Source organism: Diceros bicornis, chromosome 17, assembly GCF_020826845.1.
Source record: "Diceros bicornis minor isolate mBicDic1 chromosome 17, mDicBic1.mat.cur, whole genome shotgun sequence".
Classification (NCBI taxonomy): Eukaryota; Metazoa; Chordata; class Mammalia; order Perissodactyla; family Rhinocerotidae; genus Diceros; species Diceros bicornis.
The window spans coordinates 45,488,262-45,776,619 of record NC_080756.1 but is presented as its reverse complement, the minus strand read 5'-3'; the positions used below and the strand labels follow the sequence as shown (position 1 = coordinate 45,776,619).

The following is a 288,358-nucleotide window of genomic DNA, read 5'->3' as shown; positions in this document are numbered from 1 at the left end:
CATTACACAGTACTGCCCTTCATGGTCTCACTCCAAGTTGAGAAAATTTTGTTATTCTTATGTTGTAGTCATTGAGGTTACAATTTTGGAAATAGTTGCTTGGATATACACAGTCCTTATTTTTGGTAAGAAGTGAGTTAAGTGTTGTGAGTCATAGCTTACTAAAGTCTAAAGTACTTCTCCCTATCCACCCATACCCTTTACTTGAATCCTCTTCTAGTAAGTGACTAACCTGTTATTCCCCTTACCCCCACAAAAAAAAAAAAATGAGTTCAGTAAGTTCAAAAATGAGTTCATCAAAAATGTGAATAAATTATGTCTATGTAGCACAGAGAGTAGACAAGGAAGATGCATGAATGAATGGTTGGAAGGGAGGGAGGAAGTAAGAAAGCAAAGTGTGCATATCCACACTGTATATATATGTACTTATCCACACATTCTCTCTCTATATATATAAATGTATATGTATATGTATATGTATATGTATATGTATATGTATATGTATATGTATGTATTTGACACCAGTCAGAAAGAAGTTAATAAAATAATTAAGGTACTATACTTTTTAAAAATTAATTCATTCTGTCAGTCAACAAATATTTATTTGGCATTTACTATGTGCTACACACTAATCTAGGTGCTGAGAATATAGAAATGAAAAAAACTGACAAAAATTTCTACCCTGATTCTAGAATAGAAAAAGAAGCAATAAACATACACGTAAGGATGTCAAATGGTGATAAGTGTTATGGAGAAAAACGAAGCAGGAAAGGAGGAAGCATTATGGGGGTTAGGGGTGCAATTTTTGTCGGGGGACAGGGTAAGCTTCTCTGTGAAGGTGATATTTCAGTCAAAACCTGAAGGAGGTGAGGGAGTGAGCCCAGCAGGTCACTGGGAGGAGCTTCTGTAGGCAGAGGGAAGGGAAGCACAGGGGCGGAGCTCCAGAGGCAGCCATGTGCCTGGCAAGTTGCAAGAAAAGCCAGGAAGGCATTGTGGCTGAGGTGGAGTGAACAAGAGGGAGAGTAGTAGATAAGAGGGCAGAGAGGTAACAAGGGAAGGTCATGTAGCATCATTGAAAAGACGTTTTACGCTGAGTGAGGTGATACTCCACTGGATGGTTGAGGCAGGGGAGTCACATGACCTGACAAGTTTCACAAGATCACTTTGGCGAGACCAGACTCTTCAAGGGTGAGGGTAAAAGCAGGAAACCAGTTAGATGAGATGACCATACATCCCAGTTGCCTTAGACACCATTTTACACCTGTTATGGATCAGTTAAAAGCTAGTCATTCTCTTTAGCAATCCTTTTCTTCCCCCAAAGCATTCCAATTTGGACATTTTTGATAAATTACATGGTCACCTTCACGTTAGGAGGCCGGATATATCTATCCAGATAAGAGATTACATTTGTTTGGATCCGAGAGGTAGCCATGAGGGTAATAAAAAGTGATCAGAGTCAAAATTTATTTTGAAGGTGGAGCTAAGAGAATTTGCTGATATTGTCTACGCATGAAAGGAGTCTAGGGGGATGCCAACAGCTGGGGTCTGAGCAATTGAAAGGACGCAGGTGCTATTATTGAGCTGGGCGAGATTATGAGAGAGGCAGGTTTGGGGGGAAGATCAGAAGTTCAGGTTTGAATGTGTCATCATTTGAGGGTGCCTATTACACATTAAAGAACAAACTTGAGTAGGCAGTTAGATAAAGGAGCTTGGTTTCCAGGGAGACTACAGGACTGGAAATATAAATTTTAGGGTAGGTAGGAAACAGACTTGATGAGGTTATCAGGGAATGAATAAAGAAAAAAGAGTTCTATCCAAGGACTAAGCCTCGGGGCACTCCAAGTTTAAAAAGTGAAAGGGGTGAGAAGGAACCAGCAAAAGAGCCTGAGAAGGAGTGGCCAGTAAAGGAGGAAGAAGCACAGAAAAGTGTCATGTCCTAAGAGCCAAGCAAAGAAAGGGCTTGAATGAGTAGACAATGATCAACTTGTCAAGCCTGCTGTTAAGTCAAGTAAGATGAGGAATAAGAATTGACCGCTGATCTTAGCAACCCAGATTGGCGATTTGGGGAGGAGACATTTGGGTTGAGTGGTGCGGAAAAAAATACAATTAAGAAGAGTTCAAGAGAAAATGAAAGTAGCAAAATCGGAGAGCTGGAGTGACAAACTTTTTGAAGACTCTGATTATAAAGAGGGGAGAAAATGAGCAGAAGCTGAAGATAAAAGATTCCAAGAGTTTTTATGTGTTTGGTTGGTTTTTGTTTTGTTTTTCCTTTTCTTTCTGTTCCCCTTTGAGTGGGTGGACACTCCTTGTCAATGGGCTGATTCGACAGGGCAAGGAAAATTGATGACGCAGGATAGTTAGAGGTGAGGCTTGTTAGAGTGATGTCCTTGACTGGGCCAGAGGAGATGGGACCCAAGTTGCCAGTGGAGGGAGTGGCCTTGGACTGGGTGAATCGGTAGTAAGATAGTGAACGACAGAGTACATGGGCATTAATGGAATAGATGAGCTGGGTGGGAGTGATGATGAGAGCTGTGAAGCTTTCTTCTACCGACTTCTTATAAACACACGCATGTTCTTTAGGTTCGCAGAGGATCATAACTGCTGTGCTACTCTTCTTGTATAGTCCTGCATGGGCAGCAGCCCCATGCAAGCGTTATTTTCTGGGTTAGGCTGCCAGACATGTTACTGTTCTCTGGCTCCATTCCTGGGCCTGAGACTAACTGATATCTCTCCTCAATATGTATCTCTCCCATTTCTCATTGTGGTCATCTGAGTTTCACTGCAATTCGCCAGCTGTCCACAGCCATGCCTCACAACTTTAGCACTTCCTTAAAAACAATTCTCCTGGTTGCCATAAAGTGACTTGCATTTTTTGTAGGTTTCTCTTCAATATATTACAAGAATCTGGATGATGGACGCATAGGGCAGTGACTGTGATGTCTGGCACTGATTTAAATACACAAGCGCCCCGGAAAACTCTGTAAAAGTTGGTCTTCTGGGCAAAGCAACTTTTCAGGAGGCCTCATCATCTCCAGTTATATGGAAATGAGTGGAAAACACCCATACTTTTAGAGAGGAAGCAGCTGTGGGAAAGACCCTTAACTAGGGGTGCAGAGGTCTGGATCCCAGTTTTTGCTCCCGCAGTCAAATTGTGTTACCAAAAAAAAGTTACCTCTGGATCTCCATTGCCTCGTCAATAAACTGAGAGTCTGGACTAAATGATCTTTAATGTTCCTTACAGTTTAAAATTTAGTCTTTACTCTGAGGTCAGAGTTAAGGCAACAGGCTAATGATACAATAACAGCAGTGATCTTTTTCTAAGAATTGTGCAATATATAACTCCTAACTAAATAAAAATGCTAAGTAAAAACACATATTCCTAGAACCAAAGAAGGAGGAAGTCACACATTTTGTTTTGAAACTAAGTAAAGTTAAATGAGAGCTTTCTCTGAAAAAATTCTACTAATCTTGAGTTACTTGGGGTGGTAAGACCATAAACACACCCAGTGATTCACAGAAGAGGATATTACACTTGCTATCGTTAAGCCATAAAGAATTTATTTAAAATGTAATGGAAATGACAAATTTTTCTAATTCATGAGAAAATCTTCTGTTTTGGATAAGAAAAAGACCTAGTTATAATTTAATGCTAAATATTTGTCTGAATATTTTTTATATTTCACAATGTTATTTTTAAATGTTCTAATTACTTATTAAATGTGTCTAGGAAAAGAGTCTCCCTAAGTCAATAAGAGAACAGGCCTAATAAACTTCAGGTCTAACAAAGATTTCTGTTGTTTGATATACATTTTCCTCTTTTTAATTTCATTGCACATCAGTCTTAACTCAGCCTGAATCATTTCTCTACCTCTTTTTTTTCTTCCAAATAGTGCTTTCTTTTGCAGATGTTGTTTTTGACCAAGGTGAACATAATTTATGCAGCTTACACTGTTTAAGTCACAAATGTTTTCTTTGGCCAAATTGAATATAAGTTATACAGCTTATACTGCTTAAGGTAGAACTACCTGAGTTGAGGAAAATAAAAATAGATTTTAAAGACTTACTGTAACGTAGATGTTAAAGACCATACTTTGTATATGAAGAAGGTACTAGCACATTGCTGTCAGTGAGGCTGAGATTTTGCTAAGTTGATAATTTTTTACAGTTTTTTTTCTATTGAATTTCCCTATCACCAATGTCACACGTTTGTAAAACAACTCACCAAGTTTAGAGGTATAAAATACCAGCAGCATGAAACTAGTTGGCCCTTATGGATGTAATCTTGACCCCATTAACATCATTCTATTGTCAGCTAAACTAATGGGCCACATTAAAGTGAGAAACAATGTAATAACTGTCAGAGAAAGATAGATTTTACACAATAAATACATTCTGTTCTGCTCCAAGGCTAAATATTACACCTGACTCCCTTTGGAATTCCCTAGGAAAGGAAGAGATTCGCTGCCAGAGCAGAGAATAAGAATCAGACACTAGCTCATACTTCACCAAGGTCACCTTCACTCCCCAAAGATCCTGGGCAACAGCTTGAGACTCTCATAATCCAATCTAAATTAAATGATAGAGATAGCACAGATAGAGTCTGCGCATGTTCTGTGCACAATATTTGATTTCCTTACAAAATTAGGTTGGATTCCCAACTCAAATAGGAGAGGCATTGAAGAGAGGAGAAGGAAAGAGAGAGGTCCAAATAGTTGATTACAACAGCAGCAATGTTAGAAAGTGCTTAGAGAGTATTTAAAAGCAAACAGCCATGTCTCTACACCTCATTTTGTAAAAATAGTTTGTCTGTCTTCTTTCCCCGTAGCCATAGGCTCTCACATCAAATATCATGGACTCTGAAATTATTTTAAACAAAAGGAAATCTGACATTATGGAGTGGGGAAATTTTGAAGAATTTAAGGTTTAAAATGTCATTTAGAGAGATAGAAATGACAACCAGAAGATGTTCTATAATTAATATCGACATGGCTCTTTACACTATATAAAGTGTTTTTGTGTACATTAAGTCATTATCAAGGTCTTCCTACCCCTCCCCTTTATGAGCTAGACTGTATTTGATATTTTGAACAGTAAGAGACTATATTAGTTTGCTAGGGCTGCTGTAACAAAATATCACTGATTGGGTGGCTTAATCAATAAAAATTTATTTTCTCACGGTTCTAGAGGCTAAAAGTCCAAGATCAAGGTGTTAGTAGGTTTGGTTTCTCCTGAGGCCTCTCTCCTTGGTTTATGGATGGCCACCTTCCATATGTGTCCTCTTTCGGTCTTTTCTCTGTAGCCATTCATCCTTGATGTCTCTGTTTGCCCAAATTTCCTCTTATAAGAACGCCATTCAGACTGGATTAGGCCTCACTCTACGGCCTCATTTTAACTTAATCACCTCTTGAAAGGCCCTATCTCTAACTATAGTCACATTTTTTGAGTTACTGGGGGTTAGGACTTCAACATGTGAATTTGGGGGAACACAATTCAGCCCATAACAGAGACAGAGACCAATCAAAAGGCTTTTGTGTGTCATTGTACTCCCTATCATATGCAATTGCCTAAACCATATTTAGCCACTTTTAATCCTGTGCCTGAGGATGGAAACATGAATCGTCTAAGCCATGCTAGGCTGTGAAGCTGAGCTAAACTTGCCTTCTCATAAGAAGGGGAGCCCCTCCAACCAGCTTCTGCCAAGAATTTCCAGACTTCCACTCCACCAAACATGAAGGAATGCTCTAACCCAGTACTGCACAATTGAAATGTAATGAGAGCCACATATGTAGTTTTACATTTTCCAGTACCCACATTACAAAATAGTAAAAAGAAATAGGTGAAATTGAGTTTAAAATACCTTATTTAAACAAATATATCCAAAGTAGTATCATTCTAACATGTAATCAATCAAAGAACTATTAATGAGGTATTTTTTATTCTGTTTTTCATGCTAAGTCTTTGAAATCCAGTCTGTATTTCACTCTTGCAGCACATCTCAGTTTGGACCAGCCACATTTCAAGTGCTCAGTAGCTACATGTGGCTCGTAGCTACTGTGTTGGACAATACAATTCTAACATTTTAATACATTCCCTGGGGCAGATATTGTCTTGAGAAGGGAAATTTAATTATAAGATTCTCCCAATCCAAATACACCTCCAAACTTAGGAAATATCGTAATGACTTTGTTTCCTTTGAAAAAGCAGAGTGATATTTCTCCCTGATATATCTGGGGAAATATACCTATCACAAAGATTCCTAAACAGTCCTCCAGTAAGCGATTTGTGTATGTTACTCATTGACCTACAAAGCTAATATGCATGTATCTCTCAGAAAAAGATGGAATGATAATGGTACAGTATTTTGGAATGATCTATTGCCCCCCATATAACACCTGAAAAGAAAAATTTGTTACTGTTGGAGGCTGTTGGAGGTCCCAGACCTTGTGGAGATTTTCCTGAGGTTCTATTTGTCACCTTGATCCACATTCTCAGCCAAACCAAAAGAAACCCCTCCCTACTCCACTACCCAAGTCAGATTCCTTGGACTACTGAGAACACTTATAATTCACGATAGTCTTTGACTCTGCCACTGAAATCTGATGATTTAACCATATGATCACGATAAAAAGGCAGAGAACATTAAAATTCAACCTACCCTGTATGGTCTTGCCTAACACTTAAATTCTAATATCGGTGGTTAATGAATCTTGACTCATATTTTAAATCAGTCAATAGATAAGATTTATTGAGTACTTACAGGTGGCTAGTTCAAGGTGAAGACAAAATAATTTATAACACGTGGCCTCCATTCTTGAAGAATCTAGTAGGATCTAATAGAATCAGGACTTCACTCACATAGATCAAATAGTAAATAGTTAAGGGCAATAGACGGTCAGAGAAGGGATAGACCATTGAAAGACAGAGCCATCAGATAAGGCTTCAAGGAGGAGGTAAGACTTTGCTTGACCTTAGGACAAACAGAGTAGAAGAAAGAGCACGCTGAGGAGAAATATGTGAGTGGAGAAAGAGGACTGCCTGTATGATGGTCCAGGAGAAGACTGGCTTTGCCGGGGGCCGCATGTCCGTGCGGGAGGGATGGTGGTGAAGCTAGATGGGTAGCATGTGGCCAGTGTAAGTAGGATCCTTAAAGCTTAGCATATTTGGATTTGGCACAATAGACATTGATCACAATAGATCATTGCACAAATAGGATTTAACATGAGCAAAGTGATGTTTTAAGATGATTTAAGCCGTCTTTGACAAAATGAAGAGAGAATCAATTGGAGGCAGGAAGAAGGAGTAAGGGACAGTTATAATGATCAATGAGTATAATGACAAAACCCTGGACATGCAATACAATAAAAAAAATACATAAAAGGGAGAGATGACAAGAATTATTTAAAGATATGCTACCTAAGACTGAGAAGCAAGAGGAGAGCCTCAAAATTGTTGGCTTAGACAATTGAAAGGATGGTGGTACTCATGAGAGAATCAGGAGTAGTTGGGAAGTGGAATTGATTTGTGGGAAGGCGAGGACTCCAGGTTCCATTTTGACCATATGGAGTTTGAGGTAATGGTGAGATATCTGAGGTAGCACAGATGATAGGTGACTGGAAATTCATGTGTAAAAAGTCAGATCTGGAGATTAGGATTTGGACAATGTTCATACCAGATAGCTAAACTGATTTTTATCTACCCACCAAGAGGAAAAATACAGATGTCCTAGGTATTCTAATCATAATCCAAGAGACTCACTCTGAGGAACAATTCTGTCATGTGTATTTTTAAGAGAAATAGCCCAGGCTCAGGCTAACAAATCATCTGTGTCTGCCCTAGACAACCTCACATTTGCTTCCAAAGATCCAAGTTCTACGCAAGTGAGAATGACTGGAAGACTTATTCTCTGACTTATAATCCTATTAACAGTGACAATTATGAAGGATGTGGGAAATGGAAGCAGACCTCTGTATTTCATCAACAAGCTTATTCAGAGAGGAAGTGAGACAATACAATGTCTAGAGGAGGGGACAATTTATTGCAAATGAGAAAGGGGTCCTGATGTCTATTGTGAGTTATCCTTGCCCAAGTCACGTCTTTCCTCCTTCAGCTCTGCTGCCTAACCTTGTCAACTCGCCTCTGGAAAGAAAAATGCTGCTTCTTTAGCTGGACACAAATTTAGGTTACCTGCAATAAATTATGTCAAGAATGATTATGACATTCTTCTTGGTTCTGGACCAGGCCATGATGACGATATTCTAGAAAGAAGGTCCAAATCCTCCCACACAAAGACATATACCCATCAAAGGAGTGAAATGGCCTCCAGAGCTTTTTCAAGCACTGCTAAAAGGCAGGAGCTGGAGAACAGACTTGGAAGGGTGGGGTAGACAAAAAGAAATCCAAGTAACAAGCAAACAGTGTGGGTAGTTGTCTGACAGGGACATGCAGGTGGACAGAGTGTGCTGTTATGTGAACCTGGAAGATATGATATGTCCAAACAAGCAATGCCAAGGAGGGACTCTGGCTTAAGAACTTGGGTTCAGGCATAAGCTCTTTATATCCTGGAGGAACTAGAGAGAAAGGAAATGCCCAAAGGACAGGGGCAGAGGGTGGGGACCAGGAGAGATTTCAGGAACGGGGGAACAACACAATAGACCGCGTCTTAGAACTGGGGAACAGGCAGTGGTTTGGTCTTAAGCCAACAAGCCTAGTGACTGAGTTACTGGAAATGAGTATGAAGGGACACAGACAGCATGGCTAACTTGACTAATGGATTAATTTATTGATCAAGATTAAACGTCTAAAAGAATAAGATAAAGAAATCGGTCCTTTAACATTTCATTAACCATCCAGTCTCCTTCCATCAATCTTTTTCTTAAAAATTTATATTATCTATTTAGCTTACCCTTTTTAATTTTGACTTAATTTTCAAGAAGCCATTCCTCTGACTAAATTATTCCAAATTCCTGTCCTCCAGCGACAGGAAGACAGGTTGTTGGCTAAATACCAGACTGAGTCTCTCCATTAGATGGGAGCACACTACTTTCATTTTTCTCAGCCTTTTAAGTACAGATTTTTGGTTCTCAGTTAGAAAGTTCCATATTATCTGGGCAATGCTAACTCCAGTGCAGATAACACAAAAAACTATTAATAGATATGTCTATAATAAAGCTGAAGTAAAAAACAGAAGTGTTGCAAAAAGAGAAGTATAAAATGAAAGGGACAAGAAAGGCAAAGTATTCAGCCTTCCAAGTTAGATGACTGTCTTTGTGAAAGGACATATTTCAAAAGCAATATAAAATCTTTATGGTGCTCTTAAATACCTCTATTTGGACTTTTTGCCTATTTTATGCTGCTAATTAGTGAAAGAAGAAAGAATATGTTAAATTAAATCAAATTTTGAAAACTTTTCTTTGCTCAGAACCAGCTCCTCCAAAATCACTGTTTGCAGTGAACAAAACCCAAACGTCGGTGACTTTGCTGTGGGTGGAGGAGGGAGTCGCCGATTTCTTCGAGGTTTTCTGTCAACAAGTCGGCTCTACTCAGGAAACAAACCTGCAGGTACTGTACATTTTGATTTTCCTTTTTTGAGTTAATTTTGATTAAGGCTAATTATCTGAGCAAAATGAAAATCTTCTATTTCTTTGAACTATAGAAAATGAAAACTGTTCATCTGAGCTTCTGTGTTTCCATGATAGAAATTAACAGTATGCTTAGAACAAGCCCAAAATATGTTATGAGAACCAACTTGCCAAATGGCAAAGTTTTCTTCTCATCTTCATATTTATCTTTTGTCCCTAATCTTTAGCCACTCTGGGTAACACTGAAGAATTAAAGTGTTTCATTTTTCCTATTGGCCATTAAATTGATTGAAGGGATGAAAACACACCCATATAAAATATAATTTAACAAATATCAACTGATTGCCAGTTATGTGAAAGGCAGTGTATGAAACACAAATGGTAGAGTCAACATTTGCCTTCAAAAAATTTTTTCATATAATTGTGGATATTTTGTTTGTATAGAAATAATTAAAGTAAAACATAAGTGCCACAAGAGATCCATACTACTAAGAGAATTTAAAAGAAGAGTCTATATCTAGTTAGTAAGGAGGAAAATTTTGGGGGGGAAAATGAAGGCTAAGGGAGGTGATTGTTAAAGCTTTAGAATCACAAATAGCAGATATGATGAGTACTGAGTTGTTCCCCAGGTCAAAATGAATGGAAGGAGAGAGATGAACCAGTAGCTCTAGGGGTAACAAAGCCACCAGAAAAAAATATTGTACAGCCAGACATGGAAGGAAAAGGGAAAATTTTGAGGGATGTCACAAAATACAGTGTATAGCGTAATGCTGTGAACATGAATAATTGATGATTTTTAAATAATGCAGTTCATGAGATCAAGAAGAAGAAAGGATTTCTGGGAGTACGAATCTTTTCACACTGAGTGTCAAGATAATTTGCTTTGATTCCTTTTCCCCTTTGAAATTCCCTTCTACAAACTTATCTCTTTTTGATCCGTACTGAACAGCTGAATCTTTTTTCTATTCTAAGAATCCTTTTTGAAAGTAACTGCTCTGCCAGTAGTGAATTTTCTTCTCTGCAACTACGGTGATGTCTTCCTTTAAGAAAACAATGGTTGGGCATCTACTTACTAGAACTGAGTCCTGTTAGCAAAAGCCTTTCTCTAGAATCATTCTTTTACAGGCTACTGAAAGAGATGGGAGAGGCAAATAAGTGCCGATGGCTCTCATCTCTTTAGGCAGGGGTGTTTCAGATCTTTGTTTTGAAAAAGAGTGTTATGCTCGCTCATCTTTTTATATTGTGCAGTAACACTTGTCACTAGTCTGGCCATTGGCTCACCAAATTAACAACTTGTTCTACTCAAGAATAGGTTAATATGAAATATTTTTGAGAATACAAAGTTGCTGTGCCTGTGGTGGATGCTACTGAAAAACTGAGAATGCAGACAAAGGGAGTCATGTCCTTAAAATACAAAGAACTACTGCAAATAAAAAAGATAAAGACCAACAACCCCAAACAGATATTTCATAGAAAATAAACACAAAAGGCTCTTAAACATATGAAAAGATGATCAACCTCACTCATGGTGAAAGAAATGCAAAATAAAACTATGAGGTACAGATTCCACTAATAAGATTGGAAAGCTCGAAGAGTTTGCAAATACGCTGTGTTGGAAGGAGTGTAGGGAAACAGGCATTGTCACACACTGATGGTAGGTGGGTCACTTGGAAAATGTCTATGGAGGACAATTTGTGAATAGCTTTCAAAATTAAAAATATACAACTTTTTGACCCAGCAATTCAACTGCTAGGAATATGAGCGTATATATATGTGTGCATGTTCACACATATACCATACATAAACACACACACAAGTTTTGTATATGAATGTGTGTGTGTGTATATATATATACCCACATATGTATATGTGTACACATACATATATACACACATATATATACACACACACATATATATACACATATACACACATACATATATTGAATATGTGTGCATATACATTTGTTCCCATATTTGTGAAATTATGTTCACTGTAGCATTGTTTGTAATAGCAAAAAATCAGAGGCGGCTTAAACATTCATCAACAGGGGACTGGATAAATAAAGTGAGTCCTTTCAATAGATGTCTATGCAGCCCTTAAAAAGAATAAAACGGCTTTATCTATGCTGATATGGAAAAAGCATCAAATTATACTGATAACTAACATAAAAAATAAGCAGAACAATGCATAAACTATGTTATCACTTAGGTTTTTAAATTCTATCTAATACGTTTATACATCAATAAAATATGGGAAAAAAAATTCCTGGCAACAGTGGCTGCCTGCGTGGAAAAGAATTGGGCAGATAGGGAATAGGGACACAAGAAAACCTATTTTTCACTGTTATCCTTTTTCATCTTTTAAATTTTTTTACCCTATCCATATCTTACCTACTCAACTATGAAAAAATAATTTAAACAACAAAACAGATAAAGATAACATAACATTTATCTTATTTTCTGCATCTTCAGGAACCAATTTCTGTTTCTTCTCATGTCGTGACCATCTCCAGCCTCCTTCCTGCCACTGCCTACAACTGTAGTGTCACCAGCTTTAGCCACAACAGCCCCAGTGTTCCTACGTTCATAGCCGTCTCAACAATGGGTAATTACATGCAATAGTGGAATCTGGTGTCTTTGGAAGTTATATCTTTCCAGATTTTCCTTATGTTTTCTTTTTAAATATATATAATCTATCCTTTTAATGGAACCCATGTTCCATTAAAAAATTCCAAGCTTCAGGGTTAGGGAGCCCTTAATTTCAATCCCAAACTGCACTTACTAGCTATGTGACTTAGGGAAAGATAATTACTATCTCCGAACCTTTGCTTTCTCATCTTTAAAACTGGAATAATAATATGTACCTTGTTGAGTTGTTTTGAGGCTTAGAAATAAAGTACACAAAGCCCTAGCACATGCTGTGTAAATGCTGGCTGTTATCATCAACCTCATCATCCTTTCCAATGGTAGCCACAGTGCCGTAATCAACTTGGATTCATCTATTTTGGCCCTTAGCTGTCACTGATCAAATAACGGCAAACCTAAATTACTGGGTCAAAGCAGAAGACTTTCAATCAAACAGGAAGTATAAATGGGGAAATTAGAAATTAATGAAAGATCTAGAACAATGTTGCTTGCTTATTCTTTTTCTGAGTTATATTATATGCTTTACTCCCCTGTTTGTTAAGAGTCTGGTTCTGCAATCTGAGGCCCTCTATGAAGTCTCCTTTAGTAAAACCACTTTTCCTATCACATTATCCCTGTACTGAGTTCATTTTCATTTCTGTAACATTCATCATATATTTAGCTGCTATATTCAATGATGACTAAAATGGACTTTTTTTTTTTTTTTTGGTTTTCTGTTTTTTTTTTTTTTTTTTTTTTTTTTTTTTTTTTTTTTTTGTGAGGAGATCAGCCCTGAGCTAACATCCGCCAATTCTCCTCTTTTTTTGCTGAGGAAGACGGCCCTGGGCTAACATCTGTGCCTATCTTCCTCCACTTTATATGGGACGCCGCCACAGCATGGCTTACCAAGCAGTGCGTCGGTGCGCGCCCGGGATCCGAACCAGCGAACCCCGGGCCGCCGCAGCGGAGCGCGCGCACTTAACCGCTTGCGCCACCGGGCCGGCCCCATGGTTTTCTGTTTTTAATTTTTGTTTTTTCAGAAGATAGGACAAAAATGGACCTGAAAAGCATTTTAATGGTCTCTCATTTCTACATCCTTCTACACTTTTCTAAGTACACTTTAATGTCCATTATTCCTTGTCATCTCTACAGCAAACCCGGTGAAAAGCTCATGTTATTAAACTTAGCTGCAAGTGAGGAAAAGGAGGCCAAGAGAGACAGATAAAATAGCTTCCCCAAATGGCAGTTAGTAGTCAAGTGAGCTTGAACAAGCTCTGATAACCATGAGTTGAATGTTCTTTCTGCCCATGAACTGGAGCTAAGCTGGCCCAAATGAGAAGTGGCAAATACCCAAAGCCTTAGGGATTGTGTGTGCTGGCCAGGTCTGTGATTTTATGATCAATGCAGAAGATGGTGTCATTCTCCTCTTCTCCTCTGGTCCACTTTTAAGAGTTTTATAATAACACTGCACGTATATTCCTTCCTTCGATATCCTGCTCTTACATGTAGTGTGATGAACTAGGCAATGTTAAGTGCCTCAGTAGACCAATCTTTATACAAAGTATATGAAAGGGACATAACCCCTGTTCTTAAGGGGTTGGTCTCCTTATTAATTGGTTTAGTCTCTTGAGTTGTGCAGATGGAAAACCTCTCAACATATGGTTACAGATCATCAGAGTGCCTGCTTCTAGCGATGTGTTAAGTGCTGCAGCAGATGGTCGCTTGCTAATGCCTTTTTCATATACGTTATTAGTTGTGAGCGAAATATACAGCTGTGCTTTCTGACTTTAAAGTCACGGGCATAAAATAAGCAGCTCCCACTCTCTAAGCTTTTGAAAATGTTACCCAATGATAGTACTTCTAGATTTTTTTGTTTTCAAATGAATTTAAATAATGGCACAGGCATTCTTCACATTTCACAGTTTCCCTTTATTAGAACATCCTCAACGTGGACCTTTGAGATGGACTCAATTCTTCCAGGCACCTAAACACTCTTTATCAATCTACTAAGTTATAATTGACCAGGAAGAGGCCATTGCCAGCTTGTAGAAACATTGTTGTTGCTGTTGTCTTCATCATCATAAGTTCATTGCTCTTAGGACCAGATGAAAGACAATTAACGGTTCTGTTAATTTCCGTGTAATGGAAGTCGTAATGAAAATGTATGCTTTATCGCTTTAGTTACAGAGATGAATCCCAATGTGGTGGTCATCTCAGTGCTGGCCATCCTTAGCACACTGCTGATCGGACTGCTACTCGTCACCCTTATCATTCTTAGGAAAAAGCATCTGCAGATGGCTAGGTACGTTAAGTTTGGTTGCTCTTTTACCCATAGCCTTTAAAATATTTTTATTTATCATACATGTATGCTTTTGCAGACCAAAATTGTACAGCGGTGAGTTTGATTTCACTTTTCAGTGTCTATTTCTATTTTGTGTGTTTTCTAAGGAGACTTTTCAATATTGTTTTAGAAAATGTTACTCTTGAAACGATAAAACAAAGGATTGTTTGCTTACCCAAAGCCAGATGTCTTACTATCAATCTTGTCATTTTAAGTAGCCCACACAAAGGGATCCATTTGTTACATTTGGATATATTCAAACACATTTTGGAGTAAAAGAAAGATCTATGCCTACTCAGTATGATGAATGAACGGAGTTAATGTGTGTGGAGACCACAGGAAAGAAAAAATCCCTCTCTTCGTTGGTTCTGTGGAAGCTTTTTTATCAGAAAATATCCATAGAGTTTATGATTAGGTCCATTAAAGGTCTCCTAGTAGTTTTGTTCCTATTACTCAGAGCTGTAGGCAGTTTCATTTTTCTTGCAGTTAGAAAAGCCTTTTGATTTATAATTTTGGTGATTCCCTATTTCTTTGACCACTGATGTATTTCTCATCAGAGCATATCCTCAATGATCTCCTGTGTAATCAGAACAATCCATCAATTCTCTTAAAAGACTGTTGCCCACTTGAGTCCTATTGGGTTTGGGAAATTTGGTTCAAGTTTGTATTTGCCCAATGTTAGCCTGCTGGATTATCAATCGACATCCTTCTCCATTCTCAGAGTTCTATCATTTACCTATTCATAAATAAATTTACCCATCCAATAACAATTTAATCAGTGCTTTATGTGGCATAGTCAAAGAAAAATCAGACATCCAAGCTACCCACCAGGAACTTAGAGCCTAGCTGGAGATATACATATAAATAAATATATTTAAAAGTATAAACTGACCTGTACCAGAAAGGAGATAAAAATTAGACAGCAAGAAAGTAGAGAAAAGAGATTAGTTCTGAATGTAAAAATTAAGCTTCTTGAGTGTTGGCATGTGAACAAATCTTAGAAGGATAGGGAGGGAGGTGGTACTGCACGGTGGCTAGAGTATAAAGCTCTGAAATTATACTCACTGGAGTCAAATCCTAATGTACAACCCACGTTGTACCATTCACTGAAACTTCATTCATTCATTTAACAAATATTAATGGAATCCTGCTGTGTGTCAGACTCCTCTGTGTGCTTGGGGTATGGCAGTCTATAAAAGAGACAAAAATTTCTGCCTCATGGAGCTTATATTCTAGTGGAGGAGACAGACAATAAATAATAAAGATAAAAATAAAAAGACCGCATGGTATGTCAGCAGACAATAAGAGAAAAATAATAGAGCAGAGTAAGGGAGATTAGCAGTACTGTATGGGGATATGGGGAGAGAAGCTCTGGGAGGTGGGTAGATCTCACTGAAAGGGTGACATTAGAGAAAAGACTTGAAGAAAATGAGAGAGTTAGCCATGTGTTATCTGGGGGAAGAGTATGCCCAGCAGAGGGAACAGCTAGTGCAAAGGCCCTGAGGCAGCAGCATGACTGGCATATCCAAAGAATAGCAGAGAGGCTAGTCTAGCTAAAGCAGAGGAAATGAAAGGAAGAGTAGCAGGAGATGACGTCACATCACTTAGTGCTTCCTAAGCTGTTGGAAGGACTTTGGCTTTTACTCTAAGTAAAATGGGCAGCCATTGCAGGGTTTCAGGCAGAAGATCTGATTTATATTTTAACATTTTCATTTTGACTTTTATGTAGAAAACGGGCTGTACTGAGGCAAGGACAAAAGCAGGCATATCAACCCGAGAAGTCATTACAGTAATCCAGGCAAGAGACGGTAGTGGCTCAGTCCAGAGTAGTAGCAATCGAGGTAGGGAGAAATGATCAGCTTCCAGATACATTTTGAAAATAGAGGCAACAGGATTTGCTAACAAATTGCATGTGAAGTGAAAATGAATCAGAATCAAGGATGACTCCAAAGTTTTTGACACTAGCAACTGAAAGGATGGAGGTACCATAAACTAAGATAAGATTCCAGGTGAAAAGATTTCAGAGTTTGGGGAACATCAAGACTTCAATTTTGGGAATGTTAAGTTTGAGATGGCTACAAGTATAGGCATGGAGCAGGCAGTTGAACATAAAAGTCTGGTGTTCAGGAGAGAGGTCTTGACTGAAGATATAAATTTGAGAGTTGTTAGCATATAAATGGTATTAAAGCTGTAGACTGGAATGACATCCCGGAAGTAAGTGTAATTAGAGAAGATGGCCCTGGATTAAGCACCAGAACGATCTAATATTAAGATTTTCAGGGAGAAGAAAAGATAATAGCAAAAGAAACTGACAAGAGGCATCCAGTGGAGTGGAAGGAAAACTAACAGAGTGTGGTAGCCTGGAAGCCAGGGAAAGAATGCATATCAAGAAGAGATGATAACAGCCCCTCCATTAATGGATAGTTAGGAGCATTCACGCAGTAACTGCACAGCATGATAGGAAGTAGGCAATCAATGTTAGCTCATAACAGTAGCACTGGGGGGGGGGGGTGGTAATAGATGTAGTAATGGAAGTTGTGGTATTTATGAGGGTATTATTGCACGAGCGGTCTTTGTGGTGCGTACAGCAAGATATTTAGGAGGAGTGGTTCTACTTCAGCCAGCTGGTCCTTAGAGCAGAGATTCTTAACACTGTTTGTGCCCTGATCCTCTCTGGCGGTCTGATGAAGCCTGTGGAGCTCTTCCAAGAATAATGCTTTCTTTTTAACTGCATAAAATAAAATACGTAGGATTAAAAAATTAATTATATTAAAATATGGTAATCAAAATATTTAAAAAACAAATGTATTATGTGCTTCTTTATTAATACATTAGATAATATTTAGTAGAGTATCTAATAACTCATAATTTCATCAGAGTGATGAATATGAACAATATTTCAATATCTGCAGCAGGTCTATTATAGAAAAATATCTGCAATTTCCTTTTTGTTTTTTTAACTCTTCCTCTCCTCCTCTTTCTCCTGCACCTCTCCATGTGCTCCTCACTCTGATTAACAGCACTGCCACCTTTATGTCACAAATATGCACTCAGTCAATAAATATATAATAAATATATAAGGAGCACGTTCTAAGCGAATGCACTATTCTAGGTGCTAAGAGAATACATTGGTCTATAAGAGCTATTTTCTCCTTAAGAGCTGTGTCTAGGGAAATCATATAGGGAAAAGATCTGCAATTTCTCTTGTTAGTAAATATCATAAAAACTGATGACATTATTGTGGCTTGTTGCCTATTTTAATAATTGAAGGAACTGCTAAATTGCAGTTAGAGATGTGAAAATAAAGATGTACTTTTTTCCCACATATGTTCATGGAGCCCTAAATTCTGTTCTTGGACCCAAGATTAAGAACCTTTCAATTAGAGGGTAAAATAAATCTTATATATAGGAAATTGACATAGGAAAATTAATTGATGATGTGTAATTTATAGGGCAACTTGATATACTAATACATTAGTGTATTTTTCAAAGAAGAAAACTATTCTTAGAATACTCTAATAAGAACAGGCAGATACCTGAAGTAATTAGCACATTGTGTCAATGATGTTTAAATCTCTGCTTCAATTCTGAATAAGACCATCAATTTCATATAGAGGAAAAAATGAGAGGAATGAGCCCCAGTGAGCTGTATTATTTATGCATGTTATTATGTAAAAGGTAGAGAAGGCATGAGAATATGTTTACCTTTTTCCTCCACTTCTAGAAAAATAAACTTGAACAGTTATTTTCTACTGATAGATTAATAAGCAACATTCTGGATAAGAGGCATTACAAAAACCAATCTATTTCAATGTGTATCACTCTTACTCTTCTCTCAAGTAATGAATGATATGGGCATCACAACTGAGGGGAAAATTTTGGAGGAAGGAAACAATCCAGCTTGATCCATCATTAGAGAGAAAATCAAAATGCTATAAAAACAAAACCCTACAAAGAATATTTGCCAAAAATGGAAATCCCTAAGTTTATCTATGAGAGTTTCTATACCTTACTATTGAAGTGTTTGTAAAAAATATTATACCCCTAATAGTTCAAAGATTTTTGTTAGGATCTTGAGTGCCCTTTGGAAAGGATTGTGAACCAAATCCTTTTGGCCTCATATAACTTGATTTGGGTGTGTGTGACCTTGTGAAAAATTGTTTTGCTTTGTATAATTTTTCCATTTTTCATTGAATGTGAAAGAGGAACATACGGAACCTGTATTAGCTTTTTTTTTAATTTAATGCTGTAATGATAAGCCAGGAAAGACTCTTTCATGTCAGGTAAAAGAATGCGCTGTCAAGCAGTAACATTTATTTTGTGGTTCCTTTCAAACAGGGAGTGTGGGGCGGGAACTTTTGTCAATTTTGCGTCTTTGGAGAGGGATGGAAAGCTTCCATACAACTGGTGAGTATTCTTCTAGAACAAGCCTCTAGATAGCATAGCTATGCTATGTGAGCTCCAAACTTTATTGTACTATTTTTGGGGGATAAATGTTTTGTCTGATTATCCTTTCATAGTTTCTTTGAGAATGGACTTTCAAAGGTTAGATATTCAGAGTACATTGGTGTGTGTTAGTTGTAATACAATTACGAAGTAGAGAAAATGCCATAGTCTGCTCTGTATTTGCTGTATTAAATGAAGGACTAAGGATACTCAAGTATCCCATAACCATGCCAAAGAAGGGCTTACACACAGGAGCCACACCAAATAAACGGTGGCTGAAGGCACGAGGAGAGACTCCACTGAAGCAGCATGAGACAGAGCAGCATCTCTCTTTAGAACTCAAGTTTCAGTGCCTGGGATATGAGCCACCACTTCCGTTCAAAAATCAAATAGAAGTATATGGCCCAGGGCTCTCAACTCTTATACTTACAGGTAAATAGATATCAAAGCCAGGAAAATCCTGTGAAAGAACATAGCCTCGTTTTGTTTTATGCTTGAGTATTAAGGATCTGTAGGGAGGAGATATTTTCAGAATTAAGAAAGCATTGTCAGGAGATTAAATTGATTGACATTGTACCTCACAATGATACATGAGAATTAACAATCCCATACACTGCAATCAATACCCAACAAAGTTGCTAATGAAGTGACCATTAATATGCAGCCAGCACTGCTTACATGATCTAGTTTGTTTCTTTTGCAAGCAACCATGCAAAGCATATTTAAATGTATACATTTCATATTAATCCTTGGTAAGTCATTTTTTTTCTGTTTTCCTATTCCCCAAAATGGTTAATTTTAAAGAAATAGATATGTGAGACTGGAAACTTTATAGAATCAATGAAGGAGGGCTTTATTTAAAATATAAATTTTACTTCCCTGAGTAGGCATCTAGTTGATGCCCACGTTAGCTGAAAATCTAATTGAAAGAGGATTCTTTTTAACAAGACAATATGTTGTGCTATTTTTAAATTTTAACCTGAATAGAATTTTGCTATTAAAATATGATGAATCCAACTGTGAAGAAAAAGAAACCTATAAACTCTTGATGGTAAAAAGTTAGAAAACATTGCTGGGTTTGTTCAAATATATTACCACTCTTCCCAAGATTAAGAGACTGACTCACTGATATCTGTTTCTTGTCTGGCCCACCCTTTAGAAAGGCCCAGTCACAGAGCAGTGACGAGCACCCATCTAGGAACTGACCTAATTATACATGTGACTCAGGAGAGCTGTATATTGACTAACTGCACAACCAGCCACAATTTATAGAATTTATGGGAGAACTGAGGCAAAAGAGAATTCACTTCAGGACCTTTCTATAAAATCAAGAAAATTCTCCTGCAGCTCTTGGCAAAGACAGTTTTGCCAGCACCAACATTTTCTGGCTGACTGAGAATAGGTATCTCAGTGGGGATTTGTAACAACTAAAGTGACAAGGTGACAGCATTTTTCCCCCTAATTCTCAGAATAACTATAGATACAGCCATAGGAAATTTTTAAATCGATGTCAATGAATGTTCTATTTTACAACTGGTTTAAAAATCTGAAATTGGATTCAAACCAGGCTTTTTAAATCAACAGTCTGAATTAGAATTAAAGTAAAATGAAATAATTTTGCTCCCACTCAACTGAGTATTAGTAAGATTACAGGCTAGACAGTGGATGGGCTGCTTATTTTGAATGAATGATGCCTGAGTGTCATAGCATACCTCTGTTTTAAGGGTTGGTTTTTAGAAATGATGTATTAAACTAAAAATAATACAGAAAGTCACATTTATTAGTGCAGCATTATAAGAAGAGTCTTACCAGAATCAATATACATAAACTCACCATTTATATCGCCTCATACAGGCTGCTGTAAGCCATCAAATGATGTTACAGAGGTTTCTTAAAATAGGCTTAAGCTTCGCAAGGGTAATATCCAAGAATGAGACTCGGGATTACTCATGACGCATTTAGGAGCCTCATTTAACTAAACGCAAAATGTAATCACGTAATAGCAGATTAATGGACACAAAATAAGTTGAAAGCAATATATCTGATTACAATAAGGCCATGCGTGAATAAAACTGATTTTAGCAATATTATAGCGCTTAAGGCTTTGTGTTTAAATTTCACAGAATGGAATAATATTTAATTGTCATTAAGGTGCTTGTCATTTTAATTGATCCCAGTAGGTAATTTACTGATATCTGTTCACAGTTTATATTACTAACTCTTGCCACTTTTTCGTCTTTACATCTGTTATCTATTAATGCTCACAGGCGTAGGAGCATATTTGCTTTCTTAACTCTGCTACCCTCATGTCTTTGGACTGATTATCTTTTGGCATTTTATATTAATCCTTGGTAAGTGACTTTTTTTTACTGTTTACCTAACACAAAGTCTTTCAAAGTTAGCTTTCAGGAAGTAAAGCAAAAGGAAAAATTCTTTTTAATTATTCTATGTGTTTGGCAGCATTTAAAAGTATTAATCACGTATTGAAATGGATTAAAGCAGTTAATGATATCAAAATGTTAACAGTAATGTTTTCCCAATTAAATTTTCTTCCTGTGATGTTTTTGGCAGGCTTTTCTTCCATTTATTACTAGTCAATTGTTTCTTCATTGAGTCAATCCATTGGCCTCTCATCTTTGTAGATGGTGCTTTCCATTTTCCTTACTATCTCCATCCATTAGAGAGTGAAAATACACTAAGGTAGAGAAACCCAGAGTACTATCTCCCATATTTGGAGCTTCCATGTTTTGATAATAATGCTAACCCAATGAATATTGAACGCCTGACTTTGTGCAAGGCTCTTTGTATAATTATCTTATTTGATTGTCCCCACAACTCTGTAGAGAGTATTATCAGCCCCATTTTAGACACATGGAGATAGAGGCTTAACGAGATTAACTATCTTAACATCACACCACTATATAGAAAATCCACGTTCCAAACCCAGGTCTCTCTGAAATCTATTCTTTCCTCTGTAAAAAGCAACCTCCTTTAAATTCTTATTTTCTTGACTTTTAAATCATTTTAATAATCAAATCTCAAAGAGTATCTTTTTCATGTTTATAAAATATAATAATAATAATCTTGAATTCTGAGACTAAAGTATCTAGAAGGAATATTTCTTTTCCTGAGCCATAAGGAAAAAGGTAGTGATTTTACAAAAACTGACAAAAAAGTCATTGTCCTTAAGGATCAGCCCATGATGTTTAAGTACTAAATTATGTACAGACAGATCCACACATGTGGACAACTTGAGAAGGACTCAGAAAAAAGCAGTAAAAATAGTTGATGGACTGGAAAAAATGGCCCATGAGGTGGGGGAGGGAAATATGGAAAGCAATCTGCAAAGTTATTTACTTAAAAAGACAATTGATCGAATGTTCTTCTGCTCCTCTGAAGGAATAAATACAGCAGGCAAAGTTTAAGACTTCAAGTTGCAATGGAAGAACTATTAAAAAAGGACTTCCTCACAATAGAGATTGTTGCTACCAGAATTTGTATTTTTAAAAAAAAAAAAGAGAGACTAGAGGAAAACTTTTGAAACACGATAAACACCAACGTATAAGTAATAAAGCCAGAGGAATATACTGGATGATGAGGACCCATTCACTGTTATTCTAAGTTTGTTTTTAACTACAGTTTTCAGGATAGGGCTTCGTCATAGTCAACTCAATATTTTAAGTTTTTAACATCAGATAGTTTTCAGGTATGAGTAGTACACATAAATTCTATTTTGACCTTCAAAATATACATTTACTTTTAACTCAACGTCTATTAATCATTCTCAAGTATTCAACCTATCATTAGATTACTTGTAGCAAAAAAGTTACTTAAAGTAGCCTCCACAGATTTCAATTAAAACAAAAGAAAGATGCATATAATATTATATTCATTTTCCTGTTCAATTCTCTGATTTTCCTCAGTTTGTTTTAAGGTTATATCAGGTGAGCCTATGCTTATTTGCACGTATTTCTTAATAGGTCCCCCGGATGAACACATCTTCAAGTTTCAGTAACCCCTTCAAGGGCTGCTATTTATAGTACTGATCCAATAGCATGAGACCCAAGTTAGGGGGAAAAAGCCCTTCAATAGTTTTTAGAAGAATGTTTCTGAGACTGTAAATGGTTTTTTCCAGGTAAGAAGAGAAGATAAAACATAGAGCCCCATACTTTGGGTCACTCTCAGTAAACTATCCACATATCAATCAATGGAAACATACTGAACATAACTATGTTTTCAGCCCTAGGCTTGTGCTATGCCAGGTATAAAAGAAGTAACAGTCACGGTCCCTGCTCCTTCAAGAACAGCTCAGTATTCAAAACCCCACCCAAATTCCTTACTGTTTACCACTTTTCTCTTCATCTAATCCCTCGTGGATATTTTCCCCTGCTTTCGTTTGCTAAATAGTCATTTTTAATTCCCCATCAGATGTGTTTGTGTTCATATTTCACCTACCCTGTTAACAACTACCACAAATAACAGAGCCACCCCCCACCTCCTTCCTAACACACTATCCAGCTTCTCTAAACTGTCAACTCTGTGGAAATATATGTTCCTGCTGATTTTCTAAAATCCTCCCGATGGCTCTAGTGGTTTGTGTGGCAATCAAGAGACTCTTTCTCTCTCATAGTGTTGCCTGAATCTTTTCCTGGGGTGGTAGCAGAATCGGTGTGGAGCACCAGTGCCCGTTGGCTTAGTCTTAAGACTGTATTCTGCCAGGATTTCTGACTTGAATGATCTCAGATCGTGTTTCCAATTCAAAGAAAATCATCTCATTGGGGCTAACTCTATCTGGATTCAGTGTTACTACTCTGTTTTTTTTTACTACCGTAGTCATCTCATGGTCTACTCAAGTATTCATCTACTTGTTCTAAATCCTCAACAGTTGACATTTTAAGCATGAAGCAACATTTAGCTTAAGTTGCTCAGCTTTACTCATGGTTACTGCGTGTTCTATTCAGAGAATGATATAGCTCTAAAGACCATTCTAAGATTTAGGGATGATTTCCATTTAGCTCATAAAAGAGTAAGTAGTGCTTATGAAATTGGAGGCATCTAGTGTTTTTGAGGTGCTATGTCTTTTGGGCTTTTTTGTTTGTATTTAATCGTTATAAATCCCATGTCTCTGCCATTGCCTCATATTCCTCTTTGGAATGAATTCCAGTCTGTTTGGCTTTCCAAGACTGTCATAACCAGGAAGAACTTATGAAGAATGCATCTTAACTTCTTGAAGTCATTAAGTTTTGGAACCTTACCTAATATAAGTGAAAGAGAAAAACTAAAAGAAGTGCATGATCCTGTCTGCATTTATGTTGTATGTCTGATGGGTGTTATTTATGTTATTCTGGAAATCTTTTGCAATGACCAGAAGATACCCTAAGTAAATATCACCCAAGATAGTCACTGTAAGATGCACACACACTAGCTCTTTCCATAATGTGCTAAAGTTAAAATTGTTAGAAAAGCCTTAACTTACATGTTTAAAAGTGAATTTTCCTCTGATTATCGTCTTAGAATTAGCACAGCAATTGAAAATGTAGGAAAATTCTAGATGAGTGTTGCTGGGGAGTCTCGTAATTCAGTCCCGTCCTGTCCCACATCCGTAGGATACAGGAACCCTTTGGAATCTATAGGCATTCAGCAAAATCTAAGCAGAATAATGAAAGTTGTACACACATCATGAAGACATACACTTATGACGATAAGTGTATGACAATAAGTCATACGAAACGTGGTAAAATTTTATATTATATTTAAAGCTCATTCAATCGATGAATGAGACTGAAAGAAAATAAAAGTGACTCTCCTCCATTAATCAGATTTCTACACAGCTGCTGAATAGTAGCAGCTTAATATTTCAGCACTGAATTTATTCAGTGTCACCCTCCCACATAAATTTGTTTCTTCCCAGTTTCCCCTACAGATTGTTTGGCTAGGAAAGGTTTCCTTAATTTTTTTTTTTATTTCACTCCCAATCGTGAAATATATTGGCAGCCTCCTGAGTTTACCAGAACTGTTAGTTGTCTATGCTAATATTCTGCTTTCACGAAGTTCCCAAGTATTTGGCTCCTTCTACGTGAAATAAATGTGAGATTCCTAAAGTTAATAAATTATCATCACAAGAGCTGAGTAAATAATTATTCAATGAGTATTTCTTCAGGTTCCCAAATGCCTATATGATACAGCTCTGTCCAACATTACAGTGGTTTTTAGATAGAATGAGGGAGAGGCAAAATAAAAACTGGAATGTCTATTCCCTCCAAATCCCCAGTATGGAAGACAGATGCTATCTTAGCATTAGCTAACGTAGGTCAGTTGTCTTACTTGTCAGTTGAAAACAATTGCCCTAAATATCCCCTCAAAAATGTAATTAATATGCACAGCATTATGTATGAAGCATACATTAGCATTACATGTGTTTGAGCTTACAGACTAGTAATGAATTAAGAATAAACAGGTAATAGGTCCAATTCTTCAGATAGCTTAAAAACTACTTCAAAATTGAATAAGAACAATGCCATAGGAGAGTTATAAAAGATACATGCCAACACCATAGCGCAAATTCACATGCCCAACAAAAATGTCCGCAAAGGTTATGTTAGTCTTTAACTAAGAGACCAACATATCCACCCTCCCACCATTATTTCTCACTTTTATGCCCCGATTCTTTTCTTCTTGCCTGTAGAACCTGGAGTATTTGGGCAGTAGATACTTCTATATACTTACAAAATACTTTAGCAACTTAATCACTGACAGAAAAAATTATTATATCTCTAGAATTCAGTTTTTGGAAAAAATAAATATAAAATGCAGTCTAATAGAGTTTTAAAAAATGAATCTAAAATTATTATCATTATCGTCTCATTTAAGGAAAAGTAATTAAACAAACCTGAGATATGTTTATAGAAAATTAAAGTTGAGGTACCTGATGTAATTATTGAAAACTCTTCAAGTTTAATCGTTGTGTTAATCAATTCTTTTGCCCAGATAAATTTGTCTTTTTTTTAATTCTCAGGAGTAAAAATGGTTTAAAGAAGAGGAAACTGACTAAGTAAGTTTTTTTATTATTGAGATATAATTGACATACATTGTGTAAGGTGTACAATGTGTTGATGTGATATGTTTATATATTGAAATATGATTACCACTGTAGCTTTAGGTAACACCTCCATCATGTCACATAATTATCATTTTCTTTTTGTGGTGAAAACACATAAGATCTAGTCTCTTAGCAACTGTGACATATATAATACAGTAAGTTTTTCTTACTATTTCATTTAAAAATATTTCACATAAAAATTGTTCTAAATTTTCATCTTTTGTTCTAAATTTGATCTTTTGTTCTAATGTTCTGATCTTGTTCTAAATTTAGATCGTTTTAATGATCTAAACTTTTCAAATTATAAAGATTGCTTATCTTCAAATAGAAAGGATGCTTAAGAAAGAGGCAAATGTATACTGTAATAGCTAAGCTATTATGTGTTGGTGTGTTTATACGTATAGATGGCGATGACCACTAAGAAAGTGTATCCCAGAAACCATGTTAGGAGTAAGGAAAATTATCACCATATGAAAACTGAGAAAGAATGGGTAGTTAGGAATTATAAAAGTCTTGCGGAAGGAAGTCTGCTATTCTAAATCTATTAAAAAATCTAATATTTAGCTACATCAAAGTTGTACAAAAACCTTTGCCATTTTGTATTTTGAAATTCTGTGCTTATTGCAGGAAAAGGCTTTTACTCTATTTGATATTATAATAAATACTTTGAGAAATGCTATCTCAGGAAATCTTTATAATAAATAGAAAAGGATAATTACTCTAGATAGCCTGTGGTTTCACTTATCTACTGAACTGTTAAGTCATAAGAACTAAGATTCTGGCGGGAGAAAAATTAAGCATCAGTTAATTTCAACAGTCTAATTAGATTATCACCTCCAGGCCTTTAATTAAAACTCTACATATAAAGAGTAGAACATTCCTATAAATAGAGTTCATCTTTGATACTTGCCTAGGATAGACTATTGGTCAATTAATATGAGGCAATTAGGGGTTCTAGCCAGATCTATGGCATCCATGCTAATGAGAAAAAATCATGGAGTACATAATACAAAAGAAAAGTTGATGCAAAAACATTTCTATGTAGCCTTGAGTGACATATAATTTTTTGGCACATATAAATAACAGAATAATTTTTTCCTAAATCTATTTCAAATCAGAATGCACTCCACTGGCATATAGCAAGTGATGTAGGAGAGACAAGTCCAGCCTAAACAGAGAAGTATTGCCACCTGGAAGGAACGATTTCACAGAAACAGAAAGACTTTCTTGCCCAAAATTATTAATTGGCTTGTTAACTGAGGAAGAGAGGCATAGACTTGAGGAGTTAGAGGACAGAGTCTCAGGACCAAAAGGGAACTCTATCAGGGCTTGTTCCTCCCAAGACCCAGGCAGAGAGGAGAAGGAGAAGCAGGATGGGGACAAAAGTTTGGGTAGAGTGTGGGAGTGGCGGAACCGCCCACAAGCCAAAATCCCATGGCAAACCAGCTTCCTCCTTCCCTCTTCTCATTTTCCTTCTAATCGTCCCTGTTTCTTTAAAGGCCCTTTCTTGAGGGGCTTTCCCCCTCACCTTTCCATTTACCTTCTCTTTCCTTTACTCTTTCGCTCCAAATGCCATGCCACCACTATGTCCACCTAGCTTGCCTTTCCTGTCTCCACTTACCTTCATTCCGCCACTCCTTTCCTGCCCCTTCTCCTTCCAGATCTTTGTCCTGCTGATCCCTGCTCCCTCCCGGCTTTCTTTTTCTCCTCCTTACCCTTCTCCGCCTCTCCCTGATGTTCATTCTTCTATTTCCTGGTCCTTCCTCTGTCTTTATTTTCCCTCTTCTTCCTACTTTTGCTTTTTCTAACCCATAAATATTTCCTCCGATTTGCTTTCCCTCTTGTTGCTCCCGTTTTCCTGGTGCTGAGATGAAAACTAGAATCATTCAATCCAACCTGAAGGTCAATGCACTGCTCAAGGCCGGCAGCCAGAGAGTGCAGCTCTAATGGAGTCCCTTCCAGGACAGGAGCCCACATGTAGCCGTTGTTTTGGAAGGAGAGCAAGTCGGAAGTGGGAAAGCTTTTAACCAGGAGTCATTCTCCCTGGGTTCTGGTCAGGGTTCTATGCTTAGCAGCCGTGTGATCTTGGACTACTCGCTTGACTCTCTGAGCCTTGACTCTCTCATCTGGAGCATGGGGCTAATGTGCCCTTGTCTACCTCAAACATCAACCCAGCAAGATAACATATGTGAATATTTATGATCTATAGTATGTTTTACGGCTACAAGTCATTAATGTCATTATCATTAAGTAAAACTACTCAAGTTTAAATGTATTATCTTGGAGGTATAATGCCTTTTAAGATCTACTAAAATCTTAACCTAAATTTATCTATCAGATTAGCTAATCAACAACTTTAAACAAATATCTATTAAATACTATATATTTGCTAATAGGACACAAGACCACAAGTAGATGATATAAACTGAGTAACTTGCAACAAAACTAAGGGAAAGGTCAGCTATGTGGACCCTGCCAACGTGGAAAGGCCTGGATTAGATGACAGAGTGTGGTATCCTGCAGAAGCTTAGGGAGCAGGTTGAAATAGGTAGGCTGGAGAAGACATAAGCAGCCACAGTAAACTATAGGAAATAAACCTAATTTTTATCACACACAAAGTAAAGGAAAGAGGTGAGAACTTCTGCTACAGAAGCAGAAACATAAGGTGGGATGTGTTACTTGATTGTACCTCTGAACCATTTCAAAACTTTTATGGATAAGCAAGCCTCTAAATATGGCTCTCAGAGTGAGGCACTGGGACCTCTCTGGGTAGATGCTTCATCCCACGACCCTGCCTCTGCTCTGGGGAGACAGTGTAGCTAGCAGCATAATTCCTTATACTGGTAAAGCTTGTTTAAAGTTACAAGATTCTTCAGTAGTCAACCTTGTGAGGTAGGTATGACTATAGTATTTTATAAATGAGAATGTTGACTCTCAGAAGACTTAGGTAAATTCTCCAAGATCACACAGTCAATAAAGTAAAATCATAACTCAAACAGGCCTTCAGACTTTGTTCTTTTCCATAAACCAGAGTTTTCTAGAAACAACACATATACATGTATATATATGAGTATGCATGTATATAATATTTCACTGCTAGAACAAGAGCCAATTGAAAATCTAGAGATTTATCCTATCTCAAGGAAGTTTAATATATATGGCTCTCTTTTTAATTACAATATGGTAAGGACTAGTAACTTTAACCAAATAAAAAGATGAATGCTAATCTTTGAGAAGTAAAATTTCTATTTTCTCCAAGAAAATTGTTCATGTTTGAGAAATATGGTGTTAAACAGTAGATAACACCTATCAACAGAATTTTTAAAACATACATTTCTTTGTGTTTGACAAAGCCCGGTTCAACTGGATGACTTTGATGCCTACATCAAGGACATGGCCAAAGACTCTGACTATAAATTTTCTCTTCAATTTGAGGTGAGTGGATGAAGTATTTCCTGCCTTCTCTGGTAAACAGGTCATAGGAATTGGCACGTTTATATTGGCATCATTTCCCTGCTCGCAGAACCATGCTTGTGATGTGGTTCATAATGGGCAGGATGGTAATTGGGCTCAAAGGTGTCTAATCCACTGGATCGGTGCGATGTCAACCCTTAGCTAGTAGGTCAGGGCTTGAGTGCACAAATGAAGGGAAGGAGAGATCAGATGATGTACTGGGGTGAACAAGCATGGTGACAGGAGAAGCCATCATTGAAAACCAAGGCGATCAAGAGTGCAGGGGAAAGCAAGCTGAGGGTTGAGACGTGAAACAGAATTTCACTTCTAGGGGATTTTTAGTGTTTCTCATGCCACTTAGGCCACAATAAGTGGTGGATGGTGAATGATTGGACCCCCTTGTCTTCTGGACACAGAAGAGCCTGGGGCGAGCTCTTATAGCTATAGGAGTCCTGGCATTCTAAGATTTCCTTGTGAGATTTTGTTTTCTTTTTTTGGTGAAATTGGAGAGAGTTACACATGGCTTGTGTAGAAGAAGAAAAAAGTTGCTTCTTTCTCTGAGGTCCACATATTTCCTTGAGTCCAAGACCATGTGTCAGAATAGATGGAAATGAGTAAGCCTAGGATGTCAGCGGCGTGAGGAATATAAGGTTCTCAGGTTTTCTTCCCATGAATTTCACAGCTCATAATACAGTCTGGAGGGCCTCACAGCCTTCAGGTTTCTACAGCAAGGCTCAGGTGGCCCACGATTCAGGGAAACCAGGGAAAAGGGACAGATAAAGTGACTTTTCTAAATACTGTAGGTTTTTTAAAAAGCCTCTCAGGTGCTCTTTCCTGTGAAATGCCAAGTTGTAGAATGTAGCTGCTTTCTCCTCATTATTCATATTCATTTCTTCTTTGCCCTCATCAGCCAAGGACAGCTTTGGTCTGCAAGAAGCAGCAGGAGTCCTGGTGCGGATATTCTAGCAGGGAATTTAAGGATGAGAAGAACTTTATATATTATCAGATACAAAACTCTCTAACTACCACCTGTGTCATGAGAAATTCCACATAGAGCCTGGCTCAGTTGTCCATTGCATGCAGGTGCATAAGAAATTATAGATGCTACACCAAATGCTATGTTTCAAAGCATTTAAGTTGGAGATCTATGATTAGGATGGCATTTCAGAAAAGTAGGTGTCTTTTTATAAAAAAACATAAGCCAAAACTCAGAAAAAAATAAATATCTAGATAATTCTGATAATGGTGATGAAAATTATGATGTAGGTACACTTTCAACCTCATTGAAGCCACAGCATCTTAGTTCCTACAGGGTTACATGACCTGGGTGGCACAGCTAGGATCACTGCCTTTGCTGGGAGGATTAGGAGTACCTCCCAGTTTATGCCATCAATCTCCAGTATAACTATTACTGAGCTTCTGAATTGCATAATTATAACAAAAAGTTCAATGAATCATTTTCTGGTAAAAAGAAAAGATTATTGTAGTTGTGAGTGACTCACAAGTCAAACTAGTTTCAACCAAAAGAAAACAGAATTTGTTCAAAGGATAATAAGGTATCTCATATAATCAAAAGAAAGGTTAAGAAGCTAAACCAGGAGGAGGGCAGGGAAGCCACTCAGTTACAGGAACCAGGGGCCACACCCCTGCAGAGACCCCCTCTTTTTATCTCTCATCTCTGCTTCTCTCTCTGTCTTGGCCTCACTTTCTTTCACTGCAAACCAACCTCTTTCTCATAGTGGAAAACATGACCACCAACAACCTGAGCGTCACATCCTATAGTTTCCAGTTTCCAAAGGGGAACTATTGACTCTCTTTCTTGTTCATAGTTTGAAAAATAACAGGGGAGGGTTCTGATTGGCTGGCCTAGGTCATGATGTCCACTCAAATCAACTTCAGCCAAGGAGGGCAGAATCACATAAGACCAGGACAGCTCTTAGTGGAATCATATGGCCAAACCAAAGAAGGAGAGCATTATTCCCAAAGAGAAGACACTGGAAGAACCAAACAATAAGTGATTAGGTCCTAGCTTCTCCTAGGGGGAGTTTGGGAAGGTGTGGGAGTGTTTTTGGTTGTCATAATGACTTAGGAGGAAGCTACTAGTGGTATTTAATGGGGAGAGGGACAGGGATGTTAAATGTTCTGCAATGAGTGGGACAGTCCTGCACAACAAAGAATTGTCCCAGGCCAGTAGTATTCCGTTGAGAAGCACTGAGCTATACAGCCAGAGGATACAGAGGATACAGCCAAGCTTTATAACTCACGTCACTCATGTGTATTAGTCAGGGTTCTCCAGAGAAACAGAACCAATAGGAGGTGTGTGTGTGTGTGTGTGTGTGTGTGTGTGTGTGTGTGTGTGTATATATACACGGAGAGATGGAGAGATTTATTTTAAGGAATTGGCTCATATGATTATGGGAGCTGGCAAGTCTGAAATCTGCAGGAAAGGCTGGGGACGTGGGGAAGAGTTGTTGCTGCTGAAGTCTGAAGGCAGTCTGGAAGCAGAAGTCCTTCCTCCTCGGGGGACCGCAATCTTTTTCTTAAGGCCTTCTACTGACTGGATGAGGCCCATCCGCATTATGGAGGATAATCTGCTTTACTCAACGTCTACTGATTTAAATACTGATCCCATCTAAAAAATACCTTCACTCAACATCTGTACTGATATTTGACCAGGCAAACTGGCACTGCAGCCTAGCCAAGTTGACACATAAAATCAACCATCACACCATGATTTGAGGAAGTGTTGAGTATTTGTATTTATTATGAAGCTTGTTTTTCATATATTTTTGTTCTTTGAACATTATTGGTCACATATGTAATTTATCTGGCACAAAGTCCTAATCTTGTATTTCTGCTCTGATGAGAAAATGCAGATTACTCTCCAGAAGTCTGCTTTAAATCACAGGCTCAGATTGTATGTTTTGGACTAACATTTGCTCACACAGTGACCCACTGGTCTGACTCATTTCCTTTGTCATTTGTCAGCCTTCCAGGCATTGCCAGCCCTCAACTCCACCCCATCCCCACATCCTCAGGTTCACTGTCAGGGTATCCTCATCTATTTTCAAAGACTCATTATGCTCCCATACCTGATTTCAGAGTGCGTGTCAGACCTTTCACATGGCAGCCCTCAAATTTTCCTGAAATTGATAATTAATTGAGGCTTAAGGAAAAAATGTTTGCTGCTCTAATGGGTACCCAAGAGGGTTTTAAGATGGCTGAATCAGCTGGTCTAGCTAAATCCAATAGCTGAACAGTTATTTGTTCTGTTTATATTAATGCTTAATACTTGTGTTCATTTTGATGCTGACATTGAAATATCACACTCATATTGAGAAATTACATCATTTATAAGCATTATGCAAATTGAAATTAATGTCTGGATTTACATATATTACCAATACGGCTATAAGTCATACATGAAGCTATACAAGTGGCTAATTTGCATTCACTGAATAAATTCCTTTTTCACTCTGCATCTGATTTTGGATCTGCTGGAAAGATTGATTATTCTTCTAAGGAAAATATACATCTTTTCTTAAGGAGGTTTGGGACCCAGGGATTGGATTCAATTCCTCATTACTTACGTCTCATATGGAAAAGGGTTTGAAAAGCCAGACTTTAGAGCTTGAAATCTGAGAGCCCATGAGACATACCTCATATTGCTCATTCTGCCGTTAATTTCTGTGCTTGTGTTTGATCGGGATGCTAGGGAAAGCCCTCACCATCTTTGTTCAGAAATGTGGCTGCAAAGATCAAAACACACTTCATTACCTGCCACATAGCTCACAAAAGATGACCTTTGATTTCTGGTAATAGCTCTCATTTGCAGCTGTTTTTACTTGTGTTTCAGTCCAGTTCACTGCCGACCTACCTGCATTCATCATTGAAATAAGTCACCTTGAACCCTCTCCAACAGTTCTTACACCAGGGGTCTTACTTCGTTCCCAGACCTGAGTTCTCTCTCCTCTCATTCCTAATTTCCTAGGTTTGGTCTCTGTTTCCAAGTGTCTGTATTAGTAATTTGTCCAGTGATGGGAGTGTTGCCCCTAAATCCCACCCTAGAGCCCAGGGCCCTACTAGCTGTTGCTAGAGTTTCCTGAGGTTGACTTCCTTGTTACCCAGTCTTCCATCACTTTGCCCAAGATTTCTTTCACGACTGCACCCCATTCTTCTTTTAGAGTACCTGTTATGGGTTGAATTGTGCCCCTCAAAACATATGTTGAAGCCCTAACCATTCAGTACCTCAGAATGTGACCTTAATTGGAAATACGGCCATTGCAGATGTAATTAGTTAAAATGAGGTCATACTGGAGTATGGTGGGCTCTTAATCCAATACAACCGGTGTCCTTATGAAAAGACACAGAGACAGGCAGGAAGAATGCTATGTGATGACAAGTGTAACTTGGGTGACTTGGTGACTTGGGCAGAGATGGGAGTTATCCAGCTGCAAGTGAAGGAATACCAAAGATTGTCAACAAACCATGAGAAGCTAGGAATAGGCAAGGAAGGATTCCCTGAGAGGTTACAGAGGGCATATGTCCCTGCTGACACCTTGATTTCAGATTTATAGTCTCCAGAATTATAAGACAAGTAATTTCTATTGTTTTAAGCCACGCAGTGTGTGGCACTTTGCTGTGACAGCCCTGGGAAACTAATACGGAACCTCACTAAATACCTTGTTCTAAATCCCTTCTTCTCCTCTTGTATTTACCTGAATGTTACCCACCAGATGTTACCCACTTCCGTTAGACCTTTTCCTTGCCACAGATAGAACCTCTTCTGTCAACACCACTGGTCACATTGTTTCTCCTCACTTGCTCTGTGGTCTAGTAGTCTAATTCATCTGACTCTGATAGTCAACCTATCCCAAAGCAAACACAAGTTCTTATCACCTGCTGACATAGTTACAGACTCTAAAGCCAGAATATGGCTTGTGCTCCTCTCAGAAGTTGCTGATGCATGTTAGGGACTGAATGTGTCCTCCCAAAATTCCTATGTTGACGCCCTAACTCCAGTGTGATGGTATTTGGAGGTGGGGTCTTTGGGAGATAATTAGGGTTAGATGAGGAAGGTCATGTGAGCACACAGTAAGACGGTGGTCACCTACAAGCCAAGAGAAGGCTTAGAATGAAATCCACCTTGCCAGCACCTTGATCTTGGAATTCCCAGCCTCCGGAACTGTGAGAAATACATTTCTGTTGTTTAAGCCGCCCAGTCTATGATCTTCTGTTATGACAGTCTGAGCAGGCTAATCAGTGCATGTGGTTGTGCTTTGCTTTTCAAGACTTGTTTGCTTCAAACCCAGCCAACACGACATAGACTGCCACTGGGCTTTGGTGACTGGATTAGTTTCTCAGGGCTGCCATAGCAAATTACCACAATCTTGGTGACTTAAAATAACAGAAACTTATTCTCTCACAATTCTAGAGGCCAGAAGTCCAAAATCAAAGTGTCAGCAGGGCCAGCCTCCCTCTGGAGGCTCTAGGGGAGAATCCTCCTTTGCTCTTCCAGCTTCTGGAGGCTCCAGGCACTCCTTGCCTTATAGCTGCATGACTCTCATCTACGCCGCCATCTTCATGTGGCCTCTCCTCGCCTCTCTTTTAGAAGAACACTTGGCATTAGATTTAGGGCCCACCCAGAATGATCTCATCTTGTGATTCTAAACTTAATTACATCTGCAAAGACTCTTTTTCATAATAAGGCCACATTCAGAGCTTCTGGGGGTTAGGATGTGGACATATCTTTTGGGGGACTACCATTCAACCCACTACAACCCACTATGGATGACTATGTGGCCTAGAGGAAAACAAAAACACGATGATAAATTATAATAGAAACAAAACTGGCAAAAGAAAATTCAAAAATGATTTATGTTGTTTCAGGCCATCACCTCAGACTTTGCCTTGATGAAGATTTAAGCCTCTGGAGTTTCCATATGGTTGGAAAGAAAATCACTGCAAAGCTACTGAACTGGAAGCTAGTATTTGATTTTCCACTTAGTGACAGGCTAAATTACAAAAGATTGCAAAGCATTTTGTGTATACATGCTGTTCCTGCTTTGCTGCAATTCAGCTTTGGCAATTTACATTTACGGTGTTCAGCCAATTAAATCTCTCTTATTAACTTAGGGCATTTACAGCAGGGAAGCAACACACAATTAAAGTTCTATCAGTTAGTCAGCTTCCGTATGTGCTCCAGCTCTCAGCCTCAGTCTGTTTCCACAGTGTCTTTTGTATCTGAGCCCTTTTCCTGTGGCTCATCAGTCTGTCCTCAAAGCGGGGGACTTTGGGGAGAGTTGTTGGTCTGTTAGCACAAATGGCAAAGGAGGGAGGAATTAAGGAGCCAAGCAAAGCAAAACAAACAAAGAATCATAACAGCAGCATTTCACAATCATAATCAATAGCGCTGCATTAATATTCATTGAGTTTAATCATTCCGTTTGATAGTCACTATATGCCAGTGAGGTCTGGAGATATTATTAGCCTTATCTTACAGATAATTAAACTGATGTTAGTGAGAGTTGAACTTCTTTTCCAAGACCCTACAGTTTATAAATGGTACACCCAAAGAAGCCAGACGTTTTGACAAACTATCCATAAAGCCCTTCTCTAAACGAAATAGATTTCTAAAATAGTCTAAGCAATAGAAGTATCACTTAAATAAGCTTATTGCTGCCAAGAGGAACTAATCTAAAAATAACACCGATTTGGTTGAAATTTACTAAAAATGTTTTGTTTCTTACAAGAACAATATAGTCAGTCTTTGAAAACCCTTTAAAATGGAAAAAATCAGTTATAAAGTAACAGTGACAAGCTGTTTAAAGGCATTTGACAAGCAGGGATTTTGCCTGAGATGGAAAAGCTTTTAATTTTGTGAATTGAAGATAAAAGTCAGCATAGTTTAAAAGTCTTTACGATTGGCTTCAGCTTAGGCCAAAGAGCTTGAGATTTTGTGATCTTGAAAAAACAAAAGCGATGCAAAACCAAATGAAGATAGAAATCTGGGCAATTTAGGTCGGTTCATCAGTGTTGACTGCAGGTTTGCATCTCAGTGCCAGTAAGCACATTAAGCTACAGAGGAACTTCTATGGGCAAGAGCAGAAGGCCTCTAAAGCATATGCTTTGCAAAGAGCTCTTGAGTCAAGACAGAAAGGGCATGAAAGAGATATCCCTGTTCAGTCTCTCAAAACATCGCCAAATGTCTCCAACCCCCTTCAAAAGGTTTTCAAAGACTCTCCAAAATTCCTCCACCAGAGAAGTATTCCTCCAGCTTATGATTCTTTGAAGTAATAATTGGGAGAAATTATGAAGAGGAAAACTTGTTCTCAATATTAACTTCCTATACGAGTAAACAAAATTTACAGGTGGTCTCTCTACTGCCTTAGTTAATGGTCTCATAGAAAGATGCATACTATATAGGTAATCCCATTTGAGGATGGTTATAAATGCTGTTTACTAATATTTCCCTCAAATTTTTACAGGACTATAACTAGATCTGCTGCATTGGCTGTGCACTGTACAATTCCAGGGAGTACATTCACACAGACCACAGAGAAATCAAGCTGGCCTGACTACAACCACTTGGTCCTATCAGACTCATGACATAGCAGCTTAAAAACCCCCTTTTCCAATGACATTACCTTGTTGCAGTGTGATGGTTGTCTATTTATATAAAAATTGCCCTATCAATGCACCTTCAGATAGTAGGATTTATAAGAGTACTGAACCATACAAGCAGATATTTGAATATTCTTCTTATTTTTACCCACCCACTACTGATTCATTTATTTTGAGGTTTCATTACCAGATATTTAGTTACTGTCAACGTTACATCTTGTAACGTGGAGAATGCTCCCTATTCGTTGCTCCTCACTCTTTCTTTTACTACCTTCTCTGAGGCTCATCGCCTGCAGGAGAAATACCTACACTTCCTCATAGAATAAGAAATATTTATGCAAATTGCATAAATTTCAGTTACTCTATATCTCCAATAATCTGGAACATACTTCTGTTTTCTAATTTCCCACACCTGGAGTGTGATACACATAATTCTTACCTCTCCACATGATCACCAAGCTATCCAAGGTATTTATGTATTATATTAGTTGGCTATTACTGTGATAATGCTATATAAGCATTATATAGCATAAATTTCAAAATCTCAGTGACCTACAACAACATTAATTTTTCTTACTCATGGGTCTGTGGGACAGCAAAGCAGTTCTACTTCAGGCTATGGGTCAGAGTCAGGCCTGCTCCATGTGTCTCTTCATTCTGGGACTAGCAGCTTCCCTGGGCACGTGCTTTTCACAGCAGATGGCAGAAAAACAAGAGGGCAATCCAAACTAGGCAAGCACATTTAAAGCTTCTGATCTACTCAAGTTCATTGGGCAAAGCAAGTTGACAACTGTAGAGTGAAGAAGTACACTCTGTCCCAAAAGGGAGCTACTACGACTTCGTATGTCAAAGGCAGTGTGATAATTCCTTTACAGGCAGAGAGTGAAGAATAATCCAACAGTGAACAATGAGCCAATGTGAACAACAATCTAATCCACACCATGTACAGAATTCTCAAATCTATTCTCTGTCATTTACAGGAGTTGAAATTGATTGGACTGGATATTTCACACTTTGCTGCAGACCTTCCACTGAACCGATGTAAAAATCGTTACACAAACATCCTACCATGTAAGACTGTCAATAATGCCGATCCTGTTCATGTCTTTCAAACGCTGAAAGGCTGTTACTGCAGGTTAATCAGTTTGACTAATCTCTGGTCAGACCCAGTTGTGGTCTGGATCCTCAAGGCTATCTCTTCCATTACATTGATCACATTCGTGTTTTGATGTTATTAGATCTTATCATATGTAGGAAGTTTTAATTATTATGCTTTTAAATGAATTGTCTCTGAACAGAAAAGACTGACCATTTGGCTCTTTGGAGATCAAAAATTCTTAGCCAAATTAGGGATAAGATAATATGTGCTCTCCTAAACTGTTTTCAGTCAATTCATTGACAGTGGAAGGAGGCAAATGGAAAGGGAGTGCAATGTGTTAAAATGCCTCCTCTTCCTTACTTTTGGCAGCTTCTATTGTTACTTAGCATTTTGTAATAAAAGCAACATTCAAAGAAAAAGTAGCATGAAGTACTTAGAGGACAATTAAAATATATTCCAATATAGATTTAACTTTTCTCTCTGCTACACTCTAGGGGGAGCTGGGAAAGAATGGAAAAGTGGAAAGAGGAAGGCTGAAAAAGTTCTAGAAAGAGAACTTTCTCCTTAATAAAGTTTCTTGATAAACTTAGGTAGTATTATCATTATAACACGTTACACCTGTGCACATTTCATAATTTACTTTTCTCACCTGAAGTCCATTTATGAAAAGCCCATGCAACTCCATCTTCTTTTAGAGAAAAGGCTTCCCAAAGGTAGTGAATTCTCTGAATGTCCCTAGAGGAAATGGAAATCATGGATTTAGGCTACTTTCTTTAGCCTTCCACACAATCTACCAGATATTTTTGTTTCTGTAAATATTCTTCACAATTCTCTCCAAAACCTGGAGACAGTTCTTCCAAGGACAGGGGAGCTAGTGGGGAGAAGATAGTGACTGAGACATATTTACATATTTGTTTAAATAAGAAACTAAGATTGAGGTATGGCTAAAATATCAAGCTAAAATAAACTTTATCTACCTACTCTACCTACACTGACTATTTTGACTTGATGTGGGGAGAAAGAGTCAAGACAAGTCTTCCTCCCATTTTGATTTTTAATATTTCCTTTCTTCCCATTCTCTACAGATGACTTTAGCCGAGTGAGATTAGTCTCCATGAATGAAGAGGAAGGCGCAGACTACATCAATGCCAACTATATCCCCGTAAGTAAAAAAAATAAAAAGTAAATAAATCAGGCATCCAGTTTCTAGCCCAGCCAAAGGAAGACCATTAGGGCTACAGGGATGTGTCGAACAGTTATAAAGAGAGCCATTCTCCACCCAGCAATCCAACTCTAAAGAACAGTTTCCATTATTCCATTTCAGAATAAAGAAAAGGGGAGAAAAAAGCCCAGAGATTAGTAATGTTCAAGTTTCTTTGTAAAGGCCTAGTGAAAGTAAAAGTAAATAATTAAATGCTAAAGATCATCTTTCTTGTGTTTCAATTTCCGTGTTGGCAAGTAACTCAAAGGGCTCCCTCTGAGCCCCTGTGCTTTTAAAATATCTATAAAGATAGTGATTTTTATATGAAAAGGTGTGGGTGTGATTTTATAAGCTTTCAGAAAACAAAGCTTAAAATCCTATAGGTCAGGGGCTGGCCCTGTAGCTTAGTGGTTAAGTACGCGCGCTCCGCTGCTGGCGGCCCGGGGTTCGGATCCTGGGCACGCACCGACGCACCGCTTCTCCAGCCATGCTGAGGTCGCGTCCCACATACAGCAACTAGAAGGATGTGCAACTGCGACATACAACTATCTACTGGGGCTTTGCGGAAAAAAAAAGAGGAGGAGGATTGGCAATAGATGTTAGCTCAGAGCCAGTCTTCCTCAGCAAAAATAGGAGGATTAGCACAGATGTTAGCTCAGGGCTGATCTTCCTCACACACACACAAAAAAATCCTATAGGTCAGTTACTCGGCCTCTTTGAGGAAAAAGGAGAAAACCTTTCCTAGGTGTGTGATCCTTTGCCAGGTTTATCCCCAGTAAATTGGCAGTTTTTTCTCATATGTGGGGAAGAGCATTTGGTGTTGACAGTGGCTCCTTAGGTGACAACTTTGTCACTTATCTTTCAGGGATACAATTCACCCCAGGAATATATTGCCACACAGGGGCCACTGCCTGAAACCAGAAATGACTTTTGGAAGATGGTCCTACAACAGAAGTCTCAGATTATTGTCATGCTCACTCAGTGTAACGAGAAAAGGAGGGTAAGTGCCTAATGGGGTTCTCCTCACTTAGCAGCAAATCCTGCCCCAGCCACTCCGTGGATTGAGCACCTACTGTGTACCGCAGACTGCTCTACTCGCTTCATTTTTCATCCTCACAGTAGTCCTATAGAGTTCTTCAGAGGCAAGTTTTTGTTTTCCCTGAGTGAGCCCAGACTATTTCTTCCCTAGCCTGTTTGTTTTAAAAGGTTGTATTATTGTCCCCTCAGGTGAAATGTGACCATTACTGGCCGTTCACAGAAGAACCCATAGCTTACGGAGACATCACTGTGGAGATGGTCTCGGAGGAAGAGCAAGATGACTGGGCCTGTAGACACTTCCGGATCAACTATGTAAGTCACGAGCACAAGTTTGGGTGCTGTCCCCTCACTGAGGGAAACCCCCAGGTGTCAGGAGACCAACCCGCCATCATGTAAGACGATGAGAGCACTTCAAGAGAAAAATCCCACTTTTAATGTCCTTGTTTCCCATTTCATCAACAATGGCATGGATGAAATGTTGGCCTGGAGAGCCTGAGGAGATGGAATAAAAAGTCTGTGCTGTTCCATCTCAGATTGGCTCAGGGCAACAGAAGACACAGTGAAACATTGCTCACCGGGCATGATTGAGGAGGAAAGTGTTCTCATTACTTGTACTAACCATAAATGAGTACAATTAGGATATACAAGGCACACTTAAATTGTAAATTAAACACTTAAGCCATGATTTAGTAGTTTGAATTTCCTTTTGTTTGGCTTTTTTCCTTCTTTTGTTCTGGTTTAGTTTTTATTATTTAAAAGGTACTTCCAAGCCTTATTAATCATGGTTCCATATCTCTTGAAATGCTATTGACTTCTGATTGTTAGAATGTCAGAAAAGTCTATTTTTCCCATAAGCCCCCTTACCCCTCTGGTGACAAGCCTTTAAGCTCCTGCTGAACGTTTGTGTGGCAGGCTAGGTGATGACAATGACATCAACCACAGTCACCCTGTTGCCCTCCTCACACAAAACAGTCCCAGAACACTGGAGGGAATTTTTGCTAGTATTCTCCACTTGAACATGCTCTCTGTTGAGGACAAAGTTTACTAGGAAAGTCCTCATGAAAATGTTCTCTGCTTAGAAACAACCCGTCCTAACACTGTAGGTCAGGGGATGGCAAATGTGGCCTGTGGACCAACTGACCACTGCCCACGGGTTTTGTAAAGCCTGTGAGCTAAGAATAAGTTTTACATTGTTAAATGGTTAGAAAAAAATCAAAAGAAGAATAATATTTCACATGAAATACTATACAGAAATTATATGAAATTCAAATTCCAGTGTCCATAAATAATATTTTACTGAAACACAGCCACACATGTGTGTACTTGTCTCCTATGACTGCTTTTGTGCTACCTCAAGCCTGACTAGTTACAAGAGACTGTACGACACATAAAGCCTAAAATATTTACTGTCTGCCCTTTACAGGAAATGTTTGCTGACTCTCAATGTAGACAATGGAAACAAAGATCGTCCATATCAATACAACATAAGCACTCATTAACTAGCCATTTATTGATATTTGCAAGAGTTAAATCACTTCTTTGCCACTGTAAGTTAACAGTGGCTTTTGCTACAGTGAGAATTTGGCAAATCCCAGTATGATTGTAGCAGGCTGTGCTTCATGCTGTTCCCATTTCTTTGAAATGCCCTTCTCCTCCTGTTCCCTAAACACATTCCTAGTCAAACAGAGTTTCAGCTCAAATGTCACCTCGTTTGTTAAGCTTTCCCTGGTCTCAAGAGAGCTTTATCCCTTGTCCCCTCTGCTCTAGTCTCATGTATATTGCTCCATCACATTACACCAGAGAGGATTGCAATTCTCTCTTCATGTCTGCCTCCCCAGTACGCTGAGTTTCAGAAGCAAGTAACCTGTTTTAATAATCCTTGTAATCCCAACCCTTAGCCATTTAATAAGTCTTGTGGAATTAATAAATCAGTGAATGAATGAATGATTTCAAAAATAATAAAGCACTTGGAAAGCATCAGACTTTCCATCAGAGAAAATATTTGACAGATGAATGCCATTTGAACTCTGCTTTCTTTCTTGGCTATTTCAGCTGGAAAGCCAATGCAAACTGCTAGAACAAATGTTTGCCTAGGTTTAGAGAAATAAATAGGGTCTGTTCCCATGTCTGTTCCCTTGACAAGGAAGAGTCACATAGATCATTGTATGGTCAACGCTGTGCTTCTCAGCCTTCGTCTTAAATGATGACCTATCTTTCAATGACAATCTTGTGAAGGGCTTGAATTTAGGAATACAGTGTTGAATAATAGCGTTTTCTGGTAAGGTGTTTATACAGTAGCTACAAGCATTTGGTCCCAGAGTGCCCCGTTTTGGCATAAACACACAGAATCTAAATTTTAAGCTTCCTGGATGAAGGTTAAATTGCCAAAGAACATTATGCTGTGCCAATGAATACATTTTTCTGGTTGTTTCATTTTTTGTTTACACTCTTCTTTAGTCCCTCCATATTGATGTGTAGAAACTTTCAGAGTACAACCAGGTAAAATTACAAAAATGAGGAAATCAGGGTAAGAGAAATTTTGGAATGGCTAAATAAGATGTAACAAGAAGAGTTTTCTCATTTAATAAGAAAAAACGAAAATGACCATAACACCCAATTTGTCACTTGCCAGTACTTGAAACTTGGCATAAACTGAGTAAGTAAGAACTGGAGACTAAAGGCCAGCAAAAGCTTGTTTGTTCCCATGGATGTGTGCCTCGCTACTCAGGCAACAGGGATCAACCTGATATGAAGACCTCGGCCTTTTAGCTGCAGAGAGACTAATGACAATTTAAGTGTTTCCTATTTTCGAACCGCCTTGCATATTTTAGCTGGATATGTTTTTAGATCAATTGTATTAGAATATATATATCTATATAGCCTACAATGGACAGGTCTTTGTGCCAAGCCTGAAATCAGCATTTGAAAAGAGCCAGCATTTTCGTGAACTTTTCTGGGCAACCAAAGTTATCTAGTGATTGAGTATCCTTAAATCCTCATGGTGTTGAGTAATTGAGTCATTCTGCACAATTTCTTCTGCTTAGGTTACTTTCTTGCCATACTCCGTGAAGATAGCAGTGAGGGTAGCCGCCATCTTTGCAGACTTCGCGTTCTGTGTGTCTAAGAAAGAGCCCTGAACACAGAGAGGGAGGCACTGCATGCACTGGGGATGTACAGCCTTAGGTGCCCGGGGACAGTGGGTCTGTGAACTACTGACCTATATTTATATAAATGTTATAAGTTTATTTGTGTTGTATTTATACATTTATTTATATTTATATAAATTTTATGCTGACTCTTTGGAATTCATTTCTCTTTTTAGCTGAACCTAAACTTCAGCCCCAAACTCATAGCCAGGCCAACTCTTCCAAATTACGATCTGAAATTCCATCTACTGAGTGGATTCCAGGCTCTCAGCAAGTTTGAGGGGTGGGGGATGAATTAGATTTTCATCTAATCTGAGGCCTAGGTTTGGAATATTTCTCACAGTTGGTAACGAGAGCAGAATAAATCTTTCTGCTTATAAATTAGTAGGGACTAAAAAGAGTGAATCTTGAAGGATCCACATCCTTACTGATATTTACTCAGTTCAGAGGGAACAACAGCATATTTGATGTATGCATTAACATGAATTGGATAAATATACAAAATATACCCACTTACTAGGATTCCCAAAACCAACCATACAAATGCTCTGAGCTGGATGGGAGCGAGTGGTGGTAATCACGTAGTGGTGATGATGATGATATCTAACAGGGACCATCCTTCACAAACGTCATCACACTTAATCCCCACAACAACCCTTGTTTTAGGTTATGTTACGCTATGATAACATATACTATGTTATACCTTTTCAGATCTGAGAAAACTGGTGTTCAGCAGTTTGTCTTAGATCAGGTCCCCTAGTAGCAGAGCCCAAGACAAGGATCGTCATATAGATAATCCTTTGAAGGTGTAACCTTGGGTAAAATCTGTCAGGGAACAGGGAAGCAGGATAGGACAGGACAGAGAAGCGGCTGCACACAGCTGTGGGTTCAACTGAAGTCTAGCCTCAGCTGGGTCCCATGGAGAGTGCTGGGGCATGAACGGCCGCATCGAGTTAGTTGTCCACTAAGGCAGTTCCCGTTAGCGGAGGATGACTCTGAGGAGAAGGGTGCAGCTCTAAGCTGTCAGCAGCTAGGAGAGAGGTGCACTAGCTAAATGATGCAATTGCTAAATGGCAGAACCAGGATGCAAACCCTGATCTGCTTAAGCTCTTATCTCTATGCAGGCATGGATTAGCCTATTTATCCTACTATTTGAAGCTTTATACAATTAGAATTTTTTTTTCAGGGCCTGCTTTGTGCAGACACAACGCTCAGAGCTGGAAAGGGAAGTGTACCGACCAGGACTGGACTGTGGCTTTACCTTCTTACGCCATTAACTTGTGAGCTGCCATGGAGGCCTGAGCCACCCTGACGGTAGACAGAGAGATTAATACTTGTTTTGGCTTTTTCTCCTAAAGGTTGATGAGATGCAGGATGTGATGCATTTTAACTACACGGCATGGCCTGATCACGGTGTGCCCACAGCAAATGCTGCCGAAAGCATCCTGCAGTTTGTACACGTGGTCCGACAGCAAGCTACCAAGAGCAAAGGCCCCGTGGTCGTGCACTGCAGGTAACCTCATCAATGCACTTTTGGTTAAGCACCATGGGCTTTGTTTTATAAAGAAAATAGCCCACCACTCCATAGACCCCCTGATCAGATTGAATTAATAATTAAACAGGGGCCGGCCCGGTGGTATAGTGGTTAAGTTCATGCACTCCACTTTGGTGGCCGGTGATTCGAGAGTTTGGATCCCATGCGCGGACCTATGCACCGCTCGTCAAACCTTGCTGTGGCAGTGTCCCACATACAAAAAGTAGAGGAAGATTGGCACAGATGTTAGCTCAGGGACAGTCTTCCTCAAGCAAAAAGAGGAAAATTGGCAATAGATGTTAGCTCAGGGCCAATCTTCCTCACCAAAAAGTAAATAAATAAATAAATTACGATTTTTTAAAATTTATGATTAACTGATGTCTTACTATATACATGATTTATTTATAATATGGCTATCTTATATCTTATAGCCTATGAGATAAATGTTATTATTCCCATTTTCAGATGGATAAAACGGAACAGTAGAGAGGTGATGGGATTCACACAACTAGAACGTGGAGGAGTTAAGATTCAAATCCAGGCACATCAGTCTCGAAAGCCCAAGCCTATAAGCACTATGTGATATTATCCTATCCTATTAAGGATTCTGAGGGGCTTATAACATGGCCAAATACAAGGTCAAATTAAAAATAGCTAATCACAGCCCAGAATAATATAAACGGACATAAAAGCAAGTTGAGAGAAAGGAGAAATGAACATATTCCGCTCACTAACATATTTGCTATGGTTGCTCTTCAAGATTGTCTCAAAATTTCCCAACAGATAAAATGAAGGGGGCTATATGATCTATTGCATTAGCAAAAATCAAGGACCACACTAATTCCTTATGGGAAGAGTTAGCTTTGAATTTAAGCTTTTTTTCCTACCAAGTGAACAAAACTCCATCAAAATCCATCAGTGTAACAGAATATTGTTGTAAAATTTTTATGCAACCTCAAAAGATCAGGGGATATAAATATGCTCCTACTATATATCAGAAATAGAAGTGAGATAAAGACATTAGAGAAGGCATTGGCAGCCGTGTCAATCTGAGTAAATAAATCTATAATCCTGGATCTAGCACCTTGGCCTTGGGGAACTAGAGTGGCGTGTGTGTGTGTGCGTGTGTGTGTGTGTGTATGTGTGTGTGACAGAGAGAGAGAGAGAGAGAGAGAGAAGGAGATTAAAATATGTGTCTCCCTGGAAAGAAAAATGCTTCATAAGCTAACAAGTTTCTGATTAAGGAGGATATCCTTGCTGTCAGGATATGCCACCTTAGGCATTCACAACTTAAAAGCTTTGCTTCACCAGATGGAATTATTTAGTCTCAAAATGTTTCTTTCCAAGAGCAGAAAATAAAGCTACTCACCCACAGGGTTAGACATCATAGATTCCTTTCACAGCAGGTAGCAGGTACAGTTCTGGATGTGACTTCTCATGTATTCACCCAGAGGCAGAACATTTTATCTGAGAAGATTAGGCCTAAGAGGAAAGAGTTGTCTAGTAGAAAAAGTGAACGAGGGCTCTGAACTCGAGGCTTTTAGTGCTGGATTTCTCTCCCAGCAAATTCCACCTGTAAATTGGTTTTGACTTTCTCTTTTCTTGTAATTTCTTCGTAATTCTGAGTTAGGAACCATTTGGCACTTCAATGTCTGAGTGATTGGAAGAAAAGAAGAGCTGACTTTAACCTGTAGAACCTGGGACTGTGGTGGGCCATCAGTCAGTGCATATCAGTCCCCTGCCCCCTATGCTCTGAGCACCAGGATTTGGGCACCAGAAGAGACTGGGTCCAAATATTTCACTTGATTTTGAGGCACTGTATAAAAGGTCCCTGGGAAATTGAAGCAGACTCAGGACCCACTAGAAGGTCAGATGTGCTGTAAGGATGGTCTGGGATGGTGAACTGAAGCTAGCATTGAAGGCACTCAAATCTTTATGGCCTCAAAGCTAGAGCTAGAGTGTGGGCATCTCAGCTAGACCTTCAAGCTGGGTGTGAGGGCTTTATTAACTCTGAGGCTACCCAGAAAATGGGGAATTATTTATGCGTCTCCACTCCCTGAGGGCAGAAACCCAGTCTCCAGCAGGCTCTGTATGGAATCGTTACTTTCCTCCGGAAGGGGAGAGCCCAGGGTGGGGGACAATGTGGCCAAGGCAGTGCAAACCTATACCTCTAAGGGAGGGAGCAGTGATAGTCAGAAATGTGACATTAGAAGACACACCAACCATAATTGCATACTTAAAAATTAGGTAAGTAGAAAATGTCAAGACTTTAGTCTTTTTTCTCAATGGGTGCTACCCATAGTCTTTTTTAAATTGCCAATTTATTTTCAACAGCGTAGAAGTGCTGTCTGAGCTATGTGCTGTCTGAACACTCTTTTGCAGCGCTGGAGTCGGACGGACAGGAACCTTCATTGCCCTGGACAGGCTCTTGCAGCACATTCGGGATCATGAATTTGTCGACATCTTAGGGCTGGTGTCAGAAATGAGGTCATACCGGATGTCTATGGTACAGACAGAGGTAGGAACGTAATCAACATGTATTTTTAAATTTGCCCTTGACTGAAAAACTTACCATCACTCAATATCATGATTCAAAACGATTGTCTCGAATTTTTTTTGCATCTGTCATTTCTAGTTTCTTATTGTGCATGTTCAAACTACTTCAGGGTATAAAAGAAATAAGTAGATATTATCCTCTAGAAATCCATTCAGTGCACAGTGCTTGCACTTCTGCCCTTTACTAATGCAGAGTATCTGGATGTATCTGTGATAGAATCAAACCTCTTTGAACAGACTGAGAGTTCAGTGAAGGTAACCGCCAATCTGGGTAAATGCCACCAAATGGAGACTGTGGAACTGCTGTGATTTAATTGATATTTTAAGCACTAGATTTATTCAATAAGTTTGTCATTAGTTTGTCCTCCATGTGACTCTCTGTCCCAATTCACTTTTGATGATGATATGGGTTGGATTTATGCCTTCTGTCCCCTTTATGATTTAAAGGATTTCCAGGGCCGGCCCCGTGGCTTAGCGGTTAAGTGCGCGTGCTCTGCTACTGGCGGCCCGGGTTCGGATCCCGGGCGTGTACCGACGCACCGCTTCCCCGGACATGCTGAGGCCGCATCCCACATACAGCAACTAGAAGGATGTGCAACTATGACATACAACTATCTACTGGGCTTGGGGGGGGGGGATTGGCAATAGATGTTAGCTCAGAGCCGGTCTTTCTCACAAAAAATAAATAAATAAAGATTTCACTTTTTAAAAAAAATAAAAATAAAAATAAATAAAGGATTTCCAGTCCCCAATCTGCTGCCAGTTCCCTTGCTCTAAAGGAATGGATTTATCATTGTAACAACGTGGGGGCATCCCCAGAAATACTCAGCAGTGTTATGTGCTCCCTCTTGCTCCTCTTCTCCCAAGTCCTCTCCTCCCTTGAAGCCTCAGAATGCACTCAGGCTGGAGTGGCAGCCCCAGGCCCGTGCCAGCAGACAGCATCACACTCCTCAGAGCAGCAATGGCCGTGTACCTGTGTGGGCCACAAAACCTGAGCACAACAGCTTCTTCATCAGCCTAGTCACCTAGTCGTACTCGCGACTTCTTAGCTTCAGGCGTACAATAATCCCTTTTCTCAAGGAGGGTGTGTGGGAGGAACGCCTGTGGAGTGGAAAACAACCTGGCCCGACCTCTAACTAAATTTCCAAGAGATTAAAGGCTGCCTTGGTCTTCCTTATGCTTTTCCTCTCAATCACCACTAGATGTCAGTATAACTCAAAAAGCCTGGAGTAATGGCTGCCGTTTCTTAACGCTTCCTGTTTCTCCTTTCCCACTCTCTAGTTTTCACTCCTGCCTCCCCATGCCCATCTGACCAAGGCTTGGCACAGCCGTTCCAATGTGTTTACTTCTGACCTGTCGCAGGATCATACCAGTTTGGAAGGAATAACTCATTCACATTCGGATGTCTCATGGATAATTAGGAAGCAAGTCATGTATTGGTGTCTTCACTTCTTGAGCTCACATCCCAGTCCTGCTGCCTTCTAATTTACTACTGTGGGGACATGAACATTACCTTGTTATCATAAATTTAAAATGTCCTGGTTTCCCAGAGAAGCCCACTACCTAGTGATTAAAGTGCTTTATGAATTGGTCCATATTTTTGGCTTTCACTTCCATAAATTTAGAACCTAATATGCGATTAAAACTCCCCATTATGTATATTAATCCCCAAACTTCAAAGGGCCATGCTTTATTTTAAATATTTTGGATTTGATGACTTGTCTGCCTCATTGACTTAATTTATACCTTTTATAACTTGACAGACTTTGATTGTAGCTTGTTTGCTTTTGTCCCCAACTAGAGAATCTTAATCCCTTTTTATTTATTTTTTTGTGTGAGGAAGATCAGCCCTGAGCTAACATCCAGGCTAATCCTCTCTTTTTTTTTTTTGCTGAGGAAGACCAGCTCTGAGCTAACATCTATTGCCAATCCTCCTCCTTTTTTTTTCCCCCAAAGCCCCAGTAGATCGTTCTGTGTCATAGTTGCACATCCTTCTAGTTGCTGTATGTGGGACGCGGCCTCAGCATGGCCGGGGAAGCGGTGCGTCAGTACGCGCTGGGATCCGAACCCGGGCCGCCAGCAGCAGAGCACGCGCACTTAACCGCTAAGCCACGGGGGCCGGCCCAATCCCTTTTTAAAAACTACCTTCACATGGCAGACCCTCCAACCAATTTTCAGCACCATTATCTTTCCTCAGGTGTGGTAATCCCGCAAAAGTAGAGCAACCACCATGTGCCTTTCTGCAAAGCTGAGAAGACGTTTTCTCCCTAACTTTCCTGCCCCACATTTTGGTTGTTTGACTTCTTTGTTTATGGCAGTTATGGCATTTTAGGTCGACATCTCCAGGGAAACAGTCTTTTTTAAGTACGACATCCCTTCCCTGAACCCTCATGGGAAAATTCAAAGTCAGCAGAAGAGGCGGAGGTCACCACGAGTTACTTATTTTTCCAACTGTTCCAGCTTCCCTCGAGTTCTCTCAGGATTTTGCAGTGAATGCTCTCCAGTTCGAGTTATTTATTTATGTCTGTTTTGTTAGTTATGTCTGGAACATCTTGTCCATTTACCTTTGTTTTTCCTTGTTCCTGTGCTTTTCATGGTTCAACTTGTATTTTGAATGTTAAGATTTTCCTAACACCCTCCTTGAGCCCATTTACACCCCAGTCCTGCTGCCTTCTAGTTGATTGACATTATTAAGTAAAGAGCAGAGTAAAAAATTTTCTTTAGCTTTATTATCCCAAAGTATCCCTTGGACACTAATCATTTTCAAAGGCCAGAATGATGCCCCAGCTGATTTCTGACTCTATGTATATATATAAACCACCTGTGTACTGTGTACCAGGTTGCCTCCCTTGGCTGGTTTCTAATTGTCCTACCTCCTCTAGACTGCCTATCACCCATCATTCAACCACCCTACCCCACTCTAAAAGTAGCAGAAGTAACTGATTAAACTGGCCATGTGCTCAGATGCACATTTCAGGTCACTGCAACATGCTGCGTGGGCTGTATTTTGACATGCCCTCCTCCCCTCTCTCACCTGACCAGACATACTGAGTGGGCCTCTGCACAAGAGCAGCAAGGGGTAGTTAGAGAGAGAGTAGGGATCATCAGGCCAGACCCTGTGAGAAGGCCTGGATGCCAGCATAACTGTGCACGACTCACTCCACCTCTCAAAGCTCTCATTCTTCATCTGTAAAATGTGAACGACAACGTTCACGATTGTTGTAAAGTATATATGATGTGAAACGATATAATCTAGATAAGTGCTATGAAACTGTCAAGTGCTACGTATGGACAGCATTTTCCTCCTTTGGGCTCTCTTCTATTTTTATCAAATGTTTTGTTTGATTTTTCTCTAATAGGCTCTCCCTGGAGGTCAATTAGGGCTTTGTTTTGAGCAGCCCGTCCTCCTGATTGGCAGCTTAGATTTCTCAGGAACTCTCAGGGACATGTTCTATAAATGAAAAGTAAATAAAATCGTTTTTTATTTACTTTCCTGTGGTCTAGCTACTTTTTTTTTTTGGACACAAAGTTTGGCCACGGAATAGTTATGGGTTGAGAAACCAGGCAGCTTCTGGCCTTATCTACGCCCAGGGCTTGATAAACACCAGTAACAATGGAGTGATATGTGATAATGAGAAGGGGTAGCTCAGCTATTGATGTGATACCATCGCAAAATAAAGGAATATATTTTCTCCAAGTCTTGTTGAAAAAATACAGGTTAGGCTGAGGGATCAATCCGGTGAAGTTTAAAGTACAGTAGCCCCCTCATCTGAGGGGGATACCTTCCAAGACCCCCAGTGGGTGCCTGAAACCGGGGATAGTACTGACCCCTATATATACCATGTTTTTTCCTATACATGCATATTTAAGGTGCGACAGCAAAACTAGCACAAATTTCTTTTTCCTTCTTCACAATTCACGGATAGAATATTTGTTCTTACCCTAGATCTTAGCAACTTCAGTGTACGATTTTTTTCTTTCCTTATTAAGTTGAGAACTTGCACCTTTTTACTTAAAGGAAGCACTTTAAGGCTTCTCTTTAGCATGTCCGAATTGCCAGCATCACTACTCATGTGCTTTGGGGCCATTATTAAATAAGGGTTACTTGAACACAAGCACTGCGATACTGTGACAGTCCATCTGATAACCGAGACAGCTACTAAGTGACTAACAGTCGAGCAGCTTATACAGCGTGGATCCGCTAGACAAAGGGATGATTCACGTCCCAGGTGGGATGGAACTGAGTGCTGCGAGATTTCATCACACTACTCAGAATGGTGTGCAATTTAAAACTTGTGAATTGTTTATTTCTGGAATTTTCCATTTAATATTTTCAGACCTTGGTTGACCATAGGTAACTGAAACCGCAGAAAGCAAAACCAAGGATAAGGGGGGACTACTATATTTAACCTTATCCTTTGCATAAAGTTGTCATACAAAAAGCTCCTTGAAATCCTGTGGATATCTTAACTAGTTCTTATTTAAAGCTTATTTCTAATGGTATTACTTCTAGAGAAATTCTGGGAAATAAAGAAAATTACCTTGATTTCATGACACAAAGACAGCTACTCTCAATATTTTGGCATATCTCATCTCGGCCATCGTTCAAGTACAGTCATGCATTGCTTAATGATGGGGATACATTCTGAGAAATGCGTCATTTGGTGATTTCGTAGTTGTATGAACATCATAGAGTGTACTGAAGGGGAACAAAATTCGCCACTCCAAAACATGTCTCTAAAGAGACATGAGGATTATTTTAGACCGATTATTTTAAGAAACAAAAGACTCAGAAAGTGTTTCTTGTTACTTCTCCCTTAACTGCCTAAAAGAATTCAAATTTAAAAATCCTGTCTCGGGAAGCTATCACCTTAGCATAACATGAACTAGGTGGTAGACAGGGAGGACCTCTGTGTTCTTCTGTTTCTGTGTGACCAAACGCTTGTTTTCCAAATGTTTGCTCCTTTTCACCTACCTGGGAATTGCCTTCCTTCCCTTTGAAGTGCCTGACTCTCCCCACCTCCAACATCTTCTTTCATCTTTAGCTGAGAATGGTATTTAAGGTGAGGGCTTCAGCCATTTTGGTGAGTTACTCGGTTTTCCTGGGTTTCTCCCATGTATACATTTTATTAAACTTTTGTTTGCTTTTTTCCTGTTAATCTGTCTCATGTCAATTTAATTCTTAGACCAGCCAGAAGAACCTAGAAGAGTAGAGGAAAATTTCTTCCTCCACTACAGTACTTACACAAACCTAGATAGTATAGCCTACTACACACCTAGACTACATGATACTAATCTTATGGGACCACTGTCATATATGAGGTCCATCGTTGACTGAAATATCTTTATGAGGCACATGACTGTATAATTTTTACCCAGTTGTGCTTGTATGCTATATACACACATGCTAATTTTACACTATGATTTTTCACTTAACAGTTTACTGTTATCATCCCAAATTGCCTAAAACTCTATAAATTTCATTTTAAAAACTGAATGTTTCATTATACATATGCCATTGCTTACTTTCACCATTCTCTTTTTTATAGGACATTAAATTGGATTCTTTTCCACTTTTTTTACTGTTATCTGTGTCACAATGCTATTTATTAGCACTTTATTAATTACACTTCCACCAACAATAGATAAAAATGACTGCCTCAACAAACTCAAGTCATTGAATGCTACCTTTTTCCTTTAGCTTTGCTCACTTTGTAGATGAAAAACAATTGTTTTAATTTACATTTTTGATTACGGGGCCATTTTTTGCATATGTTTTAATATTTCCTCAGTTTGCTTCAAAAAACATTTAATAAGCACAAACTAAGTGCGAGGCATTAAGAATAAAAAGACATGGTCCCTGCCTTCCAGAAATATTTGATCTAGTGGTTGCTGTATTTTATTAATTTGCCCATTTAAGTGTGCAGGTTACTGATTTGGATGAATTTTAAACAAAAATAAAGGTATCAACATTTTGTCATAATTCTACAGAATATTTTTCCTTCCCATTTTCTGGTTTGCCCTTTATTCTTTTTAGTTTGTTTTTTTTTACATGCAGTAGTTTGAAATATTTATTTGTAATTTATTCCATTGTTTTGAAGTTTAGAAAGCTGCTTTCTAAAGAAATTCTTTCTTTAATGAATTACTTCAAGTAATCAGAGAGGAATTAATCTATATTTTCTTCTATATTTTTATGGCTTAATGTATTAAACTTCCTGGAATTTATTTTGGTTTATTATGAGGTGATGCACATTTTTTTTTCAAAACAGCCCCATGATTTATTGAATATTCATTGCCTTTAGCATTAAGTAGTGATTGTCTAAGCTTTATTATTAATCAAAATATTTTTACAGTTGATTCTCTTGGATTTTCTAGCTATAAAATTATGTCTCATAAATACGAAAATTGCTTCCTTTGACATCAGATCACAGTATTTCATTCTGCCATAGTATTAAAATATCATATCTTTGCACAAATTTTTTTTTGCACAAAAATATCTTGTTCTGAAACATGTTTTTGTCTTTTGCTTCAGGAGCAGTACATTTTCATCCATCAGTGTGTGCAACTGATGTGGACGAAGAAGAAGCAGCAGTTCTGCATCAGCGACGTCATCTATGAGAATGTTAGCAAGTCCTAGCTCAGAGTCTGGAGCCGTAAGTAGAGAAGAGCGCATCATGGGGGCTCTGTCTTGGAACAATGGGAGAGGACATGACGGGATCCAACAAAAGGTGGCAGCAGCCATTTGTTTGGACTCTGACTCCACAGAGGTGGTCATAGGGAGAGACAAAAACTGTAGCAGATCTTAGAGCTTCAATGCATCTTGGTTGGTGGGTGTGACACACAAGAGCTTTGGCAACTCATGATGATTTGACCTCCATTCCCTCCACCCTGCACCTTTTTATTCTGATACTGGATCTGTGCCTGCAATATCAGGATACTACCATCCAATGCTATTTATCTAGATACTCTGTGCAAATATTTTATTGATTACAATGGTCATACAAGAGGTTACAAAGAAAACCTGAGCTGGAGTGGATACCACAATGAAGAAAGACAATATTGACAACAGTCTCAGGACAGCAGAGTCTAGAAATGCCTTGACCTCATCCATCATGTGAGCACTTACTTGAGAGTTTCATGAAAAAACTAGTAACATATTCAATGCCTTGTGCTCAAATTTGGACTAGGAGATCAGATTTTGGAGGTGTAAGTAATCTCGGCTGAAGTAATAAGTAATCTGCCAATTCAACTCAGTAAACAGTGTGTGGAATGTGTCTGAATATAGTGAGGTTGTGGGGAGACCATTGATAGGGTCGAGAGACGACAGGGGTACATTGCGGGAGAAATATCAAGGATAAGTAGCATATGCACCTGTGGGTAGCGGGATAGGATTAACATTGTACCTTTACATCCATCAGGTTAGAAAGCATGAAGAGGCAGGAAAGATAAAGAATAAGGAAAGACAGAGGCAAATTTGCAGGTAGAGCGAAAGACATTCAGATCCACAGAAAGGAGGACTTAGAGAAAGATGCACAGATAAACCCAAGTCCGCATGGGCTACGGGGCTGAGTGTGATGACAGCTAGAGGTGGAGTCAGAGGAAAGGCCTATACTTCAGCCACAGAACTGATGATGGGCTGCTTTGCTCCCCCAGGCTCCTTACTGTCTCTCTCTCATTCACAGGACAGGACATGATGTGTATCCATCCTCCCTTGCTTCTGGAGTTCTTTGGGGGCCTTGCTAGCCATTTTGCTAAAAGGAGCCCCTGCTTTGTAGTATGTGGCCAAGGAGATAATTTATCTCACCGAAGCACCGGGAAGACTTAGCCTTAAAGAGCCTACAGTGTCTTTTGGACTCTTTCACTTCTGGACATTTAATAACGGACCCAATTCAACCAAACACCGGAAGGTCCAGACGCTCTGCAAACGGCAGGAAGCACAGCACTTCTGAAGAGTTTCATGGGCCCTTTGCTGGTTGGGCTGAGTTTTTTGTTATTTTGTTTTTAAGTGCAATACTTTTTTTATGTGTGTGATTTTATCAGAAAGTTGAATTGTTTTCTGCCCACACAATTGAGCAAGCCCAGGAAGGAACAGGCATTGTTGGTATCAAAGTATACCTCATTGTTAAAGAAAGGCATGGCCACACATGAAGAAATGGTAATTTTACTTCCAGGAAATTCAGTCAGTGACATCTGTACTCCAACATTAAGCTACTAGATCAGGAGTGGGGAGGGTGGATGGGGGAAGACAGGGGGGTCCTACCCACAGATCAACCGCGTTTTCTTTTCCAAATATGAAAAGCTGTAATTCAGCTTCAAAGTAGAGTAGAAAAAATATTTAAGTCTTAATTGTTCTAGTTCTTGATGGTTTTCTTCCTTATTAACAGTTAAGTGTTTCTTCCTTGGCCCTCTTGGACTAATGTCACCGTCCAGGTTCTTTTTCAACAAAACCAGATCTGGTTCGGAAGAGTTTGAAGTCTGACTTTTAGACTCTGTTGCTGTCTGAGCAATCTTGGTGCCTAGACTTTGCATTCCTTTTTCTGTTGACCTGCATCCATGTGAAAGCTATTTCTTTGAAAACTATAGGCTGTGAAAACGCACTTTCTTTCCCCCAAAGAGCTGGGAATTTATGAAGTTATGGCAATGAACCACAGCATGCTAGGACAATTATTTGGCTACATTTTTTTGTTTTTGTGATATTGTCAAGTGTCTCTACGGATTCCGACAGAGATTTGTTTTGTTTTGTTTTGTTTTCGGTCGTCAGTTTCATTTTAACCAGTGTAACTAGTAACATTTTATTCTTTGGATTTTGTATAATTACAGTACATGATTGTGTATTGTGACATGAATGCTGTCAAATGGACATTGATGGCATCGTGAAGCCTGTTATTTTGTGTCACTTCCTGAGAAATAAGAGGTGATGGTATGGATATACAAAAGAAAACATTTTGAGTTGAGAGTAAACACAAGCTGGCTGCTTCACCGTGGCAACGTGGCTGTCGTGGGCCTTCCTGTGTGTGCTTCCGGAGGCTCTGCTCCTCCTGTGTATCTGATCATTGCTCCTTGCCCTCCCTTCCCTCTGTTCCTGATCATCCTCATGAGGCCATGTACATACGATCAGTGTAATATTTCATCAGCGACCTTAGTGATGGTGAAGGATGCCAAGTGAACAGCTCTGCACCCCACTGTCTCTTGTCACTGAGAAGGCCTGGCCACAGCAGACCTTGGCACAGTTCTTTGCGAGACCTGGCCAGCGAGTCTCAGGTTCACCTTGCAGGGGGAATGGCAGAGGATGTCCATACCCTGCAGGTTAACAGCTTGGGCTTCTTGGGGATTGTCAGTTTGGACTCCGCTCCCTTCCTCCCCTTCTCGCCTCCTTGCTGCCACCTCCATCTCGTCTCACTGCCACCCCTTTATTTCCCTTCTTGGACATGTTAATAATGTATCACTCCACTCTCAGGAACACACATGGCTAACGAAAGGTGGCAAATGTATATGTGACACTCTTAGATTTTCACACTTGGACAGGTCAGGAGTGAAGTGTGCAACCACGGATGAGCCGATAAGATGCATGGGTATGCTGGGATACATTTCCAGTTTTTGTAGACTGGAACATTACTTCCCTTGAAACTTAAAGCACTTCATACATATTTCATGTTTTTCTTGAGCACCCCTTCAAGGGAGGGATCAAACGGTACCAGATCAATTTTCCCAAAAGAAAAGATGAAGTATTCCGAGCCTAGACTGAAGACTCACAGTTCAGACCACAGAGAGGTCACACTAATGCACTTTACCAGATCATTCCTTCATGGGTCGCTATAGCTGTCACTCTGTTCACTGGCACACTAGTGCCCCTCAATTTGTAGAGCTTATGGTGGGAAAAGCATCAATCTGTCAGAAGACTTGGGTTTTAGTCTTAACAGATAACTTTGGAACTTATCTCTCCTGAGTTTTAGTTAATAAACTGTAGAATGACTTACTAATAGCTCTATATTTTGCAGGTAGAAGGAGGATCAGATATGATAATTCACTCAAAGGTGCTTTGTATCTTGTTCTTTCGTATATGCCAAGACCACTCTAACCAGCTTAATTTCCACCCCAGGACTCAACTTTAAGCATTCAGAGGAGAAGGTGCCAGGGCCTCTGTATTATTAATTAGGGTATTTTTTTTAAATCATCTGAGTAGTTCTGCAATGTACTGAACACAGAGGCCTTAGCACATGCAGTTCACACTAGCCTATGTGGTGCACAAAAAGAACTGAAGACTTCGGAATTACAAAATATTTAACTTTGAGTGTTATTAAGATCAGACTCATTGGCTGCAAAAGTCAATTTCTGAAGTTAATTGAGAAACTACCATTAGGGTCTAATTTACAAATTTAATAGTTAACACCAATATATCCATTACTACACATTAAATGATTTTACTTAACTTGAAAAGGAAAGAGAGTGGGGGATGATGACATTTTTTTGGACAGCATTCAAATTCAGGGTTTACAATTTTCCACTACAAAGTCAAATTTGCCCCCAAATTTAAAATTAGAGAAGTTAGTAAGATCTTTTTAATCTCTCATAAAATCCATTTACTCTCTTATAAAATCTTTAATCAGATTTTATAATGTCTCTCCTCTTCTAAAAGCTGTCCTTGACCCCCAAATGGTGATCCATTGCTCAAAGAAGGCTATGGTGTCAACATGTAAAGCAGGGGCCAGAGGCTTTGGATCTGAATTTTTTACCGACCATATGATAGCTGCTTGCTAGAGGACTGGCCCTTCGCCAAGGAGTTAAAATTACTGAATCCAATTTCTAAGAGCCAAAATCCTCCCTGCTTTCTAGCAAGGAGGCCTTCCTTTCCACCTCGGGAAATGTCTGATGTAATGTGCTTCAATTAGCTGGCTAGTTTCCTAGCTCACAGATCTCTAGCCTGATCCTTTGCCCAGGCTCAGAGTCCAGAGGCCATGCCCAGGACGGAATATAACATCCACGTTGGCCAAAGGAGTTATACAGCAACAAAAACATAACACATGCGAAAACTGCAAACTTCTACCCCTGTTTTTAACAGCCCCATTTGGATGCATCTAAAGGAAACTTAAGCCATGACATCTCTGACACCTGGCCTTCCAGAACAGCAGGATTTTTGTTTTCAGTTTCAGCTGATGCTTATCACAAGGCCCAATCCTGGTGGGTCACTTGATTAAAGATGGAGTATAAGGTTTAGCTCTGCAAGTTGTATTATAAGCGAGACATTAACAAACTGAAGGTTGTCCAGGGCAGGGTCACCAGAACCATTAGAATGTTGAAAACAACAGGTCATAGTGATAAGACCTGGGAAAAGTGGGGCTGTTAAGTCTGGAGGAAGGGAAGAGTCATTCATTCATTCAGTCATTCATTCAACAAATGTCTGTTTATCTAATGATGTTGAATGAATGATGAATCAATCAACCAATGAAAGACTTCTTCACCACTTGCAGTATGCTAATCATTATGATAAGCATAAATGGTGCCATATGTTGACCTTTTTAAAATATGTTATGGAATCAGAGTTATGTTGTTGTTGGAAGAACCAAGAAAACATTTGTCAAGTCTTTTTCAACATTTTCCACTTACATATCCCAAAGCTTTGTCAATGTATCTTCTGCATTATGCACCAGTCAAGAAAACAGTGTTATGCTTTTTTACCACTGGCTTATAGAACAGAAACACCAGGTTCTCATTGTTTTTGTTACTCATCAGCCACTATAGACCCTGGCATGGTCCCTCTTCCTTGATGAGAATCCCCAAGCTAGCCTACTGTCCTGCTCAAAACAGGACTCTCTTCAACCACTGCCCTGGCAGATGGCTAACTCTTTTCCACTGAACACTTCCAGTATGCAGAATTGCCACCTCACAAGGCAGCCCATCCCTTCACTTGTCAGAAAGCATTTCCTTCTTTTGTTTACACATCAAAGTACCTTACTAACATTAAGAAAGTGTGAGTCGATACCTCTCATGGATATAGGCTTGAAGCCCAAATCTACTTACCGATTTTGGTAAAAGGGCAGGCACTGTGTTCATACCACTGCCCAGGGGTGCATTGATCAGAGGCCTGGTTTCAAACCTTTCAATCTAGAAATAGTAAATTTCTAACCCTCTAAGAAAATCATTTATTTACTCAACATCCCTTGCCAGGCACTGTGGAAGGGGCTGGGGCTATGAAGATGGATGAGCCAAGGTCCCTGCTTCAAGGAGTTTACATCCTAGTAGGGGAAGCCAGAAGTGAAACCAAGGGCAACAAAGTATTACAGATGCCATGATGGAAATACACAAAGCATCCAATGTAGGCCCAAGAGAAGGACAGGTGATTTTTTCTAGAAGGGTCAGAAAAGACTATACTGCCACATGAAAGTAGTAAAGACGATGGAGCCACACTAAAGAATACTAATGATGTGCACTCATTCCTGCATCCAGCAAATAGTCACTGATTCACAGCATCAGTCACCAGGGCCCATATGGGGGACCAAACCTCCAACCCTGCCTTCTGCACCTTTTCTTTCTGATTCCAAAGTGACAATTTTATTCCAGGCCTTACAGACATCTCCAGCTCATGTGTTCTTCAGCAGAATCCAATAGATTTACTGGTCCTGCAAATGTAACAGAGCATATTTGGACTACATTTTCCAGCCACTCGCAGCTAGTTCTGTCCAATAGAAGGTAGACAGAAGTGCGAGACTCCTCTCCCTGGCCCCTGGCCCATGAAAATCACCCAGAAGCAACCTTCTCTCTCTCTCTCTCTCTATCTCCAGATGGAGATGGTAGAAGGAGCCTGGGTCCCTGAATCACCACCTGGAGGAGGAATACCCACCTGCATTGGCCCATGATGTGATCAAGAAACAAATTTCTGCTATGTTGACACCGAGATTCCGGTATTGTCAGCTACGGCAGTCAACCTGCCCTTAACTAATATGGCAGCACAAGGATAACTTTTACAACTAACTTGATCTCAGTTACAGTGGGAGTTTTTCAGGGCAGTGGTGTGTGACTGCCCAATAAAATTCCCATTCTTCCTTAACATCTTTCAAATCTGTCCCCTGCTATCTTTCCCTATTGCCACTATCTGAGTTTTTACCCCCATCATCTCTCAATTGGCATACTAAACTAAACTAAACTGGAACTAGAACCGGTTCTTTCCTAAGTGGTCTTGGTGCCTTCAGTCTGGCTTCCATTCAATCCACCATCCTCCCTGCTGCCAGGCGGATCTACCTCAGGAGCCAATCTGCACATGTCACTCCCCTGCTTAAGGCCCTTCAAAACTTTCCATGGTCCTCAGGATAAAATTCATGCTCCTTACCATGGTTTACAAGGCCCTTCATGGCAGGGGCCTGCCAACTTCTTAGCTCTCATTCTCTGTGAATACCGTGAGCAATGTGTTCTGGGCACAATGACCTCCCCCTTTCCTATTCAAGTATCTAAAACACCTGACCCAGGAACTAGGAGACTTGGGTCCTATTCCTGGGTATGTTACTCTCTATCTTATATTACCATATTATCACTTACAGCCGTGTTAAAAGGGGAGAACTGGACTCTGTGATCTCTGAGGTCCTTCACAGTAGGTCTGAACTCTAATGATTCTTTCCTGTCTCCATGAAGACTTCTCTGGGGACTTGATACTTAAATGTGTCACAGTGATATTTCTCCATCCTCTGAACTCAACATTTAGTTCTGTATCACTCATTTAGCCATTAATTATATACGATCATATGACATCTCATGTTATAGAAACTTATGTAATATCTCTATGTCATAAGCATTGACAACACAATGACATAACAAAAACACATAACTAAGTTATGTCAACCTGCCCTTAACTAATATGGCAGCACAAGGATAACTTTTACAACTAACTTGATCTCAGTTACAGTGGGAGTTTTTCAGGGCAGTGGTGTGTGACTGCCCAATAAAATTCCCAGAAGACAGGTTAAAGATGAAACAGAGCAGAGCAAGGTTAACCCACAATGCAAACAAGGGCTAAGGAAAAGGTCACAGAACAATGATGGTTCTTTTAATAAATAAACTTTTCTATGGAAATATATGCATCCTCCTCCAGAGGATTTCCTCCAAGTTATATCTCTCCTCCTCTTTCTTTGTTGTCCCTTTCCAAACCCCATGACAAGATCATTACTTAGGAAACCCACTAGAATTTTTTAGCCTTATGTGAGGCTATTGGCTCTGAATCAGAGTCTTGGATTCCTATGAACAATGGGTCCCACAGTGGTTTCACATCAATAAAAGCCCAAATGTACAGGAGGCCATGAGGCTTGGCATGGGGGGCAAAGCTGAGCAAGCCAGGACTTTGCCTTCTGCGTGTGATGGTGAGTTCCAGGGCAGTGGACAAGAGTTCAAAGCCAGCTGACACAAAATAGTTCTGTTCAGTTCAAAGAACACGAAAAAGTCCAAAGGGCTGTTCCAACTAGGAAAAGTTAACTGCAACCACTACTGCCTTTACAACTATAAAACCAAATGGTCTTCAAAGGGTTCCAAATCCAAACTACATCACATCCTCCCTTAACCAGCAAACTTGGGAAGCAGTACATCACAGGGCCCAGCAGAGTGAAGCAGCTTAGAACAAAGGAGTGTGGATGGAGAGACGACTAAGAGTCTGCACCTGACTGTGACTGAGTCATCTCATCTGTGAAATGACATAGTGATGGTAGCTTTCTCATAGAGCTTTAAGAAGATAATGTGTGTAAGGGGCTGAAAACAATACTCAGAATAAGAGTATAGTACATGGCTCCCCAGTACAAGCAAACCACCCACAGTCTCAAGGGCCAACTTGGAACTACTGAATAAATTTGATAAGAGCTTCTGAAGCTGGTATCTGAGCTGAGCTGGCTCAGTTCCCCCACGGTGACACCTGAAACCCTCCTGCAACCCTCCCACACACAGTCACAGACCTTGGAATATAAAGGAGGTGCAGCCTGTGACCCAGTGTGGACTCTTGTGTCAGAGGCATGTGGTGCCAAAGCGGGAGCTGAGCCTCTAGATCAGAGTCCTGGACTGCCCGGGACCTGGCTTTCTACTTCGATTCTCTACTGCCAAGTGCATCAGCAATGCGTGTTTGTGTCCAGTGCACATCACCCATATTAGAGGGTTTCCCAGCAAAGCAATGCCAGGGCCTGATCCACATTCAGTGAAAACGTCTGCAATTGTGCAGGCAATCTGTGCAAATTTGTTGCACTAAAACTATGCCTGAAATGCTGGCTACTTCTCTAAAACAAAGAAGTCAATTTGTACAAACAGTAATATGTAAGCACGCCGGGACAGAGTTAGGAATAGAGGCTTGGAGTGAGCAGGCGCCACTTGTGAACACCACTTACTCCCTCTGTGACCCAGTTTGCCCGTTTGTAAATGGGAATAAGAGCTTCCCGCACAGAGCTGTGTTGAGGATTAAGTGTAGAGCCCTTGGAGTGGTGCCTGGTGGTTTGGGGATACAGAGTGACATAAGTGAAAAAGTATAGACAGCCTGTGCTCTGACACTTACAGCAGTGAGAAGTCACCTTGAGAAGTCACCTACTATCTCTGAGCCTACGTGTCCCCCAAAAAACAAAGTAATATCTTCCTTGTGGAGTTGTAAAACTCAGAACCGGTGTGTAAAGCCCTAGCCGAGGGCCCAGCAGAGTCAGCATGAATACACGCTGTATGATCCTCTGAGTTTCTCTCTCAGCAAGTTCAGACCACCAAAGCCCCTGACTCATTCCAGCTCCACGATGACTCCAGACTGAGAGTGGCCATTTGATTCCTCCATCCCCCGGGGGCACACTTACCGTGGGCACGCCTTTCAAGAGGCCTGCTCTCCAGAGGAGCAGTAACAACCCTCCGTGCTAAGTGCTGCCAAACCTGGAGTCAGCAACTGAGTATGAGAGGCCTCACCTGCACACACGTCTGACAGGGGTATGGGAAGCTCAGTTTGACAAATGCTAAAAGCAGTGGAAATTATCCAAGCAATTCCAGATAGCTGTGTTCATCTGCATTTTGTAAATCCACTGCGCTGTCACCAAGGTGTAAAATAACAATAGTCATTTTCTTGTTTTTTTGCTATTGCTGTGAGAAATGAATTACCCAAACATCTAAATTCCGCTTTACAATAAGATTGGTTTTAGAGATGAGGCAATAAACTAACTTCCCTGTGCTGTTTTCCTAATATAAAATGTGCCTCCACTTACTGGCTGCAGGATCCTGGGTTGCTATAAGTTATTAATACTCCAGACCTTCTCACCTTCCAAAGGGCTGTATTTTGTAAGCCAGACAACAGATCATGGCAATGGTCTTAGCCTGTGGTCCAATAGCTCTGCCGCTTTCATTCATTCACCAGTGCCAGCCAAATCGATCATTTTACCACATGCCTCCCAGGAGCTGGAGCAGACCCTGTCATTGCTGTAGTTATTAGATGAGCCACACAAACAGATTAACTTGCAGCAAATGTGTAGCCATTCCTGGTTCTAGCCTGGCTACCGCAGGGAAGATTGGGACCAGGATCAGCTAATTTTTGCCCTGATTTATTAGCATGTTGTGTAATTTCTACTCCAAAGCATAAACGTGGAACTATGTAAAAATGTCGAAAGGCAATTTTTGTATCTAAGCAAAGTGGTGCTTTGAAGGAGTGGTCAGCCATCTGAAATGCCCCAAAGACGTAAATGACTGTCGAAATGGAGAACGATATTTCCTGTTCTAATCGTTCACATGGAATGATCAGCTCCGAATCCACCTTCGTGTCCACCTGCAAGAGGCTTCGTGGAGGAGGGAATCTCTGGGACCTGGACCAGTGATTTCCCAATGAGACTCCAAGCATCCTCTCTGCAGCTTCAATGAGAGAAACTCTGATTTTACCAATTTTATACAGTGGTAAACTATATAAAGTTTGGTGTTTTAAAAAAATGCTTTTTCTGCTTAAAATTTTTTCATACACTGACATGATATCTGAGAGAAAAGAAGATGTGCAGGATATACAGAAGTCCAAGAGAGTTGAGTCCACTTACTGTGTGACTTTGTATAAGCTACTTCACTTATACCTGAGTTTCAATTTCCTCATCTGTAAAGTGGGGATCTATTTGCAAGTTCTCAGCACATGTGAGTTCAGTTCCTGTTCCCCTTTCCTTAAAAACTGATGCTCCTACGCAGAAGGCCTTAGCATACGACACCTGCTCAGAGTAAGAAACTATAAAACAGGACAAGCTGTGGGAGACCTATAGATATTCATTTCTCACTGGTTGTGTGTGTGTGTGTTTTATTTCCTGTTTTTCCATTACCTGAAAGAGACTGTGTTCATTTGGGGGGATAATAGGAATGACTGAAGTTGGAGAAATTATGTTCCACTCCACAGCCAGGCTTGAGGGACAAGACAGTTTCAGGACTGCCCCAGGCAGGTCAGCCCAGAAAAGCAGCAGGAATTGGGCCAAGTGCCTGGGACTACAGTCAGGAAGGGAAGAGCCCAGGGGACCAGCCTGGAGCAGGACATCTGGGCCTGGCGGGAGCCCTGGTTCATTGCCCACCTTGTCCCAGCACCAACTAAAGGCAATGAGCCTAAGGCTCTTCAGGAAGCACCTCAGCTATTAAAATATTCCATTGATATAGAATTCCAGATTCAGGACCTCAGTTCCCTCAGAGCACCTGACAGGAGTATCTTACCTCAATTCAGGTTAGAGTCTAACAGTGTAGTTCTTAGCAATTCCTTTTATCTTAATTTTACTTAGTTTTTCATTGTATAACTTTTCTTTCACAAATGTGATGAGATAAACCTGAACATTTGGGTATCAGAAGATATTTTTTCCTGCTAACTGTGCCCCCTCCACCAAAAAAAAAATGAGCACTTCCCAGAAAACTGAGCTCAGAGCACTGGCTTCTTCAGCTTCTCTCCTGTCTTCAACTCTGAGGACAGAAAAGAGCAAAGAAGCCAGGAAAGAAGGCTGCAAGGTGGTGTAGGAGTTGGCCTTGGAGAAGCCCACAGAAAAGAAGGGATTGAGGAATCAAGATGGTGGAAAGACAATGGGTGGGTGGAAAAGACGTGAGTATAGACTGAAATTCCTGTCTGGGACTCAGAACTGCTGGACATAGAAACCTTCTGGGAGTCGCCTATAGCAGCTACAGATGTTTGAGCGTTTTACATTTTGTTCTTAATAAGGAAAAGAAGATCCAAGGGTAGGGAGGTAGAATGGTAACTACCTTCCCCTCCCAATTCATTCCTAGGGGCCCTGTACACAACCCTACACAGATCTCTGACTAGACTAACTTAAAGGCATGCCCTTTGGGAAAAACTCAATGTCACAGTATAAAATCACAGCCTCTGGGAAATCAGCACTGCTGGTTTTAGGGTATAATTTTTGCTCCAGGAGATCAATAAGACTAGCTCTAGGGATAAATAAGGCGCAGTGCCAACAGTTCTTTAGACTGGATGTTCCCTGATGGCAGAGGCTATATCTAGGATTCTCTTTGAATATCCAGTTCTTAAAGTAGACACTTACGAAATGTTTATTGAATGAACGTTATCTTCTTCTACTCATAAACAGTCTTTAAACCTCTTTATTGAGTCTGTACAACTTTCTAATATTGTTCCAGCCTCCTTTAAGCCTCAAGAAGTGAGAAGATTCAGCCCTAGTGAGATCTCCATCCAACCCCCAACGCAGCCTCTATATATTTAATTGTAGAAAACAAGTCAATCTCAAATTTTTCTATAAATTTTATTAGAGAAAAGTATGAAAGGAAGACTTTTAAGTGATTAGAGTATCTCTCACATTAGCTTCCTATGACTTAGTGCTTCTTAAGGGGGGGAAGGGAAAGAGATAAAATTTACTGGTCACCTTTTATAAGCAGTACAAGACTATAATCCTTGGGATAAGGAAACTCACTGGCTTTTTGCTTGGGGACAATTCTCCAATGGCACTGCAGTGAGCCAAGAGCCAAGCAGAGCAAGTTAGTCCTGTTGAGCTAAGGAGGGAAAGATCAGAGTTCAGGGCACTGGAAGTGGCTGGGATTTCTAAAGAAAGCAACCAGAATACAGGCATTGGTGCAGAAAGTGGCCACAGAAATCTGTAAGCGAATCCACCCAGTTCACATAAGGCAACATAACCCAATGGTTACCACAGAATGGCTGCTACAAGGTTGAGAGTGGAATAGAGCTACCAGAGGTAGCTGTGCTGGGGGACATTAGAGGTACAGTCCAGCAAAAGTGAAGAGACCTGTTTAACATCTTCTAACACCTTAGGCATCCAGCTAAGATATAAAAATCCTGGTAATTCATCCAAAAAAGGAGTATGCCTTAGAATTAAGGACTCCACAGTAAAAACTACTCTTGACAGGTACAGACAAAGCCTAAAATCAAGCTCTGACAAGATTTTCAGAGGACAGAGTTTGTAGATAGAGTCCCATTAAGTAAGAAGACCCTGTAAAGTACATTGAGCTTGCCATGATCCATCCTAACAAAGCATAAAACCAAAGCTATACAAGTTCAAAGTGATCAGCCAGTACAGAATTGCTTGCTAGAACAAAGATAAATATTCTTTAAAGAAAGATAACATATTCTAAAGTATCTAAAACATATCATCCACAATGTTAAGCAGATAATAAAAAATTACTACATATGCAAAGAAAGAGGAAAATAGGACCTACAGTGGGAGAGAAAAAAAGCGATCAATTGAAAGTAAGCCTGAGAGGGCCCAATTTTGGATTTAGCCTTTATGTGTTACAGAAACAAGAGAAAGTTGTTCAAAGAATTAAAGGTAAACATTATTTTAATGAATGAACAGAAAGTTTAAGCAGAGAAATAGAAGCTATATAAAAGAACTAAATATAAATTCTAGAACTGAGAAAAATACAATAAGTGAAAAGAAAAATTCTCTGGGTTGACTTAACAGCTTATTGGAAAAAAGATCACAGGAAGGGAAAAAAAGAGCTGGTGAATCTGAATACATATTAACATAAATTTTCCAATCTCAAGAATGGGGGAAAAGATTTTAAAAATATTAACAGAGATTCAGCGATCTCTGGGATGATATCAAGACTCCTTCAGTTGAGGACACAAAGCTTAGTGTACGGTAAAGGCAAGGCAGCTAAAGTTCACAACACAGAGTAATAGAGAGGAAAAAGCTGCATGAAGAGAGAGCTCTGGAGATCTGCATATGGTCCCCACAGAATCTTATGGTGAGTATGGATCAGTGCATGCATATGGGAAAACTGGACAAGGCTGAGGAAAGAACCATCTGAAAGGATTAGAGGAACAATTCACAGTGCTCACAAAGGACAAGCAAGAGTTCTCATTATCACTTGGCAGAGTGGAAAACATCATAATTCATGGAACAATAGGTGGGATATTCAGAAGGGGTTTGCCTCAACAGGGGGATAAAATTAGCTCTAATGTAAATGCTGTTCTGGTTCCACTTAACAAAGCTTAAAGGCAAGATCAGAAAAGATCAAACTCTTTCCAAGTAATTTCACAGCATCCCAAAACAAAGCACGATGATATTTATAGGAATACAAAAGTATCCAGCACCTAACAAGGTAGCGTTCACAATGTCTGTCATCCAATTAAAAATTACCAGACATACAAAGAAGCAACAAATAAAACCCATAAGGAAGGAAAAAAAATCAATCAAAACTAACCTAGAAGTTATGAAGATGATAGAATTAATAAACAAGAATATTAATACAGATATTTGAACCGTATTCCATATGACTGATAAAGTTGAAGAAATATTGAGCAAGTTAAGTAAAGACATGGAAGGTAAAAAAAAAAAAAGTCAAACTTTTAGAGATGAAAACTCTAAGGTCTGAGATGAAAAATACAACGGTAGAGATTAAAAGCAGATTAGAAATTGCAGAAGAAAAAGTAGTGAAACTTGAAGACAGCTATGGAAACTATCCAAAATGAAACAGAGAGAAAAAAAGACTGGGTTAAAAATTAACAGAGCATCAGTGAGCTTGGGAAAACTTCAAATAGACTAATATGCATTGAAGTCTCCCAAGGAAAGAAAGCAGGAAGGAACAGGGAAAAAAAAAAAGAATAATGCCTTAAATTTTACCAAATTTAAAAACTATAATTCTACAGTTCGAAGCTCAATGAATACCAAGAACAAGATACAAGAAGAAAACTACACAAAGGCCACACCATATCAAATGGCTTACCACCAGAGAAGAGATATCTACTTTGGCAGCAGCAGTAGGTGATTCTAGTTTCCAGTTTTTCCCCCTAAATTTTCAGAACCAACATCATTCACCCCCTCAGAGAAATCAGCATCAACTGTCCAGAATCCTCTCTTCAAGGGTCTCTGTCTCAGCTTTATAGGGGATCTCTCCTCTGTGCTCCTGAGCCATCAGCACCAACACCAGACAGCACCTCCTCTTCAAGGGTCTGGTCCAAGCTTTCTAGGACTCTTCCTCCAGGCTTCCAAATGCTGATAATCACCAACCTTCTTCACTCCCCTAGCCCAAGGAGTGGGAGCTGCTTCCTATTATTACTACCTCTGTGATGTCTCAGTGCTCTCTTTTTGCCTGTTTAACCAATTCTTATATTAAATACTGTTTAAAAAGCAGAGAAGGGGCCGGCCCCGTGGCTTAGTGGTTAAGTGCATGCGCTCCACTACCGGCGGCCTGGGGTTCGGATCCCGGGCGCACACCGATGCACCGCTTCTCGGGCCATGCTGAGGCCGCGTCCCACATACAGCAACTGGAAGGATGTGCAGCTATGACATACACCTACCTACTGGGGCTTTGGCGTAAAAAGAAAAGGAGGAGGATTGGCAATAGATGTTAGCTCAGAGCCGGTCTTCCTCAGCAAAAAGAGGAGGATTAGCATGGATGTTAGCTCAGGGCTGATCTTCCTCACACACACACACACAAAAAGCAGAGAAGGAGGATTGCATCTTGTCAGGTAAACGCATAAACATTATTTACTGTAGTATGGAATTTCAAATATTTATAGAAGAGTAAGTACAGAGGGCAAGGAACCAGAGTTAGAATGGGTTGGTCACTGAGCTATTTTCTCAGGTTCAAACCCATTCTTTTATTCTCATCTTTTGATTTGGGGCTTGCCAGGTGGGTGCCCAATAGATTCTGCCCCAAGAGTGTGCTACAGGGAGACAGAAAGCTGAGGGGGAACAAGGGACTTGCTCCCTCCTGTTTTACTTCCGGTTCCTATCAACTGCACCCTAACCATGGTTCTTCACTCTTTAAGTACCAATTGATTCCCAGTAGCTTCCAGTTACCCGTTTGTTTGTTTTTCCCCCACACTCCTAGAAGCAGCCTCATTATGCCCTCTCAGAAATTCGAGTACCAGCTGGCATGTTCTCCTCAGAGGTCTGACTCTTAGCTCCATGGATTTGCTGAACTATTTTCTCAGCTGAATTCTTTTCTGAATTCCTCAGGCAACAGCACCAGTTAGGCTGTGCCCCCTCCTCAAAGGTTTGTTTACTAGCTGTGGGGTCTTTCGTCCAAACTTCTCAGGTATCAGTGACCAAACTCCTCAGATGTCTAGAGCTAAACTCTGCAGTAACTCTCTCTCAAGCTTTTCAATTCCATTAATCCCAACTCTTCTCTTGGTCCCCACAGCCCTAAGGGAGGTAACTGCTTTCTGTAATTACTATCTCTGTGACATTTTCCTTTGGAATTTTGTAGCATAAAGACATACATAAAGTATACAAATTCTTTTACTGTCAGACATGCTACATTACATACAAGTTATTTTAACTTTTTTATCTTATTTTCTTTTGTCTTATCCCTACATTTTTCAGAGGTTTTCAATAAGGGCTAAGTTATAAATGTGTGTCAATGCTTATGAAGCAGAAAAGATCTACAATAATTCTTTATGACTCTCATGTTTGCTTCACTTTGTCTGAGGGGCAATGTTACAGACAGACTGGGAAATGGAAGACAAGAGACTCCCATATCGCTCATGCTTTGGGGAGAATTAGGCTCTAAAAAGCTAAGTTTCCTCATCTACAAAATACAACTCATAGACTTATTGTAGATATCTAATAAAGCATTTAGGTGGAAGCACTTAGTAATCATAAGTGCTGTGTAAATTTGTTTTTACTACTGTGATCAGAGGGTAGAAGGAAAAGATGACGAAATAAGAGAGGTGGAAAGAAGAGAAACAATTGAAGAAAGTGTTCTAAAGTGGTTTCTACCCACTCAGGAATATACTGGAAATCAGTTAAAAAAAAAAAAGAGTCAGCCTCTGTTTTTCCCATTCCACTCTTGATCCCCAGTCTACATAACCAAGATCCTTTTTGCCAATGAGACAGAAGCCATTTATGAACATACAGCAAATATTGTTTATTGCAGACTTTCCAGCTGACTCATGTGAAAAAGGCACTATGAAAATTAATGAATCTAAATAATTTCTCTAAATGGATTTATGTTAAAATATACAACATTCTTACATAACATCTGTTTTACATATGTTAAATAATATAACATTTAATGACAAAAGTCGTGTTTCCAAAAATAACATTTGTTGAAGGTTAAGTATCTTTCTTATCTCTACCTAGAATCTTTCACAGGATTAAAATATGTGTAAATTAAGTGCTTCTTATTACCAGAAAAACTTGACACAGATAAACACACAAAATGGCCTCAATTTCCTTTTAACTACTTATATCAATATTCAGAACTGAGGCCTTCATTAAGCAAAATACTGTAACACACATCAATGCAGGCTACTTCTTGTGACAGATTTTGAATGTATATGACCTCTTTTCCACTTGTGCTTTCTCATATATAAGAACACAGTATAGATAATAAGCAGAATATAAACTAAATCAAAATACAAGCTATACAAGGAATTGTGATCAACGGAGCCATGACAAACAAAATGTCTTGGGAATGCTCCCTAGGTTTATATTTTCATGTCCAAGGCCTTGTTCTATTTTACAGTTCATTAAATGTTCTAATTTTTTAAGCTGTTGGCATTAAGAACTTTAAATAAATCTAAATATTCTATCATGGAGTATGTCAAAGAAGAAACCTAAGTAAACAGAGGCAGCCTAAAGGAAGCTACACCCTGAATGACAGAAACCATAGTCATAGGCAAAACTGAAATTGTTTAGATTTTAAATCATGGCCAATATCTTTGTTCTGTTGCCATAAATAAATTCACCACTGTCAAAAAATGCCTGACTATGCATTGAGATGGGGAGGAAATATTTAATCCAATAAAGGAAACTTCACCTTAGCAAAGTAGACAAAATATTTCCCAAGGTCAAAAAATTCTATTTAAAATTTTTCAATTTTAATAAAAATAATGGGCCTGGAAGCAAGTCCTCTGCTTACTTATGTTAGAATCATTTTCTTATGGCAATAAATTAAGTATACCAAGAAATAAGAATCTGACATTCCCTTCATGGCTTCTTAAAACAAAGCACGTTGGAATAATGCCAAGAATAATGGAGTTTAAAAACAAATAAACAAATTAGTGACTGCTTCCCTCATCAAAAGATTCCACTCCTGAATCGCTAGCAGCGGCGCTGATCTTTTCCTGTCGTCTTCGCATGATTTCCTGCAACTCAGAGCTTCCACTGCTGTCCTGTAAAATAAACACGGTTGGGACAAGATGGTTACTGGTTTGTGCGGGCTGCAATGAAATGTAATGAAATGGCTCAGCGTAAACATCCTTCGTGTTTTTCTTCTAATATCTAATAAATGATGCTTCTGGACTTCACTAACATATCACATTAAGATACTTTACAAATGAAAAAATTATTAAGGCAATTCATTCATCATGCCTTTCATTTAAACATGAGAAAGATAAATCGACAATGCATATGGAATGCTCTAGACTCCCTGGGAGAAAGCAGATATGTGTCCAATAAGCACAGTAAGATGGTAAATCATCAAAGAACTCTCTTTTAGGTCAAGCAAGATACGTATCTGCCTTTATGGGATTCTAAATCAGGCCCAAATACTGGGCTCAGAATACACTAAGTTTCCCTCGCACAGTTCTGACCCTCTGACATCACTTTTCTCGGCTTTTCTCCTTTCCAAGCCCTGTCTACAATCCCTGTGCGCCCTCCTTATTCCACTCCCATCAATGGGAGTCTTGCAAAACAGGTGAGTAATCTGAAAGATGAACCAGATGCAAGAGAAGGGCATGGTGGGAAGGCAGCCGAGGAAGATGAAGAACCTCAGGTAGCAGCCCCTGCCTCAGTTCACATCCAGAGCAACAGGACAAGAGACCTGGAGGAAGTGGGCAGTGAGGGCAAATGACAATTATAGGGAGTCTGGACTGAAGGAATTAAAAAATGTTAGGAATATGGAACTTGCAATCATATCCTTAAGAAGTAATTTATACACCCTCACTAAAATTAGAAGGTATAACGGTAACAAAGTGCCTCAGAAAAGACATAATCCTTCTTCATATTCAATATACAGAAAGCCTAATATAGAATCCCCAAGATCAATGTCGCAGGAAAAATTTCCATGGGAAATGTAATTTCTCCTGACTGAGAACAGTTACAGGGTTGTATGCATGAAGCTATTTTACTGAGTTATTTAACTGCTGAATTTATATAATATACCTGCTAGAGATAATTATGTATCAATTTCACACCAAAGCCCATATCCTTTCATTTGAGTCCAATAATTTTCATGAAAGCTATTAAGAGCTGTGAGATGTGACAGTTGGAAACTACTACCCTTACATGGCCCATTTTAAGTAAAGTAGGTTCTTGGAAGCTGAAGTATATCCAATCTAGAAAACACTTACTCTCCTGCTTTCATACAGACAACTATGACTACATAATTCCTCTTCAGGGCTCCCTATTTCCAATGTTACCTACCTAATATTTTCCCTCTGATTTAGATGTATAACCAGGCCTAAGACACACAGCCAGAGTTTTAAGACCTTATAACCTCTAACTCATGAGAATCTCCAGCTAAATATTAAGGACAGGCAAAAGAGTTCTGGCCTGTTAAGGCATTGATTCACTCAGAAATGAATGTCCATTATTGTATCAAAAATCAAATTCCTACAGAAGTAGTTAATGTATATAAAATAAGAACATTAGATTTTTCATTCAATGTTCAAAAGTGTAGGAAGCTCAAGCTTCATGTTACATGAGCATTTACAACCAAGGAATCTTCCCACAAATGGTCATTGATGGTCTTCACTGACAAATTACAAAAACTGAGTCAAATTGAATTCAGCTCTGTATGAAAGGGAAATTCACTGATACAGACATAAACACTTTCCAGAGCTTTCAATTTGCAGTCCACACTCTTGACTAACACAGAAAAACACCACCTTAGGTTGACAAGTCATACCTCTAATGCAGCCTTTTGTACAGTGATTTGGCTAAAGACTCTGGCCCCTTCAGGGCAGACTGTCTTCAGTTCATCTTTATTGAGAGAGAAAAGTTGTGCACCATTTAATACTCCAAGACTATTGACAGTCCTGAAAAAACAAAAGAAGAAAAAAGAAACAGAGCATTAAAAATACTGTCTACAAAAAACAAAAGAGAAAAATTTTTAGTCCTGCTATAACTTCTCTTTTCTAGGTGCTCCATACACTGGAACCCATAAAATGATACTACAATACTTAGGGCAATGACAATGGACTTTAATGATGATGACCCTGAGGCTATATAAGATGATTGATTATGAAGGCTCAAAAACGAGCCACTTGGGTTTTGTATCATTACTGTTTAGTACCAATTCCTTGAAATTTGGTGTTTCATAGAAAGAACAGATAACTCTCTAGTAACCAGACAATCGACTAACCAGTGTACCTCATTTTTCAGTCATGCTGGGTAAGAGAGTTTATAATACATCAAGTTCTCTTGAATATGTACTATTCAAATAACTCATTATATCAAATACACAAAAAATGTTTACAAATTTTTAGATTATAGATAAATAGAATCTTTACCGTGGGTTTACTAAAGGAAAAGCTCCATTAGATGATAATCTATAATAGGTAATGTTGTCTATTTTTTATTTGCCTGAGAATCTGTATCCTGCAGCAGAAGATTCTGCTATATGTCCTATATGGTCTGAGGAGTCCAGCTGAGACCATACTCCCACCCTGGGTAACCTGATGGGGGAGAAAAAAGCTATCAGGCCTCAAAGCTGCTGATAGTTTGCTTAAGGGACCAATGATGAACAGACACTACCACCTGGAAAATGCAGTGCCATCAAATGATAGTTATTTCTGCTTCTTGTAATTCCTTTTTAGTGGCAAATAGCTCTAGTCATTTCCCGAGCATGAACAAATGCAGTTTGGGCTCTTACATTTTTTAAGAGGCATTTGTGACATCTTAGTGACCAAATTGAAAACAATGCACAATTAACACACAGAATTGTAAAGTATTTCCAGAGAGACTTACACAGGGTTGAACCCCTTTGACTGTAACCATGTCTTCACATCCTCTGGAGTCGAGTCATAAGTGATATTGACAACTGGCACATTCTGCCGTGGCACGGGGAACTTCTTCTGCGCGGCACCCCGACCAATGGTCAGTCTGTGGATGAGCTCATCCTGCACTTCCTCCATCTGAGATTTCCTTCCTAGACACCAACATGGAGTAGGTTATTTTTGAAAACCCCTAACATTATGTCACTCTCTCTAGAACCCCAAAGCCAATAATCCTTTGACCCCAATGGGACTTATAATCTAGTGTTCCTACCATCTTTCTTCACTTTCAGCCTCATCCAATATAAATTCTATGATCAATTATTAAAATCACTCCCTGGGTTTTCTCCTCTCTCTTCATTGTACTCATTTGGCAAAACCCCAACCCTTGTTAAACCTAACTTGGTGCTTATTCTGTGCCTGCACCTGCATGCTGAATATAACACGACAATGCTGAATGATCTCATGTTAAATTCATGAATACGAACCTCAACTGGGCTGTTAGTGCTCCCTGACAATCATACTACATTTCCTTAGGCCAGCGGTTCTCAACTGGGGGAAATTTTGATGCCAGAGGACATCTGGCAATGGCTGGAGACACTTTTGATGTCACAAGTTGGTGGGGGGCAGAGGGGAAAGGATGCTACTATCACATAGTGAGTAGAGGCCTGGGATGCACAGAATATTCTACAATGCACACATCAGTCTCCTATAATAATTACCCAGCCCCAAATGTCAACAGGAATCAGGTTGAGAGATATTGCCCTAGACCGTATAATCGCTCACTGTCCTAGACAAGTATTTAATATCTTCTTTCTCTGCAAACCTCCAACACCCGTTCCCCAATCCTCACCATGAGCTGATGATCTCACTTTCCTAATTTCTGAATAAAATAAGAGAACTTTCATAAGTTCCCCTAGCAGTTCTCCTCACTTTCCCCATATACTCTGCCTTCCAGCCTTCCCAGGACATTACAGATGACCTGTTTCCATGCTCTACATGTGCACTAGATCCCATGTTCTCTGTCTATTTAAATACTTGGACAGTAATTTCTCCCCTACTTATCCTGTGTTATCAGTTTTTCTCTTTTACTGAATCATTTCATTGGCATACGAACATGCTATTGTTTTATTATTTCTCTCACCTTTAAATAAGCCCTTTCTTGACTCCATGTCCCCTCCTCACTCCTGCCCATTTCTCTGCTTCCCTTTCAGCAAAACTCTGTGAAAGCTGCCTATCCTAGCTGACTCCAATTCCTGCTCTCCAATTTTCTCTTAAATTCATTGCAATTAGGCTTTTAGCCCCATCCCTCCACTACATTTTGCTAAACTCCTGTGGTCAGTTCCCAGTCATTGTCTCATTTAACCCATCAGCAACATGTGAAGAAGATGATCCCTCCTTGAAACACTTTCTTTCTTGTGGCCTCCAGGACACCACACTCTCTTGTCTCATTGGCCTCTCCTTCTCAGTATCCTTTTCTGAATCTTCTCATCTTCCCAACCAAGTAACATTAAAGTGCTCTTCCCAACCAAGTAACATTAAAGGTCCAAGGAGGACAATCCTTGCACCTCTTCTCTGACTGCATTCACTCCATCAATGATCACTGGTCTCATGGCTTTAAATGCCATTTAAAAGCTGATGACTATTAAAATTATTTCTCCAGTCCAGACTGTTCCTCAGAACTCTAGACCCATATATGCCAACTGTCTACCTGATATATTCATTTGGAGGTCTATTAGATGTCTCAAATATAATATGTCCCAGTCTGAACTGCTTATCTTCTTCCTGAAGCTTGCCTCTATGCTAGACTTCCCAATTTAGTTAATGGTATTCTGTTTTTCCACGTCCTCTGGCAAAACACCATGGAGCTACGCTTGATTCCCCTTTATCCTCGATTACATTCAATTCATCGGCAAATCCTGTTAGTCTTATCATCAAAATATACCAAAAATCCAACCACTTCACTCATTTTTCTGTTAGCAGCTTGATCTAAGCCACCAGCCTATTCACAGGTCTCCCTACTTCTACTCTCCACTCTCCCACCCTGCTCTTCATTCTTTTCTCAATACAACAGCTAAAATCATCGTTTTAAAATGTAAGTCAGATAGTGCAACTCTCTTGCTCAAAACCTTCCTACACAATCCAAGCTCCTCCTAGATGACCTCCACCTCTCTTAGGCAATTCCACTGCCCTCCTGCATCCCTCTATTCTAGTTCATAATGGCTTCCTTGGTGCTCTTCAAATTTAAGAGCTTTTGCCTGGAATGCTTTCCCCTACATAGCCACAGCGTTCACTCTTCCCCTCCTTTAGATTTCCCCTATTTGAAATTACAACCCCCTCCCCAACAGCACTCCTCCCACATGGCTTTATTATTCTCCAAACTACTTACCTCCTTCTAATATTCTCTACCAACTTAATTTTTATTTATCTATCTCCTTTCATTACAATACGCCTGAGGATAAAAGGGATTTTTACCTGTTTTGTTTGCTTTATCTGAAACACCTGAAACAGTGCAGGGATTCAATCAATATTCATTGAATAAATGAATGAATGAGGCATTCTGATTTTTTCACTAAGATAGACTTCGAAAAGCATCAAGTACCAACCAGTAAAATAACTAGGTAAGAAAATGGAGAGCAAAAGAGGAGACATGATCTGTCAAAATCACATTGTTAATTAGTAGCAGAATTTAGCTAGAACTGGGTTTTCTGACTTTCAGCTCATGGCTGTTTTATGGCCAAAGTCATTAAAACTACCTTTGATTAACTTATCCAGTATCCCTTCTCCCCTATCCATTTTACGCTTATGCACATAACTTTATGAGAAAAATGGGAAAGAAACGAATGTATGGGAAAGGGAATAATGTGTATTTAAAAATATACATATGTACACACATACACAGATACGTTATTTGTATATCATCTTCAAGGACTAAGTAAAGAGAACTGATATAGTAATCCAATTACTACTTAACTTGACAAGTGGCAATGATCTGATCACTAAGGGAGCTTTTTGTGACCATTGTTCTATGATCTTTTTTTTTTTTTTTTTCCAGGGAGAGTGTTTTAGAAGGCATTTGGTACCCCTGGGAAATAAGTGAAAGTGTGAAATAATCAGATAGTGTTACTTCAGTCTAACTTTTTAATGCCTCAGTGTTTAGACTGTTTGAAGAAGTCAAAAGAAAGAGAAAGAGGAGAAAGGAAGGGAGGAATGGAGGGAGAAAAAGAGAGAGGGAGAAAGAATAAGGGGGCTAGAGAGAGTGAGAGGGAATACTATTGATTATTACATTTAAGTAATACACTACATGCATTTCATTAGTTAACTCTTTTAAATCACTACGTGATATGCCATATAGCATATGAGCACATCTCAAAGGAATAAAAAAGAAAAAATATCACCACACTGAAAGATTTGTTTTCTCATCTACTGACTTAGCCACTGCATGACCATCTCCAGTCCACAGCATAGTCTTCTTCCAGGGAGTACAAAAACCTCTTCTAATGTGCTCCTGGCTTTCGGTTTCCATTTGCGACGTTCTAGCACACGACAACAAACCAGACTAATTTCACACCTCTTTCTAAAGTAACACTTCTGATTACAAAAGACTCAACTCAAACAAAAACGACTAACATTTCAAAGGAAATGGAAGAAATGCAAAACAACTAAAGCATCGGGATCTTCAAAAGTGATAAGAGAGAACCTTTTTGAATCCCGCCACAAGTCAATCTGAATAGCTTATATAACACATGGCTCCAAGCAGCCAGTTTGAATAGGCAATGCACAGTTGCACTTCAGCACTGAAAGGCGTCTGGCTTTTGCTATTTGTTACATTTTAAAAACAGGCATGTTAACTTTTTTTCTTGTTTACAGCTATTTCGTAACATTTTTATGAGTGAGTATTCACTTTACAATGCCTTCCATTTTATTTTTATCAGAAGTCTAGCCAGTAAGCAGAGAATGTAGGTAGCATAATAGGCACATTTTAAAAGAAATCTGGCTATCAATTAAACAAACATGTCTATTTGGTTCTAAAAGACTGTTAAGAAGCCCTAACATTCATTCAGAAAAAATGTTCTCAAAAAAGTGCTCAAGAAAAAGCTATCAAGAAAAAATACTTGTCAGAAACCAATGTTACCTCAATAAAAAATTAATTTAAAAAAAAGAAGGAAAATACTTGTTTTATAAAAAGAAATATATTTATTTAATGTCAAACTATATTTGTAAGGTATCTTTAAACGGAACTTTATATAAGTAAATGCAAAATTTTACTATTTTAAGGAAACAAGTACAAGTGTCAATTTTGGGAGAGATGTTTATATTTTATATACCAATGTCACCCTTTTACTTATGAAAAACAGACTTGAAAATGATGAGTCATAATTATCAGGAGAGTTCTCTATCTTTAAAGTATTCTAACTACGTCTTTTTCCCATTAGGTTATTCTTAGTTTCTTAGACTAGGACAAAGAACAAACTGTTCCAACCCACAGATATGTTCCAAACGGGGACTGGATGCCCATGAACTCTGATCCTAGGCCTGGAAAAATAGTGCCACAGTGTCAAAGATTACTGCGCTGACGTATCAAAGGAGGGAAATGTTATAAACTTGTGGTAAGAATGAAGAAAGAATAGTTATTTCTAAGAGGAAAATTTTCCTTAGGGAAATCAATAAAAACATTTATAGAACTTTCTCATCTCAAAACTATGTCTTTAGTGTCTTTGAAAAAAATAAAAGCATCTTTTAAAAAAATACACAAAATTTTACAAAATTTAGTAGCATATTATATTTAAACACACACACACATTATCATACACACACACACAATTGTTTTTGCTACACAGAAAGAGTAATCACTTTTCCAAAACTTCATTGTTCCATTAGTTTTTTGGTAAGGTCAAGATCTGGATAAGAAGGTGAATTAAACTGGCTACACCTTTGGAGAGTAAGTAATGCAAAAAGTAGACTTACACTTATGCATTTAACCAGAATTTCTAGAAAAACTAAATAGCAATAGTTTCCATGTCTTCTTTTTTAATTTTTTTAACTTATCAAGAATGACCACAACCGAATAGACGTGGCTGTGATTTACTGAGATGAGAAAAATAGTAGGGTGCAAATGGGAGTGAAAGATTGAATACTTTGGTTTTGAACTTGAATCTCAAGCATCCAATCTCAGCTATAAAGTTAATAGTTCAATACATATATCTGGATATCAGAGATGAGACCTGATATGAAGACAAATGTGGGAGTCATCCCTTTTCCAACAATATACACAGTATTGAAAGAAAATGGAAATACATTGATCATTTGCAGTAAAAGTATGCTTATATGGAAAAAAGAACCCAGAACTGAGCCCTAGGAGAGGCCATAATGAGAGAATGAAAGACACCCTTTACACAGACACATATACACGCCCACACACACACACCCTTTATACACTTTTATCATATTGAGGAAATATCTTCCTTGCTCTAGTTTTCCAAGAATTTTTAGATATCAAGTATAGGTATAGCAAAGTAATTTTAAAATACTTAAAAAAACCCGTAATTTGACAAATAGACAAGCCATATTCTATGAGGCAAAACAGAATAAAAATTATCTTCGAGTTACCTTCAGTTTTCAAATTATCTACACTGCGGTTCCCCAGTACTAACAAGTATAATCCAAAGTTGGCCATAACATCTTTTTGTTTAGTTTATTTAAATCTGGTTTTCACAGAAACCATTCATATGAAAAGTAAAATTTAAGTTTAAGGGGGCCGGCCCGGTGGCGCAAGCGGTTAAGTGCGCGCGCTCCGCTGCGGCGGCCCGGGGTTCGCTGGTTCGGAACCTCGGGCGCGCACCGACGCACTGCTTGGTAAGCCATGCTGTGGCGGCGTCCCATATAAAGTGGAGGAAGATAGGCACAGATGTTAGCCCAGGGCCGTCTTCCTCAGCAAAAAAAGAGGAGAATTGGCGGATGTTAGCTCAGGGCTGATCTCCTCACAAAAAAAAAAAAAAAAAAAAAAAAAATTTAAGTTTAAGCAAATATGAAGTTGAAGTCTAAAATCACATGAAAACTGAATCTGGAGGGCAAATTTGAAACTGCTATTGGCATGTTGATTATACTAAGTTAGTGTGATTGTGTGTATATATATGTGTGTGTGTGTATATTCTCTGTATACACATTCTCTGTATATACATCTCATATATATATATATATATGTATATATATATATATATATATATATATATATATATGAGAATAGCAAACATGAGGAAGAGCACCAGGAAAACTATGATGATGATTATACTGATGATGATAGCAGCAAATATTTACTGACTGCTTATATTGTGTCATATTGGTCAAAATCAATCACGGGTTTTCAACCTTAGCACCATTGACATTTGGGGCCAGGTAATTCTGTTGCTGGGGGGCGGTGGGGCTGTCCTGTTCATTGTAGGACATTGCTAAACATCCTGGCTTTTACTAACTATTAGATGCCAGTAGCATCCATCCAATTGTGATCAAAATATGTCTCCAGACAATAGCAAATGACCCTGGGAGCTGGGGTAAGGTCACCCCTGGCTGCGAACGACTGATCTAAATGCTTATGCACATTATCTCATTAAATCTTCACAATTATGCTATGAAGTAGATACCATTATTTTCCTCCACTTCTCAGATATTGAAGTATAGAGACAATTACAAAATTGTTGAAGGTCACACAGCCAGGAAGTGATGTTTCACTATATATACAAACTCAAGTATGTCTGGCTCCAGGGTCTGCATTCAACCACCATAATGTACTGGAATATTTGTAGAAATATACACATTAGAGAGCAGAGAGAATCTCCTGTTTCTCAGGATTACCTGGAGGATGAGAACCTAGGTGAAAGATCTTTGCAATCTATGAAGTACCATGAGAGTATAACGGACTGTTATTTCTATCTAATAATATTTAATGCCAGTAGAACCAATAATGAACAATATTTTACTTAGCAGTGCTGTTAATTCGCAGGAGAAACCGTATATTTTTGGCCTCCCTGGGAAACTCACGGTCGACAGGAAGTTGCTTGTGTCTCTGGCTATCTCGCACGATGCTGCCAGCACTGTCACTGGAGCTGCTGTTCTGCCGGGTGACATTTGCTGGGACCTTTGACACAGGAACAGGTGCTGGAGTAGAAGGTGGAAGGGGGACAGCAACGGGAGCTGGTGTTGGAGGAGGCGAGGGAGCAGAGGGAGTATCGGTCGGTCTCGGGCCATACTCCATCCTTTGTTTCTATAAAAGACAAATAATTAATTTGAAATTGTAAAAACATAAACCCAGTCTAGGAAAACAAATTATACTTTGAGAGGACATTATTAGCTATTTATTTGTAAACTTACTTGCAGATCCATAGCAAACTTGTGTGTGTACACACACACACACACACACACCTCTCCAATCCTATATGGTATAATGATAATTAAAAATCATCTTTTAAATATTCCACATATTTGTTCAAAATCAAAATGTAAATTAAGAGTCAAAAGGATATACCAATAGCAAATAGTAGCATTAATAACAGTAATAAATGTCAAAAACACTAGATTTGAACTTGGAATCGCACAAGACCAGAGTAGGTCAAGAGATTTGATTATTTTATAATTTCCATTAATAATATCTTCTAATTGCATTGGAAGTCTAAGTATCAATAACATAAAGCATTACTTACTCCTTATTTTAAACGTATGCTATATTCAAAAGTGTTTTTAACTATGCTGTTTCCAAGTAATTTGTTAAGAAGAGGTGCAATATTTCAGTGGATAAAAGAACTATGCTTTAAAATATACAAGTAATTGTAAAATGTCGTTAATTTTTTCAATTCATAACCCTTTCTGCCATCATCTTTTTTTGTGTGTGTGTGTGAGGAAGATCAGCCCTGAGCTAACATCCATGCCAATCGTCCTCTTTTTGCTGAGGAAGACTGGCCCTGAGCTAACATCCGTGCCCATCTTCCTCCACTTTATGTGGGGCGCTGCCACAGCATGGCCCGACAAGCGGTGCATCGGTGCACGCCCGGGATCTGAACCCAGGCCGCCAGCAGCAGTAACCGCTAGGCCACGGGGCCAGCCCTCTGCCATCATCTTGGCTAATTTATTAAAATTAGAAATCTTCCCTGTTAAAATGGGAATGTTTGGGGTGGATGATGGTGACAGTTATGGTATGGTCTTTAATTAATTGTTTATGACTGCAACTCAAAAGCATATATTAGAAAAAAGTCCATGTGGGGATTCATATTAAAAAAGGTGGATGTAATAGAATACACGATAATTTGCAGTAATTTTTTAATCATGATTGTTAGGCTATTATAAAACAGTATTTTTGTACATTCTCTATTAAACTGAACACAATAGTTAAAACTTTAAACACAATAATTTTAACTACTAGAAAACCGCATTATAACAAGTTCCAAATTCTCAAAAGGCACTTTTTTTTTGGTAGAATCAAAGATACAGAGCAATGACTTATAATTTAGGTAAAGTTTAGATACTGCACTGGCACGATTTTAACTATTCTAATATTCAGGATTAGCAGATAAAATGCAAAAAGCAGACCTTTTGGTAATCTGGTCTTTTGGTTCGAACAATGTTTGCTTTTCATTTCTAAATTGGCCCAAATATAAGGTAATATTGATTTTAAAAGAGGCCTCCCCAATTTCCACAGAGATCAAAAACATAAAAGTACATACCACACACACATCACTTTTTAATTAAATTATTACTCAAAAAACAACACGCCAACCATCATCACAGTGGCCTTCACAGCAAATGAACAACACCTGTGGAAACCTGCATGGGAGGGAGCCCTAGATCTTTTCTGCTGTCTTTTTAAAAGCGACTGCTCACCAGCAGTGGGGTGGACAGGGTGGGAAGGGTATAAAGCAACGATGGAAGTAGAACTGAAAGAAGTGTTTATAATGCTGCCAGATATTGGAAGGATGGGGCTGGAAGGGAGAAGGAGAGAGGCAGGGAGGGGGAAATGAGTAGGAGGTTAAGATTCACAGAACAAGCCATGGAGTTGGATGGGAGACAAGCAGAGAGAGCTGAATCCCTGAGCATCCAAGACCTAGAAACATTTCTAATATATTCAATAATAGAGTTTACTATTATTATTATTATTCCTCACAAAACAATGTTCCTATATTTGGGCCAATAAAATATTTAAAGCAATCAAAATACAGCAAACATCACCAAAATGAAATACTTAGCACACATCAAAGTCATCTGATTCAAGTATATGCAATGTTCCCTTGAAAAGAATGCCCTTCGCACATAATTTCATGAAGGGTTAGCGAATTCTCACATTAGGATTTCAAAAGTGTCAGTTTATTGTTTTTAAAGCTTAAACAAACAAACAAAAAATGCTATCAGCCCTGCATTCCATGATATGATTCATGTTTTCGGCTTTCATAAAAACACAAACAGCGAGTGTTCTGCTATCCATCAAATAAGAAAGGGAAAAACTGAATACACTTGTGTTATTGTCACAATCAAGCCTGAAGACAGGCTCACCAAATCTTCTGTGCCTCATTTCACTCATCTGTCATTGCTATACAATGCAACTTTATCAATATAACCTAAGAGAATAATAGGCTTAGATATATATATGATTAAAGAGAAGTCATATGAAAATATTTCATGAGCTATGTCATACATTTTATTTACTTGCATATTTTCCCTTTTTCTTGACCCTCTCTTCCTGCCTCATGCTTTCGACCCCTGGAATGAAAAGGGGAAAAGCGCCTTCCTCAAATCATTACAACCTGTTCCGAAACGGAAACCAAGACAGCTTTTCCGTGGAAACCAATGTCATTCTTGGTGTGGAGGAAACAGAATCAGCTCTGACTCTTGACATCACTTTTCTATGTCCCTCCCCATCTTCCCCACTCTCCTTTACCTACCACCCAATTACTGCTCTTCCCTTCATTATTTCTGTCTCTTGGCTGTTTTTGGTTGGAGGTAGAGAACTGATGACTCCCACGTACCCTCAACTTATGGAAAATCTTGGAGAGCAGAACCACACACTGAACTTTCTTCTCCTGAACCAAGGGTGCTGAAGCTCCAAATCCAATAACGAAATCTTGAGCAACTCTCCCTGGTTTGCCCAGGACTCCCAGTACTAGCACTGAATGTCCCTCCAAACCCCTCGGTTGTGAGCAAACTGGAACGATTGGTCACCTTGGTGTGGACCTACTTTCGTACCATAACTGTCACTTCCTAATCTTCGCCTTTTATCTCCCACAAATATATTTAAAGTTCTGTTTAAAACAAAATCTCTCTTTCTTTTTCTCTTTCCCTGAAAAAAGTCAGAATTACTAGACCCCACAGAAAATGTACTTTCCTAATGATAATTAAGTTGGAATGAGTCATTTTTCTTTACTCATTAAAGCTGAGTAGAAATTCTCAAGGATTAAAGAAAGTTATTTAGAGATTAAGCTCCTGATTCATAAGATACGGTTTCAGAGGGGAAATTATGCAAGCAAGCCCAACAAAGCCATTAAAATTGAACTGTTCTTAAAAATTTAACCTACATGTTTTTCCTCTAAATTTAGTCTCTTTGGAATTCTGCAAGTGAAAACTAGGCACAGCTGGAACATTTGGAGGGTGTTAAGTCCAGAGATTGAATCCAAAAAATTATATTAAAAAGAAGTGCCATGAGGGAACAAATGCCGGTTACCTCTGACAGCTCGCCAAGTAATTGCTATTAGGAAAATGGGGCAAATCACATCAAATGAGAAAATTAATAGACGAGACGGAAATAAAATAATATCAATTATACTTCACATCAAATATCAGAAAACCATGAGCAAATTAGTTTCTGACAGTAAAATTACCTGCCCACAAATCAACCAGTGAAGGAGCTTGTAAGCTTGTAAATATATAATTAATTTCCATCACCCTTATCTAGCCATGGAAAACTAATTATACGGACTCACAATATAGTATAAACAGTGTAGAGCATTTCAGTAACTGTTTGTGTATTAGAGTACTGTGTTTTTAAAATATTAAGATATAGGTTCATCTTATTCTTATAGCTTATAAAGAATACAATTAGAGCTCATTAAATGTAAGACTAATTCTTTTTACAAAAGGAAATATTTATCATGGTGTGTTTTAGTGAGCTTTAGTTTTGAACTTACAAGCAGTCTAAACAAATACAGGAAATTTTATAATTCTGCACGTGTGCATGTTGGAGAGTAACTTTATATATGTATATATACATGAAGAGAGAGAGTGGGTATTGTTCAAATTATTGCAATAAATATTTGGGAAAATGTCCACACATGAGGCAGAATAAAAAGTAACCACCCTTATCTAAAAACCATGCCTCTAATTAATAGATGAATAGAGTTCTGAGATTAATCTTAAAAAACTAAACTAAATTTTAAAAAATCTTGGAAAATTTTAAGGAACTGAATATCACCAGGAAGTTAGTCTGCTAGAATGGGTGTGAAGGCATCTTTAGTAAATCGGTCACTCTCTGTCCAGCAGTCTCTGAATGTCTGGATTGAGCTTGAAAAACAGAGCATTCATAACACAGGCTGAAATTAGTGGTGCTAGTGGTTTAGCAGTCACCTGTAGCAAGTATTTCCACTTTTAGGGCTATCTAAACAATGCACATAGAAAATAACAAGATTTTATATCCAGACTGGATTGTGGAGATCACGAAACATGTCTCCTTCTATTTCACAGATGAATCAACTGGAGCACAGAACACTAAAATGCTTCCTTGAAGGTCACACAGCCGGTTAGTGGCAGAAGCAGGACTAGAATGCTCATCCACCAATACCCAGATTGGGGTTTTTCCCACAGTGTCTTAGGAGTTGCTAGGATACAGAGAAGACGGGAAACTTGCTGTTGAATTTATAGGACCATAATGACTAGACATTCATAACTATTTGCATGTTGGTAGAGGAACAATACCTATAATAATAATAAGCACATAGACTTAATAACAAATGAAAGACTTCTTCAGTCAAGCTTTTGAGTACACTAGAAACAAGAATGGAAGAGGGGCTGGCCTGGTTTCTGCCCTCGGCACATAACATGAGAAGCTACACGGGCCAAAGGGTAATTCCAGCAGATGAAGAGCCACAGTGCTGGAGGTCTGGGAATCAAGTCAAAAGAAATATCAGGACACTTTACACGGCAAGTAGATTCCAGGTGGGCAGAAATCACCCTGGATGTCCATCTGTTGCCCAGCTAAAATACTATAAAGCCCTGGAACGCTCTACAACAAAATTCTTATCAAAAGATATGTCATTTGTCTTCATTTCTCCATAATCTCTAAGCATTTACTTCCTTTTCTCTGTGGTTTCATTCAACCTTTTTTATGTTCCACATCTTTCATAAATTCTTTATTATCTCCCTCCCTCTCTTTTATTTTTAAATCTTTGCTGAAGCCATGGGGGAAACACATTAGGTGGGAATGGCTGTCTTTACAGAGCTGTTAAAAATCATTCCAAATGTGAGGATATTAAATAGCCTGGACTCTCAGGGATGTCAGGTGGGAATTCAACACCTACTCACTGCTGGTGCCAGGTACTAACATCCCTGCCATCAGAAGAGAATCTCTAACCCAAAGTGTGAACAACAGGCAAGGGCTGCTCTTGTGCTCTTCAACCAGGATCTGCCATTATTTATATATACCTCTTCTATATGGGAAACATAAGGGTATGAAAATAAGTCATAGCTCTGTGCATTTTTAAAACATTTGGTGACTTGTAGATGCTACATGGAAACAGTTTATATCTAATTCCTTTATTCCCACCATTCAAAAAATGTCTACTTTCTAAGTGAATTATATAATTTGGATTATTTTCCTAAATGATAAAAAAAAAAAAGAAAGAATTGATGAAATCCAAACAATAGATGCATAAAGCAAAAGTCCAATTCCAAGGATGGTGACTGATCAGATCAACTTTTATCACAGTACAATGCATGGCAAAGCTACTCTGAGAAAATACCCCTTTAAGCATTCATATAGTGAAAAACTATGTCTATACAAAATGAGATGACAACATTTTCTAAGCACTATTCCTGTTGAGTACATCAGAGCATGGGCTCTGATTCCTGGGTCCCAACGCTGGCTTCACGCAGCTGTGTAATTGTGGGCAAGTTACATCTCTGTACCTTAGTTTCCTCAAATATAAAATGTGCTACTTCATAAGATTGTTGTGGGAATTAAATGAATCAGTATTTGTGAAGTCCTTAAACAATGCCTGGTACACACCATGAGCATCTCTCTGTAGTACAGTAAAGGGATCTAAAATGTTTTTGTGGGGCCAGCCCAGTGGCGTAATGGTTAGGTTCATGTGCCGTTCGCTTCAGCAGCCTGGGGTTCGTGGGTTCAGCTCCTGGGAGCAGACCTACACACCGCTCGTCAAGCCATACTGTGGCAGTGTCCCACATGCAAAGTTGAGGCAGACTGGCAACAGATGTTAGCCCAGAGACAATCTTCCTCACAAAAAAAATAGTTAAAAAAAATAAAATGTTTTTTGTAAGAAGTTTCTTTAAATTTCTTCAAAAACTTTTACATCATTGGAATGGAAGAGCCACAGGAAAAAGTGTTTTGGGCATTTCTGAGGAGAGAGAGGGTTGCTGCTCCTGATACACAAGCACAAAGGGAGGAGCAAAGCCATGGCTGATGGCCTGGAGATAGATTCTGGACAGCAGGCTTCATGCAGGATCTGCTCAGTGCTAGGCTTTCTGTCTTTCTTTTTATCAAGCGCAAGATGCAGGCACTAAATAAATATTTGTGGGGTGAATGAATGAAAAGATGAATAAGACATAGAATTGCTTTTGATATGTTTGTAATCCAGTGGAGTTCTATAAGTTAGGATGTTAGGATCAGTGGAATCTACATAAATATGGTGGTATCTTTATTGTCATTCTGAAATAAGCTGCAGGAATCTTCTTTAGATATTTTAGATGAAGGTATCTGGTAACACCGTCGTAGAGATATAAAATGATAGGCATATATTTCCGAGGATGTTTTTTTCTTTCCCATCTTACTCTATCTAGTCATTTTGTGTGTGTGTGTGTGTGTGTTATAAACGCTTTGAGAACAGGAATCTTTTTAGAGTAGTATGCATGCCAGATAGCAGATTGTCAAGCTTGCTTATTAAAATCTGACAAAATTTTGGTGGTTTTGTTGGGCTCTGCCCAAAACTTTCAGGAGGTGTTAAAAAATAGATTGTTTTTAATACCTTGTAAAAGTGGCACCCTCAACGTAAACACACACACATGTGCACAGAGCTTCTATATACATTTCTACATACATCACTGCATTCAGAGTTGCATCCAGAAATTTTCAGAAGACAGTGAGACACTGTTGAAAAGTTTAAAAGGAAATAACCCAACCAGGCAACCCTCACAAGTTTCTATTTACACAAAGTGGCAAAACAAACTCCTGAAACTTGTGAGCACTTAAAAAAGTTCTTGGTTGTGCCAAAGTTGACAAAAATGTAAGATGAGGCTCTGTTTAGGAAAGGAGGAAAAGATTTTATGTTCTCAAAAAGTACTCGCTCTCCCTATGATAGGTATTAATAGTTTGGGTTCAATTTTAGACAGAAGCAACGTTTAAACAGAAAAGTCAACTTATGGCTCAAGCCAGGAATCAGGATTGAAGAAAAAGACAAGACTGAACAGTAAACAGGAAAAGGTAAGACAGGTTCAACTCCTTAGGAAATCGCAGGTGGGGGAAAATACTTAGAATTTACATTATCTGCAAGTTTTAGGTATCTTATTCTATTGGAGTTTGCCCATTCCTAGCAATCATGCACAGAAATAAAAACAAACTTGGATAATTGTTTTTAACACCTGAAATATAAACTCTTGGCTTCTGTTCACTTACAGCAACTAAGGCTATCCTTTGTGAACAGTGTTTCTTACAGTTTATCATGAGTTAAATATTAAAAGCAGTCCACACAGCTGAAAGGGTACATCCTCCATCACTGTTTTAGGCATACATTTCATGCAAACACTCTAAACACTGTTTAAGGCATTCAGTCAAGACCTCTATAGAAAAGAACATGAGGAATTGGCATTTACAAACCAGACAGAAGCCTATGCAATGTAGCGGAACCACATCTCAAAAAAAGAAAAGTAAGAACTTAGGAAAGAAAAAGGTATTAAAACTAAGTTAGAAAATTCACTTCAAAAATCCATGGGAAATGGAGTAGACCATACCTTGAATAACTCAAACTCCTTCTTCGGCATCAATAGCTAATAACAAATGATGAACATAAAATAAGTACATAATATATAAGCACAGCAGGCCAGCCAAAACATAAGCACAGCAAACAGAATTTTCATTGCCATCACTTTAAGTTATCAGGATATATAAATTGTATATCTAATGCCTTACTTTAAACGCTTGCTTGATTTTTGGATTCTAATAAGGCCAAAAGTCACTCTGGATAAGTGCAGGACCTGTACTAGGCTCGAATGCCATGAGAAGCCAGCAGTTCTTAAATGAATGGTCATGGCAGTAAATGACACAATTCTAGGTTTGGACAATCTGCATTTTGCTAAGCCTAGGCATGAAAATTAACTACTTCACTGCATATTCGATATAGCTTCAGCTTCTACTCAAATTTATGACATTATTCTGGGGTCAGATGTGATCTTTGCTCCAGATTCTGAAAATTAAAAGAATTCTTCCTGGGGGCATGAGAAGGAAGCCACCACAGGTTCAGAGGCTATACAGGGGATACTCCATCCATTTTTGTCTCTGTTGGCAGATCTGACTTTAGGGATCCTGTCACAGGTCAAAAATCCCAAGATTTTAATAGCAAGTGAATTCAGATGTTAGGGTGAATGAGATAACCAGGCTCACTGAAATCCTGAAAACATGGCATGGACTCAAGAATTATTCAATGATCCGGAAGAGAGAGCCTGACCCATCTAACCTATATCATAAGTACATTTGAATCCTAAAATCAATAGAGGAAAAATATTATAGTCTAACTGAACAAATACTAATGTGTTAGTGTAAGGTGAGATGAATGTAAGTTCAAGGCTGGTCAGTGGCAGAACATTTAAGAGAATGAGAACAAAGGCTGATGAAGATGAACTGCTGGACACTCCAGCCACTGTCTCAGTACCATTATCTACCAAGAGGAAGCCACCGGATAGGAAGCTATGGGTAAGGGTGAAGAGGTGGAAATACTATTTCTCCAAACGTCAGAAATACATTGGGTGAAAAAAATAGCATTCAGATAAACAGTCATTGAATGGTAAGTAAACATTTTGAGCAATTTCCTGAAGAAGTAAACCAGAAAACATGTATAATTTTTCCCTATGTCTCTCACCACTGCCCACCACTAATCCCGGAAAAAAACCGTATAAATTGTACAACCAATTAAGTCTCAAAATTATTAATATACTAAAGATGTTTAAACTCTATTTAAGAGCGATAAATTTGAAAATCTGTAAAAGTTAAATTCTGCCAAAAAATCATAATTACCTGTATGGCATGAGTGTAAGGTGGATCAGCACGCCCTAAGCCAGATTCTGGAGGTCTCACAATATCCAAAATGTTATTTGGCACAAATCCGGAGTCTCCACTTGCATTTCGAACTTTCCACCACTGCTTCCTATCATCAAGGATCTGTCACCAAGCAAGAAAGCAAAGGCATAATTTCTGTTCCAAAACCAGTCTATGAAGGAAGTTCAAGTTTTATTCCTAGACCAAGAAACTTTTTCACTTCTAATAGGTTGACTTAGCATCAACATATTATGGGTTGAATGATTCTCAGGAATTACACTAAATATTACAATTACTAATATAGAAAAGGTGTGATACCACTATCGTGAATCTACCCAAAGTCCATATTATCTCCCAACCATGTTTAACTATTTGCATTATCTGAAGTACTTATAGATGACTAACTTGGAAAGGTCTATTGTCACCATCTTTGGAATAGAAAGGAAAAATATGAAAACAATTTTTTTTACAAAACTATTGTGACCATCCCACATAATATAATAAAGAAGATGAACTCTCAGTTATAATCTAAGAAAGAGATTTGGGGGTCATGGTAGATTATTCTCAGAACCTGCTCACTCACTGCCGGGTACATCTGTGCAAGGGTAGTAGGAGAGAAAGAAGGAAATGTTTTCTCTTATTAAATTATTATGGTACATCTATATCTGAATTGATAAGTAGGCTGGATTCCAAAATGAACAAAGCCCAGAAAAAGGAAGAGAAAAGTAAGTCAAGAAATCCAACCTCCATTCTCCCCAAAACAAATCAAAAACAAGTGAAGCAGCTAACTCTCCTAAATAGATATAGGTATTTATAATATACTGTATCCTTGGTAAAGTAAAATAATACTGAAGAATAATTTCTTCTTTGAGGAAGGTTTAGATATATACCAAAAGAGTCATACAATAAATTCACTTTATTAAGAGTATAAAAAAGGTAAAATTCTATTACCTCTAAAATATCATCCTTTAAAACTGAGAGCTCACTGTTGTTCCTTGCCACAAAGTCATACTTGGATTTGGCATATTTCTTGGGTTGTGTTTTGAGTGGATCATAATTTCTATAAAAAGAAAAAAAAAAGATTATTCTGCTAGCTCTTCCTAAAGGCTGAAAACAGAAGTAAAACATTAAGGTAAGCCAATTCCTACCAGAAAACATTTTGACAACTTATTTAGATAGTAGTTTAGTTTTATTATATTCCATATAACATGGGAACTAAAAGAAAGTTTGGAGTTCTTAAAATGAACAAACTATGGCTAGGGCAAAAATAAATCTGAGGGTCTAAATTCAACAGGTCACGGTGTATCTAATGACACGGTAATTTCACTGAAAAGTGAACACAGTCATGCTTCGCGTGACAACGTTTCGGTCAACGACGGACCACATATACAACGGTGATCTCATAAGATTAGTACCGTATGGCCTAGGTGTGTAGTAGGCTATACCATCTAGGTTTGTGTAAGCACACTCGATGATGTTCACACAATGACAAAAGCGCCTAACGACGTAATTCTCAGAATGTATCCCCGTTGTGAAGCGATGTGTGACTGTATATTTCACATGGTATTTACTGCATTTCCTGGCAAGTAATAGAGTTTAAGGTTGATAATTATAAAAACAAATTCCAAACCTCTGTGTATTTCATGTGAGACCAAAACTTTCAGATGGTTTTTTCAACACTGATGACAAATTTACTTAGCAACATAGAACATCAATGATCCAGGTGTCTATCAACTATCCAGCCCCTATTATAATAGCCCAGCTGAGAGAGAGGATCCATAAGGATCAACTGAGATATACAATCTATCCACCATTGAATCTACTTTTTTAAAAATTCTTTGTATCGCTAAATTTTGACAACCCTAAGATCTATATGCTTCAATATTCCTTCATGTAATTTTTTTACTAAATTCCATTTAAATTTCTTATTTGTCAAAGGTTACTAAAAGAAATCTATGAAATTCACCACAGTACTCTCTGAATGAGAGAAAAAATATATCTTTAAAAATAATGTTCCTTACATCATTGCTCATATCCTATGTAAAGTTCCATGAGACAAATACTTTTGACGATTTAATAGTAAGATAAACATCATTTATCCTAATGAATTGATATATACTTCTTCCTTTTCCTAATGACAGCAAATGATTACGTTTCTCTTTTTGCAGACAACCATGAACCTCAAAGACAAATGTGAAATTCAATCACAGTGTCAACCTATATCTCAAATATTTAACTCTTATCCTCACTTCTGATTTTTTAATTTTATATTTTATTTCATTATTTAATTTTTAATATTAACATTACTTTAACTGCATATCATTTAAGAGAGCTGCCTGAATCCACTATGGAAGTAGATGGGGTACAGAGATATGATTAAAGCAGTAAGTCAAAGGTATACATACTCCCCTGATATTCTATAAAGATCAAGGTAAACTTTTAAAAGCTTTGTGGTAAGCTACCCAAAATAAACAGCAGACGTTTTTCCATCAGTAACAATATACCTTAGAGATTCACAGGTGAAGGACAGAGAGGTAGTGACTTTGAAATGTTAGATACACGATCACGTACCTGTTCAGTCATTCAGTAAATCAATCAAATAAATCTATAAACACTTACTGAATGGCCACAATGTGCTAGATGTGGTCTTAAAAAGAAGCATGACAAAAGTTTTCTAATATCAATACATACTGTAACTATGAACACACATGAGAAATGTACTCAAAGTGGTTTTCTAGTTACTTAGTTGTGAAAAACCATTTGGATTTACCGGAGTGATGGGACAAAAAGAAAAGGTAAGAATTACTAATCTGAAATAATTTCTGGAATATTGACATCTAAGATAGAAAAAAGGAAAAAGACAACACTAGGATGAGTAATGAGTTAGTCAAGAAGAATTTCAACACACTAATTTTTAAATATCAAAACTGATTTTCACCTACATCTACTAAAAATTGAATCTATAATTAAAACTTATTTCATATGTTGGCATTTTCAAAATGTATTATTCATTGCTGACTTTTCTTCATAGCCAATTTAATATGTTACTGGTGCCCTTAGAGTAATACCTGTATAATTTCCACATCAGTTACTTAAGTATTACCTCTGTCATCATTCCTGACAAAAAATAAAAATTTTAAAGCTCACTTTCTTTAGATTCTATTAAGAAAACAGTATACTGAGAAGAAATAAAGGGCATGCAACACCCATGGTAAGAGAGGCTCTGAGGTAGGAAAGTCCCAGGACAAGTTCTCTACTCTATTTCATCTGAATGATCGTCCTCCCGTATCCTGGTTACCCATGTTTTACTTCCTTTCCTTTCTGTTTGGTATATGGGTTGGTCTCTATGTAAACTCCACTTGCAGTGGCTGGAAAACAAGACTGAAAAAGTGAACCTATTTCAGTTCTTTTATTTCTTCCCTATCTCAATTCTCCATCTTTGCCTATACTGAATTCTTTTAAGAGTGAAAATATGGGAAAATAAATGAAATGTAAAACTGGAAAGTAAAAATACAATATAATAAGACGAAATGGCAAGAATGGCAAATAAGGCATTGACTCTGCTTAAATATTTACCCTATATTTAGTTTAAATATTTCTATCAAAAGGAAGGTTTGTTTGTTTTTGTTCGGGGAGAGAAAGATGGAAATTATTTCCTTTAAAAGTTATAGAGCTGGAAACACCCTTACAGACCATCAGGTACAAACTAACTGAGTTTCAAAACAATTCTCCTTTCTTCTTGATTCACAGATTTTGTTAGAAGCATATCCTTAAAAAGGGAAAGTCATCTAAAAGCATTTGTACTAAATTAGAATTACAGACTGTAGGTCCAGACATCTTTTGTTCAACGAAGCCAGTTCTAAAAAGGAACAAATGTAACACTATCAAATAATTAAAAGATGGAAAGTTTAAAGAAGTAGTGAACAATGCAGACACTGTCACCTCTATTTGCACTAAATCAGAAACAGTTATCCACAGCTCTCCAAATGGTGCCCATGAAATGTTACCTATCTACATGGCGATTAGGAGTTGGCTTAACAGCAACAGCGGCTTCCCCTTGGTCCAGATGGGGCCCTCTTCCGTAAACGTTATTGAATCCGTACCCATCAACCACAGGATACTCTGATACACTGGACTGCTGAAAGACAGGGAGGAGGGATCAAAGAATCAGCAATACTATTCGAATGAGCACTGACGTCAGCCAACAAGAACCCTCCACTATATTCTGATCAGTTGCATTTTCAAGTGATCAACCATTGTATTAATAAATTATAAAATGGCGGGGAAACATTTTTGTAAACCTACTTGTAAAGACCTACTTACAACAAGAAAAGGAATTAATGCAAAGGCTCAATCTTAATTCTGGAAATAACCAGGTATAAAAGCAATACATTCTTTCTTCAGGAATTTCAGTAATAGGTGACTGGTTTTAGGCAGACTTGAACAGCTTGTATAAAATAAAATTGGTTTAAAAGCAACAACAATAAAACCCTTAACGCTCGCTGTCTATGTTTAAGAAACACACCTTTACCACTCTAGCAAAGGAAATATTGTCACAGGAAAATCATCTAAATTCTATGTGTTAAAATTATACCACCCTCTCACTTTTCTCTCTCTCTTTTTTTTTTGTTAGGAAGATCAGCCCTGAGCTAACATCCATGCCAATCCTCCTCTTTTTTTTTTTGCTGACGAAGACTGGCCCTGGGCTACCATCTGTGCCCATCTTCCTCCACTTTATATGGCACGCCGCCACAGCTTGGCCTGACAAGTGCTGCGTGGGTGTGCGCCCGGGATCCGAACCCTGACCACCGGCACCGGAGCGCGCGCACTTAAGCACTATGCCACAGGGCCGGCCCCTTATTTTTCTCATTTTTGAAATGTACACAGACACTATTTTCAGTTTGTTAAAAAACGGCAGCACTGAGGACGACCCAGTGGCATAGCAGTTAAGCTCACAAGCTCCGCTTTGGCATCCGGGGTTTGCCAGTTTGGATCCTGGGCGCAGACCTACACATCGCTCATCAAGCCATGCTGAGGTGGCGTCCCACATAGAGCAACTAGAAGGATGTGCAACTATGACATACAACTATCTAGTGGGGCTTTGGGGAGAAAAAAGGAAAAAAAAAACTGGCAGCACTACTATCAGATTTACTATTAAAGGAAACCGACAGGCAGAAACACATTGATCTTCACAGTCAATAGTCCCAGAAAAGACAATGCTGGAGTCATTTCTCTTTGTAGTTAACACAGCTCAGACAGGAGCCTACTGGGCTACCAACAGGGAAAGCTGAGGTCTATGGGTCCCATAGGTCCATGGGAGCAGCATGGTTTTACAGCTATGGGGGACAAAGAAACAAACAAAAAACATTCACCTAAAGATTTTATACTGTTTCCTTATGTAAAATGAAATATGGACATTGCACCACAGACCCTGAAGCACTGGAATTCCTTGGCTATTCCAATTGTTTATGGATTCGCTGGGGCAAAATATTTGAAATTGGGAATGTTTTAGAAAAGTACTGAACATATGTTTACTTTAGTTAATTCTAATGACAAAATTGGCAGGAATAGGGCTGAGTTTATCCACAGACATAGTAGGTGAGGTTTCTCCAACGGACCAGCATTGATGTCAAAATACCCACTTTACATTACTCCTCTGCAATACACATCACTGGAATACACTGCACTTAACACACAAATACAAATAAACCATTTTCACCATTTAAATACCTTAGCTTAAACCATCAACAAAATGAAAAGGCAACTTACAGAATGGGAGAAAATATCTGCAAATCATACATTTGATAAGGAGTTAATATCCAAAATATATAAAGAACTCATACAACTCAATAGCAAAAAAAACTCAAACAATCTGATTAAAAAAACAGGCAGAGGACCTGAATAGACATTTTTCCAAAGAAGACATACAAATGGCCAACAGGTACATGAAAAGATGCTCAACATCACTAATTATCAGGGAAATGCAAATCAAAACCACAATGAGATATCATCTCACACCTGTTTGGATGGTTATCACCAAAAAGATAAGAAATAAGTGTTGGCAAGGGTGTGGAGAAAAGAGAACCTTTGTGCACTCTTGGTAGGAATGTAAATTGGTGCAGCCACTATGGAAAACAGTATGGAGGTTCCCCCCAAAATTAAAAATAGAACTACCATACAATTCAGCAGGCCCACTACTGAGTATATTACCAAAGGAAACGAAATTAGGATCTTGAAGAGATATCTGCACCCCCCACGTTCACTGCAGCATTATCTACAATAGCCAAGAGATGGAAACAATCTAAGTGTCTATCAACAGATGAATGGACAAAGAAGATGTGGTACATATATATATACACAATAGAATATTATTCAGCCATGAGAAAGAAGGAAATCCTGTCATTTGTGACAACATGGATAGACCCTGAAGGCATTATGCTAAGTGAAATAAGCCAGAGAAAGACAAATATTGCATGGTATCACTTCTATGGGGAATCTAAAAAAACAAGCCAAAAAAGTCAAACTCAGAGAAACAGAGAGTAGAAAAGTGGTTGCTAAGGGCTGGGGGAAACAGGGAGAAGTAGGTAAAAAGGTACAAACTTTCAGGTATAAATGAATACGGTCTAAAGATCTAGTGTAAATCATGGTGACTCTAGTTGATCACACTGTATTATTCTACAATTGAAATTTATATAATTAAAATTTGCTAAGAGAGAACTTCAGTGTTCTTACCCCCCAAAAAAGATAAACATGTGAGGTGATGGATGCGTCGATGTGTTAATTAACCAGATGGGGGGATCTTTTTACAATGTATATGTGTATCAAATCACCAGATGTACACCTTAAATATCTTACCATCGTATTTGTCAATTATACCTCAATAAAGTTGAAATAAAAAAATAAATGGTTTTATTAACTCAGTTTATCATTTCCAGAGGAGAAAGTAGAGGCACTAGAAGATTAGGCGATTTTTTATTAAAGGCTGTTATAAAGAGGGGTGTGCAAGAAACTGTTAGAATCACTCACACCTGTTGCCTAGCTCTGACCATAACAGAGTGAGGTCAGCCAGTATGAAGTCACTGGGTCCTGAGAGTGACTGGGACTATTAGAAGGGAGGAGCGAAATGATGACAAATGACTAACTGTGATGACCTCACAACCTTGTTAAGGGCGGCTGCTGGTTCAGAGGAAGTAAAGAAGCTGAGTATTGCCACCCATATGTGTCACTCCATGTCACTTACGCCTGTCTAAAGAAAATCACCAGATCCTGAATCATCCAAGTCTTGTCCTGAGTGTTTTTATTTTAGTAGCAATAAAGTATAATAAAATCTCTATTCTGGGAATGATTGCATTTTTTTATGCATTTTAAATCATTATTACTTGGCCTCTTTTCCAACAAAATCTTAAGGCATAAAATTCCCTAAAACTGCTAGCAAGAGCTTTTCATTTAGTTTTTTTAAACCTCTCAATAAGTACTTACGCCATAAAATGGAAAATAGTTTACAATAGGAAAAGGATAACTCGTCACAAGAAAAGATTCTCAATAATTCTTCTTTTAAAATTACTAATTCAGCGAGAGTAGACAAACTTTTACACTGGAAGCCCAGAACACATTACTCTCTCTTTAAATAGACAAATTGAAAAAGAGCTCAGGAAAGTGAATTTCTGAGGCATCCATTAAATGGATCTATTTTGTCATTTAAGATATGAAGACTGTATGCTAGAAATTTCTACGATTTGAAAATAGTCAGCTATAACTAAAGCAACAGCAAGTGTATCATAACTTCATGTCTGATGGCATGTTTTTTTCCTCTAGAAAAGTTGCCCTTTACAAGGAAAGAAAACTCATGGTGATGAAGTCTAAACTTTACAGACAGGGATGAATGCCCACCACCCAATGCCTAGAGCTGTGAGGTTACCTCATTAATCACTCCTTTAGAGGAAAGAGCAATTATAGAATCCACCTCTACCCTTATATGCAGCCAGAGGAAAAACAATTACACTAGAAAAAATTATTTTCAAAGCAGTACGTTTGCTTTATTTTTCTTTGACACTTTCAGAATTTTATTTTCTCAGGTAATGTATAATTTTTTTGTGTGTGTATAAAATCATCAAAATCACATATTAAATGTCATCCACGTATTACTAATCTATTAAGTAATTACATTATACAGTTATTTTTTTCTTTAATTGAGGTAACATTGGTTTATAACATTATATAGATTTCAGGTGTACATCATTATAATTTTAATTCTGTATATACTATACCGCGCTCACCACCAAAAGTCTAGTTTCCATCTGTGACCATACAAATGTCCCCCTTTACCCATTTCACCCTCTCTCCCCACCCCATCCCCTCTGGTAACAACCAATCTGTTCTCTGTATTTGTGTGTTTGGTTGTTGCTGTTGTTTTTTATCTTCCACTTCCACAAGTGAAATCATATAGTATTTGTTTTTCTCTGTCTGACTTATTTCACTTATTTTTACCCTCAAGATCCATCCACGGTGTCACAAATGGCAACATTTCATCTTTTTCATGGCTGAGTAGTATTCCATTTTGTGCAAGCATGTATGTATGTATGTACATACGCATGTATGTGTGTGTGTGTCACATCTTCTTTATCCATTGATCTGTCAATGGGCACTTAGGTTGTTTCCATGTCTTGGCTATTGTAAACAATGCTGCCATGAACATAAGGGTGCATATATCTTTTTGACTTAGTGTTTTTGTATTCTTTGGATAAATACCCAGAAGTGGAATAGCTGGATCATATGGTACTTCTATTTTTAATTTTTTGAGAAATCTCCATACTCTTTTCCATAGTGGCTGCACCAATTTACATTCCCACCAGCAGGTACGAGGTTCCCTTTTCTCCACATCCTCTGCAACACTTGCTATTTCTCGTCTTTTTGTAACAGCCATTCTGAGGGACGTGTGGTGATATCTCATTGTGGTTTTGATTTGCATTTCCCTAATAATTAGTGATGTTGAACATCTTTTCGTGCCTGTTGGCCATCCATATATCTTCTTTAGAAAAATGTCTGTTTAACCAATCTTCTATAATACTGTGCTTATTATCCAAGGGAATGATTTTAAGAAACTTAACATAAATGATTTTCCTTAAATGTGAGGATTTACTTTGGTTTTCTAATCATTCCTTCATATCATGTTTGCCACATTATAAATACCCACAGTAGTCTGAGAAAATTAATCTAAGGAATTAAATAAAGGAAATGAACAGGACTTCAAGGAGGATCTAGTCGTCATTTACTGTTTCTTCTTCAAACTAGACCTCATTCATTTAATTCCTCAGGTTCTGATCATCCTATTCGGTTTGGTTCAGGCTTTAAACCATGTTTTTCTTTTCTGACAGAATAAGAAGAGTCACAGAAAAATCATTCTTACGGCATATAAAGAGATAACATATCCAATTTCAATCCCTCAATTTGCTCCCCAAATAGGTTATACTCTAAAGCTTACTAAATACTTAAAAGACAACAAATTTTGAGATCTCCTCAAGATATAACAGTGTTATAAATGATCATTTAAGCCTGGGGACCAGAGCCCAGGAGAAACTTGGGCCTCCTAGCCAAGCTGATAGGACTCTGGAGGTTTCAAACTAGGCTAAAAAATAAAAGAAAGAAAGAAAGAAATGGGGCCTTCAGGAAAGAGCTGCTTGGGACAGGTTTCAAGGACCCTGGATCAGGGAACTATGTTGAGGGTCCAATGATGGGAGAGGAAAATAGAAAGAATAAGCCAAGCAACAGCAGGGCAATTCCCCGACCAGGAGAGAAAGTATGCAAAAAGACAGGATCGCCACGGCTTGGGAACACCAGCAGGCGTGGTGGGGCAGGGTTGGCAGGCTTCGAGGGATCATATGGGCTGGGGTTGGGCTTCACAGGGAAACAGAGCAACTGTCACAATGACTAAGGTGGCAGAGAGGTAATTAAGGGTAGCACCACGTTTAGTCAATGATTCTAGAACAATCTTCAGAGCAATAAAATGAGAACTCACAATCAGAATTGCAAGAGAATGCATGGACTATTACACTTTCTACAAAAGGTGATATTTAAAAACTTTACCTCTGAGGACGATCTTTTTGTTTCTTGTTTGCGCTGATGTTCTGCTACATTTGCCACAGACTCAGCCAAATGATAAAAATCCTGTTCCAATGGTGCTCCCATTAAGTTCAGCATTGGGGGCTCCCAACCGTTGCGGAACCGTGGAATATATGGTGGAATGAACTGGTCTTTTGGCCACTCTGCTCTGTAAAAGGACATTAAGACATAAAATTAAGAAATGTATCTGCGCTCAAAATTATCTTCAAGAAGGCTAGCTACAAAAAAAAACCAACAAAAACAATGTATACCTAATCTACCCTCCCTCCACTCAAAAAGGGACAGTAAACACATTTAAATATACTAGTATTTAATACTGATAAAATGAAAAAAGATTGAATTCTGCTTCATGATCCGTTTTCACTACATTGCCTCAATTCTCCATTAACTCAGCTTCTTAACATGGATATAGGTTTTTGAAAACGTGGAAAGGGAGTGTGAAGCTAGAAGTGTAACAAGTATTTAGAATATAAACTTCTCTCGATCTAAAGTAGTTTCAGATTCTCATCTTTCTCTTCCCTCCTCTCCCATCATTATGAAATCTCCCGATGTTAGATATATCTTTCAAAAGAGAAACAGGAAAGCATGTTCTTAAGGTTTATGATTTTTTAAGTTACGAATTCCTCTAAAATGAAATAAATTTTATTTATTGATTTTTTATTGATTAAATTTATTTATAATGATTTTATAAATTAAATTATCAGCTAGGTTTTAATCAGTAAAATCAAATCAGAACTAGCCTGTAAATCGAATAATCATCACCCATTCATTATTGAATGACTCTGAGTGAGACTTATTTCTACAAGCTCCTAATCACTCATGAACCACAAGAATGGCTAGGACAGAAATTATAGCTTCATTTCTGCTGTAATATGCTGTTTTATCTTTCACACGTGATTTAATTCTTCAGGTTACATTTCTACTATGATGAAATGAACCATTTTATTCAGATTACTATGTGCCTTCATGATTCTTTTATTTTATGAGTTTTTAAATCAGTGTATTCATTTCCTAATACTCTTAACAATCAGGATCTGAAACGACCATTTTCTCATGTCAAGAGCTAACAATATATTTCCTTTTGATGTAGTTAGAAAAACTACATGGTCGTTAATTTTCTGGTTTTCAGGTAGGACCCAAAACAAAGAAATTTAAAAGCCTGAGCTATATTTGTACCACGAGATCTGATAAATATAATAAATTTCATGGGAAAATATTAAAAGATCCCACCTAGGCTTATCAATCATAATCTACATATATCTAATAGAGTTAAGAAATCTATTTAATCAATTTTTACATAGTATGATATATGAATTTATTAATATATAAATAAATTTAAATAATATTTTTTAAAAAAAAGCAACAACTGCAGTGCTTTTACAGAATTTTCTGCTTGGTAAACCATTCAATATGTAAACCACGTTCCAACACAAGCAGCTGCCAAAGTCCAAAATATAAGTGGGAATGGTTTCTGTGTGTTTCAACAGAAGAAAACGAGGAGAAAAAAAGTTATGAATTGGTCCATTCCTTTTAGGCTAGCCCATTCAAAAGCATAGGAAGACAAGCTTCTAGGTGGCCATACCGGATGACCGACTCTAAGTAGTGAGAGAAACAAAAAGATTTGGATAAATGAGGAAGGCAAAAATTATTCATTCACATATCAGGGAAACGAGAAATATTTTTATAACTTGGCTTGCTCAGCAAACCTTCACACTGCAATTGTTAATGATTTGTCTTCCACAATCACTTTATCGACAAGATACAATTCTTCAAATTATCCCCGTCTATTCCCACCACCCCTGTTCTAGTCCCAGAGAATGCTGATTAATAAGGAACCCCTGCTATAGCATTATCCTCCCCAGGGGCCTCCTTCCTCTAGTTACTTGTGTACTTGTCCTTGCTACACTCAACTACCAGACTGCTCTTCCTACAACACAATGCGATTATGTCACACTCCTACTCATAAAGTTATCGGTTCTCCACAGCCTACAGAACCATGCTCCGACTACTTAGCATGGCTTTGGGAGCCTCCCTAACCCAGCCCTGCTCATTTCTGTATGCCTCATATACGACCATTCCTCCCGCCCCGTTCTCCACATCGCCCACCACCCAAAGGCTATATTCCAGCTAAACCCATATTCATACTCCATCCTCTTGACTTCCTGCTTTATGCCTTCACTCAGGCTTCTGTCTCTACTGGGAAGGCCCTTTGCCTGCTATGTATTTGTGGAAATCCTACTCATCCTGCTGAAAGGCAACTTAGCAAAATAATTATGAACATTGACTCCAGAGGCAGATTGCCTGGGTTCAATCTCAGCTCTGGCACGAGTTGTGTGGCTTTCATAAAATTACTTAACTTCTCTATGCCTGTTTCCTCATCTGCAAAATAGAGATAATAACAGTACCTATGTAAAGTGCGTGGAAAAGTGCCTAGCAAACACTGTATGTATGTTATATATACAATATCTACTAGTACTATTGTTGATTTTAAATGCCAGTTCTTCTTTGAAAGCTAACTACCCTACTCTCTAAATCCTCTTCCTGACTGCTCTATCTTGCCAAGTAACAGCATTTGTTTATAAGTCCCTCCTGGTGCTTATCATGCCTTATATTGCATACACTTCTAATCTTCTCCACTTGACTGCTTTGTAGCTTTTTAAGGGTCACGCTTTTTCATCTATAAAACCTAGTCCTTCATACACAGAAGTTTAAATAAATATCTTATTAGAGCCATGTAATAAACAAAGAACAATACTTAAAGTATTATAGGTATTAAATGCTCAACACATATGTGTTTACCTGACTTTGATCCACACTTCGCCCAATGACATCCACAGCTGCCTTTCATCATGATTGACAGTATAATGTAAGAAATCAACTGCGTCTTTAGTCAACAGGGGGCTGAGGACTGAACTGGCTAGTTCGGGACCTCCTGTTGCCTGCACCACCTAAAGTGACAATAAACCATTTTTTAGCAAGAAGATGACGATTATTTATATATTTTAAAGACATGTAGACAAAAACCCATGCCAAAAACAAGCACTGTTTTTATATATTCAAATTAAATTTTGATGTCGTACAACACACTATTGAATGAAACAGCTTGCCAAATCAACTTGTCCAGACCAACAGTTGCTAATCATCTAAAATGAAAAGTTAATAGTTTAACAACTTTCACAGCATCTGTCTACTGGCCTCATATGACTGTACTTTCCATGGAAAAACTAATGGCTATCCAGAGAATTCTAAGTCAGGTGGTTTAACTCTCTCCGCTTTTTTTCTTTAATATATGTATCTCTACTGACAAACCTATTATGCCAAACTTGAAAAATATGGTTCTAGGAATGAATACTACAGAGAGAAACAAGACTCAAGTTAACAATCTAGGGCTGTGCCTCTTTAAACGTACAAAAATAAAAGGATCCAGAGAGAAAGGTGAGAGAAGAATGAGAACTGGTACTCTGAATCTATGGTATTTTTTCCAAGAATTTAATTCTAGTAAATTGTCCTGATTTAAAATGGATAATTTAATGACTAGCAAAAGCAAACAGGTGCAACTCTCTGATAAACAAAATGATGGTAAGTGGATGTCTGAAAACTGCTCCAAACTTACTTCTCAGGGGCTATTTCCTGGCTAAAGGAGGGTACTTATCTCCCAGAACAGAAACCAGACCCCCTTTATGAAAGTCTCACCTTCCCAGAGATATGGTACAAGAAGAAAGAAATTTTTGTGAATGGCTCCAGACCCAAAGTTCATTTCTCTCCAGTCATCCAGGTGTTCTGAGCATGCTACACTGTTGTATGCCCTGTGTATTTGCACATGCTGTTGCCCAGTTCCCCAGAAGGCCCTTCCTCCATCATTCAGAACTCTACTCAGGTACCACCTCTTCTGGGAAGCCTTTCTTAACCACCCCACAGTGTAACCCTGATGCACTCTGCGTTCTCAAAACAATTTATGCAGGTTAGTAACACATTACATTGTAACTTATGGCTCATTTTTCAGTTCCCCCTCCCTGGAGGACTTGGACCAAGACTTATCTGACTTTGAACTGCAGAACACACAGTGTCAGGGGAATGAATGAGAATAAATGAAAGAAAAGACGAAGGCTAAGGGAAGTAGGCTGACTCTTATTTGAGAACAAAACCTACCCTGACTGCCTGGCACAGTAATTTTTTACTTCTAAGCTCTATAAGCACTTCCAGGAAATATGTAGAGATGACTAAGAGGGAAAAGTAAGGGAGTAAAGGAGTAGAGGAATATTAAAATCTTTGGTTTAACAGAGGGAAGAAAGGTAAATAAAAGGCTCTGGGCCATAGTTCCCTCTCAACAATGTGAGTAGGCAGGGGTGTACTCCTGTGTGCACGCATGTGTGCTATGGGTAGGCTTGTGTGTAGATGCTAAGGGTAGAGGGAGGGACTCACAAGGTGTAAAGCCACTAAATTTCGTCTGGCCAGTAGTTGGCCTGGAATAAATGCTGCCTCCCATTTCTCTCTTGTCCAAGTAAAATGTCTGGGGCTCCTAGGCAGAGCATTATATGGAGCAACAGAAGTATTGTAATTGGGGAAACCATTAATAAGGAGTCATTTTTGAGAAAAGCAATGTTTTCAGATACACAGCCAGATCACCAAGACTAATTTTTGTATGTTAGGGAAACCAGTTCCATTATTTTTTAGTTCTGCTCTGTGTAATGACTAGATATCTGCTTACGATCTGTGACAGAGTGTGAAAAGAATGAGAGGAGGTGGGAAAAACTGCTTTATAAACGAAACTTCCTAATACTCAAACTGAGATAGTATCAAACGTGTTAAGGAATAAAGAATATAAATTTTGTTAATGAGCTAGTATCAATTTCTTTGCATATGAAAGGCCTTGATCTAATTTTAAAAGAACTTAAAAAGCAAAAATTATTTCAATAACTAGACAAGTAGAAATCTGCTCTCTATATAGCAACAACAAATAGAAGCATTCATAAATTATTGATGGAGCCCTAGACTTTCATCTTCCAGTCTCTTATTGCCCAGTTCTGACATTCATGCTGACAAATGTTGCTTACTTTCCCATGTTTATAAAGCAATATTCATTTCATATTCTAGTTCAGGTCTTGTCTAGTTACCCTTGGGGAAAGAAGGATGAGATTCATCCCTTTCTGTTACTTGGATTCTCTTTTTTTATTTTTTCTGATATTCAAATAAAACCTAGGAGAAATGCTGAATTTGTTCTATTTTTGATAAATATTAAAGAACTCAATGACTATAGTCTTCATATGCTCTAAATCAAAATTAGTGAAATTTACCTGTGTCATATAGTTACCATTCTTACTTTTTCATTTTTTTTTTTTTTTAATTTTATTTATTTTATTTTTTCCCCCCACAGCCCCAGCAGATAGTTGTATGTCACAGCTGCACACCCTTCCAGCCGCTGTATGTGGGACCCGGCCCCAGGATGGATGGAGAAGCGGTGCCTCGATGCGCACCCGGGATCCGAACCCAGGCCGCCAGCATCGCAGCTCGCACACTTAACCACCAAGCCACAGGGCCGGCCACCATTCTTACTTTTTAAAAAAAAATAATCACAGAAATGATACACAGAGCAATTCCACATTACTAACAATTACCATTATTGCTATTATCATTCTATAAAGTAATCATCTGCTCTTTTGAAAGGGTGAACCATTCACAACCACTCCACACATTCCTGCCTTATCCTATAAAATAGGAAACTCTTTCTTCCTGAAAGTATTTAAAAGAAAGAGATTCTGCCTTCTTTCCACTCCTCTGTCACCTGTCATCCCCACAAAAAGGGGAATGACATACCAAATTTGTGGAAGTGTAGAAAAGGGTGATTTGTAGCCCAGTCTCTTTTGGGATCTATATGCAAGGCCAACAACTGTTCCATCTGCTTTCTGTTGCCATGCTTTTCCCAAACCCCAGCACTTTCCTTTGTGTACTCTTAGATATTATTCCAGCTAATTCTCCCAGCTGTCCTGTAGTGCAAGATGGTTGTACATAATGTCAGCTTGGAAAAATCATTATACTATTTGCAAATATAAGAAATATAAATAGGAAGGAAAGTATATTACTGTACTGATTTCATTGAATGTATAAGGAAAGAGCATACCTGGATACTGGAAATCTAGAAAATGATGATATGTATATTGGATCCTGGCCTATGACACAGCGGTATAACCTTTTGCTGGATAAATCTCTTCACAAAGAGAATTGTTCCCAAAAAACCATTGTGATAGCCTCAAAAACGATACTTTATGCAAATATATACATGTATGAGAAGGGAGTTTTCTGGGAGGAGAACTGTATTATGTGCATATCACTATACCTGGCACGTAGTGGGCATGCCAAAGACTGCTAATTGTTCCCTGGTGTCCATTCTCCTCTTCCTTCTAGAAAGAGAAGCCTCTACATTTTAGATGAACACATAGCCACTCAGATGCCGACCATATTCCTTTGGTGTTGGGTGTGGCCATATGAGAAAGTTCAGGCCAACTAGATAATGGCAGAAATTATCTGTTTAAGTTCAGAGTCACCTCCTTAAAGACAAAGCTGTCTTTCTTTGCCTTTGCACGGCTGTTATAAGGACATGGAGGTAAACCAGCTTCCACCATAGAGATATCTGACACAGCTGCTCAAGTCTTCCTCTTGGAAACATTTTCCTCATTTGGGCTTCCAGAATACCACATATTCTTGTTTTTCTTCTCCTGACTTACTGCTTCTTCTCAATCTTCTTTTCTGGTTCTTCTCATTCTCCTAACACCGAACTGCCCAGGGCTCAATCAGTCCTTGGTCGTCGTCTTTATTTATAATCACTCCCTAGGTGACATCATCCAATTTCATGGCTTTAAATGCCTTTTATATGCAGATGATCCTCAAATTTATATCTCTAGGCCTAATTTCTCCAGTGAACTCCAAATTCATATATTCAACTACTGATTCAAATTTTTCCATTTGGCTATAACTCAATTTTGACACGTCTAAAATTGAATTCCTTATCTTCCTCTAAAAACTCTTCTTACCCACAGTCTTCCCCATCTCAGTTATAATTAGTCCATCCTTCCACTCTTAGGCCAAAACCTTTGGAGATAACCTTGGCTCTTGTACAGGACATCCAATCTACACAGGCTCTTGCATAGCACAATCTAATTCTGATAACCAGAATCAGGGTTCTTCTCAATACCTCCAATGCTGCCTGGTGAAACATCATAATCTCCCACCTGGATTATTTTAATAGCCACCCCAGTCCCTGCTCCCCGAGATTTCTAAACATTGCAGTCAGAGCAATCCTTTCTGCTGGAAACTCTCCAATAGCATAAAAGGTTTCACAATCACCTGTAAAGACCAACAAGATATGTCCTCCTGTTACTTTGTGGACCTCGTCTCCTTCTAATCGAGATCTCGTCCCTCATTCTGTTCAAGTCACAATACCTGTTTATTCCAAGAATGTGATTCACATGTCATCATTTCAAAGCATTTACATTAGCTATTCACTGTCTGGAATTCTCTTCCTTAAGAAATCTACATGAATCATTCCTCAATTCGCTTGCTCAAATGACACCTTCTCAGTGAGTTGTTCCTTTAACCAACCCTATTCAGAAAGTATAATACTCCACAACACACACACACATGCACACACCTGGGACACTCCCTGTTCTCCTTCCCTGCTGTATTTTTCCACATAGCATTTACTTTCATGGAATTGTATTATTTATACATTGATTTAGGTTACTGGCTGCCCCTCCACACTACAATACAAGTTGTGAGAGGGTGAGAACTTATGTCTGTTTTGTTCCTGATGAGCTACTAATAATGCCAAGCACATAGCAGGCTCTCAGTTAATTTCTGCTGAATAAATAAATGAACGACTGCATGCTCAGGAGATGGAAGAACACCTCAATGAAAAGAATCTGGGTCTCTGAATAACTTCATGGAGCAAAGCATCCATCAAGAACTGGACTCCTCATGCCTAGCTCATTTTGTGAGAAAGAGAAAAATTTCTATATTATCCAAGCCATTTATATTATATACTAGTATATACTGAAACACTAGTATCCAAGAAATCATTTCTTTTCATTTCCTTCCCTCTGTCAGAGACATCAGTTTTCTCAGCTATAAAATAAGGTGTTTGACCTAGATGATTCCTAAGGTTCTTTTAAATTCTCAAATTTCACATTCTCAGTGTTTACAAAGATGGCAAGAGAAATAGTATCTGCACAAGGTGCTGAAGAAAAACTGTCTATTTAATCCAGACAGACACTTGGGGATGAAAAACGTACTGAGAATGATCACTTTCTTAAATTAATAAAATCTTACCATATTTAATGGAGTAAATAAAAAGTGAACCAAATCTGAAGCACTAGGATTCTGGATATGAGACTTCAATTTTGCCTGTAAGATTAAGAAGATAGACAAACACATTACCATGATGTAATTGAACAAAAGACAGACATCCAAAAAGGTCCAACATAGACTCAGAGGAAGAGCCGTTTACTACTAGTTTCTCTTTTACTATGTTAATAAGCCTGGGTGAGTCAGAGTAGGAGAATTTAGTTTAAAAAAATATTAGGAGTCATTCTTTTCTGATCAAGTGTCTTAGATATAGAGGTTTTACAATCTGTTGTCCTAATTAAAGGCAAATCAAAACATACATACAAAAAAATCCATAAGAACAATTTTATCTCTTAATCAAGAACATCCTAGCTATACTTTTTTCTCTTTCATTGTTTCTTTTAAGTAAGTATAAATAAATTTCACTTACCAGAAGGTTAAATCCATGTTTAAACTTTTGTAAACAGTCAACAAATTCATCAACAGGTGGAGGTTTTGCCCGCAGCGTTAAAACACCTTCTAAAGAAATGAATGAGAGGAGGGGTGGATGAGAGCAAAGTTCCAAGGAAATTTATTAAATGATAAAATTAAAAACCACATTTATGTCTATAAAGTTTGATGATCATGCTACCTAGTTTCTCTACATCTCATGTCTGACTGTAACAAGTTAAGATGATCCAACATTTGAAATGGATTCCTCTACCCTTAGGCACTACCAATTACTCCTTCAATTCCATAAATTTATATTGTAGCCCTTCTACGTGCCAGTCATTGTGCTTATCCCTGTGAATGACACAAAAATGTGTAAGTTACAAGCCCTGCTCCTAAGGGCCTTAAAATCTAATAGCAGACATTAATCAGATAAGTGCTTTAGAAAGAGACTGGACCGGGTTGGGAGACAGGGAAACGTATACCTAAAGATGTTTCACGGGGAAATTAGCTTTTAAGAAGGGATTCAAAAGGTTTGTTCCAGGGCAGTTTAGTCAGAAAAACATCATAGGTGGATAAAAACAGCATAAGCAAAAACACGGAAAAAGGAAATTACATGTACATGAAACAACAAACATAAAAGCAGAGAAACATGAGAATGGAAAAGTAAATTAAGGTTAGATTGTGGATGACCTTGACTGTCAGGGTGAGGAGTGGACTTAAATCAATAGAACACGGAATTAACATGCTTTTCAGCACAAGCATGAAGTGACTGCCTTAGAGCTTTAAGACAACTGTCCTCACAGAATTAAAGACTGGAGGCTTGAAGACCGCTTAGAGAGCTGGGTGAAAAATGACGACAGCTTAAAGCAGATGCTGGTTAGGAAAAAAACAAAAAGGGAAAAAACTGGATATGAGACATTGAAAAAATAAAATTAATGTTGGCTATAATCTGGAGAATGGAGTCATAGAAGAATCTGTGGTTTTGAATCTGGGTGACCAACAGCATAGCATATCCTTCATAAAGAATACAGGAGCAATAATTGGTTTGAGACATCAGGAAGCAATAGTACTTAATTTCAGAATACATGAAGGCGAGGTATATCCAGATATACACATCTAGAAGTTTACAGGTCATATGCTTATGATGTAGATATGAGCTACAGAAAGATTTGGAAGTCATGTGTAATAGAAGGAATATTTATTTACTATTCTTTTATATATTTCAATCTATATCATTTTGTTCACAATTATAATTATACACATTTTGAGGCCATTTTAAATAGCTGAACTACAGCATACTTAAAACAGCTTGTATGTGACCTGAATGTACTGTTTAGAGTTCTGTAATAAACAAAATTCAAATCCATTGACATTTTAAACTGTTTTAACAAGAAAAGTCAATTCTTTTATTGAACAAAACAATGACATTCTATATTTACAATAAAATAAATCCAAATATGAGAATAGCACTATGACTTTAAGAGACATTAATTTACCAATCACTAATGATAACTATAGACAGATGGTCACTAGCTGGATCTCAGAGTCTCTGGGAGTTAGGTAAAGCATGTTAGAGTCTTTCTTTACTGTAGCCAACTTGGAACCAGACTGGACTTCTCCCTGGGCTCATCTTAGTCTCTGCCTAAATCTCTGGTGCTATCCCAACACTAGAAGAGGGACCTTGGTCCACCGTCAATGGAGTTTCGCTGAGCCGTTCGCAAGGGCAGAAACTCTATCAAGCACTGGAGTTCTGAATGGTCTTTAGAAGATTAAGAAAATCCAACTTACCTCCTGGTCCTTTCTTTTTTCCTTTCTTAGTTTTCTTCCTTTTAGAAAGCTCAGAAAATGCTTCAGCTGCTTTTTGGAGTTTTGTGATAAAAAATTCAATGTCATCCAAAATGTGGTTTAAGATTTGCTGGAATGAGAAATTACAGAATAAACATAAAACAAAACAAAACTATTTTTGCCTTGGCTGCACACCGTTAGTCAGTAAAGGAAAATCAGAAAGTTAGAAAAAAAGCAAAAGAAACACTCCCACATGGAAATTTCAAGTTTATCACTAATTCTAAGAAAAAGAATTGAGGTAAATATACCTGTGGCTAAATCTGACATTTACATTTTTCTTTAGCTTAATTTTGCTCTATTTTCAATTCCATGAAAAAAGCATTCACAGTATCTATTCAGATTATTAATTATTTTCAATTCCTCTAATTTCTCATAGTGTTCTCCCACACAAAGTTAGGGGGAAAAATTCTAAGAAACCTTTTATTAGAAGAGCACTGAGCATTTTTGTTTTACTAAATGTCCCAATAAAGCACTGACAATATTATTTCATGGAATGGAGGGAATACAGAATGTAGTGATAACCTAATAAACACATAGATGATCTACAATACTAGGCATTAATAAGAGTTTCTACATGGTAAAATGGAATTAACGATGCACTATGCTTTCAGGAATCATAGGATCAATTTCAATTATCTTATATATCGTAGTCTTAGCTGACTTTCTCTGATGTGTGTGAAACCTGACATTCTTCTAATTAAAGACTAGATACAGAAATTAAATAAACTGTTAAGTATAACAAGTAATAGTGTGATGTAAAAATTAAATTCCAAACTTCAAACTTCTCTAAGTATTTATTTCCAAATAAGCCGAGAACATTTACATAGTATAAAAAGCAATTGTATTGACATCATATTTTATGATTACAACACAGGGCACTGTCATTCTGCAAGTAAATTGCTATGGAGAAATAAAAATAAATATGCCTTATCCTTTATAAAGCATTAAAACTTACATATCTATCCTTTAAAAATGCCACTTAACTTTTATCTTTCAGGCATTATAAAATACTTTTTAATAAATTCCAGGAGGAGATACTAAAAAGATATTTCAATTAAGAATTACAAACTATGAGAAAAGAAAACCCCTCAAATCTGATAATTCAGCTTAAATTCCTTTGTAAACTGGCTAATATACTAGTTCTTCTATCACAGCCTGAGTCTACTAGTTAAATATTGGCAAAAAGACAAAAATAGTTAAGAAAAAAAATAATTCAAAGGATATAACCACCACTGGAAAGAGAAATATAGTTTCCACAAAACATCTTTATTTAAATCAATTTCATTTTCCCTGTGAATAATTTTTCCTCTTTTAAAAAAAAGCCAATGATCTAAAGAACAGTGTTGGACTTACCACATCTCTGTCAATTCGGGCTACCATCATCTCAGGTGTTTCTTCCTGTTCATGATACTGCCTCGGTTTCTCAACTACAGAAAGAAGAATCAGAAGTCTTTCAATCTGTTGCTTAACTGATACCAATATAGGTAATTAAACATGAAAATTGGCTAGAAAACAGTGCCATTTGCAAAGGGAGCACCTCCACCGGATATGTAATCAAAACCATGCTCATCATCTATGACACGCATCTTTGCCACCACTAACAGAAGCACTTGGGCAGAGCTGAAGAACTGGCCTTCCCACCTGTAAGGTGTCCATTTACTATTATTTCTCCTCTATTCTCCCTCTTCCCTACGTCAGCTGCCTATGGAACCAACTCTAACTTAGCACCCTTTAATTCCTACACAAGAAACATAAACCCACATTTAAGCATCTACTTCTTAAAAAGTGGCCAACTAAGTTCTAATGCAATGAAGCTCCTAATTTCTATACATTCTAACAGTGTGATTACAACAATCACAATGTGGGGGTTCTGATAGTAAAGTGCTTCTTAAAATTCTACTTGTAATTAAGCTTAAAACCCACAACGTTGGGCTTATTAATTTCAAGCCATATGCTTTAAAAGTAGAAATACCTACAGAAATTTGCAAATTAAAGAATAAATATCTTAAGAGCATTCAAGATGTTAACTCAGTTGGCTAGGGCATGATGTTAATCATGAGGTGATTATCATGAACTCCTTCCTGGTAGAAGTCAGTTAACACCACCACTAAACACAGAGTTGTACAAAGATTTCACAGTAGATAAAATGAAAGAAAAATGTAGGGATGGAACAGGAGAAATGTATCATCACTAATGGAAACACAACTCATGATACATCATCACAACTCATGATGTTCAATATAGAGAACAGCAAAAAATATTGAAAACTCTATTGCTATGGCTCCTCTATGCCTAACTTGACCCGTAAATGGAATACTTGCAGGAAAAAGGGAGGGCAGGGGAAGAAAGAAGAAATCACTAAGTCTTATTGGAACTTAATTAGTGGCTGTTAAGTACTTTGAGATAATTAAAATGTACATGTATGAAATCTTGCCAGTTAGCTGCTGTTTTACATGTGGTCAGCTGCTACTCTGGCTATAGTGTACTACAGAAAGCAGTAAGTTGAACTTGGAATACAGCCATTAGGAAGTCCAGATATGTCCCAAAATACCAGCTGGAAGGCGAGTTGAGGAAAAGACGTGGTATTTCTCAGACCTTTTCATGGTCTGCGGCACTACTAGGAACACCACTGCCACTGCCACCATTCTACACAGACAGATCACTTTTTGAAGTCAGGGGTAGAGCTACCCCAAGGATTCAAAGGAGCTATTCAGCCTGAGTCAGCCAGAGCCTTCAGAGGGACCAGAAAGATACTCTTTTTTGGAAGGCGTTCCAACTAAAACGTTGGATCCAGATAGAACCGCATGTGATAAGTGTTGTGTTCGGTTTGGCCTAGTAGCAAATTAGAAGTTCTGAAATACCTTATTTCATTGTAATTTAAATAGATGAGACTGCATAGAATATTTTAGACAAAATCTAATGAGAGCTCATAAACCCCTGTGGATAAATTTTCTCTTTGTTGTAAATTACATTATGTTTCACAGATGTTTTGACAAGTTTATTCAGCATGTCTGTAAACTTAAGATGTCTTATCCTTCCTCAACTTCAGGGAAGACCATTTTGACTACATCTCCTCCACCAAAACAACAGCAACAACAAAAATATATGTACACAAAAAGTAGAAAACACTACAAACTCCTAATTAGTTTTTAAACAAAATTTTACAGACAAAATGGATCAACAGAAATTTATACAATTCTTGAAAACAGAAACTGTTATAAAGTTAAAGTAAATAAGAATTCTGTTACTTTCGTTTTGAAAAATGGATGCTTCAAGGATTTCTTTCTTTCACCTTTTGGTAGCTGGGCTTACGTGTAAACCCCTGAAAATACCTTTAGAGATACAAGAAATCTAAATAAAATGGAAAGTAATTCAGAAAATAAAATGAACTCAACTTGGCAAATATGATAACAACCACAATTATACTCAATATACGATACTAGGTACCGTTATAGATGTTGTTTGTTTTCAGGTGCATAGCAACCCACGAATTATTACCCCCATTTTACAAGTGAGCCTGAAGCACAGAGACGTAAGGGCCCAAGGTCACATAGGTAGATCCTGGTCTTGCTCCGGAGCCCAACTTTTGACTCATAGACTCAAAGTACAGTCCAATGTCACTCATCTTGGCAATCAAGTCTTGTTGCTTAACTACACTGCTACTAATCCTGCATGAATAATGCTTTATTAGATAAAAGCTAAGTGACTTAAGAAGTCTCCTTGAACCAGGAGGCAGGAGGGTGAGGCTCTAGTCTTCATCAAATTCAAACTCGCTGGACCACAATTTATTCACCCTTAAAATGAAGAGGTTGGACCAAACATATTTTAAGGCATTTTCCAGTTATAAAAATTTCAGATTTGGTAAAACATTCTGACATATAAAAAGTTACACTAAGTTCTATGCTATGATTATTTGTTTTTAAAAAATAATGTCAAGGTAAAATGATGGTACATATACAGGGCCCACTGGACAAGTTTAGCCAGATGGAAAATGCCTTTACTCCTTCTCCACTGCCCAACCACTGTCCTGACATCCTGTCCACGTAACCACAACAAATTTGTCCAAAAGAGAACAGTGGTAGGATAATAATAATAATGGAAAGAATTTGAAGTATAATCTTAAAAAAAACAAAACTGAGCCTCCTGTTTGGTATATATTCTACTACCATCCTTTTAGTTGTTAGTCAAGTCAAACTTTCCCCCTTTGACTACATTTAAAAAAAGACTCTAATCCTAACACCGTTTTTATTAAATGACTGGTCTGAACTCTTATAGACAATAATCTTACAGTGTCCAAGGCTTAACTCTCCTTTATAGAAGATGTAATTTTAGTAAAACCCCAAGCTTCAGCTCAGAAATCAGCATCAGAATTTGAAAACGAGAAGTATGTGACAACCCAAAGTAAATGTTCAATAGGTATCAATGCCTAGAAATACTCACAGTCCCCATGGTCAGCTGCCCATGCAGACCAGGCTGCCACCCGACTTCTGACATCCACCTGGGTCACAGTCCCAGGGGGCACGGGGGCAGGAGCTCTTGGTGGAGGCGGTATACCAGGGTCTGCTTTGGAAATCATCCTTAAAAAGAGGACAACAAATTGAATTTTTACCATCTTTATTTCTATAACACATCAGTTCTTTCAATTTATGGTATTAGTTCTTTTTTTGAAATTGAGGCATAATTGACATATAACATTATATTAGTTTCGGGTGATAATGATAATGATTCGATATTTGTATATTTTGCAAAATGATCACCATAATAAGTATAGTTAATCTCTATTTCTATAACACATCAATTCTCTCAATTTATGATATTAGTTCTTCAGCCTCAAGAAGAACTGTATGAAGGGGTAGAACAATAAGAATTTCCTAACCATTCCATATTATACATATTTATAAATATATATGAAATACAAAAATACAGAAAAATTTAAATTCAGCTGAAAACTAAGTTCAATTTTTTTCTGGGTCTCCTGTGATTTGGAAAGCCCATGAACCAACTATATTCCTCATATGTGTTTGCATCCCCCTAGGCTACCTTCCCTTAAAATGCCACTCATCTTTCATGACTCTCTATAACAACATAGGAAGGAGAAGCCATACCAGAGAAAGACCAGAAACATGGAGAGAAAAGATACACACACATACTGACCAACTTGGGAGAGCAAATGAGTTGAGATTACAAGTTGTAATAAAATATATATAATAAATAAATATAATAATATACCTATAAAATATAATAATATACTTTCATTGAAAATAATTTTTCTAAATCTTTAGAGGAAAAAAGATTTAAAAACAAATCAACTCTACCCCTTAACTTCTTTTAACGTTTTTACCTCAGGGCATCAGGCCGCCTCTTCTGTTTGCCTCCTTTACTGTCACTGATCGCACTTTCGATGTCTTCACTAATTAGGTTTGCCTGCAATGAAAGACAAGTTACCTGGGAAGTTATAGATCTTTTTGTCTTAATATGTAGGTTAAAACAGAAAAGGGGATTGCGTTCCTTGTCTGAATCAATAAGCGTCTTGATGCAAAATAAAAGTTTTCTTTTTTTTAAATCTGGTTTCAAAACATGACTCACAGTTTAAAACGGAAGAAATTTTTAAAGATTATTTAGTCCAGATTCCTTTAGTTTAAAAAAAGCTATCTTTGCATAAAAGCAACAAGAAAAAGGATTTGTATATGCTGAAAGAATAAGTATATGCTGAAAAGGTCACTGGGTCAATATCTCTGCCTGAGAAGAAATGAAGGAATTAGAGTAGAGTCGAGTTCCTTCTCTCTTCTCATCCTCATGATCCACTGGGCACCCACTAACCTGCTGAAACACATCAGTCCCAGCAGATCTACTCTCAGCTTAGGACAAATCCACTATAATCATGGGAGGAATGGCAAAAGGTTGGACCCTTTTTGATAACCACTTTATTTTGTTGTTTTAGGTAAAAATTAACTTTCTCCAAATGATTAACTTTTCTAATACTTTTCCAACAAGAATATTTGATTCAGTCTTCTTGGGAACCAGTGTGAGATTAGCAGCTATGCAGTTTATTCTGTTTGGTTATGAAGTTTATTTATGGCCATGGATTATTACTGTATATTAGATTCTTGCTGGAATGTATTCATCTTCTATTTTTGTGCCTGCTTGTGCTCTGTAGTTATGTTTTTCTCCAATATATATATTACATATTCTGTTACCATAAGCACAGATAATCATAACATTTTAGAGCTGAAAGGACACTTAAAGTTTATCTAATCTTGTCTCTTTGTTTTATAATTAATGAAACTGAGGAATACTCATATGATGGCTTGGCCAAGGTCACACTGCTAGTTCACTGAGAGGGTTAATGCATCCCCAGTCCAGCGTTACTTCCATAAGAACATCCTAGTTTCAGAAAGACATTACAAACGTCATGTCAAAGGCTTTCTGTTATATGGGATATTAAAACTGAAGATGCCTAGGAACCCTGAAGTTCCTATAGGAGAGCTATCATATTTCTAAAAAAAATTTTACTACAGAGGTGGGCAGGAGCATTGTGTAAAGTCCCATAATAAAAAACTAAAACTCGAAAGTGATGTTGCAAATTGACCCATATAAAAGAAACCACATCATATTTCCTTATATTTGTCAATGGGGCAAGGAAAAAAACATCCCATATGTGGAATACAGCACCAATGAGTAAATGCACATATAGACACGGAGTGATACTTGAGCTTTTAATTAGGACAAAACAGTATTCAGTAAATTCATTTCAGACCCACCAAAATTACCATCCCGTATCAAAAACAGCAAGCCCTTTATTCTCAAAACTGAAAGGCAGAAACTTCACTCAGCACAATAACTTGCAGTTATCAGAGGGGCTGTTAGAGCACTGAGGGAACACCAGATTTAAAACGTCTTTTAGCTTAGTCCTCTGTTTTTAAAATTTATGATTTAAATTTCATTGTATTTTCAGAACAAAATATTCACTTTAATACTTACTGAATTAACAAATCTAGCCTTGCAAAATTCATAATATACTTTATGACTCTCAAAAAGCACTATACAAAAATCTGACGAACATCACATATACAAATTACCTAAATGCCATAGTTCTTTTCAAGTAAGACTTTAGAAAGTCATCTATGACAAACTGAAATAAGAAGAAAATTGTAAAACACACTGTGTATAGCCAATCTTAATTTATCTATCATATTTTAATGTCAAAGAAATTCAGAAAACATCGACACTTTATGCTAATTTCCAAGCATTTCTCTATAAGATAGAAATGACCTGTATATTTTATAATATACAATCACAGTGACAAATCACTGCTTTGGTAAACTACCAATAAACTCAACTCAAAATGATTTCCCTTTTAGAGAAATCAACTCAAGAAATAAAGATATTCAAGGTTGAAGATAACTTCCAATGTCCAATAAAGCATCACAAATTATAATCATTTGAAAAGTACAGTGTACTGTAAAATACAAATTTTCAGGATATAGCGTGCTATTACTGGTAACTATGTTCAACTATTTTTGCACTATCACTTGGGGATTACAAATCTTGAGCAATTATTCAAGTCACACAATTAAACTGTGAACTTTAAATCGATATCATGAAAAATGTCTAAGTGCTTTGCTGCAATAATCCATGCTATGTGATTAATGCAGAATAAAATCGGATGGCATGGTTAATTATTGTCCATGAAGCATGATTTCTGAAGAATCAATTTTTAATTATAAATCCAAGTCACTTAATGAAGAATTTAATATATTATCTACACCTTGTTTTTTAATATAAATAGAATACATCTGATTTTTTTTTTATACCACTCTATCTCCTCTTTATTTACTTGACCTGGAACTCCCCAGGAAGACACTTAATTTGTTTTCTTTACAAAATCCTAATAAACTAAAAATATACTAGTCATATGGTTGAAGTAGATAAATCTAAAAGCTGCCAGAACATCTGCTTAAAGGGAAAGAAAATTCATCATTCTTTTACCTTGATCTCATCACACTGGAAAAGATGAAGATCTGGCTTGTTCTGAGTGGGCTCTTTGCACACCAGGGCAAGAAGTGAATCATAGTTACAGGAATGCATCACAGCTTGGCAGTGCTGGATTGTGTTTAAAGGAAAATTCTCCAGTTCATTCTGAAATAAAGTAAAAATATAACTTGCCTTATTTTTTACTGTATATATAAAATTTATTTCACAAAGAGCTCTAGGTATTGTACAAATAATTTTTAAAGTGTACAAATCACATTGATAATGAATACCAGTAAACCCAGTAGATATGGAGGATGAGTGGGTACAAGGCGGCAGCAGAGAAACAAGGTTGGGCTGGATGGTGAGCGGGAGAAAGAGCAACAAAAATGGAAATGTTTAGCAGAGGAATCTACTTATGTTCTTAATAAACAGAAGAAATATCGAACTCAGCATTACTGATTTCCTCAGATTATGGAGTGGAGCTGATGCCTTTAAGAGCAAAATAAGTAAACTGAGGCTTCTTTCCAAAATTATTCACCATCTCACATGGTATTCTTTTCCCTCTGGCTATGCAGTATCAGAATTTTTTTTTTACTTGAACACTGAATAGTCATACTCTTCTAAGTTTCTACCTCCAGTGATCACCAATGGGTTAGGCTAAGAATAATACACCATTTGCACACTTTTTATTTCAATGACTCTCAGATAAAAAAATTCACTGTATGTGTGTGTGTGTGTGTATATATATATATACACATGTATGTATATTTGTAAATATTTCAGCGAAAAATGTCAAACAGCAGAGTCAGCAGGATCTCACTAAAAAATACATTCTTAAAATGATTAAGATATGTGGTAGTATAAAAGTGAATACTTTCTAACCTATACAGTCACGCAAAGAAAATACTGACAGATCAAATAATTACTTCTTAAACAAACGAACTTTCTGTTCACAATTAGAATTCTGTATTGAATGACACATATTTAAGGTGCTTCTCCTTACACTAATGGCCTGACACAAATAGTGAGTAGTGTCCTGATGTAATTGATGGGAGAAATTGTGATTTTTTTTAAGTACACAAAATACAGCATCCCTGATAACAGGAACATAAAATCAACTTTTGTTACAGACAGCACATATACATATGTATCACACCATAAATTTATTCTAAATCCCGATTCCCTGGGACCCAGCAAAGGCGAAAGAGGACATGCAGCTTCCATTAAAATAGAATGTAATTTCCAACCCACAGGAGAGAGACAATAAATTTCCTTTTTTTGCAAAAGTAAATTAAATAATATGCCTGCTCTATAATTACTTGAAACCATGAGGATCAGGGAAGCGCTTGGTTGCTATTCTCCCACAGTATACAATGGATGAGATGCAAGAAAGGGCAAAGTTTACCCCAACTCCTATCAGAATAGTCCTATATGATTACAATAGTGGTTTTCTTTATCTTAGCAACTCAAATGCTTATTAGATGATGGGGATCAGAAAGTCCTGTTTTAAGAGCTCCAGCATCTTATCTTACCAGTCAATGGTTGTGTGAAAGAAAGGTGCCTGCTGTAGGGCTGGTAAAAAGTTAATACACACACACACACACCCCTTCATCCCAGTTCATTCATTTATTGGGATATGGTTTGGCCTAGCATGTAATTAATACATCATAAAGAATAATGCCCCACTGGAGCCTTACTTTAGCACTACATATTTTTTCCTCACTTCTTCCATCTCATCATTTGTGGTTTAAAAAAACACCAGTCCCAGGGGCCAGCCTGGTGGCGCAGTGGTTTAGTGTGTGCGCTGCCCTTCGGTGGCCCAAGGGTTCGCAGTCTCGGATCCCAGGCGAGCACCAACGCACCGCTTGTCAAGCCATGCTGTGGCAGCATCCCATATAAAGCAGAGGAAGATGGGCACGGATGTTAGCCCAGGGCCAAGCTTCCTCAGCTAAAAGAGGATTGGCATCGGATGTTAGCTCAGAGCTGATCTTCCTCACAAAAAAAAAAAAAGAAAAGAAAAAAACTACGAATCCCTGTGTCTCTAGTTTAAAAATCTGACTTCGCATATATAACGTATATACAGTATTATATTTTTTCTTTAAAGTCATTGACAAAAATATTTTGTCAAACTTTCACCCATTTCAAACAATCTGATCTGATGGTAAATATAAATACTTGTGGAACTTTCTTGAAAACAAAATAGTATAAATTTTACAAACTTGCCTTTGATTCTAAATCAATCAGGCTTACAGCCCTGTCATCCACTTGAAGAATCATATCTTGAGTCCATACTTTGCCCTTGGCATCGAGCAGTTTCAGCTTCCTTATTCCATCATCAACAGTTATCATAGCATCTTTCCGGTCCAGAACAAAGGTAGTCAAGTGCTTATGATTGGCAGAAAGGAAAAATATTTGTAACACACACAGTTTCTTAGTAGACATTTTCCAAAAGAAAGCAACGTTAACCTAATTGAAGTCAGCTAGCAGAGAGGTGAGGAACAAACACAAAATACTCTAGAACTTGATGGTTATCTTACTGAGATAGTAAAGTCAAGCAGGTTTTTGTAGAATAGAGGAAATGATGCCTTGAGTCATAAAATATCTAAATCTGTTTAATATGGAGCCATGTTGAACTACAGAAACATGACATGAAAACAAATTCTAAACAGCTTAAATAACAATCTCTTAAAATCAATCTCCCCCATTTTATTCCATTTTGGTTAAGTGCTGAACAATAGCAGGCAATCTACATGGCAGCTTGAAAATTACAGACATTGATAATTGAGAGTCGCAACAGCAATTAGTCTGTAACAACTGTCAAACTTTTCACTCTCCTGAAACCACTTACTGAAACAAAACTTTAAATTTAATTAAGTATGCTTGAGATAGGCAGAAAACCGAAAGTAAGAGCAATTTAAAAATTATTCCCTTACCTAAATATTTTCTATTATAAGCAAAGGTCACCTAAATAGATTCCAATTAAGAGCAGATATATCTTAAAAGATAATAGAGAGAAAAACTAAAGAAAGAAACCATTGTTTAAACAGAACTAGTAATGACTTTAGATAAAAATAAATCATACACTGAAACTGTCAAAGGCTTCATTTCAAGAAGATTCCATAATACAAAATAGAAGCCTTTCTCCTGTTTTTAACCAAAATAAGGCTGACAATGAGAAATGAGTAGTTATTTTAATTTATTCTCTATGAATATAGACCCCAGACCAACAAGATACTTTAACATTGCAGTTTTACAAAAATCTAAAAGAAAAAGTTCAATACAATTTATATCATAGGAAAGAAATAAAACATAATTCTGATTTTACTACCAGTTTTTACATCCCTCAAGGTTCATTCTAAATTTTAGCAGACATCAAAGCATCTTACTTCAACACGGTACTGGGATATATCTGACACACTGCTGACACTGTCCCGTGCATAATTCTTCCTTTGTTCTGAAAAAGAAGTAAAAAGCCATTATTCACCCACTAATAGGCTGAAGTTCATATTATCAGTGTCTTGTGGCCATCTCTAAAACTAGTCTATCTCACATATAAATACAGTATTTGACAAGTCACCACTGTGTGGTGTATCTGAAAACACTCATTATTGACATTAAATGAAAAGCCACCAGAAAGTTTAAATGGTATAGAAGAACAATTTAACTCAATATAAATTTTCAGAATCCCAAAGGTTAACAGCATTATTAATGTTGTAAGAAAAAAAGGTATTTAGTCTAAGGGTTTTATTAATCTGGGACCTACTGTTTGGCAAAAAGATAAAAACTGGCTTATAAATTTCATCTTTTAATGTACTGAGAATAAAATAGAATTGCAAATGCTGTCATAGATACTGTATTATATGAGTTAGACTACATTATGCAAATAATAGGCACTACAAGGAATATCACCTTTCACAATATCCAAACTATGAAGAGAGTTAGAGGAGATTCAAAATACAAGTCAATCATACTGCCAGTAAATCTGAACAACTTCCACACATCTATAGAACACACAAATATGATACTCAGAATTGTAGATACAAGCTGTTAGAAAAAATAAGAAAGTTAGGTAGAAAGTTACTGCACCAAACTATTTAAAAAGCAAAAATAAACTTTTATTTCCCTTTTGTAAAATGCTGCAAAACCAAAATAAAATATAAAATATGTGGAGGTGATATTTTGTATTTGTTACTTTCTCATCAAGTAACTTGCTTACTTGTAAATTCAGAGTTGCTCTATTTTTTCTAAAGCAGAGTGCTATGATGAAAAAAAACTCTAAGTGGCAATCAGATTTTTGATTCTAGCTTTGGCTCTGTCACTAAGACACTAAACTTGGGCAAGACACTAACTCTGGGCCACACACACACACACACACACACACACACACACACACACCTAGCTTTCCTAATACCCAATTTTTTTCAAATATAAACATGTTTCTTTCAATTAATACAGAAACTTTTAGATCTTCCTACAACAGCTGAAGTTGAAAAGTTCTGCTAAACATGAAGGCAAAGCAAGGGCAAAAATATAAAGCACATAGACTCAGAATGTTAACACAGAATTTTTTTAAAACTTCGGTAAATTTTTCCTTCACGATACATATGAAAGTCATCATCTTTCCTTTATATTTACCTTAAATCTTCAAGGAAAATATCCATATGCCCTATATTACATCACTCTGATATTATTCCAATATATTCTATTTTTGCTTTTGCAGCATTTAAGTTACTAAATAAAAACAGACACTCTACAAAATTCAATATCTGCTACCTTTTTTTTTTTGTTTGGATGATGACCTGAAGAAGTATGATCCATCTGCTCCTACCAAAATAATGTGATCAAAAAGAAAGATCTGGTTTCACCTTAAATTTTCTAGTCCAATACCACAAAACATAAACCTTCACTTACATGACTGTATTCTACATATTAAAAAAAAATATTTTTCTGATTATTAGTTGAGGATTAATCAATGTGAGACATTAACAAATAGATAATTGTTCTTCGGAAAAACCATTATAACTTTTGAAATACAATATATAACTCAGGGACATACCTGACAAAAGCACTTTTAGAAATAATCACTATTTCAGAATCACTGGTTTATCATATTCTAACACAACTCTCAATGGCAGACTCAGAACGTGACGGGAGTTCTGTTTCCTGTGGTCTAATCTGAGGACTGCAAAAGAAATGGCACTGGTTGCCATGGTATCCAGTTATGATATGACAACCCCAGGACGTTCAAATGCTTGACTGAATGTTTCAGATAAGTGACTGGCAACCACAGTTGAAAAGCAAAAACTCTGTATGTTTTGTAATTAAAGATTCTCATTATGAAGTAGTAAGACTGTGTTCCCCCAAATTTCCTAACATATAGTTTCTCAATCCCATGGAAACATACTTTACAGAAATAGAAAAACACTCACTATTTGATAGTATTTGTAAACAGTATGATGTTAACTGATCACTCTGATTGCCTAGAACATACAGTGCCATTTCTAATATTCCAAATTAAGAATTCATTTTAGGAATTCCTAAACTGCTTTCTCTCCAATACTACACAATAAATAAAATGTATGTTATGAGAAATTACCTTTTAAGATCCTGAACATTTATAAATGCTATAAAATGGGTTTATAAATAAACCAACAGAGCCAGTGATTTAAGTCAATGAATAAAGGTTAACATTAATACTTTAATAGGAAATTTTGAAAGAAGGTCCCTAAAAGGCAATTATAGTACATCTCTTTTTTATGAGAGTCATATGCACTCTCAAGTACAGTTGTAAATAGTAATTATGCTCCTAAGCTGAAAATCTCACCCAAAGTCTTAAAACAGTGTGAAAAGCCTAAATAAAGTCTCGATGATGCTCAAAATAAAGCCTCTAATGACGTTCACCACTTTCTCAAACAATGGTTCTCAACCTTGGCTGCACATTAGAATGAACTTTAAAAAATATTGCATGGGTCCCACCCCTAGGGATTCTAATGTAGTAACTGGTCTAGGGGGCAGTTTGGGCACTGGGATTTGTAAAGGCTCCCCAGGCAATTCTAATGTGCAGCCAAGGTTGAAAACCACTGCTCCAAAATCTGTGCAAATGCCAACACATGTTATCTCTCTAAGTTGACAATTTTTCTTTGCAAAGTCAGAGTGTAAAGCATGGTCAAATAGTGTATTAAATAATAACTGAATAAATCTGGCAATAGAGTTTTGGGTTTCTCATATTATAAGTTGCTCAACTCCCAGTATAAGATTAAGTCTCAGTCTCTGTCTCTCCATCTCTCTGAATCTGAATCAATTAGAGCTGAGAATAAACTTGACTTGATCATAGTACCACTGGTTGTGTTTTACTATTTTTCCTAATAGCTTTTATCTCATAGACCAGAATATACAAACCCAAAGAAATCGAATTAGGCGACTTCAGCAACCAATGATGAAAATTCTTTACATATCATTTTAGCATTATTGAGTTGATATGCTGCTGCAAAAATCAATATTCAGTTTCCGGATCAGGAACTTTAAATTCAGGTTTCAATGGACTTTGGGTGATTATGATACATCAATGTAGGTTCATCAATTGCAACAAGTGTACAAATCTGGTGGGGGATGTTCACAGTGGAGGGCTACGCATATGCAGAAGGGTTATATGGGAAATTTCTGTACCTCACCCTCTATTTTGCTATGAACCTAAAACTACAAGTCTTAATTTAAAAAACGTACATTTCATTTAACTCTTCTATTAATACAATTACACCTATAACGATATGCAGGTCTCAGTATTTAAACTTAATTCTCTTTTGTCTGTATTGCTGTTTATATAATATAACAAGATTTATTAGAACTAATATTCAGAAAATTTTATTTTCTCTTTCTCTGAAAATAAAGTATAGCTTAGAAAGTAAGGATTTGACAAATAAAATGTAACATGAAAGCAGCTGCTGAGTATTTCTCTCTCTCAATAAAACAGTGGGCTACAGCTCACATACACTTGACACAAACTTTCAACCACAGTCACAGAGAATTCCTGTCACGCTATTTTAGCATATAGTCTCCATAGAGGAGAGGTGCTCAATGGGAATCAGTAAGGAGCATGGAGTACTAAGTACATGCTCTCATTATCCAGGAACTACAATCACAGTTTGACAAATCAGTGTCTGAACCAAGAATATGCTTTTAAAAACAAACAAGGCCACTTTTACAAAACTACATTATTTAAGAATTAATTTTACCGGCCTGTTCAACAAATCATTAAAATAGCTTATCCCATGAGGAGAAAAGAAGCTTTAAAATTTTCAGATAAGGTAGGAAAATTGCCAAACTGTCTTTTTAAGTCACATGTGCTGGCACAAAAGCTGAGTTTTGACTTTTAACATTGCCCAACTTCCTGGTAATATATAAATCAGGAGCCATTTACTTCTTAAGAATTTCAAGAAAAAATTTTTTTCTTAAAGAAAAAGATTTAAATGTTTTCTCCAAGTAAAATACACACTGTAAATAATGAGGATGGAGAAAAGAGAAATGCCTTTTAACGTCTGAGTGCTACTTGAATGTGCAAGAGACTGCTCGGGCTTCAATTATGACAGACAGACTAGCTCCAAATCCAGATCAGGAGATAGAGAGGGACAGAAAGAGAAACAAAGATAGGTACAAGAAGAAAAATATGTGGGGTAGGTATCTATTAAGAAAAGTGGTATATTCAAGAATATTGCTATCAGAAAGTTGAGTCAAGCACTGTATAAAAATACAGGAAAGTTTATAGTAAAGTCAATTATACAGAAATTGACTATACAGTTTATTAATTACTTATAATCTTCTAACCAGTATTTCCCTGAGAAGAAAAAAGAAAAGTAGGCAAAAGACAAACAGATTTTCCCACTTGCTAACATCACATAAAAGTTCAGACTGAAGGCTAAAATGAGACTTGAGAGACTGCCTATCATATTTATCTATTACTGCTTGGCCTCCCAACAATACAAATCTCAAAGTTACTATAAATGTTGGTAATGACAACAAAGTATTACTAATTGGTAATTCTGGGATACTAGAGCTTTTCTGGAGATAGCATGACTTTAAACAGCTGATTATTTATGGTAAATGGTCATATTCCATATTCAGCAATATCTAATTTAAAGGGAAGTTACTTTTCTAGGAAGTTCAGCTATTCAGAAGACAGCAAAGAACTCAAACAAAATAAGTCCTTTGAGTGGCAGATACAGATGTCACAATGTCTATACATTAAAATTTGCACATTTTAATGTATAGACTCTAATGGAAAAGACTCTCAATTCCCCACTCAGAACCTATTTACTCTGCTAACAAAATTTTCTATCTAGTTTCTCAGCCCACACATATCAGAAGCAACGCCAGAAGCAGGCATGTTAACAACAGGGAAAAGTGACAGGCTTGGGACTCAGCCACATGGAAAAAGCAGCCTCCACTACCAAAAACGGAAAGCCTTCTGAATAATTTGGTGTAAAGGTAAGGAATGCAGCTTCTGAGCACATCATGGTACACACACCAGTGCGCACACTGATGACCTCTGAGTCACTGACAGGAGATTACAGGGGCCACACCCTGAGAGAAGGAAATGTTTAATACATTTTATAAGTATTTCTCTTAAAAACGATTTTAAATTTTAGTGCTTAAAGGCTTTGACAAGCAGGCTAACTGGGAAAATAAAATAAAAGCTTCAATTCCCTGTTAACAGTAGCCAAATGAAATGTTACTGCCATGAGATGGTAGGGGAGAAAGAAATTAATATTTATTTCCTGTTTATTTATGTTGTCAGGGACTAGAGTGATACAGAGCCTCTCACATGCTGGCTTTGAAATTTTTTGTATAATAATGAAAAAATGATAAAATAGGGCTAAACTTCAGTATATTTTAACGGATTTTCTAAAATAAACTAACACATACCCAAAAGAAACAAATTTATTGTCACAATTGTGTAGTTTACAATACACTCACCAGATTTACAAAAAAATATTTCTGGTGATATCTGGAACATAAGCTTAAAAATATATGATGAAGATTACCACTTGATCCTGTCGAAGTATCACTGTGATTAGACGTCTAACATCATTTGGAGGTAAAATATTAAATTTGAGGGCTTTGATTAATCCGAGGACCCACGACAATAAGTGACTCTCCTATACCCTTCCCCACTGCCAGAATAGGCTCATTACTTCTATTTTCTCATGTAAACTTACTACAGTATTATTATCATTTCTATTTCATAGATGAGAAAACTGGGACCATTAGGTTAAATCATTTGCTCAAAATGGCAGCCCTTTGGTACAAGTGCCATGATTCAGCCGCGGATCACTTGGCCTCCAAGATCCATGCTGCCTCTCTGAGCACGTTACTAAAACAGTCCGGGTGGCACATTTTGGTGTCAGACCTGGAAAGTGTTCTCGTGAAAAAGACAAGCTGTGTGCAACTCTTGATACAGTATCTGGCCTGCGGTCAGCGCATAAAAAACAAAAAAACAGTAGCGATTACTGTGAAATACATGTTCTAGTGCACTAAACAGTATCCTCAGGTCCCAAAGAAGTTCATGTACCACCCATGAAGGCAAATTAATTCCTGAAAGATTTATTGAACTGGTTTAATCATTGTCAAACAAAAAATTATAAAGAAAATGCATACGTTGTGACAAAATAAACTACGTTACAAATCTCTCTTTTACCAACTTTCTAGTTACAAAAAGAAAGTTAAAACTATGCAGACTGGGAGGCTAACCACTTCCAATATTCAGTAAATATAGTTAAAACTTCAACTAGGATTTGTTTATTGCAAAGATGAGTTCAAAACCTGAATGTATTTCTCCACAGTCATTCATCTATCTACCCATTCATTCCATTGGCATTTACTGAGAGTCTGTTAGAGAGGAGGCGCTGTGGGTGTGTGTTTGTGTAGGGTGTGCTGGGAGGGAGGGGTGAGTATTAGAAAAAAAGAGGAATGAAACAGTATCTGCACCTTCAAGGAACTTAAAACCCTCTTACTTCTAAGCCCAATATATTGTTAAGTCTTCTTTCTTCCTTATAGATCCCTCTTGGATTGGCCCCCTTCTATCCCTCTCTTTAGAGCCTCTGTTTTACCTATATACTGTTCATTTTCATCACATTACACAAATTAGTTGTCATATTTTCTTACAATCAAGATTTTTAAAGTTATATGACTTTGACAAATCACCTCACCTTAAAAAGGAGCCTCAGTTTGCTTTATACGTAAAAAAGGGAAAATAAAAACTTAGTGCTGAAAAGCTAAAGATTTTCAGTCTTTGGATATATGATTTTATGAAGTAGCTCCTAACACAAAATAAACATTAAAATTCGCAGGTGAGCCTTACTTTATATCCCTTATTCCTTTCTTAGCTCTCTGAAAATAGACTTTTGGATCTATGGTATTTGTGAGATGATTAATATTCTTTCTCCTTAACAAAAGTCTTATGGCTCTAATTTAGATGTCTGATTTACCTACATTATTTAGCTCCCTGATTCATCTGTTTCCATCCATACTCACCAAATCCATCCTCAATACTGCTACTAGAGTGACCCAAGACAAATATGACCTATCACTCCTCTGATTAAAACCCTTCTATAGCCAGTCATTCCCTGTAAACAATGTCCAAATTCCTTAGTATGATTCTTCCTAAGAATCATAGGTCCATGTTTACTTTTACAATCTTATTTGCCAATGCACCTTGCACCCTCCAGTTAACCCCAAACTATTTGCAGTTCATTAATTCATTGTACTCATTCTATAAGTACTTACTGAGCATAAATTAGATATTAGCCACCGCGCTAAGCTTATGAATCCTGGGGTAAACATGGCTAATACGGTCCACCTTCACAGAGCTCAGAGTCTACTTTAAAAGGGTTCATGCTGCTGTTTACAGCCCTCTCCAGCCCCCCAAATGCCTGGAGAACACAACTTACATTTCAGAGCTCAGCTCAAGGCTCAACTCCTCTATGAAATCCCTCCTGACTACCTCCCCCACCCACGTGGAAGAAGTGACCACCCCCACTCACCTCATACACATTGCCATTCAAGCTTATCTAGCTCTTTATCATAACAATGTGCGTACTAGTCTGCCTCACCAAAATAGTGCCAAGAGCAATGACCATCTCTTAGTCATCTCTGAAATGAATAAAAGGACATGAAAACAGAGACTGTGAAGATCCTGGCCTAGCACACAGAAGCACTTAATAAATATCTCTCTAAGAATGAAAGACTGAGGAAATTAATTTCTTTATTTTTGCACAGAAAATTTTCCTTTTTCAGTTTCTTCAAGTAACTCTCTAGACTGCAAGTCCCTTAAAGTCAAGGACCATATATTACCGGCCTTGTTCTGAGCACAATCACAAAATAAGTATTTGTTAAATATATTCTCTAAATCTACAATTCACAACTACTAGGCCAGGGTAAGAATGTCACAATGTAGTACTCAAGAAAACTGAAACCAACATTAATCACGTTGACAAGGCCATAAGAAAATGTATCCATGTATGGCATAAAATCCATTTTATGAATGTATAATCTGAGTCCTAAAGCCTAGTCACTGAATATACAGGTAGAAAAAGAATCACAAAACCTTAGAATTGTTCATTCCTATCAGAGCCAAGACACTGTAGATCTAGATAATGGAAAAAGAAAAGAATTCCAAATTTAGAAAATGCTGTTGATGCCTATAGTAAATGATAACAATAACGATAATGTCAATAATAATAATAGCAAATATACACAGTGTTTTCTGCTTGCCACGCACTGTTCTAAGCATTTTACACATACTAACTCATTTAATTCTCATATCAACCCTATGAGATATCCCCATTGTATAAATAAGCAAAATGAGGTACAGAGGGGTAAAATAATTTGCCCAAGATTACTCAGCTAATAAATGGTAGAACTCGATTTGAATCCAGGAAGTCTGGTTCCAGAGTCTTTGCTCTTAACCACAAAATTATTGTGATTCTTTATTGTACAATAATAAAAGGCCATGCAGACCGTGTAAAAACAAATGCCTTCCTAAACAAATGTCATATATTTCGGGAGTCCTCAACTTCTTTTTAGTAATGATTTCTATTTTATATTTGAAGTTTAAAAAATATTATTTATATGTGAGACAATCTAGAGAGGACAGTGGAAGTTAGAGAAGGATCAGGGAGAAAGCTTGCTTATTCTGTAGTGCAGAAAGAAACTGTCTAAGGGCTGTTAGTCACACTATAACACTATCCAAAAGTTCAAGACTTACAAGGAAGAAGTCCTGTCCACTGTCAGCCCACAGTCAACAGGATCAGTCAGGAAGATCAACAAACACATCAAAAATAATTAGATGGGAAGATCCACCTAAGGCGTTGGTGCCATGAAAAAGATTCCTTAGAGAGCATTGCAATACATTCCACCTGTAGTTCTAAATTGTATGACAGTAGGCAGAGGTCAGAGCTTTGGTAGCTTTTGTAAACACTTTTTAAAACAATCCTTATCTATCTATCACTACTTCACTCCAAAGAATATAAACAAGGCATGGGTTCAAACTATGACTTTGAAAATGTAATGTGTAAAAAGTGGTGAGAAACAGAATTACACCCCACCAAATAAACATACCATAGAGCGCCTTTGCACTTGTTTTCGAACCGTGCTCTCTGTCCATCTGGGGAAAGGCAGCTGATGATCCGTATCCACTGTAATAAAAAATAGTCATTGTGCTGTGTTAAAGTCCAAAGTAAGCAATAAAAATTCAAAACTACAAATAAAAATTCCAATGTACCACAATCACCATGTGTTTTAAAAAAAATCTTGAGCTTAGACTAACTGGGTTTGTCAAAATGAGCCAGACCCTGCCCCAGTCAAGAAACAGAATACAAACCGCACAACCCCAGTGTGGATTGAGGTCGGTGCAAATCACAGCCTCCTCTCAAACGCCAAGTCAGGATCATAACCAAGATACAATGAGGTTGAAACTATCCTAGAAGAGTTTAAGTTTGCCGTATTGAACTGAGTTCTGAGCAGTGATCCGGTTATAAAAAGTTCTCAATGATTCAAGCTATAATGGAATAGACACTATTTTCACAAATACTTAAAATGCAGTTAACCAAAATAACATTTTATCATTAAATTTGACCAACTATATTCTATTTCTAGCCTTCTGTTACTAATACGTTATGTGAAATAAACATACTATTTGAATTTTTTTAATTATTCAGTAAACATTTAACAAGCCCTAAAATCTAGAAGAATAAAAGGGGTATGGGAGGGAGGAAAGGGTACTGTTAATAAAATACGTAAAATACTTACAATAGAATGTGATATCTGGATAAAACTAATAGATATAACATGTAAGATCAAAGAAGGACTAAATCTTATCAGGATGTCCCAGAAGACTTTACCGCCAAGTTGGCATTTAAACAAATCTAAAAGAATGGGAAGAAGCTCTACACACAGGTGGAGAATTAAGTGAGGAAAAGCCGTGTGGAACTGGCTCAAGAACTAGCACCATGTCTGAGGGAAAATGCATCTAATGTGATGTACCTAGAATAGACAAATGGCCCGAGAAGTAGAGAAAGCAAATAGAAGGCTTAAGAATTAAATTTTTAGGGCCGGCCCCGTGGCTTAGCGGTTAAGTGCGCACACTCCACTGCTGGTGGCCCGGGTTCGGATCCCGGGTGTGCACCAACGCACAGCTTCTCCAGCCATGCTGAGGCTGCGTCCCACATACAGCAACTAGAAGAATGTGCAGCTATGACATACAACTATCTACTGGGGCTTTGGGGGAAAAAATAAATAAATAAATAAAATTTTAAAAAAAAAGAATTAAAATTTTATTCTCTAGATATGGTAAATATTTTTATATAAGGAAGTGAGGTGATCAAAAAATTTTTAAAGAAGATAATCCAGGAAGTAATGGCAAGGTAACTAGATAGAAAGCTTTTGCAAAAATTCTAGTAGGAGATAAAAGCCGTAAATAGAGCTAGAAGAGAAGGAATAGGATGGGATAGAAACAAGAGTTCTTGAATAGATGAAATTGTTACAAATTCATGATTACATGGATATTTGTTGTAAGAAAAAGGAAAAAAAATTGAGGGTATGGCCAAACTTTCTAGCTTGACAGGCAAGATAAAAATGGCACTTGACATATTCTCCTGGTTTCTCTTACCGACCAACACTAAAGAGATTTGCAATAATCTTTGTAAAGAGAAAAGGTGAAGCATACATAACTCGTTACAACGTGAATAACCTGGTTCTGAAAAACGATGAGCGAACTATATGCCACAGTGGCCAATATAAAATAACAACAATATCAACCACAATATATAAGGCAATGGCCACTTAAGTCAGGGTTGTGATTTCAAGTCATACCTGGAGCTGTTTGCCCGGTCTTCTTTTTTGTTTTACACAACGGTAACTATTTTGATAAACTAGACTAGACGACATTTAACTCTCCTCAAATGCCAGTTTTTGGTTTTTTTTTTTTTTGTGAGGAGATCAGCCCTGAGCTAAGATCCGCCAATCCTCCTCTTTTTTCTGCTGAGGAAGACTGGCCCTGGGCTAACATCTGTGCCCATCTTCCTCCATGTTATGTGGGACGCTGCCACAGCACGCCCTGACAAGCAGTGCGTCGCTGCGCGCAAGGGATCCGAACCAGCGAAGCCCGGGCCGCCGCAGCAGAGCGCGCGCACCTAACCACTTGCGGCACCGGGCCAGCCCCCAAATGCCAGTATTTTATGAATAACAATAACAGAATGTTCAAGAGAAACCAAAAGCTCTGAAGTGGAGTATATATTCGACTATGGAAAGCAATAATACATAAAATACAGGAAAGAATTGTCTTCTACTAGATCATCATCACCTGAGCTGATATTACTTAACCATCTTTTTCTCACCAGACACAGTAAACTTTTAATGATAACTGATCTTAGTGTTGTAAAGAAATTATATATTAATGAGAAATGACCTACATAAAGAAATGAAGCCAATGTTTTCATTAAAAATATAAAACAATTAAAATCACCAAATCAAATCCACATAAACAACAAATTAAATACAAACTTTCCAACTTACTTCATTTGAGATGAATACATTCCAAAACCACTGGGATGATTAGAAATATGACCATTCATCGTGGCTTTCACTCCTAGGTTCTGAAAAATGAAAGGTACTTAGACTGAAGGCAATATAAGTGTCAAGACATCCCAGTTTCAAAAGTTATTCATTCAACAAATATGTGTCACTGCCAGGGTGACACCAGGGTGACAAAGCAGACAATCTCCACTCTCAAAGAGCTCAGGCACCAGAAGTACAGACAGACATAGAAACAAAGATCTAATTGGCATTTAACATTAATATACTAAAATTGTAAGCAAATTTAGGGGAGTAAAAGAAAAATCTAAAATATAGTTTTGAATCCTCTAAGTAGACAGACATAATTTTATATTCTGTCCAAACTCATAATCAATTGCCAGTTTTATGAAATGTTACTTTGTTTATATTTTCATTCTGAAAGTAATATAGGCTCATTAAATTAAAAACCTGAGTAATATGGACAAGTACAAAATACAGAAAAGTACAAAGGGAAAAATATTTCCCAGAGCCTTATCAGTTAATGACAACCATGTAACAGTCCTGTCAGTTTCCTCCAGTCTTTTTTCCTGCATCTAGTTTTCTTTTCTTCCTTTCTTCCTTCCAAGCACATTTGACAACACCCTATATATACACACTTGGATACACCTTTTTTTCAAGAAGGTATTCGTTTACACGTTCTTTTTACCTCTCACAAGAAAATAATTTTTAAAAATAACACCAGATATTCAACTTCAGAAACCATTTTTAATCTGTTTCACAAATTGAACAAATTTCCTTCCTACTAGATGAATGAGAATAAGATAAGCAAAACATCCTTACTGCCAAATTCAATGGCCTCTTTTCTCTTTTTTCTCTTAGCACTGCAACACCTGATTCATTTCTATTCACTCCTGGATACTTGGTCCCCCCTGGGGTCTGCAGCACTAAACTATTTTGGATCTTGTCTTAGTTTTCTGACTTTCGTATACATTACATTACTAACATATTTTTCAATAACTGAAAGGTAGGTAAGACATATCCTACCTTTATTATAAGACAAAGGCAAAGGGGATACAAGCATTAACAACGACTGAGAGACTATGACGCATCAGGTACTAGGATAGATACTGGGACTACCAAGGGAACCAAAATAGACATCGCCCCAGCTTTGGGCCAATAGTCTAGTGGGAAAAACAGACACTTAGTGAGTAAACATAAAAAAACTGTTGGGGGCCAACCCAATGGCATGGTGGTTAAGTTCACGCGTTCTACTTTGGTGGCCTGGGGTTTGCAGGTTTGGATCCTGGGCATGGACCTACGCACCACTCATCAAGCCATGCTGTGGTGGCATCCCACATACAAAACAGAGGAAGATGGGCACAGATGTTAGCTCAGGGCTAATCTTCCTTAGCAAAAAGAGGAAGATTGGCAATGGATGTTAGCTCAGGGACCAATGTTCCTCACCAAAAAAACCAAAAAAATTGTTTTTACTATTAAAAAGGGAAAATTCAAAGTGATATGGGGGACATATAATAAGGGAACTGAATTCAGATTGAGAGGGCACAGAAAGTCTCCATAAAGAAATGATATTCGAGTTCTGGTAACTTCAAATTAATTCTTTCTCTTTCTTCAGATCTCAGTTCAATCACAATGTCCTTAGGGAAGCTTTTACTGACCTCCCTGAATAGATAAAAGCCCACTATCAGATACTCTCAGCACTATAAACAATTTTTCAAAGTACTTACCACAGTTATAATTTTTCATCTGTCTAATTCCTGACTCTTCACTAAACTATAAGCTCCATTAGGGAAGAGACTTTTGTTTGTTGACTGCTATTCCTCAAACCAGTAAGATCAGTACCAGGCAGAGAATAGGTGTTCATTACATATTTATGCAAAGAAAGAAGGAAGGGAAGTCCATATCCCACCCTTCAAGGAGTTTATTGTATTCTTAAGGAGACAAAAATTAATCCATATGAAACACACAGTAAATAAGTCCCAATGTGTGTGGCTCTATTGTAAATCCACTACACGTTCGGAGATGGGAAAAGCCATGCCAAATGCCACAAGTTTTGGAAGGGCTGGGACTTAACCTAGTTGTTAAAGAATGGTTAGGATTTATAAAGGTCCTCAAAACACTCAAGTTTAATTCAAGCTTTCCTGACAGTCTTGAGCATATTTTTTCACAGCTTACAAGAAAATTTCTAAACTAAGGAACAAAGAAATATGGACCTCTACCCTAGATAAATATTGCATTTATAAAATTGCATTACATTTTGTCTTCTGTTTTTATTGTCATTGTTTGTTTCCCTCCTTCATTTTACACGTAGATACAATCAGTGGTTTACAAGTAAACTAATTCTCTGGGGACCAATAAAACTCTGATTCATGGTGCTCACTGGTTTCCATGGATATACTCACCACGGCCCATTTCAAGCTATCAGTGGTCTAACAGCAGCTTAGAAAATTTCTAAGTTTATTTCACAACTGGCTCTCATAAACCTATAAGGTCCAGATAGAGAATATTACTGCTACATTCTAGAATTTGGGCCAGGACAGAGGCCTGGAATTATGGATCTAGAGCTAAAGGTTAGGATACAGGCATTCACAGTTAGAAGCCTAGAATTAACACTATTTCTGGCACTAACTAGCCTACACAAGTCAATTAAGCCCGTCTCAATTTTCTCATCAGTAAAATAGAGATAATTCTTAGTTTCTGCAGTTCACAGAGCTAGTGAAAGATCAAATGAGATACATGTGCAAGTTTCTTCCAAAGTTAAAAAAAAAAAAAAAAGTACTGTTTCAAAACAAGCTGGTTCATTCAGTATATAAATTAAACCCCCAGGGTTTGTACCGATTTGGATCTAGTTTGCATTTTAAAACTACAGCACCTGGTTTTAGAGAAAAGTGATAGCCACAGCATCTCACCTTTTTCATGTTTAATTCTTCAGCACAGTCAAATAAATAAAAGGTTTGTGTTTTGTTTTAAAATAGTGATCTGTCAGAATAAGAGAGCATTAGAAAAGGGAATAGAAAATGTCGATTTGCTAAACTGAATTTTAAATATAGAAACTTTTCTCATTTGGCAGTCCCAGTGTCACTTGTCACAGATGCTCATGTAGCAACATGGAGGTTTTCAAATATTTAAATATAGCAACTACAGTGCACACCTTGCAAAGGAAACAATTACAAATGTTTGTTTGTTTTCCTTTAGGCTTTTAAAAGACATAGCCAATTTATACCTATACAGATCGTATATATAATTTAGAAGAAACATCAATTCTTACTGAAAAATTAGGTGTTTTTATTTTTATTAATTGTTGAACAAAGCAACTTAAAAACTAAAGAGTCAAAGTTTTTCTTTATCACTTTAAGGGTGACAAATTCTGTTAACTCTGCTAAATTAACTACTTAATTCTACTAAAAGTGTACAGTAAAACCATCATAAGAGTCTCCAACAGATTTGAAATAAAAGCATCAATTTCCCTATGAAAACACCTTTTATACGTCTTAGTTACTATAATTGTCTTCTTATTTTCTACAGAAAATAACATTCTTTAGCAATTACAAGGAGGACAAAAATGGTAAATTTAAGATCTAAGTTAAGTACACCAAAAATGTTAAACACTGAAATTTTCAAAGGAAAGTAAATAGACTGTATGAAAATCACTGTAAGCAGAAGTAAATGAGCTATCATAAGGCTAAACCAGCAAGTTCAATTTGTATTAGAAACTTTTAAGATCCCAAATATAAACAAATAAATTAAAATTTAAATTCCCTTTTCTTTTCTTTACTCTCGCTTACATATGGTATCAATTTTCAAATTGATGAATGAGTATGTAATCATTACTCAATGTCAGAATACTACCTACCCAATCTGGCTACCACACATAACCAGTAGCTGTCCGTATATTGAGCTGTCCTTAAAATGACTTGTTCTCTCAGAAAACATCACCGAGTTTTTTTGTTTATTTGTTTGTCTGTTCGGGTTTGACAGAATATCCTGAAGTATCTACACTTCAATTTCAATTTAATTTATGTCTCTCGGTCTTATTTATAACCAAGAGGGGTGCTGATTATCATCACCACTAAAAGGCCACTGAAATTCAATTTTTACCAATACTTTGTTACATTGTCTACCAGTGATTGTGCTTAAAACATAAAAAGACCAAGAATCTGCTTTAAATCTTCCAAATCATCACATATTCTGTCTCCTGCAGTGTCCTCTAGAGCAACCACTTTTCAATATGTCTTACCAGTATTGTCAGTAGAGATGTCATCATCTATTTCTCTCTCTCATTTGGTCTAATATCTAGTAATAAAGAATTTTTGTGTGTGAATAAACTTGGGAAACTAATAAGAACATTAAACTGTTATAGTAACAGCAATAATAATAATGATGATAATAGTGGCTAACACTTGTGAAGATATCACAATAATTTCTAGGCCATGTAAGAAGCACAGTATTTTCTCAAGGCCAATATCAACGTAGGAAGAGTAATTTTGTGCCTTTAAATGAACACATTGTAATCACTTAAAATAATTATCTTGATTCCTCTTTTTTATAACTCTGAGAAAATTCTTACGCTGTTATAAGTTAGAACATAAGTTTGGGGAAAGTCTGTTTTGGAAAATGTTGTTGGCTTAACAAGGAGCTGAAGAAAAATCCTTGTTGCTAAAATTTAATAAGCCACTAAAAAGAAACACTGTAGCACTAATTATATGTTCAATATTGTGCTAGATTTCACAGCAAAGTCTAATACAGAGAAGAGCCAAATATACCCTATTACTACTATTTGAGTATTTCTCTCTAATTCTTATTGCTATGATGACATCATCAGCGCACATACACTGCTTGGACATTATACATGGGCAATGACAAATAGTTCAAAACACTGTTAGTACTGTACTGATTTGGGAAAATATGCTAATTTTAAAAAGAACAATTGCTCTCTTTAATGACCATTTACCCTGTACCAAATATTGTGCTAAATGTTTTCTATCCACTATCTTATTTACTCTTCACATTAATTTTTGAAGGAAGTATTGCCATTCTCATTTTGTAGATGAAGAAATTGAGCTAAAGAGACTAGGTGTCATTTGTGCATTATTTTGAAACATTTGTTGTTGCTGTTGTTGAGGAAGATAGGCCCCGAGCTAACATCTGTGCCAATCTTCCTCTATTTCGCATATGGGTCACCGCCACAGCATAGCTGACGAGTGGTGTAGGTCTGCGCCAGGGATCCAAACCAGAGATCTCAGGCCACCAAAGCGGAGTCCGAGGAACTCGAACCACTACGCTGAAGGGGTGGGCCCTTGAAACTTGTTAAAATGATCTAGTGCCACGAATGACCGAACAGTAACGTCATTTTGTTTTTTTACAGCAGATATAATCACAGGCAGAGAACAAAAAGGGGAAAAGAAAACGACATTCAATGAGCCCCTACTCCATACGACATTTTACAAACCTCACCTCATTCCACCCCTAGAACAAGCTTTTGAGCAAGTTATTAGTTGTAGGTGAGAGGACAGCCTCAAATAAGTTAAGTTATTTGCCTAAGCGGTAACACAGAAAGTTAGAATTGATTGAATCAAACTCTGATCTGATTGACTTATACCCAATTTTCTTTCCAATAAGTTACACTGTTAGTTTCATCACTGTATACTCTCCAAAAGTTTTCAGTTCTTTTCACTCTTGAGTGTTTCAATGATATTCTTTATTTTAGTCAATGATTTTTTCTTAAAATAAGATACTAAAAAATGTTAGTTTTTGGAAGAGGATTTACTTTATGGAAAGGGATATTATAATGACAATAGTGTCACTACTTTGTGGAATGGCTTTACTGCTTCATAAACATACTGTTCACTGAAGAATGTGAAAAAAAAATGTCACAGGTCTAGAAAAACCACATATTAAAAACTACTTTTAATTGTAATATTGAAAATGCATTAGTTAATCTGAATCTAGCTGTGAATAATTTCAATTTTTTGCTTGTTAAATATCTAAATTTTTTTGGTGTTACTTTCTTGTGTTAATTTTTTTCAAAGTTGAGACAGTTTCTAAATATAAAAGTAGGTCTTTTGAGTGTTTCATCTCCATGTAAATAGCATGTGATACCCATAAATTTACCTGGATCATCTGCATTTCTTCCATTATAATTAAGTATGTATTAAGAGGAGGGGATAGTAAGCCTCCAATTTAGCTGGAATCTTCCAGCAAAAATAAAAATATGGTAGGAAAGGAAAAGAAACTCAGAGAGAGAAGAAATTGTCTCAATCTCTATTACCAGGCCTCCCGTCCCACTGAACCATACCCTGAGGTTGGGTGTGAGGAGAGATGGTGATTGGATCAGATCTTTAACTATTTCTCAGCAAGATTTCCATTAAATTTCACAAGTGATATGAGGAATTTTAACTGAAATCTCCATATATTTATTTATGTATTAATTTTCCTTTTTACACATACTTTGCCTATACAGGCTTGAACAGACCCTTTTATCAAAATGCATATCTCCCTGATTGTTTTATTTCTATGATTAACAGTGGACTTACAGATAGTCTTATATAATGATTGCTACAATAAATTGACTTTTCAAAGGGCATATATTTTATCAGTGGAAATTTTTGATTCAAAAGCACCCTGTGTTGTAATTGATCAGCTAATTGATCAGGTATAGATGCCTCCTCACCACCGCCACCTCCCTTAAAGAGATCGCCATTCACTCGATCCCATGCCATTGAGGTCTAATTAAAACTGCAGCTAAATTCTGGGGGGGTTTTGATTTTTTGTAATAAACTTTTTTATTTTTGAATCATTTTAGATTTACAGAAAAATTGTAAATATAGTACAGAAAGTTCTTATATACCCCACACCCCATTTCCTTCTTGTTAACATCTTACATTAGCATGGTATATTTGTCACCATTAATGAACCAATATCAATATTTTATTATTAACTGAAGTCAACACGTTATTCAGAGTTCCTTAAGGTTTTTACCTAATGTTTTTTTCTGTTTCAGCATCCTAGCCACAATTTCACATTACATTTAGTCCTCATGTCTCATTAGGCTCCTCTACACTGTGACCATTTCTCAGACTCCCCTGGCTTTTGATGAGTGTATTAGTTTCCTAGGCTGCTGTAACAAATTAGAGGAATCCTTCCTTGTCTCTTCTAGCTTTGGATGGTTGCTGGTAACCTTTGGCTTTCCTTGACTTGTAGATGTATTACTCTAATCTCTGCCTTTGTCTTCATATGGCCTCGCCTATGTGTCTATCTGCATCCAAATATCTTTCTTCTTATAAAGATACCAGTCAGTGGATTAGGGTCCACACTAATCCATCTTAGTGTGGATAAGATAAGACCTCATCTTAACTTGACTCACTTGCAAAGACTCTATCCAAATCAGGTCACATTCATAGATACACGGAGGTAGGATGTGAACACATCTTTTCGAGGGACACAATGCAACCTGCAACAACGACCTTGACAGTTTTTTAGGGAATACTGTATTTTGATATTCTGTAGCATGTCTCTCAGTTAGAGTTTGTCTGATGTTTTTCTCATGATTAGACTAGAGTTATAGGTTTTTGGAGGGGAAGACCACAAAGATATGCGCCCTTCTCATCACATCATATCAAGAGTACGTGCTGTAAGCATGACTTAGGCTAACCTTTATGCTAACCTTCGTCACTGACTGAGGTAGTGTTTGTGAGGTTTTTCCACGATAAAGGCCTCACCACCACCTTGCAGGCCTCACCTTAGAAGTGGAGAGTTATTCTCCACCTCCTTGGGGAGGGAGTGTCTGCATAAATTATTTGGAATTCTTCTGTATGGGCAATTTGTATATTCTCCACCATTTATTTATTTATTCTGTGGTTTGTTTGTTTTTTATTGAACTGAAAAGATGGAAAAACAAAAAAGAAGGATTCAGATTCACCAAATAGAAACTCCTGATTATTCATCCCCTGTAAAATTCCTATTTCAGATAGTTCAGACAAAATCTGAGTTAAGCTTCAGTTCTGCACTGAGTATAGAATAGTGCTAAAAAAAGAAAAGAAAAGAAAAAAGAGAGAGAGAAAGTAAGTGAAATCAGGGCAAAAGAGGGATCTCAGCCCTTAATAAGAAACCTTGGCTAAAACTACCAAAAGATGATCAGAATTTTAACAAGTAAACATTTTCTAAGTTCAATTCTTCCCCAAAGCAGAAAGTTGCTGAGTAGGGATTCTCAGAAGAGGTAGCAGAATATTCACTGGGCATTTTCTCCCAGGATAAGAATAAAAATACAAATTTTTCTGCCAATTCAGTTCTCAATTGAACAGATTTCAGCGAACAACATTTTGGAATGAGAAGTAGAGAAAACCATTCCACTTACCCCACCTCATCCTCAGTCCCCAGTCATTTTTTTTCAAGTCTGTACTTTTTGTATATCAGCCTTAAGTGTTAGTATTCACTGATATTCTATGAGCCTTAGTGGAATGGTTCCTTTGTGTTCTTGACTAGCGTAAAACAAAAGCCACTGAGGAAATTAGGATCTCATATGATATATTTTTATTGCTAGATATCCTTTTCTCATGGTAGTGTCATATGCTAAATTGGTACAATTTATCACACTTTGCAAAGGCAGACCAATAAAAAGTTATCCAGGCCTGATGTAACCCAGCTGGGTGGAAGGACAGAGACCTTTGTTTTAAAACTATCTTTAGTGAAATCCAAACAGTTGAATTCAAATTTCATTATGATGTATTAAATGGCCTCTAAAAATAGCAAATCATAAAACCTTACAGGTACAGCGAGACGAGTTCTAACCCACGGACGAGATACAACATTTTAATATTTAACTACCCTATTGCCACATGACTACCTTCGTCTGTGTTACCTAGAGAAAGGACGGTAAGCAGTAAACAAAATACTGCAGGTGATTCACTCCACACTTTCAGAACAGCTCCTTAAGAGGACCAATGGTTTAAAAACCTGTACAACATATTTTTATACATGGTAACGACCTACAAAGTGAGAAACATCACCTTTAAGCAACTGTTGTACTAAATTCATCCTACCTTTCTAAATCATAAATACCTCTCCTTAACATTATTACAAGTAAAAACACTTAATTGTTAAAGTATGCAGGACTATTTTTAAGCAATGCAATTCTGTTTAAATGAAGGTTAAATAAAGCTTTCTACTATATTGCAATGCACATGCTTACCTCACCCCCAAATTGCTTCTCAGATATTTTGTAAAAAGATGCTACTTCTCATCTTGATCTTGTCTCTTCCTGTCTGCCATATTACTCAAACATTGATTATTTTGATAAGAGGACACAGAGGTATCACATCTTATCAAGAATAATTCATTGTTCCAATTTGTCTGTTCTATTTTTAGCAAGATATAGTTTAACAGACCCAAATGCCAGTGCAATGGTTACACAGGGGAAGCTACTTTGTTCTAATAGAAAACTTTGTGTACTGCTTTAGGTTATCAGACTATATCAAATCCAACGTGTATAATTATAAGCCCATGGAAAGTTCATGTCAGGGCAGCTAAGGTAAAACTCTCAAATCATTCTTAACTGCTCCTTATTCCTATTATTCTATACTACTTAACATTTTGTTGACAAAGATGAAAATGCACTACTTTCAAAATACTGTATTTCATTTATCTTCAAAAATAGAAGTAGTCCTAATACGCTGTTAGAAAGTGATACAACGGAGAATAGTCAAAACAAAACAAAAAATCAATTCCAGTAATTATCTACATTTGGCTGAATACAAAAATAACTGATTGTCAGTAGGTACTGCTCCTAAGAAAATAAATCTCTGGCACTTCCTCCAACCCACAGAAGACCTAGGACCAACAAAACCCTCCCTGAAAACACGGAAGGAAGGAAGGCAGGCAGGAAGGCAGGGAGGCAGGGAGGCAGGGAGGGAGGTAAGGAAGGTGGGAGGGAGGAAGGAAAGAAGGAGGGAGGGAGGGAGGAAGGGAGGAAAGGCGTATTTAAGAAAAGAGCACATTACAGGCAATGTAAGGAGAGTAGAGTATAAAGTTCAAGGGAAGCTAGATTAGGGGTGCGTCTAGAGAACAAAACCTCCCTCCAAGAAGGACTGAATCAAACAAGGCAAGAACAAGATCCTTAGAAATGTACAGTATAGTGAGGGAGAGAGACATCAAAAGAATCATTTACAGTACAATGTGGCAAGTAGAAAGACAGAATGCGAGGTGGGCACCTCAGGCTCGGAAGGTGAGGGCATTCAATTCATAAAAGCCTTCCTGCAGACTGTGATGCATGAGCTGAGAAAGCCAGAAGAGAAAAGAAAACAGCAAAGACAAGAGACAGCTTGGCACATTTAGGAAACGACCAGGAGCACAGTTACTGAAGAATAACTTAGGGGGGCCGGCCCCATGGCTTAGCAGTTAAGCACGCGCGCTCCGCTACTGGCAGCCCGGGTTCAGATCCCGGGCGCGCACCTACGCACCGCTTGTCTGGCCATGCTGAGGCGGCGTCCCACATACAGCAACTAGAAGGATGTGCAGCTATGACATACAACTATCTACTGGGGCTTTGGGGAGAAAAAGGGGGGAAAAAAAAAGAAGGAGGATTGGCAATAGACATTAGCTCAGGGCTGGTCTTCCTCAGCAAAAAGAGGAGGATTGGCATGGATGGTAGCTCAGGGTTGATCTTCCTCACAAAAAAAAAAAAAAAGAATAACTTAAGAGGTCAAAAGCAACGAAGCCAGAGATAAAACAAGAATGCATATTGCTGGGGAAGAGGGAGAGTTCCCCCCCTCTGCCCTTTCCCTGCAGGTTCTTATGGCGGGCCAAATAATTAAAAGACAGATTAGCAGGAAAAAATAATACCAAGTTTAATAACCTGTATACATGGGAGAAACTCAGAAATGAGCAGCTCATCATTCTGTCTAAGCTGCTTGCTTAAGTATTATAGCTAAAGGCGTGGAAGGTATTGGGAGGGTCGTGGTTTGAGATTTCAGAGGGGAAGAATACAATTCACGTGGAGACAGAAATGCAAATATTTGTCTGACAACTCTTTTCAGGGCCACCTATAGAGAATGTGGCCAGGGAGAGACAGAAATTTTGATAAAATGGGCTTGGTGCCTTTCCTAGCTTTCCTATCGCAGCATCTTCTTTTACATTATACTACAGCCATCATATGGTACTGGCTCCTTCCTGAAACAGATCTCCTATGTGAAATTCTTTAGGCAGTTTGGGAGGGGAAACTCAAATGTTCTTCCTGAGTCTTCTGAGTCTTTATTTTCTTCAGCTCGAAATAATCCGCATACCAGAATGGTGCATTTTGGGGTGGCACCATCAACATCAATATCAGAAAGGGCAAAGTTACATGTAGATCAAATTTTGTTAGATCAAAATTCAATGTTTACTTATTGTCTCTATGTAATTGCTATTCACAGTATACTAAGATTACATTTCCCTTTTTGTACAACCTTTTGTCTTCTTTAGAGTTAATCTTGCCCTCAACCCTCAGTTTTCCTATGTAATTTTCCATTAAATTCATCCCTCTACTCTCCACCAGAAGTAAAGTTCCCTTTCAATATATTTAAACACTATCTACTCTATCATTTTTATCTTTCTGCAGGCATCTTTCCCTAATTCTTATATATTCTTGTTACAGTCTGAATTGATTACTCTCTTAGTCTCCTGCACAACTTTCATCATGGGATCCAAATTCAACATTATCCTGTTCATCACTTTCATCCTTCTCCTGTCTTAGATCCCTGTTTCTTGGATCCTGTCTCCCTCTTTCTTATCTTTACTTCTTTATCTTGGAAAAGCACATACTTCAGGAAGTTCCTAAGAAAGAGCATAAGAAAGGTAATTTTTGAAGCTTTACATGACTGAAAATGTTTTTATTCTCATGTCATAGATGATCAATAGTTTGTCTTGGTTTCAAATTCTATGTTGGAAATTATCTTGGCCCCAGAATTTTGAAGCTATTGTTCTGTTTTCAGGGTTCTGCTGAGATGTCAGGTGCCATTCTGTTTCTCAATCTTTTTATAGGGCCTATTTTTTCTTTCTGCAGTTCTGGAGTTTTGGGATCTTCATTTTTTTCTTCCCTGATGTTCTGAAATTTCATGAACACATTGGTATAGGTGTTTTTTAAAAATTCAATATATTAGAAACTCAACAGGCCTTTTCAAAGTTGAAAATCACTGTCCTTAAATTCTAGGAAATTTTCTTGAGTTACTTCTTTGATAGTTTCTTCACTACATATTTTTTTTAATTTTCTTTTTCTAAAAAATTCTATTGATCAGAACAGGACCTCTTGAACTGAGTTTCTAATTTTCTTGTCTTTTCTCTTCTTTATTTCATTTCTTGGTATTTTTGTTCTATTTTCTGAGTGGCTTCCTCAATTTTATCTTCAAAACCATTTTAATTTTTTCATGTCATCTATCAATTTTCAATTTCCAGGAGTCCTTTTCTGTGCCCTAAGTGCACCTTGTCTTATAACGGCTGTTCTTATTTCCTGATTGCAGCATATTCTTTGATCTTTCTGAGAATATTAATGATAATATTTTCAAGTTTTCTTCTCTGTTCGTTGTCTCTATCTCTGTCAATTTCCTTGTTTTCTCCAGGTTTGTTTTGGTCTCTGAATTTTTTCAAATGTCTGGTGATCTTTGGTCACTACTCACATTGAAGATGGAGCACTAAAAAGCTGATTAGAAAGTCTGTGTAACTGGTGGGGGTTGTCAACAGGTGGGCTTCACTGCAAAGCAATCTGGCTGGGTTATCCATCAGGAGACCCCCAACTATCAGTATCCATAGGTATTTTGCAGTTTGATCAGATTCTTCAAAGAAGCATCTTCCAATTTCACACCTGGAGAATATATACCTGACTGCCCAAATTTTGGAGATGAGTAGAAGTGCACTGGGGGTACCTCACTGTTTAGTAAGTATTTCACTTAATCCTCCACCCTCCATCTGTGCCTCAGTATCCCCCACTCAATAGTTCTCTAGTTCACATTCTCCACAGAATAAGCTTCCAGTCTTGCTGGAGTGTGGGGAGGCATCTGGGATCTAAGTTCACTTTAAACACACTAGCCCCTGGGCCGACCCTGTGGCTTAGCGGTTGGGTGCGTGCGCTCCGCTGCTGGTGGCCCAGGTTCGGATCCCACACCGACACACCGCTTCTCCGGCCATGCTGAGGCCGCGTCCCACATGCAGCAACTAGAAGGATGTACAGCTGTGACATATAACTATCTAATGGGGCTTTGGGGGGAAATAAATAAATAAATAAAATCTTTAAAAAACAAAAAAAACCACACTAGCCCCTAATCCTACTGTTTTTAGCCTCACCCTCATTGTTGAGCCTTTCTGAGGTTCTGAAGTGAAAATCAGGTTGCTTCTCAGTATCTCTTCCTAGCAGCTTAGGTTTCAGCTTCTCAGGACATGTAAGTTAGTTACTCTCATCCATGGGCTTTCCAGACTCCGTTTGTCTCACTGAGTTTCTGCATTTTTAAAATCCCTTTACTGTCATTTTTTGGGAGGGAGTGGAATAAATGTCTGTGTTTAATCTGCCTTTTTCTGTACCATATTTTCATTGTCTAAACATTGACAAATATTTGTTAATGAAAAACTCAGGAGAAAAATTCAAGTCACCTCTAATATGAACTTGAGAGGTTAAGGTGGACTATGAAATATGACCACAAGTTTATACTAAAAATAAAAGAACCATAACAGCCATAGTGAAAGTAACACAAAAAATGAAGGGGAGTTACCTCACTGACAATCAGCTGATATTTTGGTAGCGTATGTTTAACTACCTGTTGTTATTATAACAACAAATGTTTTTAAATCCCAGGAGAGAAATGACATTATAGTGTGTAAAAGTGAGGCAATATCCCCAGCTAAGTCAGACATTATTGTTAATGAAAAACGCTTTAATTGTTTTTCTAGAAATTAAATCATAGCTCTAAACGCACAACAGAGTTAGGTCCCTAAGTGAAACCTGAAATTCATTCTCAGGTAAATAACCACTAATTTATTCATCTTAGTTATTCAGATTTTTTATATTTTTTTTTCCAACGAGAAGCCCATTTACATGAATATAGCTGGGAATAAATTCTTTGTAAGCTACCCCAAAACAAAAGTCAGATATCTGTGCATTAGTCTTAAAATTCAAGTTGCCTATAAAAGTGATCTAAAACTTTCTTTTCTTGAGAGGTTAGGTGATTATATAGTCATAAAAACTAATGGAACAAAAAAATTAAGTCCAATGGGGAAAATTTTTTTAATTAAGGCTACTAAATTTCATATTTAAAAGATAGTAAATATAAGCTTTGATTGTGAATAGTCCCACCTTTGAAAAATGTCTGCCAAATCATAATAATGAAGTCCTCAAAAATAGCAGTAAAGCTCCTCATAACCCTGAAATCATCCATGAACTGGGGTAAATTTAGACATATCTCTGTTCACTATTATAAAAAAAAAAATAAAGCTGATTTATTAAGCATTTTAGTGTGTCAGCCAGTGTGCCAAGCACTCTATATGCATTATCTTACTTAATTCTTACCACCTTCTAAGGTTATAAGACCTTACCATCCCCATTATAATGAAGAATCCGGGGCTTATAAAAGTTGTAAGTAAAGGTAACTTGGCCACGACATCTACAACCATGGCTAAGATTTGCCCACAAGCCATGCTTTTAACCACTACTGCATACTTTCCTTTAACTAATGATTAAATCCAATATTTTGAAATTCGTTGGGGATATGTCAACACTGATGAATTAAAAGCCAAAATGACCTTTGTAAATGATTAAACAAGATTTATTCACTATTAACTGGCACCAACCAATATCAGTACTAATTCATTCATTCATTCAACAAGTATTTACTAGGTAACCATTAGGTGCCCATCAGTGCTCTAGGTGAGCACTGTCAAAACTTCCTTCGATGATGAAAATGTACAATATCATCACTGTTCAATACAGTAGCTGAGCACAAGTGCTGAACCCCTACAGTGTGGCTAGTGCCACAGAGGAACTGAAATTTTAATTTTATTAAGTTTAAATTAGTTTATATTTAGATGTAAATATCCACAGATTTACATATGCTAATGGATACCTTACTAGGCAGGATAGCTCTAGACACTGAGTGTACAGTTAACAAAACAGACATGGTTCCTACCTTCATGGAGCTTATGATCTAGTGTGGGAGCTAGCACAAAATAAGTAAAATAATGAATATAATATTACAACTTCTGTTAATTGCTTAGAAGAAAAAGAATAGAAAAGATAGTATTTATAAGGATAGAAACTCAGACTGAGTCAAACCTAGCTATGAACTTCTAAAAAGTATGGGACGGAGAGATTCTTTCTGAAAATGTTATTTCAGGATTTACTAATCTAAAATCCAGGATAATTAGTGAACCATTGAAACAAAGAATGTATGCATTTTTTGAAAGTGCTTTCAATGTTTCAAGACCGATGCACAGAAACAGTGCTCTGTTAGCAAAGAAATCTATGCAAAAATAATTCTGAACAAGAATGTGGTTCTTTTTGTCCTATTTCAGGTAATAGTCTGAATTTAAACAAAATAAAATGAAAGAGAATAGGGAAGAGGAATCACAAAAACTGAAACAATAAAATCTACAAAATGCTAACTTTAGGTACTTCAGGTTTAAAAACTTGGATTTGATGGGTTGGGAAATAAGAGAAAAACAACTGAACTACTATTCCACTTGGGCAGAAGTGGGACTTTTTTTTACAGTAACATGTCCACTTTGAGGCCAGTGTCAACCTATAAACCAAAAAAAAAAATTTTTTCCAGGAATTACGTTCCTGGATTTGAGGACCTGGAATCGAAACAGAGCATACAACTCTCTATAGTGAATTAATAAGTGAAAAAGGTGTTGGGAACAGCCAGAGAAAGGAGACTCACCAAAAACCTTCAAGATCCTGGATCATATTGTGTGGGTTTTTGTTTGGGAAGTTAAGATGGATTTGTTTGGAAAAGTAGGCTACTTGAGGTCAGAAGGAAGAGGGAATTATCACAAGGGCTGGTAACGCCACATGTGCATTTCTTTTTTCCATTCCCATAGTTCCCATCCCTAAGCAACAGGGAAAATGGTCTATAGGTGGAGGTAGGTAAAACTGGGGAGAGAAGCATGATCTGATATAATTAAAATGTGTTGCTGAAAAGAAGAAGTTTATTTCAACATTTCCAAATAGCCCCCCAAATTCATTCCAGCTCTTTATTAAATAAACTAGGTATCATTTAGCTAGCATAATCGCTGTTCCCCATTTTAAGCCAAGTGACTATAAAATCAATGCACTAAGAGAACTAAACTCCTACTATGATTGCTAATAGTAGTGAGAGGAGGAGGAGGAAGAGGAGGAGCCACAGTAGCAACTAACAATCAGATAGCTCTCTGTGCCAGGCACAGTTCTAAGTGCTTTACATGTATTTTTCTTTTAATTGTCATAACAACCTCATGAGGTAGGAACCATTATCATCCTCACTTTACGGATGAGTTAAGTACCGAGTTTAATGACATGCCCAATGTCAAACAGTTCATAAGTAGCAGATATGGAATAAAATCCAACCACTTTGCCAGACAGAGCAAAATAATGGTTAGACTTGTTTTTTACCCAAAAATCATATGGTCACATAGCATCTAAACAGAACTAAAAGGATATTTTTTATTTTGCTATAAATTTATTACACATGAGAGTGCATACACCTGTATAGAAAAGAACAGTCTAGCTTTATTTATAAAGAAGAAATAAAAGGAACTGGATTCTGGATGTTTATAAAGTACAGGCAGTAGATAATCAAGACTGTTAGAAATAGTATCAAGATAAACGCAAAGACAGTACCTGAATAAAAAAAATGGATTGCAGAGTTTCAAAAGGATCAAAAAATTCTAAAAGATCATGGCATCACCATGACTTCTGTTCAGCAAAGTCCATGTCTATTACAGGGTATTTCTCTACGGGAACATATTTCCAATTGTATAATGGCAATCGATAAACTAGAATTGACTTTTATATCCAACTTTGAGGCAACATATGTTTTTAAAACATGGGGACATATGACTTATTATGAAAGAAATATATCAAAAAGGAAAAAAAAGTCTTTATGAAACTGTAGGATATTCCATTTTACCTCCATTAATCAGAATAATACATAGTAGTGGGTACTTTTCCTCCAACTTCTGTGGGAAATAGATTCTCTCAGGAACTTCAACAGATCAACGTAGAAACATGTGCAGTTTTTTCTAACATAATCTTATTTAGTTTTACTGAATTTGCTGGGGAAAAGAGTTAACGGTTTTCCTCAAGCTGCTAAGCTAAGTGTCAGCAGAGCTTAAACTCAGCAACCTCTTCTAATGGTTTCAATATACTACACTCCAAGAGAGATGCACGATTGTTTCTGATGACATATGTTTTCTTACACTTGGTAATATTTCTTAAAGTAGTTTTCAAACTCCATATATTTGTCTATGTCAGCAGTAAAAATCTACTAATGAAGAGTATCAGCATTTTAAATAATCTTTTGGTCTTTTGATGATCTAAACTGGAATGATTTCAACAGCTTTTGTAGATAGAATTTAAACCAATCTAATACTACCGCCTTCAAAAACTTAAATTATTTATCATTCTTCTACTTAAATCGGATCAAAGGTTCCCCATTACTCTCCAGAAAACATCCAATTTGACTGCATAACATAGTACTCTTTTGTGATCCAGCCCCTTATACCTGTAAAGCTTCCTCTCTCTCACCACCTCTGCCTTCCTGCCACCTCTCCTGCTCCGTTCCAGGCCTACCCCTCCCAAACCCTCCCCACTCCTCACGCTCACATAGGCACACTATGCATCAGCCATACTGAACTATTTTGCAGACTCTCGCCTTCAAGTTACATCTTCTATCTGGAATATCCTCTCGCCTAACAACCTCTCTGCCACCTTCACCTGGCCAGCTCCTACCCAAATTTCAGATCTCAGTGTTGAGAGGCCCTCCCTGATTTCTCTACAGTAGGACAGATGCTTCTCTCATGCACTCCCATAACACTTGAGTCTAACACTAAGCTGCACTCATCACACTGTAGTAATTCCCTATTTTCTTGTTTGTACATAGGATTGTAAGTTTCTTGAAGGCAGGAGCTAAATAATTTTATTAAATACAAAGTGCTAAGCATAGCTCCTAACATAGTAAGTTCTCAATACTCATTCAATGAACGAAAAAACTATGCATGTAATTATTTTTTACTTGACCAAATTAAGATGTTTATTTCAAATCTTATTAAGAAAAGACAGAATGAAACAAAGCTCTGAAAGCAAGAAATACTTAGTAGAAAATATTTTACCTAGTTGAAGTGTTAAAAATAGAAAATATTTAACACCAGTAGCTTCTAACAAGAGCCACTCAAGGAAAAGTGCAGGCAGTGTCAACTGAACTCCCAAATCCAGTAAGTCACCCCCATCCACTCCCTCCTCCTGCCTCTCCATCTTGACCTCTCTTATTGCCAGCCACCATCCTTATTTTCCCCAAATGGAGTAGAAAAAGGAATTCCACCTAACTATATCCTCTCACCTCTCCAATTCTGTCCCCTCCTAATGGTGAGCATCAGCCCTACCAGAACCCAACCACTTTCTGTGAATGTGAGAAAATATTGTTCCTAGCCGGCCCCGTGGCTTAGCGGTTAAGTATGCGTGCTCTGCTGCTGGCAGCCCGGGTTCGGATCCCGGGTGTGCACCGACGCACCGCTTCTCTGGTCACGCTGAGGCCGCGTCCCACATACAGCAACTAGAAGGATGTGCAGCTATGATATACAACTGTCTAGTGGGGCTTTGGGGTAAAAAATAAATAAATAAATAAAATTAAATCAACTTAAAAAAAAAAAAGAAAATATCATTCCTAGACTTGCCACTGGAACATCCTAGATGTCAACTTGATTTAAGTGTGTCATGAGATTAGAAAGAACACTAAACATCGAAGTCAATACTACTCCTTGCTTTGCCAATACTCTTCCTAACTCTATGCCCTTGGACATGTCACTTAAACTCATGGGTTCCCATTAAGTACTGATTAAGCTGGAAACTAGGGTATCTCCAAGACTTCTTTGCAGCTCCCAAAGTCCAGTGCATTGGCTCAGTGATATCATGACAAAGGCCAGCACACTGGCTCAGTGACCTGCTTCCTGTCATAGAAGTTTACCTATAGAGACTACCTGCCAGAACACAGCTAGGAGAAAAGTATCCTATTTTCTTGTGGGGGGTGGGGGGTGAGGAGTTACATAAGTAACTTTGATGACTGGCTGTATGTTGCCCTCATAACCTCCAAGCCTGCCTACAGAGAAAGCATGTGACATGAGGAACTTTATCCTTTTTTTTTTTTTTTTTTTACAATTTAGCTGCTAAGAAGCCCTGGGAATAGCACGTAGCAGCACATAGTAGCACACTCCAACTAGTACGCTGGGAAGGATAAGATGAATTTCCCTGCTCTCCCAATGACGGAAGCTGTTCCATTCCGGGACGCTAAAATGGAAATTTTTGTAGGAAACAAGTGCTTGAATTTTATGAGATACGAGACTCAGTATTTACACGAGTGGTGCTTAATCTCCACTGCCACCGCTGTCACCTCAGGGAAGGCCAGTTTTGCCAAGAGCCACATGGCTGCTTCCCTGCCATGAAGGAAATAGGACGAAACAAAGTGGCCTCCTCTTGTAACGACTAGATGTGCCCAAAGAGAAAATCAAAGACTCCACCTGATCAAGGCCCAAATGCTTAAGATTAAAAAAATGAAAAATAACCAACTATCCATCTACTAATATAAGTGGGCAAAGGACAGACGATCCATAGCATGGATCGCTGATCACCACTACCCACAAATGATCCTAAACATATGTGACTGCTCTTGCAAACCTTACAGGGGCTCAAACGACAATAATCTACCATTAGAAAACAAAGTCTCACTGCTGCTCCCTGAGAGGACGGGTGCACAAGCTCAGTCGTAAGGCAATTTCCTAGCATCCAAAGACCACTTTCCTATTCCTAAAAAAAAAATAATAATATTGCTGCTGAGAAGGAAAATGCTCTTGGGGTGCTTTTTCAGAGCTACTGGAAATAATAAAAACTTACTGAGTATATTCCCATGCTTTTATTGTGGTATTATGGGATAGTAAAAAGAACATGCTATGAAGATAGACATCTCTGAATGTAAATCCTGACTCTTTCATCTCTCTGTGACCCTGGACAAAAATTATCCTCTCTGAGCCTCTGTTTACTCATCTGTAAAACAAGAATAAGATTGTTATGAGGATTATATGCAAAAACACACGTAGATCACTTAAGATCTGTTATCTAGGGGCTGGCCCGGTGGTGCAGCGGTTAAGTGCTCAGGCTCCGCTTCCAGGCCAGGGTTCACAGGTTCGGATCCCGGGCTCGGACCGATGCACCGCTTGTCAAGTCATGCTGTGGTGGCGTCCCATATAAAGTAGAGGAAGATGGGCACAGATGTTAGCTCTGGGCCAGTCCTCCTCGGCAAAAGAGGAGGATTGGCATCAGATGTTAGCTCAGGGCTGATCTTCCTCACAAAAAAAAAAGAAAAAGATCTGTTATCTATATCTATGTATTTATCAGTTCCTTTATTTTCCTGAAGAATTGTATACTGGAGAGAAATAGAAAGAGAGATGTTTTCTTTAAATACTGGTTCTAAAAATGAAATTCACTGAAGTAAAAACCAGTTGCAATCAATCTAATAAAACTCAAGAGAAATACATGATGATCAGAGTAAAGAATGTTACCAATTACACACTCACATACAAAAAAGAAAATTCCTCAGCTTACCATTCAAGGCCCCCCACAATTTTGCCCTAAATAATTTCTTCCAGTCTTCTCTTTAGCACTCCCGTCTATAAACCTTCATTATGACCACACTCTCTTCCGAGTGTATCTTGCATTGACTCACCTTCAAGCCTCTGCTCTTACCCTAAATACCCTTCCTGCTACTTTATACCTCCTATCCAGCAACTGATCAATTCTTCCATTCCCACCCCTTTTTTAAAGTCTTCCCTGACCAACTCAACATTAACAACATCTAGTCATTTGGCAATTTTTTTATGTTTAATATTTTTTAATGTGGTTATGAAGAACCACTCTGATTCATTCCTTTGCATCTCTGACACAGCTCCGGGGTGTGGCAAATTAGTAGTCTTTGGCAAAATAATTCCTGTACTAAAGTTGTGCTATAGAGAGTTTCATATACATGTGCTAAAGGAAGAGTCACAGAATTTTAGTGATCAAAGGGGATATTATTACCGATATAAATTTCCTCTAAGATTTACACAAATGACCACTGGAAACAACTGACTCCTGTCTGGGGCAAAATTGATGCGAAATAGAAACTAATTTAGAAGTACAGAATTGGGGGCCGGCCCAGTGGCACAAGTGGCTAAGTGCATGCGCTCCGCTGCAGCGGCCTGGGGTTCACTGGTTTAGATCCCGGGCGTGCACCGATGCACCACCTGGCAAGCCATGCTGTGGCGGGGTCCCATATAAAATGGAGGAAGGGCCGGCCCTGTGGCTTGGTGGTTAAGTGCGCGCGCTGCGATGCTGGTGGCCCGGGTTCGGATCCCGGGTGCGCATCGAGGCACCACTTCTCCGTCCATCCTGAGGCTGAGTCCCACATACAGTAACTAGAAGGATGTGCAGCTATGACATACAACTATCTACTGGGGCTTTGGGGGGAAAAAATAAAATAAATAAAATCTTTAAAATGGAGGAAGATGGGCATGTATGTTAGCCCAGAGCCAGTCTTCCTCAGCAAAAAAAAGAGGAGGATTGGCAGATGTTAGCATAGGGCTGATCTTCCTCACACACACAAAAAAAACAGAAGTACAGAATTGAACTGAAATTTAAAAAAAAAACTTATTTAGCAGAATTTCTACAGTCAAAATTAGCTAAGACCCTCAGTGTTAACTGAGTGGAAACGCCAATGAAAGTACTGCTGTTGGAGCGGTCATGTATCAATGGTGATTTTAACATCTGACCTGAAAAGCAGAACTTTTGGTAAAAGTTCGCCTATTTATATGAAGGAGGTTCAGAACTGACTCAGAGGAAAAAGTATTATCCTCTGACTCACCAAGACCACTTCCTGAAACACCCAATGTTTTTCTTGGAAGCAAGTCTATATAAGTGCCATTTCTTTCAAACACTGATTAGACAAAATTGAAGTGTAACACTAAATGGACAAAAGATATATATTTTCCAAAGCCAACCAGGTTTTAGAGAGGTTTCAAAGACCATTCCATAAACATATATTATCTGGTCATGAAAGGGAAGACTTTAAATATGGTCAAAAATGGATAATCCAAGGTATATTATAATGAATAAACCACTGACTATCTACATATATCCCTCTTTACACCATAATCTCTTAATGATAGAGAAACAACTTTATGATTTTAATCCAAAAAATTAACTAATGTCTTTGCCTTCAAAACAGTCACCTTTTTTTTTTCCAAATTATTTTCTCCTCTCTGAATCAACTGTGTCGCTAATATTTAATAATAATTTATAAAAACAATAAATAACACTTATTAAGTGCTTACATGTGCCAAACATTATTATAAGTCCTTGCTACACATAATTCAATTGATAATCACAACTCCTCTTAGAGGTAGGTACTACTATCTCTATTCTACAGATGAGGAAACTGAGGCACAGAACAATGAAGCACCTTAACCAAAATCACACAATGAGTACATGGTAAAGCCTCAAACCCAAGCAGGCCAATGCAAGAGCCCAAACTCTCATTTTCTATGCTATGTCTTTGTATGATTCTCCGCCCCCATTAGAATGCTTGCTAAAACTTAAACACACTTATGCACACACAGACACACAACACACATATAATTACACATATATGTATATGTATAAACATTTCACATTTATATAATCTGTGCTGAAATTTACATATGTCCTTCTCACACATTTGTTTATAAATTCTAACATGACTATTACATCAATAGGATTTGAGTACAAATAAAACCAAGTCTTTAATCTAGAAGAACAATTACTTAGAGAAGCTTTGAAACATTCCACTGTCCAGACACACTGATGTCAGTCCCACTTGTTTTCCAGTTCTAAAACACTGGAAACATCTCCCAGAACTATGAAAACACCAAAACGATACTGCCCTGGACACAGCTCTCAGGGGAGAAAAATACACATAACATTTCCTTCTTCAAAATAACAAGCAATTAAACTGCATCTTGCTGTTTGTTTCCTCTTGAGTAATCTAGACCTGGAAGGAGTTCAAACATCTGGCTCGCACAGTATTCTTTCAGTGGAAAGACCATCTTTTAATATGCCAAGTCAGCTAATACGTGTTCAGTCATATCTATAACTGATTCAGAGAAACTCGTTTAAAAATTAAATGACTGCATATTTCTAGTTCTAAACATTTGAAAAAGAAGTTCTTAGTTAGCTAACGAGGCAGAATAAACACTTTGAAACAAGCCACACCACTCTGACCTTCAGATTATTAAGGTGCAGCATAAGAAGGGCAAATTTATCCCAGAAGGGTGAGGCCCTTAAGGCAGCAGCCTAAGGAAATACAATACCCCAGCGTTAACACTACTCTGGAGGTGCTAAAGATTCAGAGGTGCTTTGGAAGCCTGCCTGCCCAGTGTGATTTTAGGGTCAAGACAGAGTCAGCCTGCTTCCTTAAAGTATATCATCTACCCAAGTGATATAGTGAATGAAATTCTACCACTGGAAATTAATTTATTCTTTTGAATTAAGCATTTTCACCCCTAGCAACCACTTTTAAACCACAAATGCTTCTGGGAGTATTAATATATTATGTCATTAACACAAGTATGAATTATCAGATACTTTCTCCTAGGAGAGGAGGAATCTAGAGTAATGGGAGAACACCTATGAAGTCAGTGTGCCCAGAAATATAAGAAATCTGCATAGAAATGGAGAAGTAGTACGCTACTGAAGAAAAAATTTGCTTGCCTAAAAGAATACTTTTGCCTACGATCAGATATATCCAGTTATTAATACTTACTGAAATTATGAAAGGAATTCCAGCTTATACATGGAATAATTATTTATTACAGGCAAACATCCTACATAGTGAGCAAAACCACATAAGAAATTCATTCAGTATTTTTTTGTGTGTGTGAGGAAGATCGGCCCTGAGCTAACATCTGCCAATCCTCCTCTTTTTTTGCTGAGGAAGACTGGCCCTGGGCCAACATCCGTGCCCATCTTCCTCTACTCTACATGGGACGCCACCACAGCATGGCTCGACAAGCAGTGCGGTGGTGCACATCCGGGATCCAAACCGGTGAACCCCGGGTCGCGAGCACTTAACAGCTTGCGCCACCGGGCCAGCCCCTCATTCAGTATTTTTTGTCTACACCTACCAGGTGTTGTGCTTCACACAAGGGCATATAATAAACAACATGGCTTCTCTCCTTCAGGAGCACTCAGCTTAGTGAGACAGAGATGCAAAGAGATCAATACAATTTAGGAAATGCTATTGTCGTGGTATGAACAATGTACTATGAAAGTGTCTACCTAGAGCAGCTGTTGGTAGGTTCTCTTACAGGAGGAGACAGTAGAATCAGGTCATAAAAGACACAGAGGACTGTGTCAATCGGTACGTGGAAGGGCACTCCAGACATGCAAAGCAGGGTACAGGGAAGGATGCGAGTTTCAGAGAATAGTGAGATATTCAGTGTGGCTGAATACAGAGGATATAAAAAGATTTTGCATGTATGTGTATACACATATATATATATACATATACATGTATGTAATTATATTATTTAATTTGAACTAAACTAGATTATCATATACTCCACTTTAATAAAGATCAAAGGACATAATCCCTAATTTACAAAAGCAATAAACTGTTTTTTTTTTTTTAAAAAAAAGAGCACCTGTCCAGTTTTTACCAACTCTTGATTTCAAGTCCAGCTCCAACACTACATGGCAGTGCCTCTTACACATGCCATTTCTCACTGATCCTTCATTTCCTCATTAGTCAAATGGACTAGGGCTCTACGTTCTACTCATACATACCAATGTCACAGTTTACTGAGGGGATAAAATAAGACAATGTAGGGGCTGGCCTCGTGGCCTAGTGGTTAAGTTCAGCGCGCTCGGCTTCAGCAGCCCAGGTTTGGTTCCCAGGCATGGACCTACACCACTCGTCAGTGGCCATCCTGTGGTAGTGATCCACATACAAAACAGAGGAAGACTGGCACAGATGTTAGCTCAGGGCAAATCTTCCTCAGAAAAAAGTAAAATATATATATAAGACAATGTATATATAAAATTACTTTAAAAATATAAAATGACTTGGAATAGATATGCTCCTTTACAAAAGGATCGTTTGACTTATGAAATGGCTCAAAGATTTTTTAAAAATTTCTCTGCATTTTTCACTTTTTAATTGAGCTTTTAAACAATCTAATTGGTATACAAACTTTGAGGAAAACATCCATTGAACAAAATAAAATACATCAGTATTTGTAAAGAGGTTAATATATATATATTATATACATATATCAAATATACATATGTTCAATAAGACGGCTTCAAAGGTCAAACTTTTAAAGTGATAAGAGAAGAAAAGATTTAGACTTTGCTTTTACAATTAATTAGCCCATTATTAAGTTCCATACCAAATATCAATAGGAATTACAAAATGATGTTAACAAAAGTTAAAGCTCATTTAAAAGATATAAGAAACAAGTCTGTAACTGTCTTTAAGAAACTTATCATTAACTTGACGTCTTACAGCAAATCAATTGTTAACTGCAGTAGTTAAAATATTCTCTGTTCCTGGAAATGAACCAAGTGACACTGACAATATCTAACTCAGTAATTTTAATACTTAAGAAAGAATCCGTTTAAAGCAAACAACTAAGAGTTTTCCACATGTCAGTGCCACCAATCCCTCTCCCAAAGCAGAGAAACATATTATCTTCAGGGGATGGGGGTGTCTTTTTTTTCACTGATCAAAACAAAACTTAAAACTCTTAGCAAGCACTTACCTCATCTGCTAGCCAATATTATTACTCTTTTTGTAAGGAAATAGACTTGTGACGTCCAGTAAGAAATTCCTCAAACTTCACATTAACCCCCCAACAATCTGATACTGTTCAACTAAAGTTCACTAAAGTTTAAGCTTAAGTAAAGCATCCACAAGTGTCATTCTTCCTGTATAATCAGGCTGTACAAGTGCTGTTTTTACCACTTATTAGCTATTATTAATTTTTTAACTCAAAGACTAACATTCAAGAATAACCCTGAAATGTTTTCTTTCCTCCTGTTTCCAATTCCCATTTGCCTTCCCATCTAAAGTTATCCTCTTTCCTTAATTGTTGTAAACTTCTATTTCACCTTCATTTTATGGTAAATATCTTGTAAAATAGTCCTTCCATGTCTATTACATCTTTATTTCACACACTTGGGAAATATACAACCCTCTCTCTCCCCATTCATTCTTTCTACATCATAAATTCCTCAATGCACACAAACCTGTAAGTAAAATCATCTCAATTTAGAAGTTCGAACTTTATTTTGAAGAAATAAGCTCCACAAATAGGAAGCATCTGAGTATTTAACTTCTTAGTTAAACCTCAAGCCTGATGATCATGTGTCATTCGGTCACCCGGTGATCACTCAGAGAACCTGGGATCGTGTGTTCCAGTATAGAACACACCCTCCTCAGCTGGTTATTTTTAGAAAAGTAGCTATGTTCATTCTAGCTCAGATTTATTCCTGACATTGTAATAACGCAAATTCACTTTTCCATCTCAAGATCAGATCCAACTGAAGCAGTCTACATTCCTTTTTCCTGCCTTTTCGGTGCAGACTGTCTCCAAGTTAAGCTCCATTCGGATACTCTGACAGCAGCTGAAGTTTGGGAAAGCTGGGCTGCAAGTGGCCTAGCGTAACCCGGGATTACCAACAATCTGGATAGTTTAAGGTAATTAGGTAGGCTTCAGAGAGGAGGGTAGTAGCCTTCATCCAGGCAATCCCTGTACTCACAATTAAACCATGAATTTCCCAGTGAAATGTCTATCCATTCTTTGTCCATTCAATAAATCTTGCTGAGGGCTTACTACGTGCCAACAGGACTGTATGAAGCTGGATATACAATGATGCACAAACAGATATAATTCTTGTCCTCAGAGTTGATAGGAGATACAATGGCCTTCTTTGATAGTCTCTGGAATATGCCAAGCTCTTTCCATCCTCAAGGCCTATTACTCTCTGTCTGGCATAACTATCCTCTTTGTCTTTGCCAGCTTAACTCCTGTATCTCAGCTTAATTCCCTCTTGGGAAATCTTCCCCTGACCCCCTCCCTCCATCTATATTAGATCCCTCATTACACGTTTTCATAGCACTCTGAAATTTTCTTCATAAAACTTTACAATCAGACATATGAGCCAAAATTTGTTTAATATCTGTTTTTTCAAAAACAAACTGATACCTGGTATATTTTCTATTGAAGCAGAACATACTTTCTTAAGTTGCACTTTACATTGAAAACATTTTAAGTCTCATCTTTCTTTTAGGGGAACATTATTTTTGGTTTTTAATATGAGACGAATTTTCTGTTCTTTACATTTTATTTATAACTCTTTACACAATTTATCCAAAGATCTTCCTTCACATGCAAATTTTATAATAAAATTACACAAGTCTCTAACCATTCCTATTTTTTGTGTGTACAACTAAAGTGGGTTTTTTATATTTTGGATACTAGCTAAGGTTACTACAAATGTCCATATCTGATATCTAGATTTTCAAGCCAGAATTTTCAGTAGTCTGTACTCAATTTTTTTTTTCCCCCCAAAGCCCCAGTAGATAGTTGTATGTCATAGCTGCACATCCTTCTAGTTGCTGTATGTGGGACGCGGGCCCAGCATGGCCGCAGAAGCGGTGCGTCGGTGCGTGCCCAGGGTTCCGAACCCGGGCCGCCAGCAGCAGAGCGTGCGCACTTAACCGCCAAGCCACGGGGCCGGCCCCTGTACTCAATTTTTACAAACAAATTTTTTCTACCATATTCTTATGTGGAGAGACCCAGACAAACATGAATGCCACTACTTATTAAATGTGAAACTTTAGGCTTACATCGCTTCCATGAGCTTTGTTTCCTCATTTGCAAAGTAGTTATAAAAATCTTTCAAGGGTATGAGAAATAAATATAAAGTACACAAAGCCCCTGGCAAAATATCATGCTAAATAAATATCAATTCCTTCCTACATGTGGGGGAAAAAAGGTAGAAAGGTACACGTTTGAAAATGTAGCCCTCTATGAAATATAATACCAGTTTCCATTACCTAATCTGATTTCCTAAAAGAGAACAAGTCTAACTTCTTTTGCTTCAAGGGCTATATTTCAGGTTAGGGGTTGACAAACTTTCTATAAAGATGTATGTAAATATACAAGTTGTAAATATTTGGGGTTTGTGGGCCACATATGGTCTCTGTCGATATTCTTCGTTTTTATTTTTTTTGTTGTTACAACACTGGTTAAAAATTTAAAAACCATTCTTGGCTTGTAGAAAGAAAACAGCCCACTGGCCACAGATCGCTAACTCTCTGCTTTAGGTTCATAAATACTCATCCATTCCAACCTTACTTATCCTATTACCTGTATAATATTTGGCTCTTAATCAACACTCAGCTGAAGAATTACTCTACTACTTATCAAACTTGCAGTTTAACAAACACTAATTAAACACTTGTTTATATGTAAGGCCCTGTAAGGTAACTGGCTACCTAAAGAAAAAGAGATACATCACATGCTACAAAAGGAATACAAATAAAGCCTTTTGAAGGCTTCCTCTAGTGTCAACTCTTTCTTTTTTCTGAGCCTGCTACTAATCCGGATTTACAGCATAACCAGTTTATGCTCATGACCTCAGATTTCTCTGACCATAATCCTGTACTGAAAGTGGTTTTGGTTTGAGTTCCTTTATGAGAATCTGATTAGGCTTCTTGTATCACAGAGTTAGAGGCTCCCCGTCGCTCATTCTCCATTAGGCTCTCTCCTTTCAATTCTGACGTATTGTTATAAACTCGCCTCCTTCCAATGCAATCATTTCCTCTTCTCTTCCTTAGTTCAGCTCCCTTCCTTATCAGTCTTGTCCAATTTTTCTCCCTTTTTATGTATAATCCCAACAGAGAAAACTCTGAATTAGGTCTCAGAATTAGTTTCTGTTATTGTTCTGCCTCTGACGATCTGTGCATTTCTTAGCCTGAATACCTTTGTTTCTTCATCTGTCATAGGGATCAAAACAGCCTGTGATGCCAATCAGACACAGTTAAGTGCAGAGGAGATAACACATGTGGAAGTTATATTTTTACAATCTACAAAGTACTCTAAGAGGCCACTAAGATGCACGACTGGGAAGTCAGACTTGATTCAAGAACTGGCTCTGCCATTCATATTTATGAGTTATTGACCTTGGGCAAGTTAATTAACACCTCTAAGCCTCATTTTCCTCACCTGTAAAATAAAGAGAGTAATAACACCTACTTTATAGGTTTTGTGAGGATTACATGGCATAGTCCATGTCAAGCACTTATAGAGCCTAGCACATAGTAAAGGCTCAAAAAACTTGAAACATAATTATTACTATTTAAAAGTAAGATATGTTTTTACTCCGGAGGCCATATGCCTTATATGTTAACTTCTCAGTCTCTACTTGCTATTGAGCCTATCTATTTCCACTGGTAAAGTTATGCTCTTTTTTCACAATATTGGTTAAACAAGTTCTTTGGCATTTTGCTCTGTTGTACTGTGTTCCTCCTTACAGGGACTATTTAGTGTCTCTCACCATTAAAAGAGAGGGGAAAGGGAGGACAGAAATGAAGGAAAGAGAGAGAAAGAACCATCAGTTCATATTCTGTATGTTATCAATTAGTACAGTCAGTTCTGTTACAATGTGACATACGCATTCCTAAAAATCATGACGCTATGCAAAATTATGTCATTAAAACCACAAGGCTTATGGGGAAAACTGCCATCAGTGACATATAAAAGAGAAAAGAACCTAACAAAGACCACAGCACAGTTTTACATACGTTAAATGGTTTAAAAATAAATTAAAACTACAATAACTATAACACCTTACCTTGAAAAAGACCTGAAATTTGCTTGTGGAATTGGGTGTACAAAGAGTTGCAGGTTGTGAGTTATTGTGAAAGGGTGGAAGAAGGGTGATGTGAAATTGAAGGGAAAGTTATGAAACGAGATATGGATGGCTGTGGCTCATAATATACAGTGCAGTGAGGTAGCCGGAAGAGGTTTGAGGTATGGCATGTGCATTTTGTGTATTCCTATGTGGCTCCGTTCAGCTAGGTGAAATTTTCTGTGTTCACCTACTATTTCTCAGATAAAATCACGCATAACAAATGTGAAATTTACATCATACTCAAATTGTTCCAATATCAATCATGTAGGAATATCAATAATGTAGGAATAAATTCTCATTTTCAAAACAAGCACGATAGCAGAAATGACTGTATTTATTCCCAAGTTATGAAATCATGAAAAACGTTCTCTGACTCAGAACCGTAGTCACTATTTACAAAGCCTGTGTTACTCTTCAATTTCCTATCAACCCAAAGCCTTTACCTAGAAAAAATTGTTCTTTTCTTGTCAGTATTGAGCCACTAAACATGATCTAAAACACTTCTTAACTGCATCTTTAATGGTTTTTTCAGGTTTCCCTCCTGGGGACAGCTCTGATTCAGACAGCCATGACATATTGTGTAGACCTCTAGTTGAGTCCCTGTCCCCAAATGTCCATTCCAACAGAGGAGTAAAATGTCTGGTTGTCAATAACTCACTGTCATGTCATTTCATTTATTCAAATATTTATAATGAATATCTACTGAATAGAGGGCAACACAGTAGATACAAGATGAAACCACATCCAACTCATCATAGTGAGAGAGACTTAACTCAGTGAATCATTTAAGGTCAGTCAATGTTATAAGGAGGTGTAAAACATTATAACACATGTAAAAATAACTGTAACACAACATAGAGCATGAAGCACCTTAAGAAAATTCAGAAACTACAAAACCGATTTCTTTCAATGTTGGAGGAGGAGACCAGGAAAAATTTAATGAGGGTGATTAGCAGACTTTAAGGATGAGGTAAATTTTGGATATAAGGGAGAAACTTTCTAATTGTGTCATGAGTAAAGAAAAAAGCAAAAAATGGGACGTGTAAACCATAAAGATCAAGGAGCTTAGGCCATAAACTACGACCCACAACTACAAAAGATAAGTTACATACTGGACTTTGAATTTTATATGATGGGAAATGGGAAAGCCAGCGACAATTTTTAACCAGAAGAGTGCAACATCAGTTATGAATGGGTAATAGGGAGCCCAGTTGGCTTTCACAAATCCAGGCTTTGAATAAGTTAAGAGACTTCATTCAGAGTCTTTGGAATGCCAAGCCAGAGCAGCAGGAGGGCTCTCCCCAGCCACAATCCCAGCCTTTGTGTCCAAGATTGATATTCACGGCTCTACTTAATGGATACTAACTGTGTCGTTTGGTCTGGTCAATTGAATAAAATAGTGGAATAAAGAAAAATTACCTGCAAAATGAGTGTATTTTTTTTAGAAACAACGAAGAATACAATGCAACCTAACAGTAATAATAATATCATCAGATATTTAAATCTGATCATTAGGATTATATAATTAGGAAAGTTAAATAATACGGTTCTGAATTACATCTAAATATCTGACACAATGTATTTTTAATGCTCAAGAAACTATATACCAATGTTCCTAAAAGCAAAGCCTCCTTGCACAAACGTTCATATGAGATTGACAGCAAGCTTAAGAAACATACATTGCATTTCAAATCAGACTTTACATTACCATCTACAGAGAGACAACATTTCACAAATTTCTTTAAAATTTCAGAAAATACATCGAGAATTAAAACTACCACAAGTTTCTTCAAATAAAATTCACAAATCTAATTAATATATTCTGTACACAAGATTCTATACACAAATGCCACAAATTTTAACTAAAATAATAAGGATACTTTTCTCATAAAGCTGAAAAGTCCATTTTTAAGCGCTTACACGCCAAATTAAACACATACACAAACCTCAACTTAAAATAAAAAAGAATTTTTAAAGAATACTTGTTTAATTAAATTAGAACTATCCTATAGGGTAAATGATCAAAAGTCTATATGATAATCTACTTCATTATATCATCTGTACAAAATTTTTATACCCTTCAACTAAGCTATTATTTAAAAATCTAAAATATAATGAGCTGACCTGGAGTCTCCTTAAAACTCCAAGGCAGTTCCCTTAAGAAAACTTCGTATCAACCTTGATGAATTAATGACACATGATTTTACTGAAAAATAAACTAAAAAGGAGACTTCTCTCTTTTTTTTTTTTTTTTGTGTGAGGAAGATCAGTCCTGAGCTAACATCTGTGCTAATCCTCCTCTTTTTGCTGAGGATGACCAGCTCTGAGCTAACATCTATTGCCAATCCTCCTCCTTTTTTTTTTTGGCCCCAAAGCCCCAGTAGATAGTTGCATGTCATAGCTGCACATCCTTCTAGTTGTTGTATGTGGGACGTGGCCTCAGCATGGCTGGAGAAGCTGTGGGTCAGTGCGCGCCCAGGATCCGAACCCAGGCTGCACTTAACCGCTAAGCCACGGGGCCGGCCCAAAAGGAGACTTCCCTAAAGAACTTATTTCAGAATTATTTACACAGAAAATGAGTCTAAACAGCTTATCCTCTCCATAGTCATTTCCTCTTATATGTAATTTACTTAAACTGAACAAACTGTTCCAAGTCTAGCTGCTAAAAAAAGAAACCTCTTTTAAAACAATCCAGGCACAGTAGGTGCAGGGATAGCCTCCTTAAGGTGAGAATAGGTGGGTCAAAGGACAAAATATTTTATATAACGTTCCCAGAGCATATATAGGATTTATACTCAACATGATATTGACATTTGCCTTGGAATTTGGCCTGTAAACTGACCAAAGCTTTGCAACAAGGATAAAAATAAATCAGGCCATAAACATCTCAAGGAACCTCACTTATTTATGCTAACAAAAAGCTGCAAACGATGCTGGTATGGGTAGTTAAAATTTGTGTAAACTGATAATGCTTCTTATGGGGTAGACAGTCTTAATAAATAATAGACACATTACAGGAAAATAAAGGATCAATACAGCCATAACCATGGCACCTGAACTCAATAATCCATTATACTTCCCAGCACCAAAACAGTGATGTAACCAGTTGTTTACTTTTGTTCTCTATCTAGTATGTTGTGATACAATATTATTAGCTCTTGTTTGCTTTTGAATAGTATAAATCTTACTTAGCCTTGCACTTAATTACTAGTAACAGAACAATAACAAAAAGGCTCCTCCTGAATAAAATTAAATGTAACATAAGTCAATAAGAGCTACAAAAATAATAGATTTCCACATATTAAGAATTATATACATTTGTCACTAAGCTCAAATTTTATATTTAAAACACAATAATTATAAAATTGGATTTTTTGAAAGAGTTGTTCTTTAAAAACTTCTATTAATTGACTATTTAAACATTTACCAGTTCCATTAATATACATGGGTTTAAAAAAAAAAAAAACTTTAAACACACATATTCACTACATTTTAGGTCCCAAGCAAAATGTTTACAGAGAAATTTGGCAGTATTAAGTCTGGGGACTCACAGCCAATAATAACCTAAGAAGGCTGAACTTGGTTAATAAGCAAATTTTCATAGCACAACTAACATTGTACAACAACCCAAAGCAGTTAATATTTACAGGATAATCACAATATTTTGCATATCAGATTAATTTAAAAGTAATTTCAAGAAAACTTGATATATTATGTCTGTGCTTTTCCAACTGTTCATAGTCAACAGATTTCTTCTTAGCTACAATTTGGGGGGAAAAATTATTCTCTTAAACACCGTGAGCTAAGGGAAGGAAATCCTTTAAATCCTTACCTCCGTAAGCAAGAAGCCAGGAGGCAGGGCCCTGTGGAACCTGCGGTACCAATTTCACCAAGTTCAGAATCCACTTGGGATACCAAATGGGAATTTAAAATATTGCCACAGGGCTCACGGGGACTAAAAGTATTACTACATGTTTCAAGGTCTACAAATAGCCTCTATAATAATTATGCCTTTGAGAGCCCTCCTTAGCAAAGAAAATATTCACAAGCTCAAACTTACCTACCCGCACAACCCAAGCAAGACTCCTCTAAGCGATCCTCCAGGCAACACTGAGAGGACATTCCTCTCAGTCCCTGGGTGCCAAGTGACCTTTGGCATATCAACAGAAAGGGTGTGACTAGAAGATTCAGTTTGGCATTGTGCCACACTGAACAAAATTGCTCCTTTGGTTTCTCTAGGGTGTTAACTAAGACTTCCTCTTTTTGTTGAGTAAGTAAACACAGCCACTACTACATTTCCAGCTCTTCCCTAAGGTGGTAAAATACAGCTTTAAATGATGTAAATGATAATGGCTAACACTGACTGACAACCTACTGTTGCTCTAAACTAACACTATACAGACAGACACTATTCTTACTCCCATTTTAAAGATGTGCAATCTGAAGAAAAAAGGTTAATGAGTAACTTGTGAAAATTCCAGGTACAGCAATATGGTCAACCGACCTAACAAAGAGGACTTTCCACTATAAATATGTAGACAAGATAAAAAAGAGTATAATAAAACTTAAAAATTAAACACATAGCTTTACTTGCAATAAAGAAAATTCCCTAGTGCCAAACCAAAGCTAGCACCAATAGCCAAAGTAGTAAGCACAAAAGGAAATACTGCCAACTATGGCCACCGGGTCTAACGCTAAATTAGACCTTCAGCACTTAGGTCTAATCAAAATTGATAAGAGATGCTCCCTCAAGGAATGAGATCAGAAGAAAGTGCTCTCTCAAGAGAGTAGAGTTAGGCTAGATTTCTGGCTCTGCTTTTCTTCAACACAGGATACAACCTGCCCAACTGTTTGTAGCAGCCCTCATGCCCATGTAGGAACAGAAGAAGAGATCTTGGGCACACAGCTTTAAAGTTGGTACTGAGGTCCTTCCATAAAGCCAGAGTTGTCTTCACAGGGCTGCAATCATAGTTTAAAAATGGTGAGGGGGACAGGACAGATCCACCCATTGTCTTAGGAGGACTTCACTGTCTTCCTAGACTGTCTCTGAGAATCTGGATGAGAGGGCAGGGGAAAATGCTACAACCAGAAAATTAAAACCCTAATCCTGTATCACAGTAGTTTTGAAGTTTGAATCTTATTTGGAGAATCTCCAAGCTAAGAAATTAAGATCAAGTTGGGTCCTGGGTTAGTAATATCCCTGGAGTATATGGAAGAAACAAACATAAAACCACTTTAAAGGAACATTCCATAAACAAGACCACAAGGAATTTCTACAGCTAGAGAAACAAAACAAAAACAAAAAATAATCCTCACTGAAGATGAGCTTATAATTTAGAATTTACAAAATATGTGAAAAAATGATTTATTGTGATTAAGCACTAACAGATATACCAAACAGAAAATTTAGCACTCAACTAATTCTTTAATATGAAGATGCAAAAAACAAAAAAGCATAATTATTAAAGAGATGGAGAAAGAAAAAAAGAGCCTATGAAGATAGGGAACTGAAAAAACAGGTAGGTTTTACAAAAACCAAAGAGAATTTATATGCATAAAGTTATGCACATTTCTCTGCATAGAGCACCCAGACTTTTTATCAGGTTTCTGTAAGTTAAAAAGGGAAGTGCAACACTAGAGATAGATAGAATTTTAAAAACTTATTTAGAAAAGCAGTAATCACTGCCAGAACTCAATTATCTGGCAGAACCTATTCCACACCAACTTTTCTTCTCTACCATCTCTCAAGCTCCTGACCAGTCTACACTGCAACTCCTCATTTCTGGAAATTCTGACCCACCCTCCAGACCATTCTGAACCATCTCCAGCACCCTTGCAAAAAAGATGGGAGTGGAAACTGTGATGTTCCACCAAGATCCCCTTTCAAGAATGAAGGATTTATTCCCCAGTTGCTATAGTGCTGCTGGCAGACAGCCCTAAACTATCAGTTCTCTTGAGAATGGCCTCGGCTCAAGAGTCTCTTCACACAAGCTGACGCTCCCTTCCCAGGTCAGCCCACATCCAAAGACTGACCGACACAGGGAATAGAAAGACCTGGCCCTTTCTCCCAACTGGAGACAACGGTGAAAAGCCATCCCAGCTTCAGAGCTCCCCATGGGGTCAGATCTCCATTAAGACTGCAGGGCAGCCTAACTTCCCCTTTGCTCAACACTGGTTTCTTCCTTGCCTTCCACAGGGGTTTGATCCCAAGAGCACTTTCTAAGAAACTTCCAGCACACTAACTTCCATCTCAGAGTCTGTGTCCTGGGCATCCCAGACTGCTACAGAAGAGCATCAGGAAAAAAGGGGCAGGAAATGTAGCAGTATTATCATGGGAGTGAGAAGAGAACAATAAAGTTTTGAACCCGATGGGGAGAACAGCAGAAAGTACTAATATAATCTCTTTGGTGAGGAGACCGATGGTAGAAGAGAAAGTCTTTTTCAAAATGAATAATATAATCACAGAATTCCAGCCCAACATTTCAGTGCATCGCTGAACTTAAGAGCCAAAAGGGATCTTACCGAGTATCCCAATTCCAACCCCTGTCATATTGAAGATAATATGTGATAATAATATCTTAGGCCCATGGATCTTTTAAATGCCAAAAATATTGCTTCTTACAAATAGGACTATTTATTCTTCTAAGATAGTCACTTTCCTAGGGATAAGCTAACAGGTACATTTAATACCCTGCTGTTAAAGTAACAGAATTCAGACATACCTTTTGGTTCTGAAACATTGGTAAAGATGTTAATGATAGTTTTATAAAAGGCTAATCTGGTATAGACTGGTATATGACTAATCATTATCCAGAATACTAATAAAAAACTCATGGACTAAAACCATAATAATTCACATGTACACTCAGGATGCTGATGACATGAGGCAAACCTAAGCCAGGCTCATGGGTATTTCATGATTCCCTCAGCCTTGTAAGATAGGACAGTTTATCAGAAGTATCCATAAGAAATGTTACAGGTTTGGAAGGTGACACATTTGGTTACTGCACATTTTTCCATGATTATTGAAGGAAGCTGGAAATTTCACACACACACATCTCTACTGATAACCTTGCCCTACATTCCATACTTTGTCACACAAATACAGAGGCAGACAAGACAGACTGTAGCAAAACGTATCAACTAAGACCTTCAGATCCAAAATGACATGAAGTCATTTACATCAATTGTTAGGACAGCCAAGCAGAATGGTCAATAATGCCACAATCCACTTATCTTTGAAATATAAGCAGAACTTGACTCTCAGTTCCTTACAGTTGAACCTCAGTTCCTCATCTGTCTTTCATTCCTTCCTCTCCTAAAGTTCACCATCTGCTTTGTCTTCTCTAAATCAACCCTTCTTCTTCTAACTTTGAAACTTTTCTTTAATGGGAGTAAGAAACTAACGTGCTACTAGCATGAAAGAATCCAAAAGAGGTTTCTAGAAGAAACTCTAAACTGCATATTGCCAGATCTCAATTACATACAAGCTAAGCCAGCTAAATTCGCGTAGGCAGAATGACCAAACAAATGGGTCGACATCTTATCTGGAGAAGGAATAGGAGGGCAATATAATTCATATTGGGGGAGAATCACATCAAATTACTAACATATTATAGGCATACAAAAGGGCAAACATGCATTGCAGGCGAATGAGAGGAAGAAAGATTAAATGAGTCACTATGGGTTTGGAGCTATTGTTTGGTCATAGAATCTGGATTAAAGTAGAAAACAAAAAAACATATAAATGGGCACTTCTTGGGGTGAATAAATATAAACAGCAAGACTAACAATATTTATTCTTCACATAAGTTATTTAGAAGAGTGAGATCATAATTAAATCTGCATGTCTACAGATAGCTTGAGTCTCTTATAAGTTAGGGAAATACTGATTTGAGAAAGACGAACTGCAAAATTAAGTAACAGGCATATAAGTGAACAAAATGGTAGTTTCACCTTAAAGTGGCAAAGTTTAGGTATATACTAAGGGAAACACCACATAAAACTTATTTGATTATGGATTTTAAATGTGATTTTCAATCTAGGAATTACCAGACAGTTAACAATAAGTCACACACTCATTTGGCAATTTCAATCAAAAAGCCAGCAAGACTTTGAAAAAAATGAAGAAGGCAAAAAAAAAAGTGTTTTCTCATTTCTATTCATGTCCTATAACCAAAGACAAGTTGTGAAGTGTAAAAACTTCAGCACTAGGAAACTGAAGGCTTGTGTTTATGCACCAACTCTGACGCCACACAGCTCTGTAACCTTGGGCAAGTAACTTAACCTCTCTCAGCCTCTGTTTCCTCATTTGTAAAATGACATCAATGAGACAAAACTGTAAGATCTCATTCAGATAGAACTGTAAGATCTGTAGAACACTTTCCTAATTCAAATTTAAAAAGAAAATCTACTTAGATTTTGGCTAAAACACAGTAATTGGCCGTTTTACTCTTCAACATAAAATGGTAAATTTTCATTTTCATTTTACCAAATAGTCAGAAAGCCTAATGATAAATGAGGAAAAAGCATTAGTTGCTATGAGGACGGACACCTGCAAATTCACCTCACAAATTATGAAAGAATAGTTTTTATAGAATTTCCAATTTTTGCTGAAAAATTCCCATTTAAATACAGACTCTGTTAAAACACAATAAATACAAAGAATTTCTGAGAGGCAGGGAAAATGGAAACTTTTGGCATGTAGTACCAATATTTCCCATCATTATTACGATTTCACTTAGAGCTTGTTCATTTCACCTGACTCAGATGGTGCTAGCATTCCATGTAATTGGCTGCGTGAATGCATATCAAAAGAACTGACAGGATGTTCCTTGTAAAATAGCATTTATAAAAACTTATAATGTCATCCCCAAAACCTGTGCCCTCCACAAAAAGTTAAACGCTTTTAAAAAAAATGATAGGACTACTTTAGCTTATTAAATCATGGGTGCTTCTGCATTCTTAAGTGTCATTTGGAAAGGAAAAGGCATTTTATATGAGTATCAACTCTTCCTAGAGCATTTTTACCTTAACTCTGTAATACAAGTCAGAAAATTATCACATGAGACAGATAATGCGACTTAACCTCTCCTATTTATAATCCTGTGCTATAGCACTGGGAAGGAAGTGAGGGAGGAAGAAGGGTGGGGGGCAAACCAGCAAATACAGAAAATGCACTGTGAATGCTGGTAAGGTACCTTGTCAAAAAATCAAGAGAAATGCCCAAAAGTTTAATTTTAAAGTATGGACCTACTGAAATACTGCAAAGAATCGTCATATATATACTTTAACAAGCCAATACTGAGCAAGCTGCCTTCAAATGTTAAATCAGGAAGCATTACAATAAACAGAACGAAATGCCTGTTTTCAGAGTAGCAGTTTAGAAAAAGCTTTGTAAATAGCTATTAGAATGATATAGCTATGTCATCCTACGAAAATAAAACCTGCAATTAAATTTGCACATCAAATGATCCTTGAAGCTTGTATGTTACCAATAAATACGGGTGGCAGAGGGGGCTTAAATCAGACAAGCTGTGTCAGTGGCACATAGAAGAACTGTGCTCATATAAAGAGAAGCCGCTACAGCAACACTTGAAGATGATCTGAAGCTGAACGCCACAGTGATACACTGATGTGAAATTGCCAGAGGCTGCATCAGTTTAAAAAGTGATTAACTTCCGTGAATACCATTAGACTAGCGTTTGCCCAGGCAACAGTATTTAGTTATGGCCTTTGGCTAAAAAAAATGTTATCATAATGAAGGTTTACCCTGGTTGGGCAAAATATTAAGGGTCACTTTCAAGTTTATTTTCAGTCTATAAAATGTTGATTCCCCAAATCAATTCTCAATCTTTGTTTAGTCTGCAGTTTCAAAACCTTTTAATGACAATTCCAACACTAGTATCTAATTCCCTTGTATTCCTGACATGGGGCTATGGAAAAGAGATTAAATAAACCTATGTCAAGAGGTGACATGTTGTGATCAAAAGAGCCATGGATTTGAAACCTAAAACCTTAATTTTTTTTCCCCTGGCTCTACAATTTAATATTATATGACCTTAAACAAATCATTAATATAGGCAATAGAATATAGCTGTAAAGAACTCAGGTTCATATGCAAAACAGTTTCAAATAACAGCACTGTTACTTACAGCTGTATGGCTTTGGACAAGTTACTTCACTAAGTCCGTTTGCTTGTCTGAAATGAAAATAATGCTACCTTCTTCATAGAGACTGAAGGAAATAATGCATGTAAAGAGCATAGCACAGTGTCTGATTAACTGTAAGTAATAAATGGTAGCTTAAAAAACATCACTACTTCTCTAAGTTTTCATTACCTTTTAAGTAATGAAAGTAATCTGCCTTGGAAACCAAGATGTCGTGTCTTAGAATAACTTCCTGTGCTTAGCATCGTCTTTATCAGGTCTCTGATTACTTAAGAAAACTGAGTCTTCTCAATATTAAAAGAGCTAAGTTACATTCACAACAACTTTCTGTATTTGCCTTTAAAATCTTTTTTCACTTTGGTTAAATAGACAATTAAGCATTACTTCATAATGATCTGTGATCCTAATTAATCAAGTGTCCAAACTTTTTGATATTTTCAACAAAATTCCCCAAATCAAATTCTCAATAAAGTTTTTTTTAATCTCAAACTAATTGCAAGGTTTCCCAGAGGGCCTCTGGAAAATTTCAAAGGATGTGTCTCTCACCTTGTAAAAGAGAGATGTTAAAATAATTTGGTTTGTTTGGTATTTAAATTACATAGGCAGTACTGTCAAATAAGAAGTGCTAATAAACCCTCATAGGTTATATGTGTATGGATATATCTTATTAATATAGTTATTCTAGAGACTGTATGAAGTTCATAGATATTTGTCAATACCTTCTTTCTCCAATTATCTTAAATCGTCGTATGTCACAGAAATAACTAACTTTCCTTATCAAATGAACTCTCATCACAACTTGAGCCATAACTGTTTTGAAGTCTTTTGTCATTCACAGTTATCGTTTTACTCTGGTTCTTCCCTGCAAGTATTTACAACCACCTACTGCAAGAATGCTCCATGATAACATCTCTTGAATGACTCTGAGACCATGCCACTGGATTAGGAATTTCCAGAACTAATGAAGAAGCTGACGGTTTCATAAAACTGCTAACCAAAGATCAAGTGGAACAAGAATTAATTATATGAGACTGAATGAACTGATGTTGATGATTATAATTTTTATGACTTTTGTTTGAAGCATTGCTGGTTCTTTAATGCTTTATTTTCCAGATTTAAGGAAAACTTTTTTCTCTTAAGCTACTTATCACTTTCAGCAATTTGGTAAATTACACCTTTGTAAACAGAATTGAAGCATTTATCTTTTCTCCCTACCTGATCCCTCCAGAATTCAGAAACTCTCAGTGAGTATTCTTACTTTCATGGTAATATAGTTATTTGCATAAGTTCAATAAAAATCTGTTCTCCTTGTAACAGAACACAATTGTAAACATTGGTTATGCTACCAAGGCTTTGACTGGAATGTCATACTTGAGAATCATGTGCACAGAATCAGATATGACCAGACAACTTTAGTGTACTAAGGTTGAGTTTTAGGAGCCCATGCTTACAAAGCTCCCCTTCAAAAACTACCTGGTATCTTGCTTATAGAGTTCCTGCCTAACAGGTGAGTAAGAAAGGTACCTCAGAATATTTTGGAGACCTTAAGAAGAGAGGAATTCACCCAAGTCAATAAGTATTGCAAGCAAAGCCTGATGGTGAGTCATTGGCTTGGCTTCCTAGCATCCAGAGGCTTTTAAAAGTCCAATCTAAGATTCTTATTAGAAGTTCCACCAAAGCAGACTTAAAAAGAGCCTATATAATCAATCACTATTCTTGCTGTACTATGTAAATAATCAGGCCAAGTTTAATGAGACTAGATTTATTCTGCAAACAAATTAGTCTTACTTAAATTATCTCTGATAGAAATGGGAGTGACAATAGAGACAAAAATTACGTTTCAATGGAAAACTACAGCACACCTTTGTAGGTATTAAATTCTAGTCCTGTTCAATGTCTTGAAGGTTTTTTTATCTACCTGTAAACTGGATTGGATCCTGAATTCTTCTAGTCTCCTCCACTATCTACAACTCGCCAAACTAATATTTCCCATTTTTCTCCCACCCTTCTGGCCTGGAATCACTAAAAATGAAAAGTGCCTCCTTCCCAAAGCCCTGCAGCTGGACAACTTGACACAAACTTCAGAGACATCACCACAACAGCTCATGCACGGACAACCTTTGTGCCTGAGGCTGTGCAGGCCACGCAGAGAGTTCACCAGAACACCTGATGACACCCCCAGACTTTCCAACTACAAACCAGGAACATGTGCCAGATCGCCACTGCCCGCCCTCACTCCATCTGAAGATGCTTTGAGTCCAACATCCAGGCATGCTCTCGACTGAGTGTTCTCTGGACTCAAAAACTGAGTTTATAGTTTGTTCTAACAAGCATTTTTTTACTTTTTAATTTTTTTTTTTTGTCTTCATAGAAATGTCCAGGACTGAGAGACTGGTTCAATGGGTTATGGGCCATTCTACTAACTCAGTTTCTGGACAGTGAAAGTTCTTGGAGAAGTTTCAGACAGAGGAATGAATGATAGGGTTCAGCAAACACTACCACCAAAATATGGCACCTTGGCATATTGAATATTTTAAGGTGAAGGAGTTTGAGAAACAGCAGAAGCAGGAAGGTCTGACCTTCCCCTCAGTCTTCTCCCCTCAAACAAGTCAGAAAACCCTCATGTGAGAGGCGCTCTCCCTATTCCCAGAAGAAAGAATCATCCTTATCTCTGAGGACAAGAGACACTGAGATGAATCCTAACAGGCCTTGCTGTTTCCCCAGCTGACTACATGTACCTCATACTCCATAACCCATCACATTCCTCCACAACTGCCCACTCTTCATCAAACCTCCCATAAAAATACTCAAGTCTGTTTCTTCAATTTCTTATGAAAGCTTTTATTAAAACGTAAAACTTTTATTAAATAAATTTGTATGCTTTTCTCCTGGTAGTTTGTCTTTGTCAGTTTAATTTGCAGATCCAGCCAAAGACCCTAAGTAGGTTGAGGAAAACTTTTTCCTCCCTTCACTCCACAGACATTCTACTTACCCTCTCACCAGGTGTTGGAGATTGTTTTATGTTCTCCCACACTCTCACTAAAACACTGTATAGTACTTGTTTTAAAAACCTATTCCAATTTGATGGAGAAAAAATTTTTACACATCTCTTAGTTTAGCAGTGATACTGATTTCTCTTTAAAACCATTTCCCCATAACTTTTTCAAAATTTTCTTGCTGATTTCTCACCTTTTTTCTTTTCTTTTAGATCAAGAGGACTCATTCTGTTAGTTGTCAGCATGGATTTTTTTTTACTGTGTGTGTATAAGGCATAAATGTGCATAAGATTTTTCTTCTAGACCAAAACAAACATACATCTTGAATTTATGTTTTCAGTGCCAAGTTCTAACTTAGAAAATATAAGACCTATTTTATACCCATATATATTTTTTAAAAAGGTAGATTAGGTCTTTCTGTACTCTCAATATTATCAGACATTATTTCTAAATTAACAACCACATCTGTTTATCTTTTTATAAATCTGAAGCATGTGGTAATCCTTTCTATATATCTGCCTAGATTATTCTAATTATAATTAACTAATCCAAAACCAAAAGCACCGTTTTGACCAACTCCCAAGTAAGGTTATTTTATACCTCAGAAGATAAAGCTTACACATCAACCTAATGCTACTTCATCCGTCCCAAAGAGGGTACACCTTAATTTTTACTGTGAACACAGAATTAAGTTTTAAGGTAACCAATACATTGACTATGCTGGTACTAAACCATTGCTTCAGTTATGTAAGGATGCCTGTTGTCGTTCTTCTTTATTTCTCACTGACTTTGAGTATTCACTGACAAAACAGAAAAGTTCTATGGCTTCTTAATATGAAATCAAAATATCACCCATGAGTCAGTCAGTCAATCCCCAAGGCTTACAAACTTTCAGAACTTGATGTCAAAATCTATTCCTCATCTCAGACTCCCAGGATAAATTGTGCACTTTACATATATGGTATGTTTCAAACCACGAAAAAGTCTCCATTAATTGACTTCAATATTAGGGAAGACTAAGATTCAGACAGAACAAGGTAGTTGTTCTGAATATAAATAAATTTTGTCAAAAGCTTTCTATATCTTTAAATATAGAAATTAATTGAAATCAGATATAACTCTATTTTAAAATTTGGCTTCTGCGGTATAAGAAGTACATATGAAATAGTCACATACATGGATTTTAAGTAGATTTTTACATGGATCTTTTAGAAAGACACATTCATACGCATATTCCCACACAAAGTCTCTTAGCATTGCTCCATTTTGTAAGGGGGCCTGTTTATAGACATCTCAGTGTCTGCAAGTAATGGACATTATTTTATTTTTAAAACCTATCAATCTTCAAGGTTCCCCCTCCCTAAAATTAAAATAGCATACGATGAATGAAAATAATGAGTCTTCAGTTCACTTTATGTCATTTTGATTGATTTAACAATGAAATAAAATTCAACATCTACAGAGGATCATTTATTCTTAGGTATCCTATTAGGGAACATAAAAAAAAAAAGAAATCCACTTTGTTTACCTCAAGGCAAACACTATTCTGCATTCCATTAGAATACCACCTGCCCATAGATCCACGCCAATAAATCAGGATAAGCCAGCAGACCTCAGACTTACCTGCTAGATCTCTAAACTGATTTCTACTCATTTATGGGAAATGTCAGCAATTACAGCAGCAACATACTCATACCACTAAATTTGCATTGCCTGAAATCACTCTCGGAGTGTGTGTGAGCGTGCACACACACTATATAGTTTACACTGCGCTTTCACTTGCGTTATTCTTCTTAATTCTCATACTTTTATTACCCTTTTAAAATAATACAATGGGGTTCCACCAATGACTCTTAGTCATATGGTGACTCACCCACTGCTCAGTACTGACCTTAGACATCAGACCTGTAAAAACCTCTTTACAACAGCCCTGATTCATCACCAAAGAACAGAATGATGCATGAGGGAAAAAATGTATGAATGAGAGGATAAACATGAAATTTTCAAATTCAAAAGCTCTGTCAATAAACAAGTATTTATTATATATTTATTGGATGTCTGTCTTAAACATGTGTTGAAATTTATCTCACATGAGTATGCTGATTGGTTCATAAATAAGACGTAGAATCCCCCTTTTAGGTGAATCTGTATTACAGATATAGATACACATACTACAAGCATACAAGTAGCACAGATATATGTACAAACATTGAACACAGTGTAAGTCTACTTAATAAAATCATACTTAAATATAAGCAAAGGATCACAAGACTTTAATATGAAGGCCAGTGAGGAGTCAGCCATAAAAACTAAATAAACAGAAAAGTTTCAGGAAGCAAATTGCTTCTTCTTTTCCAGTAACGTTAAAAAGGCTTTGTTGGAGCTGATATCTGAAGATTATATCATAACAGAAATTAAAAAGCCTGATAAAGCAAGAAGGATGAAGTGTTTCTTTCATACGAAGGCCAAGTTGAGGAACAAAGAATACGAGCAGAAAAACAGCAAGAAACAAGAGAGATCATTATTGTCAAGGATGATAGAGTGATGGGATTTGGGGAGGGGGCGGAGAATTTTGAATTCATCTGTGGGATATAAAATTCAGTCCCCGTGGTTGGCAGGGCAGAAAATCTTAAAACAAATCACCTGGAGAAGGCAGCACTGACTGAATAGGGTTCAAATATGTACCAAAGTCCAAGTAAAAGAATAGAACAAAAGTTCCATAGTGATACATGCTGGGTGGGCTTATGACAAATAGTCAAGAGGGAAGTGGCAGGTTTTGTCAAAAGGCCTGGATATCTACAGAGTAACAGCAAAGACTGAAGAGACATACATACATAATGTACATACATACATGCATACAGAATACTTTCTTGCTGGAGACATCAGTGATACAGTGGGCATTCCTCAAAATAGTGAGATGGCAATAAGATGCAGGTTTTGAAGTGACAGTCTGTAGCTTTATCTCTCTTTTTTATTTATTTAATTTAAGTTGGTGATTAGTTATCCTGCCCTACTTTGCCCCCAGAAAGAAAGAATAAATAAACAAAGACTTACGGAGTACCTACTATGCAGTGTGTACTAAATTAGGTATAAACGAAATCGCATAGTCATCCTAGAAGCAGAATGATTATTACAATTTTATAACATAGAAATAAAAGAGAGGAAAATCTCTTCAATTCAAACTAATTAAATGGAAAACCACTTTGATTACCAAGAGTTACGAGTTAGAGAAGACATATTATACCAGAACTGAACTAATTTAAACTTTGTTCCGTATGACTCCTTAGATTTAAATTATTAAATAGATAAGAACAACTGTAATTCAGTAAGTTGTATTTTTTCAGGGTTTGAAATTCACTAGCTCCCTTAAACCACCATTCCACTCAGGAAATCTTATTAATTTGTTTAGTTAAGTCTGAGTCGTGCACAAGTAACTACAGTTCTGTTTAAATTTCTCACAAGGCCTGTGGCATCTGGGGTTCTGATGGTTTTCCTGGCTGATTTAATTTCGAAACATGTAGGATTTTACACAGCTGGATTTGCTATAGGAGCATTGACCCCATGTAGGAAATTCTCATTATATCCAGTTTGACCATTTGGTATATAGTAGATATTTCCCAATAACAACTCATTTTATTACCCTAAATTCATTGTTTTGCTGGTGTTCATCCCTCCTCTTTTCCTGTGTTATATTTTAAACCTAACTGAAACACCTTAACATTTCTTGTAATGTTTGTAGATACCTACAGGTTTAACTTTAAGATAGCTGACCCATTGCCACAGCCTATGTAAGTACAGTAAAGCCAAGTATTTGAAATGTTGACTCATTAAATCAAGAATGGATAAGTCTAGTTTCCTTTATCAAGATGCTTTTGTCAGTTTCCTTTTCCCTCTCCCATAATACTTCAACAAATCATGAAAAATTTACAACTGCAGTATAGGATAGCAATTCCCCACCAATTCTGATGGCAATGGCAAGGTTTAACGTGGTGTGAAATGAGTCAACTCCTGCTAGATAGCACTAAAAGGAAATAATCAAAAGATTAAAAACATTGATGTAGCTAATTCTACTAAATCACTAGTTTTGAGCTCTAACTACTTGCTTTTTAGTGATGGAAATTTAACTGTTGCCCACAGTGTGGGCAACTGGTAGTAAGAAAACACAGGTGACTTAACCTGGAAGAATCATGCCAACCATAAAACCAAGCAGACTATTCATCACCATGGTAATAACTCAAAACAGACACAGAAGCCAATTCATAGATTCCGTTTTCAAACCAGGGAGTGATTTGGGGGTGCACCTATGTTATAATTTACACAGTGACCTTTGCCAAACTAATAACAGTCCAAGAGATGAAGCTTAAAGAAACTACAGCAGTGGCCCTTTTAATAACATTGATTCCTGATGCACGGAAAGGTAATTTGTTCCTCACAACAAAGAACCTTAGAGGATGTTAGAAAAACACAGCAACAATAATCAGGAACATTCTCCTGGGTGCTGAGTCATTAACTGAATTTGAAAGGTCAGGCATTACTCCTAACACCACCATATCTACTTGAGGAGAGCACATACTTTTGCATGAAAATACAAGGCCAATGTTTATGCTTTGTGACTTAGTTTGAACATTACTTTGAACAAAAGAACATTACACATCTAAGATTCTGAATACGTTTAAGTGAAAATAGTCACTTCAGAATACTATTTCCAGAAACATTTGAAGCACAATATATTTTGATATCAAACTTTGGTAGCAAAATATTCAAGCCAATAAAAATGTGCTAACAGACACAACTAAGAAAATAAAAAGACAAGCCACAGACTGGAATATTTACAAATCATATTTCTTTTCACATTTCTTTCAAGGCAAGTGTACTGGAGACAAATTCCCAGTTGTGGTGGTGTTTTTTGTCTGAGAAAGTAGTTATTTCTCCTTCAATTTTGAGTGATAATTTTGCTGGATACAGTATTCTAGGTTGGTGGTTTTGGTTTTCCAACACTTTAAATATTCCTCTCTATACTCCCTTCTTATTTACATGGTTTCTGAAGAGAAGACCAATGTAATTCCTCCGTAGGTAAAAGGTGTGCTGTTAATCACTATGAGAAGAATAGAAACACAGCCTTGCCCTTGAGCACTGGATTCCATCTGATGATTAATTTAACCAACATATATTCCAAGCACTGAGCTACATACTTGAAGATAATCTGAAAATAAAGATTCAATGAGATACACTGGAACTAGACTGTTCATGTCTGCAGACAGCTTAGACACTAAGGGGCTTTAAGATAAATAATTCTAATTTGTAACTGAACCTGTGAACTTTTTGATGGTAGGGACCTTTAAACTTTACTCTAGCCTTCTCTACATTTGCTTCCTGTATTACTAAGGAGAATTACTAACTTGACAATTGGGCACACTACAAATTTTTATCAGTATTAGTTGGTCTCTGACTGTTGCTGATTAACACTTCCTTTCTTCTTGGTTCCACATCATATTCCCCACAACAACCGTATTCTCAAGTTATAATACGGCCCCTCTTTTCCTTCACCCCTCCTCAGAAAATAATTGCACCTCCCATATAATTAAAAAAATAGAGAAATGCATGACCTCCCTTATCTACACGTAAATAAGAAAATCTTGGGCCGGCCCCGTGGCTTAGCGGTTAAGTGCACGCGCTCCGCTGCTGGCGGCCCAGGTTCGGATCCCGGGCGTGCACCAACGCACCACTTCTCCGGCCATGCTGAGGCCGCGTCCCACGTACAGCAACTAGAAGGATGTGCAGCTATGACATACAACTATCTACTGGGGCTTTGGGAGGGGGGATAAATAAATAAAATTTAAAAAAAAAAGAAAATATTCAATATCACAAAAGATCTATTAGATGTTGCATACCACTTTAAAAATGGATTCAGAAATGACAAGCTTCCATATGACATTTAAAATATTCCACTTACTCATTTCAGAAATGCATCTCAGGCAAAAAGTTCAATCAACAATATATTTTATAGTATCTTAAAGGCACGTCCTTATATGATATGGAAATAAATCCTTTTCGGACAGAATAATCAAAATGTTCTGGGCAACTGTTATTCAAGGTTTTCACTGATTTAATCAAACCTCCTAAACAGAAGCCTTGTCATCTCAGAAATGTTTACTATCTTTTCCAAGTATTTTGAAGAGTTAAATTCAGAATACAAAACTTTAAAATAAGCTTTTCACCATTTTAAATGTTTCACTCAGGGCTTTTTTCACTACATGTGAACTCCACGCTAAAGATTCAAAGAGCTAGGGTATTTTCTGAATAGAATCATATTTTTTCTAGTATTCTCACATAAAAAGATTTCATTCAGTTTTCACATAAGAGTCAGTAATTTCAATCATCCCCAAACTGACAGCAAGAAGCCACTTGATGTGCTGTTATCTAATCCCCACAGCTGTACGTGAAAGAAAAAATACAGTGTGCCTGTGTGCAGGCAAAAGGAAGCTGGGTGATTAATCACTATATATGTCTGTTCTTTAAAATCTGATTTCAGGTGAGAATTTTTTCATCTTATCCATAAAACAGAAACACACACAGAAAAGACAGATTTTTTAAAAGTGGTTAACAATTTTTGTTGTTTTTGCAGAGGCAAACAGTTTAAATAACTACTTTGGAGGGCAGTTAAGTCTAAAGTTAAACTTTATATTTCATAAAACTGTAGCACTATTCCCAGAAACAGCTCATTAGGGACCAGTTAACCCATTTCCATAAACCTGTAGTAATCTCAGTCAGATATGTTGGCCCTTCTCTAGTCCTGGACTTTCAGATGAACGGTGCATCAGAGAACCCATGACTACACACAATTTCTCATGGTGATCTACTAAAATAGCAGGAGACCTTCATCAACACTGCATTCTGTTCTGAGCTCACTGGTACAAAACCCCCTTTGGGCTTTACCACTTTATCATGACAGTAACGACAACATGAGGAGGAGAAATCAGCAATGATGATAATTACCTAAGTGCGTATTTGTGCTCCATACTGTACTAGGCACTTTCTATATGCTATCTCATTTAATCCCAACAATTCTACGATACAGGTAACACCACACCCATTTTACAGCTATGAAGTTTGAGGCTCAGAGAGGGTGCATGCCCAAAATTTTACAGGGATTAGATGGTGAAGACTATGAACCCAGGCCTTTCTGCTACATCCTAAACTCACTATCTAAAAAAAAATAAAAATTAGTAAAAGCCTCCCACAACTATATTTCTTTGACCTGGTCAATTACTTTTCCGGGAAACCAAAGAAATGACTTATAAGCGAAACTAAATAAGCCAATTGTTTACTAAGTAAGAAACAACATTTCTTAAAGATACAAAAGAACATGATTTGCCATTGTATAAAGAGAACACCAAAGCAGCTGCTAGATGAGTCAGCCAAGCAGTAACTTAGAGGGTACAGTGGCAGCAGGAGGATTAAAACAGTTGAGCCAGCACTGAAGATCCAAGGACAGACAGCTCGCTCATCATTGTGAGGGGCCCTGACACAGCCCCCTCAGTCACTGAGCAAGGAACTGAAGAAGTAAACTGTGTGAGGAAAATAGAACATTTTCTCCTAGAGTAAGACACAGCGATAGTCAGCAGCTACAAGATTAGACAAAAGATGACCAGATCATCTAGTTACAGAGTAAGGACCACCATACTAGAATAGGATAACATCTAAACAACAGAGTATGCGAAGATAGTCCTTTTACTACCATCTGACCAGTATTGCTTTCCCAAGATATATAGGTAAATACTCCCAAAACATAGTTACTAGAAAGAAATATAGTAATTACCTTTGCTAAATAGTATCCTGGCACCTTTAAAAAGCCTAGGTATACAACTTGGGAGACCAAGAATAAGAGGAGATGTGAAAAAACCTCAGCCCAGAGATAAGACGATGACATGTGCTGGGTGAGCTGAAGAACAATGAGAGAAATAAAGGAAGTTAAAAAGAAAACCAAACAAACAAAAGCCCGATGGAGTTAGAAGAAACACCCTTCAGTTTTACTAAGCCTCGTATGAAATACACTAAGGCATCCAGAGGAATGGCTAAAAGCCTAGAGAAGGAAAAAATCAGAACTAGATTTTTTTCCAAAAGCAAGAATGTAAAGTAATGAATGTAAAAATACTGAAAATAACGTAACCAGGTTTTTAACGGAAAATACATTTTTAGTAATCCATAGATTTAACAATCTTCAAATATTTCTTAGTCAGTAAAGAAATTTGTAGTTCTAAAAATGTCAACGCTTTCGAGACCATCTACTTGGTTTGCTTTTGTTTTCTTTCCTCTGCCGCTTCCTCTTCCTCTTCCTCTTCCTCCTCTTCCACTTCTTTTTTGCTTGCCGGTTTTTTCTGAAACAAAGTATAAGCTGGCCCTGTTGTAGCACTGTTCCAGTGGCATTAGGCTACAACTGCATTCAAAAATTTCCTACTTAAAAAGATTCTCTGCGTGTAACTGTTAATTCCTGTTTAATTTACTGTGACAGTATACAATATTAATACCTCTACTGTGTATTTTTCTTAATGAAACACTTTCACATCCATGATCTCAATTTATTCTCACAACATGTAACCTGGAAGGTAAGCAGAGCCAACAGCCATATCAATCCCATTTAAAAAATAGGCAAAGTGACACAATGAAGCCAAGTGACCAGTGCCACCACACCGAGGGCCCCTGCAGCAGAGCTGGGTGTTGGGGCGAGCTCCAGACTCAGCCTCAGGCTCTCACCACCACTCCACATGACCTGCGTTTCATGAATAATCGTAATATTTCTCTGAGTACATGCAAATAACAAAATTTCCTAAGAAACGGCAGACTGCTTTAAATACACTAATTTTCTACAAATGAACTCACCTCAAAAATGAAAATATGCTGTAATTCTTATGTTTCCACTTCAGTCCAATGAGAGTTCTGCACATAAAAATAAATGAATAAAGGTAAAAAATCATACATTTTGAAGCACTGTCAGCAGGCAATAGTTGTTTTTGCTCAATAAACACATTTTGTTCTTTTTTACTTATACTTTTTGTTCTCTTTTTATCTACATTCAAAATTACATGGATATAAAAGATACAGAGGAAAGAGATCAGGAAGGATCAAACATTGTGATAGACACATTAACATGCTACTTGATTTAATCCTGGCAGTAACTCTGGGAAGTATTAGTCAAACTAAGATTCTAAGAATTAAACTAGGATTTGAATCCATGTCTAACTGCAAATGCCTCAAAAGTACTTTATTTTGTCTCTTTTTAATATTTTCTGGCATTTTACAAACTGTGAGTAAAATAGGCCCATTCAATTACTTCCTATATGTAGTTGGACATGTATATTCAGCTCAAGGCCTATAAAAAAACATAGTAACAAGGGTATTTAAAAAGGAGACCCATATTCAAAGCACATGTTATTAAATGACCTATACTTATGTTACTTACAATGTTGAAAATACATTTTGAATATGTGCCTATCCACTAGATGTTTAAAGAATCCACACGTCTGAAAAATTTTTCGAAGCTAAGATAAAGAAAAATGCCGATAAGACAAAGACAAAGAGTCTGTGTTTTAAATCAAAAACTATCATTAATACTATATCATCGCAAAGAACTGTAATAATTAACAGTGTTAACTTCTTTGTCACATGAGTCTAACAGAAACGAAAATGGACTTTGGAGTACAGGAGATCTGAATTTGAATTCCAACTCTAAAAGTTAACAGTATGGAAATACAGAAGATTAGCATTTCACTCTTCTGTTAAGATCCTAATATGATAAAATCTCACTTGCCTATGTGTGTCATATATGCCACACATATATGACAACCTGAGCAGAGTCATGAAGTAAATTAAAAAGTTATACGGCTACATGCAAAAAAATGAAAGTAGACCATTATCTTACACCATACACAAAAATTAACTCAAAACAGATGAAAGACTTGAATGGAAGAGCTGAAACCATAAAAATTCTAGAAGAAAACATAGGCAGTACGCTTTTTGACATCTGTCTTAGCAGCATATTTTCAAGTACCATGTCTGACCAGGCAAAGGAAACAATGGAAAAAATAAACAAAGGGACTACGTCAAACTGAAAAGCTTCTGCACAGCAAAGGAAACCATCAACAAAATGAAAAGACAACCTAACAATTGGGAGAAGATATGTGCAAACCATATATCTGATAAGGGGTTAATCTCCAAAATATATAAAGAACTCATATCTCAACAACAAAAAAACTAACAACCCAATTAAAAAATGGGCAAAAGATCTGAAGAGACATTTTTCCAAAGAAGATATACAGATGGCCAAAAGGTACATGAAAAGATGTTCAACATCACTAATTATTAGGGAAATGCAAATCAAACCTACAATGGGCTATCACCTCACACCTGTTAGAATGGCCATAATTAACAAGACAAGAAATAACAAGTGTTGGAGAGGATGTAGAGAAAAGGCAACTCTCATAACACTGCTGTTGGGAGTGCAAACTGTTATAGCCACTATAGAAAACAGTATGGAGATTCCTCAAAAAATTAAGAATAGAACTACCATAAGATCCAGCTATTCCACTGCTGGGTATTTATGCAAAGAACAAGAAAACACAAATGTGTAAAGATATATACACCCCCTATGTTCACTGAGGCATTATTCACAATAGCCAAGACTTGGAAGCAATCTAGGTGTCCATCAAGGGACAAATGGATAAAGATGATGTGGTATACATATACAATGGAATACTACTCAGCCATAAAAAAGATGAAATCTTGCCATTTGCAACAACATGGGTGGACCTTGAGGGTATTATGCTAAGCAGAATAAGTCAGAGGGAGAAAGTCAAATACTATATGATCTCACTCACAAATAGAAGCTAACAACAACAACAAACAAACACACAGGGACAGAGATTGGATTGGTGGTTATCAGAGGGGACCGCGGGAGTGAGGAGGGTGAAAGGGGTTATTTGCACACGTGTATGGCGATGGATGGTAATTAGTCTTTGGGTGGTGAACATGATGTAATCTACACAGAAATCGAAATATAATGATGTACACCTGAAATTTATACAATCTTACAAACCAATGTTACCTCAATAAAAAATAAATTAAAAAATAAAAAGTTATATGGCTAAAAAAAGATAAAATTGTGCCATTTGTGACAACACGGATGGACCTTGAGGGTATTATGCTAAGCAAAATAAGTCAGAGGGAGAAAGACAACTACCGTATGACTTCACTCATGTGGAAGATAAACCAAGAAACAAACACAGAGATACAGAGAACAGATTGGTGGTTACCAGAGGGGAAGGGGAATGGGGGGAGGGCAAAGGGGTAAAGGGGCACATATGTATGGTGACACACGGAAACTAGACTTTTGGTGGAGAACACAATGTAGTCCATACAGAAGTCGAAATATAATGATGTACACCTGTAATTTACACAGTGTTATAAACCAATGTGACCTCAATAAAACAAAATTTTTTAAAAAGTTAGATGACTAGTTAAGTAGATGTCACACAGTTTATGTTCTAAACTTCTGCATTTTACTCCGAGAAGATGCCTTCAAGCTTTTTAAATCTCATTTTAGAAAAAGTTCTATTGAAGTCAGTAATCAAATTAATCCACAGCAGGTTAGAAGCATTGCTTAGAAGCATTAAATTTGAATTTGGGGAGCTAGGGTTGCTAGAGGTAGTGAAAGAAACGATAGCAGAAATAAATGGGCGGGCTATAGTAACGAGAAAAATAAGACATAAAGTGCAACAAAAATATTTATAAGATGTCCTGAGAATATCTGATATAGAACCATATACCATGCATATATCAATAGCCTCCAAGGATACACTTTATTACAACCCAAATAGATACTATGCATAGTAATGAGTTATATTCTGTTTAAGAAGGCTAGAAAGTACTTGATGCTTGTCAGAAAAATTACGATCCTAATAGTTAAAAAATAAAGTTGTAATATTTAAAAGATTATACTTTAATTCATGTAGTTAAATAGGTGAGGAAATTCACTTGTTTGTAAATTTGAAAAGCATATTACTAAGTAAAGCTGAGAAATGAAATATTAGTATAGTTAATGAAATAAATATAAGGATTAAGGGCTCAGGCCACATAACTATTACCAAGCACTACATTAGACACAATAGTACAAAGTAAGTCTCTTCACTCAAAAGCTTACAGTTCAACAGCAAACACATATATAAATAAACTTTAAGACTACTTAGTTGTATAATAGAGGGATATAAGCCAGGGACATAAAATGTTTGGTGGTCTCTCTTTGTATGATGTTACCAACTGTTGATGCGCAATGCCTAGACACTTTAATTTAGTGGGGGTTACAAATGTGACTTTAAAAAGGCTGGAACATATGAAATGGATGAGAAAAAGTATATATCAAAAGTAAGATTCTATAATATGGATAAAAATAAGCATCAAAAGTTGCCTCCCTCCTTTCTTTCTGCTATAATAGCAAAGAAAAATACAGACAACAGCAACAGTTAACATTTACTGAGAGATTACTATGTTCCAGGCTCTGTTCTAAGTGCCTAACATATGAACTCATTCAGTCCTCAACACCAACCCTATGAGGGGGATCCATTACTATCCTGATTTAACATGCTGATTAACGAAATGCCTAATGACGTACTGTCTTGTAGAGAAAGTATACTTCTCAAAGCATCACACACTGATTTTTTTTAAAAGCTATTATCATTAAAACTGTTCCATATTCCTCCAAAACTGATTATTTTCCTTTTTTTTTAGTTTATCAATACGTGTTTAGGATTTGGTTTGATAACTATTCTATATTTTCCAAGTGCTTTTCATAAATATATCAAAATTCCCCCAATGACTCCTACCATTAAAAACTCAGAAACTGAGAAAGAATCAAGCATTTATCCAAACTTTTTTATACAAATTGTACAATTAGCTAAACAAATAGTCGATGAGGGGAAGTTTTTCTTTATAGAAGTATTCCAGATAAACCAAGATAAAATGACAATTAAAATATCATACTTTGCAACTCCTAATAAAGTAAAGTATTTAGGCATAATAGCTGCTAGCATCAAAGAAAAACAACCACATATTCTATGTCTCCTGAAGGAAGAAGAAATACCACCCATATAGCAAGAAGTGATGAGGACGGAGAAAGTGAAGGGAGGAAAAGAGAACGAAGAGGAAGAACAGAAGGAAGGAAGGAAAAAAGGACAAAGAAGGGAGAAAAATCTAAATTTGATTAAGCCTCTAGATCCTTCTACCACTTTATAAAACAGACACAAGATAAAGGGACATGTTAGACTATACCACAGAGACATAATCAGCAATATCGAGCTGTAGGAAATTCTACGGGGCAAATGATCCAATTTCTCCAATAAATACTTGGCAAGGAGAAAAAAAAGATGGAGGGGAATAGCTACATATTAAGAGAGACATTAAAATACATACTAACCAATCATAATGGGCATTATCTGGACCCTGATTCAAACAAAATGTAAAAAGAAGACCTTTATGAAACCACTGGCAAATTGAATATTAACTGAATATTTAATAATATTAAAGAATTATTAACTTTTAGTTTCATGCATGATAAAGTACAGTTATGTCTTTTTAAAAAAGTGTTTTTATCTTTTAGAATAATAAACTGAAATATTTACAAATGAAATGGTATGCCTGAGATCTGCTTTGCTTCACGAGGGAGGGGAGAAAATGGGGAGATGGATGAAACAAGATTAGCCAAGAGTTAACTGTTGAAGCTAGTTGATGGCTACATAAGGGTTCATTATACTGTTCTGTCTACTTTGTATATTTCAAATTTTCCACAATACAAAATATTTTTAAGTCTGAGAAATACAGTACATGAAAAAAGGTACTTCAAGTATTATAATAGAAATACTTTTAAGAACAATTTAACATTTAACTGCATGTTCCTATAAGAAAAAAAAAGTTTTGACTAGATAATAATACTAACTAACGTCTCAACTAGTAGATATTTGTCTCAATTGCTTACCTAAAATGTTATGTTTCGTTTGTAAGTAATGGCCGATCTCTTTATTGTTAAGTACTGCTAGTACATTGAAAACAGCAATTTCCTTGAAACTGGAAAAGTAATGACTGTTTAAAAACATAAGCAAATTGCCAGACTTCAGATTTTTTTACTTCCAAAGTTTTTTGTTCATTTCAACTGGCACTAGGAAGATTCATGATGAGCTAGAATGGTAGCATAGACTTTTGGCTCAAATTCTTGAAGTTTGGATAATACATTTGTAATTTAAATTACTGTATGATGAATCCTGTTAAGTGAGAAACCATTACATTCAACACAAAAAGGTGAAAAGAAGAAAGGCTCTGTAATTCAATTTTGGTTCTATCACTTAGTAGTTTTACATGACCTCAAACAAGTTCAAGTTCCTTCATCTGTAAAATGAGGAAAATAAATTCTTTCATACAATGGTGTGATATATGGATTTGAATTATTATATATACAAGATATTCTATATTTTAATCTTTTATATATACTACAAAATATATATATTTCCTAGCATTGTTTTTGTTAGACAGTGTTTAATACAAAGCAGCTAATATTCTAATTGTCAATGTCTAATCATTATTCTGTTAGTTAATATTATCATTATGCTAGCTAATATTAGACTCGGTTCTCGCCAAATGCCACCGTATTTCCCATGGGTGTAAATGATCATTTGGAAAACACATCCACTCTGATGGGCTAAGAAACCCTTTTACACATTGAAGCTATGAGTGTCTTTATGTAATCAGCAGGACAACAAGATTTTGCCTATAATTAGGTAACTTCTACTTACCTAAGTTGTGAAGATTTTAGATAAATAAAATTGTTAGAAAAGTTTAAAGATAGGATGCTTTCAGTTAAATAGCCAAAGTTAAGTTACATCCTAAATACATTTGGTATTGGAAAGATCAATCTACACTAAAAAACATCAAAATAATTCATTAGATTTACTGATAATGCTTCTATTATAAGAAAATTCTTACCCTTGAAGATAAAGTATCAACAAAGAATGGCTTCCTCCCAACTCACCTGATGCCCTAGGGCACTTTGCATGTACCTTAAAGCACAGCATGTTATGTCACTCATTTGTTTACATATTTGCCCCATAGTTGGAATATGAGCTCCAAAAAGACAGAGGCAGACTTCTTTTCTTTTTGTATCACCAGCACGTGCCTAGTGCCTGACAGTAGCAGGTGCTTCATCAGTGTTTGCTGAATTCACACATGAGTATACATACTAGCTAACACTTACTGACAGCACTCTGTGCCAGTACCACACTAAACACAGCATATGCCTTAGTTCATGTGATCTTTACACTCACCTGAGAGTAAGTATCAGTATTACTCCCATTTTACAGGTAAAGACACTGAGGCTTAGAGGTTAAGTCCCAAGGTCAAAAAGTAGAGGTAGGATCTGAGCCAGGTCTGTCTAACTGCAGTCTATGTTCTCAGAGTCCCCTGAAGAGAAGGCTACTAGTAAACAAAGCTTTTCAAAAAAGACTCAAAGCCCCTTGAGGTCACTGTAGCTTGTTTTTTAATAAGCTTTTTAAAAGCAACGTTAGTTTCTTTTAAACTAGGGGCAGGCTCTTTTTCACAGTGTTTGACATACTGAATAATTTAATTCTCACAAGCCCATGAAATAAGTAGTAATACTGTCTTGTCTTAGAAATGAGAATATTGAAATATGGAGAATTCTAATAACTTGTAAATTCAAATAGCTACTAAGTAGTAAAGCTTGGATTCAAACCTAGGCAGATAATTACAACATAGTGTCATAAATGCTGGAACACAGGTTACGGGAACATCTAGGACCCAGAATTTAAGTAAACTGGTTAGTAATGGATAAAGTTAATAAATATGTTTAAAAGTCTTAGAAATTCTTAGAAATATACAAAGAGAAGGTAAACAAAGACAATGGCCCCATCTTGAGAATCTTCATGGGCCATATAAATAGCTCAGGTTCACTACCTCTTAGCCAGCCCTAGTGGTCCAGTGGTTAAGATTCAGTGCTCTCACCCTGGTGGCCCAGGTTTGTTTCTCAGTCAGGGAACCACACTACCTGCCTGTCAGTTGTCATAGCATGGCAGCTGTGTGTTGCTGTGATGCTGAAAGCTATACCACCAGCATTTCAAATACCAGCAGGGTCACCTCTGGTGGACAGGTTTCAGCGGAGCTTCTAGATTAAGACAGACTAGGAAGAAGGAATTGGCACCCACTTCCAAAGCAATTTGGCCATGAAAACCCTATGAATATCAGCAGAGCATTGTCTGATATAGCACCGGGAGGTGAGAGGATGGCGCAAAAAAGATTGAGCAGGGTTCTGCTCTGCTATATACAGGGTCACCAGGAGTCAAAATCAATTCTGCAGCACTAACACCAACACCATCTCTTAGAAATGTCAACAGCTGTTATATTTGGTTTTACCCCCATACATATAAGTTTAAAAACAACAAGTGATGAGAGACTAGTGCAAATACATTATCCAAATGAAACTAGTTAACTTTATTAAACTGAAATACAATCATAACAAAAAATGTGATCACATCATAAAATCTCACACAGCCACTCTGGCGATGGCTGAAGGGTCACACCATTTTCTGTAACACACAAGGTTTTACATGGCGTTGTACATGCAACTAATACTTTTACTGGAGAAAAAGAAGCATCATACAATTATAAAAATAAGGCCAGTAAAGGTCTTTTTGAAGTGAGTGTACCCACACTAGTTAATCAACCAGATGTTTCATTCAGTGACACATCTAATAACTTATTTTTTCTTAAGGCAACAGTCAGAGGGAGATTTTCTAGAATTAAATTGCCCTCAGTTGTACCGTGTGAAGAGATTAGTCCTACTCTATCCTACTTGTTAATCCTCATTATCTGCAAATAGAATTGAACATGTATAATATCAGCCCCATATTCTTGTCTGCTTAATAAAACATTTCTCCTTGATGTCCTAATTTATTCAAAACTGAACCTGATCTTCCCCATAAAATGAGTTTACTCTCCAAATTTACCTATTCATTTTAATGGCACTTCCTTTCTCCTCATCACCCAGCATGCAACTCTGGTCCTTACTGACTTCTCGATCTCTGTCACTCTGTATCACCTCACGCCTGGATGATCAAAATAAGCTTAACTGGTCTTCCCATTTCAAATAACTTCCCCTTTTTCTAAGACTGAACGTTTACTCTTAAAGAGCCCTCCTTTTACTCTGTTGTCCTCTGTCACAGAACCAACAATGGCAACATATGAGATCACACAATAGAAGCAACGTTAGCTTAATAATCAAGAAACCTGGGTTCCAGACCCAATTCCTCCACTAACTAATCTGAATAACTCAATTTGGTTTCTTCACCTGTAAAACAAGAGTCCTGGGCTAGACCAGCTCTGGAATCCCTTCCTTTGATAACAGTAACTCTCTTATCCTGGAATTCATGGTCCACCATAATTGAGCTCAACACACTTACCTACAACTATCCCCCAAGGCATATCCTCCTACTCCCAGCTCCTCTCTGCATGCTCCTGAATTACGTCAGTCATTCCAGTGCTGTAATCACTAACTCTTTCTTCTAAAATGACTTCACCTTTCTCCTCTTACCGAAAACGTTCTCAAACAGAAGGGTCACAAGGGATTATCTTCTTCTTTGCCCTTTTCTGACATTTGCAAATTTTCTCCAGTCACTATCTAGTATGTATGTAGTAAATTTTCAGAAAAAAAATAAACTTCCTAAACCAGAACTACAGGGTAAAATTATTTCAACACATGAAGCCTAGCATAGTAACCCTCAATAATACATCCTCATTTTCTTCCTAGAGATTTTATTCGTTGTACACATTTAGCCCTGTTAACTTCAAAACTTAACTTATGTAAACTGTGGCTCCAATGTAAAGCACTCAATAGTTAATCAACATGTTATTTTGGTCCTCTTAAGTGCCCAGTCTAATTTGTCAATGCTCAAGTGAAGTGGATATTGTATATAGCTAATATGGTTATGTGAAAGTACTTAATCTTAGTACATTAACAAACTCATTCCCTGTTTCCTAGAAACTCAACCTATGTTTAAACATCAAACCATATTATTTTATGAGCAGCAAGTTAGTTCCAATAATATCAATTTGGTAATTTTATAAGTTAAATTATTTCTATGAACTGATCTGAGAACCCCCAATTACCATCTATAACACTGCATTGGTAAGAAAGAAGCAACTGATGAAATAATAACTTGGGGAGCCCCAAACATATTTTCCCTTCCCCCAGTGGTCATTCAGCTTGCAGAAAGGAGACAGCAATGGCCCAGAGATATCATCCAGTTCGCCAGAATCTACACAGAACTGATTTTGACTTAGAACAAATACTCATTTAAGAAAAAAATTAGTGCCTCATACATACTAAAAAGGGGGAAGAATTTGCTATCAAATTGCCTGTGCCAAACCCCACCACTTAATAACTCACACCCGCAGGCAGGTCCCATAACCTCTTATCCTCAGATTCCTCATCAGCAAAAGGGGGATAACCATAAAACTAGCCTTGTCTACTACATAAGAGCTCCGAGGCTCAAATGATATAATAACATAAAAGTGTTCTGAAAACAGCAAAATGCTTCCCAAATACAAATTAAGATATTACGTAAGCAATAGTCATAAGTAAATGTTCACCAATTATAAGTATTTATTTACTACCAAATAAATTCACCTCATAGGAAAACTAAAGTGACTAGGATTAGAAAGAGAAAAATCATCCTTAATAATACCAATCTTCGAAGTCTAGGTTTTTATACATCTTGCTTTTTTAAAGTAGAACACACAAAACTCTACACAAACAATTTCAGACACTTAAGTATCTGAACACCTTTTCTTAAAGATCTCCAGAGAGAGAAATTCCACGGCTCTCTTGGTATTTTTCACTCTGGAACTGAACAACTCAAATAAGGTATAAACAAGTAAGTTCTCATTTCTTTCATCTGATATAAAGAAAATAAAACATACCAAGTTGATTTAAAATGGAATAACTGGATATAAAATTCTATTCTGCAACAAGTTTTATGAGGTAAAGACAAAATAGCCAAGGTATAATGGACCTAAGCTTTTTCTCTTTCATTCAAATTCCCTCCTTGCAGAGATGGAAATATCCATTGTCTAGGCAAAAGAAAAAAAACGCAGATCACGTTTCCCAGATTTCATAATGGAATACTAACCAGGACAACTGCCAACCTCGAATATAAAACAAATGGTCTTCTCTTCAATCCATATCACAGAACATTAGCATTTCATGCACTTGTCAAATGTTAACATAAAACTCCAGACAAAAGCAAATACAGTACTAAGACAATTGATAACTAGAGAGAATTTAAGGCCCATTTAACCAAATTTCTAAAGATCCATCCTTGTGTTCTTTTGGAAGAGCTGAATATAGTGTACCTGAACTATATTACTTTCACTGTTACCAGAACTATTTATTATTTGACTATTTAAGGTTATGCCTTGGGTTCTCATTGAAGGCCAGCATAAGAAATAAATACTTAAAAGAATGTTTTTGCTATGGTTTCCGACACTGTCGAATATATGTTATTCAACATATTTTTAATATAATATCTTCCTATAGCACTTGCTGTCTGTGGTACTTTACTGACAATTCACATATTACAATTTATTGAAATTCTTATTTTCTTGTCTATCACCTTCTCTGGACAATAAGTTCAAAGGCAGAAACTACATCTTATTCAACATTATTTCTCAAATACTGAGTACGGTGCCTAGCACATAAGAGAGCTCAATAATAATTTGTGGAATGAATAAATCATATACTATAATTTTGTTTTTCTAGGACATACGTTTAGTCCTACATAGAAAATAATCTCCTTAAAAGAAGAAACCACATCTTCCATTTATTTATCTTCTCCACTGTTCCTGGAACTTGCCTTGCTCATAGCAAGGAATTAATAAATATCTGACGATGATGATGATGACGACAACAACAACAATTATGATATCAGTAGTGGTAGGAAGACAAATTATTCTCACCAAAACAACGTATAGCATCTTGCTCATCATTAAAATAAAATACAAAAACATTAAGTGATTATCTTTATACGTTAATTTTATGGATGGTTATTTTCCTCTTTATTTTCTAAGTTTTCCAACATTGGTGAGGAGATTTTAGTTGTGCTCCCATACTCCAGGAAGCCTAAAAAGAATCAGTTCCTCATGTAAACAAACTCTAGACTGACTATAGTGATTCATCTAGGAAAAATGAATCTACTGGAGGATATTTACATTTCAGAAAGCTCAAGCCTCCTGCCTTTCGCCCCCCACATCCACGATTTCAGACGATCTCTCTCCTCTGTTTCCTCCTGCTTAGGACGACTGCCTGGAGAATTGGACTCTATCTTTCTGAACCTGCTGGGTGCTTGGATGAAGATAAGGAGAAAGCAGGGAGCCGAGTGTGACAACGAGCTCCCACCCTGTAGAGGACACACCTGCCACTCCGGTGCTCAGTGTGCGTTTGCCATGGCCCTGCCCTAATTCCAACTCCAGTTTTAGTTCCTAGCTGGCAGAAGCAACTGTCCTTGATTAGCAAGCCTGACTCTATACTCTATCCTATGGCAGACACACATGCAGCAAAAACAAAAAAAAAATTCTCCCATTTACGCATGAAACTACGTTCATCACAATCCAGGTGATTTGATCCCATAAGCAGTCAACGAAGATAACACCTCCAGAAGAAATGTTGTTAAGTGTATCTATCAAGATAAGCTCTTCTTCTCAATTTGACCATTTGATTTGTACTCTGGATAGGTTTCACTTTCCTGGAATACTAGTCTAGTATTTGAAAAGTATATGTGTATATAGCCTATAATGATCCATGTCAGAGTGCAGAGATAAAGGTAGATGAAGAGGTGAATCTGACACCTAGAAACACTCACTCTGGTACCCAGATTCAAAGAGCCTCAAGCAGTGAATAGCTAAATACCACAGGATGCCAAAATAGACCAGCAAGAATGAAAACCGCGGATGCCTTTCATCACTTCGCTGAGTACTTGAAACCACAGCTATTATTCATATGATAATGCATAGATATATACTTCCGGTATTGAAGTATATAAACATATTGACTATCCATACAACCAATTCTTTCAAAGCATGTTTTAGAAACTTAACCACCTATTTAGATACTGGACTTAAATTAACTCAAAGAGGAGCATCTTATGTAAAAACATCCCTTCTTTTCCTTAGTATCAAAAGGATTTTCTTTCTGAAAACTTCAGCTCAAATAAGAGTATACTTAGAGAACAAATCTCTTATGTTAGATAGTAAAAGTAAACAATAAGATCTAGAACTCTGCTTCTTTCCCTATAATAAGAACCAAATCCTTAGCTCAGCATACAAGATTCTACATTATCAATTTCAGCATTCTAGCCTCAACTCCATGAATCCCAATACTTAGTCATTTAGCAAAAATGTATGGAGCTACAGCAATAAACTAGGCTACAATGATCCCAATCCTTAAAATTTCACATTACAGTGTCCTCCAAGCAAACTCAATTTCAGTGTGTCCCCCAAACATTCATTCTATAAATATTTACTGGATAAGCCAAATGCTGGGCACAGTTTCAGCCACTAGAGATACAGCAGTAGGCAAAGGCTTACTCGCCTTTACAAAGTTTACAACTTTGTGAATGAAGAAATGTACCTGTCTCTTTATACCTTTACCTGATGTTCATGTCAATTTCCCCTCTCTCGTTTGTACCTCCCAATACCTTCGCTTCTCCTTAGTACCAGTTCTACCAAATTCCACTTATACTGTAGTTCAGATAACATGTTAGATGTTAACTAGACTGCTGGTGAAGAAACCGAGACTCAAGCAAGACTTAAATCTGGAGTGTGTGTGAAGGAGGGGAGGGTCAGCTAAATTTAGGAAATCAAAGAGAATTAAGGGATTCTGGGCAGGTTTAAGGCCAAGACAAAGAGTCAATACAGGAAATTATTGACTAGGCCTGGGGTGCAGTTGAGGATTTTATCATACAAGCAAGACAGAAACCCAGTCACCAGAGTGAGGCACAAAGTTAATACAGAACCAGCAGCAACATTCCTTGATATCAAGTAAGAAGCTAACGAATCAGGGCTCTTAAAAATTTTCCAAAAGACAGAGCTGGCCCCTCTGGACTGGGCTGAGATTTTAGGCAGACGTCAAGTACTCCTAGCAAATACTAGGATTCACTTATACGTGGAATCTAAAAAAGTCAAACTCATAGAATTCGCAAGTAGAATGGCGGTTGCCAAGGGCTATAGAGTGTGGAAAATGAGGAGATATTGGTCAAAGTGTACAAACTTCCAGTCACAAAATGAATAAGTTCTAGGGATCCAATGTGCAGCATGGTGACTAGAGTTAATAATACTGTATCGTACACTTGAATTTGCTGAGAGAGTAGATCTTAAGTGTTCATACCACACCAAAAAAAAAAAAGGTAACTATGTGAGGTAATGGATGTGTTAATTAATGTGATTGTGGCAGTCATTTCACAATGTATACAAGTATCATACCATCTCATGTATACTTTAAATATATACAATTTTTATTTGTCAATTATACCTCAATAAAACTTGGGGTAAAAAAGAAATTTAGGGATCCAGAGTCAGGAATATTATTATATTGAGGCCTCAGATTCTCTAAGAAAAAGTCTCTTATTACAAATTACCAATTGGCAGGATTTCCCTTCTCTTTCCTGATAAGTTAGTAAGGAAGTAAAGGAGATGGGTCTGAGAAATTATACTCCAACAGTGAAAAAGTGAATAATGGTGATGTTGGTAGTGATAAAAGTAATCGTTGAAAAGTTAATTATAATAACAGTAATAATCATAACACCTCTGTATACTTATTGATCACTTAACGTCTTAAAAAATACTTTTGAATGTATTATCTCATTTCATTTCATAAAATCCTATGAGGAAGGCAAGGCAATCGTTACTTTTCTAATGACATCTACAATATTGCATCATTTCAGTTACATTATGGTGGAAAAGGCATCTGTAGGATAACCATCACTTATTTATAGCATTGTGTCTTAGAGAAATGTGACTCAGGCTGTAACTGGATCCTTAAGAAGAGTATTTTCTTGAGCTGCAAATCCAGTGGTGAACAAGAGACCCTAGTCTGGGCTAGCAGGAAAAAGTATTTTTCCCCCCAATCTACCAAAGTAATTCAGCTTTGTTTAGAAACATTTATGTGTCTCAGAAACATCATGAATAAAGTTCTTGAGCTTCTTCTGTTACTTTCAAAAAGACTTTTTTTAAAAAAAAAAAGCAAAAATTAAATAAAATGCAATTGTAAGAATGCTACGGAACGGGCCCTGTGGTGTAGCGGGTAAGTGCGCGTGCTTTGCTACTGGAGGCCCAGGTTCGGATCCCGGGCGCGCACTGACGCACCGTTTCTCCGGCCATGCTGAGGCCGCATCCCACATACAGCAACTAGAAGGATGTGCAGCAACTATGACATACAACTATCTACTGGGGTTTTGGGGAGAAAAAGGGACAAATAGGAGGAGGATTGGCAATAGATGTTAGCTCAGGGCCAGTCTTCCTCAGCAAAAAGAGGAGGATTGGCATGGATGTTAGCTCAGGGCTGATCTTCCTCAAAAATAATAATAATAATAATAATAATCTACTAGTAATGCATCATAATCATAGAAAGCAAAGCTAGTGTTAAAATGGAGGACCTACACAGATAAAGCTCTGTGAAATGCCCAGGTTTGTTTCCTTTTCAGAATTTCTTCTTGATTTCTTCATATACCTCCAACTACATTTGAGACTTGCAAACAAATCATTAACAGCTATAAATTCTATTACCATTATTCAGATAAGGCATATTTAATATATAGTATAATCCAGGTACAAAAGCCCTAAGTACCATCGGATGCAGTGGATATATTTCCACTTGAGGGAGACCTTGGATGCTCATTTCTGTCTTACAGATGTCAGAAAGTGGCTAACACATAAAACTAAATTAATGTAAACTAAACTAATAAAATGTAAAACTAATTAATGTAAACCACAGTAAAAGTATTTCTAGTGATTAAAATAACTATATATAGTACACGAACTACACAAGTTCAATCTAATTCAAATCTTTTAATTCTTAGTCTGGTGTTAAATGGATTTCATTCTTAAATTTTAGCAAGCAATATGAAGCTTTCATACTACCAATAAAACCATATTGATAGTACTATAGTTAAAAATTTAAACAAAATTATGTAAATGTCAAGTAACAGTGAGGGCAGTTACTATTTTCATAGGGTAAGTCTTGTAAGGGAAGGGACAGCTGGGCATTTTATCCTAGAGCTGAGGGGGCTGGGGAAAGGCCAGAGCCAATGGTTCACCCACCAGGTTGCCGTCTGGCTTGTGACCAAGCAGAACAACAGAGCTTGGCAAAGGAGTCACTGTGTTGTGCCTCCAACTGGGCATTAGCTTTATCCCAGTGGACGCTGTTTGGATACACAGTTTCACGCCATTCTTCTACTGAATGAATTCTCTTCCTGTGCCAGGAGGATGAGGGGAAGATTCTGTCACAGTAGGTGTTGGTCTGACCTCAATTAAGATACTTGTCCCATTTGGAAAAAAAGAATCTAAATAACTCTTGTTCTATAAAGTCCTAGAGTCCAGAACCCAAACCAAAATTGCAGGCAGCTGAAGGAAAGGATGGAGTTGGCAGGGGTCCTGAGCTTGGCAGGAAAGGGAAAAGCAGCAATGGAAATCCTGAATCTCTTCACCCCACACCATTATAAATCTGAAATACAGGGGGAAAAACACTCAAGAAGGATGAGTCACACAATAACATATTCCTGTTTTATTTCGCAGCTGACCTGAGGATACAGTAGTTGGCATGGCTTGGTAGTAAATGAGGAATAAGTGAAAATGTACTCATCTTTAGATCCTGGGCAAACAGGCTAACAGTCGTGTATGCTAGCAGAGATAGAGACATCCAAATAACTCTCAAACCCTTTTCCATAACTGGAAATTATGACTCCTTTCCCTGAACACCCAACTCCATGCATTCCAAGCAAAGTGTCCATAAGAATTAGCTAAAAATGTGAAAGAAATCCCCCCAAAAAAATCTCAGTGAGCAACACTATTAGCTTTACTTTTTCCCTAAGTGTTAGACACAGGGATGCAGGCCGGCTGAGCAATGTGTAATGTGATGCTGTGATGTGACAAGGCCAGGACAATCATTAAGCTCCCTGGGCACTCCTGCCCCTCAGTCACCTTCTATTCCACCTCCCCAAGGGACGAAGGGAGGGACTGCTGCTCCCTCTGAGGCCTGAGCCCTTGAGACTGCAATTTCTCTCCTTCACTACCCTCTCTACCAAAATACCACACTGGCCTGATGCACACAGACCCAGAGCTGTCCAGAGGTCAACTCTGCTTGATCCTAGTGGTTAAAGATGTCAGGAGAACACCTGTATGGAGATGACATCACTCACATGTAGGCACACTTTCAGAGCCTTTTCAAAGTCTGTCAGCTGATGCCTTCCGTCACAAGACTTTGGAAAACCAGCCCTTCCTCCTGGACACTTGAAGATATTCGTCTTGAAACCACCCAAAGCAGTGGTGTCTCATTCTATGCATTACCCGCTCAGCAAATCCTTAAACTAGTCTCTTTCCTAAACACCCAAACCCACACCTCCACTTCAAAATTTAATAAGCCTCCTCTCCCCCTCCTCCTTTCCTGTCGGCCAGCATTCAAGCCTACCCTAATGCTCCCGCCCGGTCCCTCCGTGGACTCTACTCCGCAGTTTTGCTCCATTTCTTAAACAGTCCCGTATTCCTTCACATTTATCTCCCACTCCCAGAGTTAAACATACAGGCCTTCCTATCACCACATGCCTCTTAGAATTTTACACTTTCCAGAACTTATTTATATTTTGATTGCTCTTTCCCCAGTTAGATAGCATTACTCGTATATTTTCATATGATTCTGAGGCAGCAAGAGTTGTATTCTGATTTAATTCTCTAAATTGTTGATTGATCTGTTCACTTTCTTGTGGAATTTTTCCTGTAACCAAAGTTACAAGGAAGAAAACGTTGCTCAATATTCAGTCTGAGAGCAAGTAACAGGTGAAACTGTATAGTCCACAAAGGAATTAAATATCACGAACTTGATGACATTAGCAACGTAGTCTAACCAACAGGGTGGCATCAGAAAGAGACAACAATGACATATTCTAAGTAGACCCATAATTATACATTAAGACTATTAAAGCAATAAATAGCAGAAATCAACCCTTATCGCAGGGCTTACAAAGGAGTATTTTTACACTGAGGAAATCCCAACATCACAGATTTGCAATGAGATTTTGCCGAAAAAGTTTTAAAATGCTTTCTTTGTTTCCATAACATAACATATGTTTCCATAACATGTTTCCATAACACATAGAGGGATGAAGTCATTCTTTGGGGAAAGTTTAATACCATTTCAATAACCACATGTATAACTGTTGGATTACACAATATATAATTTGGCACATTTAGTACTTTTCTTCACATTACTGATCTATTAGAAAACCAGTTATGATTCCAGGATTTTCAAGTGTAAGATTTACTCCTTCTTATTTGTCTTAAATTATATGTCCTTCCAAGAACTTGAAATAGAATTTGGGACCAAAAAAATCTAGGTGAATTTGCCATTATCAAACCAAAACAAACCAAAAACAAAAGTGCTTCCATATTCTTACATCCCAGAACAAAATAAATAAACAAGAAAACTACAGGTTCTTATTGGCAGAACAAACTTGTAAGTCCCTATATAGTTAATTTATACATGTTCTATTCATAATCAAGTGAAGAGGGACTGTAAAGCATGGCTCATCTGTATAGAACTAGTCAACAACTATTTGGGGCACTATCTTAGATGCTACCATGGTTCTTTAATCCATTGTATCCCATATATTGTTTTTAAATATCATACAACAGTATCATACAGTCTTCAATTCATAAACATTCATTTAGCTCAGTATTAGTTATGTACTAAATTTTTTAACAATACAAAATTTGGACCATGATAGATTTTTACTTTACAATACATACATTTATACGTTCAGAAAAAGATACACTCAAATCCCTAAAATACAGGACTCATAGAACTTCTAACATAAAAGTGCACTTAAAAAAATCTGTTTTCAATTTTAATTCTGTCTAATAAAAGTATAATTCATAAACCACTACTGACCAGTCTTAGACTAGAATATACAGTTACCATAATGACATCATTTTAGTCTTTTGGAAAATAAAACCTCTCCGTTGAATCATCTTGGAATACAAATTCAGTATCACCCAATCAACCCCCTGAATTCCAATCATGTTAGTTTTCATCCGTAAGCTCCAAGGCAGTAAAACCACATCTCAAGTATTTCTATGTCCCTAGTTTCAAGGCAGTATCTCAAATGGAAACCTAATAATATTTATTAAATCAGGCTGCAAAATGAGGAGACTGAGTAAAATGATTTCTAGGATTGTTTCAATTTTTAAATCCACTCAAAATAATGGTGGAGTGAAATGTTGTTGACAAGAACTTGTTGGAAGCTTACATTCTTTGCAAAATTAAACTTTCCCTCAGGTTGCTTATTAATTGCAAAGAGAAAAAGGCATTTATGATCGAAAGATATAATGGACACCACCTTGACCAAGTGATCAAACATCACCAATAATAAGTCACACTGACATCATGTGCCTCCTAATGTGATGCAGTAGGAAATGCACACCATCGATACACGGCACTCTTGCCAAAATTGTTTAATCTGTGTATTAATTATCTAGTGCTGTGTACGAATTCCCCAAAACTTAGCAGCTTGAAAGAAAAATAATAATTTATTAGCTCTCTCAGTTTCTGTGCATCAGGAATGCAGACAGACCACAGCCGGCACTACATGTCTCTACTCCACTATGTCTAGGGCCTCCACTAGAAGAACTGAATCACCTGAAGGCCCATTCACTCGCACGTCTGGCTGTCAGGTGAGACCTTAGCTGGTACTATGTAACATCTTCATAGAGCCTGGGCTTCCTCACAGTGTGGTGGCTGGGTTCCAAAGGTAAGCATCCCAAGAAAGAGTGAGTCTTAAGTCATTTAGCATGACTTCCACCTTACTTCAATGGTCAGCTGTCACAAATCTTTGCCCACACCCAAGGGGAGGGAATAAAGGCTCTGCCCCTCAGTTGAAGAAGGGTCACTCACATTTTAAGAACAGGATGTGGGATGGGCTAAATATATTAGTACAGCTATCTTTGGAAGAAACAATCTGCCACAACCTGAATCTAATCACTAAGAAACAACCAAGACAAATTCATAATGTGGAACATTCAATAAGACAGCTGGCTTGAACTCGTCAAAGAATAAATTCTATGAACGACAAAAAGAGGCGGGGCATGTCCTAGATCTGTCCAACAGAACTTTCTGTGATGATGGGAATATTCTATATTTGTGCTGTCCAACAGAGTAGCCACTAGCCATATATGGCTACTGAGCACTTGAAATGTGGCTAGTGTGACTGAGGAACTAAATTTTTTATTTTAATCTATTTAAATTTAAATAGTCACATGTAGCTAGTGACCACCATCCTGGACAGCACAGGTACAGATCAGAGGAGGCCTGCCCTGAAGAGACAGGATAACCAAATGCAACGCATTTGCCTTGACAGATCCTAGCTCAAACAAACAAACAAAAAGGCTGTGAAAGGCAATTTTAGTACAACTGGAGAAATTTGAAAATGGACTATATAGTTGATCATAGTATTGAATCAGCGTTAAAATTTTTTAGTATAAAAATGGTATGGTAACTATGTAGGAGAATGTCCTTGATCTTAGGAGAGCTATAATCAGTGATGAAGTACCTTGATGTCTACACCCTACTATGAAATGGTTAGGGCAAAAAGAAGCATACATGTATGGATATCTATAAAGAGAGAGAGAGAACATATGTATGTATACATACACACACACAATATTTATGTAGGGGAAGGTAGAGAGGATAAAATTAATTCAACTATGATAAAATGCTAACAATTGGTGAATTTGGATGAAGCATACATACGTGTTCACTATACTATTCATTCAACTTTCCCTAAGTTTAAAAATCTTTTTAATGAAAAGACATAAGGGAATTAAATTCTCTTCCTTCTCTAATACCTATTATACTTCATATATAAACTGTATTATCAAAATTCGTTTATGGTTTCACATTTTATGACTTGGTATTAAATATCCCCTACATTTTCAATGGATTTCATAGTAACCAATAGAGTGCTATGATACATCAAAAGTGTCCCAACAAACATGTTTTGATTAACTGATTAGGTTTCAAAAGGAACATCTGTTAATTCAATTGAGAAGCAGAATTATTTCTTGCCAAATAAAGTTATATCATGCTTGTAATGTAGTCATTAGCTATATTTTCACAATCTTGATCTGATTCAACAGAGAACTGATATTATTCAGTAAAGAAATATTATAATGAAGGTCTACTGCACTTAATATTTGTCAATTAAGAAATATATCAGCATCAACAAATTAAACCTTTATATACAAAAAAACAAAATTCTCAGTCTCTTAAATTTCAGGAGGGAAAACAGAATTCCAACTGATTTCACTATAAAATTATGGTTAGATGTTTTTGATATAGGCTTATGTTATATTTTTAAATAGAGAGAGAATTTTTTTTAAGAATACAGATCATAATCACACCTGGATAGAAGGAAAAATGGGCATATATGCTAATGATATCTGATAGTGACATCTGACAGGTTTTACATACTCAACTTTCTAAGTTGGTAATAAAAACTAGGCAAAGCAATGAAAGATGGAATACAATATTTAACAACCCTAAAGGATGGCACAGCTCAATCAGTTGCAAACTAAATGGTGAGACTGCACAGACGAGAGAATGCAGAAATAGCCTGACCGTTGCGCCTTAGTCTTCCAACAACGGATCTTTGCAGCGTAAGAATAAGAGGCAAGAGCAGAGCTGACATGCAAGGCAATCCACCATCCTGAACCCCAGTGACTGCTGGCTTCACAACAAGGGACCTCTGTTTCTTAAAGGAAAATACTCAGAGATTGTAAACTTTAAATGGTATTTGTAAAGGGAATTATGTTGCTCTCAACTAGATGATAAAATTAGAAGAAAGATAAACTCACAAGGATATATAAGCACATGCCGCATAGCACACTCCTTTCTCCATCCCATTTCAGCCTGGTATGAAATTTTAGTGGAGCTCTTCCATACCGTATGCCAGGGTTCTAGTTCAGACTTCAAAGTCATGAATTCCACACTCATTTCGCACTCCAGACATACCCATCCTATGTCTCCTCCATTAATTTACGTCCCCATAATTTTTTATTAAATTATAAGAAAATTATTTATCTCCCAATTAGATTTCTTGCTACTGTGAAAACAAACCATGACATTCATTTTTTTATTCATAACAATACTCAGCACAGTATTTGTATAAAGTTGGAGTATAAAAAATATTTTATCAGAAAAGTTAGAAATTGCTAGACAAGAAGTCAAGAGACAATCTGTTCAACTCAACAAGGTTCTAGGCAAAAGCAAATTAAGAAACATCCCAGGATAAGTAGCAGAGAGGCCAAATATCAGACAAAAGCTATCAGGACAAAGGACTGATTTTATGTAAACTGTAAAACCAACATGTCTTTGAAGAACTTTTCTCTCTACAAGTGTATGACTAAGTCATAAAGATTCTATTTTCTGGGCTTGTTAAAACTTCAACTAAATAAAGTAATATCTGAACCTCAGAATCAAGCAATTATACTTTATCAATTTATCTCTTTTCAATGAATACCCAAGTATGATGACAGTAATTCTAAGGAGCTAGATCCTAAGGAAGAGGTTTGGTTTGGATAATTTGACTAAATCTTGACCTCTGCTTCCTTTAAGCTTTCATCTTGAGGTATAAGCTTTCATACTTTTTAGGGAATAAGTTTCTAATATAAATAACTCAGTAAAAATTAAGTAGTATCTACAACCACTATAACTAAGCAGCCTCAATGTCAAGTACAATATCACTCTCTAAAAAGAGACCATTAATCATTTTCCATTAAATTATTTCATATTGAAAATCAGAAACATCCTTTTCTATAAACTGAGGTTAAGTCACATTTAATGATACCCATCAGGTTATAATTAACTTCAGGAGCTCTTTAAGTTATGGAGCCACAGCCAACTTAGAATTCCCAGAGAAATCAGAAAAGAGAAGCAGATTCAATTTTTAGTATTTTGAAGATTTTTCAGTTCGCAAATCAAAACCCATGTCAGCCAGGCTTTCCTTAACAAAAGAAACTGGAAAGAATACCTAAATGAAATAAAATAAGCTTTTTCCTTGAAGAATCATGCCCAGTAATATACTGCTTCACTTTAAAAGTGATCAGAATATAATAAACTATAGACAAGTAAAAGTTTCCTGCATAAATACTTCCCAGGGACATAGGTATGATTCCATACTGCACTTAGGTCCATGTCAACTGCTGATTTTCACATCCAGCTCCAACAGATGTTAGAGCAGTCAGATGTTAAAAAGAGTTTGAAAAAGTCTCTTGTTGGGGAAAAGAAAAAAAGAATGAAAAAAAAAGGAAAGGGGAAAAAAACCCAGAGGCTCCCAAAAAGAGAGAGAGAAGAAAGGATTAGAAAACTGCATCCTTCAACAGCTTTCAGTAAGAAAAACAATGGCGGTTTTTCTTTTTTTAATTATTAGAAAAAAAATATGAGACACTGAAATTATTGGAGGTGGGGGAGGGAGAATTAAACAACAGGAGGCCCATAAAAACTGGAGAAACAAAGTTCTTCAGAAAAGTAAGAAGTGTGGTAATTAGTATTACAAACAAGTGATTTTCAAAATGTCTACATGAAGTTAAAGGAAACACACATCTTCTATAAGGCAACAGTATTTTGGTTTTAGATACATATCCACAATTGGAGAAAAGTCTTAATAGAGAAATGAATACTCTTCAGTGATTTGTTTCAGTGTTTTAAAAAAGAAGCTTAAGAAAAAAAGAATGTGATGATGACAATGAGACCCTTGTCCTAGGTAAAAGCTAAATGAAACTGATTTTCATCCAGGCTTAAGCATATGAAGTAAGACTCCACAGGGTCATTCAGACATAGATCTGACTTGATTCTCTCAACAGGCAAAATCATTACTACCAAAAAGAATTAGTCTTAAATTCTATAACTATTCACAACATTTCCTCTAACTTGAAACACCAGGTCACATTTTAAGAGTCTCAGATTTATACTTTTCACAAATTCTACAAACCGGTCAAATAGCAATCTCTGGTTTTTAATAATACATTGATGACAAAGACAACAGGGGCAACGGTGAGGATGATTGAGAAAAATAACTGGAGTAGCTAACATTCTGTGTGAAGTGATGAACAAGAGATTGCATGATTGCTTCTGTACTCAACACAAAAAATAACTGTGTTTATACAGTTAAGGAAAACCTAAAGAATATTGATTAAAATATATCCATGATAATGAGAAGTTTACAAAATGGAAGGAGAATGAGACATGTAAAATAAAACCAAGAGGGCCAGCCCAGTGGCACAGTGGTTAAGTTCACACACTCCGCTTCGGCACCCCACGGTTCATGGGTTCAGATCCTGGGCATGAACCTACACACCACTCATCAAAGCCATGCTGTGGCAGCGTCCCACATACAAAATAGAGGAAGACTGGCACAGATGTTAGCTCAGGGACAACCTTCCTCAAGCAAAAAGAGGAAGACTGGCAACAGATGTTAGCTCAGGGCCAATATTCCTCAACAAAAATAAAAATAAATAAATAAATAAATAAAACCAAGAGAGTTCAGGTCTACCTTTTTCACAAATGAATTTCATAGAAACAGATTAGTTCTATTGAGGTCTGGTGAATACTGCTCACCAATGATATTTTCTGCAAAAAAACACAAAATTTGTTTCTGCTATAAAATTTGCTTTGAAGCTTTCTGTTCTAAAGCCACTAGTTATATGCACGACAAAGCCATTAAATACAGAGAAGAGTCATACAAATGAAATCCTCCTCTAGGAACATCCTCCTGAATGGAAGATACAAAAGTTCACAGTATGAGGTCAGTTTTAGGCCATAAAAAAGTACTTTCTACCAGCATTGTTAGTTTCTCTATTCTTTATAACAGTGAACTAAATGCCCTATTTTTCTAATACATTAAAAAAGTTTTATACTCACCCACCTCCCCCAACACTAAATACTTCTATCAAACTGTGATATGTCTTCTCTGCTAAACACAGTTGTTACACTTAGGAAATTAAAATGGTTGGAGGCTATAGCTCTCCTTCCAGGAATACCTGTCAAAATACCCATTTGTCAGTTTCAAGTTGTCTGGAAATCTATTTTCCCAACAGGATTTCCCAAACTAAGAACACGTCAAGTGGAAAAATATATTATAGAATCATCTGTCCCCAGAGAATAAAAGCTAGATATTTTTTGGTTGTTGTTTTACAAATGAAGTTTTACACTCAATTTAGAGTAACATAAAGAAACGGTAAATATTACCTTAAAAATTAGAATCATGCTACTCTTCCATTGAAGTCGAGAACTGACTTAAATTAAAATCAAGGACTTGTAGAGTGTTGGAATTGGAAGGAGCCTTAGCGATATCCACTTTTCTTAAATTGGATAATGTAAATTCTGGATTATACAATCAATTGTTGAATAATCTTGGGAAAATGGGGGAAGGTTGGGATTTACAAATTTAAAGAGCAGAGATAACAGCAGTTTCCCAATAAGTTACACAAAGTTGGATGTGTAGTATTTATCAAATATTAACTAAAGAATACCACTTTAAAAGCTGGTTCTTGACACTTCAAGTCACAAAATTATCAGAAGCCACTTTTTAAAAAGGGGAAGAAAATGTTTTTTCAATATTAATATTAAGGAAATGCAGTCTCCTTCCATCATAGTGGTGATTTGGCTATCCACACACATCCATACAGGAAAAAACTTGTTTTTCCTAGCCCTTGAAGGTAGATGGCTAAGATTAAACCATATTGACAGTTGTCTCATGAAGTCATATTAACCATGATACCAGGGAAAATAGGAGACAATAGTGAGAAAAGACAAGAGGAGAAGGTCTAGAACTCTTTGCAGGTCTTCCAGGTTTACATACCTTTTGATTCAGTAGAAAAAGAAAAAGAAAAAAAGAAAACTAAAGGGACCAAAACTATTTCTTGACGCATACTATTTTAATCAGACTATACTTCTAACGTTTTATAGATGAAATTAAAATCACCTGCGAATTTGAAATACACACTAAGAATTAGGGACAACTATAGTTGTGCATAACTACAGTGGCAAGCAGTTCTCTATAAGATATTTAAATTCTTTGTAAAGAGATATCCCATGTTCTTTTCCATATGCCCCCAAGTTAAACCAAACTCTCTCTGTCACCCCATAAGATCTCACTTTATGTTCCATTAACCAAGACTACATGATCTAACTTCAAAGAAAAGGACAAGAGTTCTCTTTCTACAGAATAATGTTGGCAAAAGAAACTGACGTGTGCTTATCAAAAAGCACACAAAATAAGAGATATAATCAGGCACATGCTACAAGTCATGCTTCCATCATTAGCACAAAATAGCAACTCTACTTCTGTAAATTTTATCAACAGACTCATTAAATAAATGTCACAATTGGTGTATACATATAACAAGGAAGAAATAAATGAAAAATGCATTTTTGTGGAAATATTTAAGAGAATCGTTCAGAATTTTAAGTAACACAAGCACCCTAGCGTTAATCAATTAACGTTCAAACATCTAAACAAATATATGGTATAAGACACTATTGTTGGCAAAAATTAGAATCAAACATTTCCACAGAAATATCTTAAGTACATATCTGGAAAACAACACACATTTTAAGACATTAACATATAAAATGCATTTATGAATTAAAATAGTCTCTACAAAATTATTTCACACATCATGAGAATATTCAAAATTCTGTTGAATTTCTTCTCAAACAATGAACATCTCTAAACAGTAACCACATTTTCAGTCCTTTGTCTAACGCTAACATATGCCAGAAGCTGAGTACAGAGCACAATAAATTGAACACAGCACAAAAATTTCCTTAGTATTCTGACCAAAGCCATGTTTATTTTTCAAATTTTTTTGCAGTTATACTTGTTTTACTCTCAACAGCTGAATAATACCCAAAATAGTTCCAGTGACATAATTATTTGTAATTTTCATATTTTAATTGGATTTTATTCATTATAAAAATCTAAATTAGGAATCACTTAATAATTAATATCCTAACAAGCAACAGTGAATCCAATTCACTTTACCACAGGAACTTGTAGAAAATAAATTAGAAAAAGCCAGGAAAGTAACAGATAGCTTTATTCATACCTTTTAAAATGTTCATAATCACCATGGAGCTTGATAAAACAATGTGCTGAAGCATGGTTTCTGAGGCCCTTTTCATGCGAGTTTGGTTAATGAAAGTATCAGAAAGTCTCACTGTCTTCCTCATAGGTTGGTTGTTTTACACAAACCTTAAAAATTGTACTCTAATGACAGGAATGGATGGAAAAGGAAAATGTGAAATCAAAATACTCTCAACTTCCCTGGCCTTTTATTTCAAGAGTTCAGTTTCTTCATGGAGTACATTATAAAACACTTTAAAACAATGGCTTACTTATTAAATTTGTGAGATCTTTAAAGAGAATAATCATAGCTTACATTTAAAAGACTAAGAACTTGAAAAACAGGCATGTTTCCCAGAGGTTTTATCCTAAATAACAGAGTACACTCTGATTGTCTCCATGATTAAACTTGAGAGAGTATTTCAATTTAGGCTTAGTAAAAACTGTGGCCAGTATTATAATTTTCCTTTTCAGATTCAGAGTTGAAGCATTATTAGTACAAAACTCATGAGGGAATACACAAGACAGAGATTCATTTATTTCATCATTTAACAAACATATATTGAGCTTCTATCACACATAAAATCACCACTCTAGGCCTTGTGGCCTGTCCAAAAGTAAAAATCAGATAAGGAGCCTACCTTGGAGAAGCTTAATACCTGGCGCCAGGTAAGGCATATATACATATATATAAATTACAGTGCATGATAGAAATAAGTGCCAAAGAGATCCTGAGAAAACATGCTGGGGGGCGGGGGTAGTATCAGGGAAGGTAAAGATTATTCCAAGATGGCACAGAATAAATTTGCCAAATGACAGATTAGATTTTCATATGCAGATAAGGTCAAAAGACATTCCAAGTAAAGAGAGGGAGAAGAGACACTAAAGGTAGAGCATGGAAAGACTGACGTATTCGGAGGGGAAGTATATAGTACTTCACTTTGGCTAATCAGCAATTTATAGGAAAGAGTAGAGAGGCTAAAGTTAAAATGAAAGGAAGTAACCAGGTTATGGAGAGCCTAAACTGAACTTTCTGTCAGCAGTTTTTTAAGTAATCGACTGACATGATCTGAGCTTGGCTTGAGCAAAACTGAACTGGAAGATATAATCAGGATGAATTGAAGTAGGATTGAGCCAGATATAGAAACCATTTAGGAGGTAACAGTTTAAGAAAATAGCTATGGGGCCCTAAAATAATAGGGCAGATAGGGCAAAGGCAAGGGTTAACTTGAATGTGAAAGTAGCAGCAGTTGGCAACGAACTGGATATGATAGGTGAAGGAGAAAGGGCCAAAGATGTACTCTTCCAATGGGCTAGAAATTCTCCCTAGCAATGAACTATTTCTGAAGCTAACTCATTGTAAGGATTATTTGTGCCAGTACTGAGAGCTAATTTCAAAATACAAGAGAAACTTATTTTGTATAATTTAATCATAAACTCGAATGAGATATCATAAAGAAGTTATTTCAAAAACCCTTCACTCTTTCTTCCTTTTTTTTGAAACCTTTGGAAATGAATTAGAGAAAACAGGCCTGTCATACACAAGTCCTCCAAGGTACAAAGGAAACACAAAACTCAAGTATCATCCAATCATATCTTTCTTTTCGAACTCACGGAAATAAGCCACTGAATATAAAAGTAAGCTTTGCCCAAATGCCAAGTGGGGGTTGGAACAGGCAGAGGGTTAGCACTCTGGAGTGGAAAAGCTTTGCTCTCTAGAGAGTTGGGAATTCCGATCCACTCCTGAGCGAAACAAGGGAGCTCAATTTCTGGACATCAACCAAAGTACAAGTCCTAGCCCAAGCAACCCACAATAACACTTTGTCACCAGAAAGAGCAAAACTATCCCACAGAACACGGCTGAGCAAACTTTTATCGTTCAGGCTTTTTACCTTCTTGCTTTAATTTTAGAATATTTTACCACCAATCTCTAATTCAGCTTAATTTCAGCTATACCACTTTAGAAGATCTGAAAAAGAAATCAATTTATTAGCATGTTAGAGACTTTGGGGAATAGTTAGGATGCTAAAAAAAATATTCACACAACACAAACTTAAATGGCATAAACATAATTTAGGATCACGATAGCTGAAATGAGATAAACCAACTTAATCACTTTATCATACAGAAAAGAGTATCTTCTTTTGGCAAGAGAAGGAGAAGTTCTTCCACCACTGAATCAGCAAAGGAAAAAGAGATGAAAACTCCTCTCATGGGGAAAAAAATAAATTGTTTAAGCACATGAGAAAGGCTATAGAGAATATTATTCAAGAGGTTTTGGCAACAATAAGAGTAGGCTATGTTTCTCAGGTTCCCAGATGGATTTTACGATTCTTGCTCCTACTATGAAAATAGAAAACTTCAGTCACTAGAATTCAGCTCTATTAAGGATTAAAAAAAATTTCTACAAACTCTCCCGAGAACATGACATTTTTACAATGTTTTGGGAAAATAATTTCAAGCGTAAGACTTTTCTTCAATTCTCAGTCAAAACATTCATAGAGTTTCTACAATAAACCAGACCCTAACTTTGGCACTGGACAAAAAGTTGTTTTAAAGTTACTACTCCTCAAAAATGTATACATATATCTCTACTGAGGTATAAATATAAGTAAACAAATAATAGCTTCTCAATATCATAAATGATATAACAGATCACTCTTCAATCCATTTCAGTCATAACATGCAGCTTTTCCACATAAATGACTTTTCCAGATAATAGAGTACCTCTTAATAGAAAATGATTCTTAATTATTTTGATTACTTTTATTGCCATTTGTATACAAAATTAAAATACATATTTATTGTAATGATTTATATATTTGTATAGTATTTTATAAGATATATCTTACTTAATCATTGAAACAATCTTATTAATGCCTCTATTTGCCAACCTTTCTACATAGAGAATTTTAAGTATAACTATTTCTCTTTTTTCCCAGCTTTATTAAGATACAATTGACATATAACATTATGTAAGTTTAAGGTGTACAACACTATAATTTGATACACATATCTATTGCAAAATGATTACCACAATAACTTCAGTTTACACCTCCATGACCTCACATAACTACCTTTTCTTTGTTTGAATAGTGAGAACATTTAAGCTCTACTCTCTTAGCAAATTTCAAGTATATAATACTGTATTGTTAATTATAGTCACAATGCAATACATTAGATCTCTATAATTTATTCATCTTATAACTGGGAGTTTGTACCCTTTGACCAATGTCTCCCCATTTCCCCCATCCACGAGCCCCTGACAACCACCATTCTACTCTGTTTCTATGAGTTTGACTTTTTTAGTTTCTACAAATAAGTGAGATCATACAGTATTTGTCTTTCTCTGTCTGACTTATTTCACTTAGCATAATGCCCTCAACCCATCCATGTTATAGCAAATGGTAGGATTTCCTTCCTTCCATTCGGTGAATAATATTCCATTTTACATATATATACCACATTTTCTTTTTTTCTTTTTTTTGGTCAGGAAGATCAGCCCTGTGCTAACATCTGCCAATCCTCCTCTTTTTTTGCTGAGGAAGACTGGCCCTGGGCTAACATCCGTGCCCACCTTCCTCCACTTTATATGGGACGCCGCCACAGCATGGCTTGCCAAGCAGTGCGTCGGTGTGCACCCGGGATCCGAACCAGCGAACCCAGGGCCACCGAAGTGGAGCACGCGCACTTAACCACTTGCGCCACGGGCCGGCCCCACATATATACCACATTTTCTCTATCCATTCATCTGTCAAGGGACACTTAGGTTGTTTCCATGTCTTAGCTATTGTGAATCATTAGCCACAGGGAACATGGGGGTGCAGATATCTCTTCAAGATCCTAATTTCATATCCTTCAGTTACATACTTAGCAGTGTGATTGCTGGATCATATGGTAGTTCTATTTTTAATTTTTTAAGGAAATTCCATACTGTTTTCCATAATGGCTGTATCAATTTACATTCCCAGAAATAGTGCACAAGGGTTCCCTTTTCTCTACACCCTCCCCAACACTTATCTCTTGTCTTTCTGATGATAGCCATTCTAACAAATGTGAGGTGATATCTCATTGTGGTTTTGATTTGCATTTCCCTGAGGATCAGTGATGCTGAACACCCTTTCATGTACCTGTTGGCCATTTATATGTCTTCTTTGGAAAAATGTCTATTCAGATCCTCTGCCCATTTTGTAATGGGATTGTTTTTTGTTTTGTTTTTGCTACTGAGTTGTATGAGTTTCTTATATATTTTGGATATTAACCTCTTATCAGATAAATGGTTTGAAAATATTTTCTCCGATCCCTTAGGCTGCCTTTTCATTTTCTTGTTTCCTTTGCTATGCAGAAGCTTTTTAGTTTGACCGAGTCTCACGTGTTTGTTTTTGCTTTTGTTGCTTGTGCTTTTGGTGTCATGCAAAAAAATGATTACCAAGACTAATGTCGAGGAGCTTTTTCCCTATATTTTCTTCCAGGCGTTTTATGTTTTCAGATCTCCCATTTAAATCTTTAAATCATTTCAAGTTAATTTTTGTGAATTGTGGAAGACCTGGGTCCAGTTTTATTCTTTTTCATGTGGACATCCAGTTTTACCAACACCATTTATTAAGAAGAGATTATCCTCTCTCCATTGAGTATTCTCAGTTCCCTTGTCAAATATTAGTTAACCATATTTGTGTGAGTTTATTTCTGAGCTCTCAATTCTGTTCCATTGGTCTGTGTGTCTGTTTTTACGTCAAAATCATTCTTTTTGATTACTATAGCTTCGTAATATAGTTTGAAATTAGGGAGTGTGACGCCTCCAGCTTTTCTTCTTTCTGAGGATTGCTTTGGCCATTCTGGGTCTTGGGTAGTTCCATATGGATTTTACGACTGTTTTTCTATTTCTGTGAAAATTCTGTGAAAAATTAACAATATTAATTCTTCCAGTCCATGAACACAGGATTTCTTTCCATTTATTTGTGTCGTCTTCAATTTCTTTTATCTATGTCCTATTGTTTTCAGTGTACAGGTCTTTCACCTCCTTGGTTAAATTTATTCCTAAGAATTTTATTGTTTTTGATGCAATTGTGCATAGGACTGTTTATTTCTTTTTCAGATAATTTGTTGTTAGTGTAGAGAAATGCAACTGATTGTATGTTGATTTTGTATCCTGCAACTTGACTAAATTCGTTAATTAGTTCTAACAGTTTTTTGGTGGAGTCTTTAGGGTTTTCCATATATAAAATCATGTCATCTGCAAACAGAGACAATTATACTCCTTCCTTTCCAATTTGGATCCCTTTTATTTCTTTTTCTTGCCCAACTGCTCTGGCTAAAACTTCCAGAACTATATTGAATTGTAGGGATAGAGCAGATGCCTTGTCTTGTTCTGGATCTTAGAGGAAAAGCTTTCAACCTTTCCCATTGACTATAATGTTAGCTGTGGGCCCTCATATATGGCCTTTATTATGTTGAAATAAATTCCCTCTATACACAATTTGTTCAGAATTTTTATTATAAAAGGATGTTGAGTTTTTTCAAATGCTTTTTCTGCATCTACTGAGATGATCATATGATTTTATCTTTCATTATATTAATGCGACGTATCACAGCTACTGACTTTCATAGTTGAACCACTCCTGCATCCCAGGGATAAACCTCATTTGATCATGGTGTATGCTCCTTTTAATGTGCTGTTGAATTAGGTCTGCTAGTATTTTGTTGAGAATTTTTGTACCTATATTCATCAGGGATATTGGCCTGTAGTTTCTTTTCTTGTAGTGTCCTTATCTCATTTTGGTATCAGGGTAATGTCAGCATTGTAAAATGACTTTGGAAGCACTCCCTCCTATTCAATTTTTGGAAGAGTTAGGGGGTTAGTGTTAATTCTTCTTTAAATGTTTGGTAAAATTCTACAGTGAAACCATCTGGTCCTGAGTTTTTCTATTTGGGGAAGTTTTGATTACCGACTCAATCTCCATACTTGTTATTGATCTGTTCAGACTTTCTCTCTTCTTGATTCAGTCTTGACAGGCTGTATGTTTCTAGGAACTTATTTCTTCTGAGTTATACAATTTGTTGGAGTGTAACTGTTCACAGTAGTCTCTGATGATCCTATGTCTGCGGCATCAGTTGCAATGTCTCCTCTTTCCAAATTTACATATTTGAGATTTCCCTCTTTTTTTCTTAGTCAAGCTAAAGGTTTGTCAATTTTGTTTATCTTTTCAAAAACCAGCTTAGTATTGCTGATCTTTTCTATTGTTTTTCTGGTCTCCATTTCATTTATTTCTGCTCTGATCTTGGTTATTTCCTTCCTTCTGTTAACTTAGGGCTTAGTTTACTCCTCTTTTTCTGGTTCCCGGAGGTATAAAGTTAGGTTGTTGATTTAAGGTCTTTTTTTTTCCTGACTGTAGATATTTATCACTATAAACTTCCCTCTTAGAACTTCTTTTGTTGTATCCCATAAGTTTCAGTATGTCGTGTTTCCATTTTCTTTTGTTTCAAGATATTTAATTTCCCTTTTGATTTCTTCTTTGACTCATTGGTTATTCAGGAGTATGTTGTTTAATTTCCACATATTTGTGAATTTTCCAACTTTCCTCCTATTACTGATTTCTAGTTTCAAACGATTGTGGTCAGAAAAGATCCTTGGTATGATTTTATTCTTCTTAAAGTTGTTAAAACTTGTTTTGTGACCTACCATATAGTCTCTCTGGGAGCCTATTCTAGGTGCACTTGGGAAGAATGTGCATTCTGCTGCTGTCAGGTGAAATGTTCTCTATTTCTTTATGTCTGTTAGGTGCATTTGGTCTAAAATGTGGTTCAAGTCCAATGTTTCCTTGTTGCCTTTTCGTCTGGATGATCCATCCGTTGTTGCAATTGGGGTACTGAAGTCCCCTACTACTACCGTATGGGTTTCTATTTCTCCCTACAGATCCGTCAGTATTTGCTCAACACATTTAGGTACTCCAACATTTGGTGCATATTTATAATTTTATATCCTCTTGAGGAACTGACAGCTTTATCATTATATAATGACTTTGTCTCTTGTTCCAGTTTTTGACTTTCAGTTCGTTTTTTTGGATATAAGTATAGCTACCCCTGCTCTCTTTTGGTTTCCATTTGTATAGAATATCTTTTTCCAACCCCCCACTTTGAGTCTATGTGTGTCCTTAAAGCTGAAGTCAGTCTCTTATAGGCAGCATATTGTTTTTCTTTATCCATTCAGGCATTCATTGTCTTTTGATTGGAGAATTTCATCTATTTACATTTAAAGGAATTATTGATAGGTAAGGACTTACTAATGCCATCTTATTAATTGTCTTCTGCCTGCTTGGTAGTTACCTTGTTCCTTTCTTACTCTCTTGTTGTCTTCCTTTGAGAACTGATGATTTTCAGTAATAGTATGCTTTGATTTCCTTCTCTTTATCTGTAAAATCTATCTGTAGATTTTTGTTTGTGGTTACCATGAGGCTTACAAAAAACATCTTATAGATATCACAGCGTATTTTAAGCTGATAATAACTTAATTTTGGTCACATACAAATACGCTACCCTTTTACTCCTCCACACACATATTTCATGTTTTTGATGTCACAATTTACTTCTTTTTATACTGTGTTTCTATTAACAAATTATTGCAGCTATAGTCATTTTTAACACTTTTTTCCTTTAACCTGTACACTAGAGTTAACTGTATACTAGAGTTAACTGATTAACGCACCACTATATTACAGTCTTAGAGTATTCTAAATACGACTATATACTTACCTTTACCCGTGTGTTTTATATTTTCATGTTTTCCTGTTCCTAATTAGCGTCCTTTCATTTCAGCTTGAAGAACTCCTTTCAGGCTTTCTCATCAGGCAAGTGTAGCAGTGATGAATTCCCTCAGCTTCTGTTTGTCTGGAAAAATATTTCTCTCTCCTACATTTCTGAAGGACAACCTTACCAGGCAAAATATGCTTGGCTGGCAGTTTTTTCTTTCAGCACTTTGAATATATCATCCCACTCTCTCCTGGCCTACACGATTTCTGCTGAGAAATCTGCTGATAGCTTTATGGAGGTTCCCTTGTATGTAAGGAATTCTTTTTCTCTTGCTGCTTTTAAAATTCTCTTTGTCTTTGATTTTAGGCAGTTTTATTATAATGTGTTTTGGAGTAAATCATTTTAGGTTGAAATTTGGGGGGAATTATGAGTTTCATGAACTTAGATGTCCAATTCTCTCCCCATATTTGGTAAGTTCTCAGCTATTATTTCTCTAAATAAGTCTTATGCCCCTTTCTCCCTCTCTTCTCCTTCTCGGACTTCAATAATGTGTAGATTGTTTCTCTTAATGGTATCCCATGGTTCACTTCTTCATTCTTTTTTCTTTGTTTCCCTCTGACTGGATAATTTTAAATAATCTGTCTTTTACTTCACAGATTCTTTCTTGTGCTTCATCCAGTCTGATGTTGAGACTCTTTACTACATTTTTCATTTTATTCATTGTTCATTCATTCTTCAGCTCCAGAATTTCTATTTGGTTCTTTTTTTATGATTTCTGTCTCTGTTAAGCTTCTCATTTTGTTCATTTGTTTCCTGATTTCACTGAATTGTCCTTCTATGTTTTCTTGTAGGTCCCTGAGCTTCCTTAAAATGACTATTTTGAATTCTTTTATCAGGAAAATCACAGATCTCCATTTTTGGGGGGGTTGGTTACCAGAAAATTACTGTGTTCTTTTGGTAGTGTCGTTTTTCCTTGATTTTTCCTGTTCCTGGAAGTCTTGTGTTGCTGTCCTTGCATACAAAGAAGGAGTCACCTCTTCCCATCTTTACTGACTGGTTTCAGGAGAGAATACCTTCCTTCAGCCCTGTTAGGGATTCTGAGGCTTTCTTAGGCCTTTTCTAGAGATATGCCTACTCCACACTTCTTGTTTCCTTTTGTGGGGTAATTCTTAAGACTGTATGCCTTCTGTGGATCCTGCAAAGCCAGGTCAAGTGCTGACAGCCTCCTCTCTGCTTTCCCTAGGGCAGTACTGAAGGCTCAGGTTTGTGTGGTTACTCCCAATCCTACAGAGTCAGGCTGGCTTTCTGCATGTGTTCATTAGCCATCTGCAAAGGTTCACTCTTGCTGCTTCAGGGGCACACACAGGGAGGCGGCCACAGGGTGGAGTTGGGGGGTTTGTGTGTGGGCGAGGCACATGGAGTGTTGGAGGTGCCTGTGGGCCAGTTGTAGGGGACTCTAATACCCCACTTTCAACAATGGATAGGTCATCCACACAGAAAATCAATAAGGAAACACTGGATATGAGCCAAGTAAAACCAAGACAGATCAAATGATTTGTCCTAAGTCACACAATTAGTTCATGCAGAGTTAGACCTAAAAATTTAATCGTACTAAGCCTTCATAGGACTGTACTATTATATGCCTAATGCTCTCTTTACTTAGTCAGGAAGTTGAAAATTCATTTATTCAAAATATGTATCAGCTATTTTTTTTAAAGTAGATACAGTGCTAGGCAGTGGCAATACAGACGGTAATAAGGTGGCCCTCCATGGCTGGGACTAAATCGTCGAGTGAGAGAGGCATAAAAAAATTATTAAAATGATATAAATGAGAGTCCATCTACTACTCAAGTCACAGGTACAATACTTAGGTCTTTATTCAAAATGTCTGTATTAAAATTTTAGAACAAACTTGCTTAGTTACTTTTCCAATCCCAGAGCAAAAAGAAGAAAGAAAATATGAGGTGATGATGAGGTTCTAGAGGGTATATAAACAATAATGTGAAGAGACAGCTAACAGGCTGGGAAGGAAGAGAGAGAAAAAAAATACATATACACACATTATATACTATATGCTTTTTACACCACATATATCAGGCAAAAGAACCCAAATCATTGCAGACTAAGTCCATTTAATGACGGGGAAAAATTACGTTTCACACCCCAACACACTTTACGAATACTATAATACATTATGCTACTTGATATCAAAAATGTTTAACCATAAAATAACCCCCAAGAAATGATTATGGGCCACAACCTGAGCAGCACCAGTGGTGGGCCTCAGAAGAGTGACATCATCATCATGGTGAAAGAAGCGTTTCCTATCACCCTCGTCGCCCCCAAATAACACCGATTTTGACGATCACCCATGGACAGTAGTGCCCCTGTGGAAGTCTGGGAGTCCAGCGAAGAGATTCCAGCACACCATTGGAGCAAAAAATATCCAAGGCTGCATGCATTGAAGAGGTTAACAGGAACAGTTTCCATTACCCACATCCCCCCTCCCCCCAGATGGCAAGGCTCAGTGCCAACAGGGACCTTCGTGGCCCATGATTTCTCCCACGGGGGAAAGTGCGAGTGTGTGAGCGAGTGCCCAGCTTCCCCAGCGTGCAGGATTCTGCCAAAAAGACCCACTTCTTTCTCACCCTATCCAGAATACTGAGTCATGAACTGCAGGACAGCCCGGGGCGGGGGGGGCAGCGCGGACACAGCAGTGAGTGGCTGGAAGAACAGCAGCCAGGGCTCAAAATGGAATGCACCAAAGGGATAGGGATCCTACTAACAGCTTTGCAAACTCTATCAGAAAGCCCGCCCATGAGCCCATGACATGTTTTAGGCAGCTGCAGCACAACATTGAGGCATCTAAGATGCAAAATACAGAAGAATGATAAGAGACAGGGAAATAGAATGATACTGTAGAGAAACTGTGTCTACCTTACAATTTTGCCTCCAGAACGCTCTAGGAAAGAGAGCAGGTAAAACGGTCAAATAGCGAATAAATGAATCCTGCTCAGTTTTTCTATTAAACTTTGTTTACATGTAAAGCAGGGATTGGAATCTCAGTAACACCAAAAAGCATTTAAAGCATGTATTCATTGAAAATGTATTAAAACAAAAACTGAGTACATACTGTGCACCCCGCATTGTGCTAAGGCACAAGAACGACAAAGATTATTCAGACACCTTCTCTACCTGCAAGTGTTCAGACTGGTTAGAGAGAAAAACAATTAAATAAACCAGATAATGCAATATAATTACTACTTTTAAGTAAGTATAAGATACCATTTACACATAAAGAAGGGACTGATTATTTTTTTCTGGGAAAGTGATCTTTAAGCCAAATCTAAAATAATATAGACAAGATGATGAGGTTGACAGAGAGGAAAGTCCAGGCAGAGGGAACAGCACGTGCAAAGTTAGGGAAGAGCAAAGCTAAATACACCCAGGGAATTGCAATTATTATGGCATTTGTGGGGTATAAGAGTCAAAGAATAAGGCCTGAAAGGACTGTGGGGCTTTGTCACAGAGAGCCTTTGTTGTGTGCCACTATAAGGAGGAACTGGACTTTGTAATGAGCATAAGAGGAACTACTGAAGAATTCTAAGCAAGGTAGTAATATGATTAGCAGTGAGGATAGGGAAGACGAGAGTGCTCTGTCAACCATTTTGCAATAAGAATCAACAGGATTTGGTATCTGACCACTTAAAGGTGGGACAGAGTGGTGGATAAGGGAGAGCGTAGGGTCCAGAAAGATTCACAGATCTCTGATGTTATCATTTGAGTAACAGCAGCTCCAGAGGAATAGGAAAAGAAGAGAGGGGGGTTAGGAAAAAGGCAACACATATATTCGGGGACATGTGAAGTCTCTGGGGCCTGTGTGACATTCAGGTCCAGTCAGAAATAAAGGGTTAGAGCTCAGGAGAACAGCATCAGCTGGAGATAAAGAATTGAGAGTCAACGTCCTAATTGAAACAATGTGAGTGAGTGAAGTCACCTTGGAAGATAATAAAACATGAAATGAGATAAGGACTGAGAAAAGAATTCCGGAAAATTCAGAAACTTCTCAACTTGTGAGTGTTCAGATTACAAACAAAACCATGAACTAAAGCCAAAAAAGAAAGCATTGGCTCTCCCTGCTACCAACAGATGGTGCTAGAGCTCACTTGCGAAGATTATCACTTTGGAACAACTTTCAGATACCCATTAGACTCCAAGGAGCAGAGCCTCTGAATTAACACCTGAGTGCAGATGGATAACAAAGGAAAGGCAGGATGTAAACCAGGAAAGCAAAGCATCATGGGAGCCAAAGGAAGAGAACATTCTTAAAAAAAAAAAAAAAAACAGTGATCATTACAAAACAAACATTCATTCAGCAAACAGACAATCTACAAAGTACTAGAAACTCTTGTTAGTGCTGCCAAGTGGATTCCAATTCCTAGGACCCTATGTACAGCAGAGCAGCACCCTGCCCGATCTTTTTGTGCCATCCTCTCACCTTCCAGCGCTCTATCAGACAATGCTCCACTGCTATTCACAGGGTTTTCATGGCCAGTTTTTCAGAAATGAGTAGCCAGGTCTCTCTTCCTAACTAGAAACTCCAAGTGATAAAAATTCAGTAGTGAAAAAACACAATCCAATTCCTCTAAGAGCTTACAAGTAAATACATAATACCACACCAAGAGACACATGAACTCCAAGAGCTTACTACATAAACGCTTTGACACAGACACACACATACGGGAGAGAGAATACTAATGTTTTAAACTGACTCCATAATACATTTTATAAGAGACAGAGGCCTAAATTATTAAAAATTACATTCCAGTGTTATTAATTTTGATTATCAATGATTCTCTGACTTCAATTTGGTTAAATCAAGTTGAAAATTAGAAGGCAATCATGAAGCCAAAGAAATCCAGTCATCCTCAGAGGAAGAAGGAAAATGCATGAGGGATCTTGACTCAGTTTAGTATTAAAGATATGCATGGGACCAATTACCTGTTAAAGGAAGATGCATGAAATATTTTAGAACTAGGTTACAAGCCCCTTCAAGAGATACTGGAGAGAAGTAAGAAAGGTTGGGGGTGGGAAGAGAGACGTGTTGCAGCAGAACCAAGTAAGTATTCTAAGTACTTACTAGAAAAAATAGTGTGATTTAAGTCTAGCTGACATAAGTCTGTATCAGTTTTATCATTCCAGCAAATAATCTAGGTACAACATATTTCAACATAGTATATGACCTGGACTATACACACACTGTGAGAAGAAGAAAGAAGTTCCTATGTCTAGCTAGCATATATAGAGGCAAGAGGCAATTAGAAGTCAGGGTACAACCAAACAAAACTGATTCATATTGGTATCTCAAATTCTTATTTTTGCAGTAACAATTTATAAACTTTATAACAAAGGTTGGAAATCTTATATGACTTTAATAAACATAATCAACTACATACATGTATTCATAAATACTCGCTTAATGAGAGGAAAAACAGCCTCATCTTATTTGGATAGTTGAGGAACTGCTACCAGAAATGCACAAACTCATTCACTGGAGAAAAAAGGCCTGTAAACAATTCCACTATCTCTTCCCAATATATTTACATACTACCTTTAAAAAAAAAAAAAAGGTCTTCAAAAATAACTAAATTTTAATATGCCACCAATTTTTAAAAAAAAAAATAAAAACCTCTGGTAATGATTTGTTTGAGACATATAAAAAGAAACAGCCAAAATGAGGAAATAATGAATTAAGTTTTCTTTTAAAACAAAAGTGCCTCTTTGTTATGGATTTGGCAAAACTGCAGAAATGGATTTATATATCTACCCCTCCCTCCTTCTCTCTCCAGCTCCCCAATTTGTATACAAGCCTAGTGTTACTTAAGCTAACAGGGTACAGCTATAACTCTCCAGTTAGGTAGACAGAGCTTGGAAAATTAGGTCACAAGGTTGCCACGGGGACTCCAATCATCTGTCTGGCAAGTTTGTATGACTTCCTCCTCCCTGTGATCCTGTTAAACACTGCCCAACAGGCAAGATAAGGGAAAACTTAGCAGGGCTTTCTATAATAGCTACAAAAATATTTGACCCACATCACTAAGAATGTGGGAAAACTCCGACACTCTTATCCTTCTACAGTCAACATAGTAATCAATGGTTTGATAAATATTTATTCAGAAGCTTCTTTGTGCACGGAATTTTTTTTTTTAAAGTTCAGTGCCAATCGTGGCCCAACCCACACGTGCTGACTTAACGGTTTAAAAACAGTTCTTGACCCTGTTACCGAACAAGCTCTTTGCAATGCAAAGAAAGAAGTTTTTTGAAATAGATAGTTATGAATCTTTCATTCATAGTAGCTAACTAGAAACACATGAGCCAAACACATTGTGGGGATCATTTCAATGGTGTGTAATTTGAGAGGTGTGTTAGAAAGTGCTAGGCTCCACTAAAGGAGGAGGAGTCCACATTTTTCTTTCTCGTAAGTAAAACGCAAAGGCAATGTTGCTTCATATGGCGGTCTTAAAGTTACCCATATTCCCAATTCAAGATAAAAGAGATATTTCCCCATCTCTAAAGATTAGCACTTTACAACCAACCTGAAGGCTTTAGTATGACTTCATTTTAGGAATAACGGTTTTTTCATTCCCAAAAGTTTCCAAGAAAAAAATATTAAATAGTGTCTATAAAAATAACACAAACCATACTTGTCTGATCTGATCTTAAAATTGGCCTTAACAGTTGAAAATGTTTCAAAGGGAGTACTGGTATATTATAATTTTTCCCAAAGCTGTTCATAAATAACAAATGCTCCTTTGTGGAATTATTGTAAAATCATACATAATTTGGAAATGGACTTATTTTATAAATCCACAATATCAGTACACTTAGAAAAATATAATACAAAATGTGAATATCTTCACTCTCTTAGAAATTGAAGAGAAGGAAGGAAGGAGGGAGGGAAGCAGGAGGGGGAAGGAATGGAGGAAGGAAGAGATCAGAAAGGTTATTCTGCGGCCGGCCCCGTGGCTTAGCAGTTAAGTGTGCACGCTCTGCTACTGGCGGCCCGGGTTTGGATCCCAGGCGCGCACCGACGCACCACTTCTCTGGCCATGCTGAGGCTGCGTCCCACATACAGCAACTAGAAGGATGTGCAACTATGACATACAACTATCTACTGGGGCTTGGGGGGGAAAAAAAAGGAGGAGGATTGGCAATAGATGTTAGCTCAGAGCCGGTCTTCCTCAGCAAAAAGAGGAAGATTAGCATGGATGTTAGCTCAGGGCTGATCTTCTTCACCAAAAAAAAAAAAAAACAAAAGAAAAAAAGAGAAAGGTTATTCTTTTCCACATTTTTGACCATTTATCTAGAATTTTATGCTTTTAAGTTTTTATGCTTCTTTTAATCTAGGTTTCTGACACTGTGCATTCAGTAAGGATAGCAACCTTCTCTGCCTTGTTAATTACAGTATCTTCATTTTTAGTAATATGTCTAGCACTTAATAGGCACTTAATATTTTTTTATTGACAGATAAATTTCACTAACTGAAACAAAATTATTTTCTATTAAAAAAAAGCTGTATATGTCCAGGACTGTTAGATCAAGAAATTAGATTGGGTTGAATTAAGCCAACGAGCACGCTAATGGTTTAGGCAAATTCCTAATCTTGCATAACTATCTCATAAACACACATCACAAGGATCACTGGAGGAAGTTGAAACGGATCAAACAAGATTCATCACCATGTAGGCAAACAACATTCGCCCTCACATACAAAGGACAGTTCAATATGTACTTTACTGTATTCAATATGCATTTGTGTACACACTCCTCTTCTACAATTTTTCTTTTAAAAGAAATTTTACCCCACTATTATCCTCCCCAGTGATTGCTATGGTTGACAGCAGTAACAAAACCTTAGTAATTAGGGGGGGGGGAATAGGAAGCTGAAATGACCACAGCTAGAAGCTTTTAAAAGTTCTTTCAGGAAAAAAAAAAAAATACACTCTTAGCTGAATTAGTTTCTTTTGCCTTAAAAATTAAGCCATATTCTCAAATCAACCCTTTGCAAAAATCTACAGACTCCTCCCCTCCTTTGGAAGAGAGAAAAACCCAGCAGGCTTGAATCAGCTACCTCACCTAAAAAGCTTCCCCCCAAATTCACATCCGCTCTCTCAGGAACATGGAACTAGATCAGCCTCCACGGACAGCAAGCATTTCTTACACCTATAATCTAAAAAATCCAATTAATGTCCACATTAGCCTAATAAAGTCAATGTTAGCTAGAAAGATCTGGCTGTTAAATCTTGCAAGAACAGGAATGTCCATGTTCAGATCCCAAAGTCTTTTATTTTGTGTTTATTTATTAAATAAATACTTAATATATACTTCTACCAAATAATACACTGTTCTTTACAGTATATATAATCAAAGTTCCCCTTTGTAGCTCATGAACAGCAAAAGCACAGTGGTGATGAAAATGGCTTACAGTTCTTGAGAAATTTTAGTGTTTCTACTTTTGTTACTGCCAAACTATTTCTATCAGATTGTACTACCACTAGTTTTCCCAATCACTTTACCACTTTATCCATTAGTTTGGAATCTGTCAGTTGGATCATGTAAATGCCTTTGAAAACCAAAAATATAACATAAAATACAATTGATAGCCACTGGGTTAAATTATCCCATATTCTCAGGTCTTCTATTCTATAGCACAGTGATAGCTCACAAAATCATACCTCAAATATTCCATTAACCGCCTGGCAGAGAGAGAAAATGAAAATAACTTTGGAAACGGATATAGGTCAAGGGGGGAGGTAAGATGAAGAGAATTTTATTCCTGTTTGAAGACCCTTTAGAAGGCCATGGAGGATTCTACACAAAATTATGTTTTATACTATATGACTTCACTTGGCACACATTTGAATTCAAATCCTAAAATTCCCTACAGTGTTAAGCAGCTAAAAAAATGTAAAAAATAGTCTGAAATATATATTCTAATATACAAAAAACACTATGGTGGATCTTTCCTAATTAGTAAAAAAACTGAATCGTGTTAAGATGCATTCCAGTTAAAGTTAGTCACTGTTAATGTATTTACTCTGGACAAGATTTCATTATCTTCATAATGAGACTTCACTACTTCCAAAATGATTTACTTACGACTCAAATTAGATGAAGGTGATGAGGGCTTCAATCACTCCTTTGTTTCAAACTCTCTAGCAGCCTAAACTTTACCTTCACCATCATAACCACCATGAATGTCTCTTTTATTTGGATTTCACTCTCCATGGGTGAGATCCCACCAGGCAGTGAGAAAGAGTTAGAATAGTAACTGGAAAGATAGCAAAGTTATGAAAGATACATTTTTCAACTAAAGTCATCTGAGGACTGAAAAAACCTGTCTGACGCTGGGGCTAGAGGATGCCGTAAAGCTGGGAGGAGGGAAGCACGATGGAGAAGGAGTGTCGAGGGAAAACCCACATGGTCATTTATCTGCTTCAAGATTTTCACAAGACTGTTTTCCTCATGAGACCACAGCAAGTAGCAAGTTTTAAAGCTGAAAAATGTGAAATATGGCCAAGTGCATGGATGTTATAGTAAACGGTGCTAAAACTTTTTGTTTCAATAATTTGGATAAGAAACATACAAAAAATTAAAATAACATAAAAAGAAAAGATACTTGAAACAATTTATTCTGTAATTCTACAAAGATAGCAAATATACTACCTAAATTTAAATGAAATTATAACTTTTTTATATTATTATTTATACATTGTTGTTCAGGCTTGACTATCATGGATTATTCATTTAAATATAGAAGAGATAAGACTTCAAGCAAATCTGTCATGTCATGCACATTAAAAACTTTTAGAGGGCTATTTTCCTCAATAATAAAAATACTCTCTTTAATATACATTCTTCAGGCATACATATTAATTCCACACCTTTACATTCATAAGTATCACGTGAATAACGCTATAAGATTTGGCCCAATTACTAGATTTTTATCACAGAAAGAATTCCACTGCTTCTAAATTATTCAGAATCTAACAAGGCCCCACAAAAAAGCAAAATAAAAGAACTATCAATAAAATTAATGTCCTCTCTTGATTAAAAGGATCCTGAGATGTAAAAAAATATAACACTAGTTTGTAGTACACAAAATATACAGACTTTACATCAGAAGTTCTGATAATGTAGATAAGTACACTAAAATAATAAAGACAACTCAACCTAAAGATAGGGTTTCTAAATCAATATTTCTAGATTAGAGAGTAATATTTTTAAATATCAACATACAGTTGGTCATAAAACAGTTAAAGTTTTGAAAACACACTGAAAAGAGAAAAGGGAGATTACTTACACACACACACATACAAACACAAGCAAGATAAGGATGCTTATATGGGGAAAAATAATCTACAAAGCTATAATAACATTCCATTTTCTTCCATATATGAAATTAAATGTTATCTTCCCTCTCTATCATCACAGGTATATCTTTCTTCAAATAGAAAAGTCAACATACTTAAACCTATCTTATTGTATGTTAATGTCTAAAATTATCATTAACTTCAACTGTCAAAATTATTGCAGAAAATTAAACAAATTGTATTCAACATCTTTCCAAAAGCAACATATTTCATGCATACTTTTCTTTACAGATTTGTTTTGTCACTTACACTTTTTTAAATGTTTTATTTTCTAACGAAAAATATTAGAAACAATTACAATATTATAAAACATAAATATTAGAATCAAAATTAAAAATTACAGTGTTTAATGATCACAAATATATTTCAGACACTGGAAACATTCTATTGTTGCATTAAACTAATAAATATATCAATAATATCCATGTATTTCTAGAACAAGGAATAATATTCTAATGGTGATAGGTAATATTCTAAAGGTGCTAATAAAAGATTTTCTAAATAAAATGAAATTCATATCAATAGCTTTCAAGAAAGGACTTTAAAAATACGTTTTTCTCAGGGGCCGGCCCCGTGGCTTAGCGATTGAGTGCGCGCACTCCGCTACTGGCGGCCCGGGTTCAGATCCCAGGCGCACACCCATACACTGCTTGTCGGGCCATGCTGAGGCCGCGTCCCACATACAGCAACTGGAAGGATGTGCAACTATGACACAACTACCTATTGGGGCTTTGGGGAGAAAAAAGGGAAAAAAAGGAGGAGGATTGGCAATAGATGTTAGCTCAGGGCCAGTCTTCCTCAGCAAAAAGAGGAGGATTAGCATGGATGTTAGCTCAAGGCTGATCTTCCTCACAAAAAAAAAAAAAAAGCACACAGAGCCTCCTACTGAAGAATACCAATCAATAAAATATAGCACAAAAAAAAAATACATTTTTCTCTTTCCTTAAATATAAACTTCTTTTCCTTCTATGATCTTCATTTTTTTCTATTTTTTCTTTCCTTTTTTCCTTATATTATAAATACACTTTCAGCTGTAGAACTCTGACTTCTTATCAAGCACATGATTCATTCACTTAATAAATTATTTTAGCACATTCCTAAATATTATGTTTCTGGTTCTGTTCAGAAACTGTTCATGGTTCTTAGAATTCTGGATTGGCTCAAACAGGACTAGATCGTGCCTTTGCAGGATATTACATTCTTATGTTGCTATGCTACTAAATATAACAATGGTTTGAGACAGGGCCTTGATTTCACCCAAAAACACACAAGTCCTCTTTCTTAATAAAATCACTTGAGTATCACAGGACTGAAAAAGAACACAAGAATTCATCTACTACATAAAGGACTATATTTAGAAAGTCATATGATTAGAAAAGGAGATTCGTGCAATTCTTAAAACAGGTTTGGTATCTTTATTCTCTCCCACTACCATGTAATGAATATTCTATTGTATTGTTACTTACAAAAATGAAAAATAACTGGTTATTCAGTTCTTTGTAATAATCCTGCAGGCTCTGTATGTAAGAATGTACAGAATTTCCCAACTCCCGTCATGCCCAGCCATTCTGCACATGTCAAACATATCCATCTTTCTGCCTAGAATGTCCTGGAGTTCTACCTCATACTCTCAATTCTTGGCCTCAAAAATTCATCCTATAAAACTTAAATGTCACATCCCCCAACAAAGACTTTTCTGACTCCTCAACCACAGTGAGTCTCTCTCTTTCATATACTGGGATATACATATATATATACACATGTATTTTTTCACTTAACCTACCCCCCAGCAACTGCGTTAAGTAAGTACTATTATCATTTCCACTTCTTAAATAAGAAAACTATGGCAGATAAGTTCTCTCTGATTTCAAAGTCCATTGCTTGTTTGTTTGTCTAATATATACTCCCTTTAGCTCCACTCTCCACTGAAATGATTGCCTGGCTGCCTCCATTCTCTGGGTTCCCTGATGACAGAAAGCCGAGACCCTATCTTATCCATCTTTGCATTCCCAGTGTCTGGCACAGAACAGATACTCAACAAATGCTCAACATGATGAATGAATGAATAAATGAAATGCAATAAAGCTCAAATTCCTCTATGAGGAAAAACTCATCCCCTTCTAAACATTCTAAACATACTTCTATCAAAAGTATGATAGCAAGTGCTAATTTCATTCAACAAACATTTAGTGAGTGTGTATCATATGTGATGTGCTGTGCTTAAAAATAATTGACATTCAGTTCCCTGCCCTCAAGAAACTTATAATTCAGTGGGGAAAAGGGATCAACAACTAGCTAATGCCACGATTATTTGTTTTATTTTTCCTAATCCTCCATAATTTCATCTCTTAAAGGAAACTCATTCTTTATAAACATGTTCCAACGCCTCATATTTCTGGGTCAGTAGGATGTGGATGAGTCAACAGAAAAAAAAAGTTAAAAAAATCTCCACGGATCTCAAAAACACAAGCTTCTGAGCCATTCTCACTTAGCTCAGTAGTCATTTAAGTGGTGTCCAGTATTAAAGAAAGAATAACCTCAAGGATGCCCAGATACTGTCCTTGCACTTTTTCTTTTATAAGATTCAGCACAGCCAAGTGTAAAGAGCACGAGTTTTGGAGTCAGAAAGATCAGGGTTCCCATTTCAACTCTGTCTCTTTCTCCTCATGTGGACCACAGGACACGTGACTTTACGTTTCTGAGCCTACTTCTTACCTGTAATCTGGAAATAAGGAGACTTGCTGTAAAGAGCTCTTTTAAGAGTTAAAAGAGAGAATGTATATCTGCCACACCAAAGGCGCTAGTTTTATGTCAGATCTAACCAGATGATTCTTGAAGGCTACTGGTTCTAACTGTAGTATAACAACATAAATACTCCTGCCCCCAACGTCAATGATGCAAAGTGTTTACCAAAAGAAAGGTACTTGAAAAAAGCCACTCGTGGCAAGAGGAGTGGCATGGGATAAGACTGAAGACTATACAGTGAGGAAGTCTCAAGTTTCTAGATGGTACAGACATCATCTGCCTCTTCTCAGCATAGAACCTTGCAAATCCGTTATTTCAGATCCTCTTTGTAAAAAATAAAACTATTAATTATTTCCTGTGGTTAGATCTAAAAGAACTGACAGGTGTTACTCTGTATTAACAATTCCATTTTCCACAAAGAAGAATCTCTGAGTTAGTGAGGAAGAGGGAAACAAATTATGTATAACGTCCAGGAACCAATCTTGGCACACAGTCTAGGTAATACTACATTTTATTTTCCAAGTCATTTCTCATCTGTTTATTTTAAGCAATTTTGCAGAACATGTAAAAAAAAATCAAATAAAAACACTTTCCTTTCAATCCTAAACCTAATTTATAATCTACTTGACTTAAAAACCACATTTACTTAGTATTGGTACAGCTGGAAGTCCATAGGCAAAAAAGTGAATCTAGAGACAGACTTTACACCTTTCACAAAAATTAACTCAAAATGGATCACAGATCAAAATGTAAAATATAAAACTATAAAACTTCTAGGGGAAAAAAAAGATAAAATCCAGGTGGCCTTGAATTTGGCAATGAGTTTTTAAATACGACACCAAAAGCCTATCCATAAAATTAGTAAGTTGGTCTTTATCAAAATTAAAAACATTTGCTCTTAAAAGACACTGTAAAGAGAATAAAAAGATAAGCTAGACTGGAAGAAAATATGTGCAAAACACATATCTGATAAAGTGCTTATATCAAAAAGATACAAAGAATTCTTAAAACTCAACAATAAGAAAACAGATGATCCTATTAAAAAATGGGCAAAAGTTCAGAACAGACATCTCACCAAAGAAAATATACAGATGGAAAACAGCATATGAAAAGATGCTTAACATCAAATGTCATTAGGAAATGGCAAATTAAAGCAACGAGATATTACTACGCACCTATTAAAATGGATAAAATCCAAAAAACTGACAGTATCGAATGCTGACAAGGATAAGGACCAACAGGAGCTTGCATTCATTGCTAGTGGGAATACAAAATGGTACAGCCACTCTGGAAAACAGTTTGGCATTATCTTACACAGCTAACCAAAATCTTACCATATGATCCAGCAATCACATTCCTAGGTATTTACCCAACTGATTTGAAAACTTGTCTACACAAAAGCTTGCCCGTGAAAATTCATAGCAGCTTTATTTATAGTTGCCAAAAACTGGAAGCAACCAAGACATCCTTCAATTGATGAAAAGATACACAAACTGTGATACATCATACAATACAATATTATTAAGTGATTAAAAAAAACACAAGACATGAATGAACCTTAAATGCATATTGCTGAGTGAAAGAAGCAAGTCTGACAAGGCTATATGATTCCAATTATATGACATCTGGAAAAGGTAAAACTATAGAGACAATAAAAACATCAGTGGTTGCCACGGAGAGGGGGTTAAGGGAGTGACAGGTGAAGCACAGAGGATTTTTAACGTGTTGAAATTACTCTGTATGATACTTTGACACCATAATGATGGATACATGAAATTATACATTTGTCAAAACACACAGAACTTTACAGGACAAAGAGTGAACCTTAACATATTCAAATTTTTAAAAAATCATTTAGAAGGTCAGGGGATCCCGGGATGGAATGCAGATTGTGACAAAAGGATCTAACTGTCTTATAGTGTGCAACAACCTCACTAAAGGGGATAGGAGGAAAAGGAGCAGAATCTGTAAGACTAAAAGCAAAAGGAACTGCACACAAGCACTGTACTCTAGTTGATAAAGTTGTTTCCCACCCTCTGTAAAGAAACAACAAGTTAACAACTTCAACACTGCTACACACATATAATGGAATTGAACAATTAACTAAATGGATAGCAGGTGGTAGAAGCCAGGTTCCTTCTCACTGTTGGAATGAGTTTACAGATAAGCAAGGCGAGAAGGCCAGAATGATATAGGTGGTAATGCATTAGGCTGAGTAAGAAACATCCCTATGAACTCATATTTAGGTTAATACGGATACACATGGTTACACAGAGAAATATGTACAGATAAGTGTAGACAGGTGTACAAGTGTATAAGTATACACAGGTTTGTATATACACACATATATCCTGCTCTGTCAGATGAGAGGGCCTAGAAGCAATGACACCCCAGTAGCAACAAGAACATCTAGCACCCAGATCTTGACTTCCAATACCACTTCCGAAGAAAATGAACCAGATTCTTTCTGGCTGATTCTAGGATTGGGGCAGGACATGGAAACACACAAGACGATCCTGAAGCATTTTTTAATGCTAGAAAGTAAGGAAGTGATTTTTTAAAAAAACTCACATTGTTGGAGATAAGTCAAAGGGACACAAGAGCCAACTGAAAGAGCTCCCAATGGCCAAAGCTGGAACCATTTGAGCAACAAAATAAAGTAGTACTGGATTATAACCCAAAGTATAAAATATATATCATGAGTCCAGACCACCATAAGTAAATCACTGAATCAACAAATAAATGGGAGAAGAGAGAAATTTGCCACGCAGAAGAAGTCCAAATAATTTACACAGATACCCCACCCTCAAGGAGGAGAAACACAAGTCTCCACTCCTTAAGTCTGGGCTGTGCACAGGGACACTCGTCTAAGAGCACAGCATGGAAAGAAAGAAGAGAGTAACTTTTCAGTGCAGAAACCTAACAAACACTACCTCAGCCAGGTGATCAAGAGGAAAATCAACAGTGATAAACCACGTTGATAGTATGTACTCTCTATGTGATGTGATAAAAATCGCACTTTACCTCTGTGATCTTCCTCCCAAAAACCTGAAACCTCACTCTGATCATGAGAAAAACCATTAGACTAATTCCAATAGAGGAGCATTCTACAAAATACCTGACCAGTACTCCTCAAAACTGTGAAGGTCATCAAAAACAAGGAAAGTCTAACAAATTGTCACAGTCAAGAGGAGCCTAAGGAGACATGACAACTAAGTGTAATGTGGGATCCTGGACGGTAGGATCCTGGAACAGAAAAAAGACATTAGATAAAAACTAAGGAAATCTAAATAAAGTGTGAACTTTTGTTAATAATAACATACAAATACTCCTTCATTAATTGTAACAAATACTAATATGTTAATAAGAGGGGAAATTGGGAATGGGGTATATGAGAATTCATTGTACTATCTTTACACTTTTTCTGTAAATCTAAAACTGATCTAAACAATAAAACATATTTTTAAAAATCCCATTTAAGGGGGCTGGGCTGGCAGCATAGTGGTTCAGTTCAGTGTACTCCGCTTTGGCAGCCTGGGTTCACAGGTTCGGATCTCAGGCGCGGACCTACACCACTCATCAAGCCATGCTGTGGCAGCAACCCACATACAAAAAAAATAGAGGACGACTGGCACAGATGTTAGCTCAGGGCCAATCTTCCTTAAACAAAAAGAGGAAGATTGGCAACATGTGAGCTCAGGGCCAATCTTCCTCACACACACACAAAAAAATCCCATTTAATAATGTATCTAGAAAACACTGAAGAGATTGTAGTGAAGCACTGATGAACTTCACACTATCCCTGCATATATTCAACTCAAAATGTTTGCAACTATTCTGTTACAGAGTTTTTCTTAAGAAAATATTTTCAACCACTAACAGCTGCAAACAATTTCACGCAGTAATTCCCAGCAGGGATGTACTATAGCTGGAGTACTTTAACTAAAATTCCACTTTTTCCCCTTATGTACCATTGCAAATGTCTGCAAGTTTGCGACCTATCATTAACTTATATTGTTTTGTAATGATCCAAATAACTACCAACTATGTTTAATACAACTCAGAAAAGCTAACCTAAATTTTACATAAATCAAATCAGTGCTAAAATATTCATCTAACAAAACTTCAAGTATCTAAAGAGAGAACTTGAGAAAAGCCATCATCTTCTATTCTGGATACTATGTTTTCTTATACAAACCATAGTTCAAGTGAGCTGCTGCAAAATTAAAATAGATAAATGAAGAAAACAGGAGAGTCAGGAGAAAAAGAGTAAAAAGCAGTGGGAGAATGTGTGTGTAGTACAGTGTAAGAAATGAAAAGGACTAGAATTTGAAATGTATCAAACAAAACAGTGAAAGCAGAGAATGGTAAGCCTACATCATAGCATAAAAAAGAAAAAAACTGATATCTGAAAAGTATCAGCATAGATACAAAATTGAAAGCAGGAAAAGCTAGAAATAAAAGCAAAAGGAAATCTTTCCATTTGATTAGAGACAAGCAAAGTGTTTAGAAACTAGATTCTTGATAGGGAACAAACAAGAAGACATTGCCCTAAATACAACTTAAAGTATTCCCCCACTATTAATAAAAGGCTGAAAATTACAATATAATCTTATTCAATGACATTAGAAAGTGGGAGGAAAAAAGATTACAAGAGTATGTACCACAAGTGAACAGTGGTTATCTCAGAGTAGTAGAATTAAAAGCAAGTTCTCTTTCCTTTTCTTTTCTTTCTGTTGTGAAGTGAATGACTGGGAATTCTTAAAAGTCTTCATCTACGAATTTGGCATTAAAGGCATTCTAAATGTTATTACATTTGTGATACATTCTACTCTACACTTCAAGGGGCAAGTCTATGAAGTGCATTATTTTTCAAATTGTAAATAAAAGTGTGAACCCATGACCAAAAATTTTCCATACCAGCAACTTAAGAACTATAGCAATAGGTTCAGAAAACTCCAAATCCAAATAGAAAACCTATGCTAGGTGAGAAAGGATGACATTGACTTTCATTTCAATGACCACATGATCTAAATTACTAGCTCACACTTTCCAAAACCCAAGTCGCTGCAGAAGAACCGTATCCTTTCAACGGAAATAAATTAGAAGCAATACACAACACAGTTACTTTGTTGTTATGTGTATATTATATATGTGTGTGTGTGTGTGTATATATATATATATATATATATATATATATATATATATATATACAGAAGCCTTCTGGGAATCCTAATTCTCCTCTCTCCCTAAAATAACAAAGCCAAGCTCTAACTATTCACATGCTTCTGAAACCAAGTCCTACCTGAACTCTTAAGATATTAGCTATTCCTCTTATTAGCTGAGTCCAAAACTGAAACCTTTAAAAGAAAAGCAATAACACAGTTCCTTGAAATACACTTTGTAAAAGAGGATTCCAGTTCCTAATGCTCTACCGCTCTAGATGTCTACGGATTTCAGATCCTAAGACTACAATGTCCTACCCTCACAGAGATTCCAGCAGTACTGTGGGTGCCAGCGGAAAGGAAGGATTTGAGAACAATCCGTGCAAAGATTCTGCAGACAGGTAGTCCTTGAAAGGAAAGCAAACACAGTGAGCATGGGAGGACCGAGCAACGTCTACACAGGTGGAGAAATCCACTCCAAAGGCATTAATTGACAAGGACACCAGCAGGGCTGTCTTTCCAAAAGTAAAAGGCTGAGGGAGTAAAGTGGCGGAAGCTAAGAAAGAAAAGTCAACAGGAATTAGGAGTGTCAACTATTCAAAAACAATGAGCTATCTCATTTCGAGAGGGTATACGATGGCGGGACCTTGTCCCAAAGTGTCAATTTCAAAAGACCCACCCATTTGGGTCTCGAAACCCCAAGTCTAAGATAAGCGGGGAGAAGAATACTCGTTCTGCAGCCGCCCCACGGACCAGATAAGCGCAGGTGTATCTGCAGCAGCTCAGGTTACCAGGAAATATTACGGGGACACTGTGGATCTTCTCTGCCCAGCCCTCCCGGAGCCGGGGGGCTCGGGGAGGCCGGGCGGCGGCTGGGGGGGCGGCGGGGCCACGGGGCAGCAGCTGCCCCGAGGTCCACTAGGACCGGGCGCGCCCTCGCACACCTGGCTCCCAACACCAGTTGAAAGCAGTCAAAGTGAATGAAGGCAGCGGCGGCGCCTGGCACCGCTCCATCCCAGCACACAAAGGCGGATTTTAAAATCGAGGGCGAGTTCCAGCCGCTGGACACCGGCAGGCGCCTTTCGCCGAGGGGCTCTTACCTCGGATCCGCCCTCGGGGCCGCAGCTTTCCCCGGAGGCGCCTCGAGCCCAGACGAGGCAGGAGACAGCCAGGAAAAAGCCCCCGACCTGGACCGCGCCCTCCAATGCTCCGCGAGCCGCCGTCTGCGCGGAGCTGAGGAGCGGCGATCTCCCGGGCGAGCACAGCGCCGGCCCCGCGCCGGGCGACACCGCCTCGCCCGCCGCCGCCTGCGACGTCTGGAGCTGCCCGCGCGCTCGCCCGCTCGCCGCCAGCGCCAGCCGCGCGCCGCGCATGCCCAGTACCCCCGCGAGGAGCGAGCGGGCGAGCGCGCGCCGCGCGGCCGGGAGCGCACTCCGCTCTCCGGGTCTTGGCGGCAGCCGGGCGGCGGAGTAACTGGTTGACCCCAGCGCTGGAGGCGAACGCGCCGGCGGGGAGCGCTGGGCGGGAGAGGGGCCCGAGGAGAGGCGGCAGGGCGCCGCGCCAAGTTATCAAGGCCGCGATCGAAGTGGGACCAAGGTTCCGAGCCAACGACAGGTTTCCAGAAGTGCCCTAGCAGGACCGACTAGCCGCTGGGAGACGCGGGACGGGGAGCAGAGCGTGTGGAGAGGTGCGCCCCTGGGCACGGGTTGATGCCCGGGGCGGAGGGAGCGCTCCACTTACAGCCTCCCGGATCCTGGGGCACAACTCGCGGCCACTATTGTGCGGGCGGTAAGCCAGCCGCACCCAAGGACCGGCCAGCCCTCATCGTCCTTCTCCGGCCCTCCCACCTGTTTTCCGCCTTTTGTAGCTTTCCTCTTTTTTGTGTCAACTCATGCCGCAAACTGGTGGCACCCGAGAGTCTCCATTCGGTCTCTGGGGTCTCCAAACTGGGGGTCCTTAGTTCCAGCTAGCAAGCCCAGACCCGCTCGCGCGCCTGCCTTGGATCCCATTTTGCATGTAACTCTTGCCAAGAGCTTGATGTGGTTTGAAAGAGCGGAGGCTTCTTCACTTAATGCCTCTCGTAACTTAACTAACTCTCATTACTTTCGCCTTCTCCCTGAGGAGCTCACGGAGCCACTAAATGAGAAGTCCTTCCATCTGTGAGCATTGTATTTTCTTACTGTTAAAATACTTGGTCATTGCTATGCCTCCAAACCCATTCTGAATTCTTTAAAGGCAATTGACTCCCAGAAGTCAACGACAGACTATAAACTTGGTTAAAATAGATTGGACCTGCTCGCTTTATGAAGCAAGGGAAAAGAGCAGTCAGGGGAAAGTGAGATTTCAGACCAAGGTGGAAATTAAAACTATTATGCTAAAAGTTGGAATAGGTCTCAAGTCCAGTCCTCTATCTTAAACAGGAATCCTCTCACCAGTGTTTTCGCCACACCACCATCCACTTAAACTTTTCCAATATTGGAAATCTCTTTTTATCAATATTATGTATAATCATGATTTATTGAATATTTACCTATGCCAGAAACTAAGCAACTTTTGTATATTTTTTTCTAATCCTTAAAATAAGATAGGCCTGGGCCAGCCCTTAGCGGTTAGGTGCGCGAGGCCTGTTGCTGGCAGCCCGGGTTCGGATCCCGGGCGCGCACCAACGCACCACTTCTCCGGCCATGCTGAGGCTGCGTCCCACATACAGCAACTAGAAGGATGTGCAGCTATGACATACAACTATCTACTGGGGCTTTGGGGGAAAAAAATAAATAAAAATTATTAAAAAAATAATAATAATAAGATAGGCCTTATTATAGCTATTTAGCAGGAAAATGAAGCTCAGAAGTTTCATTCCTTTTGCCAAAGGCAATGCTGATGCCAGAATTAAAATCCAGGTCGGCTTAACTCTAAGTCTGTATCATCTGATTTGTGAACAACAAATCAACTTTCCTTGACTTACACCACTGGTGCTGGTTCTGCCCCTAGAACCACACAAAATTAAACTTATTCCTTATAGACATTGCAAGCCTTGAAATATTTGAACCAAACTATTATGTACTACTAGAAGATCTTCCAGTACTTTCCTCTTCTTCAAAATCTCCGTATCCCTTCACTGTTCCTCAAATGGAATGATGAGCCCTCATAACCACACTACTTACTCTCTTTTGAATGTGCTTTGACTTTCATTTTCCTTCTTAAATTGGGCACTCAGCAGAGAACACATCCAAATACAGTGGGCCGAGAACTAAGTCACCAAGTGATCAGCAGCATACTGATACTCTGATCCAAGCATACCTAGACAATAAGGCATCCCAAATCTGTATTCAGTTTTTCTTTAGCAAACATATTACCTCGAGTCAAATAAAACATCCAAGTCTATTTCACATGAACTAGAATTAAACCATATTTTCCACTTTACATAGTCTATACTTCAACAATTCTATATGTTTAAACCTAATTTTTGCCTTTAATCTTTATTAAATTTTATCTTGTTTGTTTTAGGACATAATTTCAGATTTAAAGATGTTATTATTAGCAATCACTTTTAACTCATAGGTTTAATGAACATGCCTTCGTTTCCACTTAAGTCTAATAAAAAACAGTGATATAAAATAGGCTTAAAAAAGAGCCTTGCAGCCCTCCACCAAAAATGATCTCCAAGATAACAATCACTTATGAACCAACACTTCTCGAGATCAAGCACTTTAGTTCATGTAACCATACTATAACCAACAAGGATTTCATGAAAGGTGTTCTAGATGCTTTGCTAAAATGAAAATTTACTGTCTCTAACATCCCTAAATCTACCAGTCCAAGTGACTATTTAAAAAGAAAAAAAAAAGCTGAGCTAATGAAACAGGATCTGTTTTCAAATTAACCCATTCTGGTATCAGTGATCCCCATTACCTTTTCTAAGTGCTTATAACCACTGTTAATAGTTTTATACTTTTGCTGAAAATCTATTTCAAACTTACCTGTTTATAGTGCCACCATATACAAGTTTTTCCTTTTTGAAAATCTCATTTGTTAATATTGGTATGTGGGATAAAAATGATGTAGGATGGAATGAAGATAGATACATGGAGTGAATGGGGTCTCCCAAATGTGGAGTAAAGTAGCAAAACTTGAGGAACAGATACTCTACAGCTGGATGTAAAAGCTAGATACAGAAAATGTGAGGAAATTATTATGGCTGCATGTAAGCTGAAGACTGAGAGCTCTATCTGAACTACCCAAGAGTCAAATGTATTCTTCAAACATCCCTCTCTACTCCAATCCCCCACTCTGATGTATGAATATCATTTAGGGACTGTTGTGTATAGCTTTGGAGACAGTCTTTTATTTTTTTTTTCCCCCCAAAGCCCCAGTAGATAGTTGTATGTCATAGCTGCACATCCTTCTAGTTGCTGTATGTGGGACGGGGCCTCAGCATGGCCGGAGAAGTGGTGCGTTGGTGCGCGCCCGGGATCCGAACCAGGGCCGCCAGCAGCGGAGCACACGCACTTAACTGCTAAGCCACGGGACCGGCCCCTGGAGGCAGTCTTAAAGCCAAATAGTGCAAAATGTATCTGTGGATAAATCTAGAAAAGGTACACTGTAGTTTTGAATATTATTATTTTTATGATCTAATCTAAGTATTCTAAGCATATCTTGATAGACAAGTAGTTTCATTTTGGCTACCACCATCATTATTATTTAGCATTGTTGGAAAAACAAGGCAATTGCTTGGATTCTTATATTTGCTCTCACTTTAGGAGTTGCTTGGGCTTGCTTCTTACCTTATAACTGATGTTTATATTTCTTGTTTGTTGTGGTTCTTTACATCCATTGGGTTTAACAAATTCACTTTTGTTTAGACTTTGAATGTGAACGTGCTTTATTTTATTATATACCATATAATTAGATGTGTGAAAATTGTGAAGCATGGAGGGAAGTAAAATATTATTTAAAAAGAAATTTTCCAAATGTACCATCTACTTCACCTACAAGAATCTTTATTAGTCAAAAATAAATGATGACACCCCTCTATCAGAAATGGACAAGTCCAGCAGATAGAAAATCAGTATAGCGTACTTGAACTCAACACCACCACCAATGAACTAGATATAATTGACTTCTATAGACTACTTCATCCAACAATAGCAGAATACTCGTTTTTCTCAAGCTCACGTGGAACATTCACCAAGATAGACCACTCTCTGGATCATAAAACACATCTTAACGATTTTAAAAGAATAGAAATCATATAATGTCTGCTGTCAGACCACAATGGAATTAAACTAGAAATCAATAACAGAAAGATAATTGGAAAATCCCAAAATATGTGAAGATTAAACAACACAGTTCTTAATAACGCATGAGTCAAAGAAGAAATCTCAAGAGAAATTTAAAAATATTTTGAATTAAATGAAAATGAAAACACAACTTATCAAAATTTGCAAAAGCAGTACTTAGAGGGAAATTTATAGTATTGAATGCATATATTAGAAAAGAAGAAAGATCTGAAAGCAGTAATCTAAGTTTCCACCTTAGGAAACTGGAAAAAGAAGAGCAAATTAAATCCAAAGTAAGCAGAAGAAAAGAAATAAAAAGAATTAGAACAGAAATCGATGAAATTGAAAAAAGGAAAACAATAGAGAAAAATCAATGAGACCAAAATCTGGTTCTTTGAAAAGATCAATAAATCAATATCTCTAGCCAGGCTAACTACAAAAAGAGAGACAGAGAGAGAGGACACAGATTACTAATATCAGAAATGAAAGGGGGACATCACTACAGATCCTATGGACATTAAATGAGTATTAAAGGAATACTATAAACAACTCTGGGTCCACAAATTTGATAAGCTAGATGAAATAAACCAATTTCTTGAAGGACACAATTTGCCAAAACTCACACAAGAAGAAATAGACAATTTGAATAGGTCTATCTATTAAAGAAATTGAATCAATAATTAATAGCATTCCAAAACAGAAAGCATCTGGCCCAGCTGGGTTCACTGGTGAATTCTACCAAACATTTTAGAAAGATATTACACCAATTCTCTATAATCTATCTCAGAGGATAGAAGCAGTGGCAGTAGTTCCTAACTCATTTTATGAGGCCAGAATTACCCTAATGCCAAAATCAAGCAAAGATATTACAATAAAAGAAAGTTGTAAAAACATTATAAGAAAAGAAAACTACAGACCAATATCTCTCATGATCATAGATGGAAAAATCCTCAACAAAATATTAGCAAATTGAATCCAACAATACACAAAAAGAATTATCCCCCATGACCAAGTAGGATTTAACACAGGTATGCAATGCTGGCTCAACTTTTGAAAATCAATTAATGTAATCGAACACATAACAGGCTTCATCAACACATCTTCATCAAAGAAAAACATGATCACGTCATTAGATGCATGAAAAGCATTTGATAAAATCCAATACCTAATCATGACAAAAACTCTCAGTAAACTAGGAATAGAGGGAGTTCCTCAGCTTGATCAAGAATATCTACAAAAAACCCTACAGCTATCATTATACATAATGATGAGAAACTCAAAGCATTCCACTAAGATCAAGTACAAGGCAAGGATATCCCCTCTCACTATTCTTTTTCAACATCATTCTGGAAGATCTAGTTGATGCAACAAGACAAGAAAAGGAAATTAAAAGTACACAGACTGGGACAGAAGAAAACTGACTTCGTTCACAGATGACATGATTGCCTATGTAGCATACCCAAAAGAGTTGACAAAAAATACTCCTGGAACTATTAAATTTCAGATTACATGGTTAATATACATAAGTCAATTGTTTTCATATATACCAGCAATGAAAAGCAGCATTTGCAATTAAAAACACAATACCATTTACATTAGCACCCAAAGAAATGAAATACTTAGGTATAAATCTAACAAAATATGTATAAGATCTATATGAGGAAAACTACAAAACTGATTAACAAAATCAGAGAAGAACTAACTAAGTGGAAAAGTATTCCATGTTTGTGGATAGGAAGATTCAATATTGTCAAGATGTCAGTTCTCCCCAACTTGATCTTTAAAGATTTTATTTATTTATTTTTCCCCCAAAGCCCCAGTAGATAGTTGTCTGTCATAGCTGCACATCCTACTAGTTGCTGCATGTGGGACGCGGCCTCAGCATGGCCGGAGAAGCGGTGCGTGGGTTCACACCCAGGATCCGAACCCGGGCCGCCGGCAGCCAAGCGCACGCACTTAACCGTTAAGCCACGGGGCCGGCCCCCCAACTTGATCTTTAGATTCAATGCAATAGCAATAAAAATCCCAGAAAGTTACTTCGTGGATATTGACAAATTGATTTTAAAGTTTGTGTGGAGATGCAAAAGACCAAGGATATCAAACACAATATTGAAGGAGGAGAACAAAGTTGGAGAACTGATACTACCTAACCTCAAGACCTTCTATAAAGCTACAGTAATGAAGACAGTGTGGTACTGGCAAAAGAATAAACAAATAGATCAGCGGAACAAACTAAAGAGCCCAGAAATAGACCCACATAAATATAGTCAAATATAGACCAACATAAATATAGATCTTTGACGAAAGAGCAAAGACAATACAATGGAGCAAAGAAAGTCTTTTTAACAAATGGTGCTAGAACAACCGGACATCAAAATGTGAAAAAAAAAAGAATCCAGAGACAGACCTTACGTCCTTCTAAAATTTACTCAAAATAGATCACAGACTTAAATGTAAGATGCAAAACTATAAAACTCCTGGAAGATAACATAGGAGAAAACCTAGGTGACCTTGGGTGTGGTTATAACTTTTTAGATACAACACCAAAGGCATGATCAATGGAAGAAACAATCGACAACCTGGACTTCATTAAAATTAACAACTTGTGCTATGTGGAAGACAATATGAAGAGAATGAGAAGAGAAGCCACAGACTGGGAGAAAATATTTGCAAAAGACATCTGATAACTGACTGTTATCCAAAATATGTGAAGAACTCATAAAACTCAACAATCAGAAAACAAACAATTTGATTAAAAAATGGGCCAAAGACCTTAACAGATACATCACCAAAGAAGATATACGATGACATATGACATCATATGTCATCAGGGAAATGCAAATTAAAACAACAATGAGAAATCACTACACGTCTATAAAAATGGCCAAAATCTGGAACACTGACAACGCTAAATGCTGGTGAGGATGAAGAGCAACAAGAACTTTCATACATTGCTAGGGGGGAAGCAAAATGGTACAGCCATGTTGGAAAACAGTTTCTTACAAATCAAAACATATTCTTACCATACAATCCAGCAATTGTGCTCCTTGATATTTACCCAGAGAAGTTGAATACATATGTCCACACAAATACCTGCACATGTATGTTTATAGCAGCTTTATTCATAATTGCCAAAACTTGGAAGCAACCAAGATGTCCTTCAGTAGGTGACTGGGTAAATAAACTGTAGTACCTCGAGACAATGGAAGGTTATTGAGGGCTAAAAAGAAATGAAAGTCATGAGAAGACATGGAAGAACCTTATATGCATATTACTAAGTGAAGGAAGCCAATCTGAAAGGCTACATACTATGTGATTTCAACTATATGATATTCTGGAATAGACAAAACTATGGAGACAGTAAAAGGACCAGTGGTTGCTGGGGTAGGGGTGGGGCAATGAATAGGTGGAGCACAGAGGATTTTTAGGGCAGTGAAAATACTCTGTATAACATAATGGTGGATACATGTCATTATAAATTTGTCCAAACCCATAGAATGTACAACACCAAGGTAAACTATGGACTTGGGTGACTGTGACGTGTCACTGTAGGTTCATCAATTGTAACAAATATACCACTCCTGTGGGGGATGTTGATAATGGGGGAGGCTATACCTGTGTAGGGGCAAAGGGTATATGGGAAATCTCCATACCTTCCTCTGAATTTTGCTGTGAACCTAAAACTTCTCTAAAAAAAATAAAGTCTTAATTAAAAGTAAATGAATAAGTAAATGAATGAATATACAGCACTGCTTATACATGGATGAAATCGTTTTCTTTTTCTTTTTTTTTTTCCTGATAATCAAGAATTAGTTTTCTACAAAGGAAAGAAAATCCAAATGTTACTTGGATAAAAAACATTTAAAAAGAAGGCTTTGAAACTTTTAAAGAATTTGGTAAGTGTGAATTGGTCATTCATTCAACAAATACTTTTGGAGTCAACTATTAATTATAATAATAATTTAGTTACATCCAAAATTACTGTTGAGATAAGAGGACAAATCAAGGGAGACCAGTGAAAGAAGGAAAATTGAGAAAAGCAACCACATAAGACATAGAAAAATTAATGAAAATCTAAGAAAAAGGAGGAAACAAAATAAAATACAGAGGACATTATCGCTCCTTCAGGCAAGGAGTTCTTCATCTTATAACTTGGGTGGCTGTACATAGTTGGCATGCATATTTATTTAAGCTTCAGACAGAAAGGTGAATTAGATCATCTGAAGAGTTCTCCAGCTGTAAAACAACTGAATCCTCTGTAAAACATACTTTGATAAGCATTGCCGGACTCTCAGGAAGTGAAGGAAATCTCTAAGAGTCAAGACAAAAATCAAACAAAACAAAACGAAATCACTGAAACAGGTTGAGTGAGCAGTAATCTTTTAAATAAACCTTAAACCAGCTGCCAGCTGATCTTTAAACTCCCCCATGTTAGCTAACCACCCTGGAGGGGAAGCAGAGTGGTCTCAGGTCCTCGGGCCCCTGGATCCCAAGATAGGTTTATACAAATCCTCTCTGGAGAAAAATAACTTCAAGCTAGGGTCTCAGAATTTCCCACAAATTGACATCAACCGGATAGGAATTCATAATCAAAGATCATAAGACATATAAGAGAATTAATCACCATAAGTGAGAGTCAGCAGAATAAACAAACATATTTAAATTTATGAGGCAAAAAAAAAAAAACTAACCCTGATCTAGCTGTTTAAAGAAATAAAAATCATAAATAGAAGACTATTTAAAATGACGAGGCAGACATAAAAAAGAATCCACTAGAACTTTTGGAAAGGAAATATATAATTGTTGAAATTTGAAACTCAATGGGTTAGACACAGCTGAAGAGAAAAATGTAAGCTAGATGTGAAGAAAATATCCAGAATGCAGCACAGAGGGGGAATAAAGGAAAATAGCAAAGATTAGGAGATATGGAAGACAGAATGTGAAGATTTAAGATTTATTTAATCAGAATCCCAGACAGAGAAACTAGAAAGAATAGAGGCAAGAGGTGAAAACTATATTATAGTCTCTTAGGTTAGATTATAAATTATAGCTGATAATATTTCAAGATTAATATAAGATATGAATGCACCAAGAGAGGAAGTATGGGCATATACATGTAACAAGTTGAATACCTGAAAAGAAAACCAAATAGAGAAAGTGCAATATAAACATGTATCAAATAAGATACATGAAAAGAAAACCAAACCAAAATACACTATAGTAAAATCGCAAAAAGCTAGAGGGAAAGGCCATATTCAAAGCATTGAGAGAAAAGAGAAATTTATCTACAAAGGAAAAAGAAGTAGACCAAAGAATTTTCAACAGCAGTAATGGCAGCCGGAACACAATGGAATGTCTTGTAAATGCTGGAAGAAAGTAACTGTCAACCTATAATTTTGCATCCATAAAAATTATATCTCCAGAACAAAAATGGAATTAATACATTTTTGGATAAATAAAAACTTTCCTTTTTACCACCTTCATTAGATGAACTTTTAAAGCGCAATTTTGGAAGAAGGAAGTGACCAATAAAAAATACTGAGCTGAGAGAGAAAATGCTGAGCAAATAAAAATGGTGAGCAAATAAATTGGTAAACATTTGGCGTAACCTCAAGAAACTAGGTCCGTAAACAATAATAATAATGTCAAATTTGAGGGGTTAAAAAACACAGTTAAAATATTGGGCAATAACATATAAATCAGGAGGAGGATGATCAGATTTGAACTGTTCTGAGGTCCTCATATTGTTTTGAGGGGGTTAAGATATTAATTTTAAATGTCTTTAAGAAAAATATTCATGATAAGATTTCAAGAGAAAATACTCATATGATATTTACAATGTCTAAATGCTTTTTATGCATTAACACATTTAAATTCTCACAACAATCATCTGAAAATCTCCATTTTACAGGTGGGGAAAAAAATAACACGCACAGAAACATGAGCTGTAAGTCATCCAACTAGTATGTGATGAAGTTGGGATTTGAATTCAGACAGCCTGCCTCCAGAGAACATGGCTTTGATGATTATGTTCTACAGTATCTTAAAAGCTCTGAAAGAATAGACACAGAATGTAGAAATTTCAAACCAGTAGAGGGAGGGAAAGGCAATAAGAAATAAAGAAACATAACAGTCAATCTTCCTCTTTACCCCGTGCAAAGAAAAAAAAAATACAAGTGTAGAAAATGGGGGTCAATAGAAGATAGAAAGTAAAGGCTGAAGGGAAAAACTTTCAAATACGTAAGAAACCACAAGATAAATGAACTAAACTCTCCAGTTAAAAGATGCAAAGTAGTTTTTAAAAATATAGCTATATGCTATTTACAAACATAAAGATGTATAAAACATAAGATATATTAGGTATATAATAATGAAAAGAAGATTGGAGTAGCTGTGTTGATATCAAACACAATGGAGCTTAAGATAAAAAAGCATTGAGGATAGAGAGGGTCACCACATAGTGATAAAATCTACAAGATGAAATTGATAAATCCACCATCATGGTGCAGATATTTCAACACCCTCTCATCTATTGATAAGTTATTGATACCTTCATGTATATAGATAGATATAGAGGTATAGATATGGATATATAGATACATAACATTTAGAGATTATAGTGTTGGCATACAACAAGTAGAGAATACACATTCTCATCAAACCCATAAGAAAGATTTACACAAATTAATGTGCCTACCTTAATACATTTCAAAGAATTTGTATTATCTAGGCCAGGGGTTGAAAAACTCTTTCTGTAAATGGACAGATAGTAAATACATTGGGTCTGCAGGTCAATGTTGCAACTACTGTTGCAATTACTCCACTTTGCCACTTAGCGTGAAAGCAGCCATGGACAACATGCTTACGCAATGCAACAATCTTTTCCTCCTCCAGCAGCAAGGATAGTAATTAAGCAAATGGCTGTGGCCTTATTCCAATAAAACTTATTTAGGCATAGAGGATTTGAATTTTATATGATTTCTCACATGCCTCAAAATATTATCTTTCTTTTGTGTTTTCAGCCATTTAAAATGTGTCAACCATTCTTAGCTCACCAGCAGTAGAAAAACAGGTGGCGGGCTGGGTTGGCTGACCCTTGATCTAGACCATTATCTCTGCTTACAAGGCAATACATTTAGAAATCAATAGCAGACTAGTTTTTCAAAGATTTAAATTTTACTTACATTTTAAATAACAGCACATTTTAATTTCTAAAGATTAACTTAAATAAGTGGGATTTTGAAACAGACATAAATAACTAATGGATCAAAGAAGAAATCAAAACGAAAATTTTTAAATCCTTAGAAGTGAAAGAAAGATACATAAATTGTGGTATCGGGCCGGCCTGGTGGCGCAAATGGTTAAGTGCGCACGCTCTCCTGTGGCGGCCCAGGGTTCACCAGTTCGGATCCCAGGCGCGCCCCGACGCACCGCTTGGCAAGCCATGCTGTGGCAGTGTCCCATATAAAGTGGAGGAAGATGGGCACGGATGTTAGCCCAGGGCCAGTCTTCCTCAGCAAAAAAAAGAGGAGGAATGGCAGATGTTAGCACAGGGCTGATCTTCCTCACAAAAAATAAATAAATAAAAATAAATAAATTGTGGTATATTCAGATCATGAAATAGTCTACAGCAGTGAACATGGGGAAACAACAGCTGTGTTCCACAGCATAAATTACTCTTAGGAACATCAAAGTTGAGTGAAGCTCACAGAGAATTATGTACAGTAAGTTGCTCTTTTTACAAAGCTCAGAAACAAGCAAAACCAGATGGCATATTATTGAGGACCTTGTATATATTTGTTAAAAACTAGTGTGTAGACAAAGGAATGCTTATCATAAAATTCGTATTATCATTAACGGTTACCTCTGAGCAGCAGGTAGGAGGACAGAAGGAAGGGGCAAACACAGACAGATTGCAATAGTATTGTGAGGTGGGTCATCCGTGTTCACCTTAACTACTATCCTTGCTCCTGCAGGAAGAAGAGATTGTTCAATTGCATGAAGCAGGAAGGACGTTAATGCAGGGAAATGCTGTAGCTAGGGAAAGACTGAAAGAGATGAGATAGAATGACAGAAGAGGGACAAGGCAGTTGTTGCTCTAATTTGTGATGAAAGTGATCCAGTCACATTCTTGTATCTGCCTGGACACAGGTGATCAGAACGCCTCATTGCCTATTATCCCTGACCTTTGAATGACTGATGAGCTCTGTAGATAAAGCGCTCCTTTCTGAGCAGGACCAGAGATACTCTGTTCCTAATTTTAAATGTGAAAGTTTATTTTTACAACAAGGTTTATTTCCTCCAGAAATTCTAATGCTTCTGTATAATTGAGGGAAATTTGATTTTCGAATCTGAGAGATATTGATCCATTTACTGGTAACGTCTATTTTTTAAAATGCAAAAGAGATAATTTTTTTTTATCTTTTTGATATAATTGTACTGCTCATTCCACAGCACTGGAAATTTGCCATTTGGAAACAGCACTTATCTCCCTATTTACAGCTTTTTCTAATCAAATCTAGGCTTTTTATTTTTCTACTTGTGCCTAAGCAAAAAAGCGGTTGAGAATCAAAGGAAGAAAAATAAAATAACTGTGGGAAACAAGAAACCTTCAAAAAATCATCAATTTTAAATTATAGTATAGCCATAAAATGGAATTTTATCTCTTGATTGAAAAGAACGAGATGGTGACATTAACTACTAATTTAGATGGACATCAAGATATATAGCTGTTAAGTGAGGGGGAAAGGCCAGTTGCAATACACTAAGTAGTATGAATTAATTTATGTAAAAAAGAATAACAGCTAGAGAAATATAAGCCACAATTTTAACAGTGTTTTTATGGAGAGGGGGGTAACAGCGTAGCTAGGAGTTACTTTCACTATTTCAGTTAATATATTTCTATAATACTTGAATTTTTAACTATGTACCTGTGTTATTTTGTAGCAGAGAAAATTTAAAGAGTAGTATTTTATTATCTATTGTGAGTTTTGTGTGTTTCTGAATTCTTTACTCCTGCTAGAACTCAGCTAGAGTTTTAAAATTTCCAACCCTAATGTCTAAGGTTGCATTTTTGTGTCTTTAGGTTAACTGAGCTCGAATAACCCTCAGGCTATTTAGCAATTCCCTTTGGGTGTGTTCATTGGCATTGCAAACACAAACTCTGTTTCCTTAAGTTGGCACCCAATTTTTTTTTTCTCATTCACAGCAGAATCCTCAGGGGGAAACAAATAAAACAAAATAAAACTCCTATTACAAATCTGGAAGTTTTAGAAAGCAAATTCACAGCTCTGAATAGCTTTCTCACTCAGATATCCTTGGTGCTCAAGAAAACTCCAACAACCTTAAAAGTAATTTCCCTGATAATAGTGCATAAATCTAAGTTATGGCAAAGCAAGAGCAAATATATTCCCCAGATTCTAAGTCTAAATTTATCTTAAAGGACTCAGAAACACACACACAGACTCATGCGCAGGAAATCTCTGAAGTATACTATAAACACTTGTTGACTTTCCAAATACACTACAACTCTCCTTTCCTTTAATGAACACTTTCTTAAAATGCAAAGCTTTTAAAGCATTTTCCACACTTTCTTATTAAGCATAGCATATCTTATCATATGTAGTTATTATTATGTGCATTCATGAATGTACTACGCAGGTGCACAACCCATTACCCAGAACGCATGCAATCAGTTGTTGGGATTTTGTAAAGGTAATGTGGTGCTTATGCCACATAGTCACAACACCCCCTCAGCAGATTCTGTAATTAACACATTATTTCTGCAGCAAAACATAGTCACATAAGTTAGAATGGAGTTCCTAAGTAGCCTCAGATCAGCTCAGATCAGATCTGCTACCGAACAAGGGCAAGTCAGGTCAGGCTTTGACACCAAATGAAATTTGAAAAACAAACAAGCAACCTTTTTAGAGTCTTCTGTATTAGAGTCTTTTAGTATTAGAGTCTTTCGATTTGACATTGCTGATAAAGTGTTATGCACCTGTGTAGTGGTGCCAAAAAGGGTAACTGCGTTGTTTGCCCTGGATTTAGCAGCCCTAAATGGCTATCATCTTGAACGGTTGACGGTTGATTCTTTAAGTCTTTCTGCCTCCTCTGTGCAGTCTGGCATCCTTCCATCCATTTTGTTGCTGTAACTTCCTCTACCACCTTCCTGCTCTGATAATTTATTACTTGTAATCTGCTGTGGCTTAAAAAAAATAGATAACCAAGTTATTATAATTGTATATGAAATCTGAGTATGTTGCACATAAGGAGCCCCAAAGTTATTGTATAATAAGATATATAAGTTTTGCTCACATTCTTGATAACGCTTATTTCAACAATTTAGAGGCTTTTGGTTTGCAAATGATTATCACCTGTGTTTACAACATTTGAGATTGCTATCCTTTAACAAATAACTCCAACTTCCTGTTCTAAAAAAAAAAAGAGGGGCCAGCCTGGTGGTACAAGTGGTTAAGTGCTCACACTCTGCTGCGGGGCCCGGGTTTTCCGGTTTGGATCCCGAGCACGCACAGACGCACTGCTTGTCAGGCCATGCTGTGGCAGCGTCCTATATAAAGTCGGAGGAAGATGAGCACGGATGTTAGCCCAGGGCCAGTCTTCCTCAGCAAAAAAGAGGAGGATTGGTGGATGTTAGCTCAGGGCTGATCTTCCTCACAAATAAAATAAAATAAATAAATAAATAAACAAGAAAGAAATGCAGAGTTTCAGTTTATAGATATCACCCACTTTCAGGGATTGACATCTTGTGAAACCATGTTATTCTAATATATGCATATATGACCTTTTGGTCATATGAAAATAAGCTAATTTCTAAAGTTTATTCACACTTGCACAAAAAATAGGTTATGACAATAAATATTAAAGTATCTATAAAACCTTAAAAATCTCAGGGTGACATTTCTAAATAATCACAGTCAGTTGCCTGTATTTTTCTTCTTTGCTCAACTTGCAAGTCCTTCCGTATTCTGACTCCACCCTAAGCATGAGGGTGCTCCTGATTTAGGTGTACCATAATTATGCACTCATAATCAAAATAGTGCATTCATTTATTAGTGCTCCTGGAATGAGCCTTCCCACAGCTCCAATATGTAGAGCTCTTGAGTGGCATTGTCCACACAGGCCACACTTAGCAGTGCAATAAGAAACCTGGGGAGGATTGGAGAGTCCTGACTGGAAATCGATACAGGAATGTCCATGATTCAAGGCTCCAGGAGGAAGTAGCCAAAGCTGGTAAAAGATTAATACCAGGTGCCAAGAGAGTGCGGTGATGAAAGAAGAGTATTGAAAGCAGTGGGAACCCAATCAGGCGACTCAAGCACAAGGAAGCATATTAACGGGCTCTGGTTCATCCATTTAGCACAGGTCCAGGCACCTGCCAAGCTCAGGGATAGGCCCAGGAATACAAAAAGGAGTACAAAATGGTCCCCACCTTTGAGGGATTGCAGTATTAGCAATTAGACAGACATAAACAAATAGGGACAACTACGTGCCGTGTTGTAACAGCACGATGTAATACCAGGCAATATCTGAGCACAGAGAAATGAATGCCCGACTCTGCAGGGCAAAATCAGGCTGGCATCATGGAGATTCACTCTGCCGCTTTTTGCTGACTGCCTTCCAAGTTCCTTGCTGTTCCTCAAGCACATTGGCATGCTTCCACCACAGCGCCTTAGCATTTGCTGTTCCCCTGTCCTGGAATGCTCTCCTTCCAGATATCTACACTGCTCACCCTCTCACTTCATTCAGGTCTCAGCTCAGATGTTACCTTATCAGAAAAGACTTCCCTGAACAATCACCCTATTAAAAACTGTACCCCCACAACACAAACACACAAGCTCTCTCTCTCATTCTCCCTCTTGTTCTCTCGCCCTATTGTCTTAAATTACCTTTTTTTCACAGCACTTATCACAACCTGAAATCATCTTGTTCAATTATTTGTTGTCTGTTTCCCTCATGTAAATTCTGTGAGAGCAGGGGTCTATCAGTTGTATTTATTGCTATATTCCCAGTGCTGGGCAGAGTTGAATGAATGAGCAGAAATTTGAGCTGAGTTATGAAGAACATGTAGCAGTTTGTCAAGGGTACAAGGAGTGTGCATGGGAGAGGGGGAGGGAGCACAGAAGGCACAGAAAGTACACAGGCACGAGGATAATAAAAAGGAGTCAAGGCAGCTTTAAAGGAATTTAGAAGGAAATAAAAGGATCTGTGCTTGGCACACAAAAGGTTTTCATCAAATATTAAGTAAATAAGTGAGTAAGTGAATAAATGAGTGAGTGAGTGAGTACATGATTGAATTAATGATTAGGTTTTTGGCTTAGAAAATGTGTGAGCGTTGACTGGTGGAACAGAAGATAGGAAGCAGAGACAACTTAGAAGTCTGGTTTTCCATAAAGAGAAAAATAATGAAGGCTTGAACTAAGAAATTGGGAATAGAGAAGAGATACCACACTTGCGAAGCAAGTAGAATTGTCATGTGATTGAATGTGGAGGAAGTCGATGAAGGAAGACGATTCTGATGTGGGTGTCCGATGGGGGGTGGTGCCATTGACTACAAGGTAAAATCAGGTTTGGTGAAAGGAGGCTTCATTGGGGAGATAATCCATTCTGTGTTGGACATCTTGAGATTGAAGTATCTTTGCAATAGGTGGAGACAACTAATAGGTAGTTGAAAGTGTAGACCTAGGAGTAAAGTCAAGACAGAAGACAGGTTTGGAATAGCATGGATGCCTCCATCTTCAGAAAAAATTATTAGAATAAGAAGACAAAATGTAAGGATAATTTAAGAGGTCAAGGGGCAGAAAGACAAAAGGAGTCTCTGCAGAAAACTGAGAAGCAGCTAACAGGGTGAAAGAGGAACACAAGGAGCATGAGCCCCCTGAGAATAAGCATGTGCTGTCTTGCTTACCGTGAAGCCCCAGTGTCCTGGCCAGAGTGGAGAGACACTCAAATACTTGTAAAAAAGGGAAGTAGGGAAAGAAGGAAATAAGGGGGGATGGAAGGGAGCTTGGAAGGAGGGAACTGGTTAACAGTCATACTACAAAGGTGTCAAGAAAGACAATGAGAGCTAAGAACTCAAATTCATTTTATGAAGTGATTATAACATGCCAGAGACCATGTCAAGCAGTTTACATGGCTTGACTCATTCAATTCTCACAATAACCTTGTGAAGTAGGGACTATTATTATTATCCCCACTGCATAGAGGAGAAAATGAGGCACAGAGAGGTGAAGTTGCCCAGGGTTACACAGGAAGTAGATGACAAAAGCAAGATTTAAGGTCCAAACATCGGGCTCCAAAGCCCACGCTGGCACAGATGGAAGAGTGCTTTGTGAGGGAACTTGAGGGAGGGCCTCTTCAATGGAGTGGCAGCTCTGTGGCCTGGGGAGGTGAACGGAAGGTGAGGAAGTGGAGAGGGCAAATGTGGACTGCTGTTGCAAGGAGCTTAGCCAGGAAGAGAGAGGGATGGAGTAGTAGTTGGCAGGGAACATAGGAGTGGCAGCAGCTGTCTTGTGTTTGTAGTGAGCAAGTCTGGAGCATGTGGACTCGATGGATTCCGTTTACATCACACTCTAGAACTGCTAGAAGAAAAAGGAGGGGGTTGGATGCAAAGATACACGGGCTACTCCCAGCTCTGATTCTACTATTCCACAACTTTGAAATTCTCCGTGCAGCCAGATGGAAGATTTCACTCAATAAAATTAGTTGGAAAAATCATTTAACATACTTTTAAAGAGTTATTTAAATAGAAACCTAAGGCCCTATGTATTCTAGTTTCCTTATAATTCATGAAATTTTAATCTTTTCCCAGCCTGGTCTGTGACCCTTCTTGTCATTTTAAGGAACCTAAAGTTTTTATCATCTTTAGATTTGGCCTAATGACATGTTGTTGCTGTCTTTTCTAAGGCTAGGAAAGAAGGAGTCAAGGTCATCTCGGTTCATATTCTCTTTCTCCATTGCCTTTTCCCTTTCATAATCTACCCCTCCTTCCACAGGAAAAAAAAATTAAGTGCAGGCAGTTATAGAAAAGCCATAATGTTTCTTTCATGATACATCCTAAATTAATTAGTGTTGTTTCCTGTAATTTTTTCTCTACTAAATATCCCTTGAAACATCTCAGCTTTTCTCCCAACCTTATATCTTTCTCTTATGCTAAATTTCTCCTTTCCTCCTCCTCCCAGGAGCAACCCAAGTGGACACGTATCAATCCCAGAAATTACCCTAGAAAAACATTTGACCTCTATACTCCCAGCACAAAGCCCCTTCTCAGCACGCGTCCTTCACTTACACATATTTCTATTTTTTTCATGCCTTTGCACAACTTTTCTGTCTCCAGTCGCTTGCTCTGTTTCTTATCCACACAATGTCAGTTTTCAATTATCCACTAGTAGGGCTGGAAGATGAAGGAAAGATTGGCTGCAGAAAATATAGAACTCATTTCGTTTCTGGCTTTGGGATGTGTTTTCACACTTACCAAAATTGGGATATACCCGGTTGGGGAAAATCACAACACTTTAAACAAAGTAAAGCTATACTTGGAAGACTTGCCTCAAAAGGAATTAGAAAACTATCTACTTAGCAAATCTTTGCTCTTGCTCATTTCTATTCTGGGCACCCTTCCATACAATGGATGAATAGCATTATCTCATAGACAAATGCAAATAATCTTCACAGAAAGATCTTTATTTTCCTCTCCATAGCATGGTATCTTTCTAGCTCACAATTCCCTGGAGCAAAGTGATAATTAAAGTGTTTCAGGTTCAAAGGCATTCTCTCTAAAATTCCCAATCAGCTAGCTTCAGACAGGAATGAGAGGAAATAGAGATGGCGAGGATATTATAAATGAATCAGGTTCTAATGTCAATAAGGAGTTGAAAATAAGACGTGTCTGCCTAGTATCAATAATTGACTCTATTCACGTTTTCCCTGACACATATGAATCCAAATCCCATCATTCACAATTGTAGTTATTTTAGCAGGCGTATGCGCCAAGCGAAGAAGAACAGAGCACAAATAAAGAATCTCTGTCAGCACTACAGCCTATATCATGATAGCACCTCATTATAAAGAGATCTAAAACATTCAGTGACAGCAGGCAACGCTTCTCTAGGAGTAGCAGAAATCTGCGTATCTCTGAATCCAAATAATGGTTTGCATCCTTTATCTTTATAGGCTGTGCTTTTGAAACTATACAGTATTTTATTTCAGCAGTGGGAAACCCAAGTACTTCTCTTCATAGCTGAGCAACGTTTTCAAATATTGGCAACCCTTATGATCCTAAACCAATTTAATCAGCTTAATCCAGCAAGAGTTTCTTCATTTTACTCTTGGTAAAAATTATTTTTACATTATTTGATATCAAAAAAATAAGGAATCTCTTCTCTCTATTTTTTCTCATTTCTGATTTTTTTCTTGGTTAAAAGAAAGCTGAAAACCTAATATTTAAACCCAGAAAATTTAAAACTCAATCTCTTTATAATGAGGCTAAGAAGGTGGAAATTTTTAGCTTAAAACAATTAATTGACAAATGACCAATGCAAATGCTTCCTGTCTATTAAAACTTCATATCAATATTTTCAAAGGCTAAAAAAAGACTAGAACATGTGGTTTATGCCATCTGAGAGTGAAAATTCATCTGTCTGTGAAAATGTGAGATTCATCTGTAAAAGGAAAAATTTTCCCTCAATGAGTTTTTGAATGGACCCATTTCCTGTATTCCTGGGGCACCATAGTTTCTGGCTTTTTGACGAGACCCATCTCCTAGAGCTTCTCATACTCTTTCCTAATGGTCACTGAGAAGAAGATTTTCTTTGCTTTCTCTGGGAGGAAAGGCCCAAATAACTCTCAGGCTGCTATTCTCTCTCGTGACCTCCTGTCCTTCCCCACTCTTTGCTCCCTGGGGTCCTGCTAGAGATTACCAATTGGTTTTAACCCAACTCCAACTTTTTAACTGAGGGCTTGGAGAGGCAACTTCGATTTTTATAACTTGTTTCTCTTGTTTTATAAAACATAAGATAAAAATATCATTATAAAATGTTGTCTTTCAAACACCTAAATGGCCTTGGCTATGCTTTCGTTGGCAGAGTCCAGGAGAACACTGTGGTCCCAAGACCATTAAAGAGGTGGAATCTCATTTCTGACATGGATTTGGACCATATGCAATACATATAAGAAAGTTGTGTTTTCCCACCACAGTGGAAAACATCTGTTTTGCTAATGGATTTGACTCTACTTGCCAGAATAACTTTCCAGATGTTTCGAAAGCTCTAAACAACTGCAGCCTTTCTGATCTGCTCTGGCTCAAAAATTGATTTCCTAAGAAAACAAGTAGGTCTGTGACATAAATGAAAACAAAAATATTTCTCTTAACCAACCCATAGCACCAAAATATTTTAGACATGGCCTTAGATTAACGTTATTTTGTAGATTTTTTTTTTCTTTCTAAGACATATATACAGACATATATACACATAGTCTCTTGCAAGGGATTAGAATGTGAATAGAAAATTATTCCCACTCTTCTCAATGCAACTAATTGCTACTGCTAGACTATTTATGCTCCTCTGTCATTTCCCAGCTTTTCCATTGACTTTCAGTAAATGATATCCTAGTAGGGTATAAACTTGTCCAGCACATATTTGATTCACCTTTCTTTTAAGGACTCCTAATGAACATGAAAAGCATTTTATATTGTCTAATGTTCAGCCTTCTTTAGCTTCTATCCTGGCGATTTCTTCCCGGTTAGCCTCTAGCTACTCTTTTGTTAGTGTGTGTTTGTTTAATCTTTGCATAATTTAAAGAAACAATTTTTATTTTGTCCTTTTATGATCAACTGCCAAACAACACAATATTTCCTTTGTCTGCCTCATTATACCTACTGACTTCACTCAGTGCTATTTTTCCTGCTTGGATCTAAGTCCTCTATGTTTTAGTTCCGTTTATGTGTTCTACTCAACTTTTCCCCTTCCTTCTTTACAAAATCCTCCAGGAGATCATACTCTCATGTCCACTACAATTCAGAAATGCAAATGTTTTAAAAGAAATTTCTAAATAAAACAGAACAAACGTATTGTGTATTAAAATTTAGTATGTATTTCCCCTTATAAATATTTGCCAACGTTTTTATGTTTCTTTATTTTGTATTATACATAAGTTTCCAAACATCAAGAATCTATGTTTTGAGTATTCTTTTATATGCTACAGTTGGTCAGTAATTTCTAATAACCACAGCTATTTTTCACTCATCCCCTAGAGTATAGGCTTCACCTTGTTCACCTTTGTCTAACCAGTGCCTAAAGCAGAGCAGTGGGTGGGCGCTTAATTACCATTTGTTGAATAAAGGTAATATTTGCTAGGGAGTGGATACTGTGTCCCAGGCACTATGCTAACTAATTCTACATATTTATATATATGCAAATATATGTTTATACCCACAGGCACCCCATATATATTTCATGTAATCTTCTCAAGAACTGTGTTTTAAGTATTATTATCCCCATTTTACAATTGAGGAAGAAGAAACTCAGGGAGGGAGGGAAGTAATTTACCCAAATTTACACAGGTAGAAAGTTGCAAATTATTTAGCTCCCAAGACAGGCTCTTTGAATAACATGAAAGACAAACATGCCCTATACAAATTCCTTTCTTTCCCATTCCCCTCTTTTGTGGTTAGTCCTGAGAAAAAGTTTAAAAATAGAATTGATCTTCAGTACTTCTTTCCTTTCCCCTCAAGACCTAACTTTTGGTGCCCAAACCCTTTGACTTCTCCATCCCAACCAACCCCAAAAACTTCTGCTGTGAACACTCCTTCCCTCATCCAGGGCCTGTGTGCCTTGATCTGTATCCCCAGCTATCCTCAGCCTTACTAAAGTCTGATTTCCCTTCATCAAATCTTGCATCTCATTGCTTCATAATACTTGAGATTTTGAGATTGAAAACTTGCTTATTAGGTAACTAGTCTTCCCTAATACTGAAAAGCTAGAAGAGTCTAGAATTATCTGGTCATGATTTTATGGCCAGAATGTCTCTGCAATTACTGTAATCAAAAGCAGTGAACTTAAATTCGGCAGCTCTTTGGCAGGAACCTGGTTGTCCCCCTCCAATCAAACTTCACTGGACTAGGCTGACCTCTACTCTATCTCCTAAGAGGAATCCTAGTGGAGATACACATGGCTCTAAATTTTCTTATGTAACTTCTATCTTGAAGTCAGAATTAAGTTATGTTCAATGGTAGAGTCCAAAAGTGAAAACAGAATTGAAACTACTAGAAAATTTATTAATTGCTGTGTCATTCTGTTAAATTATATACACACACACATACACACACATCAAGGGTACAGTCCTCTTTGGAAATTATAATGTCTGCTTTTTTGCATATTTATGTAATTTAAATACATTGACAATCATTAGTTCATTCAACAAATAGTTATTATCTACTGGATATAAGGCAATTGGTGGTATAAAAGAGAGATTACAATCCAGTAGGCAATACAAATCATGTACACAAATGATTCAAATTTAAAACAATGTGATTGTTGTTAAAAAAAAAACAAAAGGACAAAATATTTTGAGATTTCAGAGTGGGGAAGGATTATGAATAGCTAAAGGGAATCAGTGGTGATTTTGACATATTCATCTTTATATTTTACTTTATATTTTACTTACAGGAGTAATAACCACAGTTTTTAAGCACACACTATTTTTCAGCACTGTGAAGGCAGTTTATAGCACTATTGAATCAATTAGGATTGCTTTTGGCTATAAGTATTAAAATACCCATTACAACTTGCTTCAACAATAGCGAGACATTTGGTTATTTCACTCAAAAAGAAGTCTGGAGGTAGACAGTTCAAGAATAGCAGAAGAGTTTCAATAATATTGTAAAGGACACAGGTTCTTTCCGTCTTTCCCCTCTGCCAATTTTCTGATTGCGAAATGGTTAAAGTACTTTCTCTCGCATTGTGTAGTCATACAAAAACTTCAAAAGAGGTAAGAAAGGAGGTATTCTCCCTAAGGGCCTCTCTCTGTTATAGGGGATGAAATCTTTTCCAAATGTCCCCAGCCAAGTTCCCCCATGTCTCTTTGGCCAGACTTGGTTCACATGCCCACCGCTAGAGCAATCAGTGATGAAGGGGAATAGGATTGCCATGACGTAGTAACCGCTTCCTATCCTGCCTCCTCACTATCTCCCAAGACTTCAATTTAAATAAGCAATATGTTTGCATTGATAATAGAATTTTTAAATTACTGCTTTTAATAGAATTACAATAATTTTCTATTTGTCAACCATGGCCACTGTCTACTCCCATAAAGGTATATTAATCTTATTTTAGTGGCCAAGAAACAGCAAGTATCGTATAGATGGAAATAGTGATTAAGGTAAACTATGTTTAATTTCATTGTCATTTGGCCTAATCTATTATCCTAAAATTTTGCTGAGTGGGTTCCAGCTAGGAACTAGAGAATGAAAATTGGCCCATGTGAAGCCATTACTGTAGTGTCAAAGAAAAGTGCCTGGTGGAATTAAATTGATATAGCTAGCATATTTGAAAACATAGTACCCATCAGTGTAGTACTCTGTACTTACCCAGAGTTCCACTTTACTCAGTCCGAACATTAAAGTGGTAACTCTACTATTATCTATGTGTAGTATGAGAGAAGTGTTTTAACTGTTAAAGAAAAACACAAAAACTTTGTTTCAACATCATATGTCTTTGAAACTGCAAGATAGATATTTTATTTAAGGATTCTTCTTCACTTACACTGTGATGTTTCTAAGACAATATTCTAGTCATCTATTGCTGTTTAACAAACCACCCAAAACTTAGTAACTTAAAACAACAATAATCATTTATGTTGCCCGTGAGTCTGCAATTTGGGCAGGGTTTTGTTGGAATGGTATGGTTTTGTTCACCACACCATCAGTTGAGGCAGCTTGACTGGGGCAGAATCCACTTCCAAGATGGTTCACCTATGTGGCTAGCACGTGGCACTAGCTCTGCTACAAACTCAGCTGGGCCTATTGGCTGGGTACCTTGGGTCCGTTGTGCATGAGCTTTTCCATGTGGGTCTCTCCACAGGACTGCTTGGGCTTCCTCATAGTGTGGCAGTTGGGTTCCAGAAGCTAATATTCCAACGGGAAGTTGAAACTGTCAGTATCTCAAGACTTAGGCCCAGAAACTGTCCCAGCATCACTGCTGCTCCATTCTATTAGTCATACAAAGCCCACCCAGATTTAAAGCAGGTGGAAATAAATTACTCCTTTTGATGAGAGGAGTGTCAAAAAAGAAAAAGTGGCCGTCTTTAATCTCCATAGACTGTAAAGAGGATTTGGTTTTATTTTCAAGGTTCATTCCCATGGAAGTTGTCTATTTTTTATAATATAATACAGCTGGACCCTGAAGATTACCAGTTTCATAATAAAAACCTCAATGAAAGTATAGCAGAGTTTAAGGATAGAAACTACCATAATTTTTGGCATAAAAAATAGTCTAGATTAAAACATTAACTAGGAACATGAATATCCTCTGATATCTAAAATTAAATTGTGTAGTCTATATATTCTAAATTATGCTACTGCTACATATAATTTTAGATAACTACTTTGGAGAGTCATAACTTGCCTTTTTTCTCTTTAAACTTTTTGGAAATATTTTCTAATTTGGAACTGAGAGTAATAACAGTTTCTAATTAGAGAACTCCAATTTTTTTCGGAGTCTTTTTTTGTGGTATCACTCTACCTTTAAAACATATACTGGGAAAGTTATTTTTATCACACTTTTTTTTTAGACAACAACAAAGCTTAGTTATGTTAACTAATTTTTCTTCAAGATTACTAAAAATACCAGCAACAGGATCAGGACTCAAGTTTAGAGTCCAACTAATGCTTTTCTACTCAGAAAATTGGTCAGAACAAATTCTCATCATGAAGCAGTATTGGTGTGTTATTTAATGTGGTAATAGTGACTAAGTAAGAAATGTTCCCTGCTTATACTTCTTTTTTTTTTTTTTTTTTTTTTTTTTTTAAAGATTTTGTTTATTTTATTTTTTCCCCCCAAAGCCCCAGTAGATAGTTGTATGTCATAGCTGCACATCCTTCCAGTTGCTGCATGTGGGACTCAGCCACAGGATGGACGGAGAAGTGGTGCCTCGATGCGCACCCGGGATCCGAACCCGGGCCACCAGCATCGCAGCGCGCGCACTTAACCACCAAGCCACAGGGCCGGCCCTATACTTCTTTGTTTTAATTAAATAATTCTTAATTGGATATTTCTTCCTTTTAAAAAGCAGTATTTTAATTCTGTAATCTGTTAAATATTCTTAAATTGTATTTTGATATGTAGTTATAAGGCAGTGAACTAGAACAGGAAATTTTTCTATACAGAGTTAAATGGAACTTGGCAGATAACTTCTGATGATGAACAAATGAAAATTATTATTATATTCCGAGAGAATAGTGCTAACTCCATATAAGGCACACTGAGATAGCTTTCAATTAACTTTTTATTTTTATGAGAATGATGTGCTTGGATTTTATAGAAATTGAAAAATTTCATGATACAGTAAATGACAAATCTTATGGGGTTTTCTTCTATTTATCATTTTTTTGTTGTGGAGAGGATGCCATTTTATTTCTTTGAATTGTGAGAAAACTCTATGTTCTCTGGTTTTACAGGCATCATTAATATTGTTTGTCACTTATTGTTCAACAACAATGTGCAAGGTTAGGCACAAGCAGTCAAAGCAATCAAGTGAGAGAATAAAAAAATGAGCAAGTATTTGCACTGGTAGTGTCTTTCCTTGCAAAGATAAGCTATTCAGAGATTCCAGTGCTATTCGTCAGAGGACCAAAATTTTCCTCCTTGAAAATTTTGCCAATACTGCTTTTTTCCCCCAATGGGCTTTATTTTACTTATCCATGGCTTCTTCTCAGTCTTCCACAGTTTTATGTCTTCTTTCTACCTGGAGAGTGTCAGTGTCTGCAGAGTGTTGCTCCTGGTCCTCTTCTGGTGTGATTCTACATTTCCTGATCACAGCTCCTAATATTTTTACCCCTGGCCCAAACTTTTCTACTGAGTTCCACACGTATAAGCTAACGTTTCTATCCGTACGTCCTACAGGAATCTCAAACTCATCAGCCCCAAATTAGAATCATCATCCTTCTTCCTAAACCATTGACAGTTGCTCCCCTTCACCCACATCCACTAGGTCAACAGGTCCTATCAATTTCTTCTTAAAACACACTCGTGTTTGCCAGATGCTTCTCAGCCCCATTCCTGCTAACATATTTCAGGCCTTCGTTTCTTTCCTAGGTCATTACAAAGGTCTCCTTACAGGTCAAACCACCTCCAGTTTCACTCCAAGCCATCCTACAAACTGCTGCCAGACTGTCCCCAAAATACAAATAAGATCATGTGACTGCCATACTTAAAATATCTTTCTTCATTGCTTACAGAATAGAGTCCAGTCTCTGTCATCAAATATAATAAACCCTCCATGACACGGCCCTTCCTTCCCTCTGTATTATCTTCTTTCTCCACTGATTCCCCAAACTATTCATAGTTTCCTGAAACAGCCATCTTGTTATTTCATGCCTCCATACCTTCATACAGACACGCACACGCACAAGCCCACATACACGTACGCACCCTTTCTAAATGGAATGTCTTCCCTCTGTTCATAGGTATAGAGAGCGTCTCTGTTGGCCAAGACTTAGTGTAAACATAACCTTCTCTTTGAAGCTTTCCTTCACCCCTCCTTCTCAGCTGCAGGTGATTTATTACTGAATGTATCATGCTACCAATTTTGCCTAAACCAAACATAGCTCTATTATTGCACTTACAAGGTTGTATTTCTATTATCTCTTGCATGTCCATCTTCTGCAGAAGCATTCTCTAAGAGTAGGAATCATGACATTTACCAGCAGCATCTAGTTGTAGAACCCTCCACAAAACCTATCAATTAAGCTGTGTAGTATGAATGAAAGAATGTGAAGATAAATTACAATAAATATAGAATGCTTATTAATTTCTGAAATTATATTAAGAGAGAGCAAGAACCACCCTCTGCTTTAAGAGAGAAAAGGGTTAAAATCAAATATCCAGAAGAAGTCACTTTGAAATTCAGTCACAATAAGAAAAATTCAGTGTGTCAGGTTTTGATTAGTATCAGATGCTTTCCTACGTAACAATTAAAGCCAGAAATTTGCGGAAAACATGATTAGAAAAAAGCAACTAAAATAATTGATATTCCAAACAATTGTAGCGGCAGAAGAGACTAAGTGTCTGCTATAGTATAAAAACCTTATTAGGAAAATAGTAATGCAGAATGATGTGAAACGCATAAAATAATCAAAATCAGAAAAATCATAAAATCAAAAGGGAAGAACCAAAATTATAATAATAGTAGTTGCTACTATTTATTGCTTATTACATGCCAGGTATTGTGCTGGAACTCTATATACCTTATCACATTCCATCCTTACAACGATCTTGGATGTAGGTATTATTATTATTATTATTTATCCCATTTTAAAGATGAGGAAACTGTCTTATAGGGGTTAATTGACTTAAATTATCAAGGTCATATAGTCTAGTAAGTGACAGAGCCAGGTCTTAAATTCTGACTTGGGAGCCCAAGCTCTTATCTATTACGCTAAAAGAGAGAGAATTTTTTACCCATATTTGACCATGTTTCTTCAGTCCCATAGTGAGGAGAAATTAGGAATCACATCAGAACCAAACTCCATTTTGATTATAATAGCTGGGTGAGACTAAATTTTGTGATCATGCTCTTGGGATCATGAGACTAACAGGTGGGAATGGTGTTTTGTGTGAAGGGGGTATATGCTTCCCATGTCAATCCACCCTTAAGTAAATCCCAGGTCCATACCTGAGGATTGGACAGCAGGAGATAGCTGGAGATGGGAGAGTAGAGAATTTTCCTATCTACTGGATTAGAAAGCAGTTGATTTTTGTAACCCAATAAAGGAAATATATGAAATGGTTTTGGTGGAAATTGATGAGCTGCCCCTCGCACACAGATTTAGTCGAAGTGTCTACCTGATCAGAAAAGGGGCAATAAAGGGATTTGTACAAGTTGTACTTAATTCTCAAAGTTGCAAAGGCAGTGAACAGGAGAAGGCAGCTGTGCCTAGCAAGGCAGGTATCTCCAGAGAGTCGGGGGCAACAGGAGCAGCCCTGCAGACACAAAATAGAGAAGGCTGGGTTAAACAAACAAATAAACGGCGTGTCCCAAGAACAGCGACTGCCACACAGACAACGGCGTATAAATGTTTGTCATTATGATCAACATAATTTGATCATTAAAAGTAAATAGATCTTATCTTTAGTTATAGGCTGTTGAGACCTAGACTTCTAAATTTCATTAATCATATTAATGCCCTCTTTGAAGATCTTTAGTGTCTCCCTACTGTCTTCAAAATGAAACTCAAATTCCTTAGCATGGCACAAACAAGGCAATCCAGGAACAGCCCTATTGCTAATGTCCTCTCCTACTTGCCTTCTGCCACCACGCACAGGCCCTCGAGTTCAAATATACTGAATTATGAGCATTTCTCCAAATGTGGGCTTCTCTCTTTTGCATTTGGACACGTGATACTGTCTCTGTGTGTAATTTGCTTTCCCAAACTCTTTACCTGGTTCTATCTCTGGAACTCATTGTTTGGGGCCGAATTCAAGAGTGGCCTTCTCTAAGAAGACTTTTGTGCCTAGAATTCAGTTTCGGTACCCTTCTCTATTTCCTCTTAAAGCTCTATGGAGACTTATACTTTACATTTTATCATTCTGCGTTGTTATGATATATTTACTTATCTGCTTCCTTGTTACACCATGTGCTCCTGGAGTGGCTGGCCCATGGTAGGATGCAATATTTGTTGAGTGAATCAATGGCCAGTAATTCTCTCAATCATGCATAGTTTCTGCTCTAGTCCTAAGAGATTTGCATGTGCCCTTTCTTTTGTGAAAGTCCTGTAGGCTGGAGGCTGGTTCTTCCTTTAATCTGCAAATAAGTCTGACCAAAACTGAACTTAGTGAGAAAATTTGACAATATTTTTTTTCCTTCCTTAGTTATATTCATTGAAGTTATTACTGACGTTTTCATGTATTATATTAATTAAAGTGATGATACTTAGAACACATCCAAATGATTAAAAAATAAATATATTGCTTCCAACACAGCTGCTAAAGAAGGTATATCTTTCTTTTTATGTGCTCACTAAGTAGATTTTCTCACAATGAACACTTTTTTCTAATGCTCCTTTCTCACTAAAAAAAAAAAAGATAGAATTTTCCCTTAAACAAGGCACAGTATTTGAAATGAATGAGAGTACTTCAGGAAACAAAGATTAGATTAAATCTCCCAATTCATACTGCGACTTCACAGCTCTTTGTAAATACGTCTTTCACCATCATGTAATTTTCTGGCACTGTTATCCTATTCATGGAGTAGAAGAATGTATTGATCTAATCCTTGACCCAATAATCAAATTTCATCACCTTTTTAAATGAATTTGAATTACAAGAGTGTGTAATAGAGATCAATATTTGCTGTTTCACTTAATATGTTTTTACCGAACAGACTGTTTTTGCTAGAAGATTCTCTCCCAGATTTTATGATCTCTCTATTTTAAATTATCAAGGGAGAACACCCACTAGCCTCTCTGTCTCAGTGTGTTCCAACTCCATTTTGCTAGTGTTTCATTTCATAAAAAGGGATATGGATAATGACTCATCAATGAGGTTGACACCCTTAATTCTAATTGTGAAATGGAGGTTTTACATTTTACATAATTACATTAACACTCTACTAACAGTTTTTCTCTCTACACTGATTGAATATTGCTCTTGCTGCATGTTCTGTGCAGTTTTGTCCCAAATATGTATCTGAAAAAACATGAAAAATAGAATTCTTTTTTCAACATTCACCCAAATCAATGTTAACAGGCTCTATATGCCATAAAGCTCCCTATCAAGATTTAATTTGCAAGGGTTGTTTTAGATTTTTTTCTATTTAGTTATAAAATATTTCATACATTAGAAAAGGCATAGAGACAATAAACACATGAAAAGATCCTCAACATCATTAGCCATCAGGGAAATGCAAATCAAAACCACAATGAGGTACCACTTCACACTCAATAGGATGGCTATAATCAAAAAGACAGACAATAAAAAGTGTTGCTGAAGATGTGAAGAAATTAGCGTCCTCACACGTTACTCGGGGGGAATGTAAAAATGATGAAGCTGCTTTGGAAAACAGTTTGGCAGGTCCTCAAAATGTTACACACAGAGTTACCATATGACCTAGCTAGTCTGCTCCTAGGTAACAAGAACATATGTCCACATAAGAATCTGTACCCAAATGTCCATAGCAGCATTATTCACAATGTCCAAAAGGTGGAAACAATCCAAATATCCATCAACCAACAAATGAATAAACAAAATGTGATATACCCAAACAACGGAATATTATTTGGCCATAAAAAGAAATGAAGTACTGATATATGCTACAACATGGATGAACCTTAAAAACGTTATGCTGAGTGAAGAAGCCAATCACAAAAGAACATATATTGCATAATTCCATTTACATGAAACATCTGGAAAAGGCAAATCTATAGAGATAGAAAGGAGATTAGAGCTTGCCTGGGGCTATGGAAGGTTTGGAGGAAAGGGAGAATGACTGCTAATGGGTACATGGTTTCTTTTTGGAGTGATGAAATGTTCTAAACTTGATTATGGTGATAGCTGCAAAACTCTGTGAATATACTAAAAACCACTGAATTGTACAATTTAAATAGGTGAATGTACATGGTATGTGAATTATATTTCAGTAAAACTGTTAGAAAATATATAGAATCAAAAAAACTCTAAATATTACATAGAGAATATGTACTAGACAGCCATTAACATACCCCCAAGATTTAAAAACATATTTTGCCATTTTTGCACCAATTTTTTTTTTAAGAAACAACAGGCTACAAAAAAGTTGAAATTCCTGGTCTTCACATTTTGCACCTTGCCTAGAAATAACCACTATCATACAGCTGGCGTGCACCATTCCCATGCATATTTTGATCTTTTTACTACATATGTGTATATCCAAAAACAAAATATGAATCCATTTTGAATGTTTTTGACATTTTACATAAATGATATAATAAAAAATAGCTTTCAAACTTACTTTTTACATTTAACATGGTGTTTAAAATTTAAAAATGTGTCTTTGTAAACATATGTAGACCTAGTTCACCCATTTAAATTCTGTAAAATATTCCACTGTGTTAAAATAGCACAATTAAATTACCCACTATTCTAGTGATGAAAATTCAAGTTGTTTCCAAACTTCTACTACTACAAAAACTACAGGAAAGAACATTCCTTGAACATCCTCTATGGGCCTGTTTACAAACGGTTATCTGGAGATATATACTTGAAGTTGAAAGTTTCTAGGTTAGAGGTTATGATCAGTTTAAATAAAGTATAAGCTAATTTCCACAGCATTTGTGCCAGTTTCCATCCTTGCTGACAGTGTTTGAGAATACTATTTCCTCCCACCATGGCCATCACTTGGTATTATCAATCATTTCAAATTTTTGCCAATGTGATGGTGGTGAAATAATATCACACTGTGTTTTAATTTTATTTTCTTGAATTCAGGTGTGATTGAGCATCTTTTTGTGTGTTTATTGCCTTTTGGGTGTTGTTTCTACAATTTTTTTTTCCCTACCTATTGCTTATTTCTGATTGGGTTTTTTATTTTATCCTTACTGACTTGCAGGGACTCTTTATGTATTCTGGATTGTAATCTTCTATTAGTTACACGTATTTTAAAAATATTTTCCAATTTTGGTTTGGATTTTAAGGTTTTAAAAAATGTCTTTGGCAAATGCAGCTTTTAAATTTTTATATCATTAAGTTTAATAATCTATTTCCTAATGGCTGGTGCTTTTAGTGACATGAATATATTCTCCTATGTTTTTTCTAAACATTTGAAGGATTCACTTGTCATATATGGATCTTAATCCATCTGAAATTTATTTTTGGTATTGTGTGAAGTAGAGAAATACTTTTCTCCTTTTCCTTACACGGTTACTTGTCCCAGAACCCTTTCCCTACTGATTAATAACTGTTATTCATCAAGTTCCCTGTATAGATATTTTGTCTTTTTCTGGATTATTGATTCTTTCCCCTTGGTCTAGTTGTCTTTTCTGGTGTTAATACAATACTTTTTTAACTACTATACCATATAAGTTTTGCTATCTTGCTATTTTTTTCTGTACCCTAACAGCATTGCTTTGACCAATCACAGAATAAATTTGTGAAGCAAAATATTTGGGAAAATAAGTTTCTCAAAATGATAAGATGTTGGCATTGGTTCTGGAATGTTATTTGGAATAATTCACAGTGGTACCCGTTAGTGATATGTGCAACTATCTGAAAATGTTCTGAATCATGGCCAACTGCTATGATTTTGATTTACAAAGGAAATTGCCTCTGGACTTTGAACATTGCGTCTACTATGTAGAAGGATTTTCATCTGAAGTTGCATAGAACTTCGTTAAAACACTGGTGCTATGAGAAATACATTAGAGCCTTGTTTTCAGTTTTTTATATATAATATAAAATTGTGGGTGCATGGACAAATTATTTTAAAGGCAAAATAACTAAATTCTGGAATAGTAAGATGTATTAATCATGATATGAGTTTCTATGGTGCATAGCAAACATCCATAGATACTTTAAGTGTTACTGCAAAAATTAGTGAATATACTGAAATACACAAATAGAAAAATTAAAAATGTGGAGAAGGTCTTACCATAGTAGTAATTAGCACTAGTCAAATAGCAACTTTTCTAATACTGGGTTCTTGATAATTGCCTGTTGAAATTTTTCATCTGAATATAAGACCCTTAATTAATACTCAACATTTCTCAAGATGATTTGCCCACATATTAGTTTCCCCTCTCAGCTTCTTTATTTCTGTCATTGGTTTCATTGTCTTTACAGTTTTTCAAATTCAAAAGTTTGGAGTTATCTTTGACTTATTTTACCTCTGTATAATCTATCTATGGTAGGCAGAATAATGACACCTCCCTCCCCCAACCAAAACAGGTCCATGTCCTAATCCCTGGAACCTGTGAATATGAGGGGGAATTAAGGTTGCAAATGTAATTTAGGTTGCTAATCAGCTGACCCTAAAACAAGAAAATGATCCTGGTTTGTATGGGTGGCCCCAGTGTAATCACAAGGATCCTTTAAGTCTTGAAGAGAGAGATAGAAGAGTCAGTGTTAGAGTGATGCAGCTTCAGAAAGACTGGACTGGCTGTTTCTGGATTTGAAGATAGAAAGGAGCCACAGGCCAAGAAAGGAGGGCAACCTCTAGAAGCTAAAAGACAAGAAAACATGTCCTCCCCTAGAGCCTCTAGCAGGACTGCAGCCCTATCAACACCTTGATTTTAGCCCATGGAACTCATTTCAGACTTCTGACCTTCCAGAATGGTAAGATAATAAATTTGTGTTGTTCTAAACCATCAAGTTTGTGGTAATTTGTTAGAGCGGGAATAGGAAACACACTATCCAATCGCCAATCACGTCTTCATTGGTTCTTTCTTTACACTACCTCTCAAATGCCTTTTTCATCTCAATTTCAAATGGTAGTATCCAGTTCAGGCCTTCATTTGTTAGCTCCGAATGTTGCAATAGATTCCTAATGGTGATATAGAGGAAGTAGTCCTCAATTGTGAGTGAGGATACCTGAGTTCTAGTCTGTCTCTGCTACTAATTAGCTTGTGACCTGAGGAAACCTCTGTGCCAAACTTCCTCGCCCTCCACCCTAACACACACACACTCATGTTATCAGAAAAAGAGTAAGTTGAATAAGATGATTATTTAACTCACCTCTAGCTCTTGTTAGGGCCACTGTATAGTCTATCTACCTCTTATCTCCTCTTATCCAACCTATATGTCAGTTCAGAATTCTTCTTAAAACCTTCTCTTTACAACTTACAGACTTATGTAGAAACTTGTATTGACTTTTCATTGCTTATAGGTTAAAAGTCCCTATTAAAGATCTTTTACAATCTGTGCACTGCCCCATATCTCGCCAAAATTTTTTTCTTTCCCAGAAGACCCTACCCACTTCAGCAAACCAGATCTACTCATTTATTCCTCAGATATGGTCCCCTCAGGCTCTTCATCCTTCCTGCAACATTCATCCACATATATCTATTTATCTGAGTCCCCCTCTTTCTGTAAGAGGCCCAGCAACTATCACCCCTCATAATTACTGCTCCAATGCCTCCTCCTCCACAATTACAGCCTATGTTGTGTTTCTCAAATTAAATTATGATGCGAACTTATAAGTGATCTAAATTTTCCAACTCAACACTTAGGATCAAGGATAGTAAAGGGATGACAGAAGGAGGCTAAAGGAAATGAGAAACTAGTTCAAAGTGGTAAAGCTTTGCCTTTCAAGTCTCTGGAGAGACGAGAGAAGCAGGTGTGTTCAGAACTAGTCTGGTACTATCTTACATTAGTATTCCTTCCTTTAGGGGTATGTCTTGTCTCCCAAGGTGTAAGCCCTCAATGACAGGGTCATTTCTGATGTCTCTTTTTATCCCTATGGTTTAGAAAAAGTTTTATGGCTTACCAACAAAAGTTACTTACTGGTTTGCTCAGTGTTATAACACATAAATGGGAATGACATTAACATACCAAATCCAGTTTTAGCTTCCACAATTCATGAGGGATATAAAATACACAGAGAGGATTTAATCAATGAGTTCATCAATCAAGTATTTATTAAAAGCCTACTCGAGCTCAGTATATGTTAGCCAAATAACCCCCAATTCTGGAATATGTAGACTCTCACTTAATCTTCCTCATTTCTTGGCCTCCAAAGCCCACCTTCCTAGCAGCAGTTTCTGGTATGCGCCAAACATGACTCATAGTTCTCCGATCCCTCTTGAATTTCTCTGGATTCTGGGAGGGAGTGGTCCTCCTACCAGTGGTCCGAAGCCTGATTTATTGCAAGCTATGCAGTCCCAGCCATATCCCCAGAGCAGTCAGCTTCAGCCAGTGGGCAAGGTAGCAGCTTGAATGAATCAAAGAGGCAGCTCATTTTCCAAAAAGAAGGGCAATTTCTTAAGAAACTGGGCATCTGTGGAATGTAGTATAAAAAATTAATTCCCATCCTGCAACTTGATGAAACATTTTTAGATCGCCTTAATTTAGTTAACTCATAAGACCACATAGACAGGTTCTTTGCTTGAAACTCCGTGTCCAAACCATCTATTCAGCCAATGTTTGCAATTCTGACTACAGCATCATCCCCATGGGGGCTTCATAACTTGGCCATTTTATTCTGAAACCAGGACTTCTGCTTGAACAATTTATAATCCTATACTCCATGATGGTAACAGTTGAGTTACCACCAGGGGAGTGAGCTCTTGGCTCAAGTTTGGAGTAATGATTTTAATCCAAAGTGAACTTGATTACATGGTCTGAAATCCCAGACACCACGTCAGCACAGATCCATCACTGAGCATCTAATGGGATAATATTTAAGAATTGTTACATACGGCTAAACCTTTATTTTTTTCTGTTGGTTGTTCTTTCTCTATAGTCTATATTTTTCTTTTGTCTCTTTCTTTTTTTTTCCCACACTTAAATTTGTTTCTACATACATATTGTACCAACTGTCAGCAGCATACAAATGCCTCCTTCTTTAGCTTGTCAGTGACGTAAATTTTCTCTAATACATCCTGACAAGGGCATTGTATTCAAAATGTCATTTCCTTCTCTCATTTAGTCACAGAGTTTAAGTCTCTTTCAAATATTCTGTATCTTTCTCATACAAATCCCTTTGCCTATACAACATTATTTTCTTTCCCACACAGAACATACATTTCTGTATGACATAATGAAACTGGTAAGGAAATGACTGCTTCAGCTTTCTAAAACCATGATGATGTCCTGGACCTAATATACTATGGGCTAGTTATTTCAGTCATATATATGCGTATATACATAGATACACATACAATGCATAACCATCCTCAAACCATGAGTCATGTGCAGATTCATTCATGCACACTGTCACACGTATAAATTAACTGTTGCTGATTTAAACATACACTACAGGGCTACCCACACAGCCACAATCTCTTACACTTCTATTTTCTTTCAACCTTTCTCTCTCTCTTCTTCTTAACCATATTTGTCACCACCAGGACCATGGCATACTGATGGGTAACCTGGTTATTGTGCCCAACACCATCTGGAACAGCATTCAGATAAAGTGCTTAATGAGAATGAACACAATTGGAATTCAGAGGATAATGCAAGATATTTCTTTATTTTGTGTCATCTCATCGTATTTGAGGATATAGAATAAACCTTATATGGGCAGCTTCAAGTCCTCTTTTCTCCTAAGAACTCACACTTTTTTTCTTTTCTACCCCTCAGCACTGTTGCCTCCACCTCATAACACCCTGACTTTATCTTGAGAGATCAAAGGTGAGTTTATGGCTCCTTCTAGTCCTTCACGGAAGTAGGCTTGTGTGTTTCCAATTCTTCAGAGCAGAGCAACTGTAAGACAAACAAACCTTTCTCTTTCTAATACTGGTCACCACTCAAAGCAAAATTTCATTGCACAATCATGCTATAAAGAACCAGAGCTGAGGATAGGGAGAAATAAAGGGATAAGCAAGACAGGCAGCCCTCTCCTACCACAAATACGTAACAGGTCTGAGACATAGCAGACACAGAGGCCCAGAGTCTTGAGGCCCAACTCGGGGTGACCCAGGCTAAATAATGGCCTGGGCAAAACTCTGACTGACCTGAGTCTTCAGACCTACATGGGACAATTGCTTTAGGCAAGAGAGATACACTGAATGGGTAGTGAGGCTTTGAGGAAACTGCCTGGAAATGTCTTAAGAAACCCAGTCCAGTCTTTATGACAGCACTGCGGCTCCTGGGATATAGGCAAAATTTGACTAATGCATGAGACTTAACAAGGAAGATGCAGCAACGGTGAGTATAAAAGCTAAAAATGGGGAAGAGACCAGTGCAAGCCTCAAGGTAATGTTGAGAACAGTTCAGAAGGAGTAAAACAGCCTAGGATGAAATCCCTTAAACCAGTAAGAATTCTAGTATCAGAATGTAAGCTCTGTAACGGCAAGGGTCTAGGGCTTTTGTTGGGAGAGGCGATCTGCTAATGGGCCCTAGGAGTCCCTACACAGTCTTGCTACAAATGGCAAGAATACAAGGCCCTCACTGGTCTTTACTTGGGCCATTTTTCAGGGTTATGTTTGTTGCAAGCAACTTTGGAGGGAAGAGGTACCATCTTCCCCCAAAGAGCAGGCTTGTTACTGTTTACTCTGAAAGTGATAGATTCTCCAAGTACAGTGTTCCTCTCCTGTAATGCAACCCAAGGCGTGTTTGGTTATCCACATAGGCACCCCTGTGTCATCCTGTGGAATTTGGGTGTCATGAGAAACCGAGACAAGCAAACATGAAGCTCCCACTGCCTGCTGTGCCATGAGTAATCAAGTCCTTTGTCTCTGACTCCAGAGTCTCATGTCTTTTGCCAGCATCTGTGACACAGGAACAGGCTAGCTTATTGGCTTGAAAGTAGAGTAAAATTACAGGCCTTTCTCAGTTCCTCATTGTTCTATTCCCAGCACCTAGAATAATACCCAGAGGAGAGGGGTCATTCAACTTATTAAATGAATCCTTTATGTAACAAATATTTGAATTTGGTTTATCTTACTATTAACCTCATTTATGAGCACTAAATTAGTCAGTATGTACTTGTGAAATCACATGGCATATTATTTATTCTTGGTTAAAAGATCATGCTAGGTGTTTACTGCTCAAATTCAAATAAAATGGAGTTGGTGGGACTTCCGTTAAGAATTGCTAACAATTTCTGATTATTTGTCAAATCATGTGCTAATCAGTTACTATAGATATTTGAGACAAAACATCAAAGTCTTCATGTCAAATGTTTTAAATTCATGTGTTTAATATAAAAATATGCATTTTATGAAGATAGTGAATACTAATTAATAAGGAATGAAAAAAGACCTCTCATCATTAATTTTTCAGTGTACCCAGACCAGGATCCAGATCAGGAAGCCTTGGAAAAATAAGCAACTTAATTTTCCCCTTCACCCTAAGGAAGGCATTGGTCTCAGAGCCTCTTTGGCTATCCATTAAGACCTCAGGGATAATCCTCTCACTTGTGTCTATAATTGATTTATCAATAAAATAACCATTGATTAATGATACCTTTCAACAGAATTTTTATCCATTTATACACTAAAGAATAAAATAGTTTAGCCTTGAGCTAACATTTGCAGGGCAAGCGTTGTGTACCAGTCTCTGTGCTATGTACTTTCACATACACAGTGACACATAATCTCTTAGCAACATATGGTCAGTGTTAAGTCTTTATAACTGGTTCATTGTATTTTTCTCAATATGTTGCAATCCTTTTTGCATGTAGGCTCCACACCTTTCTAAATACTTAGTAATTTATGGGAAAGGCAACTGTTTTTTTCCTGGTGAGAGGTTATAGAATTTGTTTTAGCTGAAATGGAGAACTTCCTTTTCATTTCGAACAGTGTGAAACTGTAAGCTATCAGCAGTGGCACAAATAACACGGGAACAAAATTTCAGTGAGCAAAATGGATTATGAATGTTTAATCCAAATCTTTAAAAATCGTGATTGTCTTGAAATGATCTTACTGAATAATCTTCTCTAGATGTCTAAAACTGTATTGAAGATGAAAATTACTTTATTATAAAGAGAAAATAAAGTGGGACCCTGTAGATAACCTCATTACACTCTTTACTGTCACTCTTTCTCCCAACAAGTCACTCACATAGGATTCTGGAGCCTTCGGATTTGGACTTATATGGCCATTAAAACCCCATCTTCATAAATGAATGTCAAATAAAACATTTAGATTATTCAGATCATCACATTTAGCTGAAAAAAGAATACCCTTTGAAGAGAAAGAAACATAAAGATATGTGAATTTCCCTAGAAGGTGTTGCACCTAATAACAATACAAGACTTACTAAAATATGTATGTACTTTCTATGCCATCACATAACAAGTATGACAAACATTATGCAGATCTACCTCACTTCTGCTCTGAAACAGAATTTTCAAAGATGATCAATGACCTCATTACAGGCAAATAAAATTGTCTTTCTTTTGTCTTCATTTCTTTTAAGCATTTTTTACCATTGCTAGTCACACCCACTTTCTTGAATATTCTTCTTTCTCCATTTAATATATAGTACAATCATCTCCTCACTAACGTGTCACCACCACCGAAGGACTGAAGATCCTTGATGGTAGAGACTATTTCTTATTCTCTACCGTTAATATAATATATTCAATTATACAAATAAGTATATTTGTATAATTGTGCCTAGCTCAGTGCTTGGAGCATCCTAAATGGTTAATAAATGTTGGTTGAATAAATAAATTTGTATCCCCCTATATTCAATCCTCAACTTAGGCCTCTTTTATCTGTATACAAACTTCTTTGGCTTTTACCTGTATATGGAAATCATCCAAATATATCTTCCATCCATCCACTCCCTCTAGATCTTGAGTTTTTCAACTCCAACTCATTGCCAGATATTTCCCTCTGAATGTCCTGCAAGACAGTAATCTCAACATATGTAAAATTAGATTCTTAATAGTTTCCACAAATTCAATGCATCTTCAAAACTACAATTCAAAAGATATTTGTTGACATCCCTATGTAAAAAGCACTGCACTAGACAATGCAGGTGAGACAAACAAGAGGAAACCACAAGTCTGCCCTCAGGAAGCTTACAGGCTAGTAAGAAAGAGGAGCACTTTCAAAGTACAGCATGATGCTCTATATAGAAAACCCTAAAGACTCCACCAAAACATATTAGAACTAATAAATGAATTCAGTAACATTGCAGGATACAAAATCAATTTACATAAATCTGTTGCATTTCTATACACCAACAATGAACTATCAGAAGGAGAAATTAATTTAAAAAATCCAATTTACGGTTGCATCAAAAAGAATAGGGTCGGCCCCGTGGCTTAGCAGTTAAGTGCTTGCGCTCTGCTGCTGGCAGCCTGGGTTCGGAACCCCGGGCGCGCACCAACACACCGCTTGTCTGGCCATGCTGAGGCCGCATCCCACATACAGCAACTAGAAGGATGTGCAACTACTACATACAACTATCTACTGGGGCTTTGGGGAAAAAGAAAGAAAGAAATAAAATTATTAAAAAAAAAAAGAATAGGGCCGGCCCTGTGGCTTAGCAGTTAAGTGTGCGCTCCGCTACTGGCGGCCCGGGTTCGGATACCTGGCGGGCACCGGCGCACCGCTTCTCCGGCCATGCTGACGCGGTGTCCCACATACAGCAACTAGAAGGATGTGCAACTATGACATGCGGCTATCTGCTGGGGCTTTGGGGGAAAAGAGAAAAAAAAGAATAAATTAGCTAGGGATAAACTTAACCAGGGAAGTGAAAGACTCTACTCTGAAAACTATGAGACAGTGATGAAAGAAATTGAAGACAACACAAACAAATGGAAAGACATACAATGCTCGTGGATTGGAAGAATTAATATTGTTAAAATGTCCATACCACCCAAAGCAATCTACAGATTCAATGCAATCCCTATCAAAATACCAATGGCACTTTTCACAGAACTAGAATATATAATCCTAAAATTTGTATGGAACCACAAAAGGCCCTGAATAGCCAAAGCAATCCTGAGAAAAAAGAACAAAGCTGGAGATATCACAGTCTCTAATTTCAGACCATACAATGAATCTAGAGTAATCAAGACTGTTCAGTACTGGCACAAAAACAGACACATAGATCAATGGAACAGAGTAGAGAGCCCAGAAATAAATCCACACTTATATGGTTGATTAATATATGACAAAGGAGGTAAGAATATACAATGGGGAAAAGAAAGCCTTCAATAAATGGTGTTAGGAATACTGGACAACTCGGTGCAAAAGAATGAAACTGGACCACTTTCTTACACCATACACAAAAATAAACTCAAAGTGGATTAAAGACTTAAATTTAAGACCTGAAATCATAAAACTCTTAGAAGAAAACATAGGCAGTAAACTCTTTGACATCAGTCTTAGCAATATATTTTTTGATATGTCTCCTCAGACAAAGGAAACAAAAGCAAAAATAAACAAATGGGACTATATCAAACTAAAAAGCTTTTGCACAGTGAAGGAAACCATCAGCAAAACAAAAAGGCAACCTACTGAATGGGAGAAGATATTCGCAACTAATATATCCAATAAGGGGTTAATATCCAAAATATATAAAGAACACATACAATTCAATATCAAAAAACAATAAATCTGATTAAAAAATGGGCAGAAGACTTGAATAGACACTTTACCAAAGAGACATACAGAGGCCAACAGACACACAAAAAGATGTTCAACATCACTAATCATCAGGGGAATGCAAATGAAAACCACAGTGAGATATCACCTCACACCTGTCAGAATAGCTATTATCAAAAAGACAACAAACAGGAAGTGTTGGTGAGGATATAGAGAAAAGGGAACCATTACGCGCTCTTGATGGGAAGGTAAATTAGTGCAGCCACCATAGAAAAAAGTATGGAGATTCCTCAAAAAATTAAAAATAGAGAGGCTGATCCGGTGGCATAGTGGTTAAGTTCACGTGTTCCACTTTGGCACCTGGGGTTCACAAGTTCAAATCCCGGGCACGGACCGATGCACCGCTCATCAAGCCATGCTGTGGCAGTGTCCCAGGTACAAAATGCAGGAAGATGGGCACAGATGTTAGCTCAGGGCCAATCTTCCCCAGCAAAAAAGAGGACGATAGGCAAGACATGTTAGCTCAGGGCCAGTCTTCCTCACAAAAAAAATAATTAAATAAATAATTTAAAAATAGAACTACCATACAATCCAGCAATTCCACTTCTGGGTATTTATCCAAAGAAAACAAAACTAATTCAAAAAGATATAGGGCCGGCCCCCTGGCTTAGCGGTTAAGTGCGCGTGCTCTGCAGCTGGCGGCCGGGTTCGGATCCCGGGTGCGCACAGACGCACCACTTCTCCGGCCATGCTGAGGCCGCGTTCCACATACAGCAACTAGAAGGATGTGCAGCTATGACATACAACTATCTACTGGGGCTTTGGGGGGAAAAATAAATAACTAAAATCTTTAAAAAAAACAAAAACAAAAAAAACCCAAAAAGATATATGTGCCCCTATGTTCATTGCAGCATTATTTATAATAGCCAAGATATGGAAGCCACCTAAGTGTCCGTCAACGGAGGAATGAATAAAGAAGATGTGGTGTGTGTGTATATATATATATATATATATATATATAGGATAGACTATTACTCAGCCGTAAAAAAGAATGAAATCTTGCCATTTGCAACAACATGGATGGACCTAGAGGGTGTTATGCTAAGTGAAATAAGTCAGGTAGACAAAGACAAATACTATACGATTTCACTTATATATGGAAACTTAAAAGCAAAACTAATGAATAAACAAAACAGAAATAAACTTATAGATACAAAGAACAAACTAGTGGTTACCAGAGGGGAGAGAGGTGGGGGGATGGGTAAAATAGGTGAGGAGAATATGAGATATAAACTTCTAGTTACAAAATAAGTCATGGGAATGTAATGTACAATATACAGAACATAGTCAATAATATTGTAATAACTTTGTATGGTTACTAGACTTATCATGATGATCACTTCACAATGTATATAAATGTTGAATCACTACGCTGTAACCCTGAAACTAATATAATATTGTATGTCAACTATACTTCAATAAAAAAAGGTATAGCATGATGAGTATTATATCAGAAATACAAACTAAGGACTGAAAATTCTGTAACTACCTCACAAGCACTAATTCTTCAGAAGGCAGGAAAGTTTCATCTAGAGCTAGACATGAACTTCAAAAAAATTCTCCAACATGCTTTGCTCCATGTTTACCCCTGGATCACCCACTGATTCTTCACATTGGCCTCAATGCCCTAATTGTATCCAAAATTTTGCCTACAATCCTTGGATCCTGGCCTACTCTCCCATTTGTTCCTCAATCTCAGCTGGAAGTGGCCTATATATCTCTCCAACCTCTAGACCCCTTCTTGCTATTCAGACACTTTGGTGTTCTAGCTCTCATCCATTTGGCCTTCCATGCTCTCATCCTGCTTCTAAAGGTTGTTTCTAAATCTGTAAGATGTATGCTAAAAGGAAGTAAAAATTCTTGTTTCAGGAAATACTTTAAGAAAGAATTAGCATTTGACTTAAATATTAAAGGATGGGTTTGATTTTAATAGGTCAAGAGAGTGGGAAAATTAATTAAGGTAGAGGGACTAATATGAGCAAAGACACGAAGGAAAACCTAAGGGCATATTCAGAAAGAGTGGATAGAGTAATTTGGTGTGATTGGGCCTGTTTGGTTCCCCTCTACTTATTTACTCCTCTACTCGCAAAGTAGGACCATTTGACCAATGTATTCCTCACACTCAAGGACTAATCCTGATATTAGGGAAAAGGAACAATATCATGCGAGAAAAAGGGGAGTATGAAGATGGAGAAGGAAGTAAATATGTAGGAAATAGTTTGGGGGGTAGCAGAGTTGCACAAAGGTTATTGGGTGGTGTATACCATGATTCCCCATGCATTAGCCTGAGGCAGCACAACCAAGGAGTTATGAGTAACAGAATAACAGAATAGTAGATACTCTACAGGGTCTTTGGATGACTACTCACCAAGTAAAAGCCATCCTCCTAGTTACCCTGAGATCCTTTCCCTTCCCAGGCAGTATCAGAGGGGTCAAGAACTCTCCATGTTGGCCCACTGGCACCGCTAATGGCAGTAGTCTTTGCTCGGCGCCTAAAGACTGAAGCCATGCCGTCCCTTATGAAAAATGCCTCATCTCCTCATCTCCATGGCATTGCCCTCTTGCTGTTGCTGCCACCAACCTCACCTTTTCTCCCAGTCTCTCATCCTACTGAGGCTGCTGCTGCCCCCACTACACCCAAGCTGATCTGCTCAGAGCTATGTGGTCTTGTGCTACAGCCTAGGCCCTGGGCTGTATCAACCCAATGTGCGTTACGGAGATGAACAGATAGGGTGGAGGAATATTCTAGCACAGAAGAGAGAAAAATAAAACGGTTCTTGGATAGGGTAGAATTTGTCCTGAACTTAGGCAAATGGAGAAAGGGGGATTTTGAAAGGCAGAGAGGATCAAGCAGAGTTTTCTGAGTTTGAATAAAAATGTCAACTATGGAACTACAAAATGTGTTTGGAAGCCACACTGTGGAACTGCTTAGCAGATGATGAGGATACATGTATGGGACTAGTCACGATATACTTTGTCTTGGAGCTAAATATATATTTTTTTAAATTTCATGACAGAAAGGGAGACTTAACAGAAACAATAGCCTTTTATGTGGCTGGAATATTTTCTCTTTTCTTCTCTAGTGAAGAGAGTTAAGAGTTGTCTTGAACATGAGTGGAGAATTTTCTGCTTCTTCACATGGTCTTCACACAGAGAAAGGAAGACACACTTTTAACTAGAATAAGCAGAGGGAAAACATTTATCACAATGGTTCAAGATTCTCCAGGCACAGTTAACGCATTTGCTTTGGGGATCAATAGGTTGGTATTTAGTCGGACCACAGCCAGTCCTTACAGAGCTTTTGTGTGAATGAGAAAAAGATACCCCTTCATCCAAGCAGATATATTCTCATGTAGGCACATAGATTGGCAAACTAAGTGAGAGCTGAATTTAATCCCATTTGCACCCTTAACCAGGTGCCTTTGGGGTACACAGCCTGTACCAAAAAAGCAGGCAAGCCTCCTGCTCTAGCTCCACCTAAATTGAATGTGGGAGACTCCCTCCGTCTCTCCTGTCTGACCTGAAAATAGATAGAAGTTTCAAATGACAATTAGTCTCTTTTCTGGCACAGTGAGACATAAGTCTGGATTCCCCACCCCCACACCTAATTTTCCTCCTCTATTTCCTTGTGATTGCATTACTTGTAGGCTTGAGTGTTTAAAAGGGAAGATCAAATCCATTTATCCAATGTCACAATCAATATTGATCCCAGGGTTATCTACTGGAATAGATTCTCTGTAGGCAGTGCTCACTATGGCTTTCAGAAGTTCAGGGAGAATTTATGAGCACAATTCTTTTTTCAGTTAGAGAGGAAACACATTTGAGATGTACTAAAATAGCTGAAAAGAAGTGTCTGCTCTACTTCACGAGCACAAGATGAGCTTGTATTTACTAGACAAAGAATTTATAGCTGGGAGAAGTAGATTTCAGCTTATAAGAATTTCTAACTGTCTTTCTGCTCACTCCAATAGCTTATTGTAGAAAATTGATTTCTGAGAGACTCTGAAAAATGAGAAGGTCATAAACAATTGGAAAATAACATTCCGTTATTCACTTTCTCAGCTAATAATATTGCCTGTATGATTTAATGCAACTTATAAATACCTACTTAAAATACATTATCCCATTACATATAGTGAAATATAACTTTGTAGATAGGTTATTTCAGTAGAAGGTAACTACCAATAAACCATGCTTTCTATTCAAAGATTTGTAGTGAGAATTTAAAGAAAGTATGGATCCAAAGGAACTTTTTCAACTTACATAATTGGAAGACAAGATGAAGCAATTTATACTTTGTGACATGTTTTAATTAGATGACAAATTAACTCCCTGTTTTGTTGTCTCTGATATTCATTTGCAATTACATGAAAGGCCAGTCACAATTTTTTTTAAGCTGTATAATACTGAAAAAATCATGGTAGGATTTTCTGTTTCAAACAAACAAACAAAAAAAACTAGACAACTGGGTCCTATGTTAACACCTTGCAGTATGACATTGATCATGTCACTTCACATTTTGGCATTTTGTTTTCCATGTTTCAAATGGATATTTTAAACTCCATTACCCTAAGATCTACTGTGACAAAATGAGAGCAATGATAACCTCATAAAGGTTAGATAGAGTAAATGCTTTACCACCCTCTCCCTAGCACAAATCTTTCATTCTGCTCTCCTACTGTCTTGTGAAAAGGTTAGGATCACTCCTAACAGCAAACTAGTGTTCAAAATATTTCCCATCCTTGAATGTGTGTTTCATTACTCTCTACCTCTCCAAATCCTACTTATAATCCAAACCTATCTCAAGCCTCTGAAGTAAGCCCTCCCTACTCCATCCTCCCTTCTTTGAGCTCCTATATCCCTTATACCCATATACTCATTTACCTAATTTTAATGCAATCCTATGCCATCTTATATTATGTCTGTCTATGTATGAGATTTGTTTCCTTAGCAACACTGTAAGCCCCAGAATAGGAAATGAGGCTTATCTCATTCTTGTTCCTGCATAGATCTTGGTGTAGAGCTGAGCACAGAATTGGTGCAACTCAATTTAATTCAGTAAATTTGATTCAGCCTCCTCCTAACATACAGACTGTAAATTTCCAGGATGTTTGGTTATGTGATCAAAGATCACCCCCACACATAGCTCCTCACCTACCACTACAAACTATATATATATATATTTTTTTTTTTTTTTTTTAACTACCAACACTCACCAGATTTTATCACCCCTTAA

General features: G+C 37.3%; 2 protein-coding genes across 7 annotated transcripts; one reads left to right on the top strand and one right to left on the bottom strand.

The window, feature by feature from the left end:
• The first annotated feature begins 9,368 nt into the window (after window positions 1-9,368).
• On the top strand, window positions 9,369-55,958 carry PTPRO (protein tyrosine phosphatase receptor type O). The gene is made up of 15 exons (XM_058558705.1): window positions 9,369-9,558; window positions 12,053-12,185; window positions 14,387-14,507; window positions 18,885-18,953; window positions 21,260-21,343; window positions 26,008-26,043; window positions 29,445-29,526; window positions 38,148-38,238; window positions 39,352-39,428; window positions 40,333-40,467; window positions 40,695-40,817; window positions 45,010-45,164; window positions 47,568-47,703; window positions 54,274-54,394; window positions 55,424-55,958. The coding sequence occupies exons 2-14, from the start codon at window positions 12,182-12,184 to the stop codon at window positions 54,376-54,378; spliced, it is 1,218 nt and encodes a 405-aa protein (XP_058414688.1). The 5' UTR covers window positions 9,369-9,558; window positions 12,053-12,181; the 3' UTR covers window positions 54,379-54,394; window positions 55,424-55,958.
• A 15,059-nt stretch (window positions 55,959-71,017) lies between these two features.
• On the bottom strand, window positions 71,018-241,619 carry EPS8 (epidermal growth factor receptor pathway substrate 8). 6 transcript variants are annotated; one of them, XM_058558699.1, is made up of 22 exons: window positions 241,452-241,619; window positions 187,651-187,707; window positions 135,398-135,477; window positions 132,944-133,020; window positions 123,718-123,785; window positions 122,555-122,716; window positions 120,347-120,496; window positions 117,699-117,781; window positions 116,798-116,934; window positions 113,711-113,784; window positions 112,301-112,427; window positions 110,511-110,599; window positions 110,066-110,140; window positions 104,543-104,691; window positions 101,708-101,891; window positions 95,632-95,762; window positions 92,576-92,684; window positions 91,604-91,747; window positions 82,147-82,369; window positions 75,083-75,263; window positions 74,022-74,151; window positions 71,018-72,285 (listed from the first exon to the last, which is right to left on the bottom strand). In XM_058558699.1, exons 3-22 carry the CDS (start codon window positions 135,454-135,456, stop codon window positions 72,172-72,174), a joined length of 2,466 nt encoding a protein of 821 aa, XP_058414682.1. In that variant the 5' UTR covers window positions 135,457-135,477; window positions 187,651-187,707; window positions 241,452-241,619; the 3' UTR covers window positions 71,018-72,171. The 6 variants fall into 6 exon arrangements, with proteins under 6 accessions (XP_058414682.1, XP_058414686.1, XP_058414683.1 ...); XM_058558703.1 differs by having other exon boundaries at window positions 95,632-95,759; XM_058558700.1 differs by lacking the exon at window positions 187,651-187,707.
• Window positions 241,620-288,358: the final 46,739 nt, after the last annotated feature.

Excerpts from the sequence above, each read along its gene's own strand:
- EPS8 (XM_058558699.1), bottom strand. The coding sequence starts at position 135,456 with ATGAATGGTCATATTTCTAATCATCCCAGTGGTTTTGGAATGTATTCA. Across the intron at positions 123,786-132,943 it reads AAGTGCAAAGGCGCTCTATG|AACAAAGGAAGAATTATGCA; the intron begins GTATGTTTATTT and ends CTTCTTTTTCAG. Across the intron at positions 92,685-95,631 it reads CCTAATCGCCATGTAGATAG|AAATTATGATCCACTCAAAA; the intron begins GTAACATTTCAT and ends TTCTTTTTATAG.
- PTPRO (XM_058558705.1), top strand. Across the intron at positions 14,508-18,884 it reads AAGCATCTGCAGATGGCTAG|GGAGTGTGGGGCGGGAACTT; the intron begins GTACGTTAAGTT and ends CCTTTCAAACAG. Across the intron at positions 39,429-40,332 it reads TCAATGCCAACTATATCCCC|GGATACAATTCACCCCAGGA; the intron begins GTAAGTAAAAAA and ends CTTATCTTTCAG.